The sequence below is a fragment of the Hyla sarda genome, chromosome 9, assembly GCF_029499605.1.
Source record: "Hyla sarda isolate aHylSar1 chromosome 9, aHylSar1.hap1, whole genome shotgun sequence".
NCBI classification, from domain to species: domain Eukaryota; kingdom Metazoa; phylum Chordata; class Amphibia; order Anura; family Hylidae; genus Hyla; species Hyla sarda.
In genome coordinates, this window is record NC_079197.1 from 98,921,914 (window position 1) to 99,210,271 (window position 288,358).

Genomic DNA, 288,358 nt, shown 5'->3' on the forward strand with positions numbered 1-288,358 from the left:
TTGAAACAGGAATATTTGCACACAAGGTGAAAGAATAAACCTGTCACGTAGAATTAGCATTACTTCTAAAAGATACCATTGGAAATGAATCATAAACCTGACTGCAGAAAGGATGGAGGCAGGGAGAACTCACTTTTCTATTGTCTGCTATTGCTCAGTAGTGGTGTACAGTATACAGACCGTACATTATACTACAGCATTGTCTTCCATGGGTCCTTTTACATGTTCAGATGAATAAGCGCCGATTGAGGATATAGGAAGTCTCTTACTTTCATTTTGACAGATTATTTGGAGGGTTTGAGTGGCTGAATTCAAAAATTCGGTTTGACCGATTCGCCGAATTTTCTGAAAACATTTGGTACGATCCAAATATATGTTTGCTGTGAATTGCTATTAAAAAAGGCTATTTCCTGACTACAAAGAGCTTTTACACTTACTGCCCCCTATTAGCTTAACCAGAGAATGCAGAATGCATGTATTTTTCTCTTTTTTTTTTTTTTTACAGTAATACACCCCAGTACGGTTTCAACAGAAAAAAGTGTACTCTCTTGGAATTGTCTCTGCCTGTGCTATGGTTGCTTGCAGTCTTTGAATGGGGAATGCTTCCTGTGATGATCTCAATTGGCAGACTATGAATCCACTTCTAAACTCTCCCTGCCTGCCTCCCTGCCTGCATTGATGCGGATTTGAGGTCAATGGATTTCCCCTGTGCTGATCTGTATTGTTAGTAATGGTGATTAGTGCACACACACTGTCTCTGCTCTCTCAGCAAAATGGGAAATGTCTGTCTTCAGCAATGTCTGCCAAATATATTGGGCTGTGACATTACAGGGCTGGCTGGCTGCTAATAGGCGTCATGCAGCCATGTGATTCAGGGTCATCCCGCCTACCCGCCTTTCAAGACTTCTTTGCCCCATGTCCTCACACGTGTAGCCGCCATTTTAGCCCCCCCCCCGGCCCGCACAAAATGTACTGAATGAAGCGATTCGCTATCATGAAGCCTGAGGAAATTCTGATTCGCTCAGAATCACATTTTTTCATGAAATTCGTACCTAATTTGACTTTGTCAGCTTCGATTCGCCCATCTCTAGTTGTACCATCTGTGGACATCTATCCAGCTTGTGGAGCTTCTGTAGCATGTTGCCCAAAGATTACAGGTATTTGCACTTGTGCATAAAGTGATTCCTCCAGCATAGGCCTTATTCACATCTGCATCGGACGCTCTGTTTTGAGCCAGAAAATTGAGCCAGATGGTCCATTACACAGCAGACACTGACAGAATCTGAAGAATCCCATTGACCTTAACGGGATCTATCTAATTTGCATCAGGTCCCACTAATTTAATGAATTCTGTGATGGGACCAATTTGAGCTCTATCGCAGATATGAACATAGCAGTAGAGTTTGGAAAGGCCCTTTATACTCTTACTCTAAGTCTTGTGTGGTTAAAGTGCTATTTAGTTTTTAGCCTTGTGCACATGGCCAAATTATGGCTTTGTACAACCTCTAAATTGAACAGAGCTGTAAAAGAGAATCCATAGACTCCTGTGGGGCCCAAATGTACCTCCAAATGCCGCAGATTTTATTCTGCAGCATGTTTTTTGGGCATATTTCATTTGACAGGGTCATTCAGCAACATGCAGATAATTTATGGCTCTATAGCATGTGTTAAGGCTGGGTTCACGCATAGTTTTACAATCAGTATTTTTAGGTAAATACAGGAATGGGCACAAAACACAGACAAAACTGCAAATCTTTTTGCTATAGTAAAACACAAAGAGAAAAAGAAACACAGCCGCACATCCACAATTTGTATGTTGATCTACTTGCTTCTCAGCATAAATTCAAATCTAACAGGTTGTTAGTATACATTTTGATCAAAAAGTACAAGGCCACTCACCACATCAAGGCCACCTATTTAGAGTGGGTCCCTAACCTAACACTGGCGTAGCACCGGGCGGCGACCACCACCCCTGCAACACCATGCCCACAAGAGGAATGACCCAGTGGCCAGGCAGCCCCACTGCTGCCCAACAAAGCCCCTGGCTCCAGGCCACTCCACCCCACAGACAAAATATCACAGTAACAATGATCGCCACAGAGCACCACACCAGTGTGAACACCTACCTTGTGCTCCCTACCAGAGGGCTGGGAGAATGTAAGGAGGAAACCCTTATGCAGTCTCATGCTGATTAAAAATGTCTGGGCCGCATGGGTGGAGTGGAGTGCTGGCCATGGAAGAAGGGAGATACTACACTTGTAAAACACAAAGAGAAAAAGAAACACAGCCACACATCCACCATTTCTATTTTGATCTTCTTTCTTCTCAGCATATATTCAAAAACTAACAGGTTGATGGTATACATTTTGATCAAAAAGTAAAAGCCCACTCACCACATCAAGGCCACCTATTTAGAGTGACTCCCTAACCATCACACTGGTGTGGTTCTCTGTGGAGGTCATTGTTTCTGTGATGCTTTGTCTGTGGGGTGGTGCGGCCCAGAGCCAGGGGCTTGGTCGGGCAGCAGTGGGGCTGCCTGGCCACTGGGTAGTTACCCCTGTGGGCATGGTGTCTCGGAGGCAGTGGTCGCCACCCAGCGCTACGCCAGCATTAGGTTAGGGACCCATTCTGACTAGGTGGCCTTAACATGGCGAGTGGCTTGTACTTTCTGATCAAAATGTATACTAACAACCTGTTAGTTTTTTAAATTATGCTGAGAAGCAAATAGATCAAAATACAAATGGTGGATGTGCGGCTATGTTTCTCTATTTTTGGTGCTTTTTGTTATTGTTTTTCTCTGTATTGATTGGACTCTTGGTTTTGGCTACAAATACTGTCCTAAATTCTGACAAAAATTCTGAATTCAGACTAAAGGTTAAAGGGGTACTCCGGTGGAATTTTGTTTTTGTTTTTTAAATCAACTGGTGCCAAAAAGTTAAAAAGATTTGTAAGTTACTTCTATTTAAAAAAATCTTAAATGGGTTATCCAGAAATAGAAAAACACAGCTAATTTATTTCAAAAATAGCTCCACGTCTGTCTCCATGTTGGGTGTGGTTTAACAACTTGGCTCCATTCAGTTCAATGGAACTGAGCTGCAGAACCACACCCAACCTAGAGATAGACAGGGAGCAGTTTATGAAAGATAGTAGCTCTGTTTTCCTATTCCTGGATAACCCCCTTAATCCTTCCTGTACTTATAAGCTGCTGTAAACTACAGAGGAAGTTCTTTTTTAATTTATTTTTCTGTCTGGCCACAATGCTCTCTGCTGACACCTCTGCCCATGTCAGGAACTGTCCAGAGCAGGAACAAATCCCCATAGCAAACCTCTCCTGCTCTGGACAGTTCCTGACATGGACAGAGGTGTCAGCAGAGAGCACTGTGGTCAGACAGAAAGGAAATTCAAAAAGAAAAGAACTTGAAGGTGTACAAAGGCCTTGTTTCTTGTGAGACAAGTTGTATTTTTCAAATACACATCTTGGGCTAGAAATCAAATATTTAGGAAGTGTTTATTCTTTTTTGGGAGAAGGGGGGCCATGCAAAATAAAAACACATCTGACATTTTCTTTTCAGTTTTTTTTAATGTTTAGTATACAGAAAAAGCAGCAAGTTAGTTTTATGCTATACAGTGCTACAAATACAGCGATACCACATAGGTATAGGTTTACTTACTGTGTATGGGGCTGCATAGCCACAGGATAGTCAGAGGGCCTCTACTGATTGCTGTACAATCGTCACATGAGCATCACAATTTGATTAAGAAGAAATGGAAGAAGAAGACCTGGTCTGATGAATCACATTTAGTTTCACACAGGGAGATAACACATGTGGTTGCGAAGTGCTGCCCACAGATACCAGTAAAGCCTCAATATTTTCAGAAGGATTTAGATTTTAATTCTATTTATTTATAATAATATCTGAACCCTTTTAAATATTTTAAGCTGTAAACAACACTGCACAAATCTTTCTCCCTGAATTGAAAACTTTGAATATGGGGGTGATGGTAGCTATGGTACTGGCTTAGACAGAGTTCAGCCCAGAATCAGCACAAGTCAATAAGGTAACATGACTTATTGGTCTTTATTCGCTGACCTCAAGATATCTACACTATGGTTATTTATCTAGGCCTTTTACATTATGTGGATGGCCAGGAACATGTGCTTTTCTAACCTGGGGAAGGTCTTTGGAGTCTATACATCATGGGAGTTGTTTTGGTGATGAGGGAAACCTGCACATTATTTTAATGTTAACAAGGTCGCTTAATAATTGGTGGAGACTTTAACACGATATAATGAATGGGACACATCATCAAGTACTAGGGATAGATCACTAGGGTTAAATAAAATGTTACATTTACAGGACCTATTTGATGTATGGAGGGCTCATCACAGTACAGAAAAAGATTTTTCTTTTTTTTCTCCATTACACAACAGTTACTCCCGTATTGATTATTTTTTTTTTGGTTGATAGGGTCACACTCATGTCGGCACAGAACTCATCGATCGGAGAAATTACCTGGACAGATCATGCCCCAATAACCCTGACTATTTCTGAAAATATCAATATACCAATAACATATACATGGCGCATACATTCATTTCTTCTTCACCATCCCAAATACTCACAGATTATTGAAAGGGATCTGCTAGAATACTTCACAATTAATAACACAAAAGACATGAAGATAGCAACACTTTGGAATGCCTATAAAGCTTTTGTTAGGGGTATATGTATTAAATTAGGACATAGGCTACAAAAAAAACGGATAGCAAATATTAATGATTTGTTGGATAAAATAAGAATATTAAAGGAGGAAAACAAGAGATCACAAGATAAGAACAAGGGAAGTGAACTAATATCTCTAAGGCAACAATTGCGAGAATGCCTTTTCATGGAACATGATTCCTCTATGAGGAAAACAGGAGCTAAATTTTTCTCATGCAGTCACAAAGCAGGTAAGATGTTAGCAGCCAAGCTGAAAAACAGACAAACTAAAGCAAAGATCCGTTTTTTATGGACAACAGATAAGACAGGTAAATTAACCTCCCCAATTGACATAGCAAACGGGTTTAAAGATTTTCATACATCGCTTTATAATCTTAATTCTGAACCTAACACTAAACAACCGACATCTGAAGCTATATCAGATTTTTTGGATTTGGTTAAATTGCCATCCCTTTCACAGTCCCAAAGAAAGAGTATCTCTGCCCCCATTACAAAACAAGAAATTGAAAAAACAATATCTTCCTTATCAATAGGTAAATCTCCTGACCCAGATGGGTTAACAAATGAATATTTCAAGAAATTTTCATCGGTTTTGTCACCAATAATGTCAGATTTTTTCAGTTCTGTGTTAGTCACGGGGACCTTCCTGCGGGAGAACCAAAAGGCACTAATTGTGACACTGCCTAAACCGGGGAAGGAACCCGATGTACCACAGAACTTTCGACCAATTTCTTTATTAACCCCTTAAGGACCCGGGCTTTTTCCATTTTCAATTTTTCCTCCTCAACTTTAAAAATTCATAACCCTTTAAAATTTTCCCCAAAAATTCTATATGATGGGTTATTTTTTGCATCACTAGTTCTAATTTGTAATGACATTAGTCATTTTATCCAAAAATCTACGGTGAAACGGGAAAAAAAATCAATGTGCGATAAAAATTGATGAAAAAACACTATTTTGTACGTTTTGGGGGCTTCCATTTTTACGCAGTAAATTTTTCGGCACAAATGATACCTTATCTTTATTCTGTAGGTCCATACGGTTAAAATGATATCCTACTTGTATAGGTTTGATTTTGTATCACTTCAGAAAAAAATCATGAATACATGCAGGAAAATGTATACGTTTAAAATGGTCATCTTCTGACCCCTATAACTTTTTTATTTTTCTGTGTTCAGGGCGCTATGAGGGCTCATTTTTTGTGCCGTGATCTGAAGTTTCTAGCTGTTCCATTTTTGTTCTGATCAGACTTTTTGATCACTTTTTATTCACTTTTTTGTGGTATAAAAAGTGATCAAAAATGCGCTATTTTGGACTTTGGAATTTTTTTGTGCGTACGCCAATGAACGTGCGGTTTAAAAAGCAGTATATTTTTATAATTCGGACATTTCTGCACGTGGCGATACCACATATGTTTATTTTTATTTTTATTTACACTGTGTTTTTTAATTCTTGGAAATGCCGGGTGATTCAAACTTTTATTAGGGGAAGGGATAATTGAAAGGGTTAATGATTTTTTACACTTTTTTATGCAATATTATAGCTCCTATCTTTTACACTGATTGATCTATCTCCATAGAAATCAATCAGTGTTTTCGGCGATTGAATGCTCAAGCCTGGATCTCAGGCTTGAAGCATTCAATCGGCGATTGGACTGCAGGAAGGAAGGTAAGAGACCTTCCTCCTGTGCTACAGCTGTTCGGGATGCCGCGATTATACCACGGCGATCCCGAACAGCTCCCTGAGCTAACCGGCAACTTTCACTTTCGTTTTTAGCAGCGCAGCTAAGCTTTGAGCGCGTGGCTAAAGGGTATATAGCGTGCGGCACCGCAATCAGTGTCACGCGCTGTTAGAGGCGGGTCCCGGCTTCACTATGACGCCGGGCCCGCCGCGATATGATGCGGGGTCCCCGTGTGACCCCGTGTTATATCGCAGGACCAGGACCCAGGATGTACCCATACGCCCTGGGTCCTTAAGGGGTTAAATGGGGATTTAAAAATATATGCAAAAATCATAGCGAACAAAATTCCCCCATATATGACAAAATTGGTGGCACCAGATAAAACGGGGTTTATAAAGGGGAGATATGGATCAGACAACACTCGAAGAATACTAAATATACTCTCACATGTTGAGAAGAATAGGATACCGACCGTCTTTTTGGCTCTGGATGCGGAGAAGGCGTTCAATCGGATAAACTGGTCGTACACCTTCTCCGTACTCCAGAAGATGGGCTTTGATGAGGGGGCAATGAAAGCAATAAGCACATTATACTCGGGACCATCAGCCCAAGTGTATACAAATGGAGCTATGTCCGAAAATTCTGGAATTTCTAATGGGACCCGACAGGGTTGTCCCCTATCCCCTTTAATTTTTGTTTTATCAATAGAACCTTTAGCTCAACAGATCAGAACCAGTCCAAATATATCCGGTATTAAAATAGGTCCATCAATTCACACACTTTCTTTATATGCAGATGATATTATTTTGACATTAGAGAACCCAGTTAAGTCTATAGATATAGAACTAAATTTGTTATCAAATTTCGGCATGGTTTCATATTACTCATTAAACAAACTTAAATTGCAAGCTCTTCCGATCAATCTCACAAAAACAACGGAAACTTCTCTTAAACTTTTATTGGCAGACAACTTAAATACTTCGGAATTCAGATAACAAAATCTTTTCATTTATTATATAAGATCAATTATATACCATTCATTAAACAACTGCACTCTGAACTGGAACAATACAAGAAGGTGGAGGTTTCATGGCTGGGAAGAATTGCGGCCTTTAAAATGATGCTGTTGCCAAAGCTCCTTTTTTTGTATCGGTCGCTCCCAGTCAGGATTCCAACCACCTTTTTTAAGAAAGTGAAGAGTATGATTTCTAGATACATTTGGTTAAACTATAAACCGAGAATAAATTATTCACTAATGACTAAAAATTGAGCTGTAGGGGGATTGGGCCTACCCGATATTTTTCATTATTACATCGCATCCATAGTAGCACAGATTAAGGCATGGTGGACACGCTCATATGATATCCATTGGGTACAGAATGAACAAATATATGTTAAAAATAGAGATACACGCTGTTTGTTCTTCATCCCATTTTGGAATAGAGGAAAAATGACAGATATGACTCCACTAATGCTAAATGGCATACGATGTTGGAATCTATGTCATAAATTAGGAGGACAAATTTCATTAGGATAGAAAAAATACACACCATTACAATTTCTATCATATAACATTGAGGAGCTAGACTTGCGGGAATGGGAGAAGAAAGGCATAGTGCAAATTACCCAATTATACATAAAAAATAGTATAATATCATTTACAGAACTACAGAAAAAATTAGATTTACCATCATGGGAACTTTTTAGATACCTTAGAGTTAGGCATTACTTGGAGGTGAATAATCCCTCTCCACATTATTGTTGCCCAGCCTTGTTTTCTTATCTTAACAATTCAACAACTAAAGGATTAAGGCAGATTTACGGGGTAATGAATGACCGTTCAATATTCCAACATATAGGACCATATTTGCAATGGGAAAAAGATTTGGCACAAAAATATACGGACCAATAATGGACTTGTGCATTTAACTTGACCCACTCCTCACTGCTGGCAGTATCACATAGAGAAGCCATTGCTAAAACCAACTTACGCTGGTATTATATACCGGAAAGGCTCCACAAGATGTCCCCTCTTAATTCAGAAGAGTGTTGGCGCAATTGTGGGAAGATAGGGTCTCTCATACACATTTTATGGCAATGTCCAAAAATTCAAGTATACTGGCACAGAGTGGAATCACTTTTAATGAACGTTAACCATATTTCAATTAATGTGTCACCACAAAGAGCGTTGCTATTATTACAATCCCAAATTTATCCAGTAGGGATGCGGTTTCTGATTTCTAAAATGTTGGTAATAGCAAAATTAGCTCTCTTTAGATATTGGAAGCAAGCAGAAGTCCCAAAATTTGAAGAAGAAAAATTTGGTACAACATTGTTATGAATTTGAAGAAATAATAGCGATAGGAAGAAATGAAATTACAATATTTCATCAGAAATGGCCAATATGGAAAGAATTCAAGGGAGAAACAGAGAATTCTTACTAAAATACTGGAATGTATAGAATTAGATAATATTAATAAAATAAGAAACACACCAGACGGAAACTGATAATAAGATATAGGAAGAAGGGGGTACCACTGTATGGGAGATGATTGGGTAAAGGATTAGGTATGTATGTTTTGTATGTAATTTTGTGAATTATGTAAGCTTGCAGTTTTTGTAAAATGTAAAATACACAGAATGAGAATAAAAATAAATTAAAACTCAAAAAAAAATTGGGCGATTTTAAACATACTGATTTTGTACAAAAAGTTTGAGACTTTTTTTAAGCAGTACAATAATAGAAAAGTATGTAGCCATGGGTATTATTTTAATCATATTGACCCACAGAATAAATAAAACATGTCATTTTTACCATAAAGTGTACAGTGTGAAAACGAAACCCTCCAAAATTTGCAAAATTGTGGTCTTCATTTAAATTTCCTCCCTAAAAAAAAAAATAATTTGGGTTTGTTGTCCATTTTATGGTAAAATGAGAGGTGTCATTACAAAGTACAATTGGTCACACAAAAAACAAGCCTTTATATGGGTCTGGGGATGGAATTATAAAAGAGTTATGGATTTTAGAAGGCGAGGAGGAAAAAAACGAAAACGCAAAAATAAAATTGGCCGGGTCCTTAATGTCAAAATAGACTTGGTCCTTAAGGGGTTAAATACTTTAACTATATGAGGAATTAAGGTACAAAAACTGGATGAGCCACCCTGACAGGTAATACATGTACGTTTACAATATTCACAACTGGGCATCAGGGGCACTTTAGTTGAAAGTACTAAAATGCTGGCATACCCCTTTAACTGTAACTTCAACAGTCTTACAGCATTTGCAAATGTTTAAATTTGCATTTACTTTATAAACAGAGTGTTAGAGTAAACAGCATAAGGACAAGGAATGTAGACTAATGTACTGAGCCTTCACCTATTGCAAAAGCTTTGCTATGATGTAAGCGCAAGATAAATTAATCGGCTAGGAAAGAATTTAAAGCATTCTTAGCCGCAGCTACCATGCAGTTCTCAAAGTGACAGATTACCAATATCCACCACAAGTGACGGTATAGCTGAAAACCTTTGAGATTCACGGTATGGGACATACTGTGTCTTAGCTGCAGTAATTATTTAGCAAACATCTAACTGCAAGAGAGGTTTTTTTTTTTTTTTTAAGTTTTTTATAGAAATAATTAAAAGGGTTAAAGGGGTACTCCGGTGAAAACCTTTTTTCTTTTAAATCAACTGGTGGCAGAAAGTTAAACATATTTGTAAATTACTTCTATTAAAAAATCTTAATCCTTCCTGTACTTATTAGCTGCAGAATACTACAGAGGAAATTCTTTTCTTTTTGGAATGCTCTCTGATGACATCACGAGCACAGTTCTCTCTGCTGCCATTATTATAATAACAATAACGCTTTATTTATTCTTGTCCTTAGAGGGATTCAAACCCAAGTCCCCAGCACTGCAAGGCAGCAGTGCTAACCACTGAGCCACCATGCTGCCCTTAGCACACATCTGCTATGCATGGTTGCTAAAATGGACAGAGATGTCAGCAGAGAGCACTGTGCTCGTGTTGTCATCAGTGTTCCAAAAAGAAAGGAATTTCCTCTGTAGCATTCAGCAGCTAATAAGTACTGTATTTTTTAATAGAAATAATTTACAAATATGTTCAACTTTCTGCCACCAGATGATTTAAAAGAAAAAAGGTTTTCACCGGAGTACCCCTTTAAGTGTATTAATGGTAAATAATACAAAGGGTTGTGGGTGGCTCACACTATAAAATACAATGTATACCGAGGTCGATGTGTTGCACGATACCCTTCGTGCCAAAAAACAAACAAAGAATTTACACGCCTGCAAACAGCCCTCTAAGTATGCATATACTACTAAATGTACTGCTAAAATGAAAATAAATAACTCATATGGCTAGTTTTACTTAAAATATTTAGTAAACTATTAATTGAAAGTCACCTCTATAGCAGGGCCCTTGCCACAGATGAGATACAAACATATGAATAAGCAATAAATGACGAGAGTAAAAAGATGATACAATTCTGTATTAAAGGGGTATTCAACCCCTAGACATCTTATCCCCTATCCAAAGGATAGGGGATAAGATGTGTGATCGCGGGGGTCCCGCAGCTGGGGACCCCCGCATTCTACCATGCGGCACCCACCTGTAACGGCTTCCGGAACCGCTGGAGGCCCTCAGACTAATACCCTCCAGACGGGGACGGAAGATCGTGACAGCTTTCACGCTCCCTCCCATAGACTTGCATTGAGGGGGTGGGTGTGACGTCACATGGGGGCGGAGTTGTGACATCACAATCTTACGTCCCCTTGGTCGAGATGGTATTAGACTGAGGGCCTCCATCGGTTCCAGAAGCCGTTACAGGTGGGTGCTGCATGGTAGAATGTGGGGGTCCCCAGTGGCAGGACCCTCGCGATCAGACATCTTATCCCCTATCCTTTGGATAGCGGATAAGATGTCTAGGGGCGGAGTACCCCTTTAAGTCCAATGAAAGACTGCCTGCATAAAAATTTATATATAGTCACTCGTTGGATACAGTCTATGATGTGATTTGCTAGCTGTCTGGTGGTGAGTGGTGCAACACACCAACTGTCTCATATGTTTATATAAACTTACCTATCTGATCACATCATAGCCTATATCCAACGAGTGACTATATATACATTTTTTGCAGGCGGTCTTTCATTGGACTTAATACAGATTTTTATCATCTTTTTACTCTCATCATTTATTGCTTATTCATATGTTTGTATCTCGTCTGTGGCAAGGGCCCTGCTATAGACTTTCAATTAATAGTTTAATAAATATGTTAAGTAAAACTAGCCATATCAGTTATTTATTTTTATTTTAGTAGTACATTTAGTAGTATATGAATACTTAGAGGGTTGTATCCAGTCGTGTAAATTCTTCGTAAATGTATTAATGATTGACTATGTTAAGCTATCTACAATCGCTCTAAACTAAAAAGAGGACTCAATCAATGCAATGGCATTGCTTACAACTAGAATAATAAAACCGTGTGATTAGCAGTTACCTTGCGTCCTACCAGCAGCACCGATGCAGATATTGCTCTGCCCTCCCCTGTGGCCAAGTAGAGCTACAAAAATGTATTGAATAAAAATTTATGCCACACAAGTTAAACTAATAATCCTCTAATTAGATTCTCCATAAGAGCCCCACTGTCTTTCCTACAGACAATGGGGCTGGCGGTGATCTATGTATTTTTTTCCCTGGACTGGCTCAAGAGTCTGTCTAGGAACTTTTTTTCCCATTTCGCTTTGTTCTTGGCATGGTCTCTCCCTGTGCGGTGGGTGCTGCCATTTTCCCGAAAGTAACACATTGGGCGTCACTTCTAGTATCCAGCTTCAGCTGGCTGCGTCATTTGACGATATTCTTTTTCCCTCCTTAAAACTTGTTTTTTTGGAGTAGAAAGTTGTAATTTATCCACTTTCCTGTTGATGTTTCTGTAGGATACTGTTTTTTTGTTTTGTTCAGGGCAAGATAACAGGCGTCGGGCTGGTATGTTGGCTCCTCCCTGGATGAGACAGAGTTTGTTTTGTTTGGTGCCAATTGCTCTATTTAAGCAGTCTTATTCCAGTACTCATAATTTTCTTGTGCCGTAACCTATTATTTGGGCTATTTTTGCTGTTCTTTATAGTACTCCACTCCTTGCATCAATACAACTTAGCACTTTTGTTGCACTTAGTACTTTATTATTTGTACTTATATTACTAATATTATTTTGTTCTTATCTTCCTAGTTATATCATTCCAGGGGGATGGTTCTGCTGACAGAAGTTCACGTGAACGTGAAAATCCATTCTTGGATTCTTATGAATTCTCCCAATGTATTAGCTGTGGCCAGCACGGCAGCATTCCTACCCAAGGGGGAGGTGAACATTTGATTCAAAACGTTGTCATCTGGCCAAAATATTTGTTCCGGGGCTCCAGCTTCAGTCTAGAAATGTCTCTTTCCCATAAGAAACCACTCTCCCAGTAGAACTGTCAAGGTTTCAGTATTTCTCTCTGAAAGGGCCAAGGATGATTCTCATTCTTCTTCTTTGTGAAGAGGAAGACCTTCCTTCGAGTTTTCTCCCTCTAGAAGAAAGGCAGAAGCTATTAAAGTCCCACAGGTTGGGTGACCATGATGTTGACCAAGCGGAGCCTTCCTATCCCACCTTTAGAGGGCCTAGGGCAGACAAAGCCATTCTCTCAGTTATAAAAACAAAGTGGGAAAAGCCTGAGAAAGGCCTGATTCTTACTAAGAGATTTCACTCCATGTTCCCCATCCTGGAGAGTCAGCTTAGTTCCTGAGGATCAATGCCTAATGCCATAGACTCTGGAGTATCAAGAGATGACACCCTGGATTGACTTCCTAAACGGACTTCCCTAAAATAGAGCAAATAACCCCCTACTGGGAGATGAGGAGCTGGAATAGGGAAGAGAGACAGGGAGGGGGGAGGGGAGATCAAACACATTCCGAGAACCTCGAAGAGGCCCATAGTAAAAGGTTAGACCCATGGGAGCGTTTCATACCTCTACATAGTGCTCCCCAGCACAATGTAGGGACAGATATCCCTCCTCTGCACTGTCTTCCTCAACCCCAAAATTACTGCTGTGGAAGGCTCCTGCCGTTTTTGGCTCCTGCCCTTCCATAGTGTGGCAAAGATTAGACCTGAAAAGCCTGCTGGGTTCAAAGGGTAGAGTGCACAAGTTTTATATGATTTGTTATCCACAACTCGTGGTTTCAACCAAAGAGACCAGCGTCCTGCAAACACCATAGCCATGGACTTTGCTGCCAGCTTGAGTTGATGAGAAGTTGCTTCTATTGTTAAATTGACTGACTTGAGTGAAGCCATGCAGAGTCATCTTGGATGGTTAACCTCACCTCTCTTGCTCGAGCAAGTTTTGTAAGAAAAAAAATTCATTTTCCTATGAAGCAGGAAATTTTGGAGGAATAAGTTCATGAATATCTGGTAAAGGGAGTTTTGGAAGAGGTGCCCATCTTGATGCAGAGCGCATGAATCTATTCTCTAGTCGTTCTGTTTCCCAAAAGAGGAGAGCTGGAGAATGATAATTAATTTGAGATTTCTCAGTTTATTCCATAACAGTTCATATAGAAAAAAATGTTTCCGGATGGAAACAATTCAAGTCCATGGTCAATATTCTTGAATCAGGAATTTTTATTTGATCCCACATACAAGGCTGTGGTGGCTGTAGAAGCAGCCTTGCAACTTTAAAGTCTAAGCATAGTTCCTTATCTAGACAATTGGCTCTTCAAAGACGCCTCTCAGGCAATCCTTTCCCAACATCTTTAAATAGCACTCTCTTTCCTTCATCACCTTGGTTGTAAAACTGCAGTCAGAGGTTCTTTCCAAATGGAAACGTAGCCTGGACAGGCTTCAGACTATATGCTCCTTGTCTTGTGGAGTTTAAAGGTCCATCATGTGGTGGCAACCTTCTTTGATTATGTCAACTGTGGATTTATCCCTAGTAAGCTGGGGAGCTCTCCTTCTGGGAATTCTGGTCATGGGATCCTGGACTGTTATCCTTGGATCTCTGAGAGATGAGGGCAATTCTGCGGTTCCTAGCAGTATTATACAGGGCTTAAGAGTGTACTGTTTTAGAGGCTAATGAACCAAACTTTTCCAAATGTTCGACAAGCCAGCTAAAGCAAACATTTGAAAAGTTTGCTCAACTCTGTTCAATACCCTATCAAGAGGTTCCTTAAGAGAGCTGCTATATTAAAGTCAACCATCCACATTTGTGCTGCTGGTCATAATCTGTGCTGTAGGACATAATGAAATCATTACATAGTTACATAGTTTGTAAGGTTAAAGGGGTTATCCAGCATAAGGTAATTTTAGTACGTACCTGGCAGACAGTAACGGATATGCTTAGGAAAGATCTGCGCTTGTCTTGGGCTAAATGGCTATGTTGGGAGATTACCAGAACACTGAGGCTAGCTTTCTATGAACTTGTATTTCCTGTTTTCAGTTTTCTTGTTAGCCTACAAATCCCATGATTCCATTTTCCTCTTTCCCACACATCAGCTACCCCACCCATTGAAACATAAATGAGCTGCAGACCTGTTGTTTTCAATCAGAGTGCCTCCAGCTGTTGCATTACTTGCAGACTGCTCTCTCCACCCATTGAAGCAGACAGGCTCCCTGTCATCAGCTGACTAGTGAGTCAGGTCTCGACCACATTGCAAGCTGGGAAAAATCAGAGACAGCAGTCATATTGTATGCTGTTAAAAATAAATATAAATATAGGGATGAAAATCACATAAGAATTGTGAGAAAACCGTCACACACAGGTAGAGACACTATAATATGAACTACACTAACTTTACAGCCCCTGTAGCATAGTCAAATAAAAAAAATGCCCGGAATACCCCTTTAAAAAAGAGAAGAGTCCATCAAGTCCAAACTAGAACCCTACTATGTTGATCCAGAAGAACGTAAAAACCTCCATGAGGCTAATGCCGTTTGCCCCATGACAGAAGAAAAATTCCTTCCCAACCCCAATATAGCAATAGGAATAAATCCCTGGACCAACGCTCTATTCACATAAGTCTAGTATTCATAACCTGTAATGTAATATTTTTGCAAAAAAACATCCAGGCTCCCCTTGAACTTGTTTATGGAGTCAGACATCACTAAATCCTGTGGCAGAGAGTTCCATAGTCTCACTGCTCTTACAGTAAAGAATTTCCTTCTGTAATGATGGTGAAACCTTCTTTCCTCCAGATGTAGAGGATGCCCCCTTGTCATGGTTACCGGCCTAGGTATATAAAAGATCACTAAAAAGAATCCCCATCTCCAGCATTCATATATTTGTACATTGCTTCCGCCAGATAGGATCCTGTGTCCGGGTGGGGAAGCACTCACATCACTGCAGCAATGACGTGGTACGCTTCCAGGCAGCCAGTGTACAGAACAGCACACAGGTGAGGGTGGGGAGCGGGGATTTTTAATACAAACTTGCAGGGGCAGAAGCAGGTAGGGGGGTTGAATAGAAACGGGGGAAGGGGGAATTTGATTGGAAACACTGTGGCAGGGGGGTGAATGGAAGAACGAGCACGGGTTGTTGAATGTACGCAGGGGCAAAAGCGGGGAGGGGGAATTTGAATGGAAGCAGGGGGGAGGATGAATGGAAGCAGGGGCAGAGGGGGATGAATGGAAGAAGGAGCAGGGGGGTTAATGGAAGCCGGGGGGGGGATTAATGGAAGCAGGGTGGGTTAATAGAAGCAGGGGGGGGTGAATGGAAGCAGGGGCAGGAGGGATGAATGAAAGAAGGAGTGGGGGTTTAATGGGAGCAGGGGGGTTAATGGAAGCAGGTGGTTAATGGAAGCAGGGCGGGGTTTGAATGAAAGCAGGGGCAGGAGAAGTGAATGGAAGAAGGAGCAGGGGGGGTTAATGGAAGTAGGGGGGGTTAATGGAAGCAGGGGGTAATGGAAGCAGGGGGTAATGGAAGCAGGGAGGGTTAATTGAAGCAAGGGGGGTGAATGGAAGCAGGGGCAGGAGGGGTGAATGGAAGAAGGAGGGGGGGTAATGGAAGCAGGGGCAGTTAATGGAAGCAGGGGGGTAATGGATGCAGGGGGTATTGGAAGCAGGGTAGTTAATTGAAGCAGGGGAGTTAATGGAAGCAAGGGGGTGAATGGAAGCAGAGGCAGGAGGGGTGAATGGAAGAAGGAGCAGGGGGGTTAATGGAAGCAGGGGGGGTTAAATAGAAACAGGGACAGGAGGGGTGAATGGAAGAAGGAGCAGGGGGGTTAATGGGAGCAGGGGGGTTAATGTGAATGGGGGGGGTAATGAGAACAGGGGGGTTAATCGGAGTGGGGGGTTAATGGGAGCAGGGGTGGGGTTCCTGAACAATTAATGCATGGGGGAGGCAGCACATTCTTTGCACAGGGGCCCTCTGCTGTCTGTGTCCGCCCCTGGGTCATATGTAGCATATTTGCAGGGGGTTTCCTATAGTTAAAGTTCCACTTGCAGAAATTATGCAAGGGGAACCCATTGACTTTACTGGGTAGCAACACAATCTGCTTTCAAATTTTTAGCTATATAAATTCTGCTTGCAGAAACCCACTGAGGATGTGCTACACTTAAAGGGGTTATTTTGGAGACAACCAATGAGTGGCACTGTGATACATTGAGCCCCAGAATTAGGAAGAAGACCGATGCCGGGGCTCAAATGTCACACTGCCACAATTACTGGCCGCACTGGCTACAGTCTGATGAGTCAACCACGAGAACTAAGAAAGAAGACCACACCGGAGGATGGGAGCAGGATACCAGAGGCATCGGAGTCCTGAAGTACACTTTTAAAGGTAAAATGTTCCTCTCACAAACATAGCAGACTCTTGTTGTAAGGCACCATATAACAAACTCAGATCATGTAAAATTAAATCATGAGCTCTCTTACACACAGATTTTTTTTTTGTGAAAAACTGTTGAATACAGTGAACGTGCAGATGGACAAATTAGGAACTAAAACGGCTGGTTACATGAAACCAGTGTCGTACTCATACCTAAGATACAAAGTACAAGTAGGATGAAAATATCTAGAATATAGCATATCATTTCTCTAACTTCTTCCTAAAGACCAACTGCAAAGGTAAGGCCCCCTTCTAAGATAATACTGACAAGAAGCAGATGCTTTTATAGAAATGTATGTGACTGAAAAATCCACTGTATACTTGTGAATATGATTTTATCCACAGTATGAGCATGGACGCAAGCCACATTTAGATATATGGGACAGTCAGAGAAATATCTGCTGCCTGTCAACAATGAAATCCCAAAGCCTAAAGAAAAGAACAAATCATCTGTTTATCTGTAAGTAAACATAGTGTTAATAGCTGTACCGTGTGGATTCTAATATTCTAGAACACCATACCGTACACTAACTCAATAAAGGTATCATTGCTTTGCACATGAAATTGTCAGTTATTCAGTAAAGGTCAATTGGAACACATCTTACTCCTATAAGCAGCTCCACTCCTCCTTCCCATAATAGATCCAGAGTGTAGCTTCAAAATACACCCCCAAGTCCTCTTTAACACATAAGAAACCCAGCCCTCTACTGTGACTCACTTTCCTATAAAAACTCAGCAAGAATATTGTTTGAAAACGTTCGAGGACTCCCCTCTAATGTTTGCCACCTTGGTACAACCAGCAGTCGTTCACAGCATTCGCAGTTGGAATGTATAACGTATATTGATTTTTGGGATTGTTTGTTAGCTCGCTGACAGCTACGGTATATACTTTAGGAAGCAACGCAGCTCAGAGGTAAGACTCATCGTCAACATGTTTGTAAAACTATTTTAAGAGGATAGAATAATAACAGAATTGAGTTTGTCAGCACAACTTATAGTAAAAGTGATCCGTTGTTTTACATGTAACCGTTAAGTACAGCGCGATCCGTTAAAGTTACATTTTAGCTCTGCTTCATCTGTTTACACTACATTTATATTTTAACCAGGTTTTCCATTCGGTTACATTATAATCTGCAAACAGAATCAACTATTTGTTACACTGCCATTTATTTCAAGTACTGAAAACAGCATGCCAATCCTGCAGTGAGTCTGGCCTTCACATGCTCTCCGGTAGCTGACACATTTTTGGCAAGCATAAATGAATGCGAAGTATTGATTTACATCACAAACCTGTGGGAAACGAAGCGTTCTATCGATTTAGGAACACGGTTGGAAATCATTGGTTAGGTAGTCATCATACAGTCAGATTTTTCCCACCAAAAAGGGAAAGTTAGCATGGAAAACATAACAACAGCAATGCTTTACTGTTCTCATGTACACCGCATTTCTTACATTCCAGCAGATTAAGTCAGGTAGTACGTAAGAGGAACACTTATCTCCGAATTAGCAAGGTCAGTAGGTCAGGCTTGTCACTGTTTAGGAATATAAAACATATTGGGGGAGATTTATCAAAACCTGTGCAGAGGAAGAGTGGTGCAGTTGCCCATAGCAACCAATCAGATTGCTTCTTTCATTTTCCACAGGCCTCTTTAGAGGCCTGTGGAAAATGAAAGAAGCAATCTGATTGGTTGCTATGGGCAACTGCACCACTCTTCCTCTGCACAGGTTTTGATAAATCTCCCCCATTGTACATAAAGATGTATCTAACAAGAAGAAAAAGAATGCTGCTGAATATACCACATGCAATAGCTGTCAACCAATGGTAGTAAAAAAGCATATTATAAGGTGCCATTTATATGACTATTATTATCATTATTCTAAATTAACAATTTTAGATTATTAGATTCAGAACATAGGTTATTAGACCGAAGCTTCAGATTCTTCATGTAGCTGAACAAAATCAGCTTTATTAGGGAGTTACACATAATGCCATTTTCTAAATGATCCCTCAACTTACAATGGCCTCAACATACAATAGTTTCAACATACAATGGTCTTTTCTGGACCATTGTAACTTGAAACCAGACTCGACATACAATGTACAGACAGTCCAGATCTGTGAAACATGTCAATGGCCGGAAGAACTGACCAATCAGAATGGGCATTTACTGGTAAAACCCCTGTATAACTGAAGTGCATGCACTGACTGGTGTCTGGTAGCACCCCCTACAGTACAGGGAGGTATTACATGTTCTGTACTCTGTACCTGTACCAGGGTTACCTGCTCCTTTGGACACCAGGTGAGGGCAGCTCCATTACTTTTTTGAGACACTGTGTACTGTACAGGACCCTGAAGAAGTTCCTGTCCTCTACATAGACAGTGATTACAGCTTCCAGCAGATCTTTATTACTTTTATATGTAAGGATTTGCTTTATCTGTATTAGTTATCTACTTATTTTTCTTTAATCCTCACTTTTTCCTATTTTTGGGTGACATTTTGGGGGCTTCAGAACCAATTACCAGGTTTCCATAGAGTTCTGGTCTCAACATACAATGGTTTCAACATACAATGGTCGTCCTGGAACCAATTAATATTGTAACTTGAGGGACCACTGTATATTAATGCAGAGTCCTACAAACCTGAGACTTGGAATTTAGCTACAAAATCACAACTATTTGTATGTTTTACATGTATAACTATATTAAATCCTCTTCAAAAGACCTTTGGGAAGACCTACCTTTATCCAGGTAAGATAATCATGTGATGGATTATCAGTCTACCACATATTGTGCATAGTGGTCTTTTATTTTGAGAAGTTCACCAAACCACCCAGACAGACCATTTTTCAATGACGTTTTAGGGTCTATTCACACATACAGTATTCTGCGCAGATTTGACACGCAGATTTGATGCACAGGATTTGAAGCTGTGTTCAGTCATTCAGTTTATGTTGAAATCTGCAGCTGACAGAAAATCCTGTGCATCAAATATGCACATCAGATCTGCACAGAATACTGTACGTGTGAATAGACACTTGGGGGGTTTTCTCAAAGAGGTTTCAATGTATTTTTTATGTGTTCATTTTAGCACAATATCAGACTTAACACAGGAAGAGTCTACTTCATAAAGCCAATACATAGGCACATTTTGTTCCTATATTTGTCCCCATAGTACAAAGTCATAGGTACTCTATGTTCTGCCATATGATAGTTTTCAGGAAAAATGGTTCCCTAACAAGGCATCCAATGGAGAATATATTTCCCTGTTAAATTAGAGACATATGGAGGTAAAGTATCATGTAAGCTGTCGTGGGTGCTGTAACATGACCTGGTGCATGTGTTATGAATATTTTAAACACTTTAACCCCTTAAGGACCAGGCCAATTTTCACTGTAGGACCCAAGAGTTTTTTGCACTTCTGACCACTATCACTTTAAGCATTAATAACTCTGGGATGCTTTTACCTTTCATTCTGATTCCGAAATAGTTTTTTTTGTTAAATATTCTACTTTATGTTAGTGGTAAATTTTCGTCCATACTTGCATAATTTCTTGGTGAAAAATTCTAAAATGTGATAAAAAAATTTGAAGGTTTAGCATTTTCTAACTTTGAAGCTCTCTGCTTGTAAGGAAAATAGACATTCCAAATAAATTATATTTTGATTCACAAATACAATATGTTTACTTTATGTTGGCATCATAAAGTTTTTGCTTTTGGAAGACATCAGAGGCTGCAATTTTCCAATTTTTCCAAACATTTTCAAAATTGGAATTTTTCATGGACCATTTCTGGTTTGAAGTGGATTTGAAGGGCTTTATTATTAGAAATACCCCATAAATGACCCCATTATAAAAACTGCACCCCTCAAAGTATTCAAAATGACATTCAGTAAGTGTGTTAACCCTTTAGGTGTTTCACAGGAATAGCAGCAAAGGGAAGGAGAAAATTCAAAATCTTCATTTTTTACACTCGCATGTTCTTGTAGACCCAGTTTTTGAATTTTTTCAAGGGGTAAAAGGAGAAAATACTCTCAAAATTTGTAACCCAATTTCTCTCGAGTATGGGAATACCTCATATGTGTATGTCAAGTGTTCGGCGGGCGCAGTAGAGGGCTCAGAAGGGAAAGAGCGACAATGGGATTTTGGAGAGTGAGTTATTCTGAAATGGTTTTTGGGGGGCATGTCACATTTAGGAAGCACCTATGGTGCCAGAACAGCAGGAAGACCACATGGCATACCATTTTAGAAACTACACCCCTCAAGGCACGTAACAAGGGGTCCAGTGAGCCTTAACACCCCACAGGTGTTTGACGTCTTTTCGTTAAACTCGGATGTGTAAATGAAAAAAACATTTTTTTCACAAAAGTGCAGTTTTTTTCACAAATTTACAATTTTTACAAAGGGTAATGCGTGAAATGCCCCCCCCCCCCCCCCCCCAATTTTTAATCCCATCTCTTCTGAGTATGGAAATACCCCATGTGTGGATGTAAAATGCTCTGCGGGCGAATTGCAATGCTCAGAAGAGAAGGAGTCACATTTGGCTTTTGGAAAACAAATTTTGCTGAAGTGGTTTTTGGGGGGCATGTTGCATTTAGGAAGCCCCTATGGTGCCAAAACAGCAAAATAAAACACATGGCATACTATTTTGGAAACTTCACCCCTCAAGGAACGTAACAAGGGGTACAGGGAGCCTGAACACCTAACAGGTGTTTGACGACCTTTTGTTAAAGTTGGAACCCCATTTCTTCTGAGTATGGAAATACCCCATGTGTGGACGTCAAGTGCTCCGCTGGCGCACTACAATGCTCAGAAGAGAAGGAGCACCAATGAGCTTTTTGAAAGTGAATTTGTTTGGAATGGAAGTCAAGGGCCATGTGCGTTTACAAAGCCCCCGTGGTGCCAGCACAGTGGACCCCCCCCCCCACATGTGACCACATCTTGGAAACTACACCCCTCACAGAATTGAATAAGGGGTGCAGTGAGTATTTACACCCCACTGGCATTTGACAGATCCTTGGAACAGTGGGCTGTGCAAATGAAAAATTTAATTCCAAAAACCTGACACCTGTGGGGCGTAAATGCTCACTGTACCCCTTATAACATTACATGAGGGGTGTAGTTTCCAAAATGGGGTGACATGTGGGAGGGTCCATTGTTCTGGCACTATGAGGGCTTTGTAAACACATGTGGCCTTCTATTAGGGACAAATTTTCTCTCAAAAAGCAAATGGCGCTCCCTCTCTTCTGAGCATTGTAGTTCGCTTGCAGAGCTTTTTACATCCACATATGGGTTTTTTTTCTTACTCAAAAGAAATAGCGTTACAATTTTTGGGGGGCTTTTTTCCTATTTTCCCTTGTGAAAATGAAAAATTTAGGGTAACACCATCATTTTAGTAAAACATTTTTTTTTTCCATTTTCCCATCCAACTTTAATGAAAATTCATCAAACACCTGTGGGGTGTTAAGGCTCACTATACCCCTTGTTAGGTTCCATGAGGGGTGTAGTTTCCAAAATGGGGTCACATGTGGGTATTAATTTTTTTGCCTTTATGTCAGAACCGCTGTAAAATCAGCCACCCCTGTGCAAATCACCAATTTAGGCCTCAAATGTACATAGTGTGCTCTCACTCCTGAGCCTTGTGCGCCCGAAGAGCATTTTACGCCCACATATGGGGTATTTCCGTACTCAGGAGAAATTGCGTTACAAATTCTGGGGGTCTTTTTTTCTTTTACCGCTTGTGAAAATCAAAAGTATGGGGCAACACCAGCATGTTAGTGTAAATTTTTTTTATGTTATTACACTAACAGGCTGGTGTAGCCCCCAAAATTTGTAAATACCCCATATGTGGCCCTAAACTGTTTCCTTGAAATGTGACAGGGCTCCGAAATGAGAGAGCACTAAATTAGGGATTGCATAGGGGTGGACATAGGAGTATTCTACGCCAGTGATACCCAAACAGGATGCCTCCAGCTGTTGCTTATGTGTTATTGTAGTGTAGTGTTTTTAGGGTATATTTATGCGGGAGGAGGTTTACGGTGAGGTTTACTCTCTCTCTCTCTCTCTCTCTCTCTCTCTCTCTCTCTCTCTATTTTTTCCTCCTCGCCTTCTAAAAATCATAACTCTTTTATATTTTCATCCACAGACTAGTATGAGGGCTTGTTTTTTGCGCGACCAGTTGTCCTTTGTAATGACATAACTCATTATATCATAAAATGTATGGCACAACCAAAAAACACTATTTTTGTGGGGAAATTAAAACGAATACCAAATATGTCTATAAAAAATGTTTTTTTACGCTTTTTGGGGGTAAAATAGGAAAAAACGGACGTTTTACTTTTTTATTGGGGGAGGGGATTTTTCACTTTTTTTTTACTTTTACTTTTACATTTTTTTACATTTTTTTTTACACTTGAATAGTCCCCATAGGGGACTATTCATAGCAATACCATGATTGCTAATACTGATCTGTTCTATGTATAGGACATAGAACAGATCAGTATTATCGGTCATCTCCTGCTCTGGTCTGCTCGATCACAGACCAGAGCAGGAGATGCCGGGAGCCGCACGGAGGAAGGTGAGGGGACCTCCGTGCGGCGTTATGAATGATCGGATCCCCGCAGCAGCGCTGCGGGCGATCCGATCGTTCATTTAAATCGCGAACCGCCGCAGATGCCGGGATCTGTATTGATCACGGCACCTGAGGGGTTAATGGCGGACGCCCGCGAGATCGCGGGCGTCGGCCATTGCCGGCGGGTCCCTGGCTGCGATTAGCAGCCGGGATCAGCCGCGCATGACACGGGCATCGCTCCGATGCCCGCGGTTATGCTTAGGACGTAAATGTACGTCCTGGTGCGTTAAGTACCACCTCACCAGGACGTACATTTACGTCCTGCGTCCTTAAGGGGTTAAGGACTCAGCGTTTTTCCATTTTTGCATTTTCGTTTTTTCCTCCTTACCTTTAAAAAATCATAACTCTTTCAATTTTGCACCTAAAAATCCATATACAGGGCAGTATGAGGACTCATTTTTTTGCGCCGTGATCTGAAGTTTTTATCGGTACCATTTTTGTATTGATCAAACTTTTTGATCACTTTTTATAAATTTTTTAATGGTATAAAAAGTGACCAAACATACGCTTTTTTGGACTTTGGAATTGTTTTACGTGTACGTCATTGACCGTGCGGTTTAATTAACAATATATTTTTATAGTTCAGACATTTACGCACACTGCGATACCACATATGTTTATTTAATGTATGTATTTGAACTGTTTTATTTTTTTATGGGAAAAGGGGGGTAATTCAAACTTTTATTAGGGAAGGGGTTAAATGACCTTTATTAACACTTTTTTTTTTTCCTTTTTTTTTTTCAGTGTTATAGCTCCCATAGGGACCTATAACACTGCACACATTGATCTTTTACACAGATCCCTGGCGTGTATTAACACGCCTGTGATCAGTGTTATCGGCGCTTGACTGCTCCTGCCTGGATCTCAGGCACGGAGCAGTCATTCATTGATCGGACACCGAGGAGGCAGGTAAGGACCCTCCTGGTGTCCTGTAAGCTGTTCGGGACGCCGCGATTTCACCCCGGCGGTCCCGAACAGCCCGTCTGAGCAGCCGGGCTACTTTCACTTCAGACGCGGCGGGCAGCTTTGATCGCCACGTCTGAAGGGTTAATACAGGGCATTACCGCGATCGTTGATAGCCGCCGGGACCGACCCGATATGACGCGGGGACACCGCGTGACTCCGCGGCATATCGCGGGAGCCGGTGGAGGACATAAATATACGTCCTTCGTCGTTAAGGGGTTAAGCGTAGTGGAGAGTATTGTACTCCCCTTATATATGCACTATGTCAGGCAGAGATGAGCCAGGACATGCACAGAGGAGTGGCAGAAGCCTAAATTCATCAGGCGCAGGCAGAGGTCACAGCAGGAGTCACAGTGAGAAGCCTGAGCTCCTGGTATCAGCTAGCAATCGTGTCTCGACCAGCAATCCATCTGCTCTCATTGACTGGTTAACTCGGTCATCCACTTCCTCACAAGTGACATCTGACACCCCCAGTCAACAGTCGGTGGGTTCCTCAGACACAAGCATCAGTTGGCATGGCCCGGGAGCAGTCCCTATCCTCCAATTGCCTCTGTCCTATGCTGTTCCCTCCCCCATAGAAGTATCCTATGCTGTGGGTTCAGCTCCACTTTTATAGTCAGGACGATCTACTAGAAGACAGTCAGCAGCTACTGCCCAGCCAAGAAGTGGAGGAGACATCCCCCGCTTCCTTCGCTAGGCGGGCAAGTAGTGATGAGGAGAATGGCGTGGTAGGTGGGGTTGGGAGTGTTCAGGCTCCTGAAGCACACACTGTTGAGGAACCTGAGGTGCACATCTGTGACGTGCAGACACAACTCAATGATGTTGAAGCCGATCATACTTCGGAGCCAGGTGCAGAAGGGGCTTCATCATCATCAGGAGAAGAGGGTGGCAGGTTGCCCCTGAGGCAGCAGTTGAGCAAGCAAGGTGGTAGCATGGTTGGGAGTCAGCATGGTGGCAGCAGTGGGAGGTCTGGAGCCAAACGTACCCGGGGTAGACCACCTACTTCTCGGCAGGGGTCCCTGGAGCCCGCGGCAGTAGCAGTCAGTCAGTTTGGACTGTTGGGGGGAAAATCAGCTACTCTGTGGCGTGGCAGTTTTTCAACAAGCATCCAGAGGATGTTAACATGGCCACATGAAATTTAAAAAATATATCTTTAATCTTTTCAATTCTGAGCTCCTTTGGTCTCTTCAGGCTGCCGTCAACTCCAGGCTGTGTCTGTCACCATATGGCCTCCTCTTGCTGCTGCCACCTCCAGGCTTGGTAATTCTGCCACATTTTGGACTCCTCATGCTGGTGTCACCTCCAGGCTGTGTCATTGTGCTGCCATGTGGTCTGCTCATGCTGCTGGCACATTACATAAAAAAAATTATTTTAATCTATATAAAATCTTAAATTTAAATTTTAAAATATGTCTTTAATCTTTTCAATTGTGAGGCCCTATGGTCTCCTCATGCTGCTGGCACATTACATATTCATTTTTATGTTAAGCTATTTAAAATCTTGAGCATAAATTAGAAAATATATCTTTAATATTTTCAATTGCTGCTGCCACCTCCAGGCTTGGTCATTCTGCCACTATATGGTCTCCTTATGCTCCTACCACCTCCAGGTAGTGTCATTGTGCCGCCATGTGGTCTCCTCATGCTGCTAGCACATTACATAAAAATTTGAAATAATAATTTGAATAAATTTTTATCATTTTAATTTTAATTAATTTTAATTAATAATTTTAATAATAATGCCCCTCAAGCATACCATGTGTGCAGGGCGCAGCGGTATCATGCTGTTCTTCACCTGGTTTTCCTTGGCGAACGGAGTCACACAGGGGAGAAACTGCTAATAGTCATTCATCAAGAAATCGAATCATAGCTTACCCCACAAAAAGTGGAAATGGGGACCATGGTAACTGACAACAGGAAGAACATCTTGTCTGTGCTGTGACAAGGAATCCTGGGCCATGTGCCCTGCATGACACACATGTTCAATCTGGTTGTCAAGTGATTCCTGAAGTGTTACCCCCATTTCCAAGACATCCTAACAATGGGAAGAAAATTGTGCATGCACTTCAGCCACTTGTACACGGCAAAGCACACCCTCCTTGAGCTGCAGCATCAGAACAGCATCCCCCAACATAGTCTGATTTGCGACGTTTCTACATGTTAGAATTCCAGACTTCATATGTTGGACTGACTATACGAACAGAGAAAAGCCATTTCTTGATGATCCAAGCGGATAGGGGTGCTCCTCTGTGTAACTTCAATGTCAACCAGTGACAGCTCATACGTGACACCTGCCGTTTGCTAAGGCCCTTTGAGGAAGCCACATTATTAGTCAGTCACCAGGATTACAGGACGAACAACATCATTCCACTGCTTCATTTACTAAAACACATGTTGGAAACGGTGGCTGGTCAGGGCACTGGAGACGTGGCGCCTACATCTCGAGGCCACATGAGCCCTGTGCGGGCTGAACTGGAGGAGAAGGGGGAGGGGGACAGTGGAGCACAGGCAATGTATTGCGAAATGGGTGGTCATCTGACAGGAGAGGAGGAGCAGGAGCAGGCTGTGGAGCTACAGGGTGATGAGGAAGACGTGACAGAGGACCCAGACACACTGTGGCCATGTGGTCTGCTCATGCTGCTGGCACATTAATTAACATTTTTAATGTTAATCTATTTGAAATCTTCAATTTAAATTTAAAAAAATATCTTTAATCTTTCCGATTATGAGGCCCTATAGTCTCGTCAGGCTGATGCCAGCCGTTGGCTGTCCGGGCATGCTGGGAGTTGTAGTTTTGCAACAGCTGGAGGCACCCTGATTGGGAGACACTGCTGCCCTAGAAAAACTAATAAAGGGTAAAAAAAAAAAAAAAGTCAAACAATGTTTTTAAAAACGTAAAAAACAATAATTCCCCCATAATGAAAATGTTAAAGGGGTACTCCAGTGGAAAACTTTTTTTGGTTTATGAACTGGTGCCAGAAAGTTTAACAGATTTGTAAATTACTTCTACTTAAAAATCTTTACCCTTCCAGTACTTATTAGCAGCTGAATGCTACAGAGGAAATTCTATTATTTTTGAATCTCTTTTTTGTCCACAGTGCTCTCTGCTGACACCTCTGTCCGTGTCAGGAACTGTCCAGAGCAGCATTGGTTTTCTATGGGGATTTTCTCCTGCTCTGGACAGTTCCTGATACGGGCATCAGGTGTCAGCAGAGAGCACTGTGGACAAAACAAAAAAAGAAATTCAAAAATAAAAGAATTTCCTCTGTAGCATAGTAGCATACAGTTGCTAATAAGTACTGGGAGGTTAAAGATTTTTTTATTAGAAGAAATTTACAAATCTGTTTAACTTTCTGGCACCAGTTGATTTAAAAAAAATAAAAAATTCCACCGGAGCACCCCTACAGCCACCACACGCCCTCCCATAGGCTTGCATTGAGGGGGCAGAGCATGATGTGACATGGGGGCGGATACTCCGGCCCGAGATCGTGATTCATCAGACCCGGAGCGAACATCGCTCATGATAGCCGGATGCTGCATGAAAGTGGGACCCCCGCGATCAGGCATCTTACCCCTATCCTTTGCATAGGGGATAAGATGTCTTAGGGCCGAAGTACCCCTTTAAAAAAAAAGACTTAAACCTGAAAAAGGTGTAAAGTCAAAACGGGAAAAAACTTTGCTTGCTCATCAATACAAAATATAGGGGGGAATATTCAAAGACTTGAGTTCTTAGAGCTCTTTATTTTGCACCTCAAAGGGTGTTAACTGTGCCTCATTTTCAGAAGTGTGTTTGGTCTTTTGAAAATTTGGGGCAAATAGCCAAATAGCAAATCATTTAACACCAGGTATACTTGGTATAAGCTGCGACACTGTGCACCAGAATGTGGTGCTAAACCTTTGAAATTAGGGCGCAAATAGCACAAAAAGCCCAACCACACCCTTACCACACCCCTTTTTAAAAAAATAGGCTAACAGGGCGCTAAATCAGGTGTTAAATATCTGAATATGTGGTGCTAATAATGTGCACCACATTTTAAGCAAATGTGGCGCAGCTAAAGCAAAAAAAGTGGTGCTAAATTCTTTGGATATCCCCCCATAGTCTCTTTAAAGCACAGGCTAGTGATAAGATTACACGAGTTTCAGTGTTGAGATGTGGGCACAAGTCCCATGTAGACTAGAAGCAGAAATAATGTAGCAAGTCTCTGATAACACTGGAAGCACCTTAGCTGTAGCTATATACACAGTCCATAAAGACGTGGCACTGACTCGAGCCAGAGACACAGAAGGAGCCCATGTACAACTAATGGTTTGGAAGGGATTCTCTTTTGGTATGGAAAAGACTCTCCTTTTTGCAGTAGAAGGCATACCACTTTAGTGTAAACTGGAAATGGTTCTTGGGTAATACACCTCCTGAACTCCACATGGGGCTGTGGTTCACTGTGACTGACCCAGAGCTAACTCAATTTAGAATAAGAATTTAAACAGGATTAGCAACTTTCTGGCAGAGCCAGGGCTAAATATCTTCTGCACAGCAGACTTGCTTGAAAGGAGCAATTTGCAGAATCTGCTTCTCTGACTATGCCAGGACTAAACTGAGGCTGGAACTCCACTGAGGTTTTTTTTTGCAAAAACGCCGTCAAAGACGCCAATTTTCCCGCACGGCTTTTTTTCAGTGAAAAAAACGCTGCATCCAGATGTTATCTGCAAGTAAATAGTAAACTGCAAAATGCCAGATTCACTTGGCGTTTTTCAGTTTGGCGTTTTTTTTAATCCTTTTAGCGTTTTTCAGCAATTTTGGGCTCACAGGCTGGATTTTCAAAACTCCCGACAGAACCTAGTTTGGCGTTTTTTGCCCTGAAATTGTGGCGTTTTTATTCTTTTTTGGACTTTAGCAATCCAAAAAAGTGATGGAGATACCTTTTTTATTAAAATTTCTAAGGGTACCATTAAAAAAAAATAATAAAAAAGATACAGTAGTGATGGAAAAAATTGTACCTAACAAAATTTATCGTTTTTATTACGAAATGTTTATTAATTTTTAAACAGGATTCAATTCATGTGAGTGGGTAAATCACTAAAAATTTAGCCGACAATAATAAAAATGTAGTGTGTGTATGTGTGTGTGTGTGTGTGTGTGTGTGTGTGTGTGTGTTTTTCACTTAAAAAAAAAAAAAATTTAGGTAGTACTACTACTCCCAGCATGAAACACACTGTTCCATGATGGGAGTAGTAGTTCCTGCACTAATTGACAGATCCTTCTGTATAATGTATAGATGCTGCGGCCGCTCTTCTCTGGTCCCCTGCACAGCCGTATATATACACATAACTACACCAAAAGAAGAAGATACCAGTATACTGATTTAGATACAAAAATAGTGGATAAACTTTATTCAAGTGCATTATAAAATCATACATAAAATACAGGGTACTATACAGATGAAAGCTACAGAAAAAGGTAGTGGTACTAAATCCACAATGGTAGACAATACAGACGGCAGGGATACAGTCCACAGATGTCAAATTGCAACATGCCCATAAATGGTAGAAATAAATAATACAACATACATATAATGAGTGTATAAAGCTGGTATATGTCCTCAAAGGGGCTATGGGTAAAGTGCAAATAACAAATTGTATGGCACCTAGCCCTATTCAGAGGTCAGTCAGCAGCATTAGATAACAACGAAGGTAAGAGCATGAAGGACAGCATAAAGTAACAAATACCTGCCATACACCAGAAGGGGAGATCACTACCTGTACCCCAACGCGCGTTTCGCGTATGGGCTTCGTCAGGGGGCGTGTCTAGTGCTAAAGAGCGTCCCTATTTATAGTGGTCCTCCAAACATAATTGGTTAGGGTAAGGTTGAGGGGCAGCTATTACAGCCAATGGTGGTGGGTGTATTACAAAATCACCTACTTGTAGATGCGCATCAGTTCCGACAGCCTAAGTGATAGGACAAATGCCGCATGTGGCGCTGGTGCCCGCTAACTCGGCGGGTGACGTCACTTCCTCCAGCGCCACATTCGGTCTGGCTCCCGATCACCTGACCCACACGTCATCGAGCCGAGATCACATGACCGGAACTGATGCGCATCTACAAGTAGGTGATTTTGTAATACACCCACCACCATTGGCTGTAATAGCTGCCCCTCAACCTTACCCTAACCAATTATGTTTGGAGGACCACTATAAATAGGGACGCTCTTTAGCACTAGACACGCCCCCTGACGAAGCCCATACGCGAAACACGCGTTGGGGTACAGGTAGTGATCTCCCTTTCTGGTGTATGGCAGGTATTTGTTACTTTATACTGTCCTTCATGCTCTTACCTTCGTTGTTATCTAATGCTGCTGACTGACCTCTGAATAGGGCTAGGTGCCATACAATTTGTTATTTGCACTTTACCCATAGCCCCTTTGAGGACATATACCAGCTTTATACACTCATTATATGTATGTTGTATTATTTATTTCTACCATTTATGGGCATGTTGCAATTTGACATCTGTGGACTGTATCCCTGCCGTCTGTATTGTCTACCATTGTGGATTTAGTATCACTACCTTTTTCTGTAGCTTTCATCTGTATAGTACCCTGTATTTTATGTATGATTTTATAATGCACTTGAATAAAGTTTATCCACTATTTTTGTATCTAAATCAGTATACTGGTATCTTCTTCTTTTGGTGTAGTTAGGTTATGATAGGATCCAGTTTACGCAATTGCCTGTTAGCCAATTGTGTTTGTTCAGTGACAGTATATATACACATATTCATATTTCCCGTAGAGAGCTGTGATTGGCCAGATGGTTCCTGCCAATCACAGCTCTTGGAATATGTGTATATACGGCAGTGCAGGGGACCATAGGAGAGCGGCCGCTGCCTCCATACATTATACAGGAGGATCGCAGCGGGTGTCAGGAGTGATACACGCTGTGATCTTTCCTACTACTACTCCCAACATGTAGTACCTGCATTAATAGACAGATCGCAGCAGTTGACAGAAGTTACACTTGCTGCGATCTGTCTATTAATGCAGGTACTACAGCTCCCAGCATGGAGCAGAGTGTGCTCCATGTTGGGAGTAGGAGTACCTGAAGTTAAGGACACATCACAGCGGGTGTCACTACTGACACCCGCTGCGATCGTCCTGTCTATAGCAGAGATAGAGAGCGACTGTATACAGCGCTCACATCCCTGCTCTGCTCTGTACTCCGGGCAGGTCACTCACTCATTGATATTTCCCTCATGGCTGTGATTGGCTGCAACCATCCGGCCAATCACAGCTCTGGGTGGAAAATATGAATAGAACATCACTCAGAGTACAGAGCAGAGGTGTGAGCGATGTATACAGCCACTCCGCATCTCTGCTATATAATGGACGATCGCATGGGGTGCCAGACTGACACTCGGAGCGATATGTCTATAGTACAGGTACTACTACTCCCAGCATGGAACAGTGTGTTCCATGCTGGGAGTAGTAGTACTACATAAAAAATCTTTTAAAAAAATAAGTCAAACACACACACACTTTATAAAAAAAATTATAATTTTTTTTTTTTTTAAATTAACATTTAGTTAAATACATTTTCCCATCCCTACTGCATCCTTTTTTTTTTTTTTTTTTTTTTTGGTACCCAACTATTTCGTAAAAAAAGACGCCAAAGGGGCCAAAAAAGGCAAATTCCACACAAAGGTAAAAACGCAAGAAAAAAACGCCAGAAAAAACGCCAAAACACAGTATACAAAAAAAGAAGGTTGCAACAGCACTCTTGGTCAAAAAATGTAGGCTCTTAGTGCACTTTTTGATCAAAACGTGTCCCCCCATCCACCACGCGGAGGTAGCCTCATTTAGGATGGGACCCTAACACACATTCTGAGCCTAACACTCATAACACTCACCTCTGCTGGGCATATAGCCTCTGACTGGGTGACATGGTGGATCCATTATCAATTAAAATTAAAATACCTCCTGTGAAAAAGGGGAGGGGTGCATGGCTATAGAGGGTGCCATTCCCCCTAAGTTGCACACTAAGTTGTATAACTTAGGGGGAATGGCACCCTCTGTACCTGTGCACCCCTCCCCATTTGTTTTTTCTTGCCCACAGTGCTCTCTGCTGACACCTGATGCCCGTATCAGGAACTGTCCAGAGCAGGAGAAAATCCCCATAGCAAACCTATGCTGCTCTGGACAGTTCCTGATATGGGCATCAGGTGTCAGCAGAGATCACTGTGAACAAGACAAAAAAAAGAAATTCAAAAAGAAAATAATTTCCTCTGTAGCATACAGCTGCTTAAAAGTACTGGAAGGGTAAAGATTTTTTAAGAGAAGTAATTTACAAATCTGTTTAACATTCTGGCACTAGTTGATTTAAAAAAAAATGTTTTCCACGGGCACTGCACTGCCAGACTGGCACTGCCAGATTGCCTAATTTAGACAGGTTCTGGTCTTCTGGGAAGAGAGGATTAGACTTCAGGACTCCTCAGAACTTTCCAGAGGCTTCTAGGCAGAAGCCTGTCTGAGGAGAGATCATGTGATCCTATTCTCATACACATTTACAATATCCAAATGTAGTGGCTATACAAGATGCAGTTAACCATTGCACAACCTGATACCTCAGTGTATACACTGTAGACAGTAGACAGCTTTAACTCTATAATAACTAAGAAGAATTTAACTGACAGGATACAATCTACAATCACACTACAACTTATATACTCTATCAGCTTGTAGACTGGTACAGGGGCACTGCAAGTATAGAGCAAGGCCATAGCTGCGGAGAAACAACTGGGGCATGTGCCCTGGCAAAAAGCTATTTTGACTCAGGGTTAGAAAACTGAACCTTGCTCCAGGTAAAAGTAAGCCTGGTCTTAGCTCTGGTGTACAGATCTGTATCATGTTTTTTTTTTTTTCTTTTTGCAAGCATCATGCTGGGAGTGCTATGATTTCACCTTACCTAGAAGTCTGCATGATGGATGTGGCACAGGCTAAGAACTGCACATGGTGACAAGTATAAATAATTACAACTGCGTTCCCATCCATAACTATCATCCAAGCTAAAATATCTTCTTGGAAAACGATTTCCAGGCTAATGCTAATCCCATGCCAGAAAATATATGACACACCAAGTACCTAATGTGATTGGCCATAACTGGGTAAAGGGTCATTGAATTTTGCTTAGGGACTTGCAGATATCCAGATCACTTCCACATTTGTTATCGTAGATGGTTGATAACATGATCAGCACCTTCATGAGTGGTATCACAACCTGCTGGTATTCTCTACAACCCTATAATCCCTCTCCAATAATGCAAAATCATCGGTAGTTGCAGTATCTTGTAATACCTTTTTTATTGGACTAACAAGATTTTGTAGAGAAGCTTTCGGGATTCCTCCCTTTATCAAGTCATAAGCATTTCCCTTGATAAAGGGAGGAATCCCGAAAGCCCGTCTCTACAAAATCTTGTTAGTCCAATAAAAAAGGTATTACAAGATACTGCAACTACCGATGATTTTGCATTTTGCATCACTGGACAAATACTCTAACTACTCTCCAATAATGTAAGACATGAGGTAGAAAATAAGAGCACATTCATGCATATAACTAATGTGTATTTATTTCAATATGCTTTTTAAATTCTTTAAAAAGAAACTGACAGCAGGGTCACCCCCACTAGCCTGAATATTAAGTTACATAGTGCGGGTTACCCTATTTCTAAAGCTTTTTATGGGGCTAGAGACATTTGTCTCGTTGCTAATATGGTTCCTTCTTATGTGCAATGGAGGCAGGCTGCTGCTATATGTGCAGTGCTTTCTCCTTCCCACTCTGGTCAATAACGTCGCCTCCTTCATAAATATTTATCCTTTATACTTCAACCTGTCAGTGAAGGGGTGGATTTATCAGCGGTGTGAGCAAGGTTATCAGTTGCAGCAGGCGGGGGAAAGTGTTGCACTGATTTTTGCCCCGGAAGAAGCATTAGAAACAGGGTCATTTGTGATGCTGGGGGCAAATATTACTTTAGGGGGTGATACTGCAAAAGGAGATATCTTGCTGGGGGCAAATGTTACTAGAGACAGTGATAATATTGAAAGGGGAGGTTGATATTTGGGGAAGGGAGATATGTGAGTAAAGTTATACTAGTGTGGTGCATTAACTTGTGTGTTGTATGCTGGCTAGTGTAATGGTGAAAAATAGACAGTTTGTGATGCCAGGGTAGCATTAACCACCACGCTCCAAGGATTCAGCAGCTCTTCTGAACCAAGCAATGGGCAATAAAGACACCAGGTGCAGGGTTAAGGAAAACTGCCTCATACTGAGGTGAGGATAGATGTTGTAATCATTGTAAAAGTACAGGTCGGAGGGAAATACAGAGTAAATCTGGGGAGCCTTTTGTCTTGCTGGGACTTGTAGTACTTTACTATTGACTGAATTCTAGTTACTGTAGAATTTAGATTCTGACTTTTAGGCCTTAGACTTGGGACTTAGGACCCCCCACGCTGCCTTTAGACTCATTGTAGTGCCTTCCCGAAATTAGCTTACCACCAGGCTTGTACTGTAGACTTTTGGACCAATAGATTCCTGAGACTTTCTATCCCCTCCTATCCTAGACTTCCAGACTGGACCTGTGTGGCGGGGCACTTGTAGATGCGTGGTAACAGACTTGTGACTTCTAAACAGGACTCCTTTATGTTCCCAAAAACTTCCCCTAACTCCTCTCCACACTGTACCTCAGCTCTAACTAACTCCTAACTCCTCCAACACTAACTGGCTCCTCCCCCTACACTACTTAAGGCTAGGGGCATCCCATTGGGCATAAGGATTACATGGTTTACTCTGCATCTTCACTCTTTAAAGGCATATCCAACATTTATTAAGGACAACATAACAAACACAATAGAAATCAACATGCAATAAACTAGAGTGCAATACAATACAGCACCTTGAGAAGTGGGGCCACTACAGGCACCTGAGGCAACTTTCACCTGAGAGGGCCACATACTGGGAAACTACACTAGAGGCAAGGATTTGGTATATGAAGATACCATAGAAAGGAGAGATGATACCTAAGGAGGGGAAAGACATGATAACTGATGGATGTAAAGTAAGAATGATTATACCTGAGGAAGGACGAGATGAGATGACACATGGGAGGGATAATGTAAATATGAGTAGCATCTTGCTGGGAGGAAATATGTGAAAAGCATGCCGTCAGCTGATAAAACAAGCATTTTTTAACCCCTTAACGACGCCAGACGTAATTGTACATGCTGTGAGCTGGTACTTAACGCTCCAGGACGAACATTTACGTCCTATACATAACCGTGAGCATCGGAGCGATGCTCGTGTTATGCGCGGCAGGTCCTGGCTGCTGATAGCAGCCAGGGACTCGCCGGTAATGGCGGACAGCCGCGATCGTGCGGATGTCCGCCATTAACCCCTCAGATGCCATGATCAATACAGATCAAGGCATCTACAGCATCGTGGTCACTTAAATGGATGATCGGATCGCCCGCAGCGCTGCCACGGCGATCTGATCATCCAGAACGGCAGACGGAGGTCCCCTCACCTGCCTCTGCTGCCTTCCACGAGTCTTCTGCTCTGGTCTGCGATCGAGCAGACCAGAGCAGAAGATGACCGATAACACTGATCAGTGCTATATCCTATGCATAGCACTGAACAGTATTAGCAATCGAATGATTGCTATAAATAGTCCCCTATGGGGACTATTAAATTGTAAAAATAAAAGTAAAAAAAAAAAGAAAGTAAAAAAAAGGGAAAAAATCCCTCCCCCAATAAAAATGTAAATTGTCCCATTTTCCCTATTTCATCGCCAAAAAGTGTAAAGAAAATATTTTATAAACATACTGTATTTGGTATCGCCAAGTGCGTACATATCCAAACTATTAAAATAAAATGTTAATGACACCGTACGGTGAACGGTGTGAAAGTAAAAAAAAAAGTCCAAAATAGCTGCTTTTTTATAACATTTTATTCCCAAAAAAATTAATGAAAAATGTATTAAAAGTTTTATATAAGCAAATATGGTATCAATATAAAGTACAGATCACGGTGCCAAAAATTTGCCCTCATACCACCGCTTATACGGAAAAATGAAAAAGTTATAGGTCTTCAAAATGGTAGATTTTAAACGTACTAATTTGGTTAAACATTTTTTTTTTTTTTTTAAGCGCAACAGTAATAGAAAAGTATGTTATCATGGCTATCATTTTAATTGTATTGACCCAAAGAATAAAGAACACATGTCAATGTTACCGTAAATTGTACGGTGTGAAAACAAAACCTTTCTTGTGGCTTTCTTTTTAATTTCCCCACACAAATAGTATTTTTTAGTTGCGTCATACATTTCATGGTAAAGTGCGTGATGGCGTTACAATGGACAACTGGTCGTGCAAAAAACAATACTAGTCTGTGGATAAAAATATAAAAGAGTTAGGCGAGGAAGGTGAGGAGGAAAAAACGAAGGCGAGGAGGAAAAAACGAAAACGTAAAAATAAGATTAAGGCCCAAACGGGATGAGTCCTTAAGGGGTTAATCACCGGTTGATCGATGTCCCTATCACATGGGACGATGTTTGGCCTATTTGGCTGATATTGACGCCAATTAGCTTAGTAAATGTGCAGATCTAGAAAATTGATGCCCATTTTGGGCAAAGGTTGGGTAATACAGCCCTAAAGAAGAATCAAACCTGGGGGGGGGGGGGGGAGGAGGTAGATGATACCCAAAAAAGGAAGGAGAGATGATTTCTGGGACAGAGCATGGTAAGAACATATTCTGGGAAAGGGGATATGGTTAAAAAATGGTTGTGAAGATAATGGGGGAGATTTATCAAAACCTGTCCAGAGGAAAAGTCGCCCGGTTGCCCATAGCAACCAATAAGATTGCTTCTTTCATTTTGCAGAGGCCTTGTTAAAAATGAAAGAAGCAATCTGATTGGTTGCTATGGGCAACTGGGCAACTTTTCCTCTGGACAGGTTAAGATAAATCTCTCCTAATATGTTTTAACTTTTTTCCTCTTTTTTGTCCTTCCATGGGGTTCAGGCAGAGGGTAGGAGGGCACCAAAATAAATATGCACAGGGTGCCCCCTAATTAAAGGCCAGCTCTTGTAGAGTGTGCAGACATTGCAGAATTTATTAATCATGACAAGTATGTTTGGCCCAAGGCCCCTTCATTCAGCATAACAATGGTAACTACTGTGAGTCTACTCAGTAAATGTATTTCATGTTCTCTTTCCTCCATATTGGACATATTAACCATGATTGTCATACAGGGCCTTGAATCTAACTGGATGCACTAAAAAGGGTTTATCCACTTCAAGAAGTGAACATATATTCCAGTGGTGTTTCAGCAGGGAAGTGTCGATCATAGACTTCACAACTACTTCTAGTCAGGCAGGGAGGCAGGCATGCTGTGCACATTAATACAGGCACATCCAGTCATGCTGTCTGCTGTGCTTCTCCAAGCACTTTATACAACTGTACAAGAGACTGCACAGTGTTCGAAGTAACCTAAAACAGATAGCAGGATTATGTGTATTAGGATAGTAAATAAAAAACATCATCTTAATAATACACTTTATTGATTCCACCGCTTTGATATAATGGGGAAGATTTATCAAAACCTGTGGAGAGGAGAGTTGACCAGTTGCCCTTAGCAACTAATGAAATAGCTTCTTTCATTTTTCAGTGGCCTTTTAAAAAACCAAAGGAAATAATAATATGGGCAACTCAGCAACTTTTAATCTGGACAGGTTTTTAATAAATCTCCTCCATAATATTTAGCACCTGTTCTAGAGCTGTTACCACTTTGTGGACCTAGAGCATCTCCACTATCTACCTTTCTGATGGCCCTTCAGATATTTTATGCAGCCAAGCAGAATTAGAGAGGTTGCCATGCATGTGTGATTCTCTCTCTCTTCTTTTTTCTCTCTCTTCTATCTCTTCTCTCTCTTCTATCTCTTCTCTCTCACTCTCTTCTCTCTCTTCTATCTCTTCTATCTCTTCTGCCAAGAATAACGCCATGTTGGTTTTAACTTTTGAGTTTTCGCAGGCGGTTTTTATTATTTTTTGAACTTTTGGACACCTGTTGCGATCCTTCTGTATAATTTATAGATGCGGCCGGCCACTCTTCTATGGTCTCCTGCACTGCCGTATATATGCACCTATTCATATTTCCCGCAGAGAGTTGTGATTGGCCAGATGGTTCCAGCCAATCACAACTCTGTGGGATATATGTGTATATATACGTCAGTGCAGGGGACCATAGAAGAGCAGCCGCCCGCATCTATACATTATACAGGAGGATCACAGCGGGTGTCAGACTTACACTCGCTGCGATCTGTCTATTAATGCAGGTACTACAGCTCCCAGCATGGAGCAGAGTGTGCTCCATGTTGGGAGCAGTAGTACCTGCAGTAAGGGACAGATCACAGCGAATGTCACTTCTCCTGACACCCGCTGCGATCCTCCTGAAGTGACTGTCGGGATCAGCTGTACCCAGGGCTACAGAGCTGGGAGAACAGCTGATGCTGAGCAGTGTATATACATCCTATATCTACTGCCCAGCAAGAACTTACAGTGAGCCTGCAATGTATATACAGTATACACATTGCTGGTTCACTTAACCCCTTGCTGAGCTGTGCGCTAAGTCATCCCGGCAGGATAGAGTTAACTTACACTGCTGGACAGTGTAGGTTAACCCTTTGGGCAGTATACAATATATACAGCTATCTATAGATAGCTGTATATAGTGTATAAAGAAGACGAAGAAGTCCCCTTACCTCCCTCCAGTCCCCGCGGGTCTGTGTAGCTCTGCCCCTAGTGACGACGTCATTAGGGGGCAGAGCTACAGACAGGATCCAGGCTGGTAAGGGTATAAGGCTCTGTTAACATTGTCCTTTTTGTATAGTGTGAACAGACCCTTCTGTCAGTGTCTTACCAGACAGGGAGACTCCAGCTATTGCTAAACTACAATTCCCAGCATGCCCAGTCAGCCAAAGGCTGTCTGGGCATGCTGGGAGTTGTAGTTTTGCACCAATGGGAGGCTCCCTGTTTGGGAAGACATTGCATTATGGGCGCTCTCCCCTGCGGAGAGCACAAAAAATGTCCTAACCCATTTTTTTTGTGGTTTTTTTCTTCTCGATTCAGATCCGTGTATGCAGAGGATTACGGCGGATTGGATGGATTATGATGGATGAACTGGATTTTATTTTATTTTAATAAAATGGTTAACGAGGGCTGTGGGGGAATGTTTTTTAAAATAAAAAAAATTCCAATGTGTTGTGGTTTTTTTTAATTGAATTTTCTGGCTTAGTAATGGAGGCTGTCAAATAGACGGAATCCATTACTAAGTCAGGGCTTAGCGTTAGCCCCAAAAACAGCTAGCGCTAACCCCCAATTATTACCACGGTACCCACCACCACAGGGGTGCCAGGAAAAGCCAGTACAAACAGGCCCGGAGCGTCAAAAATGGCATTCCTGGGCCTAGGCGGTAACAGGCTGGTGTTATTTAGGCTGGGGAGGGCCAACAATGGTCCTCGCCCACCCTGATAACGTCAGGCTGTTGCTGCTTGGTTGGTATTGTGCTGAGAATGAAAATACAGGGAACACTATGCGTTTTTGTTTTTTTTAATAAATACATTGAAAAAATGCATAGGGTTCCCCGTATTTTCATTCTCAGCCAGATACCAACCAAGCAACAACAGCCTGATGTTACCAGGGTGGGCGAGGACCATTGTTCCTGGCCCCTTCCCAGCCTAAATAATGCCAGCTTGTTACCGCCTAGGCCCAGGAGTGCCATTTTTGACACTCTGGGCCTGTCGGTACCTGCTCTTCCCGGTACCCCTGTGGCGGTGGGTACTGGGGTAATAATTGGGGGTTAGTACTAGCTGTTTTTGGGGCTGATGCTAAGCCCTGGCTTAGTAATGGATTCCGTCTTTTAGACAGACTCCATTACTAAGCCTGAAAATTCAATAAAAAAAAAAAACACAATACATTGGAAAAAATATTTTATTTTAAAAAACACTCCTCCACAGCCCTTGTTAACCATTTTATTAAAATAAAAATATCCAGTTCATCCATCGTAATCCATCGAATCTGCTGTAATCCTCTGCATACACGGATCTGAAATGAGAAGAAAAAAAACCTCAAAAAAATGGGTTAGGACATTTTTTGCGCTCTCTGCAGGGGAGAGCACCCATAGTGCAATGTCTTCCCAAACAGGGAGCCTCCAATTGGTGCAAAACTACAACTCCCAGCATGCCCAGACAGCCTTTGGCTGTCTGGGCATGCTGGGAGTTATAGTTTAGTAACAGCTGGAATCTCCCTGTCTGGTAAGACACTGGCAGAAGGATCTGTTCACATTATACAAAACGGACAATGTTAACAGAGCCTTATACCCTTACCAGCCTGGATCCTGTCTGTAGCTCCGCCCCCTAATTATGTCATCACTAGGGGTGGAGCTACATGGACCCGCGGGGACTGGAGGGAGGTAAGGGGACTTCTTTGTCTATAGATAGCTGTATATATTGTATACTGCCCAAAGGGTTAACCTACACTGAAATATTAAAGTTACGTTAAAACTAAGCACATCGTTGTTTTTCTTGTGAAATTCCCAATAAGTTTGATGTGTCACATGACCCTCTTCCTATTGAAAAAACAAAAGTTGGATTCAAAATGGCCAACTTCAAAATGGCCGCCATGGTCACCACCCATCTTCAAAAGTTTCCCCCCTCACATATACTACTGTGCCACAAACAGGAAGTTAATATCACCAATCATTCCCATTTTTTTAAGGTGTATCCATATAAGTTCTTGCTGGGCAGTAGATATAGGATATATATGTACTGCTCAGCATCAGCTGTTCTCCCAGCTCTGTAGCCTTGGGTACAGCTGATCCCGACAGTCATTTCAGGAGGATCGCAGCAGGTGTCAGGAGAAGTGACATCCGCTGTGATCTGTCCCTTACTGCAGGTACTACTGCTCCCAACATGGAGCACACTCTGCTCCATGCTGGGAGCTGTAGTACTTGCATTAATAGACAGATCGCAGGGAGTGTAACTTCTGACACCTGCTGTGATCCTCCTGTATAATGTATAGATGCGGGCGGCTGCTCTTCTGTGGTCCCCTGCACTGACGTATATATACACATATTCATATATTCCACAGAGTTGTGATTGGCTGGAACCATCTGACAAATCACAGCTCTCTGCGGGAAATATGAATAGGTGTATATATACGGCAGTGCAGGAGACCATAAAAGAGCAGCCGGCCCCATCTTTATATTATACAGGAGGATCGCAAAGGGACGATCTGTCAATCAGTACAGGTAATACTACTCCCATCATGGAACAGTGTGTTCCATGCTGGGAGTAGTAGTACTACCTTAAAAATTTAAAGAAAAATGTGAAAAAACACACATACACTACATTTTTATTATTGTCGGCTACATTTTTAGTGCTTTACTCGCCCACATAAATTGATCCCTGTTTAAAAATTCATAAAAATTTAGAAATAAAAAAGATAAATTTCATTAGATACAATTTTTTCCATCACTACTGTATCTTTTTTATTATTATTTTTTAATGGTATCCTACGAAATTTTAATAAAAAGGTATCTCCATCACTATTTTGGATCTCTAAAGTCCAAAAAAGAATAAAAACTGCCTGCAAAAGTTAAAACCAACATGGCGTTATTCTTGGCGTTTTTGCTCTCCCATAGACTTCTATGGGAGGAAAACGCCACGATTTCAGGGCAAAAAACGCCAAACTAGGTTTTGTCGGGTGTTTTGAAAATCCAGCCTCTGAGCCCAAAATTGCTGAAAAACGGCAAAAGGATTAAATGACACCAAACTGAAAAAAAGCGAATCTGGCATTTTGCAGTTTATTATTGACTTGCAGCTAACATCTGGACGCGTTTTTAAATGCTGTGCGGGAAAATTGTCGTTTTTTTACGGCGTTTTTGCAAAAAAAAACTCAGTGGAATTCCAGCCTAAAAGTACTTTGAGTTTTGCTATAGTATATACACACAGACCAGCTAGGATAAATCTACTGAGAAGGATATTCATAGTTTGGCTCACTCTTGTGTATGGGGGAGATTTATCAAAACCTGTTCAGAGGAAAAGTTGTTGAATTGCCCATAGTAACCAATCAGATCGCTTCTTTCAATTTTCACAGGTCTTTTCAAAAATTAAAGAAGCAATCTGATTGGTTGCTATGGGCAACTCAGCAACTTTTCCTCTGGACAGGTTTCGATAAATCTCCCCCTATGTATGGAAAACTTTACTCACAGTTAGCTGCATTATGATTCCCTATTGCACGGTGTAAGGCAAAAAGGTTATGGCTTGTAAGGCACATGGTACTGACTCTGGACAAAAGCCCATAAAGAGTCCAGTCATAGTAGAAGAGCACTTGTACAGTTTCTGGATTTAATCTATTCTCCTTCTACAAGTAGAAACAACTGCAGAAACAGATACTACTTCAGCATGGACTGGACACAGTTCTTGGGTAATACACCTTATAAATGCCATGGTTCACCGTGACCAACCCAGAGCTGATTCGATTGAGGTAGCAACATGAACAGGATTCTTCTAAATCAACTGGTGGCAGAAAGTTAAACATATTTGTAAATTACTTCTATTAAAAAATATTAATCCTTCCAGTACTTATTAGCTGCTGAATGCTACAGAGGAAATTCCTTTCTTTTTGGAACACTGATGACATCACGAACACAGTGCTCTCTGCTGACATCTCTGTCCATTTTAGCAACCATGCATAGCAGATGTATGCTAAGGGCAGCATGGTGGCTCAGTGGTTCGCACTGCTGCCTTGCATTGCTGGGGTCTTGGGTTCAAATCCCACTAAGGACAACAATAGATAAAGCAGCATTATTATAATAACGTCAGCAGAGAGAACTGTGGTCGTGATGTCATCAGAGAGCATTCCAAAAAGAAAAGAATTTCCTCTGTGGTATTCAGCAGCTAATAAGTACAGGAAGGATTAAGATTTTTTAATAGAAGTAATTTATAAATATGTTTAACTTTCTGCCACCAGTTGATTTAAAAGAAAAAATGTTTTCACCGGAGCACCCCTTTAAACTACTGAGACAGTCAAGGTTAGGTAATTTACTGCACAGCAGGCTTGCTGGCAGGGGCACTCACTAGACTAGACCTAGACTTCCTTCTCCTTTCCTGGTCTAATCAGGACTTACTAAGAAGAGAATTGGACTTGGGGACTCCTCACTCATACCATTATAGGCAAAAAAGATCATGTGACCCAATTATCATGTTCTTTTACATTTCTCCATCAGTGGTGGTCATAAAAAAGAAAGTTAACCCTTGCACGACTTGCGCCTCATTGTATGCACATGTGAAGCAATGTAAAAGCAATGTAATACATTATACAAGTTTATCTCACAATATCGAAGCAGAATTTAACTGACTGAAATCTTTCTACATCCGCACTGCAACCTATTTTCCTTATCAGTTTGTAGATGAGTATTGGGATATTGCACTAGTATAATGCAACCCCAAAAAATACTGATATAAACATGTGAAACTTTATGCACCATCTACTCATGGACTTGTAATACTTTAGTTGGGTGTAGGCAAACTGATTTTATGGACAATATTTTTGTTGGACACAGTTTTTTTTTTGTCAGTGTTCTGGATCATATAACTACGTCCAGCTCTTCAACCACCCACAAACATGACTGTTCTAGTTAAGAATGAAATTGAGTGTTCTACACAATTCCCAAAGTGACTTAAATGTCAGCTTAGCCAGATCCTAGGGTCTTAATGATGTTGAAAAGCCATAACAATATCTATCTATAGCAATTTATTTGTTGCATTTATACCAACAATCATGATAATGCTTGTAATGCTTTATTTTATTATTATTGTTATTGTTATAAAAAAAAAATTTTTGGTCAGATTAAACTTTGAGTGATTTACAAATATATATATATTTCTTAAAATACTCTGGTCCTTTATGGCACAAAAGTATTTATCACCACATGTTGTAAAGCGTAGTAAGTGATATTCAGAGGGGTCTTGTAGTCTTGTTCCCCTCTCTTCATTGACAACACATGTGTCTTTGCATAATATAAACTGCAAACAGTGCATTCAAAATGTTTTCAGACCTTTTCACTTTTTCACATTTTTTTATGTGGTGACCTCGTTCTAAAATCAAAATCAAAATAATTAAGTATTCCTTCATTATTCTGCACCCAGTACCCCATAATGACAAAGTGAAACAGAATGTTAGACATCTATGTTAATTTATTTAGACATAAGTATTGAGACCCTTTACCCAGTACTTAGTTGAAGCAGAGATTATAGCTTTCATTCTTCTTAGGGATGATACCACAAGCTTTGAACATCTGGCTTGTTGAATTTTCTGCCATTTTTCTTCAGCGCCTTTCAAACTCTGTCAGGTTGGATGAGGACCATCGGTGGAAGCCATTTTCAGGTCTATTCAGAGATGTTTGACTGGGTTTAAGCTCTGGCTGGGCCATGCAAGGACATTCGTGTCACACTAAGTCACACCTGTGTAGCCATGGCTATGTGCTTACGGTCATTGCTTCGTTTGAAGGTGAACATTTGGTCCTGTCTAAAGTCCAGAGCACTCTGGGTCAGGTTTTCATTAAGAAAATATCTCTAATTTGCTCCATCCAGCATCCCCTCAACCCTGTAGGGAAGGTATCAGGAAGGGGAAGGGTAGTGCCTATACTCCTTCAGACATTAAAGTTAGAATTGAGGCCAGAAAGTACAATTTTGGTTTCCTCAGACCAGAGAATCTTGTTTCTCACAGTCTGAGAACCCTTCAGATGTTTGTATTTATCCTTTTTCTGAGGAGCCCCAGATCGATGGAGTGCTGAAGTGATGGATCACCTCCTGGAAGTTTCTCATATCTGTATACAGGATATTTGCATATACTACTTTGTTTGGTGGAATGGTCATTGGACCAAAAATAGGCCCAGGAATTTTAGACTAAGCAGTCCATTTTTTGGTGGAGGCCTGACTGGTGGGAACTCCTCTGATTAAATCAATTCAATTAGCTCTCCAGCTGTTGTGCCTGCGGAGTCTCAAGCATTATGAGAGTTGTAGATTTGCAACAACTGGAGAGCCACAGATTGGGGTAGTGTTTTACCAATCATCGCTGCAGAACTTACAAGTGACTACAGCAGTTATGGGACACAGTCAAAAGAATACACACTATCAGGGACTCATACGTGACATTGTCTCCTTTTCTTTTTTTTCTTTCTTCATTTGGTCCAGATGCCAAGACTTCTGTACTCTGCAGAGTTTAATGCCCGGACATCATGCCCTGACATCATTCCTCTGTCCGCCAAGACCCCTCTGTAGCTATACTCTGGACCCCTCTTGTTCTCTTCCTCCAGACCCCTCTGTCCTCCTCCTCAAGACTTTTCTCCCCCCCCCCCCCCCTGTCTAGACACCCCTATGTCCTTCTCCTGGCTCCTCATAAGTCCTTCTCCAGGCTCCTCTGTCCCCTCCCAGACTCCTGAGACGTCCTCCTCACGGTTCATGGCAATAACACACTACTTAGCATTGTGGGAAAATAAACCTAACCTTGCTAAAATACCTTATACACTGTGGATGTTTGGTCAGTGCATAATATCAGCAATTCATAGAACAATTTGTTGTTTGTTCTGATTCAAAAGCAAGAGCGGCTGCGGGTGGATACTTGCAATCTGATGCCCTGGATTGCACAACATAGCTTGGTAAGTGCATATCTACACATAGGGTTTAACCACACTCAGGGTATATTCACACGGCAGTATTTCCGCACATCCGCACCAATTCTGTGGATTTTGCGCGGAATTGGTGCGGAATCTGCATGCTGAAATTCTTTATATATGTGTAAGTATAAATGGGAGTGCGTAATCCCATTGAAGTCTATTGGGCTTTAATTTGATGCGGAATCCAATGGGGAATTTTGTGTGCGGATATTGTGCCGTATGAATATACACTCAAGATATCTGCACTATGGAGCACTATCTGTTTTTCTTTTAGTCCACACAATCTAGCCTATGAGCTCTACAGGCAGGTCTTTCCACTTCATGGTTTGATTCCTTATATGCACAGGGATGTGTCTTTCCAAATCTTGTCCAATCAAGCTGTATAAACATCTAAATTTCATGTGTCACAACAAAGGGTCTGAATACTGAATACTTTTTAAGATATTTGCAAAAAAAATGTAGAATTCTGTCTTTACGTTGTCATTATGGGGTTTTTAGTGCAGAATGATGGTGGACATATTTTTTCCGTTTGTGTAAATAAGTAAAATGGAGTGACAGGGAGACACATACAGACCTTATCTGTATAGTGTAAAGAGTTGTCAGCTTTTTTTTTCCTTTTTACCCTATATACACTTACAACATATGTTCTCAATGTGGAGAAGGGAGAAAAATAGTCCATCTATAGACATATATTAAGAAATGTTTCCATTTTTACTTTCAATAGATAACATATGGCATTGCCAGTCAGACATCTAAAAAACCAGGATTACTGGCAGCTAAAAAATGAATGCAGGAAAACTGGAAAATTGTTTGAAGATCCGGAGTTCCCAGCAGCAGATGAGTCTTTATTCTACAGCAAAGCACCTCCACATAGGATAGAATGGAAACGCCCAGGGGTAAGTAACATCTATAAAGTATTTTAGATACTAGTGGAATCCAACCAAATGCTCTCCCAAAACAACAACAAACACTGAGCGCTGGTAAATATTATTGAAATAGTGTACTCTGATCTCAAGGCCAAATATCGCCAATAGATAACAGCTCATCTTTCTGAAAACTGGCTTTAGGCAGGGATATACCTAAGTAAATTTAGCATCATAAGCTGCAGCATATTATGAAGATAAAACACAACATAACGATTGCAAAAAACAGCAGTGTGGTACAGCAGTGCCCGGAAAAGGGGTAACCAACTGCCTAGGGCACCACCTTAAAATATAAATAATATGCAAACATTTTATGAACATCACAGTTTTGGGTGTGAATTGCATATATATATATATATATATATATATATATATATATATATATATACATACACAATGAAGGCCTGCACATCTTTAGTTATGATCATGTGTGTGCAGGTCCTGAAGCCGGAAAGTGAAGCTACAAGGCCTCCCAATAAGGGAAAGTTAGAGAATGGGCCACTGTACATCTGGGGTCTGGTTTGAGGTTTATATTAAAAAGGCCTGGTGTGGGGTCTTTAGTACATAAACAACTGATTCTCTGTGCACCTGCAGACACTCACTACTGTGTATTAAAGTACAAACAAAAGCCTCCTTAACATGTTTCACCACTAATATAGTAGTGTCACCAGGGGCTGTGAATTTTATTTTGTCCTATATTTTTTGGGTGGTCTGGAGTCTGAGGTCTATTTGTAGTCTTTTTAGTCATGGATATTAATCTTGGATGTAAGTAAAAGGTGCTATTATTACTTCAAATTAAATGCTGTATGTTAGCAGTGTTTGGGGGCATGACCTAGGTTTACTGGCTAACAAAAAAGTAAGAAATTCTGTGCATTGTCTTCCAGATCACTATTCAGAACCTCTCTGAAAAGTCGGCAAGCAAGGTATATATGCCTCTAAGGCAATGTTCACATGTCAGAATTTCTGCACAGATTTTCGCATGGAAATGCTGCATATGTTAACAGCCTCATGAACTTCAATGGGATTTTGCAGTCCCAATCAATCTTTCCGCTGCGAAAATTCTGCATTCCGCAAAAAGAAAGGTCCTGTTCTAAATTTGTGGGGAATTTGAATGCGGAAGCCCATTGAAGTAAATGGGGCTTTTTTTTAACTGCAAAATGCGGAATTAATGCAAACTTTGTGCAGAATTCGCTCGGAATTTGTGCGGATTTCACACAAAATTTAACCAAAGATATGAATTTAAAAAAAAAATACTTTTTCCATGCAGGAAGAATTCATGCGGAAATTCTACATGAATTCTGCAGAACTTCTGCATATATGCAGGAAGATGCAGAATTCCGTGTCCGCATCATTTTCTACATGTGAACACAGCCTAAGGAACCTGAAATCTGCAACTGTGTAACTGGATCTCAGAACATGTAGAGGCCTATAGTGTGGCTGGTACTATGTACACTAGGACAATGACAATAGGGCTACCTGTATGGGTCCTACTAAGAGGATGAAGCTTTGAGCACATATTTGATTTTAGTAAAGCACTTTAATAAAGCTACACCATGGGTACTGCTGTGAAACTAAAGGAAAAAAAGAATATTTTAACACACAAGACAAGGAAATATTTCTGGTTGGGAAGTTCTTGTCATCTGCTGAAATAATCAATGGTCATGAATAGAAGAAACAAATGTTATTCTCAGAATTCCCTAGACATCTTTTGAAGGCCCTGATTTTTAGAATTCTTTGGCTTCCCACAGCTTTTTCTGACTCTGGAAGACAATATATGTCAATATTAATAAACAGCCTGCTGTAGTTATTATGGGAGAGATTTATCAAAACCTGTGCAGAAGAAAAGTTGACCAGTTGCCCATAGCAACCAATCAGATCGCTTCTTTCATTTTTCAGAGGCCGTTTTGAAAATGAAAGAAGTGATCTGATTGGTTGCTATGGGCAACTGATCAACTTTTCTTCTGCACAGGTTTTGATAAATCTCCTCCGTGTGTCAACTATTTTTCTTCTTTTGCCAATCCAAAGAGCGGAAGCAAATGTCTAAATATGAGCTATTTACTGCTTAAACAGTCAGCATACCATTCTTCACTCCCTTGTGAGAGCATGATTGCACTCTGAATATATCAATGTATATACATGCAATTGGTGCTAATAGTATGTTGTACACCAGCGCTTCTCAAACTTTTTCTACTCAGGACTTACTAGCCTACCCGTGTTGATGCTGGGGCCTCACCGACATACTGCTGTGCTGCACCAAATACCACCATGCAGCATCCATATAATACCAGTGACAAACCAACAGCACAGTGCAGCAATAAATACCTCTCCACCTATAGTAAACCAACGGCAAAGTGCAGCAATAAATACCTCTCCACCTATAGTAAATCTACACCACAGTGCAGCAATAAATACCTCTCCACCTATAGTAAACATACATCACAGTGCAGCAATAAATACCTCTCCACCTATAGTAAACCAACAGCACAGTGCAGCAATAAATACCTCTCCACCTATAGAAAACCAACGGCAAAGTGCAGCAATAAATACCTCTCCACCTATAGTAAACCAACAGCACAGTGCAGCAATAAATACCTCTCCACCTATAGTAAACCAACAGCACAGTGCAGCAATAAATACCTCTCCACCTATAGTAAACCAACGGCAAAGTGCAGCAATAAATACCTCTCCACCTATAGTAAACCTACACCACAGGGCAGCAATAAATACCTCTCCACCTATAGTAAACCAACAGCAAAGTGCAGCAATAAATACCTTTCCACCTATAGTAAACCAACAGCACAGTGCAGCAATAAATACCTCTCCACCTATAGTAAACCTACACCACAGTGGAGCAATAAATACCTCTCCACCTATAGTAAACCTACATCACAGTGCAGCAATAAATACCTCTCCACCTATAGTAAACCAATGGCAAAGTGCAGCAATAAATACCTCTCCACCTATAGTAAACCAACAGCACAGTGCAGCAATAGATACCTCTCCACCTATAGTAAATCTACACCACAGTGCAGCAATAAATACCTCTCCACCTATAGTAAACCTACACCACAGTGTAGCAATACATACCTCTCCACCTATAGTAAACCAACACCACAGTGCAGCAATACATACCTCTCCACCTATAGTAAACCTACACCACAGTGCAGCAATACATACCTATCCACCTATAGTAAACCTACACCACAGTGCAGCAATAAATAAATAAATACCTCTCCACCTATAGAAAACCTACACCACAGTGCAGCAATAAATACCTCTACACCTATCGTAAACCAATGGCAAAGTGCAGCAATAAATACCTCTACACCTATAGTACTGCACACCTGGAGAACTCGCTTCTGCTATAAATACATGGACACCAACTATCAACACCATATGGAGAACTTGCTCTTGAGCTATCTGGACTGTGACCATGGTACTTAAAATTGCTTCCCTGAACGTTAATGGACTGAATTCCCCTCGGAAGGGGTCCTACATGTGGGGTGAGGCAAAAACCTTGTCCTGTGACGTACTGTCTGTGCAAGAAACACACTTATTAGAGTCCGAAGCACATAGACTCAAATGCCCTTTTTACCCTCACATATTTCATTCCCATTTCTCCACTAAGTCCAGGGGAGTTTGCATTGCCATTCGCAACTCTGTAGCCTTCCAATTGTCTCACATAGTTACTGATAAGATGGGACGCTACGTACTGATTATACATTCAATTAATAACATTGTGTATACCATCATGTCCATTTACGCACCTAATAGGAAGCATTTAGCCTTCACTAGAAAAAACTTCCGCATTCTAAATCAACACAAACAGGGATATGTTCTCCTGATGGGAGATTTTAATACGGTTTCGGACCTCATTGTAGATTTGTCCAGATCTGACAGACATCGTCCTTTCTCCTTGCATTCTGTTTTCAATAGAGAGGATATGTTTGACATTTGGCGCCTTTACCATGCTAATGAAAGAGATTATTCATTCCATTCCCTGGTTTCTACCAGTTATTCGAGAATAGATATGATCCTGGTTGATCAGTCCCTGCTAAATTCACATAAGTCCTCCTCGATTGGACAACTTAAGTTTTCGGATCATCGACCGGTTATCTTAGAACTTCATGAAACGGTTGCGCCCTCTAACACATACTTGTGGCGATGTATCAAATTCTTGTTTAGACACCCTACTTATAGAGCGGAAATGTTAGTTGATTTGTCGTCCTACTTCTCTATTAATGCTTTCCCAGAGATTTCTCACACAACCTTATGGAACGCACACAAGGCGGTCATAAGGGGACCATTCATTAATTGGGGTCATATCGTTAAAAAACAGCGTATGGCTACACTTACTGCTCTACTTTCTGAAAAAGATAGTCTCACGTCCTCCAATAGGTCCCATCCATCACCTCACTTACTAGAAAAACTTCGTAGTGTTAGGAACCATATCCAAGAACTTTTCTATGATGACAATGCGAAAAAAAAACACAGAAACTGCAGGCCCAATTTTATGCGTTTAATAACAAAACAGGTAACTTCTTGCATCCCGCCTGAAAGAAAAACATGTTAAATCCAAGATTCCCTATATATGGCATCATGAATCCTCCCGTAAATTATATCACCCCCAATCCATTGCAGATGGCTTTATGTTCTTTTATTCCCAATTGTATAACATAGCCAAAGACTCGTCCATGTGCCAACCTTCCCAGGAAGACATAGACTCCTTCTTATCCTACATAAATCTCCTGTCCCTCTCCCCTTCCCAATTAGACACCTTAAACTCTCCCCCTTCCATAGAGGAACTTAGTAATATCATAAAATCCCTACCTAGCGGGAAATCCCCCGGCCCTGATGCCCTTACTAATAGCTATTATAAGGAATTCTCTACGGTTCTTGCTCCACACTTATTGACATTTTTCAGTGAAACTATAGAAAATGGTAACATCCCTAGAGAAAATCAAGAAGCAATTATAGTAACTCTGCCTAAGGCTGGTAAGTCGCCGAATAAACTGGGCAACTTTCGGCCCATATCGCTTTTGAACGTAGATTTAAAAATATATGCAAAAATGCTTGCCAATAGACTTGCCCCTCTAGTCCCCCATTTAGTCTCAGAAGATCAAGTAGACTTCGTACAAGAGAGGCAAACTTACGAGAACACTAGATGAGTGTTAAACCTTTTACACCATGTGGACTCAAGGGGTGTTACTTCTGTATTTTTAGCCCTGGACGCTGAGAAGGCGCTTGATCGCATTCATTGAATGTTCACTTTCTCGGTGCTCCAGGGCATGGAACTTGGTGGACCTATCCTTAGTGCCATTAAAGCATTATATTCTGTTCCTCATGCGGAGGTTTTTGTAAATGGCACATTGTCGGCAGACTTTGCTATCTCCAACGGAACACGCCAGGGGTGCCCACTCTCCTCTTTAATTTTCATTTTATCTATGGAGCCCCTAGCTATTATGCTAAAATCTTCTTTGGTGACTGGCGTGGAAGTGGGCTCAGCTCTCATCTCATTTCACTCTATGCAGATGATATAATCCTCCCCCTCTCTAACCCAGAGGGGTCCCTGGCGGGTTCCACCTCCATGATAGGGGAGTTCAGCAGAGTCTCATATTACAAAGTGAATATGTCAAAGTCTCAAGTCTTGCCCATTCATTTATCACCGGATGTTGAATCTAGTCTAGAATCCTCATTCCCTTTTGATTGGCAAGATGATTATGTGTCGTATTTAGGTCTAAAAATTCCTTCTCATCTCTCTGAGCTTTACAACTATAACTATACCCCATTCCTAAAAAAAACTATAAATACGCCACTACAGCGTATAGGGTAAACCCACCAAGAATAAAAATGTATATAATAAAATAAATAAAAAATATATTAATCTGATAAATCAATAACCATCAAGTTTAATAAATATAGTTTTATTTTACAAAAAATACATATATCATACACAAGCAAAAAAGATTGATAATAATATATAGCTATATAACATACATAAAAATAGTAATCATTAGCGCAATTTGATAATGTGTATAATTATTTAAAAAATTATTTTATATATACATATGTAAATAAATGAACTTAAAAAATGCAAAAGATGGCAGGGACGGGAAAAGGATGTAAAAAAGAAAGGCGTAAATGTGGGGGTCAACTGATCACCAATGGATCATAAGAACACCTGTTGCTATAAAATACGTGCAATGTGACACTCTGTTTAAAGCATAAAAAGTGTATTTAACCTTAGAAATATAAATATGCATAAAGTGCAATGTGCAACACAGAAATATAAGTGTATACAATAAAAAACAAAAAATAAGGTGCTAAAAGTGAAGGTGTCAGAATGTAAATACTTGACCCCACATGTAAAAAGAAGGTAGGTTCCACGTCCCTGCAATCACCTCCAACGCGTTTCACCGTGACCGGCTTTATACTCCTTGATAAAGCCGGTCACGGTGAAACGCGTTGGAGGTGATTGCAGGGACGTGGAACCTACCTTCTTTTTACATGTGGGGTCAAGTATTTACATTCTGACACCTTCACTTTTAGCACCTTATTTTTTGTTTTTTTATTGTATACACTTATATTTCTGTGTTGCACATTGCACTTTATGCATATTTATATTTCTAAGGTTAAATACACTTTTTATGCTTTAAACAGAGTGTCACATTGCACGTATTTTATAGCAACAGGTGTTCTTATGATCCATTGGTGATCAGTTGACCCCCACATTTACGCCTTTCTTTTTTACATCCTTTTCCCGTCCCTGCCATCTTTTGCATTTTTTAAGTTCATTTATTTACATATATATATATATATAAAAAAAAATTTAAAATAATTATACACATTATCAAATTGCGCTAATGATTACTATTTTTATGTATGTTATATAGCTATATATTTTTATCAATCTTTTTTGCTTGTGTATGATATATGTATTTTTTGTAAAATAAAACTATATTTATTAAACTTGATGGTTATTGATTTATCAGATTAATATATTTTTTATTTATTTTATTATATACATTTTTATTCTTGGTGGGTTTACCCTATACGCTGTAGTGGCGTATTTATAGGTTTTTTAGTGGTTGTTTTGGGTTTTCCCCAATTTTATTTAGACCACAGTATATAGGACTTCTTTTTAGGTTGTTATACCCCATTCCTACAAACTTGCAAACTGGAACTTGACCGTATGGGCAAATTTGAGGTGTCATGGTTAGGCAGAATAGCCTCATTTAAAATGCTGAGGTTACCTAGGCTGCTGTATCTATTTAGAAATCTCCCCATACATGTCCCCCGACAATTTTTCACTGCATTAAACCGACCACTCTCTTCTTATATCTGGAACCATAAGAAACCTAGAATTGCACACCGTCTAATGACCCAACACAGAGATAATGGAGTTCTAGGTCTCCCTGACCTTCAAAATTACTATGTGTCCACTTTAGCTACCCAATTACGTGCCTATTGGTCCCCTGACACAAATTCCCCATGGCTGCAAATCAAAAACCACTGTAGTAGACCTCTTGATACTTGTACATTGTTATTCATACATATATGGGGCATTGCTAGTCCTCCTACTCTTCCCCCCCCCCCCCCCCCCCGTGATGTTAGCTGGTTTACACTGTTGGGCTGCACTACATACCTCAGCTGCTGTCTCTTAGGCTTCCTGGCCTAAATGCACTCCGCTCTCTATACTACTTCTTGCAATTCCCGGGTTAGATGCATCTCATTGGCTTTCTCAGGGTATCACTACCATTACACACAGAGGCAACCTACGATCATTTGAAGACATTCGACATACCTACCAGCTTTCCAACAGAGATTTCTTCAAATTTTTACAGATTAGGCATTTCCTCCAGGGGAAATCCTCCTCCGATTGGTCATATTGTCCAGCGGCCTATCAATCTCTATCACTGAGACAGAAAGGTCTTAAACCATTTTAAAACCTCATAAATTCTCCAGCTCCTTTCACTGCTTATACCCCATTTAAAAAGTGGCAAAGAGACCCAGGTTTAGACATTTCTGATTCCGACTGGAGGAGGTCTTTTCGGTGCACTAGGAAGGCCCTCCCCTGCGTCTCTCATTTAGAAACAGCGATCAAAGCTGGTACCTCACGCCTGACAGGTTGGAGAGACTGTGGTTGTAGAGGTACTCTATTACACACCCTTTGGAACTGCCCTAAGAAAACTGCATTTTGGAAAGAAGTAGAACTAATGATACATTCCCTATCGGGTATTTCCCTTCCTCTCACCCCCCCGCCTTTGCTCTTCTACTAGTAGGCATTCACCAATATCCTCTTACCGACAGATTTATTGTATGCTAAATTCTTATTTCTGCCAAACTCATATTGACTAAACATTGGAAATCCCCCACTATCCCTTCCCTGAGAGACCTGCTATTGCTTACAATACTGGCAGCCTTGGTGACTGCATGAAATCATGGCATTCTTGGCCTATCCCTGAATATATTCCCGGAAACATGTGACTATTCCACACTACTCTCATAATTAGATGATGATCGTTCCTTCTTTAGTGAATATGGAACAGTACCATCCCCTCCTCCCCTCTTTTCTTTCCCTCCTGTCCCTATCCCTGTTATTTAGCCTGTATACAACAACAAAGACGTGGTCTCAAATGGCTGGAGGTGCTCAAGCCCAAATGCAGTTGTACATTTATACTGGGGGAGCAGATCCTGCGCTTGTGGTGTGTTGCTAGGGGCAATTCCCAGCATAAGAATGCATACAATGGGGGATGCCTGCAGCAGACTACAAGTGCCACAATAGGATCCTCCACCAGTTATAATAACATAGGAATTTAGGTGCAATACTGTGGTAGATGTAAACAATGACATTGGATAACCCTCAAAACTGATGTTAAAATTGAGACATTAGCCAGTATATCCTTGTATGAAGGACATACCTGAGGCCGCACACCAACGCCAAGGTTTCTCAGGTGGCACGGGACCTAACACTAACCTACCTGTGCATGATAAGCAAAACCAGGGGCCAGTGGGCAATTACGGCAGCATTATGCCTCCTCCCAGCCTCCTCCCAGCCTCCTGGGAGGATAATACAGGAATTGTCCCTATCCCTGTTATTTAGCCTGTATATGTTTAGTCAGGCTAATTGTTATGTAAGAAGTAGAGTTTCAGCATATACTCCGTTCAGTGTACATTTGAAGAGACAAGCTTTCTAGGCTCTTGCATTACCTATTGTGTTCATCGATATTCTATGTCATGTACTTTTCATTGTGAGTGGATTGCTTGGTATATGCCATATTGTCCTCAATTGTTTTACAGCGTGTTTATGTTGATTTTTGTTTATTTACGAAAAAAATGTCAATAAAAATATTGAACCAGAAAAGAACTACTCAACTTCCTCTTTAGTATACAGCAGCTGATAAGTACTGGAAGGGTTAAGATTTTTTAATTGAAGGAGTTTACAAATATGTATAACTTTCTGGCACAGTTGATTAAAAAAAAATGGCTTTCCAATGGAGTACCCCTTTAAAGCTAAAATATAAAACTAAAAGAACACAATTATTACCATACAATACATGTTCCCACAAAGCTGTGTGGATACTAACATGTTGCATCCAAGATGTTCCAATGAGATGTGGTCACCAAGAGACCTGACCTAAAAAAAAATTATTTCAAGATAAGAAGAAATGGTATGAGCCAGTTAGTTTGCAGAAATATGATTCATTGAAGATTTTCAGTCTGGCAGCCTCCTCTATGAGAGATCGGAACTTTAACTAACATGCTGAGAGCTGAAATGTCTCCTGGCAAAGTAAACAAACCCTCATTACTTCCCATTGTCTCATACTGCAGTAAATACTGAAAACTGATTTATTTCTCAGATTTCTGGGTGGCTGTCTGATTTACACAAAACAACAGCTGGAATTTATAAGACTATGTCACACAACATACTTTTTATTTGTATTCCAACATTTAAAGTGTACTTGTCATTCTAAAAACTTTTGACATGTCCTAGGGACGTGTCAAAAGTTTTGATTATTCAGAGTCTAAGTCTGTCAGCAGGAGAGTCCCATAGACTTCTATTATACCGTCATGGTCACTTGACACCGAGGCGGGAGAGAATGCGCTAAGCACAAACTTCTCCTAAATTGTTCTACTGATCGGTCAGGTTTTCAAAACACTTAGACCCTGTCCCTGACTGATAAAAAAAAAACTTTTGATATATCTTCATATCATGATATATTTTTTTAAAGGTACATTTTAAAACATGTGAACATTTTATGCAATACATAATTAGCTGTTTTCAATAATAATAATACACATCAAAGTCTAACTATGAAATACAAATAAAAGAGTGGCATGTCCCTTAATGATGTAAACTAATCATAGACCTTAATAAATTCAATCAAGTTAACTAACATTAAAAGCCACTGCAAAATCCATGCAAATAGAGAATGGAATACATGGCCGAAATCTGGAAGTAAACCTTGAAGTTTAGTTGCATAATATGCAACAAATATGTCTAATGGGAAAATATGCTATGGAAAATAGCCTTACTTTGGTGTATATACAACCAACAATCTGGTATTTTAATACTCTGATAATCTGTAATGCAACAACAAGAAGAAAAAACATGGTTTTAAAAAGCAGGAGGTGCTCAACCCCAAATGCAGTTATGCATTGATGCATACAATGGGGGATGCCTGCAATAGACAACAAGTGCCACAATGCCATCCTATACCCGATGAAAAGTGTGGATGTGTAACATATAGAATAATACATACATTTAGGTGCACTACTGTGGTAGATGTAATGACATTGGCTAACCCTCAACTGATGTTAAAATTGAGACATTAGCCAGTATTTCCTTATATGAAGGACATACCTGAGCCTGCACACCAATGCCATGGTTTCTCAAGTGGAACAGGACCTAACACTGACCTACCTGTGCATGATAAGCAAAACCAGGGGCCAGTGGGCAATTACAGCAGTACCTAAATTTATGTATTAATCTGTAATGCAACCAATGCTCTCAAATATTAATGTTTTAATGCTCATGTAAAAGCATGACAACTCTTGTACTTTTACAAATGAATACAGGCCACCTGATTGGTTGACAGGGTTGTCAGTAAACGTATCTGTCAGATCCCCCCCTACATATATATATATATATATATATATATATATATTTTTTTTTTTTTCAGAATTACCTTTATTACTTGCCATTATTGCTCAGTGAGGTTTCTGTCCATGCTGAGCTATGGGGCGTGTCCTTCTCTTCTCCTCACTGTGATGACTCCTCCCCCTCACTCTGCTCTGACTTACAGAAGACCAGGAGCAAGCACAGCAGCTCTGTACCTGACTGCAGCCCTGTCAATCACTCATGGTGTCCATGACATGTTGATAACCACTGGACACCGCAGGACTGGTATGTATCCCAGGAGGCAGGGGGACCCCTAGTGGGCAGTTTTAAATTTTTATACTGAAAATTTTCTGATGAAAGCAATTGCTAAATATATTGGTTCTGATTTTCTATTATAAACCTGACATGTTTTGTCAGGTTATGCGCCAGATACTGGCGAAGTGTGACAGAAATGTTGTTTGCCCCAGAATTTGCACCAGAATTGAAAAAAAACAGATCAACCTGAGAAAGCCCCAAAAAGTGGCGTGGACGTTGGGAAATGGGGTGTGGCTACTGAAAAGGGGCGTGTTCCCAACATTTTCACAAAAAAACTACATATTTACTAAGATTTCCACAGAAAATGTAGTGGATTTAAGCTGATGAAAATCCCACAGATCAGAGCACGTGCATAGGCGTGTGCATAGGGTGTGCCGGGTGTGCCTGGGCACACCCTAATCAAGCCTCAAACTTGAGGCTCTATCACCACCATGCTGCAGCCAAGGGGGGGGGATCAAGGGGGGGGGATCCGCCACTGAGCAGCCAGCAGGGGGCCCAATCAAATTCGGGACATCCCTGCGTCTTTTTGGGGACACAAGGATGTCCCGGGTACCTTTCTTTGGCCCTGCGTTAACTTTAAAAATGCAGGGGCCGCCGGAAGGTAGCGCACATAGGGAAGTCACTGACGTCCCGTGCGTGCGCCCATAGGAAGGGAGCATCGGAGCATCAAGGAGAAGGACGACGCGCGGGCATGATAAGTTACCTGCACGTCATCTTCAGTGCTCCGACCACCGCTCCTCCGGTCCCGGGACCTACTCCTATGGCCTATAGGACATAGCAGTAGATTGGACAGAGCACTGAAGTGGAGCAGTACACAGACATACAGCCTCCAGCCATACACTGTATATGGCTGAAGGCTGTATGTCTGTGGGGGAGCTATACTGCACCTAATGTGGGGAACTATACTGCACCTAATGTGGGGGAACTATACTGCACCTAATGTGGGGGAACTATACTGCACCTAATGTGGGGGAACTATACTGCAGCTAATGTGGGGAAACTATACTGCCAACCTAATGTGGGGGAACTATACTGCCAACCTAATGTGGGGGAACTACAACCTAATGTGGGGTAACTACAACATAATGTGGGGGAACTACAGCCTAATGTGGCGGAACTACAAAATAATGTGGGGGAACTATACTGACAACCTAATGTGGGGGAACTATACTGACAACCTAATGTGGGGGAACTATACTGACAACCTAATGTGGGGGTACTATGCTGCCAATCTAATGTGGGGGAACTATATAAAAATATATAATTGTACTATCTTGATCCCTATAACTCTTTTATTTTTCGGTATATAGGGATGTATGAGGGTAATTTTTTTGCGCTGTGATTTGTAGTTTTTATCGGTACCATTTTTGTTTTGATGGGACTTTTCAATTGCTTTTTAGATTTTTTTATGCTATTAGAAGTGACCAAAAATGTGTAAATCTGGTCAATGTACAATTACGACTTTTGGGGCCCCACTTTTTATTTTGCCCAGGGCCACGTTAAGCCTAAAACCGGCCCTGGTAGGGCGGACATGCTGCTCCACCAGACCTCCCACGCGGATGCGGAGTCATGGCTAAGCAAGGGTGAGGGTGGCACGGCCAGGTGGTTACTGCGCAATACCAGCGGCATTACTCTCGGTATCCTACTCTCCCAGAAAGGCTTACGGCAGCCAATATCTGCTAGAGGTGATTTTTTTCTGTAATTTATTGGTTATATAATTTATATAATTTATTTCATTTACTCATTTGTTCAGCCTCAGTCAGACCCATCTGTGTCACATATTAAAGTGGCAAATGGCTACCTGCTGATAGTTTAGATTAAATACAGATTGTTCTGATTTATTGCTGTAAACTTGCATGATACTCCATATTGTTCACACAGAGAACCTGACCTGGGTTGGTTTACTGAGTGCAATTCAAATAGAGATCATGAGCAAATTGTGCAGGTCTGTTTATGTATGTGTGCATGCAAGCAAGAGTGTATTTGTGTGTGTGTGTATATATGTGTGTGTATATATATATATTTGTGCTTTAGGGTGCACACCCTAATGCAATAGGCTGCGCGCGCCTATGAGCACGTGTAAAAAAAAAGTAAAAAATGTAGGGAAAAGTGCAAAATGTAGGGAAACCTTAAATACAGTGGCATTTTTTTTTTTTTTTTATGGAATTAAAACCCACAGAGAAAATCCACTCCACTCTTAGTAAATCATGGCCATTGTTTCTGCATGCTTTATAACATATCAAAAGTTATTGTATCTGACAGTGCCCATTTAAATAATTACATTTCTCCTACATTAATCATTTTAAAGTGTAACCTATTGGATACTCAATAAAAACATTCATACTTACTGTTTATAAGAATGATTCATATGAAATAGCAATGACCTGATGATTGTCATTGTACAAACACATCACACTTTTTACTTTTACTACAATACCTCCACATATGATTATATTGTGTCCCTACAGCAATGCCGCCTAAATAGCTCCCAATACAATTCCACTGATAAATAGTTCAAAAACCCATTACATTATGTTAGTAATAACCAACACAATACTAATCACAATTCAATCTCATATCACTGAAAATGTGCTATTGCAGTCATTACTTGTTCATACTGTAGATAACATGCATTATACTACTTAGCACTAGATGTCAGCTGAGGTCTAAATATTTATATTCAAGCCACTCCCAATAGTATATTTTCTATAAAATTTCAACTCTGCAAGTTGGTATTTAGGGGCATTAGAAGATAGAATTTAGAACTACCACCAACTGGGGAGTCACATGCAGAGGGCCTGAGAACCATTATGGACATTTATCAATGGGTTTAGTCAGGTTTTCTTTACTATAATTGTCGCAAAATTGTTGCAACTGCGACTACGCGATTTTTCGTGCAACATTTTGACTGGAAAGGCGAGAAAAGCAAGTTTTCCAAAAATTAACTACGTAGTAAAAATTTTAAAATGGACTACGGGTAGTCAGGTATTTATTAACTGCGACAGTCGCAACTGCGCAAAAAAAAGGCGCAACAGGGTTAAAAATTGACTAAATTTACTCCAGCTCAAACATGGAGCAGAAAAAGCTACTACCAAAGTAAAAAAGGAAAAATTGCTTACGTGAAAGAAAATTATCAACAGGCTGAAACCAGTTGATAAATAAGTCACACATAAGCAAAAAAAAAGTAATGAAAAAATTACTAAAAAAAAAGAATACATAAGCAAACATTGATAAATGTCCCTCCATATGACTACATATGGTGAAAAGACCCTTTTATAGTCTATTCACATGTACAGTATTATACACAGATTTGATGCGCATATTTCAATGTATACTGAATGACTGAACACAGATTGAAATCCTGGGCATCAAATCTGCACATCAAATCTGCGCAGAATACTTTACGTGTGAATAGACCCTTAAGGTCTATTCACACGTATAGTATTCTGCGCAGATTTGATGCACAAGATTTTCTGCAGCAGATTTCAATGTAAACTGAACACAGCTTGAAATCCTGCGCATCAATTATGCGCAGAACACTGTACATGTGAATAGACCCTTAGTCTAAAATTGTTCCATGTTAACCTGTTAAAGTGGTACTCTGCCGCTCAGGGTTTGGAACTAACTGTTATGAGCTCGTTATGTTATAGCCCCGCCCCTTATGATGTCACACCCCTCCCCCTCAATGCACGTCTATGGGAGGGGGCGTGACAGCTCCAGTGACAGCTACAGTGTTCGGAACAGTTTGTTACAAACGCCAAGCAGCGGAGTATCACTTTAAGGATGCAGGACATACCTGTGTGCCCTGATCCTGTTCCTGGGGTTTGAAGCATGCTCACAAGCTGAGCACACTGCATCGTCAATCGGTCCGATGCCCGGCATTAACCCTTTAGACGCTGCGATCAAAGTTGATCCCGCGTCTAAACTGAAAGTAAAATGATCCCGGCAGCTCAGCGGAGCTGATCGGGACCATTGTGGTAAAAGTGCGATGTCCTGATCAGCTGAGATGACGGCGGGGGGGCCTTACCTGCCTCCTCGCTATCTGATCAGTGGTCTGATGCTCCCAGCCAGCCATGCAGGCTGGAGCAGCAGAGTCCCGATAACACTGATCAATGCTATGCTATGGCATAGCGTTGAACAGTATATGCAATCAAAATATTGCATGATATAGCCTCCTATGGGGGCTAAAAAAAAAAGAATAAATGGTTAAAAAAAGTTTATAAAAGTGAATTAACAACTCCTTCCATAATAAAAGTGCAAATCACCCCCCTTTTCCCATTTTTTTAACCCCTTAAGGACCAAGCCCATTTGCATATTAAGGACCAGAGCATTTTTTGCACATCTGACCACTGTCACTTTAAGCGTTAATAACTCTGGAATGCTTTTACTTTTCATTCTGATTCCGAGAATGTTTTTTCGTGACATATTCTACTTTACTATAGTGGTATATTTTCGTCTATACTTGCATCATTTCTTGGTGAAAAATTCTCAAATTTGATGAAAAATTTTAACTTTTGTATTTTCTAACTTTGAAGCTCTCTGCTTGTAAGGAAAATAGATATTCCAAATAAATTGTATATTAATTCACATATACAATATGTCTACTTTATGTTTGCATCATAAAGTTGACATGTTTTTACTTTTGGAAGACATCAGAGGGATGCAATTTTCAAATTTTTCACAACATTATCAAAATCGGAATTTTTCAGGGTCCAGTTAAGTTTTGAAGTGGATTTGAAGGGCCTTCATATTAGAAATACCCCACAAATTACCCCAATATAAAAACTGCACCCCTCAAAATATTCAAAATGACATTCAGTAAGTGTGTTTACCCTTTAGGTGTTTCACAGGAATAGCAGCAAAGTGAAGGAGTAAATTAAAAATCTTCCTTTTTTACACTTGCATGTTCTTGTAGACCCAGTTTTTGAATTTTTACAAGGGATAAAAGGAGAGAAATCTTCTAAAATTTGTAACCCAAATTTTCTCAAGTAAGCAAATACCCCATATGGGTATGTCAAGTGCTCTGCGGGTGCACTAGAAGGCTTAGAAGGGAAGGAGCAACAATGGGATTTTGAAGAGTGAGTTTTTCTGAAATGGTTTTTAGGGGGCATGTCATATTTATAAAGCCTCTATGGTGCCAGAACAGCAAAAAAAAAACAAAAAAAAAAAAAAAACACACATGGCATACTATTTTGGAAACTACACCCCTCAAGGAACGTAACAAGGGGTACAGTGAGCCTTAACACCCCACAGGTGTTTGGAAACTTTTCATTAAAGTTGGATGTGACATTTTTTTAAATTTTTATTTTATTCACTAAAATGCAGATTTTCCCCCAAATTTTACATTTTTACAAAGGGTAATAGGAGAAAATGCCACCCAAAATTTGTAACCCCATCTCTTCTGAGTATGGTAATACTCCAAGTGTGGATGTCAAGGGCACTGCGGGCGCACTACATTGCTCAGAAGAGAAGGAGTCATGTTTGGCTTTTGGAAAGCAAATTTTGCTTAAATGGTTTTTGGGGGGCATGTCCCATTTAGGAAGCCCCTATGGTGCTAGGACAGGAAAAACAACCCCACATGGCATACTATTTTGGAAACTACACCCCTCAAGGAACATAACAATGGATACAGTGAACCTTAACACCCCACAGGTGTTTGACGACTTTTCGTTAAAGTTGGATGTGTAAATGATAATTTTTTTTTCACTAAAATGCGGCTTTCCCCCAAATTTTACATTTTTTAAAAATGTAAAAGGAGAGAATGCCCCCCAAAATTTTTAACCCCATCTCTTCTGAGTATGGAAATACCCCATGTGTGGATATCTGAAAAGAGCAAAAGAAGGAAAGACCGACGGGAAGGCGCCTAGTGTGATACCGTTGATGACAGGTGGGAGGGGTTAGTCGAAGAGTAGATAATGGATGCTCACCTTGAGCGAGCAAAAAACTTGCGTGTAGACCCACAATGGGGTTAGTGGTATGGATGATAGTCCACCGGATGCAGCTGCTAAGCCCAGGGTACAGGACAGGACTAGCCAGTCCTGGATAGATATGCAGTGGTAAGGAAGAAAAAAAAACCTTTTCAAAGGGCGCTGCTGTTGTCCTGGTGAGATGAAGATGAAAAGTCCGAGGCAGAAGTATTTTGCAAGATAAAGCTTCTTTATTGGTGTAGAATCATAGCAAGCAGGGATACAGGCTAGATAACGCGTTTTGGGGGACAGCGCCCCCTTCTTCAGATCAGTGATAACAAATGGTGGTGCTTACATGGTATATATACACTTAAAATGGGCGCCAAACATAAGGGGGAGGGGCTACAGTAAACAGGGGCACATACTGTAAAGGCATGATAAATAAATCAAAATAGACATGCAAAACATGAAAACCTATTCTAACACATAGAAAAGCCTGATGGAATGGAGCTATTATAAAACTCTAAGTAAAATCAATGGTGAACAATAGGTCATATGCGCGCATCTGGAGCCGCTGGCCGCAGCTCCGGAGTGTGCGGCGGAAGTGGCCGTTGCTACAGACGCGTATTCATGCAGTCTGTCGGAAGCGTCCGGCCAGAGAGTGTTGCCCGGGAGACGCGCGACGCGCAGAGGTGCAGCGCGTCACAGGCAGCGCTCAGGAGGCTGGCTCACTCTTGATGACAGGCACTGAAGTCCCTCGCTGGAACCCGCAGGAGGGAAAATGTCAGGATGATAGTATGTGTTGAATAGACAGTGTTAGTTAGTGTGTATAGACGTCAATAAAAATGTCAGTGTGTATGGACATCTTGGACTAGAGCCAGTGATGTGGCAATGAAAAAAGTGTGTGTGGGGGGGGGGGGGGGAAGGGGTGGAGGGAAAGAAATAAAGGGGGGGGGGGAAACCAATGGGCAGAAACAGAAAACGATCTATAATAGTAGTAATAATAAAGAGAAAAATAAATAAAAATAAAAATAAATAAATAAAAATAAAAATAAAAATAAAATAAAAATAATAATAATAGAAATGAAAATAAAAATTAAATTAAAAATTAAAATTAAAATAAAATAAAAATAATAAAAATAAAATTTAAAATAATAATAATAAATAAAAATAAATAAAAATAAAAAATAAAAAATAAAAATAATTATAATAATAATAATAATAACATTACTATTAATAAAAATAAATAAAAATAAAAATAAATAAATCATTTAAATGAATAAATGAAATAAATAAAGATGAAAAGAATGAAGATGAAAAAAATGAAGATTGCCACATCACTGGCTCTATGTCCATACACACTGACATTTTTATTGACGTCTATACACACTAACTACCACTGTCTATTTACCACATACTATCATCCTGACATTTTCCCTCCTGCGGGTTCCAGCGAGGGACTTCAGTGCCTGTCATCACAGGTGAGCCAGCCTCCTGAGCGCTGCTCGTGACGCGCTGCGCGTCTCCCGGGCAACGCTCTCTGGCCGGACGCTTCCGACAGACTGCATGGATACGCGTCTGTAGCAACGGCCACTTCCACCGCACACTCCGGAGCTGCGGCCAGCGGCTCCAGATGCGCGCATATGACCTACTGTTCACCAATGATTTTACTTAGAGTTTTATAAGAGCTCCATTCCATCAGGCTTTTCTATGTGTCAGAATAGGTTTTCATGTTTTGCATGTATATTTTGATTTATTTATCATGCCTTTACAGTATGTGCCCCTGTTTACTGTAGCCCCTCCCCCTTATGTTTGGCGCCCATTTTAAGTGTATATATACCATGTAAGCACCACCATTTGTTATCACTGATCTGAAGAAGGGGGCGCTGTCCCCCGAAAGCGTTATTTAGCCTGTATCCCTGCTTGCTATGATTCTACACCAATAAAGAAGCTTTATTTGCAAAATACTTCTGCCTCGGACTTTTCATCTTCATCTCACCAGGACAACAGCAGCGCCCTTTGAAAAGGTTTTTTTTCTTCCTTACCACTGCCCATGTGTGGATGTCATGGCGCACTACAATGCTCAGAAGAGAAGGAGTCACATTTGGCTTTTGGAAAGCAAATTTGCTGAAAGGGTTTGGGGGGGGGGGGGGCATGTCCCATTTAGGAAGTTCCTTTGGTGCCAGGACAACAAAAAACCCCGCATGGCTTACTATTTTGGAAATTACACCCCTCAAGGAATGTAACAAGGGGTACAGTGAACCTTAACACCCCACAGGTGTTTGACGACTTTTCGTTAAAGTTGGATGTGTAAATGATTATTTTTTTTCACTAAAATGCTGGTTTTCCCCCAAATGTTACATTTTAACAAGGGGTAATAGGAGAAAATGCCCCCCATAATTTGTAACCCCATCTCTTCTGAGTATGGAAGTACCCCATGTGTGGACGTCAAGTGCAGTGCGGGCGCACTACAATGCCCAGAAGAGAAGGAGTCACATTAGGCTTTTGGAAAGCAAATTTTGCTGAAATGGTTTTTGGGGGGCATGTCCCATTTGGGAAGCCCCTATGGTACCAGGACATCAAAAAAAAAAAAAAAAGCCACATGGCATACTATTTTGGAAACTACAGCCCTCAAGGAATGTAACAAGGGGTACAGTGAGCCTTAACACCCCACAGGTGTTTGATGACATAGGGTGTGTAAATACATTTTTTGTTTTTTCTAAACAGCATTTTTCCCCCAAACATTTTACATTTTTACAAGGGGTAATAGGAGAAAATGCCCCCAAAAATGTGTAACCCTATCTCTTCTGAGTATGGAAGTACCCCATGTGTGGACGTCAAGTGCACTGTGGGTGCACTACAATGCTCAGAAGAGGAGTAACATTTGCAAATTTTGCTGAAATGGGCGGGGCATGTCACATTTAGGAAGGCTTCATGGTGCCAGAACAGCGAGAAAAAAAAACACATGGCATTCTATTTTGGAAACTACACCCCTCAAGGAATGTAACAAGCAGTACAGTGAGCCTAAACACCCCACAGGTGTTTGATAAATGTTCATTAAAGTGTGAAGTGAAAAGGAAAAATTAGATTTTTTACACTAAAATGCAGAGGTTACCCCAAATTTTTCATTTTCACAAGTGGTAAAAGGAGAAAAGGTCTTGGAAGAGCAGGAGCGCAGTCAGGGGCCTTGAGCTTCTACATAGCTGCCTATGGAGCCAGAACAGTGGGACACCCCCTCAAGGAGCATTACATGGGGTAAATTACTAAAATGGGGTACAGTGGGACGTAAAAGTATAAAACAGGTTATGTTCCCAGAATGATGACCCAGAGCAAAACTAAAAAATATGCCCACCCCAAACCTTATGCTCTGAATCATTATTCTGGGAATGTGATGTGTGTGGCCATCCTTAACCTGTTACCTCAAATGCGCACCCCGCTCAGGTGGAGAGAGAGCCCTGCGCATATATGGCTACATAAAAAGTCCCTGATGATAGTGACTCAGTGACCCATGAGGTCTTATCAGTTTTTTTTTTATATATAAAAGAGTTTTTTGGGCAATTTAGTTAAAACTTGGAATGTACTCTGGACTTGGCACATTGGGGTCAAATTATGGAAAATGAAAATGAAAAGGGAAAATTTAGTACTGCATGGAAGTGTGATACTCCCTGAGTCCGTTTTTAATGCAGAGGCCCGGATGATCTGGGCAAGTATCACATTGAGTGCTGGTGTCCTTCCGTATACCCCTCTTGTAACACACTCTGCATTTTTTCTGGCATCTTCCCTTCTTTCCAGTGTGGGGGACTTCACCTGGAAACTGTTGGCCTGGGACGATCCTGGCACCTATAACTTCAGTTCCTTGGGAACTCCGGCCTGCTCTTTCCCGGTCGGCAAAGATCAGGGCCCTTATGACTTCTTCTTGGAACTGAAGGAATGTCCCTGTGTTTCCACCGTGTTAGGACAGTACAAAAGAGTCATACATGGCAACCTGTACCAAGTAGACCACAACTTTTTTGTACCATACCAGCATGGCGCTATATGGCTTGAGAACTTTATCAGAGAGATCAACTCCGCCCCACATACTGATTGTAGTCCAGAATACAATCAGACTGCCTATGGAGCCAGAACAGTGGGACACCCCCTCAAGGAGCATTACATGGGGTAAATTACTAAAATGGGGTACAGTGGGACGTAAAAGTATAAAACAGGTTATGTTCCCAGAATGATGACCCAGAGCAAAACTAAAAAATATGCCCACCCCAAACCTTATGCTCTGAATCATTATTCTGGGAATGTGATGTGTGTGGCCATCCTTAACCTGTTACCTCAAATGCGCACCCCGCTCAGGTGGAGAGAGAGCCCTGCGCATATATGGCTACATAAAAAGTCCCTGATGATAGTGACTCAGTGACCCATGAGGTCTTATCAGTTTTTTTTTTATATATAAAAGAGTTTTTTGGGCAATTTAGTTAAAACTTGGAATGTACTCTGGACTTGGCACATTGGGGTCAAATTATGGAAAATGAAAATGAAAAGGGAAAATTTAGTACTGCATGGAAGTGTGATACTCCCTGAGTCCGTTTTTAATGCAGAGGCCCGGATGATCTGGGCAAGTATCACATTGAGTGCTGGTGTCCTTCCGTATACCCCTCTTGTAACACACTCTGCATTTTTTCTGGCATCTTCCCTTCTTTCCAGTGTGGGGGACTTCACCTGGAAACTGTTGGCCTGGGACGATCCTGGCACCTATAACTTCAGTTCCTTGGGAACTCCGGCCTGCTCTTTCCCGGTCGGCAAAGATCAGGGCCCTTATGACTTCTTCTTGGAACTGAAGGAATGTCCCTGTGTTTCCACCGTGTTAGGACAGTACAAAAGAGTCATACATGGCAACCTGTACCAAGTAGACCACAACTTTTTTGTACCATACCAGCATGGCGCTATATGGCTTGAGAACTTTATCAGAGAGATCAACTCCGCCCCACATACTGATTGTAGTCCAGAATACAATCAGACTTGAAGAACGTTGTTGTGGTACCTCGCAGAGGGACATGTGAGCTGCCGTTACCAAGAATTATGGACAGCATAAGGACATCTCTCTTATCCTTATACCTGACCAGCAACAGGTTTTCATGGGTAAGGGCACGGGACTCACCCTTGGGCATAGGTGTCTGGATCAAATTTAGAGGGAGGCCTCTCTGGTTCTTCCGCACGGTTCCACAAGCGGACGTGGAACTGGCGGCAAGGGATGTGAACAGAGGGATGCTGGTACAAAGTTGTCCACTTAAAGGTGGTAACCCTTATCCAGCAAGGTGCACAAGGTCCCAAAAATTTTCCCGCTAACATCCAGAGTGGGGGACATTTTGGGGGGTTAATACGGGAATCTCGTCCCTTATATACTCTAAACTTGTAAGTGCACCCTCAGGTACTCTGATAAAGTTTGTAGATTTTAACGCCATACCGCGCCCGCTTTGAGGGAATATACTGGCGGAAGATGAGTCTCCCCTTAATACTGATAAGAGACTCATCTACCGAGAGCTCCCTGAGGGATACATAGGCCTCCAAAACTTTGGCCCCAAAGTGATCAATGACCGGCCTCACTTTGTAAAGCCGGTCATTGGCGGGTGGGAGTATGCAGTGTGTGTGCTTGGTGTAACTTTTATATATAACGTTGTGTGATTATAAATCACACACCTTTATATGGGGGGGGGGGGGAATGCTGCGGCCCAAAAAAATGTGTGGGGCTAAATGCAGTGCCCGGGTCACGCTGAAAAAAATACTTATTTTTTGCTTTTTTTTTTTTTAACTCCTATCTGTCCCTGCAGATAAAACTCACCCCGCACTACTGGACACAGGAGATCTGTTCTTTGGCCCTGAGGGGCACAGATATCAGCAGAGGGGGGGGGGTCCCTGGCTCCTTTTCACAGCTCTGCCTGCTGACTGAACTCAGTGGGCTAGCAGAGCTGCGTGAAGGGACATGACAGGAGCATTATTTGTGAGGGGCACAGCACAGGTGGCATTATATGTGAGCGGCGCATGACGGGGGCATTATATGTGAAGGGCGCATGATGGGGGCATTATATATGAGGGGTGCATGATGGGGGCATTATATGTGAGGGGTGCATGATGGGGCATTATATAAGAGGGGTGCATTATGGGGCATTATATGTGATGGGCACAGGGGGCATTATATGTGTGGGGCAAAGCATGGGGCATTATATGTGTGGGGCACAGCACAGGTGGCATTATATGTGTGGAGCACAGCACAGGGGGCATTATATGAAATAATGCCTCCTGTGCTGTGCCCCTCACATATAATGCCCCCTGTGCTGTGCCCCTCACATATAATGCCCCCTGTGCCCCACACATATAATTTATATGTGTGGGGCAAATCACAGGGGGCATTATATGTGTGGGGAAAAGCACGGGGCATTTTATGTGTGGGGCACAGCACAGGTGGCATTATGTGTGTGGAGCACAGCACAGGGGGCATTATATGAAATAATGCCTCCTGTGCTGTGCCCCTCACATATAATGGCCCCTGTGCTGTGCCCCTCACATATAATGCCCCCTGTGCTGTGCCCCACACATATAATTTATATGTGTGGGGCACAGCACAGGGGGCATTATATGTGAGGGGCACAGCACAGGGGGCATTATATGTGTGGAGCACAGCATAGGGGGCATTATATGAAATAATGCCTCCTGTGCTGTGCCCCTCACATATAATGCCCCCTGTGCTGTGCCCCTCACATATAATGCCCCCTGTGCCCCACACATATAATTTATATGTGTGGGACACAGCACAGGGGGCATTATATGTGAGGGGCACATCACAGGGGGCATTATATGTGTGGGGCACAGCACAGGGGGCATTATATGTGAGGGGCACAGCACAGGGGGCATTATATGTGAGGGGCACAGCACAGGAGGCCTTATTTCATATAAGGCCCCCTGTGCTGTGCTCCACACATATAATGCCCCCTGTGCTATGCCCCTCGCATATAATGTCCCCTGTGCTGTGCCCCACTCATATAATTTATATGTGTGGGACACAGCACAGGGGGCATTATATGTGAGGGGCACAGCATAGGGGGGCCCCCTGCCATGTGCTCTTCCCATATAATGCCCCCTGTGCTTTGCCCTGTAGCCCCTCACATTAAATATTCCCTTTTTCCAAGTTTCTAAATCCCCCTCCCCCTCCTCCTGTACAATATAGTTCCCCAAATCCCCTGGGCCCTGAGCATACTCTTCACTACTTACAGTATGCGGGCTGCGGGGACAGGATCTCCGGGCGCCGACGCGATGATGTGACGTCATCGCGCCGGCCTCTAGTGGATCGCGTCCCCGCAGCTCACACACTGTAATCACAGCGTGTGAAAGTTTAGTGAATGGTGGAGCTGGAGCTTACAGCTTCGGCTCCACCATGCAAGGTGGTGGGGCGGGTGCTGCATACTGCAATCTCGGGGGGGGGGCAATTGCCCCTTTGCCCCCCCCTGGATCCGCCACTGGTGCTCACTGCACCTTGAACTTCAAGTGGACCAGTTTCCTACGGAGCATGCCAAAGTAGCCTTTATCATCAGTCTTCTTTCCTGGAAGGCTTTGGCCTGGGCTACCCCGCTCTGGGACCGCAATGACCTATTGTCCTCTAACCTCTGGACTTTCCATGCTGAATTTCGAAATGTATTTGAGGAACTGGCCCGGGCTTCTTCGGCGGAAATGGCCTTACTGAATCTTTGCCAAGGAGATTCTTTCATGGGAGAAAACGCAGTACAGTTCCACATCGTGACCTCAGAACTAGCCTGGAACAATGAGGCTTTGTGTGCTACCTTTAAAAAAGGTCTCTCTAGTAGGATCAAGGATGCTTTGGCAGCTTGAGATCTTCTATCCTCTCTGACTGATCTCATTAATTTAGCCACTCGAGTTGATGTACGATTTTCTGAGAGACAGGAGGAGTTATGCCGGGAGAGGGAGCCAGTCCAGTCACGACATTTTCCCCACTTGGCTTCAACGTCCTCCACAACAGCCTCCAACTATACCAGCAGAGGAGCCCATGCAGGTAGACCGCATTAGACATTCTTCACAAGAAAGAACCCGTCGACGCAACGAGAACTTGTGCCTCTATTGTGCCAGTCCAGAACACTTCCTTAAAGAGTGTACTCTACGCCCTCAGTGTCCGGGAAATGCTCGAACCTAGGACACGTAGGAGAGGCATCCCTGGTGTGAATAGTACCTCTCCACGTTTGACCATGCCTGTTCAAATCCATACTTTCACAAAGTCTTCATTCTCTGCCTTCTTGGACTCTGGTCTAAAAGCATTATTTACCTGTATCTCGGCTTGCTAAGCCACTATATATTTTGTCTGTCAATGGAGAGTACCTGAATGGTACGATCCTATACCGCACAGAACCTCTCATCATGCAAGTGGAAGTCTTACATAAGGAGAAAATAGAGTTCTTAGTGCTTCCTCATTGTACCTCTGAACTTCTTCTTGGACTACCTTGACTTCAGCGTCACTCCCCTCAATTTGACTGGAACTCTGAAGAGATTTCTCATAGGGGAACTTTTTGTCAAGCTCACTGTCTGGAGTACATTTTGCCTAAGGCTGCACCATCGCCTCTTATTAAGTCTGGCATACCACCCCCTTATCGAGATTTTGCTGACGTTTTCTGCGAGTTTCTGCAGAGACTATTCCACCACTTCATCCTTTGTCCTTATGTCTGTCCCATTGATCTCCAACCTGGCACTACACCTCTCCGAGGAAGAATTTACCTGCTGTCAGTACCTGAGAGGCAAAATACATTTAAGAAACCTTCAAAAAGGTTTCATCCGCGAATCCACCTCTCTAGCTGGGGCTGGATTCTTTTTTGTTGGAAAGAAGGATGGATCTCTCCATCCTTGCATTGACTATCGGGGACTTAACAAGATCACAATCAAAAAGCGCTACCCTTTGCCCCTGATTTAAAAACTTTATGATCGCCTACGTGGAGCTAGAATCTTCACTAAATTAAATCTGTGGGGGGCATACAATTTAATTTGCATTTGTGAAGGCGATGAATCGAAAACGGCCTTTAACACCTGAGACGGCCAGTTTGAGTACCTTGTCATGCCTTTCGGTCTCTGCAATGCTCCCGCAGTCTTCCAAGAATATGTAAATGACATCTTCAGTGATCTGTTATATATCTGCATGGTAGTTTATCTGGATGATATTCGGATTTTCTCTCCCAATTTGAAAGTTCATCGTTTTCATGTCTGCAAGTCCTGCAGCATCTCTGGGAGAATCATCTGTTTGCCAAGCTGGAGAAATGCCTCTTTGAGAGATAAAGTCTTCCTTTTCTGGGTTACATTGTCTCCCATCAAGGACTACTGATGGATCCAGCCAAGCTTTCTGCAGTTTTGGACTGGCCACATCCTTCTGGTCTACGGGCTATTCAACGATTTTTTGGGTTTGACAATTATTACCGTCAATTCATTCCCCATTTTTCTTCTTTGGTTGCCCCAATTGTAGCCCTTACTAAAAAGAACAGTAACAACAAAAATTGGTCTCCAGAGGCCGAAGAGGCTTTCTCTCGGTTGAAATCTGCCTTTGCTTCGGCCCCTCTTCTCTCGAGACCCAATCCAGAAAGACTGTTCTTTTTGGAAGTATACGCATCATCAGTGAGAGCTGGAGCAGTTTTGACTCAGAGAACCTCTAAGGGCAAAAACATTACGTGTGTTTTTTCCAAGACCTTTTTTCCTGAGGAGAGGAATTATTCTATTGGCGATCGAGAACTATTCACCATAAAACTTGCCTTAGAAGAATGGCACCATCTTTTAGAGGGTTCTACACATCCTGTCAGCATTTTTACAGATCGCAAAAACCTCTTATATCTACAGTCAGCACAACGCCTGAATCCCCGTCAGGCAAGATGGTCACTCTTCTTCTCTTGATTCAACTTTATTCATTTTCGTCCTGCTGAGAAGAATGTTAGAGCCAATAGTGTTGCTCGCGAATATTCGCAATGCAAATTTTATTCGCGAATATCGCATATTCGCGAATATTCGCGAATATAGCACTATATATTCGTAATTACGAATATTCATTTTTAATTTATTTCTTTTTTATTTCTTTTTTCACAGTACACATCACAGTGATCATCCCTCTCTGCTTCCAGCTTGTGTGGTGTAAAGAAGGCTCTAATACTACTGTGTGAGACTGGCGTGCGAATTTTCGCATATGCGAACATTTGCATATGCTAATTTTCACATATGCGAAATTTTGCTTATGTTGATTTTTGCATATGTTAATTTTCGCATATGTTAATTTTCGTATGCGCGAATTTTTGCATATGCGAAAATAAACGCCAATATTCGCGAATATATGATGAATATTCGTCCATATATTCAAGAATATTCGTGAATTCGAATATGGCCTATGCCGCTCAACACTAAGAGTCAATGCACTTTCTAGATCCTCCGATATTGTTGGTCAGGATTTCACTCCTCGTCATATTATTCCTCCTGAATGCCTGGTATCTGCAGCTTCAGCTTCTCTTCTTCAAGTCCCACCTGGGAAAACATTCGTGCCTCCTCATCTCAGACGTTGTGTCCTCGGTTGGAGTCACTCCTCGCTGCTGGCTGGTCACTCTGGGAGGAAAAAGTCTTTTCAGTTAATCTCACGACACTACTGGTGGCCGCACCTCAAACGGGATGTCACTGACTACGTTAGTTCTTGTGCTACCTGTGCTCGTGACAAGACTCTGCGGTTGAAACCTGCTGGACTCTTACAGCCCTTGCCTATTCCGGATACCCTGTGGACACATATAGCCATAGATTTCATCACCGATCTGCCACCTTGCTGTAACAACACCATCATCTGGCTGGTCATTGATCGGTTCTCCAAGATGGCACATTTTATTCCTTTGCCCTGACTTCCTTCTGGCCAAACACAAATCTTTCACCTGCATGGCCTTCCTTCTCACATCGTCTTGGATCGTGGGGGACAATTTGTTTCCAAGTTCTGGCGTGCTTTGTTCTCGTTTAAAAATCAATCTGGACTTTTCTTCCGCCTATCACCCACAATCCAATGAGCAGGTGGAGAGAGTTAACCAAATTCTTGAAGGCTACCTGCGACATTTTGTTTTGGCTCAGCAAGAAAATTGGGTTGATCTTCTGCCTTGGGCAGAGTTTTCTTATAATCATAGAGACTCTAAGTCCCCAAAGACTTCTCCCTTTTTTGTTGTCTACGGTCTTCATCCTCGTCCACCTCTTCCCCTACCAGTTTCCTCTGGAGTGCCGGCCGTAGATGCTCTAGTCAGAAATTTTTTGTCCATCTGGCAGGAGACTCGGCGCTCGTTGCTTTTTTGCTTCCTCTCAAATGAAGTCTCAGGCGGATAAGAGGAGAAGGACTCCCCCATCTTTTTCTCCCCTGACAGGGTCTGGCTCTCCTCTAAGTATATATGTTTCAAAATTCCCAGTTACAAGTTGGGTCCTCGTTACCTGGGTCCATTCATGGTTCTTCAAAAGATCAATCCAGTCTCTTACAAACTACGTCTGCCCTCCTCCCTTTGCAAAAGGTCGTTGCTCCCACTCCTGCCTCTGGTTCTTCTGACACTTTCAAGGTGAAAGAAATCCTAGCTATGAAAACTGTGATTTTTATTAAAAAAGACGTTCTTTTCTTGTCGACTGGAAAGGGTTTGGTCCAGGAGAGAGGTCTTGGGAGCCGGAAGAGAATAATTTCGATCGCAGCCTAGTTTGAGACTTTCTAAGACCCAAAAAGAGGGGGAGACCCAAGGGGGGGTACTGTTTTGGGCAGCGCTCCGTCCATTCAATCCGGCAGTGAGCGCTCCCTCCCGGCTGGCACCAGTAACTCTGGGACTCGCGGTGCAGGACGCACCTGCATGTGTGTCCCGAGGGTTGCTATGGGCAACGCTCCAGCTATTCAGCCTGGCCATGAGTGCACCCCTTCTTATGGCTGCGGTGGCTCCGGGACTCACTGTGCGGGACATGCCCGCATATGAGTCCCGAGCATCTCCTTATCCCACATTGTTCCCGGTCCCCCTCTCTCTGTGCATTGCCAGCGCATGCCTCCCCTTTCCTTAGGGCGCGTGCTCACCAGCGCTACAAGATTTAACCCCTTAACCCCTTAAGGACTAAGGACGTACCGGTACGTCCTTGGTCCTGCTCTCCTGATATAATGCGGGGTTACACGGCAAACCCGCATCATATCACGGCGGGCCCTGCGTCATAGTGAAGCCGGGACCCGCCTCTAATAGCGCGCAGCACCGATTTAGCGCGGCTAAAAGCGAAAGTTGCTGGTTAACTCAGTGGGCTGTTCGGGATAGCCGCGGCGAAATCGCGGCATCCCGAACAGCTTACAGGACAGCGGGAGGGCCCCTACCTGCCTCCTTGCTGTCCGATCGCCGAATTACTGCTCAGTGCCTGAGATCCAGGCATGAGCAGTCATGCGGCAGAATCGTCGATCAGTGGTTTCCTATGAGAAACCAGTGATCAATAATGAAGATCAGTGTGTGCAGTGTTATAGGTCCCTGTAAGTGAATAAAGTGAATTAAGATCATTTAACTCCTCCCCTATTAAAAGTTTGAATCACCCCCCTTTTCCCATAAAAAAAAACACAGTGTAAATAAAAATAAAAATAAATATATATGGTATCACCGGTATGTCCGAATTATAAAAATATATCATTAATTAAACCCCTCGGTCAATGGCGTGCGCGCAAAAAAATTCCACAGTCCAAAATAGCGCATTTTTGGTCACTTTTTATATCATTTAAAAATGAATAAAACGATCAATAAGTCCTATCAATGCAAAAATGGTACCGTTAAAAACTTCAGATCACGGCGTAAAAAATGAGCCCTCATACTGCCCCATACACAGAAAAATTAAAAAGTTATAGGGGTCAGAAGATGACAATTTTAAACGTGTTAATTTTCCTGCATGTAGTTATGATTTTTTCCAGAAGTCCGACAAAATCAAACCTATATAAGTAGGGTATCATTTTAATCGTATGGACCTACAGAATAAAGAGAAGGTGTCATTTTTACCGAAAAGTGTACTACGTAGAAACCCCCAAAAGTTACAAAACATTGTTTTTTTTTTCAATTTTGTCGCACAATGATTTTTTTTCCGTTTCACCGTAGATTTTTGGGCAAAATGACTGATGTCATTACAAAGTAGAATTGGTGGCGCAAAAAATAAGCCATCATATGGATTTTTAGGTGCAAAATTGAAAGAGTTATGATTTTTTAAAGGCAAGGAGCAAAAAACGAAAATGCAAAAACGGAAAACCCCCCGGTCCTTAAGGGGTTAAGGACTCAGCCCATTTGGACTTTAAGGACTCAGACAATTTTATTTTTACGTTTTCGTTTTTTCCTCTTCCCCTTCAAAAAATCATAACTCTTTTATATTTTCATCCACAGACTAGTATGAGGGCTTGTTTTTTGCGCGACCAGTTGTCCATTGTAATGCCATCACTCACTTTAACATAAAATGTATGGCGCAACCAAAAATTTCTATTTGTGTGGGAAAATTAAAAAGAGAACCGCAATTTTGCTAATTTTGGAAGGTTTTGTTTTCACGCCGTACAATTTATGGTAAAAATTACATGTGTTTTTTATTCTCTGGTCAAGACGATTAAAATGATACCCATGATTATACACTTTTCTATTACTGTTGCGCTTAAAAAAAATCGCTAACTTTTTAACCACATTAGTACGTTTAAAATCCCCCTATTTTGAAGACCTATAACTTTTTCATTTTTCTGTATAAGCGGTGGTATGAGGGTTAATTTTTTGCACCGTGATCTGTACTTTTTATTAATACCATATTTGCTTATACAAAACTTTTATTACATTTTTTATAAAAAAACATTTGGGAATAAAATGTTATAAAAAAGAAGCAATTTTGGACTTTTTTTTTTACGTTCACTCCGTTCACCGTACGGGATCATTTACATTTTATTTTAATAGTTCGGATATTTACGCACGCGGCAATATTAAATATGTATATAAAATAATTTTTTTACACTTTTTGGAGGTAAAATAGGGAAAATGGGACAATTTACGTTTTTATTGGGGGAGGGGGTTTTTCACATTTTTTTCCTTAATTTTTTTCCTTTTTTTTCTTTTATTTTTACACTCTTATAGTCCCCATAGGGGACTATTTATAGCAACCATTCGATTGCTAATCCTGTTCAGTGCTATGTATAGGACATAGCACTGATCAGAGTTATCGGTCATCTTCTGCTCTGGTCTACGGGAAGGCAGATCAGAGCAGAAGACTCCGGGAAGACAGCAGAGGCAGGTGAGGGGACCTCCGTCTGCCATGCAGGATGATCGGATCACCGCGGCAGCGCTGCATGCGATCCGATCATCCTGTTAAGTGACCGCGATGCTGCAGATGCCGTGATCTGTATTGATCACGGCATCTGAGGGGTTAATGGCGGACATCTGCGGGATTGCGGGTGTCCGCCATTACCGGCGGGTCCCTGGCTGCGATCCACAGCCGGGACCTGCCGCGCATGATGCCGGCATCGCTTCGATGCCCGCGGTTATGCTCAGGACGTAAATGTACGTCCTGGTGCGTTAAGTACCACATCACCAGGACGTACATTTATGTCCTGCGTCGTTAAGGGGTTAAAAGGCCAGTGCACTCTTAATTGGTCAGCTGCAGGGTGGACCTTATTTTAGTCTGGCACTTCCCTATCTTGGTGCCGGATCTTCGTGCCTTGTGCCAAGAGAAAGCGTTCCTCAGTGTTTGCCTACTTAATGTTCCTGACCTCCAGCTCCTGACCTGACTTTGCTCCTTTGCCGCCTGCCTCCTGACCTAGTGCCTGTGACCCAACTAAGCTCCCTAGCTGCCTGCCCTTCTGACCTGTGCTTCATCTGACTATGTCTTACCATCTGTGCTGAGTTACATCTGGGCAACCTGTGTGGATGGATCGTGCCACGGGTAGGGACCTGGGAGCCACCTGGCGCAGTAAGTCCATCCCCCTTTGCGGCAGGATCTGGTGAAAACCAGCGGCACCTTAGACTCCACTCCCTGGTACGGTTCAGTCATTGTCCACACAGGCCAGCGGATCCACTACCCAGCCTCTTACAATAGTTACGTGAAACATTTCCATTGTCTCCATTGTCTTTCTATTGAACCAGTCTCTAGAACATACATTCTGTCAGCCGCTGACAAGGTGGCAATATATTGTTACATAATACCTCACTAAGCTGACCTAACATAACTACATGAGCGATTCAACCCACAATATTTGTAACATACAGTATCTCACATAAGTGAGTCCACCCCTTACATATTTGTAAATATTTTATTATATCTTTTCATGTGAAAACACTGAAGAAATTACACTCTGATGGTAAAAGTACTAAGAAGAAAAAAGACAGAGCCTCCCATGGGACAGTACGTCTGATAGGTTATCAATATTGTAAAATGGTGAGAGATAGACTCACCTTCTTGGGTTGTGTTGGCAGACACAACCGCTGGAGTAAAGTATTTAGCCATGCAGACACCCGGGGATCAGGTCCTGGAAGTTCCAGCTGATAGTAGCAAATAGGTATGGGGATAGCAAAGCTATCTGGAAAATGCCGGGATACGAGGCGCAGTCCGCTTGAATATAATCCAATACAAGGTGAGTATCGTGCAAGGTTTCTTTATTGAGCCTTAGTCAGATGCATTTCGGGACAGTACATCCCTTTCTCAATGAACAAATGGCTTTGACAAACATACGGGGTGTGCTTACTATGTAAAGTAAAAAAGGCGCGTAAAACACCTGATTGACAGGTATCAAGTGTGAACAGTGTTCCACAGGTAGCGCTTACTGATTACGTGATTCATTAAAAAAAACTTTACAAATACAGCATAGTTATAAAACATGGAAATTAACATAAATTGTTGCTAGTATGGTATATATGTGTGAGTGTGATGTATTATATGTGTTTGGCTGGGTAATTTCTGAAGTTATATTTTTAGACTTAATATTTTGCATTTCTCTATTAGAATCTTTCTGAAGAGGGGAGTCTTTTTATTGTTTTCCAGCTGAAAAAGCAGATGCTCCTTGTTTGGAGTTTTGTTGTTTATTACCGAAGTCCAGTTGTGGATTATTTTCAATTTTAGCGCCGTGGATGTTCTGGATAGGGGATAAGATGCCTGATCGCGGGGGTCCCGCCGCTGGGGACCACCTTGATCTTCCACGCCGCACCCTGTTAGAATCTGCCCCCGGAGCGTGCTCGCTCTGGGTCTGACTACTGGTGATCACGGGGACGGAGCATAGTGACGTCACGGATCCGCCCCCGTGTGACGTCACGCTCCACCCCCTCAATGCAAGCCTATGGGAGTGGGCCTATGGGAGGGGGCTGATTCTAACGGGGTGCGGCGTGGAAGATCACGGGGGTCCCCAGCAGCGGGACCCCCGCGATCAGGCATCTGATCTCTGTGCATTGCCAGCGCATGCCTCCCCTTTCCTTAGGGCGCGTGCTCACCAGCGCTACAAGATTTAACTCCTTAAGGACTCAGCCCATTTGGACCTTAAGGACTCAGACAATTTTATTTTTACACTTTCGTTTTTTACTCTTCCTCTTCAAAAAATCAAAACTCTTTTATATTTTCATCCACAGACTAGTATGAGGGCTTGTTTTTTGCGCAACCAGTTGTCCATTGTAATGCCATCACTCACTTTACCATAAACTGTATGGCGCAACCAAAAATTCTATTTGTGTGGGGAAATTAAAAAGAGAATCGCAATTTTGCTAATTTTGGAAGGTTTTGTTTTCACGCCGTACAATTTATGGTAAAAATGACATTTGTTTTTTATTCTCTGGTCAAGACGATTAAAATGATACCCATGATTATACACTTTTCTATTACTGTTGCGCTTAAAAAAAATCGCAAACTTTTTAACCAAATTAGTACGTTTAAAATCCCCCTATTTTGAAGACCTATAACTTTTTCATTTTTCCGTATAAGCGGTGGTATGAGGGTTCATTTTTTGCACCGTGATCTGCACTTTTTATTAATACCCTATTTGCTTATACAAAACTTTTATTACATTTTTTATACATTTTTTTGGGAATAAAATGTTATAAAAAAGCAGCTATTTTGGACTTTTTTTTTTACGTTCGCGCCGTTCACCGTACGGGATCATTTACATTTTATTTTAATAGTTCGGATATTTACGCACGCGGCAATACCAAATATGTATATAAAATTATTTTTTTATACTTTTTGGGGGTAAAATAGGGAAAATGGGACAATTTACGTTTTTATTGGGGGAGGGGTTTTTTCACATTTTTTTTCCTTTATTTTTTCCTTTTTTTCTTTTTCTTTTTACACTCTTATAGTCCCCATATGGAACTATTTATAGCAACCATTCGATTGCTAATCCTGTTCAGTGCTATGTATAGGACATAGCACTGATCAGGGTTATCGGTCATCTTCTGCTCTGGTCTGCGGGAAGGCAGATCAGAGCAGAAGACTCCCGGAAGACAGCAGAGGCAGGTGAGGGGACCTCCGTCTGCCGTGCAGGATGATCGGATCACCGCGGCAGCGCTGCAGGCGATCCGATCATCCTGTTAAGTGACCGCGATGCTGCAGATGCCGTAATCTGTATTGATCACGGCATCTGAGGGGTGAATGACGGACATCCGCGGGATCGCGGGTGTCCGCCATTAACGGCGGGTCCCTGGCTGCGATCCACAGCCGGGACCTGCCACGCATGATGCCGGCATCGCTCCGATGCCAACGGTTATGCTCAGGACGTAAATGTACCCCATCACCAGGACGTACATTTATGTCCTGCGTCGTTAAGGGGTTAAAGGGCCAGTGCAAAGGGGATAAGATGTCTTAGCGCCGGAGTACCCCTTTAAGGGTTTAGGTCTAGCGACATGCTTGGCCAGTCCATTACCTTTACCCTTTTTTTTTAGCAAGGTAGTGGTCGTCTTGGAGGTGTGTTTGGGGTCATTATCATGTTTAGACATTAATGACTGTGTGTTGAGGTATTTTGAGAGGACACAACTTTAAACACTGTTTTACAGGCTGTGCACTATATATATATATATATATATATATATATATATATATATACACATTACAAAAATGTGAGGGGTGGACTCACGTGTGAGATTCTGTACTTACCTGGCTGCATTAGAGTGGTGTTCTAGTGGCTCTAACAACTGTAGCTATGGTAACCATCCCTATCAGGAGTCTGTGATACTCGATCAATCATGCTTGATGTCAGAGTCCCATGCATCTTGAATGGCAGCAGATTTAAATAGATAGGCGTTTTCATTCTGAGCCTCACACATGTGTGGATGTCATGTGTTATGACTCTTTGCCTGTCCCTGGATTTTGTATTGCCTGCCTTTGCCCCTTATGTTTCCTGGTTAGCTACTGATTGTCCCCTCATTACCTGTCTGTGCTCTCGATATTACATTCTGGTTTGGACCTTGACTTTGTCTTGATGTGCCTAGCTGGTTCTTGGTTTACCATTCTTTCTCTCTCTTGGTTAGGTCCTGTGCACTTAGCTAGAAAGGGCCTGTCACTCAGAGTATAGGGCTGAACGATCCTGTCTTTTACCATTACAGCTATTCCAACAGGTTCAACACATACAACATAAAAGAAAATGACGAGAAGATGCACATGACTAATTAGAAATAGTTGTTGAGCATAACAATAAGCATTACAGCACATTATCATATAACATTTTATGTGTCATTTATGGGGAAAACATGGAAGGTGTTAACATAACCCTGTGTCTGTGTTATTTGTCATAATTAAATTACTTGTTGGGTCTATTACGCAATGTGTCATTATAAAAACAAGCAGATCTAAAGTCTGGCTTCGAAGGCTTTGTTCAATCAATGGAAACAAAACATGTGTCTTATGCTGTTCATGCTTTGTCTTCAGACAAGTCTCCAGTGTATGTCTGGTTTCTGCCAGACTCCATAAATCTACATGATTTGGTTAATATATTGTTGAAAAAGTCTATGACAGGTCAAGCACACTAGCAGACAGAATCAGAACTATTTGCTATGTGTTGTACAATTCACAACCCATTGGAGCCGCCAGAGGATTAAAATGTTATAGAAGAATTCTTCAGCCAAAGAGGTTGTAGAGGATTGAAACCATTTAAAGAACACAGTACTGCATAAGTAACTCTCAAATTAACAGTGTATTAATAGGTACTAAGTACACACAGGGTGATATCATTGCTTCTTGTTAGCAATTAGATTTCAAGAAAAATATTGCAAGTATATTTAAGCTATGTGTGGCATACCTTCAAAGCTGACAGACACCGGCACAGCCAAACATAAACTTCCATAGACTTCAAAAGAAAGAGTTGCATGGCCACTTCTGAACTTTGTCTCCTACAACAATGGTCCCCTGAACCACTTTATTCCAATGGGTAGGGTCCTAGAAGGCCAAAGTATTTTCAAGACTTTACAATACGTTTGCTGGATGAGCCTGTATTTTTAGATCAGTAAATACATCCTTTCTACCAGCTCTTTCTTAAATCATTTTACACCTGAAGTATATTTACTGCAATATAGAGATGAGAGATATTACTACAGTGTATTGTCAAGTATCCAATTCCAGAGAACTGCAATCAACGGTTGCACATAGGATTTGCACAAATACCCACTTTTCATGCATACAATTACATATACAGTACATATTTAAAAGAAGTACTTAAAGTGTACCTGTAATTTGCAAAAACTTTTTATATAATGCAAATAATAACAATATATGTATATTTGTAATATGCATTGATAAAAAAAAAGTGTATATTTGAGTGAAAAAATCCTGGCTTGTCCCTACAGCTGCAATACAGCTGTGTGTCTCTGTAAAGAGACAAAAACAGGAAGTGTGGGTGGGACAAGCAGAACTGGTGGTGGTGCACTGAAGCTCTGTGACACCCTTCTGGCTCACACAGCAGAATGATTGACAAGCCAGGAGCTTGCACAAAGCCCTACTTGTTTTGCCCACACTTCCCGTATTTCGTCTCCGCCCAGAGACACACAGGCAATAGCTGCATGGACAGCATTTTTTACCCAATAATATTAAAAAAATGTATAACTGTTTATTTATAAATTTTTAACAATTTTCCAATGAAAGAGAAGAAAAGCATACAGGTAAATAAAATATGACATAAATACTGTATGTAAAAGAAAGAGAGAAAAAAAAAAGAACAAAAATAAATAGGGAATACAGACATAGTATATGACCGAAAATAACACATTATAGCTGACCATTGAAAATATAAATCCAGATCAGTGGTAAATATAACAACTGTAATCTGAAAAAGATATAATGATATATAATCTATAAATAGCTCACTATAACAAAGTCTTGACATAGTATTTCAAAGTCAGTAACTGGTGACAAATATATAAGATGGTATGAATAACTGTATTGAAGAAGATATGACACAGTCAAAATAAATATAGCAACATTGAAAAAAAATGGAAAGGGAGAAGAAAAGACTAGGTCCGCATGGCTATCCCTACAACTATAAGAGATGAATAAAAAATTAGAGGCTACATCAAAGGTCTCCAACATCTGCCAAATTTTATGGAATTTAGGTTTAATCTCAAGGGGCGACATGCCTTCTTTACCATAAGAACTGTGAACTTATGGAACAGTCTACCTCAGGAACTGGTCACAGCAGGAAAAATTAACAGCTTTAAAACAGGGTTAGATACATTCCTGGAACAAAATAACATTAATGCTTATGAAGAAAAATTAAATCCCATCCCTTCCTCAATATCGCGCCACACCCCTTTTCGGTTCGCGAACCGCGAACGTTCGCAAAAGTTCGAGAACCGGCGAACCGGGCGAACCGCCATTGACTTCAATGGGCAGGCGAATTTTAAAACCCACAGGGACTCTTTCTGGCCACAATAGTGATTTAAAAGTTGTTTCAAGGGGACTAACACCTGGACTGTGGGGTGCCGGAGTGGGATCCATGGCAAAACTCCCATGGAAAATTACATATTTGATGCAGAGTCTGGTTTTAATCCATAAAGGGCATAAATCACCTATTATTCCTAAATGGTTTGGAATAACGTGCTTTAGCCCCCTTTAGGCAGCACATAGAGCCTCCTTTTAGGCATCACATAGTTAGATTCCCCCCTTTAGACAGCACATAGATTCCCCCATATTAGGCAGCACATAGTTAAATCCCCCCTTTAGGCATCACATAGTTAGATTCCCCCTTTAGGCAGCACATAGATTCCCCCATGTTAAGCAGCATATAGTTAGAGCCCCCTTGAGGCAGCACATAGTGGGATTTGAACAAGGCCCCAGCGCTGCAAGGCAGCAGTGCTAACCTCTGAGCCACCATGCTACCCTTAGCATACATCTAATATCCACGGTTGCAAACATGGACAGAGATGTCAGCAGAGAGTACCTGAAAAATTAGGCATGTACACACACCTGAAAAATTTGGTATTGTTGCAGCCGATTCTGTAGCAGCGGCCATAAAAATTGAAGCACCATAACAATTGCAGCAGCAGAGGCCAGAAAAATTAGGCATGTACACATGGATGAAAAATTGGGTATTGTCGCAGCCGCTTCTGTAGCAGCAGCCAGAAAAATTGCAGCACCAGAAAAAGTGCAGTAGTAGAGGCCAGAAAAATTTGGCATGTACACCTGGCTGGAAAATTTGGTATTGTCGCAGCTGTAGCACCGGCCATAAAAATTGCAGCACCATAACAAGTGCAGCAGCAGAGGCCAGAAAAATTAGGCATGTACACATGGATGAAAAATTGGGTATTGTTGCAGCCGCCGCTGTAGCAGCAGCCATAAAAATTGCAGCACCATAACAAGTGCAGCAGCAGAGGCCAGAAAAATTTGGCATATACACCTGGCTGGAAAATTTGGTATTGTTGCAGCCGCTGTTGTAGCAGCGGCCTGAAAAAATTCTGTTTGTTTTGCCAGGCAGAAAGTGCCCTAAAACATTGCGGATTGAACCCTAGTTGGTGGCGGATAAGTCACGCAAGTCATCCAGCATTCAGAGTTCAAATACAGCACCGTGTGGACCATTTTTAGGCCAAGGCAGCTCATCTGAGGCCAAGGCAGCTCCCTTCGGGATCCATCCCTCATTCATCTTAAGAAAGGTGAGGTAATCCAGACTTTTTTGACCAAGGCGACTCCTCTTCTCAGTGACAATACCTCCTGCTGCACTGAAGGTCCTTTCTGACAGGACACTTGAAGCGGGTCAGGCCAGAGGGGTGAAAACAAATTGGGATAGCTCAGGCCACAGGTCAAGCCGGCACACCCAGTAGTCAAGGGGTTCATCGCTCCTCAGAGTGTCGATATCTGAGGTTAAGGCCAGGTAGTCTGCTACCTGTCGGTCAAGTTGTTCTCTGAGGGTGGACCCCGAAGGGCTGTGGCGATGTGTAGGACTTAAAAAGCTCTGCATGTCCTCCATCAACAGCATGTCTGTACAGCTTCCTGTCCTTGCCGGCGTGTTCGTGGGAGGAGGAGGAGGATTACTTTCACCTCTTCCCCTGTTAGATCCCTGTTGTGCTGTGACATGACCCTTATACGCTGTGTACAGCATACTTCTTAATTTATTTTGGACCTGCTGAATCCTTTCCGCCTTGCTATAATGCGGTAACATGTCAGGCACTTTATGTTTATACCGGCGTCTAGTAGCGTGGACACCCAGTACATGTCGTTCTCCTTCATCCTTTTTATACGAAGGTCCTTCAACAGGCACGACAGCATGAAAGACCCCATTTGCACAAGGACGGATGCCGAGCTACTCATGTCCCGTTCCTCGTCCTCAGTGATGTCAGGGAAGGTATAATCTTCTTGCCCCCAGCCACGTACAACACCATGGGAACCAGATGGGTGACAAGGAGCACCCTGGGATGCCTGCTGTGGTTGGTCTTCCTCCTCCTCTTCAAAGCCACATTCCTCCTCTGACTCCTCTTCCTCACAATCCTCTTCCAGCGTTGCCGCAGGTCCAGCAAGCGATGCTGATAAGGCGGTTTCTGGTGATGATGGTGTCCACAACTCTTCCTCTTCCCGCTCATCTACTGCCTGATCCAGCACTCTTCGCAGGGCACGCTCCAGGAAGAAAACAAACTGTACGATGTCGCTGATGGTGCCTTCGGTGCCACTGACCAGGTTTGTCACCTCCTCAAAAGGACGCATGAGCCTACAGCCATTGCGCATGAGCCTCCAGTAATGTGACAAAAAAATTTCCAGCTCCGCAGATGATGTCCTAGCACCCCGGTCATACAAATATTCGTTGACGGATTTTTCTTGATGAAGCAGGCGGTCGAACATTAGGAGTGTTGAATTCCAACGTGTCGGGCTGTCGCAAATCAAGCACCTCACTGGCATGTTGTTTCGCCGCTGGATATCTGACAAGTGCGCCATGGCCGTGTAGGAATGCCTGAAATGGCCACACACCTGGACTGCTTCAGGACATCCTGTAAGCCTGGGTACTTGAGCACAAAGCGTTGTACAATCAGATTACACACCTGTGCCATGCACGGCACATGTGTCAACTTGCCCAACCTCAATGCCGCCAACAAATTTGTTCCGTTGTCACAAACCACCTTGCCGATCTCCAGTTGGTGCGGAGTCAGCCACTGGTCCACCTGTGCGTTCAGGGCCGACAGGAGCGCTGGTGCGGTGTGACTCTCCGATGTGAAGCAAGACGCAGCAGTGGAAGAGGACTCGGCCGAGGATGTTATGGAAGAGGATGGAGTAGGAGGAATAGAGGAGGTGGCAGCAGGCCTGCCTGCAAGTCGTGGCGGTGTCACCAACTCCTCTGCAGAGCCACGCATTCCATGCTTGGCAGCCGTCACCAGGTTTACCCAATGAGAAGTGTAGGTGATATACCTGCCCTGACCATGCTTTGCAGACCAGGTATCAGTGGTCAGATGGACCCTTGCCCCTACACTGTGTGCCAGACATGCCATAATTTCCTTTTGCACAATGGAGTAAAGGTTGGGGATTGCCTTTTGTGCAAAAAATAATTCGTCCGGGTACCTTCCACTGCGGTGTGCCAATGGCTACAAATTTTTTTAAAGCCTCAGACTCCACCAGCTTGTATGGTAAAAGCTGGCAGGCTAGCAGTTCCGACAAGCCAGCTGTCAGACGCTGGGCTAGGGGGTGACTTTGAGACATTGTCTTCTTGCGCTCAAACATCTCCTTGGCAGACACCTGACTGTGGGCAGATAAGCAGGAACTGCTCAAGGCGAGAGATGGAGAGGCAGATGGTTGAGAGGGGGTAAGGAGGGCAGCAGTGGTTGACCTGGCTGAAGATGCAGGACCAGGAGGAGGATGGCGGCTTTGACTTTGTGTGCTGCTTGTACTGACGTGTTGATCCTATAGGCGTTCGTGATGTGACATCATGTGCCTTCACAAAGCAGTTGTGCCTAGGTGGGTGTTTGACTTCCCACGACTCAGTTTCTTCTGGCACAGGTTGCAAATGGCCTCGCTGTTGTCAGAGGCAGACACACAAAAAAAATGCCACACTGCTGAGCTCTGCAATGACAGCATTCTGGTGGTGGCAACAGCATGCGTTGATTGGCGTCTCATCTGGCTGACCCCGGGTGCCGATGCATGCTGTCTGACTGTGCCACTAGCTCCTTGCGACGACCTACCCCTGCTTCCAACTCTTCTCCTCCTCCTCTCTGTCTCCCCATCTGAACTTTCCCCCTCTTCTTCTCTTCTAGCGGGCACCCACTTGGCATCCACGAACACATCGTCATCATCAACACATTCACCGCTATCTGACACCTCAAGAAAGGAAGCAGCAGCGGGTACAACATCATCATCACACCGTACATCCATGTGTGTAATGCTGCCTGACTGAGACATATCCCTGTTAACTACATCCTCTGGCAATAATGGTTGTGCATCACTCATGTCTTCAAACTGATGTGTAAATAACTCCTCTGACGGATCAAGTAAAGCTGCTGTGGTGCTAGTGTTGGTGGTGGCGGCAGGCGGGCAAGTGGTAGCATGAGAGGTGCCCGAAGCTAAGCTGGAATAGGAGAAGGACGGTGCGTCAATGTTCCGAGCAGAAGCTTTAGTAGTAGATTGGGTGTCTTGTGATAGCCAGTCAACTAAGTCCTCAGAACTTTGGGAGTTCAGGGTACGTGGCCTCTGATCACTGGCCATTCTAGGGCCAAAGGGAATCCCAGCACCACGATGGCCCCTGCGGGGTGGCCTCCCTCTGCCTGCCATTTTTTTTGTTAAATTTGCAAGTAGTTCCTGAAAGACACAGGATGAGCCAGGAGCAGGCAATCGCAGTACCAAAGAGGGTTTCATTACCCTAATTGATAACCCAGGAGGGTTTCATAACCAACCATAATTGGGAAATGTTGGTGTAGCAGCATGGTCAACCAACTCTGAGGCATCTGGCATTGGTGGCTGGAAATCCTGGCTGATCCATCCCTGATACATCTTGACAAACGTCAGTCTCTCCACATTTTTAGTGGACAGACGAGTTCTCCTTGGGAAGACTAAGGCCACGGCCGCACTAAACACCCGCTCTGATGGCGAACTACTGGCCGGGCAGGACAGCTTTTCCAGGGCAAACTCTGCTAGTTGGGGCCATAAATCAAGTTTGGCTGCCCAGAAGTCCAGCGGATTCTCAATGGTCGTTGGCATGGCCATGTCAAGGTATGCCACCACCTGCTGGTTCAGGTACTGCTCCATGTCTACCTGCTGCTGATGAGTTGCTTCACTATGCGGGTGAAGAAAGCTACTCATCAGCAACTGTAGACTCAGGCTGCTGCTGATTGAGCTGGTACTGCTCCTGTCACCCCTCCCCTCCCCAGCAGCCATGGCAGTGGAAGGTGAGCGCAGAGGGCCCCCCGAGTCAGGCCTGCGAGTGGATGGACCATGTGACCGATAGGCATCAGCCAACTGACTATGTAGAATCTCTCTGTAGTAGGTCAGTTTGTCCTCCCTCTCAGTGGGTGTAAAAAAGGACCCCAATTTGGGACGGTAGCGAGGGTCTAATAAGGTGAAGATCCAGAAGTCATCCCACTGACGAATTTTGACAATTCGGGGGTCACTATGCAAGCAACTGAGCATGCATCGTGCAATTTGCGCCAGTGACTCAGAGGGACTACCTGCCTCCGTCTCCACTGCATACTGCCACGGTGTGTCTGCGTCCTCTGTCTCAACTTCCTCATAACCCACCAGCTCCTCTGGCTGCTCCTGCTCCTCCTAGAAACACCGGCCATCTCATCCAACCTAAAATGTGCTCTGCTCTGCCCCTCATCATCCTCCTCCTCCAGTTCAGCCCCCACAGGGCTCATGTAGCCTTGAGATGTAGGCGCAATGTCTGCATTGCCGTGACCAGCCATGGTTTCAATCATTTGTTGTAGGAAATGTAGGAGTGGAATTACGTTGTTCATGGCGTAATCCAGGCGACTCACAAATAATGTGGCTTCCTCAAAGGGCCTCAGCAAACGGCAGGTGTCACATATGAGCTGCCACTGGTTCACATTGAAGTTACACAGGGGAGTACTCCTATCTGCTTGGATCATCAAGAAATCGGTGATGGCTTTTCTTTGTTCGTATAGTCTGTCCAACATATGGAGGGTGGAATTCTAACGTGTGGCAACAGCACAAATAAGACTATGTTGTGGGATACCGTTCTGACGCTGCAGCTCAAAGAAGGTGTGCTTGGCGGTGTACGAGTGGCTGAAGTGCATGCACAGTTTCATTGCCATTTTCAGGATGTTTTGCAAATGGGGTGAAGACTTGAGGAAGTGCTTGACAACCAGATTCAACACGTGTGCCGTTGTCGGTCACCATGGTTCCCATTTCCAGATTTCGTGAAGTAAGCCATACTCGGATTTCTTTACGAATGAACTTTAGCAGTTCCTCCCCTGTGTGACTCCGTTCGCCAAGGCAAACCATGTGAAGAACAGCTTGACACCGCCGTGCCCTACACACATGGTACTGTCACGATGCCGGCTGGCAGGAGGTGGATCCTCTGTGCCAGAGAGGGATTGGCGTGGACCGTGCTAGTGGACCGGTTCTAAGTCACTACTGGTGTTCACCAGAGCCCGCCGCAAAGCGGGATGGTCTTGCTGCGGCGGTAGTGACCAGGTCGTATCCACTAGCAACGGCTCAACCTCTCTGACTGCTGAAGATAGGCGCGGTACAAGGGAGTAGACAAAGCAAGGTCGGACGTAGCAGAAGGTCGGGGCAGGCAGCAAGAATCGTAGTCAATAAGGAAAAGCAGGAGGTCAAATACACGGTATGGAAAAACACAGTAACGCTTTCACTAGGCTCTAAGGCAACAAGATCCGGCAGGGGAGTGCAGGGACAGAGAACAGATATAGTCTGGGAGCAGGTGGAAGCCAATTAAGCTAATTGGGCCAGGCACCAATCATTGGTGCACTGGCCCTTTAAGTCTCAGGGAGCTGGCGCGCGCGCGCCCTAGAGAGCGGAGCCGCGCGCGCCAGCACATGACAGCAGGGGACCGGGACGGGTAAGTGACCTGGGATGCGATTCGCGAGCGGGCGTGTCCCGCTGTGCGAATGGCATCCCCTACGGCCATGACAGTGCAGCGCTCCCGGTCAGCGGGACCGACCGGGGCGCTGCGGAGAGAGAGACGCCGTAAGCGCTCCGGGGAGGAGCGGGGACCCGGAGCGCTAGGCGTAACAGGTACGATGAAGGGCCACCGAGATTTGGACGTACAGTGGAGGCCGAGGACACGGTGGAGGATGAGGAGGCGTTGTCGTACGCTGTAACAGGACCAACTGCCTGGGAGTGAGAGCGTGGAGGAGGAAGCAGTGTGAACTGTCCAAGTTGCTGTTGTGGCTGTGCTGGAACCACATTTACCCAGTGGGCCGTAAAAGACAAGTATTGTCCCTGCCCGTAGTTACAGCTCCACACGTCGGCGCTGCCATGCACTTTTGAACACACCGACAGGCTCAAGGACTGCCCATCTTCTCTTGTACAAACTTATGCAGGGCTGGTACTGCCTTCTTCGCAAAGAAATGACGACCTGGGACTCCCCACCTCGGCTCGGCCATCAATTCTCTGAAAGGTGCAGAGTCCACCACTTGAAAAGGGAGGGCTGCAACACCAGCAACTTGGACAGGAGCACATTCAACTTCTGCGCCGTTGGATGAGTGGGCGCATACTGTTGTCTCCTGGACATGGCTTCGCCGATGGATTGTTGGCGGAATGGCTGACTAAAAGTGGGCGATGCAGGAGCGAAAGAAGGAGGGTTTGACACACAGCTCCCTTCGGCTGAGGTGGTGGAGCCTTGGCTGGATGAAGGAGGGAGCGGATGGCCACTGGGTGATGCAGCAGACTGGACCACTACATCGGAGCTATGGTTCTCCCAGGCCACTGCAAAGCATGTGTTGACACAGGGCCGTGGTGCCGACATTGGGACCCTGGCCACGCTTCACCTTCTGCCGACAGATCTTGTATGTGGCTACGTGAACCTCCTCCGGATGCTTTATGAAAAACTTCCACACCGCCGAGTAGCTGATTTTCCCACCCGCAGTCCGCACTAATTGACTGCTATTGGCGCCGTCTCCAGGATCCCCTGTTCCACTACCTCCCGGAAAGGTAGCCTGCCACCACGCTGACTGTCAACCGTGCTACCGCCTTGCTGCCTCAAGGGCAACCTGCAACTCTCTTCTCCTGATGATGATGAAGCCCCTTCTGCACCCGGCTCCCAATTGCGATCGGCTTCATCATCATCAACAGTTGTGTGCACGTCACTGATGTCCTCCTCAGGTTCCCCAACAGTGTCTGCTTTAGGACCCTGAACACTTGCAACACTGCCTCCCACGTCACTCTCTGTATCACTACTCAGCCGCCTAGTGGAGCAAGCGGCGCATGTCTCCTCCCCTTCTTGACTGTCCAGTAGCTGCTGACTGTCCTCTATTAGATCGTCCTCAGTAAATAGTGGAGCTGAACCCACAGCATAAGATACTTCTCTAGGAGAGGGAACAGCATAGGACAAAGGCAATGGGAGGACAGGGACTGCTCCCGGGCCATGCCAACTGAGGGTTGTGTATGAGGAACCCACCGACTGTTGACTGGGGGTGTCAGATGTCACTTGTGATGATGTAGAGGAGCGTGTTAACCAATCGACGACTGCAGATGGGTTGCTGGTGGAGACACGACCGCTGGCTGATAACGGGAGCTCAGGCCTCTTGCTGCGACTCCTGCTGCCACTCGCCCCAAGTCTGCTGCCAACTATGCCTGAAGTATTTAGGCCTCTGCCACTCCTCTGTGCACATCCTGGCACTTCTCTGCCTGACAAACTTAGTGCGTTCATGAGGGTATTACAATACGCTACACTACTCTTTAAACAGTATTTGTCTAGAACAGCAGCAAGTGATTACAAGTGAGTCCTTTCACAGTATGTAGGCCCTTGACAGATTAACAGGTACTAAATGGTACAATACTTGGATGTACCTATGTGGTCTGCACTGATGAGGGCAGTAATAAGTGTAACTATACGCAGAAAAAACTCTGTATTTTTGTAAAACACCAGCCGGTGGATACTATTGTGTGGACTTTGACAGTATGGAGCACCATGACAGATTAACAGGTGGTAAATGGTACAATACTTGGATGTACCTATGCGGTACGCACTGATGAGGGCAGTAATATGCCTAACTATACGCAGAAAAAAATCTGTATTTTTGTAAAACATAAACAAGTAAGGCTATAATTTGTGTATATAGTAAAGGCAGGGAGGGCCTAAAATGTAACTTTTAATAAATCTATTAAAAAGTGTTTTTTCTCAATAAACACCCAGTGTCAGTGTTATAAAATAGAATTAAATAGATAAAACCAGTTGCAATATACTAATAACATATAGACACCAACATCCGGTGTCCACACTGTTAGCAAGATTGGTCTACAAGATGCAGATTCAGTAGCCTAGTGATCCAAAATCACATATAGACAAAATTCAAAAATATATAATTCCCAACGCATTTCTAGCACAATCATGCGCCGTCCTCAGGGGAATAAAGCAAAAGCAAGCTGTCAGGTATCGATAGCAACCTGAATCAATATGTACAGTTAGTTATCCTGTATGCATCAAACATATCCACTTTTCCTCAATGGAGGATCACCTATACTGCAATCCCTTTAAAAAGGAGCAGTTAGTCCCACTGCTCACTGAATCAAGAACTCAATTGCCATAAAACTCCAGGTACCTATGGAAGAGCAAGAGAGACATATATGGCCATCAGCATTGGTTCCTGCAAAAAGAGCCTGTACCCCATCATATAGTTGTTCTCACTCATGTATGCAGTGATGTATTCAGGTTCCTGCAAAAAATATACAGACAATGCCCAAATCACTATTAAGTCCTGTGGAGAGAGGAGCTAAGCTGATAGAGGATGTATTACTCACGGTACTGAAGTTCGGCCTGTAGTTCAGGCGGAGCGCATACCTGCAGTGGCAGGGAGCCGTCACAACCGGCTATTGTGCGCTCTGTGCATGTGTTTGCGGCGTCTGACGTTATATCCGGTGGCCGTCTGACAGCATCGGGAGTGCCGCGCCCCCGTCAGACGTCATTAGAAGGGGCGTGGCTAGATATCCCGATGCTGTCAATTGTATCAGTGAACGGTCAGCTCAGGCTGATGTTAGTTGCTATGGTTACAATTACGTAACTAGTGTGTAAATAAATTGGCCAGTGGTAACTCGTAAGTCACCAGCGCATACCAGGTAAGCAAATGAAAGATGTATAAGATGCATGTGCTGGTGGTGACAATATTCAGAGGTCACATATGGGCAGGGGAGGGATTTAGTATAGACCAATGGTAGTGGAGTCAGCAATGTATAGTCAAGCCCAAGTTAATTTATATAACCCATAGTTTGGACGTGGCTAGCAAAGAGCTGTTCCCAACCAACCACTACGGGGTAACCTGACTATACATAGTAATTCCACAACACATAGTCAGGTTGTATGGCCCTGTTTAGGGACATGTATGTTGGATAATGGCATATCCAACCTAAAATGGGCAGGGTAACCAGAGGAGCCGATGAGCCAGGGTCCGACTAGGTGCCTCAAATACTTTAGAGGGGCACTAATTTAGTCAGATTTGATGTCGGGTCCTGGGTCAGGCTCATAGGGTGACCCCACAATAGAGGTTTTTTTCTAAAAACTTTTAAACAAAAATATTCTTATTTATTAAATGTTTAATGAAATAAGGAGAGAGGCGAGGCTCGAAAGGCATGAGACATAAATGATGGTATAGTATTGATCACATACAGAAGAGGGTGGAACTTGGGAGACATGCTCATGCAAAGCCATTTGGGACCTAACACGAAATCTCGAGAAACCTGGCTGGGTAGAAAATCCAAAAGGCAACTACCCCTGTGGCCATTGCAAGGCCTGTCCTCATCTGTTAACTAGTCATCTTCCTGATGGAACCCAGATCCGCCATTTTTTCAATTGTAACACTAAATTTGTGATCTATATGGCAATTTGCGAGTGTGGACTCAAATACATAGGTAAAACAATGAGAATATTCAAAAAGCGGATACTGGAGCACTTCGGGGATGTGAGAAACAACCGGGACACTCCAGTATCCCGGCATATTAATCAAGTACATGCGGGTAATGTCTCAGGCCTTAAATTTATGGGCATAGATAGACTAGTTCCCTCAGTACGTGGTGGGGATATCGATCGCCTCTTACTTCAAATAGAGAGTCGCTGGATTTATCAACAAAATACAACTTTTCCCAATGGTCTTAATGAACAATTTAGCTATGCATGTTTCCTGTAATACGGTCACACTAACGGTGACGGATAGGTAGTCAGTGGGGGTTGTAGCTGATCCCCTTAGGAAGAGTCACCATCCTTAGTTTAGGGCCTCTAGGGCACTAGGAGGCACGTGAGCGGGACCGCCCTTTTTAGGGCTGATCATCCTGCCTAGGACTAGGGCAATGAGAACTGATAGGGGTGATCGAGGTCCACTAGGCCCATATATTGTTCCCTCACGCGGTATAAATAGGCTAAGCCCCGACCCACCCCAGTGACCGCATTGCAAATTAGTGAAACCATACCATCATTTATGTCTCATGCCTTCCGAGCCTCACCTCTCTCCTTATTTCATTAAACATTTAATAAATAAGAATATTTTTGTTTAAAAGTTGTTGTTTTTTTAAACTCTATTGTGGGGTCACCCTATGAGCCTGACCCTGGACCCGACATCAAATCTGACTAAATTAGTGCCCCTCTAAAGTATTTGAGGCACCTAGTCGGACCCTGGCTCATCGGCTCCTCTGGTTACCCTGCCCATTTTAGGTTGGATATGCCATTATCCAACATACATGTCCCTAAACAGGGCCATACAACCTGACTCTGTGTTGTGGAATTACTATGTATAGTCAGGTTACCCCGTAGTGGTTGGTTGGGAACAGCTCTTTGCTAGCCACGTCCAAACTATGGGTTATATAAATTAACTTGGGCTTGACTATACATTGCTGACTCCACTATCATTGGTCTATACTAAATCCCTCCCCTGCCCATATGTGACCTCTGAATATTGTCACCACCAGCGCATGCATCTTATACATCTTTCATTTGCTTACCTGGTATGCGCTGGTGACTTACGAGTTACCACTGGCCAATTTATTTACACACAAGTGACGTAATTGTAACCATAGCAACTAACATCAGACTGAGCTGACCGTTCACTGATACAATTGACAGCATCGGGATATCTAGCCGGTACAATTGACAGCATCGGGATATCTAGAGCGCACAGTAGACGTTTGTGACGGCTCCCTGCCACTGCAGGTATGCGCTCCGTCTGAACTACTTGCCGAACTTCAGTACCGTGAGTAATACATCCTCTATCAGCTTAGCTCCTCTCTCCACAGGACTTAATAGTGATTTGGGCATTGTCTGTATATTTTTTGCAGGAACTTGAATACATGACTGTATACATGAGTGAGAACAACTATATGATGGGGTACAGGCTCTTTTTGCAGGAACCAATGCTGATGGCCATATATGTCTCTCTTGCTTTTCCATAGGTACCTGGAGTTTTACGGCAATTGAGTCCTTGATTCAGTGAGCAGTGGGACTAACTGCTCCTTTTTAAAGGGATTGCAGTATAGGTGATCCTCCATTGAGGAAAAGTGGATATGTTTGATGCATACAGGATAACTAACTGTACATATTGATTCAGGTTGCTATCGATACCTGACAGCTTGCTTTTGCTTTATTCACCTGAGGACGGCGCATGATTGCGCTAGAAAAGCGTTGGGAATTATATACTATTGGATTTTGTCCATATGTGAGTTTGGATCACTAGGCTACTGAATCTGCATCTTGTAGACCAATCTTGTGTGGACACCGGATGTTGCTGTCTATACGTTATTAGTATACTGCAACTGGTATTATCTATTTAATTCTATTTTACAACACTGACACTGGGTGTTTATTGAGAAAAAAATACTTTTTAATAGATTTATTAACCCCTTAATGACGCAGGACGTAAATGTACGTCCTGGTGACGTGCTACTTAACGCACCAGGACGTACATTTACGCCCTGAGCATAACCGCGGGCATCGGAGCGATTCCGGCATCATACGCGGCAGGTCCTGGCTGTGGATCGCAGCCAGGGACCCGCCGGTAATGGCGGACACCCGCGATCCCGCGGATGTCCGCCATTAACCCCTCAGATGCCGTGATCAATACCGATCACGGCATCTGCAGCATTGCAGCCACTTAACAGGATGATCGGATTGCCGCGGCGATCCGATCATCCTGCACGGCAGACGGAGGTCCCCTCACCTGGCTCCACTGCCTTCCGGGAGTCTTCTGCTCTGATCTGCCTTCCCGCAGACCAGAGCAGAAGATCACCGATAACCCTGATCAGTGCTATGTCCTATACATAGCACTGAACAGGATTAGTAATCGAGTGATTGCTTTAAATAGTCCCCTATGGGACTATTTAAAATATAGTAAAAAAAATGTGAAAAACCCCCTCCCCCCAAAAAAACGTAAATTGTACCATTTTCCCTATTTTACCCCCAAAAAGTGTAAAAAAAATATTTTATATACATATTTGGTATCGCCGCATGCGTAAATATCTGAAATATTAAAATAAAATGTAAATGATCCCGTACGGTGAATGGCGTGAACGTAAAAAAAAAAAGTCCAAAAAAAATTGTCCAAAAATTAATAAAAAATGTAATAAAAGTTTTGTATGAGCAAATATGGTATTAATAAAAAGTAAAGATCACAGCGCAAAAAATGAGCCCTCATACCACCGCTTATACGGAAAAATGAAAAAGTTATAGGTCTTCAAAATAGGGGGATTTTAAACGTACTAATTTGGTTAAAAAGTTTGCGATTTGTTTTAAGCGCAACAGTAATAGAAAAGTGCATAATCATGGGTATCATTTTAATTGAATTGACCCAGAGAATAAAAAACATATGTCACTTTTACCGTAAATTGTACGGCGTGAAAACAAAACCTTCCAAAATTTGCTAAATTGCGTTTTTCTTTTTAATTTCTCCACACAAATGGTATTTTTTTGGTTGCACCATACATTTTATGATAAAGTGAGTGATGGCATTACAACGGACAAGTGGTCTCGCAAAAAACAAGCCCTCATACTAGTCTGTGGATGAAAATATAAAAGAGTTATGATTTTTTGAAGGGGAGGAGGAAAAAACGAAAACGTAAAAATAAAATTGTCTGAGTCCTTAATGTCCAAATGGGCTGAGTCCTTAAGGGGTTAAAAGTTAAATTTTAGGTCCTCCCTGCCTTTACTATATATACAAAATTATAGGCTTACTTTGTTTATGTTTATGCTTGGGAGCACAATTATGATTTAGGCCCTTCTGCTGGACCCGTATAAATAAGCAGACCCATTTCTTATTTTTGTAAAACACCAGCCGGTGGATACTATTGTTTGGACTTTGACGGTTTGGAGCACCTTGACAGATTAACAGGTACTAAATGGTACAATACTTAGATGTACGTATGCGGTATGCACTGATGAGGGCAGTAATATGCCTAACTATTAGCAGAAAAAAATCTGTATTTTTGCAAAACACCAGCCGGTGGATACTATTGTTTAGACTTTGACGGTATGGAGCACCTTGACAGCTTAACAGGTACTAAATGGTACAATACTTGGATGTACGTATGCGGTATGCACTGATGAGGGCAGTAATATGCCTAACTATACGCAGAAAAAACTCTGTATTTTTGTAAAACACCAGCCGGTGGATACTATTGTTTGGACTTTGACGGTATGGAGCACCTTGACAGCTTAACAGGTACTAAATGGTACAAAATTTGGATGTACCTATGCGGTATGCACTGATGAGGGCAGTAATATGCCTAACTATACGCAGAAAAAACTCTGTATTTTTGTAAAACACCAGCCGGTGGATACTATTGTTTGGACTTTGACGGTATGGAGCACCTTGACAGCTTAACAGGTACTAAATGGTACAATACTTGGATGTACCTAAGCGGTATGCACTGATAAGGGCAGTCATATTTGCGTAACTATACGCAGAAAAAACTATTTAAAAAAAATAAACAGCCGGTGAATACTATTGTTTGGACTTGCACAGGATGTAGCCCCTTGACAGATTAACAGGTAAAAAATGGTACAAATGCACTACAGTCCACTGAAAAATCACGTATTTCTGAACAGCAGCAGGACCCAACAGTGCAGCACCACAAAAAAAAAAAAATCCAGGGATTAAACCCTAAATTGCACTCTGTCACACAATTCTGAGCAGCAGAAGATTTGTGGAGCAAAAAAAAAATAAACTCAATTGGGCTGAACAATGAGGAGATAAGATGCTTCAGAAAGTTCAGGCAGCTTGGAGATCTGTATGAGGCAGCTGACAGCTATCTGCCCCTCTCTGCTGCAATGCTCAATAACGTGAATAGGAGGTTTAGCAATCAATGATCCTTCCCAGTGCAACAGCACAGCACTCTGCACTCCTGTCTTTCCCTAATGCTGATGTGACTAGCAGTTGCAGTGTAACGCTGTGGTATGAGCTATTCACACAAACACAGTCCCGTCCTCTCCATCTGAGTGCATAGATGAAATGAAGAGAGGCAAGATGGCCGCCGATTATATAGGGGCTGTGACATCACAGGGGTCAGTGAACACTGATAGGCTGCATCTCACATGTGATTCAGGATCAGCCCGCCTACCTTCATTCCTGCCGCTGTTTCCCGCCATCCCATAATCCCCTGCCCCATGTACCCACATGTGGATCCGCCATCTTAGGTCTCCAGTAGCCTGGAACGCTGTAAAATGGAGTTTAATGAAGCGATTTGCGCGATCGAATCACGGCGATATTCGCATTCGTTGAAATTTTTTTCATGAAATTCGTAACGAAATTGGGTTCGTCAACTTTGATTCACTCATCTCTAATCATATGCCTCCACAGCACTATGAATGAAAAGTATTCTATCAGCAGTGCAGATGCGCTGGGGAGGCTCATAGCCTTCCTCCCTCCTTCCACTGTATGTGTGCTTAGTCACACTGGAGGTAACTGGGAACAAGCTGTGAGTCGGACCTAATGCCGCTGTAATTGCTTACTGGTATTGCCCATACGGCACAGGTAGGTTTAGTGTTAGGTCACATGCCACTTGAGAAACTTTGGTGTTGGTATGCGGGCTCAGGTATGTCCTTCATATAAGGATACACTGGCTAATGTCTCAATTTTAACATCATTTTGAGGGTTAGTCATATGTTACTGTTTACATCTACCACAGTAGTGCACCAAAATTTGTGTATTATTCTATATGTTACACATCCACACTTTTCATCGGGTGTAAGATGCCATTTTGGCACTTGTGGTCTGCTGCAGGCATCCCCCGTTGTATGTATTTTATGCTGGGGATTGCCCTTAGCAACGGACCACAAGTGCAGGATCTGCTCCCCCAGCATAAATGCACAAATGCATTTGGGGTTGAGCATTTTCTGCCATTGGAAACCATTTATTTTTCTTGTTGTTCAGTTCTTGTAAAGAAGATAGAGTCTGATTTGCATCCATACAATCTTTTAGGCTTTCTTCTTCAAGCGAGGAGTGACTATCTGAGTCGTCCATCATCTCCTTATTTTTATGAGTGGTAGACATGGCTGGAGTGTTGTCAGGGTGGTCTTGGATCAGTTGAAATCTATTAGATAACCTTAAAGAGCCGTTTCTTGCAGGTAAGGATTGAGCACTATATGTCCTTGGAGAACTATCAACTTGAGGGTAAATATCAGCAAAGTCCTTATGAGGTATAGAAATAGATCTAGAATGTAGAAATCTTTGTTGAGGTGATGGATTCTTTTGCTTCTTTTGTTGTATCCGGCCTCCCACGGGAAGTCAAGGAGAGAATATACATTTTTTTTTAAACAATGTATACAGTGGGGATCAAAAGTTTGGGCACCCCAGGTAAAAAAAAATTATTAATGCACATAAAGAAGCCAAGGAAAGATGGAAAAATCTCCAAAAGGCATCAAATTACAGATTAGACATTCTTATAATGTCAACAAAAGTTATATTTTATTTCCATCATTTACACTTTCAAAATAACAGAAAATAAAAAAAATGGCATCTGCAAAATGTATTGTATTGTATTGTAAATATACATAAAGGCCATGATTTATTAATAGTGGAGTGTAAGTTTCTTTGTGGGTTTTAATACCCTACAACTTTTTTTCCACAGTGTTTACTAAGGTTTCCCTACATTTTGCACTTTTCCTTACTTACATTTTGCTTTTTTTTTTACACATGTTCTGATCTGTAGGGTTTTTTAAGCTCAAATCCACCACATTTTCTGTGGAAACCTTAGTAAATATGTTAGGTTTTTGTGAAAATGTCGGAAGCACGCCCCTTTTTGGTGACCACACCCATTTCCCTGATTATCACACCCGTTTTTCAGGTTTTCTCAGTAAAATGGAGAGTTAGCGCAGGTTCCTCACTAGCTCTCCAATTCTCCTTAGCTGGAGATTTTCTGTGTTCTGCTTCCATGCGCGGCCGCTGTGCTGCCTTTGCCACAGGTTACCTGGTAGCCCTCCGTCGCTCCATGTGGCTTAAAACCTGGAAAGCGGTCACCGCCTTCAAAAAGTGAGGCAACAGGCGGAAAGAGCTCCTTATTGCCTCTGGATAAGGCTCGCAGAACCACTTTCTATCGGAAGTCCTCCTCCTTCCGGTCTTGCGTAACAACAAAGGGTCAAGCCAGGCGCCTTTATGGGAAGAGGGCTCCTTCTTTCCTGACCCGTCTCTCCCGGAGGTCTGCTAACCGTTCCAGCCGTTTTGCGGCCCCATCAGGCACCTGTAGGCTTACCTCGGCCTGAAGGGTCGCCCCCACCCGCCGACTTTTCTCGGATGGTGGGTCGCCTCTTACCCTTCCGGGATGCCTGGACCACGCACGTTCAGGATTCCTGGGTCAGGGATGTGGTAGTCAACGGATACAGGGTCGAATTTGCCTCCCTTCCATGGGATTGCTTTTTCCTTCCCGGTCCCTCGTCCCCCTATCTAGCGAAGGCAGTTCGGTGCACGCTCCAGTTCCCTTTCATCCAGGGAGTTATTGTCCATGTTCATTCAGGGGAACGTTTTTCACGGTTTTTATTCCAACCTCTTTGTGGTCCCCAAGCCGGCACACATTAAGTCAATAAAATTTCTCTAAACCTTTCTGTTTGTGTCCTAATCCCACAATATCTCTGATGGTAACAATTCAAACAAACAGCATAATGGGAATGACTGGTCCTTCAGAATTCTGCCCATTGTACCTAGACAGCTTTTATCAAAAATACCGAATAATTTAAAATATCAAAACTAGTGTTGAGCTCGAATATTCATAATGCAATTTTTTATCGCGAATATCGGCACTTCAATATTCAAATTCGAATATGGCCCCTGCCGCTCATCACTAATCGCAACCAAGTATGGATCCAGAAGGCCTATTGACTCTACACAAGTGTTACTTCAACATTACATTATATATCCAAATAGTGAACTCTTATATTCTTAATTTGTGCCTGGTAAAATAGATGACGTACCTTAAAAACTATGCCATACTATAACCAAATTTTTTTTAATAAAGAGAAATAATTTATATAATTAACCTTCCTTCCTAAATCATAAACTGTGGTAGACCACATTAAATGATGAGATAGGGATCCCAAGGAGCCTTCACTCACATTCCCTCTAGTACTTGTCTAAAAATTCTGTCCATTTAAGACAGTTTTCTGCCAACTATAGCATAAGCATATGATATCTGTCAAAATGTTGTAAATTTCTGTCATTGTGGTGTGCTATTGTTGAAAAGTCATTTATGATGATCAGCATACCATTTTTGGAAGCCCAGACTAGGTGGCATAGGAGAGATTGATGAGTTGTTTTGTTTTCTATTTTATGGCATTGTCGCCCAAGATGGCAACCGCCACAAACCAACCATAAATGACAAATTGTTCAGAAAATAGCCACCTGAAATCTAAAGTATGACCAGCTTAGCATATTCACCGCACCCAAATTGTCTACATCTAGCAAACTTCATAGTAATATCACCACATCAATAGACCATTCCTTATTGCATGTCCCATTCCCCATGTGTTTATGCTGTAATGAAATATATGTCTACACTTACACTTTTTTTAATGAAGTATAGCTGGGTTCACAAAAAGTATTTTGGTTTGCATTTGGTCAGCATTTTAAGCCAAAACAGTAGTGGATCTGACTTTGTTTTCTGATTCTAAAATATTGACCAAAATATTATATGTGAATTCAGCCTTAAACAGTTACATAATGAATATTATTGGCACCTTAAACAAGGATTTTAGCCTTAGACTTTTTCTAAATGTGAGAAGCAGATTAGTCTATACAGCTTCATATATCTCCCCCTGATCTCCCGTACAGGGCCGAGGCACTGTGCATAGAGAGCGCGTGTCGACCACCGCACGAGGCGACGGCTGACACGTGCCCTCCATTTACTGCTATGGGAGAGCCGAAGCACTGCCTTCGGCAATTTCCGGCTCTCCCATAGCAGTGTATGGAGGGGGTGTGTCGGCCGCTGCTTCGTGCGGTGGTCAACACGCCCTCTCTAACCAGAGAGCCGGGGCCCCGTACGGGAGATTGCGGGGGGGCCTCAGCGGTCGGACCCCCCGCAATCTGAAACTTATACCCTATCCTTAGGATAGGGGATACATTTTTCAATCCCGTAGTTCTCCTTTAAAATACCTCCATGGCATAGCCTTCAGCAGTCTATTGACTAGTTTATCCCAGATTCATTTGCATTCTGCATTGACCTCTGTTTATCAAACCCATGTGAAATCTGTAACATGACCAGTCTCGGCATGATCCTTTTTTATTAACCTCTTAAGGACCTGTACGCCCTGAGCCAGGTCCCGGTGTTTAAAACAGGGTCACGCCATGACCCCGCATCACACCGGGTCGGTCCCGGCTGCTATTCATAGCCGGGACCCTGGGCACCGATCATTTAACCGCGTGCTATTAACCCTTCAGATGCAGCGATCGATCAAAGTTGACTGCCGCGTGTGAAAGTAAACGCTTCCCGGCAGCTCCGTCGGGCTGATCGGGACATCGCGATAAAATCGCGATGTTCCGATCAGCTAGGATGCGAGCGGAGACCCCCTTACCTTGCTCCGTTGCGTCTGATCAGGGTTTGATTGCTCCAAGCCTGAGCTACAGGCTTGAGCAATCGAGCCCCTATCTCGCTGATCCATGCAAAGCTATGGCTTTGCAGGGATCAGGGTAAAAGATCAGTGTGCGCAGTGTTATAGGTTCCTATGGGAGCTATAACACTGCAAAAAAAAAGTGGAAAAAAAAGTTAACAAAGGTAATTTAACCCCTTCCCTAATAAAAGTTTGAATCACCCCCCTTTTCCCATAAAAAAAAAAAACTGTGTAAATAAAAATAAACATATGCGGTATCGCCGCGTGCGTAAATGTCCGAACTATAAAAATATATCATTAATTAAACCGCACGGTCAATGGCGTACGCACAACATAGCGTATTTTTGGTCACTTTTTATATCATAAAAAAATTAATAAAAAGTGATCAAAAAGTCTGATCAATGCACAAATGGTACCGATAAAAACTTCAGAACACGGCGCAAAAAATGAGTCCTTACGCGGGAAAATTAAAAAGTTATAGGGGTCAGAAGATGACAATTTTAAACTTGTACATTTTCCTGCATGTCATTTTAACCGCATGGACCTACAGAATAAAGATAAGGTGTCATTTTTACCGAAAAATGCACTGCGTAGAAACAGAAGCCCCCAAAAGTTACAAAATGAAATTTTTTCTTAAATTTTGTCGCACAATTAATTTTTTTTCCGTTTTGTCGTGGATTTTTTGGTAAAATGACTAATGTCACTGCAAAAAATAAGCCATCATATGGAATTTTATGTGCAAAATTGAAAGCGTTATGATTTTTAGAAGGTGATGAGTAAAAAATGAAAATGCAAAAATGGAAAAATGCTGAGTCCTTAAGGGGTTAAAAGCAGGACTTTGTGAGTTATTAAAGTTTTGGTTGTAACTGTATTTCTTAGTCAAATCAAATCTCCAGGCATAATAGATATCACTAGGTCATGCTACAGACGAATAGGGCATATTGTCCGTATTCTGTAAGACAACTGAAGATCACATTCCTATGTAAATCACATTCCTATATTGAAAGAAACGTCACAGGGAGAAACCTGATATAGTTACTAGATGGCATGTAACCTCATTGTATCAACCCCGTCTTTAACAGAGGGCAAAAAGTAATTCATGTTCCTCATTCAGCAGCTCTGTCTCCTCTGCCTGTTTGAAGGGGTACTCTGGCGCTAAGACATCTTATCCCCTATCCAACATCACGCTCCACCCCCTCAATGCAAGCCTATGGGAGGGGGCGTGACAGCTGATCACCAGTATTCAGACCCAGAGTGAACATGCTCCAGGGACTGATTATAACGGGATGCTGCGTGCAAGATCACAGGGATCCCCAGCGGCGGGACCCTGCGATCAGGCAACTTATCCCCTATCCTTTGGATAAGGGATAAGATATCTTAGCGCTGGAGTACCCCTTTAAATCAGAAGACTTATAAAGCTGGTGTCTGTACATCTGGCTCTGGTCTTGGTCACTTATGTGAATACAAAGTATGCCCCCAATAATTAGATTATATAGGAGAGTGATGGAGCACTGATTGTTCTGTATACAGTAATAATTACATATGGACATTATGTCAGCCCTCCATAATGTCTCTATTTTCTCTGGGGACATATATACATATAAGGAATCAAAACCAGCACCAGTGGTAGTGCTTATTTATTTAGAGTGATCACCCAGCTATCCCAAGCTTCTGATATATGTGAATACTAGAGATGAGCGAATCGAAGCTGACGAACCCGAATTCGTTATGAATTTCAGGAAATATTCGATCAGCAACGAATGCGAATATCTCCGCGATTCTATCGCGTTAATCGCTTCATTAAACTCCATATACTGCGGTTAAGGCTCCAGGGCATCTAAAATTGCGGATCCACATGTCAGTACATGGGGCAAGTAACGCTGGGAAGGCGGGAAGGGAAGTAGGCGGGATGACCCTGAATCACATGCAGGATGCAGCCTATCAGCAGCCAGTCACCCCTGTGATGTCACAGCCCTATATAATCGGCAGCCATAATTCCAGCTTTTCACTTCATTACAATACACTGCAGAAGGATCATAGGACGCAGAGCCTGTATGTATGGGTTACAGCAGAAAAAGCGCAGCCCAGCAGCGTTTAACATCCTCCTAGTCACATCAACATTCTCGTGGACAGAGAGCATTGTTTTTTTTCACTGAAAAGGATTTTTACTGCAGCTGCATGCATTAACCTCCCAGTCACTTTCTTCGGCATAGTATTACAGATAGGGGCAGATAGCTGTGTGTTGCCTCATACATTTCAACAAGCTGCTTCAACTTCATAAACCTTAGTAGAGGTGGCAGGAATAATTTTTCAGCATAATTCAGTGTCTTTGTTCCACAAAAAATCATCTGCTGGTTATACTAGTCTGTAGATGGTATAATACACAGCAGTCCATTACTAAAAGGCTTTGACAGAGGGCAATTTTGTGTTTAGTACACAGCTTTTTGGCTGCAGCACTGTTGTGTACTGCTGGTGTTTTACAAAAATACATTTTTTTTAAGGGTACTGAAGTGCATTTTTCTGCCCTCATAAGTGCATACCGCATTCGTACATCTAAGTAGTGTACTATTTTTTACCTGTTAACCTGTCAAGGGCCTACATACTGTGAAAAGACAGACAAAAGTAATCACCGGCTGGTGTTTTACAAAAATAGAGAGTTTTTAGGCGTACTGTAGTGCATTTTTCTGCCCTCATAAGTGCATACCGCATATGTACATCTAAGTAGTGTACTACTTTTTACCTGTTAATCTGTCAAGGGCCTACAAACTGTGAAAGGACAGACAAAAGTAATCACCGGCTGGTGTTGTACAAAAATACAGAGTTTTTAGGCATACTGTAGTGCATTTTTCTGCCCTCATAAGTACATACCACATACCTACATCTAAGTAGTGTACTGTTTTAAACCTGTTAATCTGTCAAGGGCCTAGATACTGTGAAAGGACAGCCAATAGTACACACTTGCTGCTGTTCTAGACAAATACTGTTTTAAACGTTGTGAAGCGTATTGTACTCCCCTCATATACGCAATAAGTATGTCAGGCAGAGTAGTGCCAGGACGTGCACAGAGAAGTGGCAGAGGCCTACATTCATCAGGTGCAGGCAGAGGTCGCAGCAGAGTAGGGGTGTGTGGCAGCCGAGTTGCAGTGAGAGGTCTGAGCTCCTGGTGTCAGCTAGCAGTCGTGTTGCGACCAGCAACCCAGCAGCCATAATTGATCGGTTCAATCGGTCATCCACTTCATCCCAAGTGAGGTTCACTCAGTCATCCACTTCATCCCAAGTGACATCCGACACCCCCAGCCAACAGTCGGTTGGTTCCTCAGAGTTGGCACGGCCCTCATGCTGCTGCTGCAACCTCAAGGCTCTGTCATTGTGCCACCATATGGTCTCCTCATGCTGATGCTGCCACCTCCAGGCTCTCTAATTGTGCTCCTTTATGGTCTCCTCATGCTGATGCTACCACCTCCAGGCTCTCTTATTGTGCTGCCATGGATACTGTAAAACATAATTAAGGTGCTGGTCCCCAATTTCAGAAATTCCTTGCATTGGGGTCACTTTCAGGACTCCTGATGCCACCTCCAGGCTGTGCCATTCAGCCACTATATGGTATCCTCATGCTTCAGCCACCTCCAGGATGTGGCATTTAGACACTATATAGTCTCCATATATTGACTGTGTATTGTAGGAAACATGTGGGTATCCTTGAGTTACTCTCCCAGCATTGTTGCCATGTTGATACCAGACCAGTAAGAAAAGGAATATTGCCAAGCACTAGCAGAAACAGGGAACTGTGGATACTGACCACTGGCTGTTGGAATTGACTGACTATCCCAGGTGGTAGATTTACCATATTTGAAGTACCTCAGTTCCAGTAGGCTTTTAGCTCATTCTTTGTTGTGGTTCTTCAGTTGCAGAATTAAGTTGTATCATGTTTTCCTGTTCCTCCGATGAGCTATTGTCACTGGAACACACAATACTCATATTGTCATCTCATGAAGGATCCTTTTCTTCAGAGAACGTATGTATCATTTTATTATTTTGAATGTCAGGTGGTATTCTGACAATTTCTGATTATAAAGGAATTTTGGAATCTGCGACAAAGGTAAAAATAAGTATTTTTAAGCTTACTGTAGCACATTTTTCTGCCCTCATAAGTGCATACCACATACCTACATCTAAGTAGTGTACTATTTTGTGCCTGTTTATCTGTCAAGGGTCTATATACTGTGAAAGGACAGCCAATAGTACACACCTGCTGCTTTTCTAGACAAATACTGTTTTAAGAGTTGTGAAGCGTATTGTACTCCCCTTATATACGCAATAAGTATGTCAGGCAGAGTAGTGCAATTTCAATTTCAAAAACCTTAATTTAAATTTCAAAATCTTAAATTTCAATTTCAAAATCATATATTTCAATGGTATCCTCATGCTTCAGCCAACTCCAGGCTGTGTCTTTCAGGCAATATATGGTTTACTGATGCTGCTGGGCCTGGATCTGGGAACAAAAATGTTATGGTAGCACTAGCTACCCAAAATCTTCAGCTTAAATTTCTGAATTAATCTTTTAATCTTAGGGATTGGGAAGTATGCATCTACTCATGCTGCTACCAGATCCATGCTGTGTCATTCAGCCACTATATGGTCTCCTCATGCTGCCAACACCTCCACGCTGAGTCATTCAGCCACTATATGTCTCCTCATGCTTCAGCCTCATCCAAGCTGTGTCATTCAGCCACTATATGGTCTCCTCATGCTGCCAACTCCTCCACGCTGTGTCATTCAGCCACTATATGGTCTCCTCATGCTGCCAACTCCTCCACGCTGTGTCATTCAGCCACTATATGGTGTCCTCAGTATTATTTCATTACCCCAGCACACTCCATATGCATGTTAGAACACAGCAAAGTGTTCTACACCCCTATTGAGGCTCTCTGTAGGCCAGAAATAGCTGTTTTTAATATAGATTTGCAGCAAATTAATTTGGATCGAACCAAATTTTTTCAAAAAATTTGGTGAATCGGCCGAATCGAATTTTTCAAAAGTTCGCTCATCTCCAGTGAATACTGGTAAAATACCCACTGCCTATGTGCAGCAAGCTAGTCTTCCATCTGCAAGTGTATTGTAAATACACACCCACCATGGCATATCAATCACGGTAGTAGGGGAAGGAGGCAGTATGAGGGTCCTAATTACTATATGGGTCCATGACTACTATATAGGGGCAGTGTGAGGGACCTAGCTACTAATATGGGGCAGTGTGGAGTTCCCATCAGCAGGAACACCACTTATATGCATTGTCCTATCATACAGTATGTAAAACCAGCATGCACGTTTAAATTTACTATAATATTTTGATAGGTAAACAAATTGTTTATAGAGTCCTCCTTATCACAGTGACTGGATGGGGAACCAAATACAATTAATTAGTGGAAAAAGAATTTAGCGAACTAGGAGACATTTTCTACATTAATCTTTCAGGCAGCATAACAAATTACTTCCTATTGAACATTCACTATCAATTGTTGTTTTAACTAGGAAAAAGAACATAAAAATGGAATATGGTACAGATGAGACAGATTCTTTATACCCTTTGGGAGAGCTATTAAATATGAACAGCTGTCTTCTCTATAAAAACTGGCCCTTGCTTAATAATAGAAGCTTTACCGTAACTTTCTCTTAAAGGAGAATAGCTTCTGACTGTTGAGTTGTAAAATGTACCCACTGCATGTTTATTAGTTTATTCTATATAAATTCACAGTTTTTTCTGTATCATAGTTTTTTTTTTTTTTATATAAATCTGGACTGTCAGCTGCTGCCGATAAGGGTCCAATCTGTATCCAGTTGTACGTGACTCCTTTTGATCTGCACATGTTCTGTGTGTTTTGAGTGTTAATACAAAAGACTCTGAAAAGTCCATGATCATGACTATTGAGAAGCCATATATAAAATTGTAGTACCAATTGTAAACTGAGATTGATGCATTGAATCACCAAAACAAGACCCCGGCAGTATGGTTGGATGCATTATAGAGTACAATAAACATTCTGAAAACAATATTATATAGATAAATTACTGAAAAGTTAAACACAGTTAAATAAAAGACCTAGCTGTTAAGCCCCCTCCCATAGACATGAATGGAGGGGCATGGTGTCATGAACACGGAAGCCCCAGGCTGCAGCACCGGTACAAATAGAAGCTTGAAGGGAATACTACTTCCAAATGGTGATACCAGAAAACTGTTATCCTCATCTTTCTTCCTAGAATTCTCAGTGGATCATGAATAGTCTATAAGTTCAATTTTAATATCCCATAGCTCCCCCTACAAGGAAAATGTTGCTTATGGGTATCAATGAGCTGTCCATATGTTGCACGGACAGACTGGTTCCTGCAGAGAGACAAATCCATTTTTCACTCCAGCTAACTGATTAAATTAGGAATATCCCTCTGTTTATCCAGATTTCCTTGGTAGAGTACTTCAAAATGGATTTTCCAAAAAATAGCAATATCAAAAAACACACACTCACAAAAAATGTAATTTCTTGCTATTCATTTCTTCTTTAAATGATTAAAGTTAATTCCATCTTTTACTGAAAGACATACAAAAACATAATTCACCCAAAAAGTGCACACGGGATGTTGTTTCATTCCTCCTGCATTCTTTGATCAATAGCGGTTTATATAGCTGGAATCTCCCTAACACACGCTCCTGAATATCACTTGTAAGATGGATAAAAGGCTGCTCAACATGGGATGGTCTTCTATATGTCCTTTGTATGGGGATTTTTGACAAAAAGGCAATTCACAACCATTGAAAAGATTATAACAATAGGAAAATATCACACTTCTTGTATTTGCTAACAATTGGAATGCCGCTCCTGTTCCTGTACTTTTTTTTATTATACCAAACATCTGGGATTCATCATCAGACCATGGGAGAGTTGGTACACATGTCTGAGAACAATGGATGATGCAAACAGCATTATGATTATTCCTTATGGAACAGGAGGTTGAATTCACATCAGTGGACAAAAACAATGCTCCAATCGGCGCTTCACCCGTAATCCCCTGAAGAGTGATCAAATCAGGAGGAATAGAGGCGGACCATCAGGTAATAAAAAAAACTAATTAAAATTTATTTGACAAGAGCGCTTGGACTACGCATTTCAAGGGGTGGGACCCCCTCTTCATCAGGTCCAGTGCCTTCATCAGGTTGTCACTGGAACTGATGAAGAGGGGGTCCCACCCCTTCAAACGCGTAGTCCAAGGCTCTTGTCAAATACATTTTAATTTGTTTTTTTATTACCTGATGGTCTATTTCTCCTGATTTGATCACTCTTCTGGGGATTATGAGTGAAGCGCAGATTGGAGCATTGTTTCTGTCCACTGATGTGGATTCCACCTCCCTTTGCCTGACCGACCGGAGACGAATTTCGGACGGGAGAGCTCCTGGCGCCACCCCGGCTCATTGCCTTTCAATTTGGCTATATGCTTCTATAGATGTTGTGCTCTCAGTACAACATCACCAGGTGAGCGTATAATTATCACCTGCCTTTATTTTATGTTATACCAGGAGTAACGGCACATTGCTGCTCACCTTTGTCTGTCTTTTCCCTTCATATCCAGCACCTTAAGGAACAGGAGCGCATACTGTTTACTGGACACAGGGAACACTAACTATAGCTTTAATGCCTTAACGACCACGGACATATATTTACATGTGTGGCCGGCTCCCGATATGTAGCTTTGTATCTGCAGGGTCCCAGTTGCTATCAGCAACCAGGACCCGCAGCTAATTCCGGACATCGCCGATCGGGCTGATGGCTGGTATTAACCCTTTAGATGCCGCGATCAAAGTTGATTGCGGTGTCTAAAACGGGAGAATACACTGCCGGTTAGCTCAGCAGAGCTGTTCAGGACCGCTGCAGTGAAATCGCGGCATCTCGAACAGCTGAGAGGACAGCGGGAGGTGTCTTACATTCTTACCAGCTGTCCGATCGGTGTTTGATTGCTCCAAGCCTGAAATCCAGGCTTGAGCAATCAAGCACAGAAAACACTGATCAATGCATTCCTATGGCAATAAATTGAACAGTGCCTGCAATCAGTATATGTAATGTTACAGCCCCTAGAGGGGGCTATAACACTGCACAAAAAAAGTTAAAAAAAATAGTTAATAAATGTGACTTAACCCCTTCCCTAATAAAAATCAGAATTACCCCCCTTTTCCCATTAAAAAAAAAAGTGTATAAATAAAAATAAAAACAAACATATGTGGTACTGCCGCGTGCGTAAATGTCCGAACCATAAAAATATATAATTAATATATAATTAATTAACGGCGTACACACAAAACAAAAATTCCAATGTCCAAAATAGCATATTTTTGGTCACTTTTTATACCATAAAAAAATTAGTAAAAAGCAATCAAAAAGTCTGATCAAAACAAAAATTGTACTGATAAAAACTTCAGATCATGGTGCAAAAAATGTGCCCTCATAATATGTCAGAATATGACAATTTTAAACATATTCATTTTCGTGCATGTAATTAGGATTTTCCCCAGAATTACGACAAAATCAAACCTATATAAATAGAGTATTGTTTTAATCATATGGACCTACAGAATAAAGATAAGGCGTCATTTTTACCAAAAAAATTTACTGCGTAGAAATGGAAGCCTCCAAAAATGACAAAATGCCTTTTTTTCTTCAATTTTGTCGCACAATTATTATTATTTTTTTCCTTTCGCCATAGATTTTTGGGTAAAATGACTAATGTCATTACAAAGTAGAATTGGTGGTGCAAAAAAAAAGCCATCATATGGATTTTTAGGTGCAAAATTGAAAGGGTTATGATTTTTAAAATGTAAGGAGGAATAAACGAAAATGCAAAAACTGAAAAACGCTTGGTCCTTAAGGGGTTAAACCTGTATTTCAACTTTTATTTTCACATATGGGAAGAATCCTTGTTGGAGTTTACTGAAAAGTCTCACAAATATATAAAAAAAAAAAAAGAATGTCTCAAGTAGTGTTACCAGAGAACATCCAAAGTAAGATATATGTTTGACAACCCACAGATCTTAAGAGGGTGGGAGGCAACCACTAGCAATGCTTTAAGAAAAAAAACTGTAACTTCAGACTCCTACACTGCTTTTCCTAGAAGCAGTATGAAAGAAAGTATGCATAATATTAACCATTTCATAAAACAATGAAAATGTATGCTTATACAATAAGTGCATTACCTTATTTGTTTAACCAGTCTAATATCATCTTAGAATGTATGCAGATGTTTTAAATGATATAGGGGGAGATTTATCAAAACCTGTGCAGAGGAAAAGTTGACTAGTTACCCATAGCAACCAGATTGCTTCTTTCATTTTTACAAAGGACTCTGAAAAAATTTAAGTAGCAATCTGATTGATTGGTTGCTATGGGCAACTGGTCAACTTTGATTCTGCACAAGTTTGATAAATCTCCCCCATAGTATCCAAATTGGAAGTACTCTTGAAACTCACGTGATCAGACGCCATCCCAGAAGTCTGGATAGGAGACCGAAACTCACATGATCAGGCAGTCAGTTTGATCATGTGAGTTTCGGCCCCAGTCTTGGACACCAGGATTGCACTTTTATTTACAGAGCCACAGATCTGACCCCCAGATGGCAACTAGGCAGAGTGACTTGGCAGAGAAACACGAGAGTGACTTGGCAGAGAAATACAGATGAATTGTGATGTGTTGGATGAAGATGGAGAAATGACTTGTCTAGCTGCTGTATTTAAGTGCTACAACTAGAGATGGGTGAATCGAAGCTGACAAAGTTGAATTCGTTCCAAATATCATGAAAAATGTGATTCTGAATGAATCCGAATTTCCTCGCGTTTCGTGGTAACGAATCGCTTCATTAACTACATTTTGTGCTGGCCAAGGGCTAAAATGGCAGCTAAACGTGTGAGGACAAGGGGCAAGGAAGTCTGGGAAGGCAGGTAGGATGGATAGCCCTGACTCACATGGCGACATGCAGCCTATCAGCAGCCAGCCAGCCCTGTGATGTCACAGCCCTATATATTCGGCAGCCATTGTTGAGAGCGCAGAGACTATGTGTGTGAACTAATCACCGTTACTAACAATACAGATCTTTAGAGCAACAAATCCATTTACCTGAAGCCCGCATTCGTTCTGGCTAGAGAGAGAGCAGACACTGTGTGGTCACTAATCAGCGTTACTGACAATACAGATCAGCACAGGGGAAACCCATTGATTGCAGGCAAGCAGGCAGGGAGAGTTTAGAAGTTAATTCATAGCCAATTGAGATCATCACAGTAAGCACTCCCCATTCAGAGACTGCAAGCAACCATAGTGCAGGCAGCGACAGTTCAGATGCTGTTTCAGAGTCTGCCAATTGAGATCATCACAGGAAGCACTCCCCATTCAAAGACTTCAAGCAACCATGGTTCAAGCCGGGACAGTTCAGAGAGAGAGATATAGAGTATGCTTTTTTCTATTGCAACCATACTGGGGTATATTATTGTTAAAAAAAAAAAAAAAAAAAAAAAAAAAGTGACAAATATACCCACTCTGCAGCTCTACGTTTTTTTTCTGGTTGAAGTTAATAGGGGGCAGTAAGTGTAAAAGCACTAAAAGACTTACGCACTAGCTCGTTACACTTATTTCTGGTGCAACCGTACTGGGGTGTATTACTCTAAAAAAAGGCAAATATATTTGCACTCCGCAGTTCTACGTTTTTTTTCTGGTTAAAGCTAATAGGGGGCAGTAAGTGTAAAAGCACTAAAAGACTTACGCACTAGACAGTTACGCTTATTTCTGGTACAACCGTACTGGGGCGTATTACTCAAAAAAAAAGGTGAAATAAATACGCACTCTGCTATTGTACGTGTTTTCTGTTTTAAGCGTTTAGTGGCCTGTTAGTATAAAAGCAGGGATATATATATATATATATATATATATATATATACACACACACATTGGGGGACATTTATCAAAACCTTTCAAGAGGAAAAGTTGCCCAGTTGTCCATAGCAACCAATCAGATTGCTTCTTTCATTTTTAACAAGGCCTCTGCAAAATGAAAGAAGCAATCTGATTGGTTACTATGGGCAACTTTTCCTTTGCGCAGGTTTTGATAAATCTCCCCATTGAGTGTTCTGCAAGTTTCTGTTGCAGCCGTATAGGGGTGTAGTTCTCTATAAAAAGTAAAAAAAAATAGACGCACTCGCTGTTGTACGTGTTTTCTGTTTCAAGTGTATAGTGGCCTGTTTTTGTAAAAGCAGGGATATACATTTATCAGGCACAAGCAGAGGTTACTGCTGAGTAGAGGCGCGTGGCAGCAGGAGTCGCAGCGAGAGGTCTGAGCTCCCGATGTCAGCTAGCGGTCGTCTCGGCCAGTTACCCAGCAGCCGTCATTTATTGGTTAACTCATTCATCCACTTCATCCCAAGTGACATCCTACACCCCCAGTCAACAGTCGATGGTTCCTCAGACACATCCGCCAGTTGGCATGGCCCGGGAGCAGTCCCTGTCCTCCAACTGCCTCTGTCCTATGCTGTTCCCTCACGCAGAGAAGTATTGTATGCTGTGGGTTCAGCTCCACTATACAGCGAGGATGATCAACTAGAGGAAAGTCAGCAGCTACTGCCCAGCCAAGATGTGGAGGAGACATCCGCCACTTCCTCCGCTAGGTGGGCAAGTAGTGATGAGGAGAGTGGCATGGGAGGTGGTATTGCAAGCGTTCATGCTTCTGAAACAGACACCGTTGAGGAACTTGAAGATGACATCAGTGACTTGCAGACACAATTCGATGATGATGAAGCCGATCACACTTGGGTGCCGGGTACAGAAGGGGCTTCATCATCAACAGGAGAAGAGGGTGGCAGGTTGCCATGAGACAGCAGCTGAGCCAGAAAGGTGGTAGCATGGTTGTGAGTCAGCAGGGTGGCAGCAGTGGGAAGTTTGGAGCTACCTCTCCTCATGCTGCTGCCACCTCCAGGCTCTGTCATTGTGCTGCCCTATGGTCTTGTCATGCTGCTGCCACCTCCAGGCTCTGTCATTGTGCCGCCCTATGGTCTTGTCATGCTGCTGCTACCTCCAAGCTGTGTCATTGTGCCTCCATGTGATCTCCTCATGCTGCTGGCACATTTGAAAACCTCCATGCTGTGTCTTGTGGTGAGTGCAACATTATTTTTCCTATTACCTGTACATTAAACTTGTTAATCTCTTCAAAATCTGCAATTGACATTTAAAAAATCTCTTTTATCTCTTCAATTGTGAGGCCCTATGGTCTCGTCAGGCTGCTTCCACATCCAGGCTCAAAGGAAACTGGTTTGAGCGATAAAAATAAACCATAACATGGCACACGTGTTCAATCTGGTTGTCAAGCGGTTCCTTAAGTCTTCCACCCATCTACAAGACATCCTAAAAATGGCCAGGAAACTTTGCATGCACTTCAGCCACTGGTACACCGCAAAGCACACCCTTCTTAAGCTGCTCGTTGCCATATATTAGCTCTGGAATTACAACAAGAATCCAAGGAAACAGGTTGCAGCTATAAAAATAAACCATAACTGATTAAATGTCACATTCGCAGTTTCATATGCAGTTTCACAGTACCAGCCGTGTTTACATACACGTGCATGGCTTAATATTTTAGACAAGCATATGATACTGGCAGGATCTACCCAGTAGCCCTCCTGGGTAAGGCCTGCACTACTGAGAGGGGGGACAAACTGAATCACTATTCATTGTCATTGTGACGCTCTGCGGCCTACATAGGCTGCCGCCACCTCCAGACTGTGTGTCGCCATATGATATCATGCTGCTGGTGGCACATTAAACTCATTAATCTCTTTAAACTCTTCAATTGACATCTCAAAAATCTCTTTAATCTCTTCAATTGTGACGCCATATGGTCTCCCGACCCTGCTGCCACATCCAGACTCTGTCATTGTGCCGCTCTGCAGCAGTTATTCTAATAGCGCTTGTAATCTGCATGTCATACTTAATAAAAGTATTATTTCACTACCCCAGCACACTCCTGATGCCTATTACAGCAAGGCAAAGTGCTCTACACCCCTATTGAGGCTCTTTGTAGCCCGGATATAGACGTTTTTAATAGCGATTCGCCACAAAAAATATTCGGCCAAATTTTTGGGAAAAATTTGTCGAATCTGCCGAATCAAATTTTTTTTAAATTCGCCCATCTCTAGCTACAACAATAAAACCATATAAAGTTATGGGATGTTACTGTCTATGCCTTGCCTTCACTTTCTCTTGCAGGAGAGTTGCTAACAAACATAGGAGTACATAACCTAGAGCCTTAGGATATAATGGTTGCCAATTTATGCCAAAAGAGTGTTCTTTTCCCATATGTTTTTAGAAGAATTCATCTGCATAAATTTTTTTCACTGTACCAAAAGCATTGTGTACTACATTCTTTTAATTCAGGAGCACACTTAGGAGTTAAAAAAAAAAACTGAAAACACTTCTCTTAGCAGTTGGAGAGAAAAACATTGAAGCTGCATTATTTCACTAGTATTATATATCTCACTAGTGGCAGCTGCAGGCAAACAGAACAGTATTGTGTTACCTCTGCCGTGTAAAGAAAAGTAGAGGATGTTGAGCTTTTCCTTTTTTTTTATTCTTTATTTTTTTTTTTTTTTTTACATAGTAAAATAAAGATCCAATATCTATAAAGATTTCTGGACATATAAGGGTTAAGTAAAATTCAACAACTTATATTAAATTATAGGCCTACTTTTATACCCAATGATCACAGTTAACTACTTTACCACCCCAAACCATATAATAATTAGAACTGAATATGTTAACTATTCTATATGATACACTCATTGACAAAAAAGTAATGCACATATACAGTATAGAATATTTTAATTGTAGTGTAACATTATGACATTATGTCTTTGGCAGATAAGTAGATGATTACAGTTCTGACTGGATGTTGGACCTTAAAAGTGCTTCGCCTTTTTTGGGTAGTACCTCTAAGAGCTTGAGCCCATGACAGATTCCACTTGGAATTTTTTTATTGTGGGAATGCCGAGTTGATCTGCATGCAGCAGCCTCCCATTGATTTCAATAAGATACTGCTGTTCAATTCACACAAGTTCCGCTACAGAACTTCTGTAGCGGAACTTCTGACAAGGATTTGGATTCTGTCAGAAGAAAAAGCATGTTCATTATTTCAGTGGAATCCACACAGAAAAGCCTATTATCAATGGCACTTTGAATAAGAGAAGATTCCAGGCCATTTTTAATAGTGCGGATCCACTGAGGAAATTCAGCAAGTGTGAACATAGCCTTAAAGGGGTAGTCCAGTATTTTACTTCTTATCTCCTATCCTGTCAATAGGGGGATAGTTTTTCCTAAACTGAATTTTTTTTTTTTAATCAACTGGTGCCAGAAAGTTAAGCAGATTTGTAAATGACTTCTATTTAAAAATCTTAATCCTTCCAGTACTTATCAGCTACTATATGTTCCACAGAAAGTACTTTTCTTTTTTACTTTCTTTTCTGTCTGACCACAGTGCTCTCTGCTGTCACCTCTGTCCATATCAGGAACTGTCAGGTTTAGGTTTGCAATGGGGATTTGTTCCTGCTCTGGACAGTTCCTTTCATGGACAGAGGTGTCAGCAGAGAGCACTGTGGTTAGACAGTGCTTCATGTGGAGCATAGAGCAGCTGATAAGTACTGGAAGGATTAATATTTTTAAATCTTGCTGACAGCCTTATCTCAGGATTTTGTAATTTACAAGTCTGTTTAACTTTCTGGCACCAGTTGACTAAAAAAATGTTTTTCCACCGGGTTACCCCTTTAAAGACATCTTGCCCAGTTGTAAGATTGTGTGAGGAGGTGGGGGCACATGATTGTACTAAGAGAAGCAGGGTGGTTGTTTTGACACATTATCTGCCATCTATGCCATTATGACCAAGCTGTTAAAAGGTGTTGGGAGCAGTGGTTACATGGGGGCACACACATGGCAAATAGGCTCTGGACTGCCCAGATAGACCACCAGAAGTAAGTATTGTTTAATTCACGTACAATCATGAGCAGTTCTCACAGCTTCATTGTCCACCATACAGACACAGGTGACACCTTCACTACACACCCCTGTGTCTGCCCAGATCATTTTCGGCACTTAGCATGAGGATATTTGGTGTCACAGCACCTAGTACTTTTCCTACCATTGAAAGCCAAACACCATCACTTTTGTTTGCAGTGGTGTCAAGGAACCTGGACTGCTACAGACTAGATCTATATTTTCTTTAGTGATGAATCCAGATTCTGTTTGGGTTCTGTTTGGGTTTGAGAACACAGGCCTTGTGTGAGCATTTGAAAACAGTATCAATTAGGTTATTAGTCAAAAATGTAAAGAGTGCCTGTCTCTCTTTCTAAACTATCTCAGATTATATTCCTTAACTACTCCTAACACCCCTCCTGCCCTTAAAAAAAAATTCACAGCTTTAAAAAGCTCTGCATTGTACTTTTCTTATTGCTCACATAGTGTGGCTGTTCCCCAGTAGGTGCAACATCACTGGCAGGCAGTGAGCGAGAGCCATGCCTCGCCATGCCCTGCACGCACTTTCTGAGTTTGGTCTCCTGCCAGGCCGGGAGGAGACCAAACTAACTTTTTGACTTGTGACAGGGAACAGAACAGAGCCACCTAGAGGCTGTTTTTCAATAACAGAAAAAACATTTAGAGGTTGATCATTTAACCCCTTAAATATACGTCCTGCGCCGGCTCCCACGATATGAAGCGGGATCGCGCCGCGATCCCGCATCATATCGCGTTGGTCCCGGCGCTAATCAACGGCCGGGACCCGCGGCTAATACCACACATCGCCGATCGCGGCGATGTGCGGTATTAACCCTTTAGAAGCGGTGGTCAAAGCTGACCGCCGCTTCTAAAGTGAAAGTGACCCGGCTGCTCAGTCGGGCTGTTCGGGACCGCCGCGGCGTCCCGAACAGCTGACAGGACACCGGGAGGGCCCTTACCTGCCTCCTCGGTGTCCGATCGCGAATGACTGCTCCGTGCCTGAGATCCAGGCAGGAGCAGTCAAGCGCCGATAACACTGATCACAGGCGTGTTAATACACGCCAGTGATCAGCATAGGAGATCAGTGTGTGCAGTGTTTTAGGTCCCTATGGGACCTATAACACTGCAAAAAAATGTAAAAAAAAAGTGTTAATAAAGGTCATTTAACCCCCTTCCCTAATAAAAGTTTGAATCACCCCCCTTTTCCCATAAAAAAAATAAAACAGTGTAAAAAAAAATAAAAATAAACATATGTTGTATCGGCGCGTGCGTAAATGTCCGAACTATAAAAATATATCCTTAATTAAACCGCACGGTCAATGGCGTATGCACAAAAAAAGTCCAAAAAAGCGTATTTTGGTCACTTTTTATACCATTAAAAAATGAATAAAAAGTTATCAAAAAGTCCGATCAAAACAAAAATCATACCGATAAAAACTTCAGATCACGGCGCAAAAAATGAGTCCTCATACCGCCCTGTACGTGGAAAAATAAAAAAAGTTATAGGAGTCAGAAGATGACATTTTTAAACGTATAAATTTTCCTGCATGTAGTTATGATTTTTTCCAGAAGTGCGACAAAATCAAAACTATATAAGTAGGGTATCATTTTAACCATATGGACCTACAGAATAATGATAAGGTGTAATTTTTACCGAAATATGCACTGCGTAGAAACGGAAGCCCCCAAAAGTTACAAAATGGCGTTTTTTCTTCGATTTTGTCGCACAATGATTTTCTTTTCCGTTTCGCCGTGCATTTTTGGGTAAAATGACTAATTTCACTGCAAAATAGAATTGGCGATGCAAACAATAAGCCATAATATGGATTTTTAGGTGGAAAATTGAAAGGGTTATGATTTTTAAAAGGTAAGGAGGAAAAAACGAAAGTGCAAAAACGGAAAAACCCTGAGTCCTTAAGGGGTTAAACAGCAAGTAAATAGCAAAGTGTCATAATTACATAAGTAACAATATATTAAAAGTTTACTTTGGTGACAGGTTCTCTTTAAGTAATACATAAAGTATAAAGTGCTAAACCAGACATCAAATGAGATTTTTTATTTTATTTTAAGGAACTCTGTGATGACCCGCACCTGTTTGTAAATGGAATCAGCCATCATGATTTACATCAAGGCAAGCTGGGAAACTGCTGGTTTGTTGCCGCTTGCTCCTGTCTGGCGCTCAGAAAGACTCTTTGGCAAAAGGTACCAAGAGAACATTTACATTACAAAAAAAAAATGTCTACAGGGAAATAACAAGCTTTGATCATAGCAAGCCTAGGATCATGTTCATATCCTTATGAAAACATAATGGAATCCACATTCTACAGTATTATTTTTAAGGAGAAGCTTTGCTGAAGTTTGCAGTATGAGCTGGTTGCAAATTTTTTTTATACAACTTTCACATTGCATGAATTAGAAACATTGGCAGGTATGTAACATACACAACCAACAGCATAAAAATGGTGGTAAACTTGTTATGAATTTTGTTATTTGACTTATATTCCTGCTGTTTGCTGTAGATACAGTATCTCATGAAGGTAAATACACTCATTACATTTTTGTAAATTTATTATATCTTTTTATGTAACAACACAGAAGAAATTACACTCTGCTATAAAGTATTAGAGTACAAAGCCTGTATAACAGGGTGAAGTTTTTGTCAATAATGTCTAAACTTTGGCAACAAAAGTGAGTACCCCTAAGTGGAAATGTGCAAATGGGGCCCAAAGTGTTAATAATTTGTATGGCCACCAGTATTTTCCAGCACTGCCTTAGGGTGCGTTCACACTGAGTAATTCAAGAGGAATTTACTCGAGTAATTCCTCTTGAAATCTCCGCTCCAAATTAATGCACATCTCCTCTGCCCATTGACTTTAATGTTATTTCTGCTGGCCTGTTCACACTGCGGAAATTCTGCTAGCAGAATTTCGCCGCTGAATTCCGTTCCGCTTGAAGAAAGAACATGTTCATTCTTCAAGCGGAATTTGCTAGCAGAAATCAATTGAAGTCAATGGTAAAAAAAAAATTCCGCCCAACATCGTTTTTGCGCGGAATATGCAGCAATTTGCGTTTAATTCTTGCGCAATATGCGCGGAAATGGCTGAAAAACCCTTCACTTCTTTCTCCCCCATGTCCGTGCGCAATTCCGCATGCAATTCCGCGCAAATTACTCCGTGTGAACGCACCCTTAAAGGGGTATTCCAGTGGGAATTTTTTTTTTTAAATCAACTGGTAGAAAAAGTTAAACAGATTTGTAAATTACTTCTTTATAAGCATCTTAACCCTTCCAATACTCATCAGTTGTTTTATGCTGCAAAGGAAGTTGTAAAGTTATTTTCTGTCTGACCACAGGGCTCTCTGCTGACACATCTGTCCATGTCAGGAACTGTCCAGTGAAGTAGCAAATCCCCATAGCAAACTTCTCCTGCTCTGGACAGTTCCTTACATGGACAGAGGTGTCAGCAGAGAGTACTGTGTTCAGACAAAAAAGAACCATACAACTTCCTCTGTAGTATACAGCAGCTGATAAGTACTGGAACATTACGATTTTTAAATAGAAGTTATTTACAAATTTGGCTTACATTAACATTGATGTGGTCATAGCAGGAGACACTCAACCCCAAGTGCTGTTGTGCACCTACGCTGGGGTGGAGGTCCTGCACTTGTGGTCCGTTGCTATGGGCAATCCCCAGCATAATATGCATACAATGGAAGATGCCTGCAGACGGTCACAAGTACCACAATGGCATCCTACACCAGATAAATGTGTATGTGGATGCGTATTACATAATTTAGACATTAAACAACTAACAATTTTTTATTTTTTTTTTTAAATCATCTGATGCCATAAAGTTATACAGTCAAACATGGTGGTGGGAGTGTCAAGGTCTGGGGCTGCATGAGTGCTGTTGGCACTGGGGAGCTACAAATCATTGAGGGAAACATGAATGACAACATGTCCTGGGATATACTGAAGCATAGCAAGTTCCTTCCTTCAGAGACTGGGCAGCAGAACAGTATTCCCAAATAATAATGACCCAAAACACCCCTCCAAGACCACCACTGCCTTCCAACCCTGTTGAGAATCTTCTCATGGAAGGCAGGGAAGCGCAAGGTCTCTAACATCCAGCTGTGATGTTGTCATGGAGGAGTAGAAGAGGATTCCTCTCAGCAACCTGTGAAGCTCAGGTGGGCTCAATCTCCAAGAAACTTAAAGGGGTACTCTGGTGGAAAACAATTTTTTTTTTTCAAATCATCTGATGCCATAAAGTTATACAGATTTGTAAATTAAACAACTACATGAATGTGGTCTAAAGTGATAGGAGGTGTTCAACGTTGGGGTGGAGGTCCTGCACTTGTGGACCACAATATGGGTTCACTCCTGTGGTAGATGTAAACAATGACATTAGCTAACCCTCAAAACTGATGTAAAATTGAGACATTAGCCAGTATATCCTTATATGAAGGACTTACCTTAGCCCACACACCATGCCAAGGTTTCTCAAGTGGTGCGGGACCTAACACTAGCCTACCTGTGCCAGATAGGCAAAGCCAGGAACCGAATTACAGCAGCCTTAGGTCCGACTTGTAGACTGCTCCCCAGTTACCTCCAGTGTGACTAAACACACATACAATGGGAGGGGGGAAGACAGGCTACAAGCCCCACCCTGGTTGGTTCATATATTGCCGGCCTCACAGGTGAAACCTTAATGCAACCAAATATGATAAAAGGGTGCATTAGTACAGTGACCCCCCCCGACCTACGATGGCCCCGACATACGATAATTTCAACATGCGATGGCTTCTCCGAGGCCATCGCATGTTGAAGGCAGCATCAACATGCAGTATGTTTTTTTATGTCGGGGCCATCGCATAAACGGCTATTCGGCAGCGCAGACTGCTTCAGCTGCTGCCGGATAGCCGTTTAAGGTGCCCCGTGTTGGCCTGGTGGGTGTCACTCACCTGCACCGGCGCTCCAGACCGTCCTCTTTGGGATCCCCTGCATCGCCGGCGCTCTCCATCGTCATCATCACGTCATCGCGCACGCCGTCCCGTCATCCAATAGGAGCGGCGTGCGCAGCGGCGTGATGACGGCGATGAAGAGACGCAGCAGAGAAGCAAAGGAAATATGGAAAAATCTCCAAAAGGCCTCAAATTACAGATTAGACATTCTATGGCTCCTTTCACACTATGAACAGGACCCATTGTTCTAATACATATTTTAACCTGTTCTCGCCCGTCATTCATAACGCAAGTTATTTTGGGACGGGAGATAGTAGCGGGAGAAATAGTGCATGCATTATTTCTCCCACTACTATCTCCTGTCCCAAAATAACTTGCGTTATGAATGACGGACGAGAACAGGTTAAAACGTGTATTAGAACAATCCCATAGACTATAATAGGATTTACTAACGTAAGTTAGGGCTTTTCTAATGGCCATTTTGCCCCACGACCGCCCGCAATTTTATAACGTGTGTTATACAACGGGTCCTGTTCATAGTGTGAAAGGAGCCTTATAATATGTCAACAAAGGTTAGATTTTATTTCCATCATTTACACTTTCCAAATAACAGAAAACAAAAAAATGGCGTCTGCAAAAGTGTGGGCACCATGCAGAGTTAATATCTTGTACTGCTCCCTTTGGTAATTATCACAGCTTGTAAACTCTTTTTGTAGCCAGCCAAGAGTCTTTCAATTCTTGTTTGAGGTATCTTTGCCCATTCTTCCTTACAAAAGTCTTCCAGTTCTTTGAGATTTCTGGGCTGTCTGTCACGCACTGCTCTTGGTCTATTCATAGATTTTCAATTAAGTTGAGGTCAGGAGATTGTGAAGGCCATGGCAAAACCTTCAGTTTACACCTCTTGATGTAATCCCCCGTGGATTTCGAGGTGTGTTTAGGATCATCCACTTGTATCCATTTGTACAAGCCATCCTCTCTTTAACTTCAGCTTTTCACAGATTGAATCAATTTTTCCTACTACTCGTGAGATGTTCCCTGTGCCACTGGAAGCAATACAACCCCAAAGCATGATTGATCCACCCCCATGCTTAACAGTTGGACAGAGGTTCTTCTCATCAAATTCTGTTCCCCTTCTTCTCCAAACGTACCATTCCGGCCAAAACGTTCAGTTTTAACCTCATCGGTCCACAGAACTTGTTTCCAAAATGCATCAGGCTTGTCTATATGTTCATTTGCAAAGTTCAAACGCTGATTTTTGTGGTGAGGAAGTAGAAGAGGTTTTCTTCTGATGACTCTTCCATGAAGACCATATTTGTACAAGTATCTCTTTATAGTGGAATAATGTACCACAACTCCAGTGTCTGCCAGATCTTTCTGGAGGAATTGTGCAGTCAATGTGTTTTGAATAGTTTTTCTCACAATCCTGTGAGCTGTTGTGTCTGATATTTTTCTTGGTCTTCCAGATCTTGCTTTAACTTCCACTGTTCCTGATGACTGCCATTTCTTAATTACATTCTGAACAGAGGATATTGACATCTGAAAACGTTTTGCTATCTTCTTATATCCTTCTCCAGCTTTGTGAGCATCAACTATTTTCAGTTTCAGATTTCTAGACAACTGCTTAGAAGAACCCATGGTGCTGATTGTTGGGGCAAGATCAGATGAGTCTGGGCATTTAAAACCTTTCCGATTGACATCACCTGGTCTTCCCAGATGATGATTGAGAACAATCCATGACACTAGCAGGACTCAGCTTTGCAAAGGGGGCAGTGCATGCTATAAATTCTGCAGGGTGCCCAAACTTTTGCAGACGCCATTTTTTTGTTTTCTAAAATCAAATTTTTATTGACATAGTATAAGAATGTTTAATCTGTAATTTGATGCCTTTTGGAGATTTTTCCATCTTTCCTTGACTTCTTTATGCACATTAATGCAAATTTTTACCTGGGGTGCCCAAACTTTTGATCCCCACTGTATATGTGTTTAGTCACACTGGAGGTAACTGGGGAGCAGTCTACAAGTCGGACCTAAGGCTGCTGTAATTAAGTTCTTGGCTTTGCTTATCCGACACAGGTAGGCTAGTGTTAGGTCCCGCACCACTTGAGAAACCTTGGCGTGGTGTGCGGGCTCAGGTAAGTCCTTCATATAAGGATATACTGGCTAATGTCTCAATTTTACATCAGTTTTGAGGGTTAGCTTATGTCATTGTTTACATCTACCACAGGAGTGAACCCATATTGTGGTCCACAAATGCAGGTCCTCCACTCCAACGTAGGTGCACAACTGCACTTGGGGTTGAGCACCTCCTATCACTTTAGACCACGTTAATGTAGTTGTTTAATTTACAAATCTGTATAACTTCATGGCATCAGATGATTTGAAAAAAAAAATTAGAAGATTCTCAACAGGGTTAGCAAGGCATTGTTGAGAATACTGTTCTGCTGCCCAGTCTCTGAAGGAAGGAACTTGCTATGCTTCAGTATATCCCAGGACGTGTTGTCATTCATGTTTCCCTCAATGATCTGATGCTCCCCAGTGCCAACAGCACTCATGCAGCCCCAGACCTTGACACTCCCACCACCATGTTTGACTGTATGCAAGACACGCTTGTCTTGGTACTCCTCACCTGGTTGCTGTCCCACACACTTGACAAAATCTGAGCCAAATAAGTTTATTTTGGTTTTATTGGACCACAGGACATGGTTTCAGTAATAATCCATGTTCTTATTCTGTTAAGTCTGTTAATGGGCTTTCTTGTAATCCATCTATTTTTCCAAAGACAACCTCTTCATGTGATGCTCTTTGGTCAACCATGGCAAGCCTATTCTGAGTTGAACCTGGCCTGTGAAACAGCTGTATGGTCTTGTCCATGTTACGCCGAGCGCTCCGGGTCCCCGCTCCTCCCCGGAGCGCTCGCTACACTCTCTCCGCTGCAGCGCTCCGGTCAGATCCACTGACCCGGGGCGCTGCGATTCTGCTTCCAGCCGGGATGCGATTCGCGATGCGGGTAGCGCCCGCTCGCGATGCGCACCCCGGCTCCCGTACCTGACTCGCTCTCCCTCGGTCCTGTCCCGGCGCGCGCGGCCCCGCTCCCTAGGGCGCGCGCGCGCCGGGTCTTTGCGATTTAAAGGGCCACTGCGCCGCTGATTGGCGCAGTGATTCCAATTAGTGTCTTCACCTGTGCACTTCCCTATATCACCTCACTTCCCCTGCACTTCCCTGCCGGATCTTGTTGCCATTGTGCCAGTGAAAGCGTTCCTTGTATGTTCCTAGCCTGTGTTCCAGACCTCCTGCCGTTGCCCCTGACTACGATCCTTGCTGCCTGCCCCGACCTTCTGCTACGTCCGACCTTGCTTCTGTCTACTCCCTTGTACCGCGCCTATCTTCAGCAGCCAGAGAGGTTGAGCCGTTGCTAGTGGATACGACCTGGTCACTACCGCCGCAGCAAGACCATCCCGCTTTGCGGCGGGCTCTGGTGAAAACCAGTAGTGACTTAGAACCGATCCACTAGCACGGTCCACGCCAATCCCTCTCTGGCACAGAGGATCCACTACCCGCCAGCCGGCATCGTGACAGTAGATCCGGCCATGGATCCCGCTGAAGTTCCTCTGCCAGTTGTCGCTGACCTCACCACGGTGGTCGCCCAGCAGTCACAACAGATAGCGCAACAAGGCCAACAGCTGTCTCAACTGACCGTTATGCTACAACAGTTACTACCACAGCTTCAGCAGTCATCTCCTCCGCCAGCTCCTGCACCTCCTCCGCAGCGAGTGGCCGCTCCTGGGCTACGCCTATCCTTGCCGGATAAATTTGATGGGGACTCTAAGTTTTGCCGTGGCTTTCTTTCCCAATGTTCCCTGCATCTGGAGATGATGTCGGACCTGTTTCCCACTGAAAGGTCTAAGGTGGCTTTCGTAGTCAGCCTTCTGTCCGGAAAAGCCCTGTCATGGGCCACACCGCTCTGGGACCGCAATGACCCCGTCACTGCCTCTGTACACTCCTTCTTCTCGGAAATCCGAAGTGTCTTTGAGGAACCTGCCCGAGCCTCTTCTGCTGAGACTGCCCTGTTGAACCTGGTCCAGGGTAATTCTTCCGTTGGCGAGTATGCCGTACAATTCCGTACTCTCGCTTCAGAATTGTCCTGGAATAATGAGGCCCTCTGCGCGACCTTTAAAAAAGGCCTATCCAGCAACATTAAAGATGTTCTGGCTGCACGAGAAATTCCTGCTAATCTACATGAACTTATTCACCTAGCCACTCGCATTGACATGCGTTTTTCCGAAAGGCGTCAGGAGCTCCGCCAAGATATGGACTCTGTTCGCACGAGGCGTTTCTTCTCCTCGGCTCCTCTCTCCTCTGGTCCCCTGCAATCTGTTCCTGTGCCTCCCGCCGTGGAGGCTATGCAGGTCGACCGGTCTCGCCTGACACCTCAAGAGAGGACACGACGCCGCATGGAGAACCTCTGCCTGTACTGTGCTAGTACCGAACACTTCCTGAGGGATTGTCCTATCCGTCCTCCCCGCCTGGAAAGACGTACGCTGACTCCGCACAAAGGTGAGACAGTCCTTGATGTCTACTCTGCTTCTCCACGTCTTACTGTGCCTGTGCGGATGTCTGCCTCTGCCTTCTCCTTCTCTACCGTGGCCTTCTTGGACTCTGGATCTGCAGGAAATTTTATTTTGGCCTCTCTCGTCAACAGGTTCAACATCCCAGTGACCAGTCTCGCCAGACCCCTTTACATCAATTGTGTAAACAATGAAAGATTGGACTGTACCATACGCTTCCGCACGGAGCCCCTTCTAATGAGCATCGGATCTCATCACGAGAGGATTGAACTTTTGGTCCTCCCCAATTGCACCTCGGAAATTCTCCTTGGACTTCCCTGGCTTCAACTTCATTCCCCAACCCTGGATTGGTCCACTGGGGAGATCAAGAGTTGGGGGCCCTCTTGTTCCAAGGACTGTCTAAGACCGGTTCCCAGTAACCCTTGCCGTGACTCTGTGGTTCCCTCAGTAACCGGTCTCCCTAAGGCCTATATGGACTTCGCGGATGTTTTCTGCAAAAAACAAGCTGAGACTCTACCTCCTCACAGGCCTTATGATTGCCCTATCGACCTCCTCCCGGGTACTACTCCACCCCGGGGCAGAATTTATCCTCTCTCTGCCCCAGAGACTCTTGCCATGTCTGAGTATGTCCAGGAAAATTTAAAAAAGGGCTTTATCCGTAAATCCTCCTCTCCTGCCGGAGCTGGATTTTTCTTTGTGTCCAAAAAAGATGGCTCCCTACGTCCTTGCATTGACTACCGCGGTCTTAATAAAATCACGGTTAAGAACCGCTACCCCCTACCCCTCATCTCTGAACTCTTTGATCGCCTCCAAGGTGCCCACATCTTTACTAAATTGGACTTAAGAGGCGCCTATAACCTCATCCGCATCAGAGAGGGGGATGAGTGGAAAACGGCGTTTAACACCAGAGATGGACACTTTGAGTATCTGGTCATGCCCTTTGGCCTGTGCAACGCCCCTGCTGTCTTCCAAGACTTTGTCAATGAAATTTTTCGTGATCTGCTATACTCCTGTGTTGTTGTATATCTGGACGATATCCTAATTTTCTCTGCCAATCTAGAAGAACACCGCCAGCATGTCCGTATGGTTCTTCAGAGACTTCGTGACAATCAACTCTATGCCAAAATTGAGAAATGTCTGTTTGAATGCCAATCTCTTCCTTTTCTAGGATATTTGGTCTCTGGCCAGGGACTACAAATGGATCCAGACAAACTCTCTGCCGTCTTAGATTGGCCACGCCCCTCCGGACTCCGTGCTATCCAACGCTTTTTGGGGTTCGCCAATTATTACAGGCAATTTATTCCACATTTTTCTACCGTTGTGGCTCCTATCGTGGCTTTAACCAAAAAAAATGCCGATCCCAAGTCGTGGCCTCCTCAAGCGGAAGACGCCTTTAAACGACTCAAGTCTGCCTTTTCTTCGGCTCCCGTGCTCTCCAGACCTGACCCTTCCAAACCCTTCCTATTGGAGGTTGATGCCTCCTCAGTGGGAGCTGGAGCTGTTCTTTTACAAAAAAATTCTTCCGGGCATGCTGTCACTTGTGGTTTTTTTTCTAGGACCTTCTCTCCGGCGGAGAGGAACTACTCCATCGGGGATCGAGAGCTTCTAGCCATTAAATTAGCACTTGAGGAATGGAGGCATCTGCTGGAGGGATCAAGATTTCCAGTTATTATTTACACCGACCACAAGAACCTCTCCTACCTCCAGTCTGCCCAACGGCTGAATCCTCGCCAGGCCCGGTGGTCTCTGTTCTTTGCCCGATTTAATTTTGAGATTCACTTTCGTCCTGCCGATAAGAACATTAGGGCCGATGCTCTCTCTCGTTCCTCGGATGCCTCAGAAGTTGAACTCTCTCCGCAACACATCATTCCACCTGACTGCCTGATCTCCACTTCTCCAGCCTCCATCAGGCAAACTCCTCCAGGAAAGACCTTTGTTTCTCCACGCCAACGCCTCGGAATCCTCAAATGGGGTCACTCCTCCCATCTCGCTGGTCATGTGGGCATCAAGAAATCTGTGCAACTCATCTCCCGCTTCTATTGGTGGCCGACTCTGGAGACGGATGTTGTGGACTTTGTGCGAGCCTGCACTATCTGTGCCCGGGATAAGACTCCTCGCCAGAAGCCCGCAGGTTTTCTTCATCCCCTGCCTGTCCCCGAACAGCCTTGGTCTCTGATTGGTATGGATTTTATTACTGATTTACCCCCTTCCCGTGGCAACACTGTTATTTGGGTGGTCGTTGATCGATTCTCCAAAATGGCACATTTCATCCCTCTTCCTGGTCTTCCTTCAGCGCCTCAGTTGGCTAAACAATTTTTTGTACACATTTTTCGTCTTCACGGATTGCCTACGCAGATCGTCTCGGATAGAGGCGTCCAATTCGTGTCTAAATTCTGGAGGGCTCTCTGTAAACAACTCAAGATTAAATTAAATTTTTCTTCTGCATATCATCCCCAGTCCAATGGACAAGTAGAAAGAATTAACCAAGTCTTGGGTGATTATTTGCGACATTTTGTTTCCTCCCGCCAGGATGACTGGGCAGATCTCCTTCCATGGGCCGAATTCTCGTATAACTTCAGAGTCTCTGAATCTTCCTCCAAATCCCCATTTTTCGTGGTGTACGGCCGTCACCCTCTTCCCCCCCTCCCTACCCCCTTGCCCTCTGGTCTGCCCGCTGTGGATGAAATTTCTCGTGACCTTTCCATTATATGGAGAGAGACCCAAAATTCTCTCCTACAGGCTTCATCACGCATGAAGAGGTTCGCGGATAAGAAAAGAAGAGCTCCTCCCGTTTTTTCCCCTGGAGACAAGGTATGGCTCTCCGCTAAATATGTCCGCTTCCGTGTCCCTAGCTACAAGTTGGGACCACGCTATCTTGGTCCTTTCAAAATTTTGTGTCAAATTAATCCTGTCTCTTACAAACTTCTTCTTCCTCCTTCTCTTCGTATCCCTAATGCCTTTCACGTCTCTCTTCTTAAACCACTCATCCTCAACCGTTTTTCTCCCAAATCTGTTCCTCCCACTCCTGTTTCCGGCTCCTCGGACATCTTCTCTGTCAAAGAGATCTTAGCCTCTAAAAAGGTCAGAGGGAAAACTTTTTTTCTAGTGGACTGGGAGGGTTGTGGTCCTGAAGAGAGATCCTGGGAACCTGAGGACAACATCCTAGATAAAAGTCTGCTCCTCAGGTTCTCAGGCCCTAAAAAGAGGGGGAGACCCAAGGGGGGGGGTACTGTTACGCCGAGCGCTCCGGGTCCCCGCTCCTCCCCGGAGCGCTCGCTACACTCTCTCCGCTGCAGCGCTCCGGTCAGATCCACTGACCCGGGGCGCTGCGATTCTGCTTCCAGCCGGGATGCGATTCGCGATGCGGGTAGCGCCCGCTCGCGATGCGCACCCCGGCTCCCGTACCTGACTCGCTCTCCCTCGGTCCTGTCCCGGCGCGCGCGGCCCCGCTCCCTAGGGCGCGCGCGCGCCGGGTCTTTGCGATTTAAAGGGCCACTGCGCCGCTGATTGGCGCAGTGATTCCAATTAGTGTCTTCACCTGTGCACTTCCCTATATCACCTCACTTCCCCTGCACTTCCCTGCCGGATCTTGTTGCCATTGTGCCAGTGAAAGCGTTCCTTGTATGTTCCTAGCCTGTGTTCCAGACCTCCTGCCGTTGCCCCTGACTACGATCCTTGCTGCCTGCCCCGACCTTCTGCTACGTCCGACCTTGCTTCTGTCTACTCCCTTGTACCGCGCCTATCTTCAGCAGCCAGAGAGGTTGAGCCGTTGCTAGTGGATACGACCTGGTCACTACCGCCGCAGCAAGACCATCCCGCTTTGCGGCGGGCTCTGGTGAAAACCAGTAGTGACTTAGAACCGATCCACTAGCACGGTCCACGCCAATCCCTCTCTGGCACAGAGGATCCACTACCCGCCAGCCGGCATCGTGACAGTCCACCATGCTTTAGCTTTGTTTCAAGGTCTTGGAAATCTTTTAATAGCCTAGGCCATCTTAAGAGCAACATTTTTTTTTCTAGATTCTCAAAAAGTTTGAGTGGACACAATATTAAACACTGTTATACAGGCTGTGGACTCACTACTTTACGTTTTAGCAAAGTGTAATTTCTTCAGTGTTGTCACATGAAAAGATATAATAAAATATTTACAAAAGGTGAGGGGTATACTCACTTATGTAAGATACTGTAATATGTTAATTGCAGGTTATTCCAGAGTGGAAAAAACAGGAATGGAGCACAAAAAGACCACACAGATATACAGGAATTTTCCATTTCCAGTTCTGGTGCTTGGGAAGCTGGGTCGATGTTGTCATTGATGATCGTTTGCCAAGTATAGACGGGGATTTGATCTACTGCCATTCTAATGTGAAGAACGAATTCTGGAGTGCACTACTTGAGAAGGCTTATGCCAAGTGAGAACATTCTATATCTTAAGATACCAAAGCTGAAATAGATCCAGGGTTCTTTTGGAAGAAAAAAGGTCCCTGATTACACATTCTTTTTTTAGCAGTAGGTGTAGTCCGTTATAACTCTAGCTGTTATACTGAGATAGTGAATTAATGTGTTGAGCACCATTTATCTGCATTTGACGCAGGTTCATTAAAGGGAATATGTCATCAGAAAATGGCTAATTGATTAAATCAAGTTTTTATGTTAAATATAACTAAATAAGAATTTTTTTCTAATAAACTCTACCATAACTGCTATTATATTGTAAAATAATCCAGATTTTTTTTAACTGTGGTCACTATTAGTAACACTTCTGTTAAGAAAACATTTCAATGGTCCCATCATTACATCACAGGAAACATAAGTTTGAAAGGTGATACCTATATAGATATAACTATCTACTATTTACAATTAGTTATGGTCAAATCTCCACTCCTCCCCATCTTACACAATTATCTCTGCACAGGTCACAGAGCATGCCTACAAAACATTTCCCTAGAAGTCAATGAGGAAATTGTTTTCTATGTCCATGTAGGTGCTGTAAAACAGATCTGTAAAGCTGTTAACGAATAGGAGTCAAGGCTCAGGCAATATGGATGCCCTTATAATAGTGTACAAAAAAGAACAATCAGAAAACATTAATGGATTAGAAAGAATAGCACGTTTCAGTATCTGGTTCAGTATAGTAGCACATTTCTGGTAGTAAATGCATTACTCTACCCACTTCTCTTAGCAGCCAATTTTAACTAATCACATCTGCTTCTCTCCAGGTTGGCTGGCTCATATGAAGCCCTTGATGGAGGCAGCACAGCTGATGCCATTGTGGATTTCACTGGGGCAGTTGCAGAAAGCATTGACTTATCAGACAGTAAATACAAAGTTAATATTATGCAACAAACAAAGTTGTTTGAAGAGCTTTTGAAAGTTTATAAAAGAGATGGATTGATCTGCTGTCACCTTAAGGTATTGTAATATTTCTAAGTGCATGTTTATACCCCTATGCATTTTAATACCAAATTACCAAATTATGGTAGGATCTTTACTTTTTAAGGAGACCAGGATTATTTAAGCCAAGTGCTGCTTATTGTAGTTTTAATTACAGGGCATAATATATCAGTTACCTGGGTTATCAGCATTCTAAACCATAATCATCATTTAGAACCCGGATGGGGACAACCTTCAGTTTCTCTAATCATCATGGCTGTGCAGGCCAAGTAAACAGTGCCTGGGCTTGAAAGCTAATTAGAAAACGTAAAGATGGTTATAGGTACTTTCCATTATAGTCTACGTGTTAAGCATGTTATCATCCCCTGCTGTTTAATGTGGACCCAATTGCTGGCAGCTGTTGTTTTGTTTGTATCGGAGTGGTGCATCCATGCTTGGTTTTTGCTTTGGTTTTGTTTTCAAGTGTTGCTCCTGCTTCCTAAGGCTATGTTCACATGATGGAATTTCTGTGCAGAGATTCTACAGCAGCAGAGTCCCATCAATTTAAATGGAATTCTGCTGCGTTGTTCATGTTCACATACAGTATGTTCAAATTCAAATTCCGATGTCCGAGCGGTCCTTCTGCTGGCGCTCCGCTGTTTGGGGAATGTACGCCTGGAAATTTTCCGTGCGGACATTCTTCCATTTGAACATAGCGTTAGGCTACCCAGTCCACTTACTGATATTCAGGTGTGGTTCAAAGTCTTTCTGCTGCCCATGTGCTCTGTGTATGGTTTTTCGTCTGTGTTACTGTATGTTGTGCAGTTTAGTACTAAGTATTAAGAAGTGAATTACTTATACCTTTCAACATTTCTCTGGTGAATATCTTAGTATTTGCTTCATAAGTTTTGTAGTCCTGGTGCTCTGAGCTTATTTCTTTTTAGACAAGGTCTTTCATGTTTTCTTCCAATTTTTTTCTGTCATATGTACTTCAGTTGAGCCATCTTGCAGACTACTAATATTATAAGTTCATGCCAGTTCTTCTAAAAGTTGCTGTCACGATGCCGGCTGGCAGGTAGTGGATCCTCTGTGCCAGAGAGGGATTGGCGTGGACCGTGCTAGTGGACCGGTTCTAAGCCACTACTGGTTTTCACCAGAGCCCGCCGCAAAGCGGGATGGTCTTGCTGCGGCGGTAGTGACCAGGTCGTATCCACTAGCAACGGCTCACCTCTCTGGCTGCTGAAGATAGGCGCGGTACAAGGGAGTAGGCAGAAGCAAGGTCGGACGTAGCAGAAGGTCGGGGCAGGCAGCAAGGATCGTAGTCAGGGGCAACGGCAGAAGGTCTGGAAACACAGGCAAGGAACACACAAGGAACGCTTTCACTGGCACTAAGGCAACAAGATCCGGCAAGGGAGTGCAAGGGAAGTGAGGTAATATAGGGAAGTGCACAGGTGATTACCCTAATTGGAACCACTGCGCCAATCAGCGGCGCAGTGGCCCTTTAAATCGCAGAGACCCGGCGCGCGCGCGCCCTAGGGAGCGGGGCCGCGCGCGCCGGGACAGAACAGACGGGGAGCGAGTCAGGTAGGGGAGCCGGGGTGCGCATCGCGAGCGGGCGCTACCCGCATCGCGAATCGCATCCCGGCTGGCAGCGGGATCACAGCGCCCCGGGTCAGAGGACGTGACCGGAGCGCTGCAGCGGAGAGAGTGAAGCGAGCGCTCCGGGGAGGAGCGGGGACCCGGAGCGCTCGGCGTAACAGTACCCCCCCCCCTTGGGTCTCCCCCTCTTCTTGGAGCCTGAGAACCTGAGGAGCAGACTTTTGTCAAGGATGTTGTCCTCAGGTTCCCAGGATCTCTCTTCAGGACCACAACCCTCCCAGTCTACTAAAAAAAAATTTTTCCCTCTGACCTTTTTGGCAGCCAAAATTTCCTTGACCGAGAAGACGTCCGAGGAGCCGGAAACAGGAGTGGGAGGAACAGATTTGGGAGAAAAACGGTTGAGGATGAGTGGTTTGAGAAGAGAGACGTGAAAGGCATTAGGGATACGAAGAGAAGGAGGAAGAAGAAGTTTATAAGAGACAGGATTAATTTGACACAAAATTTTGAAAGGACCAAGATAGCGTGGTCCCAACTTGTAGCTAGGGACACGGAAGCGGACATATTTAGCGGAGAGCCATACCTTGTCTCCAGGGGAAAAAACGGGGGGAGCTCTTCTTTTCTTATCCGCGAACCTCTTCATGCGTGAAGAAGCCTGTAAGAGAGAATTTTGGGTCTCTCTCCATATAATGGAAAGGTCACGAGAAATTTCATCCACAGCGGGCAGACCAGAGGGCAAGGGGGTAGGGAGGGGGGGAAGAGGGTGACGGCCGTACACCACGAAAAATGGGGATTTGGAGGAAGATTCAGAGACCCTGAAGTTATACGAGAATTCGGCCCATGGAAGGAGATCTGCCCAGTCATCCTGGCGGGAGGAAACAAAATGTCGCAAATAATCACCCAAGATCTGGTTAATTCTTTCTACTTGTCCATTGGACTGGGGATGATATGCAGAGGAAAAATTTAATTTAATCTTGAGCTGTTTACAGAGAGCCCTCCAGAATTTAGACACGAATTGGACACCTCTATCCGAGACAATCTGCGTAGGCAACCCGTGAAGACGAAAAATGTGTACAAAAAATTGTTTAGCCAACTGAGGCGCAGAAGGAAGACCAGGAAGAGGGATGAAATGTGCCATTTTGGAGAATCGATCAACGACCACCCAAATAACAGTGTTGCCACGGGAAGGGGGTAAATCAGTAATAAAATCCATACCAATCAGAGACCAAGGCTGTTCGGGGACAGGCAGAGGATGAAGAAAACCAGCGGGCTTCTGGCGAGGAGTCTTATCCCGGGCACAGATAGTGCAGGCTCGCACAAAGTCCCCAACATCCGTCTCCAGAGTCGGCCACCAATAGAAGCGGGAGATGAGTTGCACAGATTTCTTGATGCCCGCATGACCTGCGAGATGGGAGGAGTGACCCCATTTGAGGATTCCGAGGCGTTGGCGTGGAGAAACAAAGGTCTTTCCTGGAGGAGTCTGCCTGATGGAGGCAGGAGAAGTGGAGATCAGGCAGTCAGGTGGAATGATGTGTTGCGGAGGGAGATCAACTTCTGAGGCATCCGAGGAACGAGAGAGAGCATCGGCCCTAATGTTCTTATCGGCAGGACGAAAGTGAATCTCAAAATTAAATCGGGCAAAGAACAGAGACCACCGGGCCTGGCGAGGATTCAGCCGTTGGGCAGACTGGAGGTAGGAGAGGTTCTTGTGGTCGGTGTAGATAATAACAGGAAATCTTGATCCCTCCAGCAGATGCCTCCATTCCTCAAGTGCTAATTTAATGGCTAGAAGCTCTCGATCCCCGATGGAGTAGTTCCTCTCCGCTGGAGAGAAGGTCCTAGAGAAAAAACCACAAGTGACAGCATGCCCGGAAGAATTTTTTTGTAGAAGAACAGCTCCAGCTCCCACTGAGGAGGCATCAACCTCCAATAGGAAGGGTTTGGAAGGGTCAGGTCTGGAGAGCACGGGAGCCGAAGAAAAGGCAGACTTGAGTCGTTTAAAGGCGTCTTCTGCTTGAGAAGGCCAGGACTTGGGATCAGCATTTTTTTTGGTTAAAGCCACGATAGGAGCCACAATGGTAGAAAAATGTGGAATAAATTGCCTGTAATAATTGGCGAACCCCAAAAAGCGTTGGATAGCACGGAGTCCGGAGGGGCGTGGCCAATCTAAGACGGCAGAGAGTTTGTCTGGATCCATCTGTAGTCCCTGGCCAGAGACCAAATATCCTAGAAAAGGAAGAGATTGGCATTCAAACAGACATTTCTCAATTTTGGCATAGAGTTGGTTGTCACGAAGTCTCTGAAGAACCATACGGACATGCTGGCGGTGTTCTTCTAGATTGGCAGAAAAAATTAGGATATCGTCCAGATATACAACAACACAGGAGTATAACAGATCACGAAAAATTTCATTGACAAAGTCTTGGAAGACGGCAGGGGCATTGCACAGTCCAAAGGGCATGACCAGATACTCAAAGTGTCCATCTCTGGTGTTAAATGCCGTTTTCCACTCGTCCCCCTCTCTGATGCGGATGAGGTTATAGGCGCCTCTTAAGTCCAATTTAGTGAAGATGTGGGCACCTTGGAGGCGATCAAAGAGTTCAGAGATGAGGGGTAAGGGGTAGCGGTTCTTAACCGTGATTTTATTAAGACCGCGGTAGTCAATGCAAGGACGTAGGGAGCCATCTTTTTTGGACACAAAGAAAAATCCGGCTCCGGCAGGAGAGGAGGATTTACGGATAAAGCCCTTTTTTAGATTCTCCTGGACGTATTCGGACATGGCAAGAGTCTCTGGGGCAGAGAGAGGATAAATTCTGCCCCGGGGTGGAGTAGTGCCCGGGAGGAGGTCGATAGGGCAATCATAAGGCCTGTGAGGAGGTAGAGTCTCAGCTTGTTTTTTGCAGAAAACATCCGCGAAGTCCATATAGGCCTTAGGGAGACCGGTTACTGGAGGAACCAGAGAGTTACGGCAAGGGTTACTGGGAACCGGTTTTAGACAGTTCTTGGAACAAGAGGACCCCCAACTCTTGATCTCCCCAGTGGACCAATCCAGGGTTGGGGAATGAAGTTGAAGCCAGGGAAGTCCAAGGAGAATTTCTGAGGTGCAATTGGGGAGGACCAAAAGTTCAATCCTCTCATGATGAGATCCGATGCTCATAAGAAGGGGCTCCGTGCGGAAACGTATGGTACAGTCCAATCTTTCATTATTTACACAATTGATGTAGAGGGGTCTGGCGAGACTGGTCACCGGGATGTTGAACCTGTTGACGAGAGAGGCCAAAATAAAATTTCCTGCAGATCCAGAGTCCAAGAAGGCCACAGCAGGGAAGGAGAAGGCAGAGGCAGACATCCGCACAGGCACTGTAAGACGTGGAGAAGCAGAGTAGACATCAAGGACTGTCTCACCTTTGTGCGGAGTCAGCGTACGTCTTTCCAGGCGGGGAGGACGGATAGGACAATCCCTCAGGAAGTGTTCGGTACTAGCACAGTACAGGCAGAGGTTCTCCATACGGCGTCGTGTCCTCTCTTGAGGTGTCAGGCGAGACCGGTCGACCTGCATAGCCTCCACGGCGGAAGGCACAAGAACAGATTGCAGGGGACCAGAGGAGAGAGGAGCCGAGGAGGAGAAACGCCTCGTGCGAACAGAGTCCATATCTTGGCGGAGTTCCTGACGCCTTTCGGAAAAACGCATGTCAATGCGAGTGGCTAGGTGAATAAGTTCATGTAGATTAGCAGGAATTTCTCGTGCGGCCAGAACATCTTTAATGTTGCTGGATAGGCCTTTTTTGAAGGTCGCGCAGAGGGCCTCATTATTCCAGGACAATTCTGAAGCAAGAGTACGGAATTGTACGGCATACTCGCCAACGGAAGAATTACCCTGGACCAGGTTCAACAGGGCAGTCTCAGCAGAAGAGGCTCGGGCAGGTTCCTCAAAGACACTTCGGATTTCCGAGAAGAAGGAGTGTACAGAGGCAGTGACGGGGTCATTGCGGTCCCAGAGCGGTGTGGCCCATGACAGGGCTTTTCCGGACAGAAGGCTGACTACGAAAGCCACCTTAGACCTTTCAGTGGGAAACAGGTCCGACATCATCTCCAGATGCAGGGAACATTGGGAAAGAAAGCCACGGCAAAACTTAGAGTCCCCATCAAATTTATCCGGCAAGGATAGGCGTAGCCCAGGAGCGGCTACTCGCTGCGGAGGAGGTGCAGGAGCTGGCGGCGGAGATGACTGCTGAAGCTGTGGTAGTAACTGTTGTAGCATAACGGTCAGTTGAGACAGCTGTTGGCCTTGTTGCGCTATCTGTTGTGACTGCTGGGCGACCACCGTGGTGAGGTCAGCGACAACTGGCAGAGGAACTTCAGCGGGATCCATGGCCGGATCTACTGTCACGATGCCGGCTGGCAGGTAGTGGATCCTCTGTGCCAGAGAGGGTTTGGCGTGGACCGTGCTAGTGGACCGGTTCTAAGCCACTACTGGTTTTCACCAGAGCCCGCCGCAAAGCGGGATGGTCTTGCTGCGGCGGTAGTGACCAGGTCGTATCCACTAGCAACGGCTCACCTCTCTGGCTGCTGAAGATAGGCGCGGTACAAGGGAGTAGGCAGAAGCAAGGTCGGACGTAGCAGAAGGTCGGGGCAGGCAGCAAGGATCGTAGTCAGGGGCAACGGCAGAAGGTCTGGAAACACAGGCAAGGAACACACAAGGAACGCTTTCACTGGCACTAAGGCAACAAGATCCGGCAAGGGAGTGCAAGGGAAGTGAGGTAATATAGGGAAGTGCACAGGTGATTACCCTAATTGGAACCACTGCGCCAATCAGCGGCGCAGTGGCCCTTTAAATCGCAGAGACCCGGCGCGCGCGCGCCCTAGGGAGCGGGGCCGCGCGCGCCGGGACAGAACAGACGGGGAGCGAGTCAGGTAGGGGAGCCGGGGTGCGCATCGCGAGCGGGCGCTACCCGCATCGCGAATCGCATCCCGGCTGGCAGCGGGATCGCAGCGCCCCGGGTCAGAGGACGTGACCGGAGCGCTGCAGCGGAGAGAGTGAAGCGAGCGCTCCGGGGAGGAGCGGGGACCCGGAGCGCTCGGCGTAACAGTTGCCATTTTGTATTTTTGCTTCTGTGATTTTTTCACACACCTTCTAACTATGCAAATTATTCTGCCCTATAAGTCCTGGGGGTATCTGAGTACTGTGAGCGTTGGTTAGGACCCGGGAAAGGTGAAGCATAGTTCTGCAACCTAGCGACCAGTAAACATTGTTACACTATAAAACAGTGATTCCCAACTAGTGTTCCACAGCACAATGGTGTGCCGCAAGGACCAACCAGGTGTGCAGTGGTGGTCTGGTGGAGAAGATAGCGGCTGGACATACTAGGATCCCTGTGGTGTATCCCCACTACTGAGGTCATAGCACTTCCTAGCTGTGAGGTCTCCACAGGCTTTCAGCCACTAGAGAAGCTGCCTGTGGCCACTAGAGACTCACTTCTTATGGGACATGCTTTATTATGTCATTATGCACATTCTGTAGGTAGAGAAGCTTACAGCCTCTAGTGGCTGCAGGAAGAAGCTGAAGATGATGTCGATGACCACAGGGGATCTTAGGTTATTTTTTTCTGCTGGGCTGGGGGGTTCCAACCTACAGATGAATATCTGACTACAGGAGGCAACTGGGTTCCTACCTACAGGGGGCAAACTGCATATGGGGAGGGGCTTAATGGGGATAAGGGGGGTCAGGTGTTGGTGTGCCACAAAAATTTCAGGTGTGCCCTGAGCAAAATAAGGTTTGGACACACTGCTATAGAAGATAAACCCTTAGTGCTCTTTTAGTATCTCTAATAGACATTGTCTGCATACTGACTTCTCTGCTAGGGACTGGGCCGCTCTGTTTTAAGAATCAGAGGATGCCCCCATCATTGATCACATATGTATTGCATATTAAATCAATGTAAAATGTAAGGGAAAACACATTGTACAGTAGATCTTACCAGGGGCAAGCACCTCTGGTGAAAGTGTCCCAATAATGTCCTATACAGTCTGCAAGAAACCTCTGTACATGACTGCTAAAGCCAGTGATTGGCCATAGTCTTCTGTGCAAAATGTATGGTGATGGCATTGGGACACTTCGCTGGGGAATGGCCGTGCTTGACCAGCAGAAACAGTTGAGGTGAGTATAGGTTTTTTTCTATTGCCCCTCCCAATGCCTTTGTAATCGGAGAACCCCTTTAATAAGATCAGGACTGATTAAATACAGTATATCAGACAAACGTGCCACAAAATTGTTATTCATACCATAAATGTATTTCTAGTTTCAATGACAAAAATACTTTCCATGCTTTGCAGGCAGACACTTAGGAAAAAAACTCAAAGAATAAATAGATCAATAACATACAATAGTTTGGAGCAGCCATATAAGTCCAGTGATGCAGATGCAAAATCATGTTGTAGAAAAGCATTCTTTCTTCATAAAGGGAGGACTCCTGAAAGCTTGTATTACACCATTCTGCAACATTCTATGATTTTGCATCACTAAAATACCTAATTTATCACCATTTTACTGTTTATCACTCCAATCCCTCTGAACAGCTTTTACAACAGAATAAACTTCAACATTTAAACACATTTTTTTAGTTGCATTATTTCAGCATTTCCAAAAATCATTTAACATTTGTACAGATATTGACAATAAAAGCTTTTTTTTTTTTACTAAACCCAAGACCAAGATGGGATTTTGCAAGCATCAGAATAACCAGTAACCAATAATCAGTAATAACTTTTTTTCATCTTCTTTTAGTTAGAATATGTCCTTACAGCTGTTGCAATACTGTATAAACACATCGGAGCGCTGCAAGTTGGTTTTCAATCTTTTTTTATTTATGTAATACCTGCAAAAGACTATGAAATCAACAAATGTATTCACCCATCAGCACCGTTTGCCTGTAATTCAATCATTCATGACTAGATTCAAGACACTGGTTTATCCAACAGAGATTTCATGTGGAGACAATGGCGTCCCATCTCACTTCTGCAACCATTTTAAGGACTCCCCCCCCCCCCTTTCTCAAGCATGCGCAATGCAATAAACCTACCAACTCTATTTTTTATCCAGTGGCAGTATATATATTGATATCTCTTTGCAGAAGATAGTTAATGGGTTACTGTGTTGTCTGAAACACATAAGATTTGAGATGAAGTAAGTGACTTTATTGTGAACATTAGACATAAAGTTTGTACACGTGTAACGTCTATTTCAAGATCCGCCCTAAATGATGGACCCCCAACTTGGCAATGACCCCTACTATTAGGGTAGATTGCAGTGCATAACATTTTCAATAACAATAAAGAAAACACAGTACAGAAGTCAGGGAGCAGGTCAGGACACAGGTCAAGAGAAAAAAAAACATAGTGAAAGAACAAACAGGCAGATAGAGAGAGATCAGGCAACCCAAATCCAAACCACTATAGCGGTGAGGTACTGAATCAAAGACGGAAGGGTAGTCAGGTCACAAGCCATAGTGGTAAACGCAGGATATACAGTAACACAATAGATATTGTACAGAACCAATGCAGGAACAACCTCTATCACAGGCAAATGCTTAAATGGGCACTGTCAGATACAAAAACTTTTTTTATGTTGTACATCTTAGCAAAACATGAACATTTCTAATATACTTTATAATAAAATTTTGTTTCCTTTTTATAGAAATCATGGCTTATAAAATCATGGCTTTGTCCAAGCTGGAGCACAGGCATGGACAAAGTCCAGTAAGTGAGGGTGGGCTAGCACTCCTCTGTGCTCTCTCCTGTCTGATAGCACTCCTCTGTGCTCTCTCCTGTCTGATTGTACTCCTCTGGGCTCTCTCCTGTCTGATAGTACTCCTCTGTGCTCTCTCCTGTCTGATAGAACTCTTCTGGGCTCTCTCCTGTCTGATAGGACTCCTCTGTGTTCTCTCCTGTCTGATAACACTCCTCCATGCTCCCTCCTGTCTGATAGTACTCCTCTGTGCTCTCTCCTGTCTGATAGTACTCCTCTGTCCTCTCTCCAGTCTGACAGCACTCCTCTGTGCTCTCTCCTGTCTGATAGGACTCCTCTGTGCTGTTTCCTGTCTGATAGGACTCCTCTGTGCTCTCTCCTGTCTGATAGCACTCCTCTGTGCTCTCTCCTGTCTGATTGCAATCCTCTGTGCTCTCTCGTCTGATAGTACTCCTCTGTGCTCTCTCATGTCTGATAGTACTCCTCTGTGCTCTCTCCTATCTGATAGGACTCCTCTGTGCTCTCTCCTGTCTGATAGCACTCCTCTGTACTCTCTCTTGTCTGATGGCACTCCTCTGTGCTCTCTCCAGTCTGATAGTACTCCTCTGTGCTCTCTCCTGTCTGATAGCACTCCTCTGTGCTCTCTCCTGTCTGATAGCACTCCTCTGTGCTCTCTCCTGTATAATAGTAATCCTCTGTACTCTCTCCTGTCTGATAGTACTCTTCTGTGCTCTCTCCTGTCTGATAGTACTCTTCTGTGCTCTCTCCTGTCTGATAGTACTCCTCTGTGCTCTCTCCTGTCTGATAGTACTCCTCTGTGCTCTCTCCTGTCTATAAGCACTCCTCTGTGCTCTCTCCTGTCTGATAGGACTCCTATGTGCTCTCTCCTGTCTGATATGATTCCTCTGTGCACTCTCCTGTCTGATAGCACTCCTCTGTGCTCTCTCGTCTGATAGTACTCCTCTGTGCTCTCCCCTATATGATAGGACTCCTCTGTGCTCGCTCCTGTCTGATAACACTCCTCTGTACTCTCTCTTGTCTGATAGCACTCCTCTGTGCTCTCTCCAGTCTGATAGTACTCCTCTGTGCTCTCTCCTGTCTGATAGTACTCCTCTGTGCTCTCTCCTGTCTGATAGCACCCCTCTGTGCTCTCTACTGTCTGATAGCACTCCTCTGTGCTCTCTCCTATCTGATAGTACTCCTCTGTGCTCTCTCCTGTCTGATAGCACTCCTGTGTACGCTCTCTTGTCTGATAGCACTCCTTTGTGCTCTCTCCACTCTGATAGTACTCCTCTGTGCTCTCTCCTGTCTAATAGCACTCCTCTGTACCCTCTCTTTTCTAATAGCACTCCTCTGTGCTCTCTCCTGTCTGATAGCACTCCTCTGTGCTCTCTCCTGTCTGATAGGACTCCTCTGTGCTCTCTCCTGTCTGATAGTAATCCTCTGTTCTCGCTCCTGTCTGATAGCACTCCTCTGTACTCTCTCTTGTCTGATAGCACTCCTCTGTGCTCTCTCCAGTCAGATAGTACTCCTCTGTGGTCTCTCCTGTCTGATAGCACCCCTCTGTGCTCTCTCCTGTCTGAAAGCACTTCTCTGTGCTCTCTCCTGTCTGATAGCACTCCTCTGTGCTCTCTCCTGTCTGATAGGACTCCTCTGTGCTCTATCCTGTCTGATAGGACTCCTCTGTGCTCTCTCCTGTCTGATAGCACCCCTCTGTGCTCTCTCCAGTCTGATAGTACTCCTCTGTGCTCTCTCCTGTCTGATAGTACTCCTCTGTGCTCTCTCCTGTCTGATAACACCCCTCTGTGCTCTCTCCTGTCTGATAGCACTCCTCTGTGCTCTCTCCTATCTGATAGTACTCCTCTGTGCTCTCTCCTGTCTGATAGCACTCCTCTGTGCTCTCTCCTGTCTGATAGCACTCCTCTGTACCCTCTCTTGTCTGATAGCACTCCTCTGTGCTCTCTCCTGTCTGATAACACTCCTCTGTGCTCTCTCATGTCTGATAGGACCCCTCTGTGCTCTCTCCTGTCTGATAGTACTCCTCTGTGCTCTCTCCTGTCTGATAACACTCCTCTGTGCTCTCTCCTGTCTGATAGTACTCCTCTGTGCTCTCTCATGTCTGATAGTACTCCTCTGTGCTCTCTCCTATCTGATAGGACTCCTCTGTTCTCGCTCCTGTCTGATAGTACTCCTCTGTATTCTCTCTTGTCTGATAGCACTCCTCTGTGCTCTCTCCAGTCTGATAGTACTCCTCTGTGGTCTCTCCTGTCTGATAGCACCCCTCTGTGCTCTCTCCTGTCTGATAGCACCCCTCTGTGCTCTCTCCTGTCTGATAGCACTCCTCTGTGCTCTCTCCTATCTGATAGTCCTCCTCTGTGCTCTCTCCTGTCTGATAGCACTCCTCTGTACGCTCTCTTGTCTCATAGCACTTCTTTGTGCTCTCTCCAGTCTGATAGCACTCCTCTGTGCTCTCTCCTGTCTGATAGCACTCCTCTGTGCTCTCTCCTGTCTGATAGCACTCCTCTGTGCTCTCTCCTGTCTGATAGGACTCCTCTGTGCTCTCTCCTGTCTGATAGCACTCCTCTGTGCTCTCTCGTCTGATAGTACTCCTCTGTGCTCTCTCATGTCTGATAGTACTCCTCTGTGCTCTCTCCTATCTGATAGGACTCCTCTGTTCTCGCTCCTGTCTGATAGCACTCCTCTGTACTCTCTTGTCTGATAGCACTCCTCTGTGCTCTCTCCAGTCTGATCGTACTCCTCTGTGGTCTCTCCTGTCTGATAACACCCCTCTGTGCTCTCTCCTGTCTGATAGCACTTCTCTGTGCTCTCTCCTGTCTGATAGCACTCCTCTGTGCTCTCTCCTGTCTGATAGGACTCCTCTGTGCTCTATCCTGTCTGATAGGACTCCTCTGTGCTCTCTCCTGTCTGATAGCACCCCTCTGTGCTCTCTCCTGTCTGATAGTACTCCTCTGTGCTCTCTCCTGTCTGATAGCACCCCTCTGTGCTCTCTCCTGTCTGATAGCACTCCTCTGTGCTCTCTCCTATCTGATAGTACTCCTCTGTATTCTCTCTTGTCTGATTGCACTCCTCTGTGCTCTCTCCAGTCTGATAGTACTCCTCTGTGGTCTCTCCTGTCTGATAGCACCCCTCTGTGCTCTATCCTGTCTGATAGGACTCCTCTGTGCTCTCACCTGTCTGATAGCACACCTCTGTGCTTTCACGTCTGATAGTACTCCTCTGTGCTCTCTCATGTCTGATAGTACTCCTCTGTGCTCTCTCCTATCTAATAGTACTCCTCTGTGCTCTCTCCTGTCTGATAGTACTTCTCTGTACTCTCTCCTGTCTGATAGGACTCCTCTGTGCTCTCTCCTGTCTGATAGGACTCCTCTGTGCTCTCTCCTGTCTGATAGCACACCTCTGTGCTCTCTCGTCTGATAGTACTCCTCTGTGCTCTCTCATGTCTGATAGTACTCCTCTGTGCTCTCTCCTATCTAATAGTACTCCTCTGTACTCTCTCCTGTCTGATAGGACTCCTCTGTGCTCTCTCCTGTCTGATAGGACTCCTCTGTGCTCTCTCCTGTCTGATAGTACTCCTCTGTGCTCTCTCCTGTCTGATAGTACTCCTCTGTGCTCTCTCCTGTCTGATAGCACTCCTCTGTGCTCTCTCGTCTGATAGTACTCCTCTGTGCTCTCTCATGTCTGATAGTACTCCTCTGTGCTCTCTCCTATCTGATAGGACTCCTCTGTGCTCGCTCCTGTCTGATAGCACTCCTCTGTACTCTATCTTTTCTGATAGCACTCCTCTGTGCTCTCTCCTATCTGATAGTACTCCTATGTGCTCTCTCCTGTCTGATAGCACTCCTCTGTTCTCTCTCCTGTCTGATAGCACTCCTCTGTGCTCTCTCCTGTCTGATAGGACTCCTCTGTGCTCTCTCCTGTCTGATAGTACTCCTCTGTGCTCTCTCGTCTGATAGTACTCCTCTGTGCTCTCTCATGTCTGATAGTACTCCTCTGTGCTCTCTCCTATCTGATAGGACTCCTCTGTGCTCGCTCCTGTCTGATAGCACTCCTCTGTACTCTATCTTGTCTGATAGCACTCCTCTGTGCTCTCTCCAGTCTGATAGTACTCCTCTGTGCTCTCTCCTGTCTGATAGCACTCCTCTGCACTCTCTTGTCTGATAGTACTCCTCTGTGCTCTCTCCAGTCTGATAGTACTCCTCTGTGCTCTCTCCAGTCTGATAGTACTCCTATGTGCTCTCTACTGTCTGATAGGACTCCTCTGTGCTCTCTCCTGTCTGATGGCACTCCTCTGTGCTCTCTCGTCTGATTGTACTCCTCTGTGCTCTCTCCTGTCTGATAGCACTCCTCTGTGCTCTCTCCTGTCTGATAGCATACCTCTATGCTCTCCTGTGTGATAGGACTCCTCTGTGCTCTCTCCTGTTTGATAGGACTACTCTGTGCTCTCTTCTGTCTGATACTACTTCTCTGCTCTCTCCTGTCTGATAGCACTCCTCTGTGCTCTCTCCTGTCTGATAGTACTCCTCTGCGCCAGAACTATAATGCCATTATTATAGATGGTTTACTTTCTCATCTTATATATCCATACTTTTTTTTCTTTTTTTTTTCTTACCACCACATATTACAAAAAAAAGAATAATGCAATATTTAATACAAATTTTTTTATTTTTTTATTTTTTATTTTAAGTTTTCCACGGGAGTACCCCTTTAAGATACGGTTATGCAGAAAGAGGTAAGGTTGATATACCTCTTGGAATTTTTTAAGGGATTGTCCTGTATTTTTGTAAAATGTTTATTATGCTTTCATGACAGAGAATTGTAATAGGGTAGATAATATATACAAACATACGAGTGCATTGATATAAAATTATCTTTGGCAGCACTACAATATTTAATAATACCCTTATCCATATTATCTTGGTGCAGCGTAACGTGTATATTGTTTCTATTGTAGACATAATTTTAACTGGATACAGTATTTAAGGTTCTGTTTTTTTGTGCTAGGCATGCTTGAGGAATAGGACCAGTGTCCTGGATCTGGTCATGAGCGATTGTATGAGTGACCTGGATCTGGTCATGGGTGATTAGATCAGTGTCCTGGATCTGGTCATGAGCAATTGGACCAGTGTCCTGGATCTGGTCATGAGCGATTGGATCAGTGACCTGGATCTGGTCATGAGTGATTAGATCAGTGTCCTGGATCTGGTCATGGGTGATTAGATCAGTGTTATGGATCTGGTCATGAGCTATTGGTTTAGTGTCCTGGATCAGGTCGTGAGCGTTTGGACAAGTGTCCTTGATCTGGTTATGATCAATGGCACCAGTGTCCTTGATCTGGTCATGAGTGATTGGATGAGTGTCCTGGATCTGGTCATGAGCGATTAGATCAGTGTCCTGGATCTGGTCATAATCTATTGGTTCAGTGTCCTGGATCTGGTCATGAATGATTGGACCAGTGTCCTGGATCTGGTCTTGAGCTATTGGTTCAGTGTCCTGGATCTGGTCATGAGCGATTGGCGGAGTATTCTGGATCTGGTCATAAGTGATTGGACGAGTGTCCTGGACCTAGTAATAAGTGATTGGATGAGCGCCCTGGATCCTGGATCTGGTCATGAGTGATTGGACAAGTGAATTAAATTACAGGCAAACTATGCACTAATGAGTAAATACATTTGTTATGTGGTGATGTTATAAGCTTTATATAAAAGCATATAGTATAACCACATTTTTTTTTAGAGATTGGTGTTACGTTATGCGCTCCGGTCGCACACTCTGGCTGTGAGTGCATGGTCCCTTTACCTGCTGCTGCCGGCAGGACTGGGATTCACATTGCAGGATGCACCCGCATGTGAATATCAGTCCACCACTCACCTTGTCACGATTCGGCTGGCAGGAGGTGGATCCTCTGTGCCAGAGAGGGATTGGCGTGGACCGTGCTGGTGGACCGGTTCTAAGTTGCTTCTGGTATTCACCAGAGCCCGCCGCAAAGCGGGATGGTCTTGCAGCGGCGGTAGCAACTAGGTCGTATCCACTAGCAACGGCTCAACCTCTCTGACTGCTGAAGATAGGCGCGGTACAAGGGAGTAGACAAGAGCAAGGTCGGACGTAGCAGAAGGTCGGGGCAGGCAGCAAGGATCGTAGTCAGGGGCAACGGCAGGAGGTCTGGAACACAGGCTAGGAACACACAAGGAAACGCTTTCACTGGCACAATGGCAACAAGATCCGGCGAGGGAGTGCAGGGGAAGTGAGGTATAAATAGGGAGTGCACAGGTGAACACACTAATTAAGCCAACTGCGCCAATCAGTGGCGCAGTGGCCCTTTAAATCGCAGAGACCCGGCGCGCGCGCGCCCTAAGTAGCGGGGCCGCGCGCGCCGGGACAGGACCGACGGAGAGCGAGTCAGGTACGGGAGCCGGGGTGCGCATCGCAAGCGGGCGCCACCCGCATCAAGAATCGCATCCCGGCTGGGAGAGGTATCGCAGCGCACCCGGTCAGCAGGTCTGACCGGGGCGCTGCAATTGCGAGGATGTTGCGAGCGCTCCGGGGAGGAGCGGGGACCCGGAGCGCTCGGCGTAACACACCTGGTGCTTCTCCTGCCCCTGCCTCGGCCTCTCTGCTCCGGCGTGCGTGTAACTTGTGGGTTCTTCTCCAAGACCTTCTCTCCTGCTGAGAGGAATTACTCTATTGGAGATCATGAATTTCTCGCTATCAAGTTAGCCTTGGAGGAATGGCGACATTTATTGGAAGGTTCTTCTCATCCGGTCAGCATCTCTCGGACCATAAGAATCTTCTGTAACTTCAGTCTGCTCAGCGTTTGAACCCCTGCCAGGCAAGGTGGTGACTGTTATTTTCACTTCCGTCCGGCAGAGAAGAACATCAGGCTGATGCTCTCTCCAGGTCCTCAGGCGTCATTGGTTTGGACTTCACGCCTAGGCACATTATTCCTTCTGACGTTTGATTCCTTCCGTTCCTGCTGAAATTCAGCAAGTTCCTCCAGGAAAATCCTTTGTTCCTGCCAAATTGAGACGCAGGGTACTGAAATGGGGTCATTCTTCCTTAACAGCAGTTCATCCCAGTATACACAAGACTCTACTTCTAATCTCCTAGTACTACTGGTGGCGCCATCTTGAACGTGATGTTTCTGATTTTGTCCGTTCCTGTGAAACTTGTGCCAAAACCCCTAGACAGAGACCTGCAGGACTATTATAGCCTTTACCCATTTCGGAGACTCCCTGGTCCCAAATCGCCATGGATTTCATCACTGATTTGCCACCATTTCATAATAACACTGTCATATGGGTCATTGTAGATTGGTTTACCAAGATGGCTTATTTTATTCCTCTACCATGTCTTCTGTCTGCCCCACAGCTGACAAAGCACTTCTTGTTGCACGTCTTTCCTTTACATGGTCTTCCTCAGCATATTGTTTCAGATCGTGGTGTGCAGTTTGTCTCTGGCGAGCCCTTTGTAACCATCTGGACATCAATCTGGACTTTTCCTCAGCCTACCACCCTCAGTCCAACGGTAAGGTGGAGAGGGTTAATCAAATTCTTGAGACTTATCTTCGACATTTTGTTTCAGCTCACCAAGACAATTGGGTCGACCTTCTCCCCTGGGCTGAATTCTCATATAATCATAAATAAGGATTCCGAGTCCATAAGGCCGTCTCCCTTTTTTTGTTGTCTACGGACTCCATCTCCATTCTTCTCTTCCTCTCCCATTTTCCTATGGTGTGCCTGCTGTTGATGAGCTGGTCTGTGACTTCTCCACCATCTGGCAACAGACCCAACAGTCCTTATTGCAGCCTTCTTCACACATGAAGGCGCAAGCTGAGAAGAGTAGAAGACCTCCTCCGTCCTTCTCTCCTGGTGACATGGTGTGGCTTTCATCCAAGTACATCATCTTCAAGATACCCTGTTACAAGCTTGGTCTTCACTACCTTGGTCCCTTCCAGATTCCACAAAAAATTAATCCTGTCTGCTGCAAACTCTGGCTTCCTGCTACGTTACGTATTCCCAAATCTTTCCATGTCTCTCCTCAAGCCTCTTGTCATAAAACATTTTCTCAAAATAATCTTGTCCCCACACCTGTCTCTGGCTCTTCTGACGTCTAAAAAGTTAAAGAGATTCTTGCCACTAAAACCATGAGAGGTAAAAAAAAATTCTGGTCGACTGGGACTGGTCAGGAGTTTTCTGAATCGTAAAAGGAGGGGGAGACCAAAGGGGGGGGGTACTGTTATGTTATGCACTCCGGCCGCACACGCTGGCCGTGAGTGCATGGACCCGTTATCTGCTGCTGCCGGCGGGGCTGGGATTCACATCGTGGGATGCACCCGCATGCGCATCCCAGTCCTTCACTCACCTGGTGCTTCTACTGCCCCCGCCTCTGTCTCTCTGCTCCAGCGCGCATGTCCCCATCCCCTAGGGCGCGCATGCGTCGGAGCTTTCAGATTTAAAGGGCCAGTGCACCCAATAGTTACTTCACTAATGGGCGCACTGGCCCTGCCGGATCTTTGTTGCCCTAGTGCCTGAGAGAAAGTGTTCCTGAGACTTACCTTGCCATGTATCATACCCTTTGCTCCGTGACCTGACCTTGATCCTTTGCCGCCTGCCTACTGACCACTTGATACGTTCCTGACTACGCTACTGTGCTGCCTGCCCAGACCTTCTGCTATCCTGACCATGAGTTGCCTTATCCCACCTGTGCCTCAAATCTTTTCAGCCGTCTGTGTGGTCGAGCCGTGCCAGGGGTAGCGACCTGGGTGCCGCCTGCCGCAGAAAGTCCATCCCGCTTTGTAGCGAGCTCTGGTGAAAACTATCTGCACTTTAGACTCCTCTCCCTGGTACGGTCTGAGTCATCTACCACACAGGTCTAGCGGATCCACTATCTTCAGTGTTCCAGTTTACTAAAATGTGAATGTTACAATTGGAAAAAAACTTTTAGTGTTTGACAGTGTGTACATTGAGACTGTTGACTAGGTAGGAGCTTTTAGCGAGCAACTAAAACTGGGGCATGCAAGGCAGGGGCAATAATATGGTTAAGCATTTTATATCTCCATGTACTGGAATATCTTTATGTGGGGAATGGTGTTGAAATTGTTCTCAGGATACAATAGGTGGATATTTTGGATGTTATGTCTGAGTTCAGTGCACTTTAGTACATACTCTTTTATCATTGTATGCCATCCATATTTAATTGCATTACAATTGATCATTCTAAGCATTTAATATAGCCATGGCCCTGCATATTTTTGTGGACTATCTTTTTATGCCAGCACATTTACTGTCATAATTTTTTCATAGATTTAATAAAAGTTTGTGTTATATTCAGTGGTAATTCTTCTGTTCCTTTTTTGGTATGCAATGTTATTTGAGCTACACTGCTTTATATGCAATTTAGACCAAGACCCCTTAGTCTGTTACAATGAGATTTAGGAAGATACAGATTGGGAGTCTATGGGAACATGTTTGTATAAAACTAGGACAGACAGACTTTTTTTTAGACCAATTTTTCTTACACATTACATTTTTTTCATGTGTAATGATTATGTTTTATCCCCCTTGTTCTCAACCCTAATTGTGAGAATGATAAAATTGGTCTTGAAGCATAAACATGCTGAATTGTATAAGTGGATATTCTCTTGACAGGAGTGCATGGGTCATCATCAAACAGGTAACTGAATTAACCTTTTAACCTTCCATCCTTAGATCATCAGCAAAATCTGGAATGAATGCAGAAAACAGCCCGTATAAGCTCCTTCCTATATTTATTCATATTTATTATATTGAATGTACATGAACAAAACTGAGCTTTTCCTTTTCCTTTGATGATAATGATTTTATTATTTTATTATATATCAACTGGCTCCAGAAAGTTAAACAGATTTGTAAATAACTTCTATTAAAAAATCTGAATCCTTTCAGTACTTATGAGCTGCTGAAGTTCAGTTGTTCTTTTCTATCTAAGTGCTCTCTGATGACACGTGTCTCGGGAACCGCCCAGTTTAGAAGCAAATCCCCTTAGCAAACCTCTTCTACTCTGTGCAGTTGCCAAGACAAGCTGTCACGATGCCGGCTGGCAGGTAGTGGATCCTCTGTGCCGGAGAGGGATTGGCGTGGACCGTGCTAGTGGATCGGTTCTAAGTCACTACTGGTTTTCACCAGAGCCCGCCGCAAAGCGGGATGGTCTTGCTGCGGCGGTAGTGACCAGGTCGTATCCACTAGCAACGGCTCAACCTCTCTGGCTGCTGAAGATAGGCGCGGTACAAGGGAGTAGACAGAAGCAAGGTCGGACGTAGCAGAAGGTCGGGGCAGGCAGCAAGGATCGTAGTCAGGGGCAACGGCAGGAGGTCTGGAACACAGGCTAGGAACACACAAGGAAACGCTTTCACTGGCACGATGGCAACAAGATCCGGCAAGGAAGTGCAGGGGAAGTGAGGTGATATAGGGAAGTGCACAGGTGATCAGACTAATTGGAACCACTGCGCCAATCAGCGGCGCAGTGGCCCTTTAAATCGCAAAGACCCGGCGCGGGGCCGCGCGCGCGGGGACAGGACCGACGGAGAGCGAGTCAGGTACGGGAGCCGGGGTGCGCATCGCGAGCGGGCGCTACCCGCATCGCGAATCGCATCCCGGCTGGAGGCGGTATCGCAGCGCCCCGGGTCAGTGGATCTGACCGGAGCTCTGCAGTGAGGAGAGTGTAGCGAGCGCTCCGGGGAGGAGCGGGGACCCGGAGCGCTCGGCGTAACAGTACCCCCCCCCTTGGGTCTCCCCCTCTTCTTAGAGCCTGAGAACCTGAGGAGCAGACTTTTGTCTAGGATATTGTCCTCAGGTTCCCAGGATCTCTCTTCTGGACCACAACCCTCCCAATCCACTAAAAATAAAGGTTTTCCCTCTGACCTTTTTGGATGCCAGAATCTCTTTGACGGAGAAGATGTCCGAGGAGCCGGAAACAGGAGTGGGAGGAACAGATTTGGGAGAGAAACGGTTGATGATAAGTGGTTTAAGAAGAGAAACGTGAAAGGCATTAGGAATACGAAGAGAAGGAGGAAGAAGAAGTTTGTAAGAGACAGGATTAATCTGGCACAAAATTTTGAAAGGACCAAGATAGCGTGGTCCCAACTTGTAGCTAGGGACACGGAAGCGGACATATTTAGCGGAGAGCCATACCTTGTCTCCAGGGGAAAAAATGGGAGGAGCTCTTCTTTTCTTATCCGCGAACTTCTTCATGCGTGATGAAGCCTGTAAGAGAGAATTTTGGGTCTCTCTCCATATGATGGAAAGGTCACGAGAAATTTCATCCACAGTGGGCAGACCAGAGGGCAAGGGGGTAGGGAGGGGGGGAAGAGGGTGACGGCCGTACACCACGAAAAATGGGGATTTGGAGGAAGATTCAGAGACTCTGAAGTTATACGAGAATTCGGCCCATGGAAGAAGATCTGCCCAGTCATCCTGGCGGGAGGAAACAAAATGTCGTAAATAATCACCCAAGACCTGGTTAATTCTTTCTACTTGTCCATTGGATTGAGGATGATATGCAGAAGAAAAATTTAATTTAATCTTGAGTTGTTTACAGAGAGCCCTCCAGAATTTAGACACGAATTGGACGCCTCTATCCGAGACGATCTGCGTAGGCAACCTGTGAAGACGAAAAATGTGTACAAAAAATTGTTTAGCCAACTGAGGCGCTGAAGGAAGACCAGGAAGAGGGATGAAATGTGCCATTTTGGAGAATCGATCAACGACCACCCAAATAACAGTGTTGCCACGGGAAGGGGGTAAATCAGTAATAAAATCCATACCAATCAGAGACCAAGGCTGTTCGGGGACAGGCAGAGGATGAAGAAAACCAGCGGGCTTCTGGCGAGGAGTCTTATCCCGGGCACAGATAGTGCAGGCTCGCACAAAGTCCACAACATCCGTCTCCAGAGTCGGCCACCAATAGAAGCGAGAGATGAGTTGCACAGATTTCTTGATGCCCGCATGACCTGCGAGATGGGAGGAGTGACCCCATTTGAGGATTCCGAGGCGTTGGCGTGGAGAAACAAAGGTCTTTCCTGGAGGAATTTGCCTGATGGAGGCTGGAGAAGTGGAAATCAGGCAGTCAGGAGGAATGATGTGTTGCGGAGAGAGTTCAACTTCAGAAGCATCCGAGGAACGAGAGAGAGCATCGGCCCTAATGTTCTTATCGGCAGGCCGAAAGTGAATTTCAAAATTAAATCGGGCAAAGAACAGAGACCACCTGGCCTGGCGAGGATTCAGCCGTTGGGCAGACTGGAGGTAGGAGAGGTTCTTGTGATCGGTGTAAATAATAACTGGAAATCTTGATCCCTCCAGCAGATGCCTCCATTCCTCAAGTGCTAATTTAATGGCTAGAAGCTCTCGATCCCCGATGGAGTAGTTCCTCTCCGCCGGAGAGAAGGTCCTAGAAAAAAAAACCACAAGTAACAGCATGCCCGGAAGAATTTTTTTGTAGAAGGACAGCTCCAGCTCCCACTGAGGAGGCATCAACCTCCAATAGGAAGGGTTTGGATGGGTCAGGTCTGGAGAGCACGGGAGCCGAAGAAAAGGCAGACTTGAGCCGTTTAAAGGCGTCTTCCGCTTGAGGAGGCCAAGACTTGGGATCGGCATTTTTTTTGGTTAAAGCCACGATAGGAGCCACAACGGTAGAAAAATGTGGAATAAATTGCCTGTAATAATTGGCGAACCCCAAAAAGCGTTGGATAGCACGGAGTCCGGAGGGGCGTGGCCAATCTAAGACGGCAGAGAGTTTGTCTGGATCCATTTGTAGTCCCTGGCCAGAGACCAAGTATCCTAGGAAAGGAAGAGATTGGCATTCAAACAGACATTTCTCTATTTTGGCATAGAGTTGATTGTCACGAAGTCTCTGAAGAACCATACGGACATGCTGGCGGTGTTCTTCTAGATTGGCAGAAAAAATCAGGATATCGTCCAGATATACAACAACACAGGAGTATAAAAGATCACGAAAAATTTCATTAACAAAGTCTTGGAAGACGGCAGGGGCGTTGCACAGGCCAAAGGGCATAACCAGATACTCAAAGTGTCCATCTCTGGTGTTAAATGCCGTTTTCCATTCATCCCCCTCTCTGATGCGGATGAGATTATAAGCACCTCTTAAGTCCAGTTTGGTAAAGATGTGGGCACCTTGGAGGCGATCAAAGAGTTCAGAGATGAGGGGTAGGGGGTAGCGGTTCTTAACCGTGATTTTATTAAGACCGCGGTAGTCAATGCAAGGACGTAGGGAGCCATCTTTTTTGGACACAAAGAAAAATCCGGCTCCGGCAGGAGAGGAGGATTTACGGATAAAGCCCTTTTTTAAATTTTCCTGGACGTATTCAGACATGGCAAGAGTCTCTGGGGCGGACAGAGGATAAATTCTGCCCCGGGGTGGAGTAGTGCCCGGGAGGAGGTCGATAGGACAATCATAAGGCCTGTGAGGAGGTAGAGTCTCAGCTTGTTTTTTGCAAAAAACATCCGCAAAGTCCATATAGGCCTTAGGGAGACCGGTTACAGGAGGAACCACAGAGTCACGGCAAGGGTTACTGGGAACCGGTTTTAGGCAGTCCTTGGAACAAGAGGGCCCCCAACTCTTGATCTCCCCAGTGGACCAATCCAGGGTTGGGGAATGAAGTTGAAGCCAGGGAAGTCCAAGGAGAATTTCAGAAGTGCAATTGGGGAGGACCAAAAGTTCAATCCTCTCGTGATGAGATCCGATGCACATTAGAAGGGGCTCCGTGCGGAAACGTATGGTACAGTCCAATCTTTCATTGTTTACACAATTGATGTAGAGGGGTCTGGCGAGACTGGTCACTGGGATGTTGAACCTGTTGACGAGAGAGGCCAAAATAAAATTTCCTGCAGATCCGGAGTCCAAGAAGGCCATAGTAGAGAAGGAGAAGGCAGAGGCAGATATCCGCACAGGCACAGTAAGACGTGGAGAAGCAGAGTAGACATCAAGGACTGTCTCACCTTTGTGCGGAGTCAGCGTACGTCTTTCCAGGCGGGGAGGACGGATAGGACAATCCTTCAGGAAGTGTTCGGTACTAGCACAGTACAGGCAGAGATTCTCCATGCGGCGTCGTGTCCTCTCTTGAGGTGTCAGGCGAGACCGGTCGACCTGCATAGCCTCCACGGCGGGAGGCACAGGAACAGATTGCAGGGGACCAGAGGAGAGAGGAGCCGAGGAGAAGAAACGCCTCGTGCGAACAGAGTCCATATCCTGGCGGAGCTCCTGACGCCTTTCGGAAAAACGCATGTCAATGCGAGTGGCTAGGTGAATGAGTTCATGTAGATTAGCAGGGATTTCTCGTGCGGCCAGAACATCTTTAATGTTGCTGGATAGGCCTTTTTTAAAGGTCGCGCAGAGGGCCTCATTATTCCAGGATAATTCTGAAGCAAGAGTACGGAATTGTACGGCATACTCGCCAACGGAAGAATTACCCTGGACCAGGTTCAACAGGGCAGTCTCAGCAGAAGAGGCTCGGGCAGGTTCCTCAAAGACACTTCGGATTTCCGAGAAGAAGGAGTGTACAGAGGCAGTGACGGGGTCATTGCGGTCCCAGAGCGGTGTGGCCCAAGACAGGGCTTTTCCAGACAGAAGGCTGACTACGAAAGCCACCTTAGACCTTTCAGTGGGAAACTGGTCCGACATCATCTCCAAGTGCAGGGAACATTGGGAAAGAAAGCCACGGCAAAACTTAGAGTCCCCATCAAATTTATCCGGCAAGGATAGGCGTAGACCAGAAGCGGCCACTCGCTGCGGAGGAGGTGCAGGAGCTGGCGGAGGAGATGATTGCTGAAGCTGTGGTAGTAACTGCTGTAGCATAACGGTCAGTTGAGACAGCTGTTGGCCTTGTTGCGCTATCTGTTGTGACTGCTGGGCGACCACCGTGGTGAGGTCAGCGACAACTGGCAGAGGAACTTCAGCGGGATCCTTGGCCGGATCTACTGTCACGATGCCGGCTGGCAGGTAGTGGATCCTCTGTGCCGGAGAGGGATTGGCGTGGACCGTGCTAGTGGATCGGTTCTAAGTCACTACTGGTTTTCACCAGAGCCCGCCGCAAAGCGGGATGGTCTTGCTGCGGCGGTAGTGACCAGGTCGTATCCACTAGCAACGGCTCAACCTCTCTGGCTGCTGAAGATAGGCGCGGTACAAGGGAGTAGACAGAAGCAAGGTCGGACGTAGCAGAAGGTCGGGGCAGGCAGCAAGGATCGTAGTCAGGGGCAACGGCAGGAGGTCTGGAACACAGGCTAGGAACACACAAGGAAACGCTTTCACTGGCACGATGGCAACAAGATCCGGCAAGGAAGTGCAGGGGAAGTGAGGTGATATAGGGAAGTGCACAGGTGATCAGACTAATTGGAACCACTGCGCCAATCAGCGGCGCAGTGGCCCTTTAAATCGCAAAGACCCGGCGCGCGCGCGCCCTAAGGAGCGGGGCCGCGCGCGCCGGGACAGGACCGACGGAGAGCGAGTCAGGTACGGGAGCCGGGGTGCGCATCGCGAGCGGGCGCTACCCGCATCGCGAATCGCATCCCGGCTGGAGGCGGTATCGCAGCGCCCCGGGTCAGTGGATCTGACCGGAGCGCTGCAGTGAGGAGAGTGTAGCGAGCGCTCCGGGGAGGAGCGGGGACCCGGAGCGCTCGGCGTAACACAAGCAAAGATGTCAGCAGAGAGCACTGTTTCCAGACAGAAAACAACTCAACTTCAGCAGCTGATAATTATTGAAAGGATTAAGATTTTTTTAATAGAAGTAATTTACAAATCTGTTTAACTTTCTGGAGCCAGTTGATATAAGAAAAAAAGTTTTTTTCTGGAATACCCCTTTAACCCCATAAAAACAATGGACGTAAATGTACGTCATGGTGCCCTGGTATTTAATGCACCATGACGTACATTTACGTTCCGCCATGACCGCGAGCACCAGACCAGTGTTTGCATCATGCATGGCAAGTCCCAGCTGCTATCAGCAGCCAGGCACCCGCCGGTAGTGGCGGACATCCGTGATCGGATCGCCTGCAGCGCTGCCGCGGGGATCCGATCATCCATAATGGCGGATGGCGGTCCCCTCACCTGTCTCTGTCCGTCTCCATGGGTCTCCTGCTCTGGTCTTAGATTGAGCAGACCAGAGCAGAAGATGACCGATAACACTGATCAATGCTATGCCCTATGCATAGCACTGAACAGTATTAGCAATCAAATTATTGCTATAAATAGTACCCTATGGTAACTATCAAAGTGTAAAACAATTTTTTTTAAATTTCAAAAATGTGTAAAAATCCCCTCCCCCAATAAAAAAGTAAATCATCCTTTTTTTCCCATTTTACCCTCAAAAAAGCGTAAAAAAATTTTATAAACATATTTGGTATTGCCACATGCGTAAAACTCTGAACTATCTAATTATCCCATATGGCGAACGGTGTAAATGTAAAAAAAAAATAAAAGTCCAAAATTGCTGCATTTTTGTCACATTTTATTTTTGTCCCAAATTTTTTATAAAATATGTATAAAAAGTAAAACCTAAGCAAAAGTGGTATCGTTAAAAACTAAAGATCACGGCGCAAAAAATTAGCCCTCATATCGCCCCCTACACGGAAAAATGGAAAGTTATAGGTGGTCAAAATAGGACAAATTCAAACATACAAATTTTGTTAAAATAGTTTGAGATTTTTTTTAAGCAGTACAATTATAGAAAAGCATATAACATGGATATCATTTTAATCATATTAACCCACAGAATAAAGAAAACATGTAATTTTTACCGTAAAGTGTACAGCGTGAAAACAAAACCTTCCAAAATTTTCTAAATTGCGGTTTTCTTTCCAATTTTACCACATATATTGATGAATAGATATACATTTTATAATCTGTATTATTTATTTTGGTTTTCCAACTTGTTTGTTAAAATTTTAGCTTAAAGCGCAACTGTCATGAAATGTTGGTGCAATAACCTGCACACAGCCTTTGTACTGTGTGCAGGTGGTGGGTATAGCAATATTTCTACCTAATATTTGCAGGCTTTCATGACTGCAAAAAATGCTTTTATTCAAAGCCACTGACGGTCGGATAGGTGTAGCGCGAGGTACGCGATGCCCCGCCGCCACCAGGCCCACCCCCACGCCTACCCCGTATGTCAGCGCTGGGAGCACTGTGTGATTGACACACAGGTCCCAGCGCATGCGCCCCTTCAGCTAATCCAACCTTCGCTCCGCTGTGTGTCATCCAGCAAGCGCTCACTCCTGCCACCGACTTCCTCCTCAGTGCACCTGCGCAGAGCAGCGCGCAATCAGGTTAGTTCTCGATACCAGGTGCAGAGAGGAAGCGCGCTTTCTGCACCTAGCACTGCGCAGGCGCACTGAGGAGGAAGACGGCGGCATGAGCGAGTGCTTGCTGGATGACACACAGCGGTGCGCAGGTTAGATTAGCTGAAGGGCGCATGCGCTGGGACCTGTGTGTCAATCACACAGCAGTCCCAGCGCTGACATACGGGGTAGGCCAGGGAGTGGGCGTGGTGGCGGCGTGGTGGCGGCGGGGCATCGCGTACCTCGTGCCAAGCCTATCCAACCGTCAGTGGCTTTGAATAAAAGCATTTTTTTGCAGTCATGAAATCCTGCAAATATTTGGTAAAAATATTGCTGTACCCCCCACCTGCACACAGTACAAAGGCTGTGTGCATGTTATTGCACAAAAATTTCATGACAGATGTGCTTTAATTGTCCCCAGGAAAAAGATGATTGGCCACACTGTTGGATGGTGATGATAGTTTATCATTGTATAGAGTGTCTGCTGAGCAAAACTGGAATATTTCTGAGGGTACAATAGCACGTGGTATTCAGAAATTCATGGTTTATTTACTGTAGCACATTCAGTAGCTGAACATGAAAATTGGTGAGATAAATATAGGTGTGTGCACTAGGATTTTGGTACATTTTGTGCCCCCCCAAAAACAAAACAAAAAAAAAAAATGGCAGGTGTGTTATAAGAATAATACAATACAAGAATATAGGTACACTACTGTGGTAGATGTATACAATGACATTGGTTAACCCTCAAAACTGATGTTAAAATTTAGACATTCGCCAGTATATCCTTGTGTGAAGGACATACCTGAGCCCACACACCAACGCCAAGGTTTCTCAAGCGGCACGGAACCTAACACTAACCTACCTGTGCATGATAAGCAAAACCAGGGTCCAGTGGGTAATTACAGCAGCATTAGGTCTGACTGTTGTTGTTTCGGTGTGTTATTAGACAGCTTTTTAGAACAAATTTGACAAAAAAAACATGATGTTATTTTTTTTTTTTTATCTATATCCCCTACCAGCTAATTATTGTTCTACCAGTGTTTCACAAGTTATTAGGAACTGTGCTCACCCCCATACCCTGTTTGTTGTGTGTAAATATTTGTATAGGGATGTTTGTATAAAACTTAAATATAGTAAAGTTGAAGTAAAGTTGCACGAAGATTGTATAATGATATCATTCATCAGGAAATGTGTAAGTTTCAGAAGTGTTGTAAATTAATTTTTTCTTTAAGGGGTTATCCAGGAAAAAACGTGTTTTTATATATCAACTGGCTCCAGAAAGTTAAACAGATTTGTAAATTACTTCTATTAAAAAAAATCTTAATCCTTTCAGTACTTATGAGCTTCTGAAGTTAAGGTTGTTCTTTTCTGTCTAAGTGCTCTCTGATGACACCTGTCTTGGGAAATGCCCAGTTTAGAAGCAAATCTCCATAGCAAACCTCTTCTAAACTGGGCGTTTCCCGAGACAGGTGTCATCAGAGAGCACTTAGACAGAAAAGAACAACCTTAACTTCAGACGCTCATAAGTACTGAAAGGATTCCGATTTTTTTAATAGAAGTAATTTACAAATCTGTTTAACTTTTTGGAGCCAGTTGATATATAAAAAAAAGTTTTTTCCTGGAATACCCCTTTAAGTTATTTTGCTAGTTATTTTGCTGTTGAGATCCAGATCTTTAATTGATGTTGTTTAAGGATTCTGGGTGCAGGTGCTCATGTAGTTGTATACATGTGCCTCTTGTGCATAACTAATAACTGGGTGACAGATTTCTTGAGTATTATTTATAATCCCATGGTATTTGCTTGTGGCTGGTGAATGCAGCAGGGGCCTTCTTTCTTAAATCTTATTGTACTTTTGCAAATTTGTTTTGCCAAAATGATATTAAGTGCCTGTCATGTGTATGTGCTTCGCATTACTAGATGGACACATTGAATATGTTGATAGAGAAGAAGTGATAATAATAGTAAAAATAGGAACTAGACAAAGAATTCCAGGAATTAATCTTAAATTCTGGAACTGTCCTATTATGAGCAAATTTTCTTTTTAATAGGTCAATGAAATGTAATAGACTATGGGGAGAATTTATCAAAATCTGTATAGTTTACTTAACACCAGCTGTAACCATTTCACGTTACTTCTGATAAGTGAGTATATTACATCCAGATCTGTAATATGAACGGTCTGTGGATACAGGGATGATTAATCTGCTGTGGGACATTCCAGTAACGGTCCCTAAACACTTTTTCTGCCCATTTATGATTCACACTTGCTTGCACTGTATAACTTGCTTGGTAATGGATGCTAACCATAGTATCATCATACATCAAACAGAGACTGCATATATGCTGTTAACTTTTTTAAAGTCTAAATAATTTAGGAAAAACAGCCAGGCATGCGTCATCTTTCAGAATGGGCTTTAGGAATTCCCTGTTCTAAATAGGTGGAGAATGGGCGAAGAGGTGGGACCTAACCTAACAGACATTTTTACTATGTTATGTGGAAAATTGTAAAACCCATTAAATGTAAAAGGCACAGGGGGAGATTTATCAAGCATTTAGGGGCATTGATGGGTTTTGCAGCTTTTTTGGGGTTATGAATTTATCATGTGCAACTTTTCTAAAAATGTTGTAAATTTGGTGCAGAGGGCTCCAAATGTCACAAATGAATGACAGCAATCTTTTTATCATTATAAGTATATACAGTGTGGAGAACAAGTATTTGATACACTGCCGGTTTTGCAAGTTTTCCTACTTACAATACATGAAAAGGTCTGTAATTTTTATCATAGGTACTTCTCAACTGTGAGAGACGAAATCTAAAACAAAAATCCATAAAATCCCATTGCATGATTAAAAAAAAAAAAAAAAAAAATGTTGCATTTTATTGCATGTAGCTGAATGTTCTGAAGAGGAACATTTTTTATAGAACAACACAAGGCAAATAGTTAAAAAATCAACTGATAAATGGCATTTATATCATTCTATATACAACAAGAATACTAAAAAAATTCTGTAAAATAATGCAGTAATGTTTCTTTTTGTATTTTGTAAGATTCTTAAATATATAAGGTCTTTATACATGTTGTGATCTGTAATATGTTATTCTATCCTTAGGCTGCCTCCTCCAGGGATATGGAAGTGGTGAATCCAATGGGACTAATCAAAGGGCATGCTTATTCAGTAACTGGTATAAAGAAGGTGACTCTGGGAGAGAAGACCCTTTGCTTTGGAAAGACCACCAAACTATTCATGATCAGAATGAGGAATCCATGGGGAAAAAGGGAGTGGAAAGGTGCATGGAACGATGAGTATGTACAATAAGGATAATTGATAATTTATGCAGCACAATGTATACAATACTCCATAAGCAAGAGGCCAGTAGTCAAATATGGTATTTGAGTTATGGTAGGAAATTGATATGTAATGGTATATAACTTTACTTAACACAGATGTCCCAATCTATGAGTCCTGCCAAATGAAACAGCACACTTTATGCCTTGCTAAGCCACTTGCACCGAAGTTGGCAAAGCTAATATACTGTATCAAAATCCACTGTATTCACTGCTCTTTATCATGCATGCCTTAAGGAAACCTGAAAGGTCAAATGCAAACAATTATAGTTCTTGTGAAAAAAGCAGATGTAATGTATATATATATTTTGTTTTTGTTTTATCTTGAAGATCTGAAGAGTGGAAAAAAGTGAGCAAATCTGAGAAAGGGAAGCTTGGACTGACTGTGCAAAATGATGGCGAGTTCTGGTGAGATTGGGACTCCAACAATATACTGAAATCAGATCAGCTGCAGCTATATACAGATAGATAGATAGTGCATATGGTGTTTGTTTTCTCTCTCATTCTCTTTTAACGTTTTGTTTGTTCTGAGAGGGTGGTTAGTGTTGTTTTTATTAATTTTTTACAAAATACTTGGTGATTTAAATAGGATGGTGCATGAGTAAAGACCTGTAGTTAATGTAACATCAGTGGGAAAAATGGTCAATGACTGAGAAATGAAAGCAAAACTGGCTTAGTTGCTAATAGCAACCAATCACAGCACTACTTTCATTTTCAAGAGTCAAATGTGAAACAGTCCTACATAGTGTTACATTAAAAGCATTCTGTGAGTTCCAATTTGCAAGAACAAGATGGTGCCAGTATAAGGAAACTTTCTGAATACATTTGGTAAATGTGCTTCACATAGAAAATGTATTTCATGTTAAGTAAAGCAATTCAAAACCACTGGGTGTTTATGTCATGGGAGAAGTCTGAGTCACTCAAAGACTATGGAATATAAAGGGAACAGGATTCAAGCCATTTACGAGTGTAGTCCTAGAAAGTCAACTAGTCTGACTAGTTGTGAACTACAGTGGCCACAAACCACAGCATCTTACAAAAAAAATAGTCTGTGTTGTAAGCTTTACAGAGGATATCTTCAGGAACTGACACCAGATGACAAACCAAAATGTTGTGACTTATGCATTGACTTGCAGGGCTGTAGCCACAACATTAAAATTTGGGGGTTAGAGAAACCAGGTGCCCTTATCAAGCACATGAGGGACTCACGTAAATGTGTTTTATGAAATGAGCAAACGCAAAGCCTACAATTCCTTCTTATTTGCCAAGGATACAGTCATTGACCTCTCCTAACAGGACATGCCACAGAGAGAAAGATCTGCCATTAGCAGGATGGTACATCTTCACTTCTCCATTTTGATGTTCACACAAACCTGAATGAAACATCAACATCTATTTACAGAAGTCTTAGCAAATATTTCTAGCATAGCAATAGGCATGGGTGTAACTAATAAGCCAACAGGCAAAGTAATAAATGCAGATCACTTGGAGACCAGGGAAATGATGAAACAACACAAAGGATGACATGGAGGCCAAAATAATGATAAACCTTTTGTGTTCTGATGGATTGTGTCATGTTTAAAGTTGTGTTATACAGCCCCATAGTTACACCTCTACCAATTGTGATTGCAAAAATTCTAAAATCCAAAAGTCCAGAGTCGCCTTTATGAAAGTTATTACTACTTTGCATGCCTATAGATTGTAGACAACACTGGTACATTGTATCTTTAGTTGTCATTTGGCAAAGGATAGTTTATGCCCTGGGCACAGACAATAAATATCCTTTGGTAGATATGCTGCTTGCATAAAATAATATGGGATTATATGAGTTAATATGATTTATTATTTGTGGCACTAGACAGTCTCTTTGTACAGTAGCATAGGTCAAAGACTGTAACATTTCATAGAAACAGTGAAAGAAAAAAATCTATGGAAAATACCTGCAGGCTATACTAATGCTCCAATAGGTTTAGCGTTCATTGCATTATGTAGTGATTTCACAATGAGATTAGCTGTGTTCTCTTTCCTGTAGGATGACTTTCGAGGACTGGTGTAATAACTTCACTCATATCGACGTCTGCCGTATGATAAACACTTCATATCTTAGCCAGCACAAAACATGGGAAAAGGGGGAGGCTCTAGGAAAATGGACAAGTAATGAAGACGCTCTACTGAATCGCTCCGGAGGATGCTTCAATAATAAAAGTACATTTTTTCAGAATCCACAGGTGACTGCAAGCCTGTATTTTAGAGACAGCTTAATATACATCGAGTGAGAGAAAAAAATAGACCTTCATTTAATTTAACCTTCATTTATTTATATAGCTCCCTTAACTGCAGCGCATTGTACATCTGAAAGGGGTTAAAATAAATTAAATAAATACAGGTACAGTGAAATTGACACATAGTAAATGTTAGACTGAAGACAGCGGGAAAGAGGGCTGTGCCGTAAGGACTTACAATGTACAGGGGAATGAGAGGAAAGCATTAGCCAGCAAAGGAGGATGTTTCAGTAGTTCAAACAGAAGATGATGAGGGCATGCACCAATAGTTTAGTTAAGTCAAAGTTGAGGAATGAGCAGCTGCAAGAAATATTTTTGAGGTGAAGGAGGTGGCACAGGACTGGATGTGTGGTTTAAAGGACAGTGCAGAGTTGAAGGTGATGCCAAGGCAATTGACAATTGACTGTGACTGATAGATCGGTTGGGGGAGCGGAGAGAAATGGAGGGAAAATGATGAATTCTGTTTCTGTTCCATTGAGTTTGAGAAAGCGAGAGGAGAAGAAGTAAGATAAAGCTGCTTGAAAATCTTGGATTTTTGATGGACGGGAGGTGACCCCTGGACCTGAGAGGTAGATTTGAGTGTCATCTGCTACTTGAAGCCATGGGATTCTATAATCTGTCCAAGGCCAAGAGTGTAGATGATCTAGAATAGGGGCCCCAGACAGAGTATTGGGGAGGTAAGGCGAAGGCAAGTGATTGAGAGACACTGAATGTGTGCTGGGGAGGTAAGAGGAAATACAGGAGATTGCAAAATTTGTGACATCTTGGGATAAGAGTATATACCAGGAAGGAATGGCCGATTGTGTCAAAGGCAGATGAGAAGTAGCACAGAACATTGGGGTGCGGCTTTGGCAATAAAGAGATAATTAACCACCTTGGTTAGTGTAGTTTTGGTACAGACCTGTGTGAAGTTGGCACCCTATGTTCACAGTGATAAATTTAAATACACCATTCGTTTGTGCTGGTTTGTGCCGCAAAAATGAATGTTTGTGCCGGTTTGGTTCCTGAGATATTGCGTGTTAAATATACATTTGTTTGTGCTGCATTTGTGCTGCAAAAATTTTAGTTTGTGCTGCTTTGGTTTCCGAGATATTGCTTGCTCAATTTTCTGAAACTCCGCCCACTTTGCACCCCATGTTGTTAAATGTAAAAAATAAATACACCATTCGTTTGTGCTGCATTGGTTTCCGAGATATTACATGTTCAATATGCTGAAACCCCGCCAGGGCTATCTATCGATATTGATCTTTTGTGTGTCGAGGGCTGAGGTGACAGTTGTGTTATAGAATGTAGTGGCTGTGTTGTGGAGAATGGATATGGTGGAGAATGGTAGAAGAGAGCCTGAGTGTGTGTAAGTGTTGAGATATTTGACTTTTCTATGAGGGTGGGCAGAGTTCTGGAGTGGGGATTAGTTGAAGAGAAGAGAGTGTAAGCAGGTTATGATTAGATATGACGCAGAGATGGGTGAAGATTAGATCAAGTGTGTGACCCTCTTGTGAGTGGCTATGGAGGACCACTGTGAAAGGCCAAAGGAACAGATTAGCAAAAGGAGTTTTGAGACGATTGACTGGGATGATTTGATGGGGATGTCTGATGGAGAACTGTAGGAGCCAGGTAGTGAAGTGATCAATGATGGGGGTTAAAGGACCTGGTTGTCAGTAGTTGACGGACACTTGGAGGTTAGAGGGGGAGTAGATACGGACAGAGTATAGTTCAAAAGAATTGAGGACAAAGGGTGAGATGGATTTGTGGTCAATTAACAGTTGAAGGCAGGTAGGTGTGGAAAAATTAAAGACCCTCATAGAAGTGGGAAAGGCAATGTCTGAGGGTGATAGCCATGTTTCTGTGAAGCCTAGAAAAAATAGATTGTGGTCAGTAAAGAGTTCATGGATGAAGGAAAGTTAATTGCCGACAGAGCAGAGTCTCCAGAGTGCTCCTGAGAGGAAGACGAGGGGGGCAGGAGTTGGGTTCAAATGTATAAGCTTAGAGGGGTTGCAGTATTGGGGGGAGCTGGAGAGTGTCAGGAGAGCAATGTGATGGATGGGATTTGGTGAGGGGGCCCAGGGTTAGGAGAGATGTCATCAGTGGTAAGGAGAAGCAGGGACAGAGATAGTAGATATGAATATAATAGTTTGTGAGAAGGGTGAGAACATTTGAAAACACATTTTTTAAGGTATATACAAAGGACAGCAGTAGGAAACAAAGTAATGGGAGGAAGTAAATCAAATCACTGTAGCCATTTTTGAATTTCACATATTTTAGCAAAGATGACATACAATGGGGCCCCTTATGGGCCCATAGTGAGCTAAACAGACCACTTACATGGCACATCCAGCACTCCACTGATAAAGGTGATTTTGGTGTAACTTTTCTTTGCTCCTTCAGCAGCCTTGGGTATGAAAATGCTATGTGAAATGAGGTAAAGAAAAACTACCTTCACATAGTCAGATCATCAGTATCATGTGAAGAACTATGTATGGCTTGTGCATCATATGTAAAGGTGTCACATTTGCTTGGATGAGTGATATTAACTTGATTTCAGGTAACCATATGAACAGTTTTCCTCCAGAATGGCTTTTTTCTATTTGAGTCTTTGACATCTCAGTGGAAGATTCAGGATCTTCATCCTATTTGGCCATCTTGATGTTTATTATTTAGCTGTTTGTATATCTGATTTATGATTTTAGCTATTTTTTTCAGAATAAGCCATCATGCAGGTATCCTTCAGTTTTCCCCTTGTGTAGGCTCCATTTCTAATTGTCAGCTTTTCCTAAGGGTGGGCACTACCTGTATAGTATTCTCTTACACTAAGTGACACTGAACCCTCTCCAGCCTACAATCTTGGTTTTGCTTAAAAATCACTATTTGGGTATGTTCACACATACAGGATCCTGCACAGATTTGATGCACATGATTTGTAGATTAGAAGCTGTGGTCAGCCATTTAGTTTACATTGAAATCTGCAGCTGAAAATCCTGCTTATCAAATCTGTGCAGGATACTGCCCTTATAGAGTCATAGGCAGAGTTCTACAAGTCCCTGTCCCTGCAGGTACTGATCAACAAAACATACACGGTATACCTTGCTGCTCAGTTAAATTCACTGTAACACATGCTGAACACTCCACAGTATATATATCACTACTCAATGTACAGATTTGTCTAAAATAAATATCCAAAATTCTGCTAAATGTGTTACTGGGCACCATACATGCACTGTGCTAAAGGCCCTACAGCATGTGTATCGATGCTTGGTGAACAGATTTGCCTGAAATGAATTCCCCAAAAATTGGAGTCAGAATAAACCAATTTACCAATCATCTCTGCCTTACACACCATTGAGAATGAATCTGCCTCTAGGGGACCATCAACATAAATGGGCAGTAGTGGTTTATTGTAAAACATTCACCACAGTGAAAATGACCCTAATCAATGCATTGTAAGAAAGCCGTCTATCCACCAGAGACTCTTCTGGGTTTAGAGATTTGAGTTAAAATGAATGTATAACTTCACATACAAAACTTTACCAAACAAATGCATTGGAAACTCCTCTAGGACTCCTTAAAGGAGTAGTCTAATGGGAAAAAAACGTATCCCATATCCGCAGGACAGGGATAAATTTTAGATCGCAGGGGGGTCTGAGCGCTGGGGACCCTTCAGTCTCCTGTATGGAGCCCCAGCTCTCCCCTGGAGCAGCACCTCACAACCACCACCAGAAGCAGGGTCTGCCACACGGCTCTCCCATAGAGATACATAGATGGAGTGTGGCCCCCACTTGGGCAGGGGTTGTGACATGCAGCTCCAGTGGAGAGCCGGTGCTCCGTACAGTAGATTTTGGGGGGGGACCACATCACTCGGATATTATGCAGATCGGGGATACGTTTTTTTGCATGAGATATCTCCTTTAATAATGTAGATTATGGGGTCTTTCAAACTAAACTAAACATCCTCTTTTTATGCATCATTTCACAGAAGGAGCTATTGTACTGTACTTTGTTCTTCATCCAGAAGTTTCATCTTTTATTTTTCAGTACATATTCGAGGTGAAAAAAGAAGAAGATGAGGTGCTGGTTTCACTGCAGCAAGAGGATCAGCGAATACTCAAGAAGTTTGGGAGAGGAAACAGTTTCATTATTGGCTTTGAAATTCTCAAGGTAGAAAACATAAGAAGCTCTTTCTGTATTTATATGTGCGACGCAGTTTCTGTAGAGAATTCACAAAGGACTTTTAAAAAGGGAAACAAAATTTCACATAACAAGACAGAATAACAATGAGTGCACGTTCTGGACCAGAAAAGTGTCATAACTACTTTGTCACTTTGTAATCCCAATGTTATAGCTCTGAGTTAACACCTAACCTGTAAATAGTGTGTCGCCAGTGGCGTTGCTAGGGTCGGTGTCACCTGGTGCGGAAGGAAATGGTGACCTCCCCCCCCCCCCCCCCCCCACAAAAAACAACTGCAACTCAGCAATACAATTCCAACCAACCTTCCCGGTCTCTCTACTCATCACCGCTCAATTTGTGGTGTTTTACGTCTGGATTTTTGTCCAAAATATGTAAAAAATCAGGCACAAGGTGGGAGATTTATCAAAACCTGTCCAGAGGAAAAGTTGCTGAGTTGTCCATAGCAACCAATCAGTTCGCTTCTTTCCTTTTTAACAAGGCCTCTGCAAAATAAAAGAAGCGATCTGATTGGTTGCTCTGGACAGGTTTTGATAAATCTCCCTCAAAAAATGTGACTGTTTTTCGTGCAGATTTTTCTAATAAAAAAAAAAAATACATATATACGGACAATCTGTAATGCGAAATGTATTTGGGGGGGTTTGGGTGATTTTTTATTATTTTTCATGTTTTTTGCGTGACCAGTTGTACTTTGTAATGACATCACTCATTTTACCATAAATGTATGGCATAACCAAAAAATTATTTTGTGGGGAAAAAAAAAAAGACGAAAAGTTTTCAACTTTTGGAAGGTCTCGTTTTATGCTGTACACTTTACGGTAAAAAGGACATGTTTTCTATATTCTGTAAATCAATACAAATAAATAATATGGAAACAGCTTTACTATTATTGCACTACTTAAAAACAAAATTATACTTTTTAAACAAAATTTATATGTTAAAAACCCTCCAACTCTTAAATTTTTCCATATACGGGGCTGTACTTTTGCGTATATGTGAGTTTTTGATCACTTTTTAATTATATTTTTCTGGGATGTGATCACAAAGCAGCAATATTTAGTGATACCAAATAGGTTTATTTTATCTATCTTTAAAAAAAAAATTTTTTATTTTTTTGTAAAATGGGAAAAGGGGATTTTATTTTTATTGAGGAAAGGGGCTAATTCACATCTTTGTTTTTTGATTTTTACTACTTTAACTTTTTATGTCCCCATGGGATTTTAAGAGGCTAATAAATATTTTTCTAATACATACAAAAGCATACAAAGGCTCGCATACAAACGCAAACACACATTCATACACAAATATTACTTGGGCACTTACATTAACTTATACATTACACCACTGGTCTCAAATTGTGGACCTCCAGCTGTTGCAAAACTACAACTCCCAGCTTGCCCAGAGAGCTAAAGGCTGTCCAGGCAGGTTGGAGGTTGTAATTAGGAACAGCAGGAAGTCCATAGTTTGGAGACCACTGTAAACACACTAATCTCATATAGCTAGTCTCCTAACATACCTCACTCCCTTCACTTAGGGTCAGAAGCGGGAGAAAATGCAGCGGTGATAAAGAGGAGAGGGGCACGGGACCGCATCACAGGCAGCTCCTGGCTTTAATAACCTTTTACCTTGGCCCCTCCCCTTCCTCTGTGACTTGATGATACAGGAAGAAGACTGGAGATGCACAGTAAAGTAAGCGTATGTATCGGCCGTGCACCTCCAGCCTATCAGCTGCTATATGTCACTCACTGTACAACTGCCGGGACTTGAATTTGATGGGACGGATGCACCAGAGTCAGGGTGTCACCCCACCAAAGGGTGTCACCCGGTGCGGTCCAGCCCCTCCCCCCCATAGCAACACCACTGTGTGTCACTTTGAAAAAATAGAAAATCTAAACTGTGTAACAAGTTACAATGCCATTCACTGACCATGTACACATTATATCAGTAATCATGGTTACAAAAATATATTAGTGATTTGTTATATTACACTGTACTTTTGGACATTTGCATTCAGATGCTTTGCTATGACATATAAAATATAGATCTGGCTCCCCCCATTTTTCTTTATCACCTCTGAGATGTTTCTGCACCTTAATTGGGGTCACCTGTGGTAAATTCAGGTGATTGAACATGATTTGGAAAGACACATTCCTGTCTATATAAGGTCCCACAGCTGACAATTCATATCAGAGAAAAAAAACAAGCCACGAGGATAAAATAACTGCCTGGAGAGCTGAGAGACAGGAGTGTGTGTACCCAGAGATTTGGGGAATGGTACAAAAACATTTCTGCTACACTGGAAGATTCCAAGAGCCCAGTGCCCTCTGTAAATCATAAATAATGTAAGAGGTAAGGAACAATATCACTCTTTCTAGAGATTGCATCCCCACCAAACTAAGTAATTGGTGGAGAAGGGCCTTAGTAAGAAAGATGACCAAGAACCCAATGGTCAATCTGGCTGAGCTCCAAACATCCAGCATTCAGATGGGAGATACTTCTACAAAGTCAACCACCCTCACCACAGCACTCCAACAATTTGGCCAGATTGGCCAGAAAGAAGCCTCTTCTTAAGAAAAAAAAATTAAAGCCTATCTAAAGTTTACAAAAAAATAAAAAAATAAACAGACTGTGAGAAAAAAGATTCTCTAGTCTGACAAAAAACAATATTGAACCTTTTGGTCTCAATTCTAAGTGTCATGTTTGGAGGAAACCAGGCACTGCTCATCACCTGCTCTATACCATCCATACAAGCTTAGTGGTAACTGCTGTGTGGGTGTTTTTCAGCAGCTTAGGCAGAGAGACTAAACAGGGTTGAGGGAAAGCTGATATTCTGAATGACATGATCCAGAATGCTCTGGACCTCAGATAGGGCCAAAAGTTCACCTTTCAACAAGACAATGACCCTAAGCACACAACCAAGAGGTGGCTTAGAGACAACGCTGTGAATGTGCCCGAGTGGCCCTGACTTGAACCCAATCGTACATCAATGGAGAGACCTAAAAATGACTTCCACCGATGGTCCCCATCCAACCCAATAGAGCGCGAGAAACCCTACAGAGAAAACTGGCATAAAATCCATGTGTGGCATTTTACCCAAGAATACTGGAGGCTGTAATCCCTGCCAATGGTGTAGGAAAGAGTCTGAATACTAATGTACTATTTATGAGTACATATGTAAATAAAAAATCATAAGGACAGTGTCTCATTGGGCAGGGAAGAGTGCAGCCCTAATATGACCCACAACGCTGTCCCTGCCTACTTGACAATCCACCCTAGATAGCAGATTCTCAATTGGGCAATGTTCCAGAGAGGAGTGCACACCAAGCTAAAACCTGATTGGCCTTATACTCCAGCAGCAGATCGGATCGGAAGAGCTGTCACTTATCTGTGCATAGCTCTGTGTAATGCACAGCCATCACCATAGTGATGCATGATTTTGCTGCCTTTGGACCTGGCTGCACTGAAGATCCAGGCCATATTGTGACCAGAGTTATTTCATCAACTTATCATTTTCTGTCATAGTTTTAGTCAACAACACTTTCTCAGTGATTAAAACTAAATAAAAACTCAGTTATGATGACTAAAACTATAACTAACTATTCTGACTCCGATTGTTGTGATAGCGATCCATCCCTTGTAAGACCTCTATGCCTGGCCTGTATAAGCAGATACGGTCACTGCGGACAATCCTTATCAGATAGCTGAACTCACCAATACTGTTTTCATCCACAAGCTGGTTTATTCTGTACATCAAACAGGAATGCAGCAGAATGAATGGATTTCAGTATTATGTGCTCAAAAGATGATGCTTTCCTTAGCTTAGCATGCAGAATACATGAGTCCCTGTTACATGTGGCAGATGCAGGCAGCCATGACACAGGAAGTGATGCACTAAGCAGGGGTGTGGTTACATACAAAGGAAATGAGTCATAGCTTTCAGGAGAGAGAAACATGAGCATTACCAAAAAAGGCCACAAGGTTGCAGCAAATAACTAACCATAGAAAAATCCATAGGAAATAGATCAAAGAATAAACTATGTCAATTCCATCTACAATAATGAGAATATTAACTGTATAACAGCATACTCCCCATCTGGCAGTGTAAATGTCACTGTTTTATACCATAACAGTAGTTATACAATTGCAAATAAATAACAGTGCAATTTGCTTGATGTCTTGAGAACCTGGAAGACAAAAAGAAGAATATGCAAATAATGCAAGAAGACTTAAAGGGGTACTCCAGTGGTTCATTTTTTTGACTATATGGCATCTTCTTTGTAAGTTTAGTTTTTTTGCAATATACATGTGTTATATGTTTTGGCAGCATGTATGTGTTTTTCTTACCTGTTTGTTGGGCAGGAAGTTCTGTTGTTCAGAGGGTTTTATTTTACTGTTGTCCACAGTTCTGAGTCTGTTGTGGACAAGATGTCACAGCTTTTTTTTTTTTTCTCTGTCTGCAAGAGAAAAATAAGCCACGCCCCCTCATCTCATCCAGCTGAGTACACAGCTCCTCACCTCCCCTCCCTCCTGCCCTGTATTCTAAGGACTCAGGTCTGCACAGGAGAAGGAACACAGAGAAGATAAGTGTTATCTGAAGGGGAGGATGAGAAGGTGCACGGGCTGGGGATGTATGGACTGCAGGGTTATAAATCTCATACTGGGAATGATCTCTATGTGAAGGGGGAGGGGGGGCTCCTGAATGACACATGCTGGGAGTTGTAGTCCCTGTTGTGTGTGTATGCTAGTGTTTACAAACCAGTGTGCCTCCAGCTGTTGCAAAACTACAACTCCCAGCATGCCCTGACAGACTTTGGGTATGCTGGGAGTTGTAGATTTGCAACAGCTGAAGGGACACTGGTTGGGAAACACTGTTCTAGCCTATTCAGCATACACATCATGTTACACCAGTGTTTCCCAACCAGTGTGCCTCACGCTGCTGCAAAACTACAACTCCTAGCATGCCCAAAGGCTGTCAGGGCATGCTGGGAGTTGTAGTTTGCAACACCTGGAGGCACCTTGGTTGGGAAACACTGGTGTATGCCCTATAGAGGTGTGGTGAACTACAACCCCCAGGAGACTACAGAGGCAGCATGCTGGTGTTATATCACAGACTGAAGACTCCTGAATGATGCATGCTGGGAGTTGTAGTCCCTTTTGTGTGTGTTTGCCAGTGTATCCCAACCAGGGCTGATTATATTAGTGTGCTGTGTATAAAGGGGCCGACCCGGGAAAATAGTAGCATGGGTAAAGGGTGGAACAAACAAAAAAAAGGAGCCGCCCCAAACCAGCAAGGCATGTGGCATGCTGGGATTTGTAGTTTTCAGCACAGCAAGAAAGAGGAAATAGAGGCAAAGATAGGAAAACAAAGTGGGGGATAAAAAGACAACAAGTAACGGAAATAGTGTAGGCTAAACAACAAGAATAGAAATGAGACAAAACAAATAGGGTAAGTCAAAAACGGAAAAACACGTTGACCATCGGAGTACCCCTTTAAAGTAATTACAATAAGGTTCAAGACTCTTTCTTCTTGAAGACAAAGGTAGGAACCAACAGCATAGGCACGCAAGTTCATTCTCCAAAGGGCAAGAGCAAAATAAGTTCCGTGATAGGTCTGATGAAAGTCTTTACAGTCCCTTGTCTTGCAACGTTCACCTCCACCTTGCGTACTTTACCGTCATCACTAGGAATGCTCTTTACAATAAGTCCCATAGGCCACTCGATTCTTTCCGCTTGTTAATCCTTGAGCAGAACGAGATCTCTAATTGCTATGTTAGGGTTCATATGTAGAGTATGAGGAGAAAAATGAAACAGAAAAGTGCAGCAATGTGCCGTTACTCTTAGCAACAGTATATTAGGTGTCAGAGGAGGAATCTTGCTCACCTTTCCGTGTTGTACTGTGGGCACAACACCATATAGCGCTTGCAGTTGAAACCGTAATAGTAGGAGCCAGGAGTGCTGCTGGCACCTTCCCGTTCTGGGATACTCCTGAACGGTCTTGGAAGTGCAGATGTCTGTAACCATAGCCACTGAAAAAAGTGATGAACTCTCTGTCTTCAACTGACACGGCTATTTTGTTGTCATCACTTGTAGTACTAAACACTGCAGCACCTAGGTTGTCATAACAAAGGACAGGAGTAGCATGCTGTACTTGGATGACGTCAAGAGGCTTCTCCTCTTCTTCATAACGGGGAGGGCATCGTTTAAATTGGGAGACACACACACACAAAAAACATACACCTTTAAAGGGGTACTCCGCCCCTAGACATCTTATCCCCTATCCAAAGGATAGGGGATAAGATGTCAGATCGCCAGGGTTCCGCTGCTGGGGACCCCGGGGATCGCCGCTGCAGCACCCCGCTATCATTACTGCACAGAGCGACATCGCTCTGCGTGTATTGACGGGCAATACAGGGGCCGGAGCATCATTACGTCACGGCCCGCCCCCGTCAATACAAGTCTATGGGAGGGGGCGTGGCGGTCGTCACGCCCCTCTGCCATAGACTTGCATTAAGGGGAGGGGCCGTGATGTCATGAGGGGCGGGGCCATGACGTCACACTGCTCCAGCCCCTGTATCGCCCGTCATTACGCACAGAGCGAACTCTCTCTATGCAGTAATGATGCCGAGGTCCCCAGCAGTCTCCGGGGGGTCCCCAGCAGCGGGACCACGGCGATCTAACATCTTATCCCCTATCCTTTGGATAGGGGATAAGATGCCTGGGGCGGAGTACCCCTTTAAATTGCATGTTGACTAATGGCAGAAGTCTGTCCAATAAAACAGAGGAACTGTAGTGGTTGATGTCTGAGGAGAATTATGGCATAGTGGGTATAGCAGAGACTTGGTTGGGCGATAGCTGTGACTGGGCGGTCAACATACAGGGTTATAGTCTATTTAGGAAGGATTGGACAAAACGGAAAGGGGGAGGAGTTTGTCTTTATGTGAAATCAAGTCTGAAGACCGCACTGCGGGAGGATATATGGGAGGGAAACGATAATGTGGAGTCATTATGGGTAGAAATATATGGCGCTGAAAATAAAAAAAAATTCTGATGGGGGTTTGCTATAAGCCACCAAACATAATGGAAGAACCAGAAGATCAATTATTGAGGCAAATAAACAAGGCAGCAAATCAGAATGAGGTGATAATAATGGGGGACTTTAACTATCCTGATATAAACTGGGAGACTGACACCTGTGAATCTCATAAAGGAAACAGGTTTCTGACTATAGCTAAAGACAATTATCTGTCCCATATGGTGCAGGGCCCAACCAGAGGGGGTGCCCTACTAGACTTAATATTAACCAACAGACCGGACAGAGTAACTAATGTGCAAGTAGAAGTACACCTAGGAAATATTGATCATAATAAAATACATTATAACTTGTTCTTCAATAAGCGAATCTCTCGAGGGGCCACAAAAACATTGAACTTTAGGAAGGAAAAGTTTGATCAACTCAGAGAAGCACTTAACAATATAAAATTGGATAATGTCCTCAAAAACAAAAATACTGAAACTAAATTTCTTAAATTCTCACTGTAAGATTGTTACACTTTGCGCTCCGGCCACAAGCACCGGCCGTGAGCTGAGAATCCCTATGTCCCCGTCTCCCGGCAGGCAGGTAATTCGCATCGTGGAACGCGCCCGCATGCGAATCCTAGCCCATCACTCACCATGCTCCGCTGCCGCCTCCTCCCCTGTGTCTCAGCTCCTGCACACGCGCCCCCGATTCCTAGGGCGCGCATGCGCTGGAGCTCTGAAATTTAAAGGGCCAGGACGCCCATAATTACTGTCACACCTGTCACTATATTATAAAGCTCCTGCATCTCCCCCACTTCCCTGACAGATCTTCTGTGCCCCTAGCCTGAGATTAAACATTCCCTATTGCCTGTTTGCCTTATCGTTTATCCAGACCTTCCCGCTACGTTATAGACTTCGCACCTTTGCCGCCTGCCTTGACCTTCTGCTACGTCTGACTACGCTACTGCCTTATCCTCTGATACCTCGCCTTGCCCAGCTACCTGTGTGGTCGAGCTGTGTCGGGGGTAGTGACCCGGGTGTCGCCTGCCGCAGCAAGCCCATCCTGCCTTGCGACGGGCTCTGGTGAAGATCAGCGGCACCTTAGACTCCGCTCCCCGATACGGTCCATGTCATCAGCCACACAGGTTAGAGGATCCACGTCCAGCTCCGTTACAAAGATGTATATACCTTGTGGGAATAAAAGGGTCAGAAATAAAAGAAAACCAATATGGATGAAAAAAATGTTAAGGGGGCAATAAATGACAAAAACAAAGCATTTAAACTACTAAAACAGGACGACAGTGAAGAAACATTAAAAAGCTTTAGAGAAAAATGTAAAATATGTAGAAAACAGATAAAAGCCACAAAAATAGAGACAGAAAAACTTATTGCCAAAGAGAGTAAAACTGACCCCAAAATGTTTTTTTAACTATATATATAGCAAAAAAGGTTAAAAATGAAAGTGTTGGCCCTTTAATTAATGATGAGGAAGACATTACAAACGGGAATCAGGAAAAAGCAAATATATTAAACAAATTTTTCACCACTGTATTCACCAAGGAAAATTAAATGCCAGGTGAAATACAGCGAGATAAGGTAAACTCCCCAGTACAGGTCACCTGTCTAACCCAGAAAGAAGTACAGTGCCGCCTACAAAAAATCTAAATAGACAAATCACCAGGTCCAGATGGCATTCACCCCCGTGTTCTAAAGTAATTAAGTAATGTAATAGACAGACCCTTATATTTAATATTCAGGGATTCTATAGTGACAGGGACTGTTCCCCAGGACTGGCGCATGGCAAATGTGGTGCCAATATTAAAAAAGAGGTCAAAAGGTGGCCCGGGAATTATAGGCCTGTTAGTTTAACCTCCGTTGTATGTAAAGTGTTTGAGGGTTTACTAAGGGATGCTATTTTGTAGTATCTTGATAAAAATAAATGTATGACTCCATATCAGCATGGATTTACAAGGGATTCGTGTTGTCAAACTAACCTGATCAGCTTTTATGAGGAGGTGAGCTCCAGACTGGACCAGGGGCAATCGCTGGTGTCGTATATCTGGATTTTTCCAAAGCATTTGATACAGTGCCACATAAAAGGTTGGTGCATAAAATGAGAAGGATTGGACTGGGGGAGAATGTGTGTAAGTGGGTAAGTAACTGGCTCAGTCATAGTAAACAGAGGGTGGTTATTATTGGTACTTATTCTGATTGGGTGACTGTTACTAGTGGGGTACTACAGGGGTCAGTCTTGGGTCCTGTTCTATTTAATATATTCATTAATGACCTTGTAGAGGAGTTGAATAGTAAAGTAGGAATCTTTTCAGATGATACTAAACTCTGTAAAGCGGCAAAACGCTATAGAGGACAGTGCACTATTACAAATGGATCTGGATAGGTTGGTGGTTTGGGCTGGGAAGTGGCAGATGAAATTCAACACTGATAAATGTAAGGTAATGCACATGGGGAGGAAAAATCAGGGCTGGGATTATATGTTAAATGGGAGAACACTTGGGACGACTGACGTGGAAAAGGACTTGGGAGTGTTAGTTAATAGTAAATTTAGCTGCAGTGACCAGTGTCGCGCAGCTGCTGCCAAGGCAAATAAAATCATGGGGTGCATCGATAGGAGTATAGATGCCCACAACAAGGAAATAATTATCCCGCTGTACAAATCACTAGTCAGACCACACATAGAATACTGTATACAGTACTGGGCACCAGTGTACAAGAAAGATATAGTGGAGCTGGAGAGGGTTCAAAGACGGGCAACCAGAGTAATGCGGGGAATGGGAGGACTACAGTACCCAGAAAGATTATCAGAATTAGGGTTGTTTAGTTTAGAAAAAAGAAGGCTTACAGGAAACCTAATAACTATGTATAAATATATCAGGGGGCAGTACAGAGATCTCTCCCATTATCTATTTATACCTAGGACTGTATCTATAACAAGGGGGAATTCTCTACGTTGGAGGAAAGAAGGTTCTTTACTGTAAGAGCAGTGAGACTGTGGAATTCTCTGCCAAAGGAGGTGGTCATGGTGAACTCTGTAAAAGAATTTAAAAGGGGTCTGGATGGAGAATAAGAATTATATGGAGAATAATAAGATTACAGGTTATGGATTCTAGATCTATATCAATTCAGTAGGGACTCATTAGGCTTATAGGTTGAACTTGATGGACTCTGGTCTTTTTTCAACCTCATGAACTATGTTACAAGTCCGTTCCCCAACACGTAAGTTTTGAAGGAGCAGATGTCAGATGACATACGCTTCCTGCCCAAGCATACATCGCCCACTATTACCCAGCCTAGGTCAAGTCTTTGTGCATAAGGGGAGTCGTCAGGTCCATCACAGTGGTCATGTACTTTATGTACTCTGAGAATGTCTCTTCCTAGCAGGAACTAAATTTCAGCATCCGTGTCCATTGCAGGAATCACATCAATAAGGTGCCTTAAGTGAGGATGGGGATATGTGGCTTCTGGAGTGGGAATCTCTTCCCTTTTGTCTGGTATCTGGTCACACTCAACTAATGTTAGTAGGGGTATGCCCTCTCCCCCCTTGATGTGAGAGATCATGAACCCATCGACCCTTCTGCCAAAGGTCTCTACATGACCAGAACAGGTTCTTGAAGTATACAGTGTGGTGTGGACCTCTGTGCCAAAGATCTCAAAGAATTCAGGCTTAACCAGGAATCTGTTGCTATGTTCATCTATTATGACGAACATCCTAGTCGCTTTCTCAGGATAGTCCTTTGGGTTTACCTTGACTAGGCATACCTTGGTGCAGCATTTGTGATCCAAGCCCTCTCTACAGACTTCTGTGTATGAAGAGAGAACATTATCTTTGGCTGGAGCATGACTTTGTTGCTCCCCACCATTATTTGAGGAAGGCGAGGAGATAGCGGACTGCTGTAGTTTGTCTGGACGTGGAGTAGGATGCATAGTTGTAACATGTTTGTCGCTACTGCGTTCTGTGCACTTGATGACAACTTTACAGTCTTTAGCAATATAGCTATAAGAAGCACAGCACTTGAAGCATATTCCAAGTTTCTGTAGAATCTCCCTGCGCTCTTGTAAAGTCTTTGCCCTAAGTCCATGACATTTCTTAAGAGGGTGAGGCTTCTTTTTAATAGGACACTGGCGATTAGGGTCTTTATCTTTGTCATCCACAATGCCCTGTTCACTAGGTGAGGTAGTGGAGGGTGAGTTGTCTGTCTTGACAGATATTGCTTTGTTAAAGTCTCTATGTTTAGGTGCTGTGTTATCATACCTTGATGATGATGAGGATGAAGCAGGCAAGTTGGGTTCACTGAAGCTTAAGCTGGGGTTGTTTCTCATCCAAGCTTGATCACTAATGAACCTGCAAAAGTATGAGAATGGAGGAAAAGATACATTATAGTCTCTTTTGTACTCTGAGCCTCATTGTACCCATTTCTCTTGTAGGCCATATGGCAGTTTAGATACCATTGGGTTGACACCATGAGCGGTGTCCAGGAAGCTTAGTCCAGGTAGACAAGGATCTGTCTTTGCCAACTCTAGCCCCATGAGGTCACTTAGATCTTGCAGCTTGTGATAGTCTTTGTTTGCTAATTGTGGAAAGTTTTGCAGTCTCTTGAATAGACCGCTTTCTATGGCTTCAGAGCTACCATAGGTTTGTTCAAGTGTTGCCCATGCAGCAGCAAGACCTGCATCTGGGTGGTCAACATGTTCTCAGTCTTTTAACACAATCTGCAGATTCTGGTAGCAGCCATTTTATGAGCAAATCAAGTTCTTCGTTAGTAGTAAGGTTGAGATCAGCAATAGCAGCCTTGAAGGTGGATCTCCAGACCCTGTAGCTCTCTGCACAATCGTCAAACCTTGATAGGCTAGTGTTAATGAGCTCACAGCGTACCATATATTTGGCAAAGTCATTCAAATCTGATTTCTCACTCTTTGGTACCAAAGTAACTTGTGGAACCCCTTGGATGTGAAAGTTCTATGGTGATTTAGGGTGAGGTTTACCAGGGTAAAATGATGTAGCATGAGCGTTTAACTGTGGTTTAGTCTCTAAGGCTTGTGATGGCTGTAGCTTGAGTTGTAGCGCATCAGGGGAAGTCTCGTTGTTATTGGCATGAGTTGATGTGGTTTTCTGCATAGAAGTACTTGTGTTGCAGACTTAAAGAGGCTCAGGCATATGGCTTTGAGAGGTCTCTGTGTTGAGAGTCAGAACAGTGTTGTTAGTACGAGGTACAGGAAATGACTCTGTATCTTTGCAAATGTTATGCTTTAGTACATATTCACTGGTGCGTTCAACTGGATCTTCCAGTTCTGCTGGGATAGGACAGTCCGAATTAGTGCTTTGTCTTATTGCTTGTTCAAGGACTTTCAGCCTTGCCAAGGAAGCTTCTTCCTCCCCTTCTATTTGCAGAATTTTTATTTGGGAATCTGCCTCTGCTTGTTAAGCTACCTTGTGGGTTCTGCCTCTGCCTGTTGAGCTACTTTGCATGCTTCTACCACTGTTTGTTGAGCTACCTTGCATGCTTCTACCTCTGCTTGCTTTCTGGTAAAAGAGCTTTGCGCCTTTTTTGTTTCTGCATCAACGCGGGCCTCAATTAGCTTGTTGCTTAATGTTGAATTTCTGGAGCAAAAGGATCTACAGTAGAATAAAGTGCAGTGCGCTTGGTTGAGGTGGATCTGTGAGATCTGGTCTCCAGCAGTTGAGTAATGCATAGTTCTGCCTTACACTTAGCATTTTGCACTTCAAGATCCCTTTGTTGATTCAGAGCATTGGTCCTGGTCAGTTCTGCTAAAGAATCCTTTGTACAGAGGGCAGTCTTTGTACAGAGGACTGTAGTTCAGATTCCTCACAGGGTTGCTTGGACTTCTGAGTGCAATGAGCTTTGATTTGCTAGCCACTGTGCTACTGAATTTATGATAATTGAGTTGCAGTAGTCAGACAGGATTTTAGTAGTTTTGAGCTGGATAACTCACGATTTAGTAGCTGCGGAAGATAAGGCTTCAGGCCAAGCATGGATTCATGATGAGATATGAGATGTGCTTTCTCTGATAATCCGTCAGGAAGAGAGAGAATTTAGTGGCAGCAGCCCCTTATATATTAAGGGGGTGGAACAAAGCTCATTGGATAGCCAAACCTGTCAGTCCTGACCCCTGGAACTCTGGGTATCTCACATGACCCAAAGGTCCTTAAACCATAACATAACATAAATTAAAGGCACGTGACCTCTAAGGTCCTATACAGAGGTATCTTAGGTTAAATAAATATATATATTAAATATTACCATATTAAGAGGCGACTAGGGGTTAGCCCTTCAGGAGATCCCATTAGCATGGAAGGACTCTGGCTGAGGGGACTCCAGACAAAGGGACAGGACCAAGTCCTGTACCGGGACACCACAGTTACCTGTACGACTGTCGAGTTCTTTGCATGATGTATCTGTGTTGATTCGGCCATAAAATAGTGTTCAGAGCCTTGTCTAGACATTTTTACTGTTTTGCGAAAAATGCTACTGTCTCTTTAAGAAGACGAACAGCAGCTTAGACAGGTTAGGTGGCATAGTTAAATGTAGAGAAACAGTTTTCAACATTCACGTGAAGTGCATTAAGCTTGTGCGATCATGTGCTTCACAAGATGGCGGATGGCACTGAGCTTGATTGCAGATTAGGCGCATACATATACACAGCAGGCTGTAGGAATTCTACGCATCTTTTGACTATTCTGACTCCGATTGTTGTGATAGCGATTTATCCCTTGTAAGACCTCTATGCCTGGCCTGAATAAGCAGATATAACCACTGCGGACAATCCTTATCAGATAGCTGAACTTACCAATACTCTTTTCATCCACAAGCTGGTTTATTCTGTACATCAAACAGGAATACAGCAGAATGAATGGATTTCAGTATAATGCAGTCAAAAGATGATGCTTTCCTCAGCTTAGCATGCAGAATACATGAGTCCATGTTACATGTGGCAGATGCAGGCAGCCATGACACAGGAAGTGATGCACTAAGCAGGGGTGTGGTTACATAGAAAGGAAATGAGTCATAGCTTTCAGGAGAGAGAAACATGAGCATTACCAAAAAAGGTCACAAGGTGGCAGCAAATAACTAACCATAGATAAATCCATAGGAAATAGCTCAAAGAATAATCTATGTAAATTCCATCTGCAATAATGAGAATATTAACTGTGTAACAGCATACTAACATCAATTAACATTTTGCCAACTAAAACTAGACTAATACTAGATTCAAATGTTAGGTAGGAAAGATTTGGATAGAGATCCCATCAGAACTTATCTTTTTGTCTATATTCAATATCTGAGCCTTAATCCCAATGACTAATAACCAGATAATAGCTATTTACTTCAGAAGTATTTCATCAGTTTGCTTTATTTAAGCATTTTTGTAAAAATTGCATTACCCTTTAAAGGGGTTCTCTGCTCCTAGACATCTTATCCCCTATCTAAAGGAAAGGGAATAAGATGTCTTCTCATGGGGGATGTCTGCTGGATGGGACCCCCATGATTTCCGGCCACCCCGGCATTCTGAATATGTATGCTGGTTTCCGGCACCCGTGGGAATTTTATGTGAAAAGACAGTAACTTGGTTATTGTGAACCTATTTAGCCCTATATTTCCATCAGACTGATGCAATAAAAATACTGCATACTGCTGGTCTTTTACAGCTCTACATGTATGTTGGACTTTAGAAAGTATGAAATACTTCATGCTCTGGACACTATGAGACAGACACAGCAAACCTTCTTGCCACAGCTCGCATTGGTGTGCCATCCTGGATGAGCTGCACTACCTGAACCACTTGTGTGGGTTGTAGAATGTGTCTCATGCTACCACTAGAGTGAAAGCACCGCCAGCATTCAAAAGTGACCAAAACATCAGCCAGGAAGCATAGGAACTGAGAAGTGGTCTGTGGTCACCACCTGAAGAACCACTCCTTTATCGGGGGGTGTCTTGCTAATTGCCTATAATTTCCACCTGTTGTCTGTTCCATTTGCACAACAGCATGTGAAATTGATTGTCAATCAGTGTTGCTTCCTGAGTGGACTGTGATTTCACAGAAGTGTCATTGACTTGGAGTTACATTGTGTTGCTTAACCCCTTAAGGACCGGGACTTTTTCCGTTTTTTCATTTTCAATTTTTCCTCCTTAATTTTAAAAAATCATAACTCTTTAAAATTTTCTAAAAGAGTTGGAAAGGCTCTTGTCTGACTACCCACCAAATAAACCCGGGCTACCTAATTAGACACTTATACCCAAGGTGTCAGATTGTAGTTTGTCTGTAGAAATATATATATTAGGGCTCAGGGTTTGAGACAACTGGACAGGTTGTGTTTCAAGTAATATTTAAATTTATTGATTGTATATAATGTGACAATTGAATATTAGATAAAATGTAAATAGCAACTGCGTCTCACAGGGCCCTTGTGTAGGCGCAGCACCAACTATTAAGAACTATAGCATATGTATAGTACAGTATATAAAATATAAAAATTATAAAAGATATAAAATAAGAATATAGAGACAACCATAAACATATATATAGAGAGGGATCTGGGTGAGAGAGTCTTAGTCCATCCACTAAGGTCAATAATCTCCTCTCATAAAAAAGTCCTGCTCATATAGATCGATTCTGGTATTGTGGTAACCAATGGCAACCATAAGGTTAGTAACCCGTAGCAACCGTTCAGATGAGTCCGGCTATTTAAGCACTTCAACGTTTAAGTAGAAGATAAACTTGCTATTTGTAGACAATATTCAACATGAACAGCTAGTGTGCAGTCACTGTTAATATGCATGCATATTTGTATGATACTTTGTATCTCACCGCTCCCGGACACTGATGCGCTGAACTTCACGGGGATGCTGCGATCTCCTCCTGATGCGCTGTGTAATCCTGCAGTGTATTAGCACTGAGTAGCTGTCTTGGTGAGCGGCAGCATCACCGGAGACTCGGCCGTCTCCCACAGTGGTGATGTTGGTAGATGGTGGGTTGCGGGTGGTGTTGTCGCAGCGGTTCTGCGAATGCGCACGTACATGTGCCGGTGGCGTCCTCGTGGCAGCGAGGCGCGGATGTCTCCTTCACCGGGTGTCGGGTGATTGACAGTTTATTGTCCGGTATCGGACTGCTATTGACTTAAGCAGGGCAAATATACTGGTGGTCTCAATAGGTATTGAGGGGACGCTGGACGCGTTTCAGGACTGTCTCAGTCCTTTCTTCAGCAGTCCTAATATGCAAATGTGATGATTTTCTTTAGACACCTGGTCTCTAGTAATCCACAATCACCACATTTGCATATTAGGTTTCACCATCACATTTATACTCACAAGCAAAATATATATCCCATTTCACACTACACCAATATTTTAAATATTTGCATCATCATCAATATTTAGACTTTCACATAGTATTCACACTTTTATACAATAGTACACAGATACTATGATTTTATATTTATGGTCAACTATTACAATTGGCACACAATGAATTTACTTTATATATCTCAACATTCCATTCACACAAAAAGACATCACTTTGTAATTCACTCACGTATATTATTTAATACAGGTCTTTTTATTTTATTTTCAATGCATTACACAGCAGACTATATGTAATTCAAGACAGTCCTAGTCATTCAGTACTGAGCTCTACTACTTTCATTCATAAATCTAACACCACTATTTTGTTTTGTTTACTCTGGATCTGATGTCACTAATTGATAGAGGAGGAGTTAAATGTATAAAATACGATACAGTGACCCCCCATTACACTTATTGTTTGCTGCTGAAGAAAGGACTGAGACAATCCTGAAACGCATCCAGCGTCCCCTCAATACCTATTGAGACCACCAGTATATTTGCCCTGCTTAAGTCAATAGTAGTCCGATACCGGACAATAAACTGTCAATCACCCGACACCCGGTGAAGGAGACATCCGCGCCTCGCTGCCACGAGGATGCCACCGGCACATGTACGTGCGCATTCGCAGAACCGCTGCGACAACACCACCCGCAACCCACCATCTACCAACATCACCACTGTGGGAGACGGCCGAGTCTCCGGTGATGCTGCCGCTTACCAAGACAGCTACTCAGTACTAATACACTGCGGGATTACACAGCGCATCAGGAGGAGATCGCAGCATCCCCGTGAAGTTCAGCACATCAGTGTCCGGGAGCGGTGAGATACAAAGTATCATACAAATATGCATGCATATTAACAGTGACTGCACACTAGCTGTTCATGTTGAATATTGTCTACAAATAGCAAGTTTATCTTCTACTTAAACGTTGAAGTGCTTAAATAGCCGGACTCATCTGAACGGTTGCTACGGGTTACTAACCTTATGGTTGCCATTGGTTACCACAATACCAGAATCGATCTATATGAGCAGGACTTTTTTATGAGAGGAGATTATTGACCTTAGTGGATGGACTAAGACTCTCCCACCCAGATCCCTCTCTATATATATGTTTATGGTGGTCTCTATATTCTTATTTTATATCTTTTAAAATGTTTTACAAGTATATTTTTATATTTTATATACTGTACTATACATATGCTATAGTTCTTAATAGTTGGTGCTGCGCCTACACAAGGGCCCTGTGAGACGCAGTTGCTGCTATTTACATTTTATCTAATATTCAATTGTCACATTATATACAATCAATAAATTTAAATATTACTTGAAACACAACCTGTCCAGTTGTCTCAAACCCTGAGCCCTAATATATATATTTCTTTAAAATTTTCACCTAAAATTCTATATGATGGCTTATTAGTTGCGCCACCAATTCTACTTTGTAATGACATCAGTCACTTTACCCAAAAATCTACGGCGAAACGGGAAAAAAATCATTGTGCGACAAAATTGAAAAAAAAATGCCATTTTGTAACTTTTAGGGGCTTCCGTTTCTACGTAGTACATTTTTTGGTAAAAATTACACCTTATCTTTATTCTCTAGGTCCATACAGTTAAAATGATACCCTACTTATATAGGTTTGATTTTGTATTACTACTGAAAAAAAATCATAAATACATGCAGGAAAATGTATACGTTTAAAATTGTCATCTTCTGACCCCTATAACTTTTTTATTTTTCCATGTTCAGGGGGCTATGAGGGCTAATTTTTTGCACTGTGATCTGAAGTTTTTGTCGGTACCATTTTTGCATTGCTCAGACTTTTTTGATCGCTTTTTATTCATCTTTTCATGATATAAAAAGTGACCAAAAATACGCTATTTTGGAATTTGGAATTTTTTTGCGCGTACGCCATTGAATGTGCGGTTTAAAAAGCATTATATTTTTATAATTCGGACATTTCCGCATGCGGCGATACCACATATGTTTATTTTTATTTACACTGGGTTTTTTTTATTCTTGGAAATGCCAGGTGATTCAAACTTTTATTAGGGGAAGGGATCATTGAAAGGGTTAGTGACTTTTTTACACTTTTCTTATGCAATATTATAGCTCCTATAGGGGGGGCTATAACATTGCATATTCTGATCTTTAACAATGATTGATGCATCTCCTTAGGAATGCATCAATCAGTGTTTTCGGCGATTGAATGCTCAAGCCTGGATCTCAGGCTTGAATCATTCAATCGTCGATCGGACTTCAGGAAGCAAGGTAAGTATAGCTGTTCGGGATGCCGCGATTTTACCGCAGCGACCCCGAACAGCTCCCTGAGCTAACCGGCACATTTTACTTTCACTTTTAGCCACGCGGCTCAGCTTTGATCAGTGCCGCGCGCTATTAGCGGCGGGTCCCGGCTTCACTATGATGCCGGGCCCGCCGTGATATGATGCGGGGTTACTGTGTAACCCCGCGTTATATCACGGGAGCGGGACCAAGGGCGTAAGTTTACGCCCTTGGTCCTTAAAGGGGTTATCCAGGAAAAATCTTTTTTTTATATGTCAACTGGCTCCAGAAAGTTAAACAGATTTGTAAATTACTTGTATTAAAAAATATTTTTCAGTAGTTATGAGCTGATGAAGTTGAGTTGTTCTTTTCTGTCTAAGTGCTCTCTCATGACACCTGTCTCGGGAACCGCCCAGTTTAGAAGCAAATCCCCATAGCAAACCTCTTCTACTCTGTGCAGTTCCTGAGACAAGCAGAGGTGTCAGCAGAGAGCACTGTTGTCAGACAGAAAACAACAACTCAACTTCAGCAGCTGATAATTATTGAAAGGATTAAGATTTTTTTAATAGAAGTAATTTACAAATCTGTTTAACTTTCTGGAGCCAGTGTATATTCCTTATATATAGCAAGGCCTTCCTATTACCATGGAGATCTGGTTTCATCACCACAGGACCTGTAGACTTAGACAATCACTATCCAAATAGGGAAAATGATCTAGTGTATTTCTTTTCCTAGGTGGAACAAAATAGACAGTATAGAATACACAAGATGCAAGGACAGGAAAGAACTGCATCCTCCCCCTATATGAATCTGAGGTCCATTTTTCTGAGGAAGGTATTGAAGAAAGGCAGATACGTCATTATTCCTACGACTTTTCATCCTGGAGTTACCTGTGACTACAACCTCAGACTCTTTACAGATGTGCCGTCCAGTTTCAGGTGATCACAAGTTTACAACCTGGAAGTGTTATTATGCTTGTCTCTGTCTCTCTCTCTCTCTTTTCTCTCTCTCTCTCTTTCTCTATATATATATATATATAACTTCTGTGTGTATAATATACACAGAAGTATAATACATTTTTGGGACAATTTTTGTTAAACCAATAAATCTATTTTCAGTATGTACAAATTTAGTATAAGGCTGCTGCATCACCTTGTGGTGACAAACAGTACTGCAAAGGAAAAAGAATCGTAACTGGAGTAACAGTAAAATGAATGTAGCCTTTGTAATTATTTAGTAGGGAGCTCATTGTCCTATGTAATTGTTTGTGGCACATGCTGGATTCCCTTGTGTTTAAACCAACTATAAAACAAATATAAATAAGTTAAATGAATGTACTGCTGTAAGTATGCAGGGGGCTTATAAGATATAATATATTGGGCCTCATTTACTAAGAGTGTTGGGCTTTTACTAGTGTGAAATGTTGTTTCAGACTTGTTGGATTCCACTCTGTTTACTATAGGGATCACAGATTCGGGAACATTTTCTGACCAGCTTTTTCGAGGTGGAAATTTCCAGCCATTTAGTCACAGGATTTTCTGTGAATTCAATAATAAATAGGTTGGATTGTGAAACCGCGCCCCTTTTCAACATACCACGCCCCTTTTTGACTTTTCACAATGCAATGTCAGGTTAGTGGGATTTTCTTGGTGCACAATGTCGCTTAGTAAATGAGGGTCATTGTATTCACAACGAATGGCTCAGAATTGCATCCAGACATTTATAGCTTAGGTTTTGCCTCTTCTTACATGTTATCTGATGATCCCTGCAGAGAGCTATTGAAGGATAAACCCAGTGTAACCTGTTGGAACATCTTGTTTGGATATCCTAAAAGAGTCAGTCAAGTGTCGGTGCATAGCATAGAAGGAGTGGAGCCAAAGGGGAAACCAGAAGGTAATTTGAGGAAGCAGCAATATTCATTTTCAATTACTATCTTAGGTTGTGTTTACATGTTCAGGCTTTTAATTGCAATTATTGAATATTGAGCCAGGAATAGATCATAAATAAAGAACACCTATAAAGGAAAGACAGACTTTTCAAATCCATTCCTGACTTTAGATTCAATGATTGCAATAAAACAAACCTGAACATGTGAACACGCCCTTAAAGGGTTACTCCACCCCTAGACATCTTATCCCCTATTCAAAGCATATGGGATAAGATGTCTGATCATGTCTGTCCGATGTCTGTCCAATCTCCCCTGCTGCACCCGGAGTTCGTTTATAGCGTCGGGTGCAGCGCCGGAGGCTCGTGGCGTCACAGCTGCGCCACCTCAATGCAAGTCTATGGGAGGGGGCATGACGGCCTCCCATAGACCTGCATTGAGGGGGCATGGCCATGATGTCAGGAGGAGGGCATGACCGTGACATCACGAGCCTCCACCATGCATTGCCAGTCATCTGGCACGTGCACTGGATGTCTGGAGTGCCGCAGTCAAGATCGTGGTGGTCCCCAGTGGCGGGACCCCGCGATCACACATCTTATCCCCTATCCTTTGGATAGAGGATAAGATGTCTAGGGGCGGAGTATCCCTTTAAAGTGTACCTATCATTTGTTTTTTCTTAAGCATACATTTGTCCAAAAATATATACTTATAGGTAGTGTTGCTCGCGAATATTCGCAATTCGAATATTATTCGCGAATATCGCATATTCGCGAATTCGCGAATTTCGCGAATATAGCGCTATATATTCGTAATTACGAATTTTTTTTTTTTTTTCTTTTTTCTTTACAGTACACATCACAGTGATCACCCCTCTCTGCTTCCAGCTTGTGTGGTGTAAAGAAGGCTCTAATACTACTGTGTGAGACTGGCGTGCGAAAATTCGCATATGCGAAAATTAGTGTATGCTAATTTTCGCATATGCGCATTTTCGAGTATGCGAATTTCCTATATGCTAATTTTCACATATGTTAATTTTCACATACGCGAAATTTCGCGTATGCGAACATAAAACGAGAATATAACGAATATGCGAATATTCGCGAATATATGACGAATATTCGTCCATATATTCGCGAATATTCGCGAATTCGAATATGGCCTATGCCGCTCAACACTACTTATAGGCTGTTAAAGATCAATTTGTTCTATATACAGCTGCAAATGACTAGCTTACCTTTACACAACTATAGAGAACACTTATATAACTCTACCTGGATTCAACATCCTGAAGACAGATTTATTTTTGACTTATAAGAATTGATTAGTATCGGCCCTAGTAGACTTCCAAGCTAATGATAACAGGTTATTAACCCCTTAACGACACAGGACGTACCCATTTATCGGTTATACATTATAAAACATATGGTTCTGAGATTTAATATTGAAGGGTTTTGATTTTTAACTCCTATACTTGTGTCCCTTCTTGCTGTATCACCAATTGGTTTAGGAAGTGGTTAAAATAAAAACTTGTGGTTTGATCTCTACATGCTTGTATATAATGAACAATATTTTCTCTAGGGACCAAAAACATGTTTATTTATCAAATTGATTATATACCAAGGCTGGGTTACTTTTTTGTGCCCCTCTGAAACCCAATATTTGCATTTAATAATACCCTTCCAGCACTTAAAGGAGTAGTCCAGTGGTGATTCAGTGGTGAGCAATTTATCCCCTATCCTAAGGATAGGGGATAAGTTGCAGATCGCGGGGGGTCCGACCCCTGGGGCCCCCCGCGATCTCCTGTACGGAGCCCCGACAGCCCGCTGGAAGGGGGCGTGTCGACCTCCGCACGAGGCGGCGTCCGACACGCCCCCTCAATACAACTCTATGGCAGAGCCGAAGCGCTGCCTTCGGCAATCTCCGGCTCTGCCATAGAGATGTATTGAGGGGGCGTGTCGGCCGCCGCCTCGTGCGGGGGTCGACACCTGCTATCTCGGCGGAGAGCCGGGGCCCCGTACAGAGAGATCGCAGGGGGCCCCAGCGGTCGGACCCCCCGCGATCTCAAACTTATCCCCTATCCTTAGGATAGGGGATAAGTTTTTCACCACTGGACTACCCCTTTAAAGCTACTCCTATTGAGCTATACACCAGTCACTGAATTAACTCTTCATATGGCAGGTATCCAACATCTCTCAATCCTAATAGGAGTCCTAGATAATGAGAAAAAGGGTAAACACAACAAACTTTGGGGCAATAAGAAGATAAAAGGTCTTTCAAGTAATGGTATTGGCATACTACTGTGTGTAATATGTGGTAAATGTGTTGTAATTCTAGGCGCTGATCTGTACATTATTATCAAATGTGAAAATGAGAGTGTTCAATCTGAAGTCTACAAAAGTACAACCAGCGCCGTCATTGATCTGAAAGCAATTTTCTACCGTAGGAGAGTGGGTGAACCAATTGCTATTCAGGTAATGCATTATAATACCAAATAAATCATATAATAGTAGGGAATATATACAAAAAAAAACCCATCATAACAGCAAAGTTAAAGAGTACCTGTCATTGTGTCTAAAACTAATTATTCAGTTAGCTATACACTTTTTATGCACTTTTTATTTTTTTTCAGAACTTTTAAAATCATTATTTCTTACCCCCTCTTCAACATATTCTCTTTATAAAACACATTTAGAGCAATATTTAGTCCAACACATGAAAAATTAATACAAATTAGAGGTATCATTTAAAAAAAATTGTTAAAAACATATTTAACATCTAATTATAATGCAGAAAGCTGAAAATGTGTTACAAAAATGTACAGATATTTGATATAGCAGAATTTGTATCAACCCTTAAATGGGCACTGTCAGATTAAAACACTTTTTATATGTTGTACTTATTGGCAAAACCATTAACCTTTCTAATATACTTTTCACAAATCATGTCTTATAAAACCATGGCTTTGTCCAAGCTCAAGCACAGGCATGGACAAAGTCCAGTAAGTGAGAGTGGGCTAGCACTCCTCTGTGCTCTCTCCTGTCTGATAGCACTCCTCTGTGCTCTCTCCTGTATGATAGGACTCCTCTGTGCTCTCTCCTGTCTGATAGCACTCCTCTGTGCTCTCTCCTGTCTGATAGCACTCCTCTGTGCTCTCTCCTGTCTGATAGGACTCCTCTGCGCTCTCTCCTGTCTGATAGTACTCCTCTGTACTCTCTCCTGTCTGATAGGATGTTCTCTCTCCTGTCTGATTCAACCCTTAAATGGGCACTGTCAGATTAAAACACTTTTTATATGTTGTACTTCTTGGCAAAACCATTAACCTTTCTAATATACTTTTCACAAATCATGTCTTATAAAATCATGGCTTTGTCCAAGCTCAAGCACAGGCATGGACAAAGTCCAGTAAGTGAGAGTGGGCTAGCACTCCTCTGTGCTCTCTCCTGTCTGATAGCACTCCTCTGTGCTCTCTCCTGTATGATAGGACTCCTCTGTGCTCTCTCCTGTCTGATAGCACTCCTCTGTGCTCTCTCCTGTATGATAGGACTCCTCTGTTCTCTCTCCTGTCTGATAGGACTCCTCTGCGCTCTCTCCTGTCTGATAGTACTCCTCTGTACTCTCTCCTGTCTGATAGGATGTTCTCTCTCCTGTCTGATTCAACCCTTAAATGGGCACTGTCAGATTAAAACACTTTTTATATGTTGTACTTCTTGGCAAAACCATTAACCTTTCTAATATACTTTTCACAAATCATGTCTTATAAAATCATGGCTTTGTCCAAGCTCAAGCACAGGCATGGACAAAGTCCAGTAAGTGAGAGTGGGCTAGCACTCCTCTGTGCTCTCTCCTGTCTGATAGCACTCCTCTGTGCTCTCTCCTGTATGATAGGACTCCTCTGTGCTCTCTCCTGTCTGATAGCACTCCTCTGTGCTCTCTCCTGTATGATAGGACTCCTCTGTGCTCTCTCCTGTCTGATAGCACTCCTCTGTGCTCTCTCCTGTCTGATAGCACTCCTCTGTGATCTCTCCTGTATGATAGGACTCCTCTGTGCTCTCTCCTGTCTGATAGCACTCCTCTGTGCTCGCTCCTGTATGATAGGACTCCTCTGTGCTCTCTCCTGTCTGATGGGACTTTTCTGCGCTCTTTCTTGTCTGATAGCACTCCTCTGTACTCTCTCCTGTCTGATAGGACTCCTCTGTTCTCTCTCCTGTCTGATTCAACCCTTAAATGGGCACTGTCAGATTAAAACACTCTTTATATGTTGTACTTCTTGGCAAAACCATTAACCTTTCTAATATACTTTTCACAAATCATGTCTTAGAAAATCATGGCTTTGTCCAAGCTCAAGCACAGGCATGAACAAAGTCCAGCAAGTGAGAGTGGGCTAGCATTCCACTATGCTCTCTCCTGTCTGATAGGACTCCTCTGTGCTCTCTCCTGTCTGATAGGACTCCTCTGTGCTCTCTCCTGTCTTATTTGTCTATTGTAGACACAGGTCATCCCCTTCACACTGCTTGTCTAATTTAAGATTTACAAAAGTTGTGCACTTCTTTGATAAATTTTGTGCAAATATAGAAAGGCCCCCCTTGCTCTACCGTGCACCCCTTCTCTACCTCACACTTCACAGAGCTGTGGCATTTACCTGCAGTACACTGCTCACATAGTGAGAAGTGCTGGAGCAGCAGTGTGCGCCAAACAAAACTGCACAATGATAAAATCATAAATCTTTATAAACTACACAGAGGGGGAGATTCTCAAAGAATTTTACGGCAAAAAAAAAAAAAAAATTTGGCACTTAAAGTATCAACCACATTTTCAAAGAGCTTCGTGCCACGGTTTACACTGTTCACGTCAGTTTTGTAAAAGTGGGCGTGCCCACGTATGTTGTCTGCTTTAGGGTGCGTTCCCACCTGGCGTATACGCAGTGTATTTTACGCTGCGCAAAATTTATGACAGCAGCGAGAAATACGCTGCGTATTCCTTGCTCACTATACACACAGGGCTTTCCGGTGGCAGCCCTATGCGTGTAGTGACTATTGGAGGCAGAGCCGCGCGTCCCAATCATGCCGGCACATGGCCCCACCTCCAAAACTCGCTACACACATAGGGCTGCCGCCAGAAAGCCCTGTGTGTACAGTGAGCAAGGAATACGCAGCGTATTTCCCGCTGTTGCTGTAAATTTTGCGCTGCGTATACGCCAAGTGGGAGCGCACCCTTAAATGAGGTGAGAGTTTACATCAAAAATTTCACAACAGCTTTTTCATAGTGTAGAAATCACAAATGGTTGTAGTTTTATTGTTTTCTTCTAATTTTAGATATGTGAATGCGGAGGACTACGTCAGATTCGACAGATTGCGATGATGAACAGGGTTTTTTTTTTAAATGTCAATATAAGGGTTAACGAGGGCTGTTGGGGAGTGTTTTTTTTTTGTATAAAATTTTTTTTTCAATGTGTTGTGTTTTTTATAATTGAATTTTCAGGCTTAGTAGTGGAAGACGTCTTGTAAACAGAATCCATTACTGAGCCAGGGCTTAGCGTTAGCCCCAAAATCAGTTAGCGCTATTATTACCCCAGTACCCACCGCCACAGTGGTGCCTGGAAGAGCCGGTACCAACAGCCCCGGAGTGTCAAAAATGGAGCTCCCTGGCATAGGCGGTAACAGGCTGGCGTTATTTAGGCCAGTAACAATGGTCCTCGCCCACCCTGTTAACGTCAGGCTGTTGCTGCTTGGTTGGTATCTGGCTGATAATGAAAAAATGGGGGAACCACACACGTTTTTTTTTATTTATTTATTTATAATAATAATAAAAAAAATGCATAGGGTTCTCCCTATTTTCAGTATCAGCCAGATACCAACCAAACAGCAACAGCCTGACGTTACCAGGATGGGCGAGAACCATTGTTACTGGCCCTCTCCAGCCTAAATAACGCCAGCCTGTTACCGCCTAGGCCCAGGAGCACCATTTTTGATGCTCCGGGCCTGTTGATACCGGCTCTCCCCGGAACCCCTGTGGCGGTGGGTACCAGGGTAATAATTGGAGGTTAGCGTTAACTGATTTTGGGGCTAACGTTAACTTAGTAATGGAGTCCGTCTATAAGACGGCTTCCACTACTAAGCCTGAAAATTCAATTATAAAAAACACAACACATTGAAAAAACATTTTAATATAAAAAAAACGCTCCCTCTCAGCCCTCATTAACCATTTCATTAAAATGAAATAAAAAACGCTGGTCATCGTCGCAGTCCATCTAATCTGACATAGTCCTTCCCTGGGGAGAGCGCACATAATCCAGCTTGTTCATAATCCGGGAGCCTCCAATTGTTGCTAAATTACAACTCCCATCGTGGGGGCTGTAGTTAAGCAACAGCTGGAGTCTCCATGTTTGGGAACACACTGCCAGAAAGGCTCTGTTCCCATTAAGCAAAATGCATAACGAGAACAGAGTCAGGCCTGGACTGTCTAGCTCGATCTGTCCCTATTCCCTTGGACCACTACTCCCAGCATGGGACAGAGTCTGTCCCATGATGGAAGTAGTTGTAGTACCACAGCGCTGAGGGATGGCACTTGCACATCCGCCGGCTGCGGGACTTTTAGGACTACTCCTCCCATCATGGACAGACTCCGTCCATGATGGGAGTTATAGTCCAAGGGCTGAGGGGCAGATCGCACCGGGTCATCCTCCAGAGACCCGCTGTCACATACAGCTGTCCCATTTCATAATCCCCACCCAGGAGATGGAAGCTCTGATTGATCCCGTCTCCCGGCGGTGGGGATTATGAATTATGAGCCGTGTATACAGGAGACGGCGGGCAGCGCAGTGTACCCGCATGTGCCGCCAGCTTTTACAGTTAATAAATGCAGATCACAGCGGGTCTCTGGAGAATGACCCTGTGGGATCTGCCCCTCAGCCCCTGGACTATAACTCTCATCATGGGCAGTCTGTCCCATGATGGGAGTAGTTGTAGTACCACAGCGCTGAGGGATGGCACATGCACATCCCCCAGCTGAGGGACTTTTAGGACTACTACTCCCATCATGGACAGACTCCGTCCATGATGGGATTTGTAGTCCAGGGGCTGAGGTGCAGATTGCGGCAGGTCATTCTCCAGAGACCCGCTGCGATCAGCATTTATTAAGTTAACAGACCGGCGGCACATGCGGCTACATTGCGCTGCCCACCGGCTCCAGGCTCCAGTATACATCTCTCATAATTCATAAGTCCTGCAGCCGGGGGATGTGCAAGTGTCATCCCTCAGCACTGCAGTACTTCAAATACTCCCATCATGGGACAGACTCTGCCCATGATGGGAGTTATAGTCCAGGGGTGGAGGTGCAGATCGCACCAGGTCATTCTCCAGAGACCCCTTGCGATCTGCATTTATTAACTGTAAAAGCAGGCAGCACATGCAGGTATACCGCTCATAATTCATAATCGCCGCCACCGGGAAACAGGGGCTCTGATTGGTGAATAGCTTTTCACCAATCAGAGCTCCCGTCTCCCGGGCAGGGATTATGAAATGTGACAGTTGTATATAGGAGCCAGCGGGCAGCGCAGTATAGCCACATGTGCCGCCGGTTTTTACAGTTAATAAATGTGGATCGCAGCCGGTCTCTGGAGAATGACCCAGTGCGATCTGCCCCGCAGCCCCTGGACTATAACTCCCATCATGGGAAGAGTCTGTCCATGATGGGAGTACTAGTCCTAACGGTTCCAAAATAGTTAATATATTATGTTTCCAAAATACAAAGGGGAACACAAGTTTCACATTCTCAGATGCTTTAGAACACTTTGGTACGTTTCCTCCGAGGTGGTGTATATTTGCGAAAGAAAAGTGCATTTGTGCATTTTTTTGCATTTAAAAAAACACGCAGTTAATAAATTCGATTCTATGGTAAACTTAACCGCAGACATGACTATGAAGAATTCTATCAGATTTTGCGCAAAAAAAAACACGCAAAAAAAATCTTGCGCAAATTTTTACATGAAAAAAAAAGCTCTAAATACAATGATAAATTCCCCCCTTTGTCCTTACAACTTTTTTTTTATTTTCACTGATATTAATTGTCCGCTTGTAACGACTTTATATAGACAAGAATGTGTCTTTCCATAATGTGAAATTTTAGTTTTGAGTTCCTTTTTACTAAATGTGAAAACAATTCTAAAAATGTATTTTGTCTTTAGCCCCTTAAGGACTCAGCCCATTTTGGCCTTAAGGACTCAGACAATTTAATTTTTACGTTTTCATTTTTTCCTCCTCGCCTTCTAAAAATCATAACTCTTTTATATTTTCATCCACAGACTAGTATGAGGGCTTGTTTTTTGCGCGACCAGTTGTCCTTTGTAATGACATCACTAATTATATCATAAAATGTATGGTGCAACCAAAAAACACTATTTTTGTGGGGAAATTAAAACGAAAAACGCAATTTTGCTAATTTTGGAAGGTTTTGTTTTCACACCGTACAATTTATGGTAAAAATGACATGTGTTCTTTATTCTGAGGGTCAATACGATTAAAATGATACCCATTATTATATACTACTTTTATATTATTGTTGCGCTTAAAAAAAATCTAAAACTTTTTAACCAAATTAGTACGTTTATAATCCCTTTATTTTGATGACCTCTAACTTTTTTATTTTTCCGTATAAGTGGCGGTATGGGGGCTCATTTTTTGCGCCATGATCTGTACTTTTTTTTTACTTTTACTTTTACATTTTTTTACATTTTTTTTTTACACTTGAATAGTCCCCATAGGGGACTATTCATAGCAATACCATGATTGCTAATACTGATCTGTTCTATGTATAGGACATAGAACAGATCAGTATTATCGGTCATCTCCTGCTCTGGTCTGCTCGATCACAGACCAGAGCAGGAGACGCCGGGAGCCGCATGGAGGAAGGAGAGGGGACCTCCGCGCGGCGTTATGAATGATCGGATCCCCGCAGCAGAGCTGCGGGCGGTCCGATCGTTCATTTAAATTGCGAACTGCCGCAGATGCCGGGATCTGTATTGATCCAGGCACCTGAGGGGTTAATGGCGGACGCCCGCGAGATCGCAGGCGTCGGCCATTGCCGGCGGGTCCCTGGCTGCGATCAGCAGCCGGGATCAGCCGCGCATGACACGGGCATCGCTCCGATGCCCGCGGTTATGCTTAGGACGTAAATGTACGTCCTGGTGCGTTACGCACCACCTCACCAGGACGTACATTTACGTCCTGCGTCCTTAAGGGGTTAGGGGTTATTGAGTGCAAAATTATAGGGAAAACTTAATTTTTTTCTATTTCAGCACAAGGTCTAAACATAATAAAAAAAATAATAATAATCTAAGGGTCTGAAGACTTTCCTAATGCATTTTATATAAATCCCAAAGGCAATAACAAATGTATTGCGACAGTATCTGCTGAATTAATTTAACATAAAACCATTTTTTTCTACTTTGACCCTAAGGTCTGGAGAAGCAAGATCATGAGTGACCAGTTCCTAGGCCAAGTGCTTCTAGCTGCTTTGCCTAATGACCCAGTAGAAGAGCAGAGTCTCCAGCTGCACAACAAGGATGGGCGAGCAGCACAGGAGATGCCAGGCCAGATAAATGTCAAGGTTGTCTCCTCTAATGACCTGCTTGAACTGTGAATGTGAGAGAGTCTCCCGGACACAGACAGAGCTGCGAGCTAAAGACTGTCTGGCATGCCTGGGTAAATGACGTCTTCTCAGTTCGCGTGCACAGGAACTAGCTATATGTATTAGCGCTTAGCACATCCAGTATTTTTAAGTCATCTTGCAGGAAAACACAAGCATAAATGAGCAAAGTTCCATATTCTAAAAGATCAAAGTTTATGGCACATCCTAAAAATCCTGAAATACTGGCAGTAACCTGCTAGAAGCCTGATATTGTTCCATATTTATCATGAAATATTCATGTCCTATATTTTGCATCTGGTGTTCTTATTTTCCTGCTTGGAACCACATTACATCATAAAAGGTACTTTAAATGGGTACGTCGGTGAAAAACAAACATCAACTGGTGCCAAAAAACTTAAATTTGTAAATTACTTTTGTTACAAAATCTTAATCCTTCCTGCACTTATCAGCTTCTGAATACTACAGAGAAAGTTGTATAGTTCTTTTCTGTCTGACCACAGTGCTCTCTGCTGACACCTCTGTCCAGGTCAGGAACAAATCCCATAAGCAAACCTTTCCTGCTCCGGACAGTTACCGACACGGACAGAGGTGTCAGCAGAGAGCACCGTGGTCAGACAGAAAAGAACTACACAACTTCCTGCAGGATATACAACAGTTGATAAGTACTGGAAGGATGAAGATTTTCTATATAGAAGTAATTTACAAATCTGTTTAACTTTCTGCCACCAGTTGATTAGAAAAATATTGTTTTCCTTTAGAGTACCCCTTTAACCTAACATGGGGAATAGTGACAAAACCCATTGGGCTGCTCTACTTTCATTTCCATGCCACATCAGGATACTGGTCCAGTAGATTTAAAGAGAAAAAATAAATAAAAAATACAATAGAACTTGGAGGTTATTTAGATACAAGTAGGAAGATTTATCAGTGCATTTATGGCAGAATATGGAGTTTTGCAAGAAGTACAGTGATCCCTCAACTTACAAAGATCTGAACATACAATAGTTTCAACATACAATGGTCTTTTCTGGACCATCGTAACTTGAAACCAGACTCAACATACAATGTACAGACAGTCCAGATCTGTGATACCTGTCAATGGCCGGAAGAACCGACCAATCAGAATGGGCATTCACTGGTAAAACCCATGTATTACTGAAGCGTATGCACTGACTGGTGTCTGGTAGCGCCCCCTACAGTACAGGGAGGTATTACATGTTCTGTACACTTTACCTGTACCAGGGTTAGCTGCTCCTTTGGACACCAGGTGAGGGTGACTCCATTACTTTTTAGGATACTGTGTACTGTACAGGACCCTGAAGAAGCTCCTGTCCTCTACATAGACCAGTGTTTCCCAAGCAGGGTGGCCCCAGCTGTTGCAAAACTACAACTCCCAGCATGCCCGGACAGCCCTTGGCTGTCCGGGCATGCTGGGAGTTGTAGTTTTGCAACAGCTGGAGGCTCCCTGTTTGGGAAACACTGACATAGACAGTGATTTACAGCTCCCAGCAGATCTTTCTTACTTTTATATGTAAGGATTTGCTTTATCTATATTAGTTATCTACTTATTTTTCTTTAATCCTCACTTTTTCCTATTTTTGGAGGACATTTTGGTGCCTTTAGAACCAATTACCAGGTTTCCATAGAGTTATGGTCTCAACATACAATGGTTTCAACTTACAATGGTCGTCCTGGAACCAATTAATATTGTAACTTGAGGGACTACTGTATATATTTATGTAACCATTGTTCCATTCTCCCTACATATGTGATACTTTTACACTATATAGGAAATAGTTAATGGGTAATTTTCCCACTTTTCCTTTGCACTATGGTACTCTCCGTCTTCAGTATTATATTGCACTGAAAGCTGATGTGATAGTTTACACGTTTTGGACAGTTTTACAATAGCTAATGTGTGGAAACCTAACCTTCGGGTTTGCACCTCCGTTCTGTGAGTTTAGCATTTTGAGCAGGTGCAGATTGTAGTGTCTGCATTAAATGCTTTGGGGTGCATTCCCACAGGGCGTATACGCAGCGTATTTGACGCTGCGCAAAATTTATGGCAGCAGCGGGAAATACGCTGCGTATCCCTTGGTCACTATACACACAGGGCTTTCCGACGGCAGCCCTATGTGTGCAGTGAGTTTTGGAGGCGGAGCCATATGCCGTCGTGTCTGTGACGCGCGGCTCCGCCTCCAAAACTCACTACACACATAGGGCTGCCGCCGGAAAGCCCTGTATGTGTAGTGACCAAGGGATACGCAGTGTATTTCCCGCTGCTGCCATAAATTTTGCGCAGCGTCAAATACGCTGCGTATACGCCCTGTGGGAACGCACCCTAGAAAAGTATTGACATAACACTTCAATTATAAGTTTGTCACGTTGCTTACCCTGCACTGCCACAGCACCCCGATACAGAATCAGGACTAAGACCATACAGTTTGCCGTGAGATGCAGCATATCTCAACGATATCTTCTATAGAAACATTATAAAAGGTAAAAGTGACAAAATAGGAAATTTAACATGTCACTTATACTGCACGGTGAATGCTCTAAAGAAAGCAACTAAAACTATGACAGAATTGCTGTTTTGTTATTCATCTCATTTTTCAAAAACATAAAAAGTCAAAACTTTCATATATCAACCAATGAAATTGACAGCTCATTCCACAAAAAAAAGAAGCACTCACAAAGTACTTTGCTAAAAATATAGGCTATGGTTCCTTTTGAAGAGTACCTGTCAGATCCCACAAGAATTAATGTTACTCAGTTTCTAATCCTGACCATGTACATCTAATTTTTATGCCTCTATCACCTGTATTTATTATAAAAATACCTCTTTTCATTAGCTCACAGTGTTACAAATCCTCTCAGGGGAAGGGGGTGTGTCCCTTCATTGTGGTGGTGCGAGGTGATTGGTGGGTCTGCTCATGCAGCCTTGACCATGAGTCAACTCATGGGAGTTTGAAAATAAAACATTGTGACTATAAAGCATTTTGCTAAATTTGTGGTCAAAAAGCCCTCCTCTACCCCCCGCCACCCCCCCAAAAAAAAAAGATACAAAAACTGTCAAACAATTGTAAAGTCAAAATGGTGAAAGTTGAACCTCCTTTCTGAGACCTTACATGGGTACTAACAGCAGGGTTCATAATTTATCAAAATAAAAAAAATGCTAATTAAATTAATTAAAACACATTTAGGGCAATAATCCCAATCAGGGCTGACATCTCACACCCTCCTTTCAAGTATCTCATAACCCCCAGCAGTAATCACTTTCAGGAATCTAACATCCCTCTCTTTTTCAAGCCGTAATAACTTTTAGGCATTGCATATACACTTCAGCAGTTATCAGTTTCCGTCATGAGTGCCCTGCCCCCCCCCCCCCCCCCAAGAGAACTCCTCTAATGTAGACCTTCTTGTGCACATGTATATATTCAATCAGCAGTAAACAAAGCACTACAAAGGCTCCATCCTGGTAGGAAGTGACTACTATGTGATGTCATTTTATGGTTGCCATCTTGACAGTAGGAATGCTATGGAAACCTGGTTGGGAATCACTGACCTATCCTGTGGATAGTCTATACATTTTCAGATGGGGATAACCTCTATAAATCATGTGCGGTACGATGGTCTTAGATTAAATTTCTGTTTTTTTTTTTGTTTTGTTTTTTTTTATTCGGATGTTTCTGCTTCTAATTTTCTATAAATACAGACAAAAACATACTGATCAAAATGTAGTACAATGTGTCTTGAAGAAAGTGATCTAAAGTTACTGCAATGTTGTAATGTACATCAGATTTGAAAAGGTTCTGCATCCTGAAGGCTTAAAGCGCAACTGTCATGGATATTGTACCCCCCACACTAATAACATGATAGTATAGATGATGATCACGGAAAATAGAAAAAACACAGCACAGCACTCACCCTTACAGCAACGTGTCTTGGTCCAATAGTACAGGGGATCGTGGGGGGGGGGGGGGGGGAGGAAAGCGGGCTCAGCTGAGCCCGAGTCGCAACGGCTCCGTTTCACGGCAAAAAAACACTTGGTCACGCCTTGTCAGCAGGAAAATAGTTTTATCGTGCGGTCAGCAACTGTCGGATAGGCGTGGCTGGGGATCGTAATGCCCCGCCTCCGCCACACCTATCCCCTGTAAGTGAGCGCTGGAACCACTGTGTGATTGACACACAGGTCCCCACCCCCGATGTTCACGATGTGCGGTCCGGTGTGACTCCACTGAGCCTATACATATTATGTGCACCTTTATGATATACAGTGCCCGTACTCCTTTTCTCCTGGTGCCGGAGAAGCGCTGCTTCTGCTTTCACTAGAGGCAAAGAGCTCGCTCCCTGCCTCTAGCACTGCACAGGCGCACTGAGCTGGTGGCAGACAATGGGAGCGAGCTCTCTGCATCTAGTGAAAGCAGAAGCAGCACGTCTCCGGCACCAGGAGAAGAAAGGAGTACGGGCAATGTATATATAAAGGTGCACATAATATGTATAGGCTCAGTGGAGTCACGCCGGACCCCACAGCTGTCACGCCTCCTCCCATAGGATTATATTGAGGGGGCGGAGCATGACAACACACAGGGGCAGGGCCGTGACGTCACAATGCTCCGGCCCCCGTGATCGCCAGGAATCAGATCTGGAGCGAACATGCTCCGGGGACTGATTATAAGTTCACTGGGTTCCCGCGATCAGGCATCTTATCCCCTACCCTTTGGATAGGGGATAAGATGTCTTAGCGCCGGAGTACCCCTTTAAAAATATATACTTTACCCTTTAAAAAAAAGCTGCACATACCTTTTAATTATGCATGTACTTTATACTTGTTCTTATGGCTGCCTATAACTAACCAATCTGTCAGTCAAAGCATCTTCCTTAAATGCATACTTATATATTGTATTTTATATACTTATATATTATGTATAGAACTGCAGATGCCATTCAATAGTTATTAGGGCAAAGAAGTAAACTGTACCTTTCCGCATCCTGATGGAGAATGCTTAACAAAAAAATCATAAAAATAAATATACTAAACATTCATCTCAACATGAATTGTGGCAACAGCCACATCATCAGGGGTGAAGAGGCAAATGCAAAAAACATGAATACAAAACATGTAGGGGAGGCAAATGGTTAAAAATACAATAGTAATTTTATACTTTGGAAAGAACTCTGTTATTAAGCATTCACATATTGACTTATGCCGCGGAACTATGTTTTGGAGTGGTACTGAAGTGTGTACATACAGCGCTGCATATGTTTTAAAAGTGAGACATTGCCAGTCATAATTAGTATTTTTACATCTACATCCAGCTTGTCTGTTTCTATTATTTGCACACTCCTAGATGATTTTATGTGTACATTGTATTATTTTACATTGTTATATATTCTATATAGTCTATGGTATGTCCAATGCAAGGGCCCTGCAGAGGACACCATAACAATAATTAATAAAATTATTTTTTTTACATTTCTAAATTTTTTATCTTTTCTTCCAGTTATATCCATCTATTATTCTGTCATAGCCTTCAACCTAGTAGGAATGTTTAGGATTTGTTTTTTGACTTAATGCATTTTGACACATAGGGTAGTGTGTATCACAGTATCCTCGGTTGGGATTTTTTCTTGATCTATGTAGAGCTCCCATAACCATTTTGCTTAGTATATGATCTTAAAGTACATCTGCAGCGGAAAACACTTATCCCCTATCCGCAGTATAGGGGATAAGTGTGTGATCGCGAGGGGTTCAAATGCTGGGACACCCCGCGATCTCCTGCACGGCTCTCCCATGCATGAGGCATGCCGGCCGCATTGTGATGTCGTGGACAACATGCCTCCTCCATTTAGCTCTATTGGAGAGGCGGGAGGCAGCGTTCGTGCCTCCCCCATAGAACTGTATGGGGACGGAATGGGGAGGCGGCGAAACTGTCGACCTCCCAGGTCGACACTACGTGCATTAGTACACTGAGCGCTAATACCAGGGCCCAGCGGTCAGACCCCCCGCTATCAAACATTTATACCCTATCCTGTGGATAGGGGATAAGTATTTTCCGCTGCAGTTGTCCTTTAATATTTGTCACCTAGTTTCCGTATAGAAATAGTTCAATTGATTTTCACTGCACTTTCCATAAATGGTATATAAATGTGCATTATTATATTTTATAACAGCAAAGATTTACAGATGCAGCAAATCTGATATGGATATATAACACATTGCAAGCCACTAAAACTGCCAAAAGGGGTTTCTCAGTTAAATAAATTGTTGGGGTCTGGGCTTGGGCTGACCTAAAAATGAAAAACAAACAAATACTCACCTACACCAATTCCCTGCCACCTCCTGTCCGTGTCTGTTCCCGACTGGGCAGGGCTTCCTGCTTTCATGTAGACACACAGAAAGCACCACTCGGGTCTATCACTGTCTGAGGCAGGTCACCAGTTTGGCCAGTGGGTAAGCTTTTAAGTTTGCTCAGGAAAGAAAAGAAAGACTCATAAAAAGCCTGTCAGCCAATAGCTTCTCTGAGGGGCTTTGGGGGAGATTTAAAAAGGCCTCTAAAAATTAAAGATGCACTCTGATTGGTTGCTTTGGGCAACTGCACCATTCTTTATTTAGACAAGTTTTGCTAAAATCTCTACCTCTTGACCAGATCAAAGGTCAATGTTGATGTGGTCATAAATCAACTTAGAAGTCCCTTCAGGAGAGAAAAGAAAGGCTGATAAGAAATCTTTCAGACAGCTGCTTTACTGAGGGTCCTTACTGAGAAAACAGAAGCTGTACAGTAAACTTTTTTTTTTTATATCTATGAAAAAGTATCTTAAGTGTTCATACTTTAATATTTTTGTCAGATTTTAGTAAGAATTTAGAGTTTTCTATTCAGCACTTTGATTCTGAAGAGCAGTGTTGTGATTTTCACTCATGTAAACATTCCATATAAAAAGGTAACTTCCATTCAATTTAATCTTTAACACCTTCATGACCCAGCTATTTTTTTTTTCTGGCTCACGTTTTTTTCCTCCTTTCCTTTTAAGACCCATAACTTTATTTTTTGACTGAGAAAGTTGTATTAGGGCTGATAGATTTTTTTTTTTATCATACAATGTGTATTACAAAGCCAGAATTTTTTTTTATGTAGGTCAAAATTGAAAAAAAATATGGAATTTTGTAGGGCAATAATTTTTGGGGGAATTAAAAATATGGTAAATCTGATATGCCATCTCTGTTCTATGGGTCTGTACAATTCCAATGATACTAAAAAAAAATGTAACATTGGGGAAAAAATATATATAAATGTTGGCATTTGGAATTTTTTTGCCTTTACGCAGATTACCATGCAGGATTTGAAACATAATAATGTAATAGTTCGGACAATTACGCATGTGGCGATAACAAATGTGTATTTTTTTTGTTTGTACAGTGTTTTATAAAAAAAATAAATGGGAAAAGGGGGGTGATTTGAATTTTTATTAGCATTTTTTTATTTATTTATACACACTTTTTGACCCCCCCCCCCCCCCAGGGGCCTATCATAAGCCATCATCAGATGGCTTACATAGATCAATGTAACGCTATTGTATGATATTGATCGATAAAAACTGTGCTCGATTGCTAAGGGCTGCCCAAGGGAGCCCTAAGCAATATCACAGAGCCACGGAAGATGCCGAGAACAAGATAAGGCCTTAGGTATCCCTAGCAACCCATAGCTCCCTATGGGAACACTAGACACCAGGTAATAGCAGCATTTAATGTTTAAATTCCGTGATCTGTATAGATCACGGTATTTAAACAGTTAACTGACAGACATCGGAGCGATCTCTGATGTATGTCATTACCAGCAGATGTCAGCTGCTGATAGCAGCGGACATCTCCCGGTCATGATGCGGACCCGACCTGCAGGCACCTGTTGTGTCCTCCCACCCGACCCATGACGTACATATAAGTCATGGGTCAGGAAGGGGTTATTTAATAATAAGTAAATTATTTTTTTTTTAAATCCCCACATTCCCTGATTAATCAAAATTTAGTCCTCTCAGTCTCCAATTTAGTTCCTCACTGCCTCTGGCCCCCACCATCCTGGGACATGTGACTTTTTTCCTTTTCTAAGGGGCCTGTCTTGAGAAGCAGGCCAGCCTCTCGAATAAACCTCAATGGAGCAAGCCAAGTCCTAGTTTAGTTATGTTATAGGGGGCAGAGATATGCTGCCCTCCCTCCATCAGAGAAGGCCGGCAGTCACAATGGAAGCTGAAATGACTGCTTGAATTTGTAATGTTTGGGTGGCGCATGCCATGAAAAGATCAAGAATAAAAAGTTGCATATGAGAAAAACAGGGACAAATAATGGACAAAGATGGGCTTGGAAACATGTATGTCAGCATAAGGAAGCTATTACAGGGGTATTCTGGGATTTATTTTTATTTGACTATGCTACAGGGGCTGTTATGTTAGTAAAGTTCATAATAAAGTGTCAGTACTCTTGATGGTTGGTCTCGCAATTCTTATGTAATCTTTGCCCCAATGTTAATTTTAAGTAGGCTTTTCCCAGGTTGCAGTGTGGCCCAAGACATTACATCACTAGTCAGGTACTGAAAGGAAACATGTCGGTGCTTCAATGGGTGAAACGACCACTGGTGGGAGTGAAATCAGTCTCCACAGGGCTGCAGGGGAATTGTAGTTTCAATCATGGAGCTGTGCTGCAATGGGTTGGGGGGGGGGTTGTGATGTTTGGGAGGAAGAAAAGTGACCTCACACTTCCTGGGATCCTGGGACTTCTTGTAGGGAGGGGACTTCAATAGGAAATTGTAATTTCACAAAAAGAAAGCAGCAGTGTTATGGTGGACTCAAAACACAGCCATTTAGCCCAAAGACAAGCATGGATCCTTGGTAAGCATGCCCATTACGGTCAGGCAGGTAAGTACTTAATTAAGCTTATGTTGGATAACTCCTTTAAGGAGGTTTTTTCAGCATAACCGGATAACCCCTTTAATGCCCTTCATTAGTGGTTGACACATTTGGAAGATCAGGTAACCCAGTAAAAGCTTAATACAAAATGCTCATTCTGTATTTCCATATAAGCTACCATATTTTTCAGGGATAAGATGAAGCCCTTTAAACTGATTCAGAAAAGGTTAAAATGACAAAATTTACTTTAAAAGTATTTTACAGTATAATACTAATTGATAATCAACAATTTTTTTTTTTTTAACAGCACCAATGTTTTACCTATTATAACAAAATACTGCACACATCTCTATATAAAAGACCTACAGTTATTTCAGAATACTAAAAAAAGTAGACTGGTAAAGAGTCCCAGATGAAAGGTGGTATGTAGCTTTTTTAACAACTTCATTAGCAAATTTACATTTCAAGTTTTTATACTGTTAACCTTTCTTTTGAGATGTCAATTTGTACATGTTCTATAACTTTTACAAACACTCCAATGAAATAATTTTAATGTTTTATTGTGTTTTTGTTTTCTTCCCTTGCTGTGCTCCATTACCATTATACTGTCTCCAGTATACACCATCATAAAGACTAAATAAATTAATAGCCCCAAACCATGGCATTTCTAACTTTTATTCACAATACTGCAGGTCCAGATTTAAAACTGCAATATTTTTACACTCAAGACACAGTCATGCACAATCCATATTTCAATTTTCTATTGCTTCAACCACAATTTAAATTAACTTAAAGGTCCCAAAATAAAATGCAAAAAGATTTAGTTTTTTTGTTTTTCTTAAAAAAAAAAAAAGGAAGACACTGAGGTATTCAGACCATCCTGTATTCTCAGCGTATATACAACATAAATAACTTAAATTTCCAATTAAAAAAAAGTTACAGAATATTACTACACATTTTCGTATTTTACAGATAACACACCCTAAAAAAGAGGAATGTACAGCAAATGTGTTACAGTTGAGAGAGACAATGGGAATATATCATATTTATAACACCAGATTTGTTTTAGTCAGTCTGTTTTTGTTGGAAGAAAATTTAGCAAAAATTGACAAACTGTCCCGTCACAGTACTGGGAAAAAAACAGGTACCCTGTGAATTATAATTCTCAGTCAGAAATTGTAAAACTAGAACTCCAGATGTTGATGATGAGGTTTTAAGGTGACAGAATGGCCACATATACAGAAGCTAGATGCCTGCTGGATAATGCATTACATGAGACATGATCCAAGGACGTGGAATACAAAGTGACACTTTTATATAAGAGTACAATTCCTTATGGTTTTATCCCCAACTTACAAAACTTGTGAAAGGGCGTACCATAGATCATATAGTGTGTACCTACAGTAAAGGAATTTAACAATGGGACTTCAAAGTAAACAACTGTACCATTTGTCATATACAGTAAATGTCATTATTAACATTTAGCTCAGTACGATGCTGCACGTTCACAAGGATTGGGTTATGAAAACAATATATACCGTACATACCTCAGACAGAATTTTCACCTATATGTATGTATATATTATGGTTAAAACATTAGGAGGGCAACTGGCTCAGGGATAGCCCTTCACACATATAGTACCTTAAACGATGTCAACTAAAGTAAACAACAGTCAAAAAAATGTAAATAAATAAAAGACTTCAGCTGGATTGGTCTGTGTTGCTTTGGCCTGACTGTCTAATATCTTGCTGAGTTTATCCAGTTCATTACTTTTACGGTATGTCCACACAACAGATTTCATATGGATATTGGTGCCCCTAGTTATATCTTTAAAGAGTAGCTCCCACCATCTGTATTTTTTTACTGTCCCTAACTATTGCTAAACTATCCCTAAACCTCTCCCTGCCTTTTAAATTTTTTTTTGCTACCTTATAAATTAGCTGATCTTCTGCTCTTCTCCCTAGCTCTGCCGCCGGCCACTAGGAGGGACACCCCTAGTGCCCGGTTTTCAAATGTAAAATACACCATGTTAATAAAAAGAAATAAAAATAATGAAACTATATCAGAGATATGTTGTAGTACATGAGTACTACAACATATCAAAAAAAAAAAGTTGGTGACAGTGCGCATTTAACTCTAATGTGAATTAATCTGACTGTAAAAATCTGCACACCAATAAGGAAGGGATGTCATTTTTGGAAGTGGTTTAGCCAGGTTACAAATTAGTTCAAATGAATAGGGCTTATCTGGGTGCTAAATGGTGACTAGTTCTGCAGCACAAAAAGTGAAAATCCGAAGAGGGTATGTCTCAGATTTGTGCCCCAGAAAAATCTGTTGTGTGAAGACGACCTTGCTACATGCACACTTGCATTTGGTAGTTCTGCTCTTCCACCCATTCTTGTGTACCCATAATGCAACGTATATATGCAAAGAAACAAAAATGCTTTGTATCGCATACGGAGACACTGGCCCTCATTTACTATTCTAAACCCGACTTGTTTTGTCGGGTTTTTTTGGAGCATCTTTGTCTGCGCCATGTCGCAGACATCGTGCGCCAGTCTGCGACACGATGCGACATTTTTCCCTACGGACCCGATATGGATTCTCCCAAACCCGAAAAAGGGGTGTAACCCGACATTTCTGAGCTTCCCCACATATTTATAAAGGTTTCCAACCCGAATTTGTTGAATTGTTGTGGATTTTTTCCCGACAACTCAGAGGAGTTGGAAACCAAAACCTACAAAACCCAGTGCGACAAACAGGATGCAACATAATAATAAATACCAGGGGAAAAAAGCAATCGGGTAAGAAAGCAAGATAGACTTACAACCCGATTTTCTAAGTAAATGAGGGCCCCTGTGTCAACCAAATAGTGTCTATTCATAACCAAAGTGACTATCTTTCTGGGTTGTGGGAGACTTTATAGGTTAATCAATATTCCACTGTCCACTGGGTAAAGTAGTCTCAATAGTGTGACCCCAAATCCATCTAGGATTGGGTGCTAGAGATGACCAAAAGGCATTCATCCAACAAGCATTTAGTAAAACCTCAATCCTTTATTGTCTACGTATTACACATTTCAGGGATAAGTTACCCTTCATGAGATACAAGACAATCACGAATCAATGATAGTCTTCTAGCTGATAAAGGGGATATTATACATTTAACGTGTAATACATGGACAATAAAGGATTGAGTTTTTTACTTCATGCCTTTTGGATGTCTTCCTTTATGGGTATACATAATAGGAATTTTCCATTCTCCCCTGTGACACGTTACGTTCCAGGATGATGAAACCCCAGAACATGTGTGCATGCAGTCTAGAAATGGGGCAGAATAATAATGTAGTTCAAGGTGTAATTTTGACTCTTGCCTAGTACTTTTAAGTACTTGGTCATACTTCTTACATGTTCTATATTTCTGTATAGTCTTATCTTTGTTTATATTTGGCCTTTAACTCTGCCAGCATTTTACTGATAAGTGGCCACAGTTCATGTTGTACAATCATATACAATATAAAAGTTAGTGGATTCAGGTATATTTCATTTCATGATACCATTCCAAACTGGGTTCTATCCTAAAAAAATAATCCCAGGAGACTCAATTTTTACTACAATTTATCCATAAGGAACATCAGAGTACTACCATGGTTCCTGAACTCTAGAATATGGAAACTTAAAGGGGTATGCCACTGGCCAGCGTGGAACTAAATGTTTTGAAGGCTGTTTTCACGCTTTGTGGGTTGGCCACTCCCTCTAGTTCCACACTAGTCAGTGGAGTACCTCTTTAAGCAGATCTTTAAATAGCAGTATTGGAGCTGCAATTAGAGATGAGCGAACTTACAGTAAATTCGATTCGTCATGAACTTCTCGGCTCGGCAGTTGAGGACTTATCCTGCATAAATTAGTTCAGCTTTCAGGTGTTCCGGTGGGCTGGAAAAGGTGGATACAGTCCTAGGTAAGAGTCTCCTAGGACTGTATCCACCTTTTCCAGCCCACGGGAGCACCTGAAAGCTGAACTAATTTATGCAGTAAAAGTTATCAACTGCCGAGCCGAGAAGTTCGTGACGAATCAAATTTACTGTAAGTTCGCTCCTCTCTAGCTGCAATGGACCCTTCTATAATGAACCAGTAAAAGTGCATTAAGGTGGAGAGATAGAGCTCTACCATTGACAAAGAGGCATAGGCAGGAAAAAATTTAGATACTGTAATTTTTTATGACTGCTCTCCCCAATCCTTTGTGGAAAATCTTTATTCTTATTATTTAGTTGTTTTTTTTTTTTTTAAGAAGCTCAGCATTCCTTTTATTTATGAAATTAAAAACCCTAAACAAAACTAAAAATATTCAGGAAACACAGCATTGTAAATAATAGAACAGAATTTTACAACAATTGCAAAAATAAAGATAAAATGCAAAAAAAAGAAAAAAAAAAAAGAAAAACATTATAAAATTAAAGTCATAAATAAATATAGAAGACATTTGTGCGGCATTCCATAAAAAGCCCGTACCAAATATATATTGAAAACATGAATATTAATATTCCAGGCCAAATGTACCATCAAGGCAGGAATATACCCTTATCAGCATAAACTAATTTAGAATTTTTTTTGCTTCATTTGCTTTTGATTCTTCAAATGACTTTTCTCCATTTCATTTTATGCCACTATCATTCAACTTTCTAAATCCCTATACTCTTCCCTTTGTGCTATTCAAAATAAAATCACAGTATAACTTTCAGATAAAACATTACAAATAAAAAGAATCTTAATATGTTTCATGGCACATGTAAAACATTACACGTACAACTCCTGAAGCATGAACTTTATGTATTTTTCTTTTTGGTCTCTAGAGAAAAAGAATGTATGAGCCAAGAATCAGTCAGAGTTTGAGAAAGAGGTCCTCTGCTTAGTACCACCCCACTCCTATAGGCAGAGTAAAAAGATGCATTGGGTATTTTACCAATAATGTCCATGCCTTAAAGGGGTACTCCACCCCTAGACATCTTATCCCCTATCCAAAGGATAGGGGATAAGATGTCTGATTGCGGGGGTCCCGCAGCTGGGGACCCCCGCAATAAAGCACGCAGCACCCACCTGTTACGGCTGGCTCGCCCCCTCCCATAGACTTGCATTGAGGGGGCGTGACGTCACACGGGGCGGAGTCGTGACGTCAAGATCTTCCGTCCGTCTTCCGTCTGACGTCACGATCTAGGTCCACATCCAGCTCATCTCTTTTCTTCTTCTTCTTATTATTATAATGGTCTACGGAACATATCTTTGCTACAATTCTATTTCTAATCCCTTGCAATAAATTTCAAACCCTTAATCCTACTTTCTTTAACATTTTGCAGTCTGTCAATGTTTCTTTGGGCCTAAATTGAGATGTCACAGCTACAGTTTAAGAGGTTTTGTATTATTAAATTGAAATCTACTTTATCTCTAAAGACCAGAAAAAGATGTGTACAAGAGCTACATTCTTTTAAGTACAATATTCCTTTTTGCATCTAGCTCTTCTGTGATAAAGACTTTTGAGGAATAAAATAAGGAACCACAGCCTCCATGAATGGCTAGTATACAGATTAGTATTCCAGCAGCCCATCAACAGATTTAGAATTAATCATATACTGTAAATCTAGCATCTAAGGAGGCTCAGCCACAATCCCCACATCCGTATCAAGATAAGTCTCTGTACTTTGGCAACGTTTCCAATTGTTAATATTCACACCTGGACAACAGCTCCGATCTCTTCATCTCCACCTCCTACACTCGCCTGGCAGAATCCTCATGGCACTAATGGTTCCCTCACTAAGGGCACTTAGAATGGAAATCCTGCCCGCTCCCAGCCTTTTACCTGACGCTCACTGAGCAAACACTACAGACCTCATGTATCAAAACTTTATTGCTTTGAAGCGCAAGAAATATGGACTCCGTGTGCTAGAGGAAACAAGACGGCTTTGATACAGGAGTGCCTTGATGTATGACAAAAGGTACAGCATTAAATAGGTGGACAGTTATAACATAGGGGTCATTTTTTGTCTTTGGTGCTTAATAAAGAAAACAAAAACCTTTCCCTTCTGGTATTATGATCTGAGGTTTATTCCAGTGCTGTTTATCATGATTCCCCAGTCACCGCATACATGGCCTATACCCAGTATCAGCAGCCATTTTGTGACCTCACTCACCCACTTCATAACCAGTAGGGCCTGAATAATAATCTTTATTATATAAATATAATTTTTGTTCCTATGCGATTATCCTGAAAAACCCTAGTGAATAGTTTAGCCCACAAAACGGCTGCGTCCCCCGAGTGTAGGCTATAGGTGCCAAGTTTATTATTCATCATTTTATAATAGATAACGCCTGGCTGTGAAATCCTCTTATATGCTACAACAACAGCACTTCAAGGGTGAACAGTATCAAACTGAACCAAGTGACTCCTTTTTTCTTTTACTCCAGATTAAATATGTGTGCCATGCTCCCTCCTCAATATTAACCTCTAGACTGCCAGGGGAGGCACAATATAGCTCTTGTTCGGAGTAACGGTCTCCATGTTGTCTCATATGGTTGTATGGCAGACACTGCATTGTAGCTTCTCCTTGATGAATGATTACTCTTACATGCAAACTGTACCTTAAGTAAATGGACCCTGTACTGAAAACAGGGACGTAAGACCAGCACAATAAGTGGGATTTGAGGTCTACAAAGACCATCAGACCTGTTACAGATGCTTTAAGGTCATTACAGATGTTGCATTTTTTGAAAATGCAGAAAGATTTTTTTCATTTTTTTTCTCTTTTAATACAAAGCAAAGACGAAACCAGACAGAAAATGAATCGTCCATTATGAAAGTACAACCCAACTACGGAAAGTTTCTGCAGTGGATTAACGTGCGGACGTGCAGCACCATTTTTGTAACGTGCCATATAGAATTTTAAGTCCTGTTCTTACTTACAATTAAAAAAAAAAAAAATTAAGAGAGTTTGAGGAATCCAAAAGGGCAGGTAGAAGAAGACACAAGTAGGTGCATCATGATGGGTTATGTTTCCCCAGGACAGTAGCTGGTTAGCTGGTTAATCCTGCTTTGTGAGGGGATGAGGTTTTCAGATTCTGCTGAGTTCTGTGTTCTTTATGTGGAGGCTACAGCTCAAGTCCAGCGTGGCTAGCGGCTGCTATTCTTAATGGCTTCCTTTGCTGCTATAATCAATGGAGTCAGACTAGAAAGAGGCTTGGCTAGTTTTAAAAATGGATGCTGCAAGACAAACAGAAACAATCCTAGTAATGCAACTGTATATTGGTTATGGACATAAATAATGTAATTTGCTAACCTTTTTTTCAACTCATTTTATTGAAAAATAATGAGGCAATGTTACATAAAATGATTATTGTGCATACACAAGTAAGCAATGTATGAGCAATAAGCAGAAATACTTTGTATGATCCTACAAAGTATAGAAGATAAAGATATGAAAGTGGAGAGAAGGACAAATTGGGGTAGATCAGGGGTCTCAAACTGGAGGCCCTCCAGATGTAGAAAAACTTCAACTCCCAGCATTCCCAGGCAGCCGTAAGCTGCAGCCAAGGCTGTCTGAGCATGACCAGGCATGCTGGGAGTTAAAGTTTTGTAACATCTGGAGGGCCACCAGTTTGGGACCCCTGGGTTAGATGCATTTCAACGAAATAAAGTCAGGGATTATCAGGTAAACCACTAGCTGGAACTCAGGTGCACAGTGTACAATATAGTATATAATATAAAAATTATCAATGGAAATTGGGCCAGTCGATAGCATCAATGCCTTCCTCTTGCAGGAACTGCTGACCATATGAGGTCTAGCATTGTCTTGCATTAGGAGGAACCCAGGGCCAATGGCACCAGCATATGGTCTCACAAGGGGTCTGAGGATCTCATCTCGGTACCGAATGGCAGTCAGGCTATGTCTGGTAAGCACATGGAGGGCTGTGCGGCCCCCCAAAAAAATGACTCCCACATCATTACTGACCCACCCCCAAACCGCTAATGCTGGAGGTATGTTGCAGGCAGTAGAATGTTCTCCACAGCGTCTCCAGACTCTGTCACATGTGCTCAGTGTGAACCTGCTTTCATCTGTGAGGAGCACAGGGCGCCAGTGGCAAATTTGCCAATCTTGGTGTTCTCTGGCAAATGCCAAACGTCCTGCACGGTGTTGGGCTGTAATCACAACCCCCACCTGTGGACGTCGGGCTCTAATACCACCCTCATGGAGTCTGTTTCTGACCGTTTGAGTAGACACAATGGCCCATTTGTGGCCTGCTGGAGGTCATTTTGCAGGGCTCTGGCAGTGCTCCTCCTGCTCCTTCTTGCACAAAGACGGAGGTACCGGTCCTGCTGCTGGGTTGTTGCCCTCCTACATGTCTCCTAATGTACTGGACTGTCTTCTGGTAGCGCCTCCATGCTCTGAACACTATGCTGACAGACACGGCAAACCTTCTTGCTAGAGCTCGCATTGATGTGCCATCCTGTATGAGCTGCACTACCTGAGCCACTTGTGTGGGTTGTAGACTCTGTCTCATGCTACCACTAGAGTGAAAGCACCGCCAGCATTCAAAAGTGACCAAAGCATCAGCCAGAAAGCATAGGAACTGAGAAGTGGTCTGTGATCACCACCTGCAGAAATACTCCTTTATTGGGGGTCTCTTACTAATTGCCTATAATTTCCACCTGTTGTCTGTTCCATTTGCACAACAGCATGTGAAATTGATTGTCAATCAGTGTTGCTTCCTGAGTGGACAGTGTGATTTCACAGAAGTGTCATTGACTTGGATTTACACTGTATATTTAAGTTTTACCTTTATTTATATGAGATAGATAGAGATATCTATATCTATATCTATATATTATATATATATATATATATATATATATATATATATATATATATATATATATCTCTACACACACACACACACACACACGCATATATATTTATTATCATAAGTAGGTTCTGCTCTGGAAAGGAGTGTTCATGGAAGGCGTTATCCAGGAATAGAATAACACAACTAATTTCTTTTAAAAACAGCTCCATATTTGTCTCCAGGTTGTGTGTGGTTTTACAACTTGGCTTCATTCACTTCAATTGAACTGAGCTGCAGAACCACACCCAACCTGGAGACAGACTGGGAGCATTTTCTTGATAAAAAGTAGCTCTGTTTTTCTTTTCCTGAATAACCCCTTTAACACAGATGATAAAAGTAAAGAAAAAATCCTTCTGTTTATCATCCAACTGTCCTTATAGAGAATGAATATATCACCTGCAGAAGCTCCTTGGCAGAACCTCTCCTGTCCACATCCATCTCTAGGCATCGGTTGAGAAAATCTCGGAAAACAGCTGACAGTCTCTCTGGGTTTTGCAGTTCTGGAGTTCCATTGGTAGCTATCAGGTACAACGCCTTTAGGAGGAAGAAACAAATAATTCCATTACAGAACTGGCAAAAGCAAAGTTTAAACATCAGTGGCTTGGCTTACATTGCATTAGAGCGATCCATCGGGGGGTATTCCTTGGGAGCATATCCTGATGTATTCCTCCACTGGAAAGCTCTAAAGTACGCCATTGTATAACCATAAAGTGAAATACACAATCAATACACTTCAATGTTTAAGGGGTTATCCAGCAAAGGGGGGGGGGGAGGTGGGGTTCCTAACGATGCCCATTGAGTGTGATAAAAAATAAAAACACCTGGCCTTACCTCCAGTGCTCCGGTGATGCTACCAGTGTCCTGCTCCAGTCCCCTGATGCAGCCATCTTCCTGAGCTGCAGCATGATGTGTTGGGCCCATGAAGAACCAGGGCGCTATGTGTCATGTTGTCAGTCAGCGAATGTTCCACCTCTGCTAGAGATTCACTGAGCAGCAGTATGACACGTTGGGTCCGACAATCACGCTGTAGCTTAGACAGATGATCGCACCGGAGGACCGGAGCAGGACACCGAAGGCACCGGTGAATAAAAGTTTATTTATTTTGTATATCCCACACAATGGGCATAGTTAGGAAAACCTATCTCCCACCATTTACCACAAACGTATAATAACAGTTTACTAGAAGCAGCAAAGGAAAAAAGATATATTGACCTGTAGTATACGAGTCCAACAAACGTCAAAAGGACATTAATTTTACATGTATCAGGGGAATACTCACACTATAAATATATTTATCATATACACTGTTTAGTAAATAGTTTTAAACATATTATATCAATAAATAACAAAAATATATATAATCCAGCAGAACTCTACTACACATATACTTCTATTTTAATGGGCAAAGTATATACCCTAATCTCTAGGGTTGCTTTAACAATCAATCACTTACTCTGAGAGGGTTCTCATTAAGGTAAGGCGGTTCTCCTTCAACCATTTCTATGGCCATAATTCCTAAAGACCAAATGTCCACTTTAGGTCCATAGGCTTTTCTCGTCACCACTTCAGGTGCCATCCAGTAAGGTGTCCCCACCATTGTGCTACGTTTACTTTGCTCAGGTGTAATCTGAGCACAGAAACCAAAGTCAGCTAAAAAGTGGACATAAAAAAGATAATGAAATATAAGTGTGTGCACCCATTTACAAAAATTTGTTTTTAAAGATGTTGTGTACAAAGATGTGTACAAACTTGCACAGTAAGTTACACGAACAGAGTATATCTATGTACCCAGCTTTACATAGCTGAGACAAGAAGTTTTACAAAATTTTTTTCTTTACACAAGTGACATCAATTTAAAGAATAATAATGTATATACAGTAAAATCTCCCTTAGTGGACACCTCCCAATAGCAGACAGTTTTTAATTCCCAGGCAGAGTCCCATAAGACTTAATGTACTTGTACCCTCCAAAGAGGGGACACTCCCAATAGCAGACGCGGACACACAACCGGAAGGGGACAAAACACTCCCAATTAGGGGACAGTAGGGGACAAAACACTTCTACTAGGGGACAATCAGGCTTATATGCCAGCCCTACCTTGTACAAAGGGCCGCCATCAGGGGGTACAGCCAATACCCCAGTAAGGGGCCCAGGCCCCCTATGAACCACTTTCATTCCCCCTTTATCCCCTGTGCCACTTCAAAAAGAGGGGGGTGATGAATTTACACAGAGGGTAATAAAGAGGGAATGAAATGGCACAGGGGGATCAAGGGGAAATGATGTGGCAAAGATGGTAAGGGGGGATAATCTGGCACAAGGCATTGGGGAATAAGATGTCGCAGGGTATAAAGGGGGGATGAACTGATACGGAGGAGGGATAAGGGTTGGTTAAAGGGGCACTGGGAGATCCTACTGTTATATTGTTTTTCATCATGTTTTATGGGTTATTACACTCTGCAGTGAGTACAGTTCCGTATTCGGTCATATAGAAAGATTTTTGAACCCTTTTTATCCAATAAGGAACATCTCTCAATAGTGGACACTTTTTTATTTCCCGTTAGTGTACGCTATTGGGAGATTCTACTGTATAATAAAAATAAAAAAGTGTGACACACATAACAAATGTTTTCACTAAATACTTGTCAACTAATACTTACTAAGTTTTACTGAGCCATCCATCCCAAGCAATATGTTGTCACTTTTTATATCTCTGTGTATAACTTGATTTGAATGCAAGAAATCCAGGGCTTGTAGGCACTAAGAAAACACACACATACTGAAGATCAGACATCAGTAGCAAAAGCAAAGACCTAGTAGCAAATGTCCATTTTCAGCAAACTTTCTAGTGAAGGGAAGTATCTGCTTTGATAATTTAAGTTGCTCAACTCTTATGCCCTAGGCACCTGTAAAAACATTTTAAACCGTTTGTTTTGTAGATTTTCATTACCTTTTATTTCCAAAAATGACTGGAAATGCAGAACTGTCCAACCCTGAGCTTTCTAGTGCACGACTTGATAAAATGAGTGAAACAATCATAGAAGTATTTGAAGGACATAGAAGGACATGAAAGGGCACTTACCGTGCATACTCGAGTATAAGCAGAATTTTTCAGCACAATTTTTCATGCTTAAAACGCCCCCCCTCGGCTTATACTCCAGTGGAAAAAAAAAAAAACAACAACCGGTTGGGGGGGGGGGGGGGGGGGGGGGGTGAGCAGGTCCGGGCCGTCCATCTTAACCAGGAGGCCCTCTTCTCCTCTCCGGGCCGGCAACGGACTAGTGACGCTGCATTGATGCCGCCGCGCAGGACCGAGAGAATTGGGGAGGTGAGTAGACAACGAGGGGGGCCTGAATGATGACGGAGGGGGCAGTCTGGATGATGACAGTGGGGGGGGGGGGGATGATGAAAAGGGGGGGGTGATGATGACAGGGAGGGTGATGATGACGGGAGGGGGGTAATGATGACAGGGGGGGATGATATTGACAGGGGTGGGATAATATTGACAGGGGTGGGATAATATTGACAGGGGTGGGATAATATTGACAGGGGGGGGATATTGACAGGGCTTGATGATGACTGAGGTCTGGTTGGGGGGTCTGGATAACTACAGGGGGTGATAATGTATTTATCACTATAGGCATATACTCGAGTCAATACGTTTTCCCAGGTTTTTAGGGTGAAATTAGGGGCCTTAGCTTATATTCGGGTAGGCTTATACGCGAGTATATACGGTAAATGCTAACGAATGTGTCAGAAAAATAAAGTATTCCTTTATGAAAACACCTTCCAAACCAGGTGTTGGTAAAGAAAGAGCTAGAGCAGGAAATTCTATGTTTCTGTTACAATAGGAAGTGCAGCCGTATTGGTTGTTACATTTGTTCTTGCTTTTCAGCAATTGACTTACTTATTCTTTATGCTAAAAAAAACATGAGACAACCCACAAGGCTGTACTTTTGAAATGATGTTCGCTGCAACGAAACAGAAAAGGATTCATTACCAACCTACAACATAAAGGGGATTCCCATCTAGACATGGCATATTCACAGGTTATGATGTGGGTCCACCTTTGGGACCTGCACCTATCTCAAGAGCTTGGGTCCCTGCCTCCCTCTGACCTGCTTGTGGCTGCTAAAGGTAGTCAGGAAGGTGACAACAGTCGAATGAGCTGTTTTATGTAGTTTATGTAACCCATAAAGGAAAATGTGAGTTATGCAACAAATGTAGCACTGCTATAACATAGGAGATTTATCAAGCTCCGTAGATTTTTTTTGCGTAAAAAAAATTGCACGTACTTACGGACTTTTCTATGCATGCTGCGACTTTTTGACTTTTGCTTATTCCAAAGCACATTTCTGAAATCTGCTCAAGTAGCAATTATTTTATTTTTTTTTACTTTGCAGTGGTCATGTATTTATCAAATGCGATAGTCACTATTTATGAAGAAAAAAAGTTGCATCTCCATTTAAAAGTCGCGTATGTATTCCAGATCCAACCTGGCATACAGAAAGTGCATACGTCCGCAGAAAAGGACATTAACACCCACTATAACAACTGTTCTTGTTTTGCATCATAAAACAAAGTTACTACATTAATGTTAATGTTAATTATAGAAAAAAGGTATTCTATAACTAATGACTTAATTTTAGGAGTGAAAATACACACTTAACACCTTGTTAATTTTAGGACACGTCCATGCTGGCGTACCCACTACATTTTAAAATGTATGTTGTGTTAGAATAGAATAAGGCACAAAATAATTGTGTAAGAATTTTTACAGACTATGAAAATAACCCATATGTGGCACAAAAATTTTTCCCAAAAAAAAAAAAAAAAACATCCATAGTAATACAGCTACATGCACATCTTGGGGTGGGTAACGTACCACCTTTTTTTTTTTTTTTTGTGTGTGTGTGGCTTTACTATTGTTTATGTGTCTGTTGTGTTGTGTGTATGTGCTGCACTGTCTTCCTTCCTGACGTAAATGCCGGCCTCAGGGCAGAGACACAAGATGTCACAAAATGCGGGCTTACAATTAAACAAAAAAGCCTCCAGAGTACAGATGTTCATGGTGCGGTATAGTAGGTTTTTAATATTTTTTTTTTTATTTCTGAGGAGGGTGGATGGGTTGTTGCGGGATAGTTGGAGTGCAGCTATTTAGTGCCAGGCAGGCCAGTCAGGGTGACACCCGATGTGGTACACCCCCCCTACCCGTCACTCTCTAGCAACGCTACTGGTAATAAAGGGTAGATAAAGAACTTCGGCTATTAAGGGAAAACTTTTCTGCTTTAAAAAATGCTTTTGTAAGCGGGTTTCCCGGGTTTTGCTTATGTGGGATCTATCTATCAAGGTCATGCGACTATTTGATAAATAGGTCGTATGTAAGCAAAAGTAAGTTAAAAAAAATTGTCATAAAAAACATACATTTGAAAAGAATAATAAATCTCCTTCATAGTTGTTAGGAAACAATGTAGCTTGTGGTGCCCAAGCTGTTTACACAACTACCATTAAAGGGGTTATCCAGGAAAAAACTTTTTTTTATATATCAACTGGCTCCAAAAAGTTAAACAGATTTGTAAATTACTTCTATTAAAAAATCTTAATCCTTTCAGTACTTATGAGCTTCTGAAGTTAAGGCTGTTATTTTCTGTCTAAGTGCTCTCTGATGACACGTGTCTCGGGAACCCCATAGCAAACCTCTTCTAAACTGGACTGTTAACAAGAGAGCACTTAGACAGAAAAGAACAACCTTCATAAGTACTGAAAGGATTAAGATTTTTTAATAGAAGTAATTTACAAATCTGTTTAACTTTCTGGAGCCAGTTGAGATATATATATATATATATATATATATATATATATATCTCTCTCTATCTATATATATATATATATATATATATATATATATATATATATATATATATATATGTATAAAACAATTATTTCCTGGATAACCCCTTTAATGTCAACGGAAGTTACACAAACTGTGCAGAACAGCCATCTGGCTGTTCTTGATGCCCAAACTACCTCCACAAGCAGGACAGAGGGGTCCTTAGATCTCAAGAAAGGTGCAGGTGATTCACATATCCTGGACATCCTGAAGATATGCCATAAATGTTCAGATGGAATAATCCTTCAATGCTTCTGCTGCATACACCAAATGTAAAGGAGAAACGCCATGCAAAGAAAACCTAAAAGGTGGCCATACACATTCAATAATGAAATCTCCATTTGGCTGACCTTTCCTGACCCCCGAACCATATATATATGCATGTTTGATTGGAATGAGCCAGCTTCTGTTCTCAATGAGAAGAGTAGACGTAGCAAGAGGTTCAGCATATCCCCCATGAGAACTTGGGATTGAAGGATTGGGCATGTTGAGATTCCCAGGGGAGAGTTTGGTCACCCAAATACACATACAGTAGTCAGCCAGTCCTACCGAAAATGGCAGTCACCTGTCTTTATTCTTGTGTAAGGGACACATAAGGTTTTGATTTCCTAATACATGGTAAGTTTTACACTGAGTGAAATCTTGCTTCACTAACATGTTGACCCAGTGATTATATTATCATCCTCTGGTAAGGATACCACACAGAACACCTAATAAATTACGATGGTTAAATATCCATATTTAGCATTAACTTACCTCTCGACAAACAGCTGCAATCTGTCCTTCATCCATACAGGTTTCTGTGACAACATCAGTCAAGGAACCCCCGGCCAGGTACTCCATGACTACCCAGAGCTCATCCCCGACCAGATAACTGCAGGGCAACAACAAACAGTTATCACAATGGTAACAACGTAATAGATATTTTTAACAGAACTATTCTCTATATATTGTCTCTGTATATTTATTATACAACTACATTCAACACTTCATTAACTTCCAATTTGTGATAGAAAAGCTAAAACAGCAACCTTTTTTTTATTTTATTTTAATTTTACTGGCTTCTTGAACATTACAGTTGTCCTTTGTTTTAGATGAAGGCTACTCCTACTAAGATCCCATCCTTTAACTCATTCAGCCTTCCGGAACGTTTTGCATAAACAGATCACCTGTGTTTGAGGTGTGTTTTGTGTGTTTGTATGGATGCAGCCCCTTGATGACTAATATTTGGTTATACAAAAATGGTGAGCATTGTGGTCATGCAAATTAGTCCATCATATCCTTCTGTATGGACATTTATCAACGGGTTTAGTCAGGTTTTCTTTACTATAATTGTCGCAAAATTGTTGCAACTGCGACTACGCGATTTTTCGTGCGACATTTTGACTGGAAAGCGAGAAAAGCAAGTTTTCCAAAAATTAACTACGTAGTAATAATTTTAAAATGGACTACGGGTAGTCAGGTATTTATTAACTGCGACAGTCGCAACTGCGCAACAAAAAGTTGCAACAGGGTTAAAAATTGACTAAATTTACTCCAGAGCAGAAAAAGCTACTACCAAAGTAAAAAAGGAAAAATTGCTTACGTGAAAGAAAATTATCAACAGGCTGAAACCAGTTGATAAATAAGTCACACATAAACAAAAAAAAAGTAAGGAAAAAATTACTAAAAAAAGAATACATAAGCAAACATTGATAAATGTCCCTCCTGGTGTCTATACACATCAAAGTCCAGGCATTCTGGGAGTTTTAGTTTTGCAACAGCTGGAGCCAAGCTGGTTTGGAAACAATGATCTAGGCCAGTGGTCTTCAACCTGCGGACCTCCAGATGTTTCAAAACTACAACTCCCAGCATGCCCGGACAGCCGATGGCTGTCCGGGCATGCTGGGAGTTGTAGTTTTGGAACATCTGGAGGTCCGCCGGTTGAAGACCACTGATCTAGGCAATCATATCTGAGAAACACACATTGATAACGCAAGGGATCTGCTACAAAGTTTCATAGTAGATGGAAGTTAGTAGCCTGAAGTCTGGGGCGTTAAAGTTCACACAAGTCTGGGGCGTTAAAGATAGCGGGAGAAAAATTTGTGCTTGCAACGTCTTTTTCTCCCACTATCTTCCGGCAGAATAACAGCCGCAATAACGAGTCAGAGAGTCTGAAAAATAAAAAAAGAGAGCCTTTGCGGCCGTTTGTGGCGAAGCCCAGCAGCATTGTGAAAATAGCCTTAGAGAGGATCTCATTGTGGATACAGTATAACAAACCTTCAGAAGAAGATTAGAAATGGCTATATAGTGCATGTACACTGTGGACCTTTGCGTTTACTTAAAATACAAAGTAAAACCTTACATGGATTTAGTATTCGTTGCATAATATGCACCATAAACTACTTTATAGTAATGTCGTAGTTTATATGTTGCCTTATACAGCATCCAGGTAGTTGTAGTGCCTACAGTCATCCTCCGATCACTGACACATAACCAATTGATATGACCGCAGCACTGCCTGCCTGTCATCTCTGCTCAGTCTCATGCCGATCCCTCACAATAGATATGTAAATGATCTCATCGAGACGTGCCACTCACCTGTCTAAATAATTCACAATGTTCGAATTTTTATTTTCCCTCATGACCAAGATCTCATTAATAATTAACTCTTTCTTGGGCTGCTGCTGAAGGTTCATTTGCTTTATTGCTACCTGAGAAAGACACAAAAAAGATAAAAAGTCGCATTAGCACATTTCCTGGTAAATCTAAAGAGCAGAGAGAAAGAAAAAAAAAAAGGACAGGCAAAAACATTTCCCAATGTATAACCATGCAGCTTACCTCTTGTCCTGTAGCAATGTCTATAGCTGTATACACTGTACCAGATGCCCTGTGCACAGACAGAAAATCATCAGTTATCAATAAGATACAAGAGCATTAGATGGAGAACGGAAGCTGCAAAACAGCCAAAAGATTGCAATGAGCTCACAGGCATGTGTTACAAAGAACCGGGGTATTATTGGCAGTGAAAGGGTTTCATCACCTACAGTATATTTAGAACTGGTTCCTGCTGGTAGCTACAGTACAACAGGAGTGTCTTATATTTGCATAGGCATTTTAAAGCTCCAGGTAACTACTTTAATAATTTATTGATAGGTAGTCCACACTTCTCTTCTATTATAATACCTCTAGTGTATAAGTCAGATTATTATAAGTGTCAGGTTCAATTCATACCTAATATTATATTTCACGAGTTGCTATAAAAAGCTATGAACTATCCAATATACCAGGAATGAATATCACATTGTATCCCACTTGTGTTATGTGGCCCGTTATTCCCAGGAACAGTGGGTAACACAGGCAGATCAGAAGGTGATATCATATCCTGGTGATAAGCTATCACTATAATGAGAGGAAAACCCTATAATGACTTATCAGTCAGTGACCTTTTGTAATATGATTGTTTACATTATAAAAAAAATATTTTATAAAAAGGAAACAGCCCCTGAAAATCCCACCACTAAAGGTCATGGACAAGAGCAGACAGACCAATCACCTCCCACCAGCACAAGGGAGGGACACACCCCCTTTCCCTGAGAGGATTTCTAACACTGTGAGCATATGAAAAGAAGTATTTTAATAATAAATATAGGTGATAGCAGCATAACAATTCAATGTACATGGTCAGGATTAGGTACTGAGTAACATAATTTAATTTTTGGGGGGATCTGACAGGTATGCTTTAAAGGGTTAAAGGGGTACTCTATGCCTAGACATCTTATCACCTATCCAAAGGGTAGGGGATAAGATGTCTGATCGCAGGGGGTCAGGCCACTGGAATCCCCCGCGATCTCTGGGCCGGCACCAGTGGCGTTCTGAAAATTAAAATGTCAGGCCACACCCCTCCATTCATGTCTACACAGCCGTCACCCCTCCTCCCATAGACAAAAATGGAGGGGGCTAGACGGCTGCGGTCGCCCGTCATCCGTGCACTGTATCACTGGGGTGCGGGGGGGTCACATCGGCCAGACTTACGCGATCAGACATCTTATCCCCTATCCTTTGGATAGGGGGATAAGATGTTTAAGGGTGGAGTACCCATTTAAATATGTTTTAGAAGTGAAGTGTTTTAAATAAGATACTAAACACAGGAATAAACATACAAGTATTATTTTACAGGTTTTGATAAATCCACAATAAGTGTATGTAAAACATAGCTGTCCTTTTAAGTAACTTTTTAGGATGAATTGTGTAAGTAGGAATAGCACCATCTCTGGCATTGAATAACTTGTATATGACATTTAACAGATTAATTTTTTAGTTGTGCTTGAGCTAGTGAATGGGGCATAACATCTATTTTGGCTCCCATACACAGAAGAGGGATCCTGCTTCCTTAGATCTCTAAAGCACACACTCAAAAGAAGCAACAAGAACTATTGATTTATACAAATTTATTGAAATTACCATTCAAACATGCCTGGGATAATCTTACGTGCACATCTAATATATTATGCTCTACTCCATTTTTACTCTAATGCAGATAGGATACGGATTACACCCACACGCACACTGTGCCTCCTCAGCACCCTACACAGATTTGCAGTTGAAATCAATGAGTATCTATTGCTTCCTTTATGTACTCCAGACGAACCCCCTTTATGTCTCACTGGCAACTTGCACAATGTATAAATCTCGATAAAGTCATCTGTTTTGAGCAGACAATATAAAACCAAGGTCTTCCGCTTCCCTTTCTGTGTCATATTGTTCATTCTGTTAACCTGTGTAGTGCAATATTCTGTGCGATGGCGCGTAGATAAAAAGTCAATCGTCTATCAGTCTCCCATCCTACCCATTATATTGACAACGCCTGACGATTTCCTTCATCTGAATGACTGGACCAGTAATTAAACTAGAAGCGCTCTCCTGATCTCTGGGAGTTCCTGATGAAAAGCTTCATGTAACAGTCCCCATAATGATAGTATCATTCGCTAAAAAATATGGCTCCACAACACCCTTGAGGCCGGCTCTGTGCTATATTACACTGGATCAAAGTTTCCGACTTTCTACAATGTTTTTGCTAAACACAAGTCTTTAATGACAAGTAAGCTATCATTTATGGGCTGAGCGAGGCTGAAGTGCGGCGCACTACCTGTTTACATCTCTTCTTGCCTGTAAGATCTTTGCTCCTCCTAGACTTTTTGGAACAGACTCTATAAATATGCTTCTAGATCAACACTAAATATACATCTTGGCTGTCTCCCAAAACCTCCTTACCTGCCTAACCCTGCCAAGAAACACTGGGGGAGAAAGATATAATAAAGATCCTGTCTGCCTTAGGATGATGCTGCATACATGGCGAGACCCACACAGCAAGAAGAAAGCAAGATGGATAGTCATACTTGCAGATTAAGATCATCAGACTGCAATTTTTCAGAATTATAGGAGAATCATAAGAAGCAGACAATGAACATTAAAATGTTCTGGCTATATGCACAGTCTGGTCAGAAGCCAGGATAAAAGCTAATAACAGTATCCTGCACCAATATCAACAAATAATTTACCTATAGTGGTACATAAGTTCATGTCTTATCAAAGCTAATATTAAAGGCATACCCTGTCCCTAGACATCCTATCCCCTATCCAAAGGATAGGGGAGAAGATGTCTGATCGCGGGGGTCCCGCAGCTGGGACCCCTGTGATCTCTGTGCAGCACCCGGCATTCGTTTAGAATGCTGGGTGCGGGTGGATTGTGACGTCACGTCCACGCCCCTCGTGACGTCACATCATGCCCCCTAAGCAGCCGGCTGCTGACACTATGCCCTGCTAATAGAAATACTTTTCATTCATAGCGCTGCAGGGGTATATGTATATAGATGCGCTGGGGGGGGGGGGGGGGGGGCAGACATATAGCGTTATCTGCCCTTCACAGCACTTCTATATACATATGCCACTGCAGCACTACGTATGAAAAGTATTTCTATCAGCAGCATGGGGCCGCTGCTGCTAGAATACTTTTCACATATAGCGCTGCGGTGGCATGTGTATATATATATATATATATATATATATATATATATAGATAGATGCACTGCGCTGGGTATATTATACATGTGATGTGGAGGGTAAATTATACATGCGCTGCGGGGGAAACATTATATATGCGCTGCGGGGGGTATATATTTATTAATGTGCCGGCAGGGGGGGGGGGAGGGGTATATATTTATAAATCTGCTGGGGGGCTGGATATATTGGCCATATGTCTGCCCCCCACCCTGCAGCGCTTTTAATATACATATGGCCCCCGTTGCCACTCACAATGTTAATTTTAAAAACCCCGCGGAGAGCCCTGAATGGCTCCTCAGTACTGACCATTCTTGGCTCCCCGCGCGGGATTCAAAAATGAAAGTTAAAACACACCATACATCGCAGGGTTGCGGAGCATGCCGCCCGCTCCCCTGCTTAATAACTTCGGATCGCATTGGGTCTAAGAAGTGAAACCCGGCCCCTGTACTACAACCCCCATCAGGAAACAGACTCTGTTCCATGATGGGGGTAGTAGTACAAACACTAATGTAGCCTCCCCAGCTGTCTGCAGACTCCTGCAGCCGGGGAATTACTACTCCCATCATGGAAACAAGTCTGTTCCATGGTGGGAGTAGTAGTAGTCCCTCAGCACTGCAGGAGTCTGCTGAGGTCACCTCTTTTGAGCATGCTCAGAAGTAATAACGGATATTACATAAAGGCTCATCCGTTTGCCATAGACTTCAATGTTAAACATAACGGCCATTAATTTATCCGTTTCTTGTGACGGAAGAAAAATTTGTGCACGTGCCGTTATTTCTTCCGTCACAACTAACATCCATTAGTCATGATGGGCTATAACGGGTCATAACGGATAATATAAAAAATCCCATAGACTTTAATTGGATTTTGTAACAGACGTTTAACATCCTTTTTAAAGCTTTTCTAACGGACGTTTAGAACAGATCTTTTAACAGATGAATTTTATAGTGTGAAAGCAGCCTAAGGGAAAAATATGCCACTGACTATACAGAGATCTATGCTAGACTTTTCCATCAGAGATATACATATACAGTACCTTCACAGCTGTAAAGTAGAGTATATACACCCTAAGGGCAATTTCACACCTTTTTTTTCCTTCCCATGAAAGGCATTCTGCTGGGAAATTCCGGGGTAGCAGCCTCCCATTGTTTTACTGGGATTCTGCTGCACTATTAAAACTGTGAAATTTCGGAGCGGAGCAACATTCCTCAGCGGGAATTCCAGATTCCCCACATGTTCATTCTTTTGGCAGAATTCACACAGATCACACAGACTGTACTATTTTAGATTGTAGATAGGGAGGAGAGCACACACAGCACTCTACACTTATACTAAGCCTGTTTAATTCAATTTATCAACCTACAGAGAAGGTTCAGAGCACCCAGAGAAGCACTCTGGGTATGGTGGAAATATTACTTCTCAGCATCAGTGTATTTCAGTATAAGGAAGAAGACATCCCATATGGGTTGTAGAGGGGAATGAAGCAGTGCTTTTATATAAGAACTAGTGAATACATCTGAATCCTGGTCCAGTGGGAGTTCTTATTAAAACAACTGACAATCCTGTACAACTAGAGCTTACATTGATTTACTCTAACATTTATGCAAATTTATATAAAACAATATTCCATACTCACCCTTGGCCAATCTTTTCAAACCTTGTGTACTTCTTTTTAGGATCACCCACACTGACAATGCTTCCTGTAGGCACACATTATAAAAAGAAAAATAATGACTAAATGTATACACAAAAATTAGAGATGCAATCTGATATGTCATCTTCCATCTTCGTTACATTCAGTGATAAAAATACAATCATCTGTCCCACCATCACCAATGAACACTGACACCTAAAGAAGACACGTGACAGGATGGGTGCAGTTTATAACAAAGCTGATTATTCACCCGTGACCCATATATTCCATATTTATTCTAAGTAAACACATTATATAAATCACAAGTGGAAAAAAAAGACTGAACCCCAAAATGCCACTATTTAAAAAAAAAAAAAAAAAATCATACATTATGTTCAATACCATAGTGGATGGGTAAATTGTAAAATATGTAATGTGGTCTTAAAGAGGTGGTACGGAATAAGAAAAACATGGATGCTTTCTACTGAAAACAGTGCCACATTTGTTCACCAGCTGTGTGTGGCATTACAATGTTACTCTATTCATTTCAAAGAAGGCTGGCTACAATACCAGACAACATCCATGCATAGGTGTGGCTCCGTTTTTCTGTAAGAAAGCAGCCTGATTTCTTTAATCCAGTACCACCTTTTTAGATAACAACCTGTACTGATGACAAACAATAGGTGTGAACACAAGCCTAACTGCTGCAGAACAGATTAAAAGATACCTTGTATATTAAAAGCTAAACAATCTCATAGATGCATGAGATAGATGTTGAAGCTGCCATGTAATCTAACAAATGGCAGGCCCAAACTTTCATTGATTTCATTACATTGATATCTGCAGCAGATTCTGTACGTGTGAATGTACCTTTAGGGTAGGGTCACACCTAGCGCAGCCGCAGCTTATATCACGCTGTGGATGCGCTGACAGCAGTCACAAGAGTGAGCTCCCGGCTGCAGAAATCACCTGAGCAGACACACAGAGCTAAGTAAGGAATGCCACAACAAAAATACTTTATATTAGAAATTTCCCTCAAAGCAATATCCCCGATTGTAAATTTTTTCGTTTTCATAATATTTTCTTTTTTCCTTTTTATATTATTATTTAATTATGTAAAAAAAAAAATAGTGTTTTGCGACAAATGCGCAACAATACAAACCTATAGCTGATGACTGTGGACTAGGTGGACTATGGTGTACATAGACCGTATATTTGTTTGTTGCATTTCTTAATTGATTTTCTTTTTTTTAAATTGTTTTTACTATGTTCATGTCCCTTTAGGCACTTTGTGCAAACCCCTTAGAACCACATCTATACATAAAGGCAGGTTTACAGCTTTTTGTTATACTGTGTAGTTAACTATCATACTCCAACGATCATGAGAAACAAGCATGGTCAGTAGCAATTGTCAATACAGGAGTTGTCTAACAATTGGGGAATATAGGAAAAAGCATCCAAGTCTTCAGGGAAGACAGATCACACAGACAGTATTGTTTCTGAATTTTTGCGATGTAATCCTAGGAATCTACATTAACGACAAATCTGCATAGAATTATTCTGCAGCATGCAAATGGGGTTTAGGAATACCCCATTCATATGTAGTGCACTTTATTTTGTTTCTGATTTTGTATTAAACCCCTATACTTTATAAACAATATGTGAACTCCGCCTTAGTGTTTAGATTCTAATAAAATTGGTCTGGTTATGTTGTTTAATCACGGTAATAAACACAACTTTGGGCACAGGAAAACATACTTAATTTCTCCAGGATTTCTTCATCTGTCATCTTGGATTTTTTGCGTTGTCGGTCAGTATTCCTGTACAAAGTGCTCGTGCTTGAGTTTTCTGGCTGGGTGGTTACTGGGGAAGTTGAGGCCTCTTTAGCTGGTACAGGTACAGCTATTGGTTCAATGACGGACCGTGTATATATCTGCAAGAAGAGTAAAATACATACATTTTAGAGTAAATTAAGCAATTTGAAATGTATTATTGTGCATATGTAAATGTGTTATTAATGCATTTGTAAAGCACGTGAAATACTTTCTTTGAGGACATAAACAGAAGTTTTATGAAACATACTCAGTGTATGCATAATCTAAAGATGGACAGCAGTTTTAACAAATGCCAGATGGGTTGGTCCCTCTGTAGGCCGCTGTCCTGGCCCTGAAGATACACAGAGCAGCTGCAGAGGAGGATCACTCTTGATCAGGTCCTCTATAGGATGTAGATACCTGGTAAGTATGACATCATGTTAGGAGTGAGGCCTATTAAGGATGTTATTTACATGGGACTGTATTTTAGGTTGTCCACCTATAAACTGCAGTCTACAAGGGAGAGTGCTATTTGATGATGTACCATTGCAATCATTTGTAGTTTGGGAGAGGTGCAGTAGATGGAATAAGGCCAGTATTACATGAGCGTATGACCCGAAGGTGTCACTTTGGGTTATCACACCCAGGCTGAGATTTTTTGCTGCCCTAATACAGACGTAACAGCCTTGTATTTTGACACAATGCAGCGTTGTATGAAAACATGTTCCAATATTTGTTATTTTATGGGGAATACAAGGATTTACTAAACAAGACAAGTCAGAAGAATTGTCAAGTCCTCTACAACTGTTATGCAATCTGCATGTGACCTATGTAGACCTGGTATATGACTACTGTATGGCAGTATTATTGGTATTATTTCTATTCCTATTTTATTTTCAATGTTGTATTCATAATGTCATTTACAAATTCAATAGAGTAGTGACAGGTGGGACCATCTTAGAGAAACTACACTGAAACAGGCATTGCGCTACACTATTTTTCCATGATATGAGGGGACTTCATTTTATGTGGGCTGTTGAGATTTGAGCATCAGGGCTGCTTTTAGTCCCAGTACAGCCCGGATGGACAGGCTAGATATAGGTAATATTTTGAAGGATGGCAGCAAACTCATCATTGTGGAAAAATGTAATTTTTATGTCATGAGTTGAGATTTACTTGAAGTATTTAGTGTTTCACTCTTCCTTATCTAAGTGGGTGGGTATAGATAGCAAAAAAAGCTAACACAAAAGATAGATATGAAATGCCAATGTTGGCCTATGGGCTTCAACTTTAAGAGTTGACATAAGGAATCATGTAGTAGCAATAGAGTGACTAATGGTGCATAAGAAGCGAAAACGTGTTTTTGCATGATAATGGTCTTCACAAGAAACCCTGATGTGCATTTTTTGAGACATTGCCATAGGCTTAATAAAAGCTTTAACCAAGCAGCAAACCCACCAACCCTGTCATCTGTAGGATATTCATATAAAAGCAGATATTCATATGCTAAAGCATCTTTACATTGTACGTATGCTTCTATATGGAAGTCGTATGCTTTTCAATCAGCTCATTGTGACAGACAGACTCAATTATTTAGCATTGGAAGAAAATGTCTATTAAAAAAATACTTATTGTATGTGAATAAACGTAAAGCTTTCAGGATTATGTAGGAATTTTCAAATGGTTGAGCAAAAACCTTAGAATAAAGCACGTTGACTATGAGGGCATGATCGGCTAATAGAGGCGAGCTACAAATAGCACGTCCATTGTTAACAGCAGCTAAAAACTGCATTCTGCTGTGAAGGAGTTCCAGCAGTGATCAGCCTGCACTTGTGGGATCTGCAAATGGAAAAGGTGCCGTCAAATTACTATTCATCTATTTCAATTCATATACGTTTAAGTCCCACAAAAAAAAAGTGTACGTTAAGAAAACAGACCAAAAATAGTAGTCATGTTCCGTCTATTAAGTCAATGACTACACTCTGGTATATGTTGGAATACTTTTTCGATTGCACCCCAATGTATACCAGCAACAGTGCAGTTTATAGATATGAACATAGCCTATGTTCAACACATACTTCTAATAAAATACATTACTATTGTGTTAAGAGAAAGGATTCTTACAGATTTTGTATGTTCAGGACGTGGGGCTATCACAGGTGGGGGCTCATCCTCCTCCTCTTCCTCTTCTTCATCCTCCTCCTCTGAGACTGGAGGGGCTAGAGGGGGCTCTGACGCAGTCTTTGTGTTCTGGAATAGAAGACATAAAATAAAGAGGCCACTGTGTTTTCTTTGCGTCTGGCTGTGACCATGTAAATACAGCCATAAAAACACAGCTGAAGGTAGTATACTGCTTTCTTATAATGTACACAACCTCAGTAAATATACTCTATGGAATTAGTATACACTGCTCAAAAAAATAAAGGGAACACAAACAACACATGTAACTCCAAGTCAATCACACTGTCCACTCAGGAAGCAACACTGATTGATAACCAATTTCACATGCTGTTGTGCAAATGGAACAGACAACAGGTGGAAATTATAGGCAATTAGCAAGACACCCCCAATAAAGGAGTGGTTCTGCAGGTGGTGACCATGGACCACTTCTCAGTTCCTATGCTTGCTGGCTGATGTTTTGGTCACTTTTTAATGCTGGCGGTGCTTTCACTCTAGTGGTAGCATGAGACGGTGTCTCAAACCAACAGGTGTGCCCATAAGGCACCAAAATCCCTCTTCTTCCCTACTCTTGTAAAACTTAACTTTTATTCAGTTTTCTTATAATTAACCCAGGAAGATATTAAACATTAAAACCACTATTCGTTCCACCAACTCATCCACTATCCATCCCTATATTGTATCGCTGTTCTTATTCAGAACTAGCTTAGGGAGGATGAACAGCACTAGCCAGTGCTGATTGATAGCAATTACACTTATTTCACTATGAGGTAGTTGCACCTGAAGTGTGCAATGCCTCTTATTGCTGTGATTCTTTGGTGGATACTATTGCAATTAAAATCAGATCCCTGCTACCATCCTACATGTTTCGCCACCATATGTGGCTTTCTCAAGGATGGCAGGTAGCAGAGTGAGGCTCCACATGTCCGCTCGGGGCTTTTATGCCCTCCGAGTCTGATGTCATAATCAATTGTCCCGCCTTTGTCGCATAGTGTAGTTGTCAGGCCAATCGCTATATCTCTTACCTGTACACTGTGCACACCTCAGATGCGTCAAACCAGTATTGTCCAATCGGGTTCTCGGATGCATACCTGCGGACGGGCTAGCTCCACCCCCGGATGAAGTCTGTCAGCGCACGCCCGCAGTCTATGCTGCGCACGCGCGTCAATCAGCCAACCCACAGGCGGGTGGTGCGCACGTCCTTTCATCCTCCCGTTCTCAGTTTTCTGCGCATGTCTTCGGACTTTAATTTACACTTACATCGGAATCACTGTGCGCATGACAGGACTGTTAGTTTTTTTTTTCCCCCACAGAATGTCTATATTTAAAAAAAAACTAACATACCTGTCATGCGCACAGTGATTCCGATATAAGTTTAAGTTAAAGTCCGAAGACATGCGCAGAAAACTGAGAACGGGAGGATGAAAGGACGTGCACACCACCCGCCTGTGGGTTGGCCGATTGACGTGCGTGCGCAGCATAGACTGCGGGCGTGCGCTGACAGACGTTATGGTGGAGCCTAGCCCGTCCGCAGGTATGCATCCGAGAACCCGATTGGACAATACTGGTTTGACGCATCTGAGGTGTGCACAGTGTACAGGTAAGAGATATAGCGATTGGCCCGACAACTACACTATGCGACAAAGGCGGGACAATTGATTATGAAATCAGACTCGGAGGGCATAAAAGCCCCGAGCGGACATGTGGAGCCTCACTCTGCTACCTGCCATCCTTGAGAAAGCCACATATGGTGGCGAAACATGTAGGATGGTAGCAGGGATCTGATTTTAATTGCAATAGTATCCACCAAAGAATTACAGCAATAAGAGGCATTGCACACTGCAGGTGCAACTACCTCATAGTGAAATAAGTGTAATTGCTATCAGTCAGCACTGGCTAGTGCTGTTTATCCTCCATAAGCTAGTTCTGAATAAGAACAGCGATACAATATAGGGATGGATAGTGGATGAGTTGGTGGAACTAATTGTGGTTTTAATGTTTAATATCTTCCTGGGTTAATTATAAGCAAACTGAATAAAAGTTAAGTTTTACAAGAGTAGGGAAGAAGAGGGATTTTGGTGCCTTATGGGCACATCTGTTGTTTAGTAGCCTATATACCCTCCCCTCCTCTAGGGGCAAATTCTTGTGGTTGTTGGTCTACAACCCACACAAGTGGCTCAGGTAGTGCAGCTCATCCAGGATGGCACATCAATGCGAGCTGTGGCAAGAAGGTTTGCTGTGTCCGTCAGTGTAGTGTCCAGAGCATGGAGGCGCTACCAGGAGACAGGCCAGTACATCAGGAGACATGGAGGAGGCCATAGGTGGGCAACAACCCAGCAGCAGGACCGCTACCTCAGCCTTTGTGCAATGAAGAGCAGGAGAAGCACTGCCAGATCCCTGCAAAATGACCTCCAGAAGGCCACAAATGTGCATGTGTCCACTCAAACGGACCGAAGCAGACTCCATGAGGGTGGTATGAGGGTCTGACGTCCACAGGTGGGGGTTGTGCTAACAGCCCAATACCGTGCAGGACGTTTGGCATTTGCCAGAGATCCCCAGGATTGGCAAACTCGCTACTGGCACCCTGTACTCTTCACAGATCAAAGCAGGTTCACACTGAGCACATGTGACAGACGTGACAGTCTGGAGACACCGTGTAGAACGTTCTGCTGCCTGCAACATTCCCCAGCATTACCGGTTTGGCGGTGGGTCAGTAATGGTGTGGGGTGGCATTTCTTTGGGGGGCTGCACAGCCCTCCATGTGCTTACCAGAGGTAGCCTGACTGCCATTAGGTGCAGAGATGAGATCCTTAGGCTCCTTGCGAGACCATTTGCTGGTGCAGTTGGTCCTGGGTTCCTCCTAATGCAAGTCAAAGCTAGACCTCATGTGGCTGGAGGGTGTCAGCAATTTCTTCAAGAGGAAGGCATTGATGCTATGGACTGGCCCGCCTGTTCCCAAGACCTGAATCCGATTGAGCACATCTGGGACATAATGTCTCGCTCCATCCACCAACGCCACGTTGCACCACAGACTAGGAGTTGGCTAGGAGTTGGCGGATGCTTTAGTTCAGGTCTGGGAGGACATCCGCCACCTCATCAGGAGCATGCCCAGGCGTTGTAGGGAGGGCATACGGGCATGTGGAGGCCACACACACTACTGAGCCTCATTTTTACTTGTTTTAAGGACATAAAATCAAAGTGGAAAACCACACTACAGGTTGATCCAACTTTGATGTAGAGTGTGACTCTATATCCAGACCACCATGGGTTGATAAATTTAATTTCCATTGATAATTTTTGTGTGATTTTGTTGTCAGCACATTCAACTATGTAAAGACGAAAGTATTTCATACGATTAGTTCATTCAGATCTAGGATGTGTTATCTTAGTGTTCCCTTTACTTTTTTTTGAGCAGTGTATATCTATACTTAGCTTGCAGGGAGTAGGATATTCACAGACAATCAGAGGTCTAACTACCAATGTCTTAGGTAATGCGGCACCCATATACTTCTATGGGGACACACTGTTCTTCTGGATGTCTCCAATTTCATTTTTTTAAGCAGATGAAAATGCAACAGAAACAGGTGCAATCAAAATTATCCAGCCCCCAGATTTATTTACAAAGGTAACAAACAGTCAGTGGTTTCCGCTGAGGTCTGGAAATACTCCACATTTGCAGCGGGTCCTAACAGCAAAATGATGCTCAACCAAAGTGACATATGTAATGAAGGGGTTGAATAGTTCTAAGACTGCAGCGTCCTTTAAAAGTAGAATTTTGTGTTGAATAAACCATTTGTTATATTAGTTGGGTTGTAATATTTTTATATTTTTCTTTTATTGTTTATTAGTTTTTTTGTTTTTTTTTGCAGCCACTAAAAGTCTGTAAATATTGAAAATATACCTGATTTACAATGGGGGTTGAATTACTTTGATTGCCACTCTGTGTATGGGAACGTTTAGATCACCATACAGTAGTATGTAGATTTCTCTTTCTCACAGGATGGTACAGTTGCATAAGCAAACATGAGATGCCCTAAAAATATAATGAATGGGACCTAATAATGAGAGAGAATAAGTTGCTGCACAATACTCAAAGAATCGTAGCAAAAGCAGCAAAAAAGTGTCTCTCCACGCCAGATATCACATCAGGTGGGAAAAGGTACAAGTTAAACAGAACATAATAGGTAAATATAATAGGTATACACTCATTATACGATGGAAATGTATAAACTCTTAAATGCCCATGGGTAAAACACCATCAGACAGGTTAAAAAGAATGGGGCAGGTCTCATACTTCATTTTCTATACTTTGGCCCTATATGTAAATAAAAATCAGGGTTTCCACACAGCATCATTCTCCTGAAAGCAATATGTTCTGTGCATTTTACTCTCTCCAGAACAGCCAGCAGTTTGTACACAAGTAGAGAACGGCTGTCTGGTAAGAACAAGTAACAGGCCCCTATTCTAAAAACTTGACTATCGTCAGAGCAAATCCTAAATCTGATAAAGTGCCTATTATCCCTCTTATCTATCTGAAAGTTGCATTTTTAATATTTTGGCCCAAGAAGTTGGTAGGAGCCCTACACAGAAAGAAAATACAAAGCATTTACTGAAAATAAAGCACATGTATGGCATACAGCTGAATTCATTGAAACTTTTCATTCTGCACAAAATATGTCAGATGTTCCTGATCATGGTGTAAAAATAGGGTGTGTTTTCACTTTTGCAGTTCAAGGCTAAGTTCACACGTGGGAATGTCCGCCCAGAAAATTTCCAGCCAGACATTCTGCAGACATTGCCGGCGCTAGGACCGATTGGATATTTACCGTCTCTATAGACGGCAATGCATTTCCAAGCAGATTTCACAGAAAGAATAGAAAAGTCTATTCTTTTTGTGAAAGCCAGAATCGCAATTCCTGTGCCAGAAACATCTACCACAGAAATTCCGCCGTGTACAGTGCAGCATAACCCCATTCTGCCATGTGAGTCTGTTTTGCAAGTCTCATTAGGTTTTTACTTGTGAACTGTAAATCACATATATATTAAAAGTTAAGTTTTAATGTTGACCCTTGTTTTGGCAGTCCTTCACTTACCAAAGAGTGAGCAGCTATATATCCATGTGCGCTTTTATCTGCAATATAAAAAATATCACACAAATTCAGAAGTAAAAATCAATGTGTATCAGGCATAAAAATCTCAAATCTTCGCTAAGCTTTGTGACAATGTAAAAGTACAGCTTCATAGGTAGGTAAATAAGGTTAAACAGCATTGCATTTCAATAAAATTCTAAATAACTGTCAAACTAAGTGTACAGGAGATGGCTGTGCCACACATTATCTTATACTATACATTGCATACAGCCAGTATTAAGGTCATTGTGGTGGCTTTAGTGCTGGGAATTATCTGGTATGAGTGTAACTGAGGTAAATACAGGGGAATTGCATTATGACATGATGTTATTATGTTCTGGTCTCTGTTAAAACAAGATACATGGATATGACAGAGCTGTCACTACTTGATCTATTTTATTCCCTAGAAGCTGTTCCTCATAATAATAATCATAATCAATGGTGAATTCAATGGTGTTAGGCTGTTTTCACACTGCGTTGTGAAATGTCTGGCAGAGGTGCATGTTAAGGTAATCTCCTGACGTATAGCTCTGACAGATGCCATATGGTAAGAAAACAGAATACCATATGACATTCTAACTGCAAAACACAAGCTATCAAGACAACTGACATATGTGGCATGATAGCCGTGAGGTGTATTGTCCCTAATTGGATGCTTTATACATTTGGGGGGAGATTTATCATTGAGTTTACCCCTTTTTCTTGTGTATTTTTTTTGCACAAAAATTTGCGCAGCGACTTTCATTGCATCTTTTTTGTGCGTCTTTTTTGATAGAGCAAAAAGCAAGTACTCTATTTTTTTGTGTATTGTGGAATGCATTCTACAGTAGATACTAATTTATCATGTGCGTTTTTTTTTTTTGACAAATTTTTTTTGAGCAAATACTTTTTTTTAATGCAAAAATACACCATCAAAAAGGACACGTAGGAAAGTGTTCTACCGAGACAGCCGGTGTCCCTCAACACTGCTAAACTACAACTACTCCAATCATGGGAGTTGTTGCAGTACCGCAGCACTGAGAGACGGCACTTGCACATCCCCCCTGGCTGTGGGACTATTTTGGAACAGTTAGGACTACTAGGACAGACTCTGCCCATGATATAAGTTATAGTCCAGGGGCTGAGGCGCAGATCGCACCAGGTCATTCTCCAGAGACCGGCTGCGATCCGCATTTATTAACTGTAAAAGTCGGCAGGACATGCGGTTACACTGCGCTCCCCGCCGGCTCCTGTATACAGCTGTCACATTTCATAATCCCTGCCCAGGAGACGGGAGCTCTAATTGGGGATTGGTGAATCATGAGTACTGTATACAGGAGCCGGCGGGCAGCGCAGTGTAGCCGCATGTGCCGCCGGCTTGTTAACTTAATAAATGCGGATTGCAGCGGGTCTCTTTACAATGACCTGCTGCGATCTACAACTCAGCCCCTGGACTATAACTCCCATCATGGACGGAGTCTGTCCATGATGGGAGTAGTAGTCCTAAAAGTCCTGCAGCCTGGGGATGTGCAAGTCCCACCCCTCAGCGCTGCAGTACTACAACTTCTCCCATAATGGGACAGAATCTGTCCCATGATGTGAGTAGTAGTCCAAGGGCAGAGGGACAGATTGAGCTACACAGTCCAGGCCTGACTGTTCTCATTATGCTTTTTGAATAATGGGAACAGAGCCTTTCTGGCAGTGTGCTCCCAAACAGGGAGACTCCAGCTGTTGCTTAACTTGAGCCCCCATGATGGGTGTTGTAGTTTAGCAACAATTGGAGGCTCCCTGTTTATGAACACACTACATTATGTGCGCAAAAAATGTACTAACCATTTTCTTATCATTTCAGATACCTGAATGCAGAGGACTGCGTCAGACTTGGTGAACTGCGACGATGACCATCATTTTTTTATTTCAGTAAAATGGTTAACGAGGACTGTGGGGAAGTGTTTTTTTTTTTTTATACTTTTTTTGTTCAATGTGTTGTGTTTTTTGTAATAGAATTTTCAGGCTTAGTAGTGGAAGCAGTCTTATAGACTGAATCCATTACTAAGCCGGGGCTTAGTGTTCGCCCCCAAAATCAGCTAACGCTAACCTCCAATTATTGCCCAGGTACCCGCCGCCACAGGGGTGCCTGAAAGAGACGGTACGAAGAGGCCCGGAGCGTCAAAAATGGCGCTCCTGGGCCTAGGCGGTAACAGGCTGGCGTTATTTAGGCTGGGGAGGGCCAGTAACAATGGTCCTCGCCTACCCTGGTAACATCAGGCTGTTGCTGCTTGGTTGGTATCTGGCTGATACTGAAAATAGGAGGAACCCTATGCGTATTTTTATTTTTTTTATTGTAAATAAATAAATAAATAAATAAATAAATAGTGTGTAATTTTTCATTATCAGCCAGATACCAACCAAGCAGCAACAGTCTGACGTTACCAGGGTGGGCGAGGACCATTGTTACTGGCCCTCCCCAGCCTAAATAACGCCAGCCTGTTACTGCCTAGGCCCAGGAGCGACATTTTTTATTCTCCGGGCCTGTAGGTATCAGCTCTTCCCGGCACCCCTGTGGCGGTGGGTACCGAGGAGCAATAATTAGGGGTTAGCGCTAACTGATTTTGGGGCTAAGCCCCAGCTTAGTGATGTATTCTGTCTACAAGATGGCTTCCACTACTAAGACTGAAAATTCAATTATAAAAAACACAACTCATAGAAAAAAATGTTTTATTAAAAAAAAAAAAAAAAAAAGCCCCCACAGCAACCTTTTTATTGACATAAAAAAACGCTGTTCATCATCGCAATCCGACATAGTCCTCTGCATTCACGTATCTAAAATGAGAAGAAAACAATAAAACTACAACCATTTCTGTGATCAAACAGCTGGTGTGAAATTTATGTAAACTGGACTCTCACCCGTTCGAAAATATCATGTAACTCAGACAATATACGTGGACACGCCGGCCCGTTAACTGACGTTAACAGTGTAAACCGCGGCACAAAGCTCTTTGAAAATGTGGTCGATACTTTTTGCGCCCAAATTTTTTTTTTTGGGCAAAAAATTCTTTGAGAATCTCCCCCTCTGTGCACAATAGTAAATCTTTATAAAGTACAGAGTTTTGTTCCGCGCACACTGCTGCTCCGGCAATTCTACCTATGTGAGCAGTGTACAGCGGGAAAATGCCTCAGCTCTCTGAAGTGTGCGGTAGAGAAGGAGTGCACGGTAAAGCGTGGGGGGGGGGGGGGGGGGAGTTGTTTCTATATGTGCACAAAATTTATCAAAGGAGTGCACAACTTTTGTAAATTTTGAGCAGGAGTGTAAATTAGACAAACAGTGTGAAGGGGATGACCTGTGTTTACAATAGACACGTAATGATAACTCTCCTCCTTGATCAGTAGGTTTTTTGCTTTGATTCTATTATCAGTTCTATTTTTATGGCACATTTGCCATTGGTGAGTCTACTCATGCAGCCTTGTCCATGAGTCATGGACAAGCCTAATGCTGCTGCGGGACTGTTTAGTGTCCCAGGGGGTATGGGGACCCCCCAGTGGTGGGATTTTCAGGGGTCGCTTTCTTTATTAAATATTCAACATTTTTTTTTAAACAACCATATTAGGTCCTTAATTTTAATCAGTAACAACATACAGGAAAAAAAACAAAAAACTAATGAATGGGTGTTATTATACCTCCAGACGTAAAGCTCATGTATTTCTGGTTGTTCACAGTCTCTTTGGAATCATAGAATTTGAGGACATCTAGCACAGCCTGAGGGTTCTTCTTCTGCTCCAGTTTGGTGATGTTTGAGGTCTGCAGTAATCGAGCCCATTGCTCTGGGATTCCCTGTGTGACAAAGAACAGAGAACATAATTTAGAGTTGCCCATCATCATCCACTTAGGGTTTAAAAAGAAACACTGGGAGAAGGTTGGGTTGAGACTTTGTTTTTAAAGACAATGTATGCACTGCTAGCAAAACCAAGGTCTCATTCATAGCAAAACCAAAGAGCTAAAACCAGGATCCCGGATGGATAAAAGAAAATAAACAGTATGGTTGTGAGAGAAAGATGAATAAACCATAACTGGAAATTATGGGGGAGATTTAACAAAACCTGTACAGAGGAAATGTTGCTAAGTTGCCCATAGCAACCAATCAGATTGCTTCTTTCATTCTTCAGAGGTCTTTTTAAAAATGAAAGAAGCAATCTGATTGGTTGCTATGGGCAACTCAGCAACTTTTCTGCTGGACTAGTTTTGATGAATCTCCCCTTTCATGAAATATGGTTAGTTAGTTCTTAGTATGGTAGTAATATGCAAAACACATATGACTATTAGAGATGAGCGAACTTACAGTAAATTCGATTCGTCACGAACTTCTCAGCTCGGCAGTTGATGACTTTTCCTGCGTAAATTAGTTCAGCCTTCAGGTGCTCCGGTGGGCTGGAAAAGGTGGATGCATTCCTAGGAAAGAGTCTCCTAGGACTGTATCCACCTTTTCCAGCCCACGGGAGCACCTGTAAGCTGAACTCATTTATGCAGGAAAAGTCATCAACTGCCGAGCAGAGAAGTTCGTGACGAATCGAATTTACTGTAAGTTCGCTCATCTCTAATGACTATATATAGTGGTGTAGAAATGTGCATATGCACCCTCTAATATTTTCAGTATGGTACTATGGAAGTATATACCGCCTTGCTATTAGTAGGTATGGTAAAGGGTTAAAGATTGTGTCTAGATAAGGGGGCAACTAGTGTAATAACTTTCTGTGGTCAACTAGTTGCCTTATACATCCCTACAGAAATGAAAAGTACTGTAATAATAAAGGAATGATAAAAGTGCCTTTCACATGTACTATAGATCCCCTGGACCGTGTACGATCAATTATCAGTCTTCAGTACAGATATATTGTTCCAGCATAAGCTTATCCAGTGTGCTCAAAGCTAATGCACATCAGAAAACATTTTGGGACATGTATGCTTTAAAAAACAAAAATAACACTTATGCTTTAGACTTTGATGGTCTACAGTACCTACCACCTTGTCCATTAGAAAATGAAGGTCAAGAGGGATAGAAAACTGACAGAACTGCCTTATCAAAGTCCCTGAAAGTGTACCTCTAGTAATAATGGACAAAACATATGCTACAGTACTAACTACAGTGCTACAGTACTAACTACAGTACCCAACTCAGTACATTGTCACAACCAGATCACAGGAAAAAGTGATCTCTCACAGTCTACCGACCATAACAATTACTACTGAGTTGTAGACCAAAACATTTATAAATACCTTAAAAATCCTAAACTAAAGACAAACAACACACAATTATGTACACACCACAGCCCATATAGTAATATGTCTTAGTAACTAACTTAGATAACATCCAATGTTAGCCAATAACCAACAAGTCACTTACAGTTCAAGTACAAGTATCAGGCCCTAAAAGGGGTACTCCAGTGGAAAAAAACTAAATCAACTGGTGCCAGAAAGTTATACAGATTTGTAAATGACCTATTTAAAATGTTCAGCCTTCAGCTGCTGTATGCTCTAGAGAAAGTTGTGTAGTTCTTTTCAGTCTGACCACGGTGCTCTCTGCTGACACCTCTGTCCATGTCAGAAACTGTCCAGATTAGGAGCAAATCCCCATAGCAAACCTATACTAGTCTGGACAGTTCCTGACAAGAGTCAGCAGAGAGCACCTGGCACATACCGTAATAAGCTGAGACTTCCCGTTTTGTACAGATCACTTTCCAGCAGGGTCTTTCTTATCAAAGACAGTAGTACAGAGAAGGGATATCAGTATTCAGAGAAGATGGGATGATGCTATTATAGGGGATGGCCTTATAGTGCTCGGCCTTCTCTTGCCTGTTGCCTTTTGAAAAACCTCTGCAATGGTCCTACCGGTAGAGCATGTCTCAAAAGCCTCTCCCATTCAAGTGAATAGGATCTGCTTAAGTCCATTGTGCCTACATCCATGGGCGCTGCTGTAAAGCATATCTCTAAATGCTGTTAAAAAGCTCAAGCAAAATGGCTGTCATATAGTAATGTTCGAAAATAAAACTAAAATAATTCTTTATTATCACCTATGAATGCACCTATGTTTTCCAACCATATGCACTCAGTTTTCTGTCTAACCATTGGGCCAGCAACAGATGAAATGTTAACTTCATGTTCTCTATCAAGTGTCTACTCAGTTTTGCTACATATGTGTCTATAGATTTGTGTTTGCTATGCTAGACTCAAAAGACTGCTTATGAAAATGTATTTATATATTTAAATCTTTATCATTGGAAAACTCCAAACTCCTATCCCTACTTAAAGGGGTTACCAAGGAGTAGAAAAGCAGAGCTTATTTCTTTCAAAAAACAGCTCCACGTCTGTCCCCAGGTTGGGTGTGGTATTACAACTTGGCTCCATTCAATTCAGTGGAACTGAGCTGCAGAACCACACCAAACCTGGAGACAGATGGGGGAGTGGTTTTTGAAAGAAATTAGCTCTGTTTTTCCTCACACATTTTTGCTGCTACTGCAACACAGTAGAAATAAGTGGTGTGTTATTTTAAATTGACTTGTGAAAAGTAACAGCTCTTGCTGCTGTCAAGGCTCTAAGGAACATGGAACCCTGCAAGACCTTGGTTGGGACGCAACGATTTACACCATCTTATTTTATTATAGCTGATTAAGGTCACTGTGGTGACGCAGCCCTGACAATACTTATATTTCTTACTGCTATATTCTAACACAATGAGGACTCTCTTCTTTGTTCTCTTCTATTTAACCTCTTAACGCAGGACGTAAATGTACATCCTGGTGCAGTGGTACTTAAGGCACCAGGATGTACATTTACGTCCTTTACATGACCGCGAGCATCGGACCGATGCTCTGGTCATGCACGGCAGGTCCCAGCTGCTATCAGCAGCCAGGGACCCACCGGTAACTGCACACATCAGTGATTGTGCTGATGTGTGCCATTAACCCCTCAGATGCCGTGATCAATACAGATCACGGCATCTGTGGCAGTGCGGTCACTAAAATTAATGGTTGGATTGCCCGCAGCACTGCCGCGGGTATCCGATCCTCCATTATGGCGGACTGAGGTCCCCTCCCCTACCTCTGTCCGTCTCCATGAGACTTCTGCTCTGGTCTGAGATTGAGCAAACCAGAGCAGAATATGACCGTTAACACTCATCAGTGCTATGCCTTATGATCCCTATTAAAGTGTGAAAATAAAAGTTAAAAAAAAGTAAAAATAATGTGAAAAATCCCCTCTCCCAATAAAAATGTAAATTGTCCCTTTTTCCAATTTTACCCCCAAAAAGAGTAAAAAAAAAAAAATGTACATCCATATTTGGTATAGTTGTGTGCGTGAATGTCATGAACCTAAGAAAAAAAAATCCAAAATTGCTGCTTATTTTTTTTTTAACATTTTATTCCCCAAAAACTTGATAAAAAATGTATTAAAACTTTTGAATATGCAAATGTTGTATCAATAAAAAGTACAGATCACGGCGCAAAAAAATTAGCCCTCATACCGCCGCTTATATGGAAAAATGAAAAAGTTCTAGATCAGCAAAACAGAGGGATTTTAAACGTACTAATTTGGTTAAAAAGTTAGCAATTTTTTTTTAAAGTGGTCCAATAATACAGAAGTATGTAATCATGGGTATTATTTTAATCGTATTGACTCACAGAAGAAAACTTGTCATTTTTACAGTAAATTGTACAGTGTGAAAATGAAACCTTCCAAAATTGGTAAAATTGCTGTTTTCTTTCAAATTTTCCCACACAAATAGTATATTTTTGGTTGCGCCATATATTTTATGGTAAAAGGAGTGATGTCATTACAACGGACAACTGGTCACACAAAAAACAAGCCCTAATACTCAGCTGTGGATGAAAATATAAAAAAAGAATTATGATTTTCAGAAGGCGAGAAGGAAAAAACGAAAACGTAAAAAGAAAATTTGCTGAGTTCTTAAAGGGGTACTCCGGTGGATTTTTTTTTTTTTTTTATGAACTGGTGCCAGAAAGTTAAACAGATTTGTAAATTACTTCTATTAAAAAATCTTTATCCTTCTAGTACTTTTAAGCAGCTGTATGCTACAGAGGAAATTCTGTTCTTTTTCAATTTCTTTTTTTTGTCTTGTCCAGTGCTCTCTGCTGACACCTGATGTCCATATCAGGAACTGTCCAGAGCAGGAGAAAATCCCCATAGCAAACCTATGCTACTCTGGACAGCTCCTGATATGGCCATCAGGTGTCAGCAAAGAGCACTGTGGACAAGACAAAAAAGAACAGAATTTTCTCGGTAGCATACAGCTGCTAAAAAGTACAGGAAGGGTAAAGATTTTTTAATAGAAGTAATTTACAAATCTGTTTAACTTTCTGGCACCAGCTGACTTGTAAAGACCTAAAAAAAAAAAATATATTTTCCACTGGAGTACCATTTAAAGGATCTGCAGAATGAAGTATGAATTCAGCCACAAGATAAAATGTAAATATTCCTCAGTTGTGTTCGGTACAAAACAAAAATGAAGAACAACTGCTAACCTCTGACAATCCACAGCTGTACCCACACCAAAGTACTGTACTGGGTGTGAAAGAGTGAATGTTACTCCAGGGAAATTACATAACATCATGGCATATAGCAGATGGAAGAATAAGAGTGCAAAATAAATGTGGGAGGTGGAATACTGTGTAACCTACTACAGTAATATTCAGATAATCAAAAGGACTGAATTAAAACCTTATTTAAAAAAAAAAAATTAAAAAAAAAATATTGACTATCACTTTCATACCATACCCAAATCCCATGGATCACTAATAGACAATCTAATGATTTGGTCACTTATTTTGACATGCTCCAAACTAGTTTGACACTTATTCTTGTCACGCAGACCTTTTCTCAAGTGCTATAACCAGCTATGTACAAATTTGTACTGAATTTCTTGTCAATTTGTTTTATATTAATGCAAAATGAAGCAACTTTCTACATAGTCTTAATTAGAAATTTTCTACAATTTAGCTGCTACTTAGAGAAAAACTACAAACTCCATAACAGGGCCTATTAACCCACTGTATGAAGTTCCAATCATACACCATAAACTGCAATAGGAAGCACACCAAACCTAATAAAAATACTTAAATCTTTATTGAATTACATAAAGTTCATATAAATCATGTATAAAAACAGGAACTACAAGTAGGAGCAGCACACTAAGAGCAAGAATATATAACATAATTCCAAACTAGGTTAGAGATGCCAGACAAATAGCACTGTGCATGCCAACGTGATAATAAGTTACATTTATGTACATATTTTGTTATATACTCTTGCTCTCAGTGTGATCTGTTCCTACTTGTAGTTGTTTGTGATTTATATGTATTTTATTTTATGTAAATTTCATAGACTTCTCTAGTCTCTCTATAACAATAAGACAGACTTTCTGCTCTCTTATGGTTAGATGTAACAGCTGGGAGGGGGTTACATACCATATCAGAAAAAAAGAGGTAGAGAATCCTTGGAGGACAGCTCACATAGGCTGTACAGAGAGAGGAAAGCAGATACAAGGCAGTCTCTGCTGGAGAGAATTTTATAGGCTGTGTACAAGTATCAAAAGAAAATAGAGCTCATACAGTACAGTGCATATGCTGTAGAAGTAGAAAAAAGGCAAAGTCATAAGTACAAAAGTGCAAGAATAAAAAAAAGGTGTCCATAACCTTTAAAATCTGCCTATAGACTTTAAACAATCTCAGAACATTTGGATATTCTGGACAAAGACGGTATTAAGCATGTTTCTTATCAATGGTAGACCTTTTCTTTGGGTTCTTTTCACTCGGTACAGAGCTTTTCATTTACTTTACTTTTAATTACATAAATTTTGCTTTGTTTTTAAGACCTATGAATTAATTTTTAAAACTAGAAGAATTGCAGTAGAATACTACAGATAACATCAGTAGGCAGTTCTAGACTAGATATGCAATGCACAACTGAAAGCAACTTCACAGCCTTAGTGAGTTCTACTTCTGGGAAGACATCAAACATCAGCCTCTGGACAGAAAGCATTTAACACTACCACTGGTAAATGTATTGACTCACACTGGATAGAAAGAGTACTAATAGGCTTTTGTAAAACCACAAAAACATTACTTGAAACAAAAAAAGCATAGTTAAAAAAAATGTGCAAAGTGATTTTCGTTAACTCTTAAATCCCCTCAAAAAAAACAGCAGCCATTTTAATAATAATGATACATAACTGTGGATGCTTAAGATACTTAGTGTTGACTATTTCACACTTGAGTTACCATCGAATATACTGTTGAATGCACTTTTATCATCCTGTGGTTTTAGAGATTTTTGCATACTGGGTAGATTCTTATATTCTTTGGTGCCACCCCAATCTAGACATACAATCTGTGCAGAATAATAACATTGAATAAAACAGATTTGGAATGAGTGACATGGGCCCCTGGAGTTTGGTATTGAATGACAAAAGGATGATCCAAGCAACATATCTACAGCACACGCATAAACTTGCAGCTGCAAACGCTAGGACATATCAAAGAAGCATTTTTTGATGCAAGCTTATTTTTTGGGCCTGTGACGCACCTCTGCGAGTTTCCCTGAGCCCATCTGTGAACCACAGAGATCTGGCTGCAATGAACGTAAATAAAGAAAGAAAAAGAAAAGTTAAAATAGGATGGGGGAGAACTTAGAGGGTGGGAGAGGAAATGACCCAATGATAGGGAGGGGGAGGGGAAGAAATATCCCATGTGAAAAGGAAGGTGTACACTATGAAGTGGCCAGGGTGTGGTGCAGGTTGCAGGAGGACAGATTTTGGAAAACAGGTTTAGTCTTCTTCAGCTCTAAGGTAATCTTTCTTATGGTTCTAGATCAGGCTTAGGGAACTCTAGATCCCTACATGCCAATAAACTATTAATTTCTTATCTTATGTCACCATAACCGTTGAATTTTAACTTACGGTAGTTAACCTAAATGTTCAGATGTTTCTTATACTGTTGGTTAAATTTTATAGTGTGATTTTTTTAGCTCATGATAAACGTTTGCCTGCATATCATTGGTTATTGGATGCAGATCTCAAGTTGTATATGAAAAAGCTGCTTTAATCTGGAAGCATTGACTAATAGCAAAATATGGATGGCACATGTCTCTGGCATCATAGTGACCTGAAACACATTTTGGGCTCTGTTCACACTTTTACTCTTTTCAGTCAGTTTTATGGCTTGTTGAAGGTCAGAATAGTACACTAGTTTAAAAAAAAATATAGGAAAGAAGAAATCTGGTAGACCCACTATAAGACTCTGCTCATCAGTGTAAGACTCTGCTCATCAATTTCCATTTTATAGCCCAATAAATACTTTTTTCTGCAAGGAGAGCATTGTCAACTATGATTTTTAATTCCATTCAAACAGGGTATACCAATGTATACTTCCTGGACAGATGACAAAAAGGACAACAGTTTGGAGCCATAATGTCATAAGGACGATTCTGTGAATACATTGGGAAAATAGCTAGTTAGCGTAATCTTCCAGAATGTATAGATTGTAATAGATCCATTATATTCTTAATGGCATTGTAAATATTCTATAGTGTAGGTAAATCACAGATTATTTTCCAGATGGTAAGCTTGCATGGTGGTACTATTTATACATCAGTAGACATTGGGGTAACATAGCTTTTATTTTTTTTACTGTGTTGAAATAGAAGGGCTACTGAATCTTGGCAATCACAGTTTTATGTTCCCATATACACCAATATAGCCATTTCCCATTGTATTGCTATTTATTGAACAACTGTATAGAGTGAGTGCCATATTAACAATTATACAGGTCTGTACAGGCTGGCTGATCCATAATAGTCAGAATTTTGGCTAATATCCTATCCTACAATAATATTCTAAAGCTCATTTTCCAAAAACTAAAACTCCGGGGACATGCGTCTTAACATTGTCAACAAAACATGGAGCAGCTCCTCTGCTCCAAATGAAAATTTAGAGTAGTTAGTAGAAGCGGAGAGGTGTGTCGGCATGCAATGGTCAGTCGTGTCATGTAAAGCTTTAAAAAAAAAATAAAAAAAAATGTCCAACTCAGGAGCCCATGCAGTTTTTCCAATTGTGGCTCTATAGTAATCTATTAGCAAACACAGAGAGCAGCCAAGGTGAGGTGATAACAAAGGGATTACAGGGGGCGTGTATGAAGAACATGTCACCAAAAGGAGCAGACAGTAGTTATGGGAACTGGTGTAGTTATTATCAGAGGAAAAATAATCATACAGTGTTAGAAATCCCAATGGTACTTCCAAACTTTCCAGAAAGATAAAAGTGAAAGAGAAGGACAAAGTGGTCAATAAAGTAAAACTGTACAAGACACCTGTCCAGGGCCATTCACATTAGAAGAGTCATACAAATTGCACCTGTTGCCTTCTATACTGCAGAGTAGATATTTAGCAAACCTAACCTATATTTAACAGACAGCATTATAATGGAACCCATAAGATCTCGCAGGCCAGTGCACATACAGTGCATAGTGAAAGTATTTGGCCCCCTTGAACTTTTCGAGCTTTTGCCACATTTCAGGCTTCAAACAAAGATATAAAACTGTAATTTTTTGTGAAGAATCAACAACAAGTGGGAGACAATCATGAAGTGGAACGAAATTTATTGGATATTTCAAATTTTTTTAAGAAACAAAAAACTGAGGCTTGGGCGTGCAAAATTATTCAGCCCCCTTAAGTTAATACTTTGTAGCGCCACTTTTTGCTACGATTACAGCTGCAAGTCGCTTGGGGTATGTCTCTATCAGTTTTGCACATAGAGAGACTGAAATTTTTGCCCATTCCTCCATGCAAAACAGCTCGAGCTCAGTGAGGTTGGATGGAGAGCGTTTGTGAACAGCAGTTTTCAGTTATTTCCACAGATTCTCGATTGGATTCAGGTCTGGACATTGACTTGGCCATTCTAACACCTGGATATGTTTATTTGTGAACCATTCCATTGTAGATTTTGCTTTAGGTTTGGATCATTGTCTTGTTGGAAGAAAAATCTCCGTCCCAGTCTAAGGTCTTTTGCAGACTCCATCAGGTTCTGTATTTGGCTCCATTCATTTCAATATTATCAATTGCACAGTGCTCCTTGGGATGTTTAAAGCTTGGGACATCTTTTTGTATGAAAATCCAGTTTTAAACTTCTCCACAACAGTATCTCAGACCTGCCTGGTGTGTTCCTTGTTCTTCATGATGCTCTCTGCGCTTTAAACAGACCTCTGAGACTATTACAGTGCAGGTGCATTTATATGGAGGTGGATTCTATTTATCATCATTAGTCATTTAGGTCAACATTGGATCATTCAGAGATCCTCACTGAGCTTCTGGAGAGAATTTGCTGCACTGAAAGTAAAGGGTCTGAATAATTTTGCACGCCCAATTTTTCAGTTTTTTATTTGTTAACAAAGTTTGAAATATCCAATAAATTTCGTTCCACTTCATGATTGTGTCCCACTTGTTGTTGATTCTTTACAAAAAATTACAGTTTTATATCTTTATGTTTGAAGCCTGAAATTTGGCAAAAGGTCGAAAAGTTCAAGGGGGCCGAATACTTTCACTATGCACTGTATAAGTGAGCCCTAGTGGGTTCCCTTTATTAGTGGTCACACAGAATGACTTGTGCTAAATGCCAAAATGGCCCAGACTGCAGGTCATTGGCAATAATACCAGTATCTAGATAACAGGTTGCTATTATATATATATTTCTTTAGAGGATATATACACATTCTATACACTTGCAACCATTTAATATTGTTGAAATGCAAATGCTAAATTTAAGCCAATTTGCTAACAGTAATGATTAAAAATTTCCTAGAATTTTGTTTCTACTGCTACAAAGCAGACCCGATTATCTCCATGGTAACAGACTACAAGAATCTCCTATGTAGTCAAATCCTGCAGTCATACTCCCAATCTTTTCCCTACCTCTTTTTAATATTCCTTCAGTCAGTAAACAAAATGTAGGGGGACAGATGTAGGAGGAAGACTGCAGGATGAATTTCAGTTGTTTCAAAAATACTAATGAAGAAGATATAGACCGGCATTTATCATTGTAGGTGTAAGTGAAGCATTTATCATTGTAGGTGTAAGTGAAGCATTTTTCTGCACTTTTTTTTGTGTGCTGATAATGTGTAGGAGCATCAAATTTATTAAATGATCACAGAGCATTTGATACATTTTGTGCAGGTCACGTTTTCTGAAATTTCTCTCTTCACATTAACCAAAAAGCTAAGCTAAGTCTGGGCTGGTGTAGTTCTAGAGCCTTTTCAGTGGCTTTGTGCATTTTTTGTGCCTCTTCACAAAAAGTCACAGTTTATAAAACCCTTCTATATCATGTGTATTGCCAAAATCAGTGGATTGCAACTCAAAATCAGCAGAAATGTGTAAACCAAAAATGCGCAAATAAACCCTGCTTGTGCCTCTTTTGTGCCTTTTTTTAGACACAAAAACAGTCTAGAGACAATGATAAATGTTGGCCATAGCCTTTAAAGGGGTTATTTAATGAAAAAAACATTTAGAAACTATCCACAGAAGATACCATTATAATTGCTATGTGCCCACAGCTTTGGTCTGGTGGTAACACAAACACACTGCTATTCTATTCAGGGTCTACAACTCTGCTACTCCATCTGCCCTACAAAAATCAATGGAGCAGTAGGGTACATGGGGACAACCTATCACTATGAGGGTAGGTGATAGATGTTTTAAGTAACACTACTCTGATCATATACATTTGGTTGAGAAAATGAAGATACATTTTTGACAAATATATTTTCACATACTTACTTTTCACCACCTACTTACACAACTAAAGACCCAACAAAGTAAAGTATGTGCACCTATGACATCTAAATTAAATAAAGGAGTCAGAAATATTAGTCTTGGTCATTTATTTTTTGAGGAAAATTATCCAATACCATATATCTGTAATGGGAAAAAGTATGGAGCTCTCTGCCAGAGGAGGTGGTCATGGTGAACGCTGTAAAAGAGTTCAAAAGGGGTCTGGATGCATTTTTGGAGAGTAATAACATCGCTGGTTATGTATACTAGATTTATAGGGACAGAATGTTCATCCAGGGGTTTATTCTTACCTCTAGTAGGAGTTTTTTTTGCCTTCCTCTGGATGAACTCCGTAGGGACTCATTGGGGATATAGGTTGAACTTGATGGACTCTGGTCTTTTTTCAACCTTATGAACTATGTTACTACGTTACTTTAGGATTAGCAGGTAATCTGAATGTAAAATTAGAGTCTGATTTTTTCAGTCAATAGGATAACAACCAGTTGTGAATACAGGGATCTCTATTAGGCTGCGTTCACACTGCGAAATCTCCGGGCAGAATTTCTGCCGGAGATTGAGCCGGCGGCACTAGGACCGTGCGGACTGCATTGCATTACATTTCTGAGCAGATCTCTCAAAAGATCCACCCAGAAATTCATTGCTGTCTATGGGGGCAGCAATACAGTCCAGTCAGTCTGAGGGCCGCCCGCAGGATCATCTGCGGAAATCCTGCCCAGAAATTCTGCAGTGTGAACCCGGCCTTATTGTCGGATCGTCACAACACTTGTGGAAGTGTATCATGTGAAGAATGGTTAAGGAGGAACATAGTTAAAATCTTGCAATGGCAAAGTTCTGACCTTTATCCAATTGAAAATGTTGTGGAAGGACCTGAAGTGAGCAGTTCATGGGAGGAAGCCCACAGCTCTCAGAGGTGAAACTTTTGTACACAAGAATGGACTAAAGTTTCTTCAAGCAGATGTGTAGGACCAATCAACAATTACCAAAAATGCTTAGATGTAGTTTTTGCTGCACATGGTGGCGATATTGCATACCAGATACTGATTTGCGCTAAAAATCTGGGGAATGCAACCCCAAAACCATCAAATATCAAAAATCCAACATGATAAATCAAAAGGAAATATCTTCCTATGAAGTGACAATAGGGACCCAATAAGGGTCAGAGTCAGCTCATAGATGATTGTAATCTTTACAAAATATATTGTTATCCCTGTCAACAGCCACAATCGGTCAGTAATTAGAATATAAACCACAACTCCTAAAATAAAGGAGGGGATATAGGTAGGGATAGATGCGGGAAAGGTCCTAGGGAGGTAATAGGCCGATGGAGATGGTAGGCCGCTACCTATCACTTTCCCTGTTAATCCCCAACTCTATACCTAATCCTAGGCGGAGTTAACACCCTGATAAGGGCGGCCCCGCACCGGAACCTAGCCTGTTTAGTCACCTAAATGCCCTGCAATATGAACAATTAGGAAAAAACTAAACTAAAACTGTCTCACTGGGGTGCCCTGCATAGCTAGAGGCACAGGGATGGATGCCCCTATCTAGTTATAACAGATATATTAACAGGGCTAATAATGTGAGACTTCACCCTTGGTCCTTCTGCAGTTACCATCTACACTGCTCCTCCATCGGCCATCACTGCATCATCTCTGACTATGCATACATACGCGTGAAACGCGTTGGGACATTCCTAGTTAACATCCACATTGGATAAGTATAATCTTGATCTACATCTATATCCAATTGTGATTCTCCATGTATTCACACCTATATTTTAGGTTTGTCTTGTACTCTATCTCCTGCTTTACGAGACTTATGTGATTTGGATAGCTGGGTTTTCAAGTTGTTCTATCTATAACTGGCCCAAATTGTTCCCGTCAGTTTGTAATATCACAGGTTACTGTACAGGTGGTGTGACAGTGACTTTGGCTGTTCATTTCACAATGATCATGACTGTCAGGAACACTTTACAACTATGTGTAGTCCTCTGTTTTGACCCTGACTGCCAGTAACACCTTGATAATATACAATACTTTGCTGCATTGTTCACACTATTTTTTAGCATCATGATTTGATTTCTGTTATGTGAAGGCAGGATTGTGAATTTTGGTCAGACAGGGTCTCATTTGGAGATATAGCTATATATCTAATCAGGGTATCTAACACTCTATGGAGATAACAATTTTCAATACTGTACCTAGTCTGATATAAGACTGATAGAATCAATCTATCTTTTTTCACCCAAGGGTGAGGTCTCACATTATTAGCCCTGTTAATATAGCTGTTATAACTAGATAGGGGCATCCATCCCTGTGCCTCTGGCTATGCAGGGCACCCCAGTGAGACAGAGTTTTTTCTTAATTGTTCATATTGCAGGGCCTTTAGGTGACTAAACAGGCAAGGTTCCGGTGCGGGGCCGCCCTTATCAGGGTGTTAACTCCGCCTAGGATTAGGTATAGAGTTGGGGATTAACAGGGAAAGTGATAGGTAGCGGCCTACCATCTCCATCGGCCTATTACCTCCCTAGGAGCTTTCCCCCATCTATCCCTACCTATATCCCCTCCTTTATTTTAGGAGTTGTGGTTTATATTCTAATTACTGACCGATTGTGGCTGTTGACAGGGACAACAATATATTCTGTAAAGATTACAATCATCTATGAGCTGACCCTTATTGGGTCCCTATTGTCACTTCATAGTAAGATATTTCCTTTTGATTTATCATGTTGGATTTTTTATATTTGATGGTTTCGGGGTTGCATTCCACAGATTTTTTGTGCAAATAATTAAAAGTTAAGTATTAGTGTTTTTTTCGGTGACTTTTACTTTTGTGCACTAATAGAAATTGAGTCCTTCGTGATATTTTTTCATACCAGATACTGATTGCAAAGTGTAAGAAACTTTAACCACTCACAGATATGATATTGGATAATATTCTTTATAATATTTTTAGACTTGACGTGTGAAAATCTTTAATTTTAGGTCACATTTATGCAGAAATATACGAAATTCTAAAGAATTCACAAGTGGTATAACACATAAGCAATTGTCTTGATTCTTCACCTTCACATACAAGTATTTACTACATACGGTACATGGTATTTAACAGCAAAATGTTTATCTAGTGTATGCTCAATGCTTTACTACATTTGATTTACTTACCATTGCATCTAGATGCTATTCTTCTATGTATCATTGCTTGTTACTAACAGAATGCAGAGAATTGGACACTAAGGGGGAGACTTATCAAAACCTGTCCAGAGGAAAAGTTGCTGAGTTGCCCATAGCAACCAATCAGATCGCTTCTTTCATTTTTCAGAGGAGTTTTCAAAAATAAAAGAAGCAATCTGATTGGTTGCTACAGGCAACATTTGCTCTGAACAGGTTTTGTTAAATCTCCCCCTATGATTCTTATTATACAGGGTGGGCCATTTATATGGATACACCTTAATAAAATGGGAATGGTTGGTGATATTAATTTCCTGTTTGTTTTCAAGATGGGTAGCGACCATGGCGGCCATTTTGAAGTCGGCCATTTTAAATGCAAGTTTTGTTTTTTCAATAGGAAAAGGGTCATGTGACACAACAAACTTATTGGGAATTTCACAAGAAAAACAATGATGTGCTTGGTTTTAACGTAACTTTATTCTTTCATGAGTTATTTACAAGTTTCTGACCACTTATAAAATGTGTTCAATGTGCTGCCCATAGTGTTGGATTGTTAATGCAACCCTCTTCTCCCACTCTTCACATACTGATAGCAACACCGCAGGAGAAATGCTAGCACAGGCTTCCAGTATCCGTAGTTTCAGGTGCTGCAGAATGGGCAAAACAAAAATTGGAACAGGACCCTCAGTTTACGCAGAAGATTTTGTTCAGTGATGAGGCAAACTTTTATGTGAATGGTGAAGTTAAACAAAACCACCGTTATTGGTCTGACACTAACCCACATTGGATAAATCCCTCCAAGACTGTATGGTGTGGTATATGGGGTACAAAGATAGTGGGGCCATTCTTCATCAATGGGAACCTCAAGGCCACTGGATATGCGAATTTGCTACATGATGATGTGTTTCCCTCTTTATGCACTGAAGCTGGCACGTTCCCTGTGTTTTTCCAGCAAGATGGTGCACCACCACATTATGGGTGTCAGATGCGAGCATTCCTAGATGAACCGTTTCCTGGAAAGTGGATTGGTTGTCGTGGGCCAGTTGAATGGGCCCCAAGGTCTCCCGATCTGACCCCCTTAGAATTTTATCTTTGGGGTCATCTGAAGGCAATTGTCTATGCTGTGAAGATACGAGATGTGCAGCACCTGAAACTACGGATACTGGAAGCCTGTGCTAGCATTTCTCCTGCGGTGTTGCTATCAGTGTGTGAAGAGTGGGAGAAGAGGGTTGCATTGACAATCCAACACAATGGGCAGCACATTGAACACATTTTATAAGTGGTCAGAAACTTGTAAATAACTCATGAAAGACTAAAGTTATGTTAAAACCAAGCACATCATTGTTTTTCTTGTGAAATTCCCAATAAGTTTGATGTGTCCCATAACCCTCTTCCCATTGAAAAAACAAAAGTTGGATTCAAAATGGCCGACTTCAAAATTGCCGGATGGTCACCACCCATCTTGAAAAGTTTCCCCCCTCAAATATACTAATGCGCACAAACAGGAAGTTAATATCACCAACCATTCCCATTTTATTAAGGTGTATCCATTTAAACGACCCACCCTGTAGAATTACACCAGACAGTGCAGCAGCAGTGCTGGTATACATGGTGAACTGAACTACAGAATATCTTGTTAAGACTAAAAAGAACTTTATATTACCAAGAGGAACATAACTGATTGATATACTAAATACTTTTCAACAAAATCATGTAACTTATTTAAATTCCTACTCGTTCTATGCTTAGGAGTCGAGTGGGCGGATCTAATTATTGAGAGTATGTCTGAATGTATACTGATATGGGAAAGGCTGCCAGCTGAATAAGACCACCCACTGGACTCCTAAGCATAGAAAGAGCTGAGGTATCAATCAATAATTACAAGTTATGCTGAAATGTTTTCCATCAAAACTATATATCAGCCTGCTCATCTTATCCTGCTCTATAACATGCTTCTGGAAAACAGGGTGGCATCTTCCTGGGGAAAGGGTTCCTTTGAAGGCTATTTTTACATATGGAGATTTTGAATGAATTTGCCTCTCAACTGTCAATTGTTGAAAAAAAAATAAAAAAAACAAAAAGAAAACTAAAAAACTAAACAAAAACCTCACTGTCTTCTAATTCTTCTTTAAATTCAGGATGAGGAAGGAGAGTAACAGGACTGAGGTTGCTTATAAACAGTTATGGTGGCAGCACAGGCATAATGTATTGCATTGACATACATGTCGAATAGCTCGTAAGCACTTTTAAATGTATGAGCAAGCAAGAAAAGCTATGGATGCGGTGATCACATGATCCATGACATATGATGGATCCATTCAGATCCATTATTTTTCTCATTGACCTATATTGGGTCTAGTAGCCATCTTCTTGTTATGTTAAAAGCAATTGAAACCTGACTGAAAAGTGTAAACATAACCATAAAGGGGTTATCACAAAAATAAGAATGATCCACAGGATCTTGACTATGTTAAGAAATCCTATAGAACGTGAATGGAACGTTGGTCAAAGATGCACAGGGTTTCATTCACTTAGGCGAAATCTGACCTTTGTTAACATTAATAGTGGATGTTACAGCAGTTGGAGCTACACTAATTCACTAGTCCACAGGATAGTGGTTCACTTTTAATCTCGGAATAACCAAGGGGCTGTCTCAATATGACAGACAGTACTGAGATGCCCTAATAAATCAAAGTGAAGAGCCAAGTGTCTTTAGTTCTGGGATTTGTGGCTCCCTATTCGCTACAGGTGACCATTTAGTTGGCTTCTATCCAACTATAAGGTATTGTCTTAAGGCTTTGTTTCCTCTTGGCAGTTTTTTTGGGGAAAATGGCACTCAACTTTTTGAGCCAAAGTTAGAAGTGTATTCAAAAGGAATGGGAAATATAAAAGGAAGGACTTATACAGCTGCTTCCTACGGGATCTACTTTTGGCATTAGCTGAAAAACTGCAGTGGCTGTTCTCCAAAAAACTGTCAAGTGGAAACCTAGGGGGAGATTTATCAAAACTGTCTAGAGGCAAAGTTGCTGAGTTGCCCATAGCAACCAGATTGCTTCATTAATTTTTTTTAAAAGGCCTCTGAAAAATTAAAGCAGCGGGGTTATGATTGGTTGCTATGGGCAACTCAGCAATTTTTCCTCTGGACAGGTTTTGATAAATCTCCCCAGTAGTCTTTATTGGCACATGGCTCACAGGAACTTTGCCTTCCTCTGGATCAACACAACCCAAAAACAGTTTGGCCTTCGTCTGCTGCAACCTAAGGAACAATGCACTTCGTGAAGAACTATACAGTTTGTGCATGGCAATTTTTCAAAGCTGTAATCATAGAATATAGTAACATTTCTCCAAAAATATAAACTACTGCAGGAATGCTAAAATGAGCAAAGATGTAACTATAGAAGAATAGATATCTTATGTTTCTGATGTATTGTCCTTCTAGTCCAAAGCCCATAAACCAAGTATAGCAGCTTTGAGTGAAAGATGAGCGACATGCATTCCTCTTCTATAAAAATCCATTTCTTGAGTCATGTGTTGGAAGTCATGCAACTGAGTAAACTAAAGTCTGTACTTCCATCAACCACAAGTCTGGTAAAGTTTGGAAGTGCATTTTATAGTTATCAGAACTGCTGATATAAGCATTTTCCACTCCTCGTTCCATCAAATATCTTGTATGAAGGTACATAAAAATATGACTTAAAGGAGTCTTTTGTATTTTAGCCGGTAGTAATCTTATTAGAGCTTCAATAAGCTATGTTTTGCTGACTTTTTTATTTATTTTTTTTTTTTTTCAATCGTTGATGTTTGCATATTACTTCACAGCTATTTTCTATTGGTATATTACAGAATAGGGAATGGAAAAAGCTTGATTTGCATTTTATACAGAGGCTACAAAGCTATATACACTTCACAAAATTACATGGTATTTATTGGCAGCATTGCTGGATGATGCAATACGTTTATGGGAACGTGTGTATGATTCACACTCCTAATACGAAGCATATTGCTTTGTTCTCTGGGAATGGTTTATTTTATAAGATGGTAGGTCACTTATTTATATACAATTTGGTTTGTCATATATAAATGGTTTGTATTAGGTTTGTGATGTGTCTATGAATGTGTGGCCTCAGATCATGAAGACTTATGAGATCGGACACATCACATAAGCATTAAAGTTCAGGGGTGCAGTCTGAATTCACTTATGTTCTTCCCAGAAGGAAAAACTGTACAGCACCTGAACTCTAGTTTAGTGGTGTTTTAAGAATCCGGGTAGATACATATTCTTAAAGGGGTACTCTGCCCCTAGACATCTTATCCCCTATCCAAAGGATAGGGGATGAGATGTCAGATCGCCGCGGTCCCGCTACTGGGGACCCCTGGGATCCCCGCTGCGGCACCGCGCTATCATTACAGCACAGAGAGAGTTCGGAGGACGGAGCAGCGTGACGTCATGGCGCCGCCCCTCGTGACATCACGGCCTGTCCCCTTAATGCAAGTCTATGGGAGGGGGCATGACGACTGCCACGCCCCCTCCCATAGACTTGTATTGAAAGGGACGGGCCGTGACGTCACGAGGGGCGGAGCCATTACGTAACGATGCTCCGACCCCTGTACTGCCCATCATTACGTGCAGAGCGAACTCGCTCTGTGCTGTAATGATGGCGGGGTGCCGCAGCGGGGATCCCAGGGGTCCCCAGCAGCGGGACCGCGGCAATCTGACATCTGATCCCCTATCCTTTGGATAGGGGATAAGATGTCTAGGGGCGGAGTACCCCTTTAAAGGGGTATCCTTAGGATAGGATATGGAATAAGTGTCAGATCGCAGGGGCTATCTGTTGACCGCTGGGAGTGCTGTACTCTGCTCTCTTCGGCAGCTTCATAGACAATGAACAGAGCAGGGGCAACCACGTATACGCCGCAACTCTGTTCAAAAACTATGGAGCAGCTTTGGTGATTACAGGGGGTTTCTGGGGTTGGACACAATCTAACAAATCCCCTTATCCAGTGGATAAGATAAATTAACATAGAATACCCCTTTAAAGAAAAATTTCCATCTCAAAGTGATAGCATATACTGTCAATATGTTATCGATTTACGATAGTAGGAATATTTGCAGTCTGAACCACACAGATAATAAAATGCTGGCACATCCTAGTAACATGCCATCTCTTCACAAGACAGGAAAGTGCAGTATAAGTGCAGTATAAGCACCGTATGTAAAATTGAATTACCAGTTATCAAAAAATATATGTCCTTCAAGCTTAACCATGTATGATGTCTGTGCTAATCCAGAGGAGGGCAAAATAAAGCTTGTAATCTTCTCATAAAGAGGTAATATACACTTGTCTGACTTGCTTTCCTTGACGTTTCCATGTAGAAAACTATTTCTACGCTTGACATTATTGCTTATGTGCTTTGGTTCTGAAGTATTTTATTTTTCTTTTCTTTTATAGAACAGTCAAATTTTTTTTTAAGGAGAATCCTTGCCCCTTTGGTCCCATGAAATAGGCCTTTCTGTAGCTAGCCAGCACACTGTTCTGTACTGACAAGGGGCAACAACGACAAAACAGCTGTCTACATACAGGTATCATCCACTTCTGGTGGAGTTTTTGGCTTGGCTGAGTAAACCCCTAGTCAAGTTTTAGGCTATTTAAAAGAGTCAGACATGGGGCTGAAGAGATGCTACCTTTTAAAAAGTGTTGTCAGAAAGCTACTTTGCATATCTCTTTCCCGAGAATTCCTAGTGGAGCACAAATGGCCTAGAAGATAACCAGCATATCCATTTTCCCCACCACTGGAAACTGAACATTCTTAGTAACATATAAATAATTTTAAGTGCTAGTGATTCATCTTAAAGTCGCTAAGATAAAATTGCAATAAAATGCTTTCTAAAAGACCTTAGAAATAAGTGTTCACTACATCTGCATATGTATATCCTTTAATTTTTTAACTTTAAACTTTTGCATCTGTTTTACATGCACATATTAGGCTGGTTTACTTGCAGTTCTATGGGGTAGTACATAAAACACAACCATACATGAAATGCTACACTGACAACTTTCATATGGCTGTATTTGGATATATACGTAATTGTATTTACTCGTGTCCTCTACACTGCATGTACATGAGGGACAACAGTGTATATGTCATATGCTATGATAGAATATAGTATTGTCTATCTAGGTGTTTTCTAGCACTAGAAAAACAGAGCAATTTCTTTGAAAAACTGCACCGCATCTGACCACAGACTGGGTGTGGCTTTGCAGCTCCGATCCATTGGGGTAAATGGAGCAAAGCTGTAATACCATATATAATCTGGAAAAAGAGAGCTACACCAGCTTACCCCAACATAATGGCCGGAGCATGGTGCAAGTGCTGGATGGCACACCAATGCAATGCAGAAAATGAAGAAAATCCAGCTCAAGGGTACTTCAAATTGCGGCTTTATTTCAGGTCAGTGCACATAGACAGGTTGTCTATCTGTCAATGTGTACTGGCCTGAAATAAAGCCGCGATTTTAAGCATCCTTGAGCTGGATTTTCTTCCTTTTCTGCATCACATATAATTTGGGGACAGGTGTGGTGCTGTTTCTAGAAGATATTAGCTCTGTTTTTATATTGATGGATAACCCTTCAAGGAAGCTCAAACTTTTTATATACCAAAACAGAAGCAGGAAAAAAAAATTCCAGTTAATAGGCGCCAACCGTCGGAAAAACTTCAACGTAGACTGGCATATAATCCAAGTATTGCTTTATCAGACGCGTTTCGAGGTCTGTTACCTCTTTTTCAATGACTACACAATTGCTGTAGTCATTGAAAAAGAGGTAAGGCCTCGAAACGCGTCTGCCAAAGCAAAGTAAAGCAATACTTGGATTATATGCCAGTCTACCTTGAAGTTTCTCCGACGGTTGGCGCCGATTACCCGAAATTTTTTTTTCCTGCTTCTGTTCTTGAGAATTACCTATCGAGTGTGGAGGAAGTTCTTCTCGAAAAATCCGGACGGCTGCACCACTACCCAAATATGTGTGTTTTTTCCTGCTATAGTATATACCAAAACAAGCATCCACAAGGCAAGAAAGTGACAAGATTAGAAGACCACACAGGAAAAGTCCTATAATATTTACATTTACAATGTATTAAGTTTCTTTTGGGAAAAAAAAAAAAAAACACAATTGACAAATCAATAAATGAGTCTGGATTCTTATTACAGATCTTTACTGCTTGTGTTTTCCTTAGGAAAAAGGAAACTAAATTGGAGTTGTGATGCTTTTTTTGTGTTCTACTCGAAGCATAACAGGCTACACATAATGGCTAATAAAGTGAAGGACAACATTTTCATAAGGGAGCTATAATCTGTGAGAGGAGCAGAAGCAGCTAAATCCACATGATAAATCCTCACTAGGTCTACTTCTTGCCATAAACCTGTCACTTCCGTCAACAGCTACATTTTTTTTGCAGTTTATAGGGGATGCTACAAGGAATACTTTTCCCTTGGACTCCAGCTGAAGATTGCACATTAAGTGCATGTCTATATGGTTCTCTTGCACTGACGGCACGTATATCAGCGATACTTACAGTGAATTCTCCCGTCACAGCATCAAAGCCAACATGGATGGTGTGCTCAAAGTCTGAAGGGAGGGAGATCTCCGGGCGTTCCTTCTCTTTCTTTTTGCTGGCTGAGGACAAAACAAATTAAATAAATCCAAATTAGTTTAGAGAACAATTGTAATGCAAACCCAGTTTCGTAAAAGACCATAACCAGTCTATCAAGAATTTATTCTAGTAAAAAAGCAGTTATATAGGTTACAATATTGTGAGCCCAACTTCTCTCAAAGACAACCCATAAAAAAAACGAAGTTATAAGGGGGTGCACATGGTTCCCATTTAAAAAGAAAAGCCACCACTGGTATCATATCTCAGGGATTGCAATAACCAACACAGTTTTTATGTGTTGTTTATGGGTTGTAGTCTTGAAAAAAACAAAAATTGCAATGTGATGTTTTGATTGCCAGGATGTTCTGGTGCACAAAAATGTAAGGCCACCGGGGTCTCATACTGGATTTGTTATTCAAAACATCTAACAGATAAAACAGCTCATTGTCCCATACAAACAATCTAGAATTACAGCAAGCTATTAGGAATTAAGTACCGTATTTTTCACTGTATAAGACGCACTTTTTCTTCGGTTGGGAAATTGGTGCATCTTATAGGGCAAATACACATTAAAATCCTGTCATATCGCGGCGGTCCCTGCGGCCGGGGCCCGCGGCTAATACAGGACATCACCGATCGCGGTGATGCCCTGTATTAACCCTTCAGACACAGCGATCAAAGCTGACCGCCGCGTCAGAAGCGAAAGTGAAACTAACACGGTCGGGCTGTTTGGGACCGCCGCGGTGAAATCGCGGCGTCCCGAACAGCTTACAGGACACCAGGAGGGACCTTACCTGCTTCTTCGGTGTCCGATCGGCGAATGACTGCTCCGTGCCAGGATCCCCCTGCATGGCCTGCGCTCTCCTTCGTCGTCATCACGTCGTTGCGCACGCCGTCCCGTCATCCGATAGGAGCAGCGTGCGTAGCGACGTGATGGCGGCGACGTAGAGCGAGGATACCGGGCAGCAGAGACATTCCGGAGCGACTGGGACACCCCGGGGACACAGCGACAGCGGGGACACATGAGTATTACCTTCTATACCAGTGGTTTTCAACCTGCGGTCCTCCAGATGTTGCAAAACTACAAATCCAGGCATGCCCGGATAGCCAACGGCTGTCCGGGCTTGCTGGGAGTTGTAGTTTTGCAACATCTGGAGGTCCGCAGGTTGAAGATCACTGTCCTATACTTCACATTCTATTTGGTTCAGAATTTTTTTTTCTAGATTTTCCTCCTTTAAAATTGGGTGCGTCTTCTATGCTGAAGCGTCTTACATATACGGTAGGTTACATACAATAGTAAAAAGAAAAAAAATAATTGAAACCTCAGAACCCTGTGTAAGCAGACTACATCAGAAACACAAAGCTACGAGGGCAGCTAAAATGTACCATGGAGCCTAGACTGGTTAGCTCAAGGGGGATTCCTAGTATAGATGCATTGGAAATGGTTAGCTGTGCGAAAGGCTAGGTGTGTAAAGAGTTCTCAACATTTGTATGCAAAAGAAATTGTTTACAACCTACTGACCTGATGTGTGTGTGGGGGGGGGGGGGGGGTGCGTTTATAAGTATATAATCTGATAATCAATATCAGATTTCACTACAATAATCTATAGCTTACAAGGCTTCCTCTATATAATGTGTGCCCAGGCATTTAGATTTTGGGAGGACAATACATGACATTTAGAACGGTTACGCAGGCCATGTGTCCGTTTCAAGGAGTGATCCATTTCTCCAGCTTTACTATATATACCACTATAGCACAAGCAAGCCAGTCTTCCTTTCTAGAACATTCTGGTACTTTATAAGAGAATGGAGATGGTGTTTCTATAGTTTTCATTTAAAGGGGTTAACCCGAAAAAGTCTTATTTTCAGAAACACTGCCACTCCTGTCCATAGGTCGTGACTGTTATTGCAGCTCAGCTTCATTCATTATTACAATGACTAACGTTGAGATTTCTTGTATTCTTAGGCTGCATTCACATCACGATTTCTCCATCCGACCTGAGTACACGATTTTTATAGCTTAAAATCGTATGAAATCGTATATAAAGTCGGATCCATTGACCTCCATTCAAAAATCGGATCCATTACACACATCCGATTTGATCCGCATCAGATTTCACACAATTTTTGTTCGAGTCTGAAATCGGGGTTGACCACGGATCCGATTTTTGAATGGAGGTCAATGGATCCAACTTCATATATGATTTCATACGATTTTAAGCTATAAAAACGTGTACTCAAGTCGGATGGAGAAATCGTGATGTGAATGCAGCCTTAGAAAGCCCCATAAAGTGTTTTCTGCTAAACTTTTTATTCAACATGCTTTAAAAATAACAAATAAAAAATAAATGAAAACTCCCATATAGGTCAGTAGAGTAGGGGCTTTAGGCTAGGCAGAATATATTGTGGGTAGCCCTTGCTTGAAACTTCAGAGTTAAAGGGGTTTACCAGGATTTCCTTTTCTTCAGCCTTTGAGCCTGTGGCATCACTTTCCTCGTTCCAATGCAAGGAACCTACACCCGAAATTTCTGTAGTGCAAGTCTTTTTATTTTATGGCTGTCTCTGACAATATGTCATAAGTCCCATGGTCTCCAGGAAGGTGTGAATAGGCTGCAAGGGGTGGGCATTACTTTAACCCAGACATCCATGCACCCTCTGTGGCATAGCCAAGCTCCCCTGGAAATCATGTGACTTATTACATATTGTCTACGGCCACATGGAATGCTGGGAAAGGTTAAAAGGTCAGAGGGAACAGTAAAATTAAAAAAACTTGCACTACAGCACTTCTGGGTGTGGGTCCTGTGCATGAAATGGTATAAATCAGGACATGGTGATAATAGAAGCATATTACACCACAGTATACCTTGGTATTGTGGGCTCACAGGCTGAGGGAAAAAATTCTGGAATACCCCTTTAAATTTATGGAATAGATAGCAAATTGTAGTAGAAATTGCTTCCTTTTTGTCGACCATGGGACAAAAGGCCACAGTTTTGTAGTTTAGCCACAGTAACTTAAAGGGTTACTCTGCCCCTAGACATCTTATCCCCTATCCTAAGGATAGGGAATAAGATGTCAAATCGCCGGGGTCCCGCTGCTGGGGACCCCCAGGATCTTGGCTGCAGCACCCCGCCATCATTACTGCACAGAGCAGACTCACTCCGTGCGTAATGCCTGGTGATACAGGGGCCAGAGCATTGTGACATCACGGCTCTGCCCCTCGTGACGTCACGGCCCGCCCCCTAATGCAAGTCTATGGGAGGGGCGTGATTGCTGCCACGCCCCCCTCTATTGAGGGGTGGGCCGTTACGTCACGAAGGGGCGTAGCCGTGATGTAACGATGCTCCGGCCCCTGTATCACCCATCATTACGCACGGAGCAAGTTTGCTCTGTACTGTAATGATAGCGGGGTGCCGCAGCCGAGATCCCGGGGGTCGCCAGCAGCGGGACCCCGGTGATCTGACATCTTATCCTTATCCTTTGGATAGGGGATAAGATGTCTAGGGGAAGAGTACCCCTTTAATATTCTGGATGGTCAAATGTTTTTCTTTGCAGCTAAGGTACACAACTCCTCATTTTACATATTTGCTTTATCTTAAAAATCAATGTTTTACTTAAAAAGGGGGAAAGAGTTTTAGCCAAAGAGGTAGTATACATTTGTACAGTCAGGGGCATTCAAAGCAAAGCTGTTGGGGCGTCAGCACTTCAGAGGTATTACAGATGGGGGCATATTTTCTTTATTCATTTCTGAAAAGAGGATATTACGGGGCAATTCCAGAAGACTGCATTAGGTACAACTTTACAGATAGTATTCTAAATCCTGAGATCATTAACTTCATCACTCTGTCCCCCTGTGATTCCTAAATAAACCCCCCAATGTGGTTGAGGAGACAATTCTGTATACAGTGGTCCCTCAGTTACAATATTAATTGGTTCTGGGACGACCATTGTATGTTGAAACCAATGTATGTTGAGACCATAACTCTATGGAAACCTGGTAATTGGTTCTAAAGGCACCAAAATGTCATCCACAAATAGGAAAAAGTGCGGATTAAAGAAAAATAAGTAGATAACTAATATAGATAAAGCAAATCCTTACATATAAAAGTAAGAAAGATCTGCTGGGAGCTGTAATCACTGTCTATGTCAGTGTTTCCCAAGCAGGGAGCCTCCAGCTGTTGCAAAACTACAACTTTCAGCATGCCTGAACAGCCAAAGGGGGCACCCTGCTTGGGAAACACTGGTCTATGTAGAGGACCGGAGCTTCTTCGGGGTCCTGTACAGCACATGCAATGTCCTAAAAAGTAACATGGAGCTGCCCTTACCTGGTGTCCAAAGGAGCAGCTAGCCCTGGCACAGGTAAAGTGTACAGAACATGTAATACCTCCTGTACTGTAGGGGGCGCTACCAGACACCAGTCAGTGCATACACTTCAGTAATACAGGGGTTTTACCAGTGAATGTCCATTCTGATTGGTCAAATCTTCCAGCCACTGACACGTTTCACAGATCTGGACTGTCTGTAGCATAGTATGTTGAGTCTGGTTTCAACTTACAATGGTCCAGAAAAGACCATTGTATGTTGAAACTATTTTATGTTGAGGCCATTGTAAGTTGAGGGATCACTGTATTTCCCTTGAGTTCTGTTCAGTCCATTGGCACGTGCAAGAAAACTGAAATATAATCTTTTCTAATGAAAAGCAGCCTAGTAACATTACACTTAATGGCAGATACCCCAAATTGTTAAAACATGTGGGTATGATTTACAAGATAACAAGTAATACTCAGAAGACTGTGTTCGCTGCTTAGTCTGGAGCGATCAATGTTGAAGGCATTTCCTCTATGAGAGTCTGTTCCACATCAGGGTAATTAAAGGTGCAGGCCCAGCCACAAGTCATACAAATCATACAGATTTAAGACTTTCCTCTACACAATTCATTTATACAGTTCTCGTATATATAATTTTATCTAGATTATAATGCACAGATATTGGTTACAAACAAATAAAGCGTTGTATATTACACGTATATTAAGTATTTAGAGAAAGTGCAAAGGTAAAGTAGCCACAACAGCTTTAACACAAGCCAAAAAAAAAACCAGCTACAATATGATGACGATGTGAACAACATACGGTAGATGGCATTATAGCATAACACTATATCTAAAGTGGATTTCTTATTAAAAAAGGCTGTCCTGTTTAGGGAAACATATTATACTGACCGATTCAATGAGATATTACACCAAGTCAGATAGTGACTCCGGTCGGCTCATTTTTGGACTGGTTTTGTTGCCGGACTGAAAACCGTGGTCTGCTCAAAAATTAGCCGACTGGAGTCACTATCTGACTCGTCCAGCTCATTTAAATGAATGGGGTGTGGGTCAGGTGGGGATACAGCAGTGGCTGGTATTACATTTTCTGTCCGGAATTGGCTGCTGTATCCCCAAAGTGGAATGGAGGCACAGAGCAGAGACCAGTAAGTATCAGGGTGACACTGCTGACAATGAGGATAAATTCCCTTTAGCCCCTTAACGACGAAGGACTTAAATGTACATCCTGGTGAGCTGGTACTAAACACACCAGGACGAACATTTACGTCCTAAGCATAACCGTGGGCATCGGAGCGATGCCTGGATCATGCGCGGCAGGTCCCGGCTGTTGATCGAAGCAAGGGACCTGCTGGTAATGGCGGACATCCCGCGGATGTCCGCCACTAAGCCCTCAGATGCCGTGATCAATACAGATAACGGCATCTGCAGCATTGCAGTGACTTAAATGGATGATCGGATCGCCCGCGGTGATCCGATCATCCAGCATGGCAGACGGAGGTCCCCTCACCTGCCTCCGCTGTCTTCCCGGAGTCTTCTGCTCTGATCTGCCTTCCCGCAGACCAGAGCAGAAGATGACCGATAACCCTGATCAGTGCTATGTCCTATACATAGCACTGAACAGTATTAGCAATCGAATGATTGCTATAAATAGTCCCCTATGGGGACTATTAAAGTGTAAAAATAAAAGTAAAAGTAAAAAATTATAAAATTTGAAAAACCCCCTCCCCTAATAAAAATGTAAATTGTCCTATTTTCCCTATTTCACCCCCAAAAAGTGTTAAAAACATATTTTATATACATATTTGGTATCGCCGCGTGCGTAAATATCTGAACTATTAAAATAAAATGTTAATGATACCGTACGAAGAATGGCGTGAACGTAAAAAAAAAAAAATAGCTGCTTTTTTATAACATTTTATTCCCCCCAAAAAATAAAAAAATGTATTAAAATTTTTATATAAGCAAATATAGTATCAATAAAAAGTACAGATCACGGCGCAAAAAATTAGCCCTCATACCGCCGCTTATACAGAAAAAACGTACTAAACGTACTAATTTGGTTAAAAAGTTTGTGATTTTTTTTTAAGCGCAACAGTAATAGAAAAGTATGTTTTAATCGTATTGACCCAAAGAATAAATAAAACATGTCATTTTTACCGTAAATTCGACGGCGTGAAAACAAAAGCTTTCAAAATTTGCTAAATTGCGGTTTCTTTTTAAATTTCCCCACACAAATAGTATTTTTTTTGTTGCGCCATACATTTTATGGTAAAGTAAGTGATGGCATTACAACTGACAACTGGTCGCGCAAAAAACAAGCCCTCATACTAGTCTGTGGATGAAAATATAAAAGAGTTATGATTTTTTTAAGGCAAGGATGAAAAAACAAAAATGTAAAAATAAAATTGTCTGCGTCCTTAAGGCCCAATTGGGCTGCGTCCTTAAGGGGTTAAGTAAAGTAAAATGACCTGTTACACAACCAACCATTCTAGTAATTTTAATCAAAGTCAATGTACTAGTGAATAATGCTGAAATACTTTCAGGTTGGGCCTAAGGTGAAGAGGTAATGCAATGCCCCATTATTGCGCTGTACTACACATTGCAAAAGATAAATTGGACAGTTCTCAACACAATCACTTTAGATCTACTCTGAGCTCAGTTAAAAGGGTAATGGGAAAGGGGGCATGATAAAAAAAAGTTTATCATATCAACTTTGGAATGAGAAACATTGTAATGTATCTTATAATAGAAATATGCTTCTTTCTGTACGATCAAGCTTCTGTTTTGCCCCTGCCCATCCCACCCAAACATATCATTTACTCTGAAAAAATGCTTTAAAGAGTACCTATCACCAAAAAAAACTTTTAATGTATTGTTCCTTATGTAATTATAAGACACTTTGCTATTTACTTGCTGTTAAAATTCTCAACCTTTATATGTTTTTAATGTGATTGAAAAAAATGGCCACTAGGTGGCTCTGTTCTGTTGCCAAACAGTTCATTTGGTCTCCACCCGGACTTGCAGAAGTCCAAACTCCGGAAGTGCGTGCGGAGAATGGCAAGTCACAGCTCTTGCAGGCTTCAGTGATGTTGCCCCTGCTGGGGAACGCTCACTTTCTTCTACCGGGAGCTCACACAATGGGAGAAAGGGGAAAGGTATGATACAGAGCTTTTTAAAGCTCGGAAATTTTTTAAGGCAAGGAGGGGTGTTGGGAGTAGTTAGTTAAATATAATCTGATTAAGTTTGGAAAATATGGTTTGATGACAGGTACTCTTTAGCCTGTTGGGGACGGAGGGCGTACCTATATGCCCTCTGCCCACTTTCTTTCTATAACGCCCGTCAGAGCGGGTCGGACCCAGCCTCTAACAACGGCCGGGACCCGTGGCTAATAGTGCGCGGCACTGATTGCAATTAACCCTTTAGAAGCGGCGTTCAAAGTGAAGTCAAAAGTGAAAGTAAGACATTGCCGGTTAGCTCAGGGAGCTGTTCGGGATCGCCGTGTTGAAATCGCGGCATCCCAAACAGCTTACAGGACAGGAGGAGGACCCCTACCTTCCTCCTCGCTGTCCGATCGCTGAATGACTGCTCAGTGCCTGAGATCCAGGCATGAGCAGTCAAGCGGCAGAATCCTTGATCAATGGTTTCCTATGAGACACCATTGATCAATGTAAAAGATCAGTGTGTGCAGTGTTATAGGTCCCTATGGGAGCTATAACACTGCAAAATAAAAGTGAATAAAAGATCATTTAACCCCTTCCCTAATAAAAGTTTTAATCACCCTCCTTTTCCCATTTAAAAAAAGAACTCTTTAAATAAAAATAAACATATGTGGTATCGCCGTGTGCGTAAATGTACGAATTATAAAAATATAATTAAACTACACAGTCAATGGCGTATGCGCAAAAAATTTCCAAAGTCCAAAATAGTGTATTTTTGGTCACTTTTTATATCATAGAAAGATGAATAAAAAGTGATCAAAAAGTCCGATCAATACAAAAATGGTACCGCTAAAAACTTCAGATCACAGCGCAAAAATCAGCCCTCATACCACCCCATACGCAGAAAATTAAAAAAAAGTTATAGGGATCAGAAGATGACAATTTTTAATTTATAAATTTTCATGGATGTAGTTATGATTTTTTCCAGAAGTATGACAAAATCAAACTGTATAAGTAGGAAATGATTTTAATCGTATGGACCTACAGAATAAAGATAAGGTGTAATTTTTACCCAAAAATTTTCTGTGTAGAAACGGAAGCCCCCAAAAGTTACAAAATGGAATTTTTTCTTCAATTTTGTGGCACAATTATTTTTTTTTCAGTTTCGCCATAGATTTTTGGGTAAAATGACTGATGTCATTACAAAGTAGAATTGGTGGCGCAAAAAATAAGCCATCATATGGATTTTTAGGAGCAAAATTGAAAGAGTTATGATTTTTAAAAGGTAAGGAGGAAAAAACTAAAGTGCAAAAACAGGAAAACACCCTGTGTCCCCAAGGGGTTAAATCCAAAGACAAGACAGACTATCCGCTATCAGTTAAATGCTGTACATAGAAGTCAAAGGAGAGGGGAAGGAGGAGGAGGAGTTCTTAGCAAAGCACGACAGATGAAGAAAGAAAATGGAAAAGGACCTCATTCATCCAGGCGCTGCTGGTTAGGTCATCAGGTGCACAAAATGATGCAATGTATACCTTGGAATATTGTATACATGAAAGTTTATTAAAAAATAATAAACAACATACAGATTACGCGTTTCGAGGGTGACTCCCCTCTTCCTCAGATCAGATCAGACCTGATCTGAGGAAGAGGGGAGTCACCCTCGAAACGCGTAATCTGTATGTTGTTTATTATTTTTTAATAAACTTTCATGTATACAATATTCCAAGGTATACATTGCATCATTTTGTGCACCTGATGACCTAACCGGCAGCGCCTGGATGAATGAGGTCCTTTTCCATTTTCCGTTTGATGACTACGTCAGGACGTATGTGCCTGTGACCTCCGGCTTGAAGCCCTCCTTTGGACATCAGTGAGTACCCCTATTTGGGGTGATATGCGTTACTTCTATTTACATCTGGTGAGCAGCCACCTATAAGTGCCGTGGGTTTCTCCCACATTTACACTTGCTGTTTGTGTTTAAGGGTAATACACGAGGCGCCGTTCCCCGGTCTTTTTTCTTTCTATTTATTTCAGATGAAGAAAGAGATACACTTAGAAGCTGCTTAAAGCTCTAGCAAGTGTTATATCTACCCCTAGGGCTTGAGCATACAATGCTCAGACCTGTTCTATAATGTTCTCAATGCTGCGGCTGCTGAGGGTATGCTATAGAGATAAAGGAGAGCTGGTTCTCCTCTTTAGTGTGTGCAATGTATGGGAGACACCAATAGCAGCCAGTCTCTACCCACTACCTCAGGGACCACTGAAAATAAAAGATAGTGCAGGCAGAGGGGAAAACGGGTGAAACATGTCAAATCCCACAAAAAATATATTATATGTTACTCAGTACCTCATCTTGATCATATACATTTATATGGACATTTATCAACGGGTTTAGTCAGGTTTTCTTTACTATAATTGTCGCAAAATTGTCGCAACTGCGACTACGCAATTTTTCGTGCGACATTTTGACTGGAAAGCGAGAAAAGCAAGTTTTCCAAAAATTAACTACGTAGTAATAATTTTAAAATGGACTACGTCAGGCATTTATTAACTGCGACAGTCGAACCTGCGCAAAAAAAAGTCACAACAGGGTTGAAAATTGACTAAATTTACTCCAGCTCAAACATGGAGCAGAAAAAGCTACTATCAAAGTAAAATAGGAAAAATTGCTTACGTGAAAGAAAATTATCAACAGGCTGAAACCAGTTGATAAATAAGTCACACATAAGCAAAAAAAAAAAGTAAGGAAAAAATTACTAAAAAAAAGAATACATAAGCAAACATTGATAAATGTCCCTCATAATTTTTATGTCTATCCCCTATAATTCACAAAAAAATAGCACATTAACACTGCTCACTGTCTTTTCCATCTTCTCAAAGGGAGGGGCCGTGTCCTTCTCTTGCCTGCACTGTGCATGACTCCGCTTTCTTCCTCACTCTGCTGACTTAATGCTCTCTGGAGCGAGCCTGGCAGCCCTGCTCTGTTAACCTTTCCTCACCTGGTTTTATGCTGTATACACACACAATGATTATTGGAGATTGCCTGTACTCTACGACCAAAGACAATATGGTGAGTGTATAACTTATTTCTTCCTATGTCATTCATGTGTGTCATCCTTAGGCAGTCCTGTAATGTCGGAACTTGTAGTTTTAGAATAGTTGGAGGTACAGTGTTTGGCTAACTTTTTTTTTACAGCTGTGTTGCATTCAACTGTGTGCCTACAGCTTTTGCAAAACTACAACACCCAGCATACCCAGACATCCTTTGACTGTCCCGGCATGCTTGCAGTTGTAGTTTTGCAACAGTTGGAGGCACGATTGGTTAAACTCTGTGTTACAGTAATGTTGCTGTAATTTGTGTTCCTGCTGCAGATTTGTCCATCAGCCATCTCTTGTCCATGACCATTGGACAAGCTGATGCTGCTGTGGGACTCAGTGTCCCAGGAGGTATGGGGAACCCAAGTGGTGGGATTTTCAAAGGCAGTTTTCTTTTTTTTTTTTTTATGTGATTTTTTTATTTTTTTTTAAAGAAGTATTTTTTTGCCAAGATATACAACCTATAAAAAACTTTTTTTATCTGACAGTGCCCATCTAAACTGGGCAACTTATCCTGAAGACTTTATTGAACATTTAAGGGCAGGGGGTGGAAGAATCTCAACTTCTTTGCTCACATCACTCTCCAGTCCTTTTAATTTGACTGAACATCATCCATGTTAAGATTTGGCTAATATTCATGTTTTTTTTTTATGTTAGTTAATTTCTTTTTCTATAATGTAAGATTATTATGCAACACTGATCAACTGTGAGTCACTTCATTTTGGAATTTCCCAAGGATGTGTCTGTCATATATCCTAATTCAAACCACATGAGCCTCCCATCCTGCTCTGTACAACATTGAAAAGCCACTTACGGTAATCCAATAAACATCTCAGGAGCATACAAGTAAAATATGTCACTACAGACAGTCACAGTTCCTATTTTAATGTTATTTACACAATGAAACTTTACTTTTATCCCCTCCTCCTGGGAAAATAGAGCGCAGCCTGGCCTTCTTGTTCTTCTCTTCAGGTGCCATGGGTAGTGGTTTGGAGCAGTGATTTAACGCTGAAGAATCACGGTTATTACTGTTCATTCTAAGAGGGGGGGCTGGAGGTTTTTCTTCAATATCCACACTATCGGACATCTTCAGCAGTCCTCACAGCCTCCTGTTAATAGAAAAAAGTAAAGTAAAGTAAAGAATGGTGAAGAAAACGCAGAGGGCTATATTAAAAAATGTAGAGAATTGTTTCAGTATAGTATGGATTCAAAACCGTCCTGCTATACACACACACACACACACACACATATATATATATATATATATATATATATATTAAAAGAGTTTGATCAGGCTAGTTAATCTGGTAAACAACACAGAAGCCAATAGCTGAATTTTTTTTTGTTAGCTTGTTACTATCTACAGCAGGACACACAACAGGATGCAGGGGGCATTATTTTTGGCTACCTACAGCAGCACCAACAATGTTGGCCAGTACACATGCCAATTCCCCTACATCTTTGCTTCTAAAACTGTAAGGTTGGCCTCACTGGTGGAGTCACCCAGTTCATGGTGAGACTGAGCCAGAGAAGTATTCTGAACAGAATGGATCATTGGTTATAACAACATTTCTGTGGCTGCACCGGATTCTGGTTTAGCAATATCCTTCTGTGCATGTTGTAAAGGGGTGTTTCCATCTTATAAAATTATGGCTGAGATTTGAACCACCTCCAGAATACGGTAGCCAAAGACGGCTGGGATTAAGGAAACAACTACGAGGGGTGTTCTACACTTCCATAAGTCCCATCACATTTTTAAAGGGTTTGTCCACTGTTAAATCTGTTGCGTCTAGGCCCATTGTACTGGCGTGGTGATTGGTGTGGGTCTCTCAGGGTTGAGATTTGCATCTATCACTTTTGGTATATATTATGGATAGGTCAGTAAATAAGTAGCAAACAGTAAATAAGAAGCACTCCATAAATGTTAAAGGAAAGTGTGTGTTTATTTACCCATCCTGTCAAAAACAGAAGTGTAGCTGTATTTTACAGGATAGGTAAATAAAACCCAATTTTCTCAAACATTTTTTAAGGGTGCTGCCTAATTTACTGACATATCCACAGGACATACCATAAGTGATGGAATGTGATATGGGGGCTTTTGATTTGCACCTTTTCATTAATCTTTGACTTAATCTGAGCTGCTTTATAGTGTTATTTATTCTGTGGATATGTAATATGTCTGACATAGGAATACTCCTTTTCTACTGCAGGGGACTAAACAGGTATTACTTCTTCTGCCCCAAGGCGCTCCACTTCTGCCCTGTACGGGATGAGAAGAGGGATGGAACCAAATTGCGATCATCAAAACCATGTCCGCATGCAATGTCCAAAAGCCATACACTGTGGCTGATGTAATGGCGACATTGTGCAGCTACTGGACATCACATGTGGGCATCGCTTTGCCTGCAGGAGAGAGTCGCAGGTTGGTCACCCCCATTTCACCTCAAAGTATATTTCCAAGACATGCACCAGTAAGAGGTAATAACTTTTGTGGTTCCTGGAAAATCCCTTTAAAATGGTCGCTGCAGTCTCAATACATTTTGCATATATCATTAGAACAAAGAAATATAAACATTGTAATGTATCTTAAAGAAAAATGCCTCTTTTTCTATTCATAAAATTCCAGTCCTGTGCACCCCAGCCCCAAGAACTCATCATTCCCTCTAAAAAAAACTGCTTAATATTATCAACAGGCTGAAACCAGTTGATAAATAAGTCACACATAAGCAAAAAAAAAAAGTAAGGAAAAAATTACTAAAAAAAAGAATACATAAGCAAACATTGATAAATGTCCCTCATAATTTTTATGTCTATCCCCTATAATTCACAAAAAAATAGCACATTAACACTGCTCACTGTCTTTTCCATCTTCTCAAAGGGAGGGGCCGTGTCCTTCTCTTGCCTGCACTGTGCATGACTCCGCTTTCTTCCTCACTCTGCTGACTTAATGCTCTCTGGAGCGAGCCTGGCAGCCCTGCTCTGTTAACCTTTCCTCACCTGGTTTTATGCTGTATACACACACAATGATTATTGGAGATTGCCTGTACTCTACGACCAAAGACAATATGGTGAGTGTATAACTTATATCTTCCTATGTCATTCATGTGTGTCATCCTTAGGCAGTCCTGTAATGTCGGAACTTGTAGTTTTAGAATAGTTGGAGGTACAGTGTTTGGCTAACTTTTTTTTTACAGCTGTGTTGCATTCAACTGTGTGCCTACAGCTTTTGCAAAACTACAACACCCAGCATACCCAGACATCCTTTGACTGTCCCGGCATGCTTGCAGTTGTAGTTTTGCAACAGTTGGAGGCACGATTGGTTAAACTCTGTGTTACAGTAATGTTGCTGTAATTTGTGTTCCTGCTGCAGATTTGTCCATCAGCCATCTCTTGTCCATGACCATTGGACAAGCTGATGCTGCTGTGGGACTCAGTGTCCCAGGAGGTATGGGGAACCCAAGTGGTGGGATTTTCAAAGGCAGTTTTCTTTTTTTTTTTTTTATGTGATTTTTTTATTTTTTTTTAAAGAAGTATTTTTTTGCCAAGATATACAACCTATAAAAAACTTTTTTTCTCTCTCTCCCTCGCTCTCTCTCAGAGGAAATGGAGATCACTGAGGAATCAGTTTACATGCTGCCCATAGATAGAAGTCTATGGAGAGGGAAGGAGGAGGAAGTAGTTTGAAAGAACAAGAAGCAGAGAGACTACAGCAACCACATGAGCTTATACTATATAGTTAGCATTATATCTCACCCTAGTGCTTGAATCACAACTTGGGCTACTCTAGAATATCCTCCATGCTTCATCTTCGAGTATGCTAGAGAGATATCGGGGGCAGCATACCTTCGTGTGTGTGTGTGTGTGAAATATGGACATCATAGCATCTAGTCTCCTCTTTCTAGCTCCAGGAGAACAAAAAATTTGAAAAGGAAGCTAATACAAAATAACCCTGGCAGAAAAAGATTGAATACCGTATATACTCGAGTATAAGCCGACCCGAATATAAGCCGAGGCCCCTAATTTTACCCCAAAAACCCAGGAAAAGTAATTGACTCGACTATAAGCCTAGGGTGGGAAATACATCATCCCCCCCATGTCATCATCCAGACCCCCGTCATCATCACCGCCTGTCAGTCCCTTCTCAGTGGTCTTCAACCTGCGGACCTCCAGAGGTTGCAAAACTACAACTCCCTGCATGCCCGGACAGCCATCGGCTGTCCGGGCATGCTGGGAGTTGTAGTTTTGCAACCTCTGGAGGTCCGCAGGTTGAAGACCACTGCGGCCTTTGTCATTCCTCCCCCCCCTTCATCATCACCACCTGTCAATCCCTTCATCAGTGGTCTTCAACCTGCGGACCTCCAGAGGTTGCAAAACTACAACTCCCAGCATGCCTGGGTGTTGTAGTTTCGAAACCTCTGGAGGTCCGCAGATTGAAGACCACTGCGGCCTTCGTCATCATCCAGACCACCCCCCCCCCCCTTTTGTTTTGTACTCCCCTCCCCTCGGCGGGAAGTTAGGGTGAGCTGGTCCGGGCCATCTATGCTGCAGGGATCGTCCGGTGAGGAGGATTGGTCTTTGCGGGCTATAGTTTTGTAACATCTGGAGGTCCGCAGGTTGAAGACCACTGAGAAGGGATTGACAGGCAGAGAGTTCACTCGAGTATAAGCCGAGGGGGGCGTTTTCAGCACGAAAAATCGTGCTGAAAAACTCGGCTTATACTCGAGTATATACAGTACTATTGTTTTACATTATATGTTAATATAGGGGAATTTACAGGATGGTATTATTGGTTTTTCATGATATCACATTTATTATAAAATGTATAGCAAAGTACACCAAATAACATATTCCTACTAATCCTACGTATTGTTATGCACTCTACTGACGTTGGACATACACAAGGTTAGATTACTTGGTAACTCTCTTTGCACATCATTAGAAAACAATTAAAAAACAACTATGTTCTTAGTTTTCAAGGCTACATAAGAAGAAAAGAGTCTACAGGATCTGCATTTATAAAAGGACACAGAGCTCTGCTGTCTTCCTGACACCACTTCCATTCACTCTGAAGGTTACTCTATTTTGTTCCAGCTCGTCACTAGTTCTCTATGGAGACTCCAGTAATGTTGCTGTGACATCCAGCAGAAAGCCCCGGTCTCATAGACCATAGAAGAAGACAAGCCTCATTTGCTGCACCCAGAATATGGGACCGTTCCAACTCTCTCATTAGGAATACAGTTTATTTTAGAAATTCTCTTGCCAGAAAAACGCATTGTGCAACAATTCACTCAATCTTTGTTCACTGCAATGTCATAAAGTTACAATTACACAATTTATTATGCAGCATATACATATAAATGAATTCCTATACAATGTCTGAATTCACACATTTGGATCATGCCTTGGTGATCGAAAACTAAAGATCCTGCAGCCTCCAGTGCAGTTATTCACCACAGTGGAATGCTTATCACAGTGTGCAAACCACAGAGGGCACTCTCAAATACAACTACAGTAAGTCATGTGTAGAATTTGAAGAAGTTTGTTTTTTCCCCCTTCTATAAATAAAAAATTGTCTTATGACACTTAAGGGAGGTATCCCACCATAGGAAGTGATAGCATTCCACTAGGATATGTCATTATTTCTACTCAGTGGGGGTCCTCTTGCCAAGACCCTGATTCTCCCTACATATACATTTTCCCTATTGGCTTAAAGGGGTACTCCACTGGAAAACATTCCCTTTTAAATCAACTGTTGCCAGAAAGTTAAATTGATTAGTAAATTACTTTTATTAAAACGTCTCCATCCTTCCAGTACTTATCAGTTGCTGTATGATCCACAGGAAGTTCTTTTCTTTTTGAATTTCCTTTCTGCCTGACTACAGTGCTCTCTGCTGACACCTCTGTTCATTTTAGGAACTGTCCATAGTAGGACCAAATCCCCATAGAAAACCTATCCGGACAGTTCTTAAAATGGACAGAGGTGTCAGCAGAGAGCACTGTGGTCAGACAGATAGGAAGTTCAAAAAGAAAATAACTTCCTGTGGATCATAACAGCAGCTGATAAGTACAGGAAGGATTAAGATTTTTTAATAGAAGTAATTTACTAATGTGATTAACTTTCTGGCAGGAGTTGATTTCCAGTGGAGTACCCCTTTAAACAGCTGTGCAGGAGAAACATGTGTCCCTTTATCCAGGATCCCGGAGGTAAAACTCTCCCACCAATCAATAGGCTCCTATCCTAGTGATATACTGTACTGTTATTATCTAAAATAGAAAACATTAATCAAACAAAACCCTGGAGCTTGTAGTGTAAAAGTGTGTCACAGCTTCTTTATTTAAAATGGCAGTAACATTGGAAAAACAATATAGTTATGCCACAGCCGTGACTAGGTGTCCAGCATATTGTGGGCACCTAGTTAAGATGCCTCAGCTATATTGTGTTCGATGTTACTGATGTTCTAAATAACTGCTGTTAACTTTTACACTACAAGCGCCGGAGCCTTTTGCTTTTTGTTTGATATATGGTGCCACCCAGCATCTTCATGAGCATGTTTAGAGGTTGAACTGGATAAGTTCTTGTTTCGGACTCTAAAAAGGGAAAATTGCCAGACGCCCAGCAGGCGTGACATCATCTGAAGCCATACAGTGGAGAACTTTCTCCCTCACTCTGTAACACACATCCCAAAGAAGTTCAGTTTGTGAGATGAACTATGATTGGCTAAGGCTGTACACATACCCCTCAGCACTCCAGACTACATTTCCTGAATTTGGACTTCTGCCAGGCCAGCAGGAGTTCAAAGTCTGTGCAAGAGATGAGGGGAATTGTGCTCTGGACAAGTAGGGAGACACCTAGTGGCAGCTTTTTTAAACACAAATAAAACATAGAAAACGTCATTCTTTTTTAACATCTTCATGACACAGGGCGTATGCATATGCCCTGCATCCTAAGTCCTTAAGGACGTAGGGCGTATGGGTACGCCCGTGGGAATTCCGGTCCCCGCCGCTAGCCGGACCGGGATGCCTGCTGAATGAATCACATTGGGCGATTTCGGGTCATACGGGTCTCCGCTGACCCATAAAATAAGGGGGATCAGGGGTGTCCAAGACACCTCCTGTTTCACTGAAGGGATAGGAGTGAGGTGGCCACCCCTCCTATTGTCGGTCAAGAGTGACCGACCAACAGCAGATCGGGGGAGGAGGGGTTAAAGTTCGGTTCCCCTGTTTAGCCCACCAACGGTAATCCGGGCAGAACGGGGGAACTGTGGCATGACCGGCCGCGGTGGAGGTCCATTACCTGTGATAGTCGTCGGCGGCGATGACTTGCGGCTTCCTGGTACATACTATGGAAGCCGGTGAGTAGTTGCCTAGCAACATCTGGAGGGCTACAGTTTGGAAACCACAATACAGTGGTCTCTAAACTGTAGCCCTCCAGATGTTGCAAAACTACAACTCCCAGCATGCCCAGACAGCCATTTGGCCATGCTGGGATTTGTAGTTTTACAAGATTTAGAGGGGTACACTTTCCCTGTGCAGTGGTCTCTAAACTGTGGCCCTCTAGATCTTGCAAAACTACAACTCCCAGCATGCAGGAACAGCAAAAGGCTGTCACACCATGCTGGGAGTTGTAGTTGCGTACCTTCAGCTGTTGTAGAACCCCATCTCCCAGCATGCCCTTCGAGATCAGTACATGCTGGGAGTTGTAGTTTTGCAACAGCTGTAGGCACACTGGTTGGAAAATACCAAGTTAGATAACAGAACCTAACTGAAGGTTTTCCAACCAGTGTGCCTTTAGCTGTTCAGAAGTACAACTCTCAGCATGCACGGTCTGTCTGTGCATGCTGGGAGTTGTAGTTATGCAACAGCTTGAGGTTTGCCCCCCCCCCATGTGAATGTACAGGGTACATTCACATGGGCGGGTTTACAGTGAGTTTCCTGTTTCAAGTTTGAGCTGCAGCTAATTTTCTGCCATGGCGCAAACTCTTAGCAAACCCCCGCCAGTGCGAATGTACCCTAAAAACACTACACTACCACAAAATAAAAGGTTAAAACACTACATATACACCCGCTTACACTGCCCCCCTCCCCGATAAAAACAAAAAACGTATCGTATGGCAGTGTTTCCAAAACGAATCCTCCAGCTTTTGCAATACAACAACTCCCAGCATTTCCGGACAGCCACTGACTGTCCAGGCATGCTGGGAGTTTAGCAACAGCTGGAGGCACCCTGTGTAGGAATCACTGGCGTGGACTACCCCTATGTCCTCCCCTATGCAATCCCAAATTTAGTCCTCAATGCGCATGGCGCTCTCTCAGTTCGGAGCCCTGTCGTATTTCAAGGAAACAGTTTAGGGCCACATATGGGGTATTTCCGTACTCGGGAGCAATTGGGTAACAAATTTTGGGGGGCTCTTTCTCCTTTTACCCCTTGAAAAGAAAAAGTTGGGGTCTACACCAGCCTGTTAGTGTAAAAAAAAAGTTACACTAACATGCTGGTGTTGCCCCATACTTTTATTTTCACAAGAGGTAAAAGGAAAAAAAGACCCCCAAAATTTGTAATGCAATTTCTCCTGAGTACGGAAATACCCCATATGTGGGTGTAAAATGCTCTGCAGATGCACAACAAGGCTCAGGAGTGAGACCGCACTATGTACATTTGAGGTCTAAATTGGTGATTTGCACAGGGGTGGCTGATTTTACAGCGGTTCTGACATAAAAGCAAAAAAATAAATACCCACATGTGACCCCATTTTGGAAACTACTCCCCTCGCGGAACGTAACAAGGGGTATAGTGAGCCTTAACACCCCACAGGTGTTTGACAAATTTTCATTAAAGTTGGATGGGAAAATAAAAAAAAAATATGTATTTTACTAAAATGATTGTGTTACCCTAAATTTTTCATTTTCACAAGGGAAAATATTTAAAAATTAATAAATAAATAGTCGCCAAGAGCTGTGCTGCTTGCTGATGGCTTCCAAAGATAATTTTCTTCATATGGAAACAGAGTGCCTCATGTATGACGAGTATAACGGAAATGATGACTTTAAAAAATCTATTGTTTATATAAACAGGCCGGATTATCCCGAAGTATAGGTAAAGAACATATGACGAAAACTTCTAATCAATCTATTTAGAATAGAAAGTTATTGTAAGGAGGATGCAGTACGATCCATGATGGAGTTCAATCTAATTTGATAATTCTCTAATTCCATTGATGTTCCATGCTACATCTCACACACATTACAGCCGTCACAACTGTATCATAGCTATTGACTATAAATACTTGTTCATTTTCTTTAAACACTGTATAGTTTATTAATCTTTAAATACCCTCTGGAGTAATGCAGACAGCGCACCTCATCTGGCTGCACACTCGGTTAAACAGCAATAAAAGCTAGATGTCCTTGTGTGAACTGCAATGGTACCTAGGAATAAGGAGTGCAGGGGAGCGCCAAGCTGGA

At 42.3% G+C, this 288,358-nt stretch overlaps 2 protein-coding genes across 18 annotated transcripts in view; one reads left to right on the top strand and one right to left on the bottom strand.

Annotated features, from left to right (window-relative positions):
* Positions 1-18,021: 18,021 nt before the first annotated feature.
* Positions 18,022-202,573, top strand: LOC130291607 (calpain-5-like). 5 transcript variants are annotated; one of them, XM_056540565.1, is made up of 13 exons: positions 18,022-18,178; positions 47,356-47,527; positions 122,672-122,803; positions 134,332-134,540; positions 135,348-135,540; positions 165,299-165,492; positions 165,865-165,942; positions 167,567-167,762; positions 171,846-171,968; positions 191,411-191,613; positions 192,447-192,568; positions 194,895-195,031; positions 202,014-202,573. In XM_056540565.1, exons 2-13 carry the CDS (start codon positions 47,363-47,365, stop codon positions 202,194-202,196), a joined length of 1,935 nt encoding a protein of 644 aa, XP_056396540.1. In that variant the 5' UTR covers positions 18,022-18,178; positions 47,356-47,362; the 3' UTR covers positions 202,197-202,573. The 5 variants fall into 5 exon arrangements, with proteins under 5 accessions (XP_056396540.1, XP_056396541.1, XP_056396544.1 ...); XM_056540566.1 differs by lacking the exon at positions 18,022-18,178 and adding an exon at positions 35,076-35,173; XM_056540569.1 differs by lacking the exon at positions 18,022-18,178 and adding an exon at positions 37,608-37,635.
* A 12,564-nt stretch (positions 202,574-215,137) lies between these two features.
* The window catches only part of PAK3 (p21 (RAC1) activated kinase 3), a 188,285-nt gene continuing 115,064 nt past the window's right edge, over positions 215,138-288,358 (bottom strand). For 6 of the 13 annotated variants that reach the window (XM_056540322.1, XM_056540324.1, XM_056540326.1 and 3 more), the window contains 16 exons: positions 279,797-280,008; positions 268,242-268,342; positions 254,930-254,959; positions 253,246-253,290; positions 246,333-246,486; positions 242,640-242,677; positions 237,493-237,618; positions 235,313-235,487; positions 233,558-233,621; positions 228,700-228,748; positions 228,460-228,572; positions 226,636-226,753; positions 222,650-222,749; positions 221,446-221,642; positions 220,389-220,526; positions 215,138-218,352 (listed from right to left, as the gene is read on the bottom strand). In XM_056540322.1, the coding sequence (XP_056396297.1) occupies positions 218,263-218,352; positions 220,389-220,526; positions 221,446-221,642; positions 222,650-222,749; positions 226,636-226,753; positions 228,460-228,572; positions 228,700-228,748; positions 233,558-233,621; positions 235,313-235,487; positions 237,493-237,618; positions 242,640-242,677; positions 246,333-246,486; positions 253,246-253,290; positions 254,930-254,959; positions 268,242-268,342; positions 279,797-279,986 (1,728 nt within the window). In that variant the 5' untranslated portion in view covers positions 279,987-280,008 and the 3' untranslated portion in view covers positions 215,138-218,262. The remainder of the gene's footprint in view (positions 218,353-220,388; positions 220,527-221,445; positions 221,643-222,649; positions 222,750-226,635; positions 226,754-228,459; positions 228,573-228,699; positions 228,749-233,557; positions 233,622-235,312; positions 235,488-237,492; positions 237,619-242,639; positions 242,678-246,332; positions 246,487-253,245; positions 253,291-254,929; positions 254,960-268,241; positions 268,343-279,796; positions 280,009-288,358) is intronic. The other 7 variants (XM_056540327.1, XM_056540328.1, XM_056540330.1 and 4 more) reach the window with 7 other exon arrangements.

Coding starts and splice junctions, on each gene's coding strand:
- LOC130291607 (XM_056540564.1), top strand. CDS start 117,524: ATGCTGCTGCCACCTCCAGGCTCTGTCATTGTGCTGCCCTATGGTCTT. Junction 122,804..134,331: donor GAAAGACTCTTTGGCAAAAG/GTACCAAGAGAA, acceptor TGTTAATTGCAG/GTTATTCCAGAGTGGAAAAA. Junction 192,569..194,894: donor GCCAAAGGGGAAACCAGAAG/GTAATTTGAGGA, acceptor TTGTAATTCTAG/GCGCTGATCTGTACATTATT.